Source organism: Diadema antillarum, unplaced genomic scaffold (genome assembly GCF_040938485.1).
Source record: "Diadema antillarum isolate AM-2024a unplaced genomic scaffold, OU_Dant_1.0 seq00001031_RagTag, whole genome shotgun sequence".
NCBI classification, from domain to species: Eukaryota; Metazoa; Echinodermata; class Echinoidea; order Diadematoida; family Diadematidae; genus Diadema; species Diadema antillarum.
The window spans coordinates 25,380-313,737 of record NW_027271864.1 but is presented as its reverse complement, the minus strand read 5'-3'; positions in this window follow the sequence as shown (position 1 = coordinate 313,737).

Sequence of the window (288,358 nt, the reverse complement as noted above, 5' to 3'; positions counted from 1 at the left end):
ATCTGCTCAGTTTGCAAATTAAGGACTCGTAGAAGGACCGATTAAATCAGATTGGAACAGAGTTGTAACAAAATTAGCACGTGTTATCACGGCACTGGATACCAGACTGGCAAACTAGAAGTGCTTTGGACAAGAAAAGATTCATCGTTCAACTTCACTTCGGTCAAATTAAAACCAGATGACGTTTTTGGAGTGTGGCGTTCGGAATCATACGTTTTTTACTTTGTTTTTTTTTTGGGGGGGGGGGTATTTTTTTCTAATTTTAGGAGGTGTAGGAAAATATCTTAGGTTTGACTAACTGTTATAAAAGTGTCACCAGTTGGAAGCTCTGCTGTCAAGAACTAAAGCTATCATGTGGAAGCTGAACTTTGCAATCTGGAAGAACGAGAATGTACTGGTCATATTTTTCTTTCTTCTTCTTCTTCTTCTTTCTGGACACGTGATTTGCAGCAAGTTTCCTAGAGAGAATTGAAATATGTGTCAATAAAAGCTAAAGGAAATTGTCCAGGGATGTCCATTGAATAGTTGTCTGGGGCGGGGGAAGCGTTTCAAGGGACTTTTCAGGGATAAATGATAAAGAAAATGAAAAGAATTTCAAGTTTGTTGACTTTTTTATGACCTTTATCCTTCCTATCACTTCATTGCAACTAGTTGCAAATAAATCATGGAGCATTCTTTACTACACTAGATGCAGATACTATAAAGCTTTCTGTTTGTTGTTGTTTTTCTCATACTGGATCAAAGGAGAATTATGTGCATGTTTACTGAGAAGTTGTCAATATTACGTGACCATGGAAAAATCTTAAAGTCTGTTTTTCAGAATCTGATGCCTTTAGCTAGAAATCAATATTTGACGACATTTTGCTGGTTTTATGATGTATGATGACAGTTTTGTCACAGGGCTACATTTCAGTACAGTCAGATATTTAAAAAAAAAACCAGCAAAATAAAAAGATAGACACGTTTTAATTGCGTTTGTCCATTGACACATCTCTCCTTTTACTTTTCTTATGCAATGCAGATTTTAGCTGAAGGCATTTCGTTTAAGAGAATAGTAAGACTTCGCCCATTCAATTTTTCGTGATCCTTCTCGTATACTACATGTACTCGGTATTATGTTGCCCGTATTGTCCTTAAAACACTGTTAAATGCGCATGTTATAGCTTTGTTTGTTGTTATTGTTTTTTTTTTTTTTACAGTTTCCTTCTCGATAATTATATAAACTATGGTTGTGTTAGGTTTTGCAGAAGTTGTCGTTTTGATGAAGCAGAAAACAAGTCATACAAGCATACAGTGAACACAGAAAAATCATATACATGTCACAAGTTTTTATAGTAAGAAGTTGATATTTGTAAGCAAAGGCCTGGTAAGTGACGCATGTAGAAAAGGAAAACATACTTGTAAACAAAAGTAACAAAGAAAAAAACGAGTTTCCAAATGCCGAACCCTTACAGGAAAACATAAATCAATATCGTAATAAATATGTATACGTTATTGACTGTGCACACCGGTAATCATATCATGGCAGAATGCAGCAGGAATTTGAATACCATGTTTTTGAGTGTTGTTTGGTGAAGAGCTTAAAGTACTTTCCGCCATTTGACACATGTAAAGACTTTCGGTGTTGATCAAATGATATGTCATTTCCATTGTATTTTGTTTGGCATACACCTTGTGAGTCGTTTCCACATAGGAGACAAGTGACTTTTTTCGAACATAATTATACAAAATGTTATTATCATCTCGAGCACTCTCCGATACTAATGAGCAGCGAAAAATAAGGAGGAAAAACTACAAGCAGATTTCAGGTTCATGGTATATCAGAAGGCGTTTTCTTTTTTTTATTGATGGCGAACTTGAATAATAATTTCCATTTTTTTTTTCACAATCATAGGTCTTTCTTTGTCGTCACAGAATATATCGTCATTGTGTTTTCTTAATCACGGCTGCATATCGTCAGTCACTTACAACGTATACACGAGGTGATTATCATTTTTGCGAACATCATAATGAGAGAAAGTTTGCTAGCAATTTTTAATGGTGTTACTTGTTGACAGAAAAGTAATTAGTGCTGTGGAAACGTGTATGTATACACTTAAACCGTGTGCTGCAGTTACAGTTGCCTCTTACATTTCTCACAATGAAACCCCGAATTTTGCGGTGTGATGATTAAACAACGACACTCTTGAACAAAATGATACTGCGGGGCTTACAAGTACGCTTTCAGATAAGCGTGTGGTGTAAACAATTATTATGCTTTGAAGATTTGATTTTGTACACATTTAAACGAAATTATTACATCCCTTCTGATATGAAAGAGCTTGTTATTGAGCAAGTTTTACCAGAACTGGACGATTCAATCGTGCGAAAGGGGAAAAAACAGGTATGATTAGGTTGATAGTCTTTACACTTAAGTACAAATATAAGTGAAAGTGACGCTGACAAATATACTGGCCAATATTCTTTAAGAATCAAAACACTTCATTCCAACAAATTGAAATTGTTTAAATCAGAGTGAAACTGTAAAAAAAAAAAAAAAAACAAAAAAAAAAAAAACAAAAAAACAAAAAAAAAAACGTGGATGGAATACCGTTGGCCTATAGTGTTTATAGAAGCCGAATTGAATTGTACTGTATATATCACACCTCATACAACGGCCCTTTCTCCGGATTTGTTGTAAAGTATGTTGCGTGCTGTCTTATGTAAAGTCCTCCACGTACAGTAAATGATATACTTTTGTCATAAGCTGGTTAAGAAAGTTCACATGATCACATATTTTAGCCCTACATCGAAGAAAAACGACAAAGTCGATAGACAACAAATAATAGGACCTCCACCCCCCCCCCAAAAAAAAAAAAAATAACAGAAACCGAAAATGATGTAGGTTTAACATGACTAATATTAGGACAAAGAACAAAATGCAAAAAAAAAAAAAAAAAAACATTTCTATGAAACGGCTCCAGGCCCTGCTTGCACAATTTAAACATGTCTGCACGACTACCTCTACTTTGCCTTGCTCTGTTTGATAACCGCTGTAAACATAAAAAACAACAAAATGAAATGTAATGAAATGAACTTATGTTCCTTTCCGTAATACATCGTTTGCGTTGGTCATTAGTTACAACAGTTGCTTGTTCTTCACGTGGTTTGGTGATATTTATGCAATTTCATGGTTGTTCGTTGGTAATTTATTGTTTACTCATTCAACTCTAAAGTTTATTTTTTAGTTAATGTTTTAAGATGTCCTACTTATAATTCGATTGCTAATGATTTTACTCATGATAGAATATTGCAACACTGTGATATCAATTTTTTTTTTCCATCGGCATTGGTATTCTACATATTTTTCTTTTGAGGAAATACCTTTTAAGTAAATTTGACATGTAATGCAATAGAATGAGAAACAAAGTCAAAATTGATAAAGAAATCGAACAAATTACATGTTTTAAAAATGCAGTAAAATGACGTTCATAAGACGGAAGGTCAGTCACCGATGAAAACGGAGCACGATGTCGCACGTTTTCAGGGCTTCCCAGAGGAATTTCAGATATTCCACGTCTTTCTCAGTATCTTCCTCATCATCTACTTGCGTGTAGTTATCAAACATAAAGATGTCATAGTCCTCAAGTAGCGTGACCCTCATTATCTCCTCACGAACGGCTTCCGTATCGGCATTTTGGCTCTTGTGGGTTATCACTACAATCGGATACATGCCTTCATACGATGTGGACAGAAAAAGGGAGAAAATACACGAATACATAAATGAGAAACAAAGAAACGAAATATATTTAAAAATGATACATTGTACTGTTTTAAATCGCATGACTGTTAAATGAGTGAAGACAACTAAGTGTTTGATATGACCAACACAAACATTTAGATAATGACCATCTTGAGATCTGTTTAACCTTTCAACATTCTCAGTATTCATTGGAATATTACAGTTTCTACATGGATATGTCTCTTGAATGGCATAATGGTGTTGACATCAACTCTGTGGTAGAGACCTGTGAGTCATAGTTTACATAACATATCGGATTATAAAGGGTACTTTAGAGAGACATGCACCAAGTTACTGAAATAAAAGCCAAAAAAAGGCCATCTTGGAGTTGGAAAACAGTAGTGTGTAGTCTGAGGAAAAGAAGTATAATACCACTAACAAAAGAATTTTCGTCTAATGATTCTAAACGCGGCTTCTCGTCAGTCTATGACGTGACCAAAATGTATTACAATTGAATGCATGTTATTGTTTGCTCCAGCGTACGCTATTCTGGATTTAACACGTAGGGTCATCCCAGGCCTGCCTCCCACCTGAATAACGAGTTTTGAATACAATGTTGACTTAACTTCTTGTGCCTCGGAGGCCATGTCAGACCTTTACAACTATGTTGACTAACAATAGGGTTCATGACTGATTCTAAAGTCAGTTATCCTCTGAAGACAAAATATGCTACGAAAAGCATCAAACTTTGTCACAAATGCATCTGCATAAAGGTAAAATCCGATAAAAAATATAAAAAAAAAACCCGGAGGGAACCTGGGTTGTGTTGGAATATGTGATTAATTGTATGCACTTTAATAATATTGCAGATATATAGCGCAACGCAAAGATCAACTACTCTCATCTACCACTTCTATTATGACTTCATTCAATCTGAGAAGATTATGCCCCGTCATATTGACTATATGGGTGTGAAAAACAAAGACATCTGTTTGTATTGATATTCAAGTTATGGAAAACACAAGACGGACGGGCGGCAACACGCAGATTTTAACCATTCGCCATTTGGCATTAAAAGACACGAGCAGTATTATTTACATGAGCAATCATCATGACAAAACAGTCATCAAAATCATTAGGCTTAACGAGTAGCATTATCCTTTAAAAAGGCGGGTCATGACACTTAGGACCAATGAGATGAGTTTATTCAAGATGACAATCATTATAAGCTAATTTCACGACCTTCCCAAAAGTAATCATGATGGAATAGAAATAAAATGGGGATATTAAATGGAAGAGTGAGAAAGGTGTGAACATGGACCCTTTCAGGAGGTGTGGTTATGCGTGTAAAATGAATAATACATCCCCAGCTTTTACCCCCAAACCCTGACTCTGCACCCCGAACCTGCCCGACTCTGTACCTCAAATCTGCCCAAATCTGCATCCCGATTCCTCATCCCAACTCTGCGCCACCTAAACTTGGTTCCCTTCCATCGCGTCAGCTTCACTTTAACCACTAATGAGTCGAAGCATTTTCTCAAATCTCTTCGATCAAGGAAATGCTCGTGCAGTTGTAGTGTATTTTTGAACATCACTGCAAATTATTTTCATTTGTGAAATTGACATACTTTACATTACAAAGCGATATCATTTTTGCAGGTTGATTGTGATTTGTAGTCTATTTTTTTTTTTCGTTTTTAGTACATGATTTCAGAGAACACGTGGGCATTAACGGTAGATTCGGTAGACGACAATTATGTCTTACTAATACTAGTAAGCAAAATAACATGCGTGTCTACAAGTTTCCATTTCAGTATTTATTTTGTGACACAAATTTGACGTGTTTTTGGTTTGCTGCTCCCATCATTGATGTGTATTTAGAAGCAGTTGAGGCTAAAAGGCACCTTTATAGCCAAATATGACCGAAATGAGGGAAACGGTTCTTTTGTAAGCAACGATGCGCATCGATTACGCAATCATCCTTCTCCAGGCTATCTGACAATGTTTGAATGCACCAATTACCAAGCACATAGTCAGTTGGTGTAGGTGATGATGGCAATAAAGAAAGACCTCCATTAGTAGTCCGCTCCATTTGTGCAGTAGGTCCATGCAAGGGCGTACCGAGGGGGGGGGGGGGGGGGGGGTGTTTTGGGTGTTCAAACACCCCCCTTTGCCAAAAGGGGGTGTTTGAGGTGTTCAAACACCTCCCTTGCACAAAAGGGAGGTGTTTGAGCTGTTCAACACCCCTCTCAGCAATGTTTAGATGTTGACAAATGAAACAAAAGCTGTCTTTACCGCTTTTATTTCCGTTTTGAATTCCGCCTTTCCTTTCTTTTGCGTTCTTTTTTTTTCCTCTCTCTCTCTCTTCCTTGTTTTATCTTAATGTTTGTGTGGACGATGACACTTTATGGAGTTACATAATATACGCACTAAAGAACTCGTGTACAGTACGTGTTAATACTACGTTACCGCACCGCGCGCGAAGCTGACGCGCAAACAGTAGACATTCCCGATCCCTGCTTTGCTTTCTGACCGAATCGCGGAGATACACGTACATTGCGCATAATGTTCAGCGTTTACCGGTATTATACCGTACGCGGTACCGTAAATTGTATATGATGCATAATATTATGTGTGTACAATGCATGCTGCGCTGCAGCCTATTATAGGCACATTGCATGCTAAGTTAGTAGTATCAACTACCAACAGTGGCCATGGTGGCGTATCTAGGGGGGGGGGCAAGGGCGCACGTGAAAAAAAAAACGAGAAAAAGAAGAAGAAGAAAAAAAAAAAAACCGACGAAGAAAAAGAAGAAGAAGAAGAAGAAGAAGAAGAAGAAGAAAAACCCTCGCCCGGACGGGGGGAAGGAGAATGGGGGGGGGGGGGGGGGGGGGGGCAGAATACCAAATCAAACAAGATGAAAAAAAAAACATTAATTCCATGTTTTGTAACGCTGAAACATAAAAATTTTCGGCTCGCTCGCTGCGCCCGCTCGCCAAAATTTATCCAAAAAAAAAAAAAATAAGAAGAACAAAACGTAATGATGACGTGGAAATATAAAAATTTCGGCTCACTCACTCGTAGTAATTCAGAGTATTTTTCCAAGTCCTTAGTTTGTTGGCATAAATCGTTATCTATGAAGCCGTCACTATATGTTGATTAGAATTGTAAGATTTGATAACAAGAAAATGACAAGAATTCCATGTTTTGCAAGGTGAAATACAAAAATTGTCGGCTCGCTCGCTGCGCTCGCTCGCCAAAATTTATCAAAATTTATCAGATTTTTTTATCACCCTCAAAAAAACCTTTTAAGTGCTCGAAAAGCAGATCAAGTGGACTTTTTTAAGTCCCTACCGGGATGGGATTGGGGTTGAACACTGCTAGTATAAATCGTTATCTATAAGACCGTCACTATATCTTGATTGGAATTGTCATTCGAAGATTTGATAACCAAAAATGACAAGAATTCCATGTTTTGTAAGCTGAAATACAAAGATTTTCGGCTCGCTCGCTGCACTCGCTCGCCAAAATTCTTCAATATCTATTACATCTAAATCACCCTCAAAAGACCCCTTCTAAGTGCTTGAAAAAGCATATCATGTGGACTTTTGTTAAGTCCCTACCGGGATGGGGTTGGACACTGTTGGTATAAATTGTTATCTATAATGCCGTCACTATAGTTAGAATTGTAATTCGAAGATTTAACAACCAAAAATGACAAGAATTCCATGTTATGTATAAAGCTGAAATATAAAAATTTTCGGCTAGCTTGCTGCGCTCGCACGCCAAAATATATCAAAATTTAGGGTTGCCTATTACATTTAAATCACCCTCAAAAGACCCCTCTTAAGTGCTTCAAAAAGCATATCATGAGGACTTTTTTAAAGTCCCTACCGGGATGGGGTTGGGGTTGAACACTTTTCAGAAATTAGGGGCGCAATTTTCGCGCTTGCCCCGGGCGCCGTTTTCCCTATATACGCCACTGACTACCAAGTACAGTCAGTATAGTAGCCTACTGGAAGCAGTAAGCTCTGGAAGCTCTGGGAGTAGCAGATGGACTTGGTAATCTTTAGTAATAGTAGATATGAATTTTTTCAATGACTGAAAGTTAAAATGAAAGATAACTGAGTGTGAGTCTACAAATTGTGGTTGGATGACTTTATTGCGCCTAAAATTCACTAGATATCTAGGTCTAGGAACAGTGGCGTAACTACGGGGGCATGGGGGGGGGGGGGGCACGTGCCCCCCCCCCCCCCCCTTCTCCCCGAATCCGCAGGTTAAAAACAAGAAAAAATAAGAAAAAAAAAGAAAAAAGGGAAAAAAAGAAAAAAAACCTACGAAAATGGTAATTCAAGGGTTAGTAAACTGCTTTTGAAATCGACATGAAAGAATGATCAAGAAAAAAATATATTTTTCTAAGATTTCTTTTAACCATAATAAAGAGGTATAACATTGTTCAAAAAGCCCGGAGTCGACAAAAGATTGTGGTTCAGCGTGATTCCTGGTTGGCATTTTGAATACAAGCAGGATGTGCGCAGTGACTCAGAATATCGGAATGGCAAAAAGAGTCGCTGCAATGTTGCGCAATGTGATGTTTGATAGGTTGTACACATTTGCTATCAAAGCTTGATCATTGATTATGCAGTGTTGCTATACATACTAGTCTACTAGTATATCAAAATGCCTTGCATTGCCAATAATAAGACTTGACCTTGGCTATTTCCTAACTTTTCCATCTATATGAAACACACACACTCACAAACACAAACAAATTAGGGGATGCTCTATATAAAGTACAGATTTTGGACATCCTTCTCCCGCTTGGTCACTTCGACGCCCCCTCGCTGGTCATACCTCCCCCAATCATGAACATAAACCGACACCCTTGACTACCAGTGGCGGATCCAGGGGGCGCACCGGGCGCCCCCTCCCTCCAATGCGCAAAAAATATACATGTAGCTACAAACGACAGCTTTTGGACGGTAAAATGTCAAAATTTTTAAGCTCGCTCGCCTCGCTCGCTCGCATTTAACCGTTATATGCCATTCTCCTGATGTTACTGCCAGTAATTGCCAGCAGTTGCGCCCGGCAATTTGGGGACTGTAAAATGTCAAAATTTTCAAGCTCGCTCGCTTCGCTCACTCGCATTTAATCGTTATGCAATTCTCCTGATGTTGCTGTCAGTAATTGCCAGCAGTAATTACGCCCGGTGCGCCCCCTCCCCTTAATTTCCAAAGCGAAAAAATATAGCTTCAAACGGCAGTTTTGGGACTGTAAAATGTCAAAATTTTCAAGCTCGCTCGCTTCGTTCGCTCGCATTTAATCGTTATGCAATTCTTCTGATGTTGCTGTCAATAATTGCCAGCAGTTGCACCCGGTGCGCCCCCTCCCCTTAATTTCCAAAGCGAAAAAATACAGCTCCAAACGGCAGTTTGGGGACTGTAAAATGTCAAAATTTTCAAGCTCGCTCGCTTCACTCGCTCGCATTTAATCGTTATGCAATTCTCCTGATGTTGCTGTCAGTAATTGCCAGCAGTAATTACGCCCGGTGCACCCCCTCCCCTTAATTTCCAAAGCGAAAAAATATAGCTATAAACGGCAGTTTGGGGACTGTAAAATGTCAAAATTTTCAAGCTCGCTCGCTTCGTTCGCTCGCATTTAATCGCTATGCAATTCTCCTGATGTTGCTGTCAATAATTGCCAGCAGTTGCGCCCGGTGCCCCCCCCCCCTCCCCTTAATTTCCAAAGCGAAAAAATATAGCTACAAACGGCAGTTTTGGGACTGTAAAATCGTCGGCGTTTTCACGAACCGACGCTTTTTCGTTTTTGAGCGAAAATGCAGTTCTGAGAAAATCGCGTTTAAAGATCTCACAAGTTTTAGACAACGTTTTCAATGACTTTTCCTGTCTTGTGTGTGAAAATTTTGACAGGGTGATGAGAGTGGAAGTTGTTCTTCCTATCCATAGTGTAATTTTAGTGTGAATTCAAAAAATTTACGATATTTCTGTCTTCAAACTCACTGCGTCGGTTCGTAAATCCATCGTTTCTTGCGCGCACCATAGGTTATGTACTTAAGCGCGGGTCTCACGAACCGACGTAAGTTGTATTACGCCGGTTCGTGAGACCCGCGCTGTAGGGCCTGTACAATAGGTAACGTGCAATACGCGTGTATTTACGAACCGTCGCTATTTCATTTTCGTATGTGTTTACATACAAATACTATTAGGGCTATACCTGCTTATCAACAATAACCTTATTAATTGAAATTAATTGTCATGTAATGATTGTTGTGATGATTACAATACATTTAGTGATAATTAAGATGATAATACAAGCCAGTTTCTCTTAATTGTTCTAAAAAGAGTGTTGTCATTGTTTTCATCTTCATTTAGTACACGCATGTATTGTTATTATAGCTGTGGTTGATCGTTCCAAAGATTTCTTTGCCCCCCCCCCCTTTTTTGTGGATATATTATTATTTAACACTTTTGCATTTGGACATCTATCATTTGGTAATACATGTATTCGGTATACTGTGTTTCATATTTTTTACTTTTTACTGTTTTTTTTTTTACTTAATTAACTTACTTTTTCATTTTTTCACATTATTTTTAATTCAAATTCAGTTCACTTCTTTCATAATAATTATGAATGTTTGTTCTAAGATGAAGGATACCGCTAAATCTTGGGAAAAAGACGTGCCAGTCAATAATAATTACTTGTATTTACTCATCTTTCATACTCATGCATGCACTCTGTTATTTCTTTCTCTGAAATAATATTAATTTCTTTATTTCTTATTATTCCACATATTTGTGACATTTACTTTGTCACAATTTTTATCAGTGTCATTATTGTCATTTGGCTCGCATGCGAATTCACTCATACATGTAATTCCTCATTTTCCATCTTTCTCTTTCCTGCTCAACAGATTCTATGATAGCTGCACCTGATCATATAAAAACATAAACTCATCCTGCATGCACTCTTCGAAACTGATAAACTCCTAAAAATACATGAATATCGACACTATCAGAATTTCAAGCTTCATTTTAAATATATAATAATGGTCATGTTTTATTATGCCTTTTGCAGCAATATATTGAAGAGGTACATTATGTAATCGAAGAAACATAGGTCCTCAATAGAATATCAAATTTGAATTATTCAGAGATGAGTAATGACAATGGGAAGGATAACAATTGTGGAAGAGCTCCATAAATCAATACATATCTAATGGCAAATGGAGATGGAATCAAGATTCAAGAATATGTGTAATTCAAGTTCATTATTATATCAGTTCTTGTGTGTTCACAAAAAGAGGAACACAGTTCGAACATGCACACCAAATCTTACATCGTACATTTACATCTATAGAGTGCGGACGGAACATATACAAGAGAAAGAATAACATTCTCAAATTAATATATCAAGCATAACTACATGTATGTATATGACCACACAAAGATGTTGCTGCATATGCATGAAGCTTGAGAGTGCTGCAACACCCATATGCTCAGATAAAAACTTGATGTATATCATACAAAAGAGAAGAGGTACTGCATGTACATGTAGTTACACTATTCACAGGACAGTAGAGAAAAAGCACGAGAGAGAGAGGGAAATGGGTGTCTAAAATAGGTCGATGTAAGGAGTGCCAAGCCAATTAAGTCTCTAATAGAAGTCATACATATATAAGGAAACAAATTAATCACAACATAAATGATCATGCTCATGTTAACCAATAATTAGCATCTAAAAATGTGTGTAGAAAGCCCATAATATCAGCCTTTCGCCCCGAAGGCTTGTTACATATGAGAAAAGAGAAATTTTGGCCGACCCCCCCCCCCCCTCCCTGTGAATCCTTAATCCACCAGTACTATAAACACATTCTGAGAATGTGTTTTAGTACATGTACTAGCAAATTCACAAGAGGGTTGGGGAAATTCAGCCAAAATTGTGTGTGGCTAAAATAATTAAAAAGAAAGGTCATCAGCAAAACTACGGGGTGGATGCAGACGAATTTTCATGTGATGACTAAAAAATATGCAGCTAAAGGAAAAAAAAAAGACGGCGGAGAGGGGCCAAGGCTAATTTGACTCCCCTCCCCCCCCCCCACCAAAAAACAAACAAACAAACAAACACCACTGTTTTACAGCACCTTTAAAGGACTCTTAAGTTTTTGTTTGTTAAAAACAAACGTCTCGAAGTAAAGAATTCCATATTGTAGGCGAAATGTAGACCGATACAGTGTATAAAGTGTACATCCCAAGCTATTAAAGAAAAAAAAAAACAGATTACGAATATCATTTAAAGTAAGAATTTCAGTGTGTTTAATCATCTTTAGTTGAGCTGCAAATGACATGTACATATTTAATAAGAGCAGTAAACTTCGAAGCGCCCCCAAGCCCTTCTATACTTAATTTTTCATGTGTAAAGGTAGCGCCAGGGCACTCCGGTGGTCTAGTGGTTATGACGCTGGTCTAGTAATCCAGAGGTCGTGGTTCGAATCCTGCTTGGGCTGCCTGTGATTTTTTTTTTTTCACAGCAGCCTACAAACTGCACACTGCAGTTGCGTGCGTTACTACGGATGGAGACATGTGAATAATCTATTATTTTAATATACGATGTTTGACATCCTTATTGCAATCACTTTCTTTAACTGTAAATTTAGAGACATAATGAATTATTATTAAAAGAAATCAAATTTCTGTATTTTGTTGTGAGTTTGCATGGGAACATACACGTATCATAATTTACAATTTTAGTTAGATAAAGAACATCTTATAACAGAACTGTCTAGTGATGGTTGAATAATTATGTCAATTTGTTATAAGTCCCATCAGTTACATGGAGTGCATGTTCCCATGTTTATAAGAATCATACGTGACACATTCAAAGTGGGTTGAAGACAACAAAACAATAAATAAAAGAATAAAGGAGAATAGAACTTAATCTGATTACAGCATCATCTAAATATTGCCAATGTGCACTTAGAAATCTATCAAGATTTATCACAAGGTTATGATTACCACACAAAACCTTCAAGATTTATTATCATGAAATACATACCAATGAACACTTAAAAAAATCTAACATTCCATATCCACATGAAGCTTTCCTTGATATAAATGTCTCTCTGTAGTGTTATTAAAGTGTAGCAAAATTGTAATTACGACATCACAGAATGGAATGCCTTGTTTTCACCTTCAATCTTAGGATCTCCTTTCATGTTTCCACTTTACAATCACATTTCACTGTAGATATACCGTCCTTATGTTGTCGCCCTTCATCCCAATTTCTCCCTTCTATCCTATCTGTAGATTGTCTTCTTTCCTAAGCCATTGTATTCACATTCCTTGATGATCAGCACGATGCTGTACTTTTTTCTTCTTCTCTGAAACAGTCCAGCTCTTCGCTACTGCATGGCATCAGTCATCTGAAAGAAAAGACAGAAATTAAGAACTTTCAATTAAAATCAAACATCATGATACAAGATACAACTTTCATTTTGAGAAAAAGAAATCAGCCAACTAAACTGTAGTTGAAATTATTTTGCTCTATTTATATTAAACATAAAACAAAACGGTATACAGGATCAAAGAATGTCAAAAAAATACTGCTGTTTTTGATGCATATTCAAATTGTCTCGCCTTTTACATATTCTAATGATGCAAGATCTTATGTCTAGCACTTAGTAAGTCTCATGTAGAATTTAAATTATTATTCACATGAATAAATCTGCATGTCCTTGTAAACAAGGCATTGCTTTGAAAAAGCTGAATATTACTAATTGCATTTGGGAAAGAGTCTACGACAATCAAACTTGTTTATTATCAGAGACTTTAACATCTTAATTAGACCTAGACTCTACATTACCATTGTATTCACATCCGTTGGTGATGTACACGACCCTGTACTTTTCCTTTTCTTTTCTGAGACAGTCCAGTTCTTCGCTACTACATGGCACCAGTCATCTGAAAGAAAAGAAAGAAATTAAGAACTTTTGATTAAAATCAAACATCATGGCACAAGATACAACTTTAATTTTGAGAAGAAAAAAAAAATCAGCCAACAAAACTGAAGTTGAAATTATTTTGCTCTATTTATATTAAACATAACACAAAATGGTAGGCCTATGCAGGATCAAAGAATGTCAAAAAATGCTGCTGTTCGTATTTGATGCATATTCAAATTGTCTCTTCATTTACACATTTTACTGATGCAAGATATTATGTTTAGCACTTGGTATGTCTCATGTAGAAATTGAATTATCATTCACATGAATATAAATCTACATGTATTTGTAAACAAGGCATTGCATTGAAATAGCTGAATATTACTACATGTACCTGCATTTGGGAAACAGTCTATGACAATCAAACCTGTTTCTTATCAGAGAATGTAACATCTTAATTAGACCTAGACTCTACATTATCATTCAGCTTTTAAAGGTATTAACCATTCACCTTTAAAACACTGGCATTGTCATGTGCATCATATTTCTTTGATACTGCACATATTTTCATGAAGTCTGCACAAGAATGCAAATGAAACACGTCTGCTGTTTGGTATTTATGAGAAAAAAAAATCACTAACCCGGAAGTCCTTGGCCTTAGGAATAACACGTGGCGAGTTAGTAGGAATTGACGTTAAAATAGAATAAGAATAGATCTACTAAATAGGCCTTTGCCTCATGAATGTCTGGTCTGATTATAGACTAAGTGAAGTCTAGACCTTTCACTTTTAAGTTACCAGTGGTTCACAAAATTTATATTATAGATCTAGACTACATCTAGATCTAGACATCTAATACTATTAGATCTTGGCAACTTTTGTCTTTGTGACACGAAATTAACACGTCACGGATGATATTGCGGCGATATCCAACAAGATGACAGTACCACTATTACTGACTCAGTAAGTTGACATAGATAACTAACATCAACTTGTTAACGTACATTAGAGATGGCACCATATACAATAACCGGTGACACTGACACTGACAGATCTAACGACTACGTTTAGACTAACGTTAAAGAGTTAGACTCGCCATCTCAGTAAGTCGGCCAAAGACAAAGTCAATACAGGGCTAAGTCAGTGTTACTGTTATGTTAGGCCTAACAAATGTTAACGGTTACTCGGTTAGGTTAGGTTTACCAGGACTCAAGAGTCCTGGTTAAATCAGTCGAGGGACATTTCTTAGAAGTCCTTCGATTCCAAGAATAAAAAGGGTGAAAGAACAAAGGGAAAAAAGGAAAGAAGAAAGGACAAAAGATTATGTATGGATGCTGTGGAAATCGACAGCGCTACTGTATCACTATCAATCACGCGTGAATATGTAAACGCCATTTGGTTGGGCCGCATTCACAAGTTTTAGGGAAAAAAAGCCCCACCGCTGTGCTTCAAAGGTACTCCACTCGAACTAACGTTAGACATAATGTCACATATCTACACACAGTACGGTACTAGGACTGAATTCACAAGTATACTATAACACTGCACTGTACAGGAAAGCCACCTAACCTGTAGAGTACTACTCGTAGTGTTTAGGTAGTATCACTAGACCACATACTGTCATAGATGACATCTACACCAACGCTGCACACTGGCACTGGTCCGACGGTCCCTGACCAGGAAAAATCACTGTTGGACACTGACCAGTAACTTTTTCAGGAATGGACAAGTAAAAATTGGGGGAAAAAATGGGTGGACTCTACCTACTATTACCACTAGTCTAGATGTAGATCTAGAGCTAGACTATAGACTCTGTGTTAATTTTACTTGGTCTTATACTTCAGCTGATCTTAGTTTTAGTAACTGGCATTACAAGTAAAGTCTTAACTTAGACTTAATAGTTAAACTTGAAAGTTAAAGTCTAACATGTCTAACTTTATTCTTTACTCTTCCTTTGAGTTTTACTTTTAGACTTTTTACTTTTTTTTTAGTTTAGTAGGCCTACTTTGTCAATCTCATGATTTCATTTTCAACTCAAGTCAAGGCATAGCCATGAGTGTCTTCGAGACTTTGACATCTTGCATGTCTTGCACACAGACGTTACGACTACAGTACTCAGTAGTCTCAGAAGTAACGACATAAGTTGAAAAGAAACTATAAATAATATGATTTGGGATCTAATTTGAAATTGGATGGCGTTTACAGACTAGGCTTCATAAGCATCACGCGATTGAATACATGGGACTACACTCTACCGCAATTAATGGTTATGGTAGTCCAACTGAAACTGTTATTTTGAGCATGATTTTAATAGGATTATAGCTTACCATTCACTTCACTCGTGGACAGTGGGCTGGCTTAGGTCGTCATTCATCTTTCAGATGGTTTGGTTCTCACTCTGAGATCTGGATTAGGGCCAAAACCTAATTCTAGGCCAGTAAGTTGAACAAAGCTCAAAATAATGCAACTGCGACGGTTCGTAAAACCCGCATTGCTCTTCACCCTAGCAATTGGGGTTTCACGAACCGGCGTATCTTTACTGCGTCGGTTCGTGAAACCCCTTTTTCTCAATTTCTCGATATTTCGAGTACCGTCGTTTTTTTCTTTCTTTGATAAAATTAAGAATAATTAATTTTGTGATCTAAAATTTTGGGATTTGGTAGAGTTTTGAAAGCACTTTCATTTGGTACCAATATCTCGATTTTGAAAATTTTGACCAAAATCGAAATAGCGTCGGTTCGTGAAAACGCCGACGAAATGTCAAAATTTTCAAACTCGCTCGCATTTAATCGTTATGCAATTCTCCTGATGTTGCTGTCAATAATTGCCAGCAGTTGCGCCCGGTGCGCCCCCTCCCCTTAATTTCCAAAAAGAAAAAATATAGCTACAAACGGCAGTTTGGGGACTGTAAAATGTCAAAATTTTCAATCTCGCTCGCTTCGCTCGCTCGCATTTAATCGTTATGCAATTCTCCTGATGTTACTGCCAGCAACTGCCAGCAGTTGCACCCGGTGCAACCCCCTTAATTTACAAAGCAAATATATATATATATATATATATATATGTATACATATATTATTATATATAGCTACAAACGGCAGTTTGGGGACTGTAAAATGTCAAAATTTTCAAGCTCGCTCGCTCCGCTCGCTCGCATTTAATTGTACAGTTATGCAATTCTGATGTTGCTTCCATGAGGTGCCCCCCCCTCAATGTTTTGACCCACGGTACGCCACTGAACACCCCCCTTTAAAAAATCCTGGGTACGCCTATGGGTCCATGGTTATAGAGCAACGTGGTTCGAGAGTTTGAAATCCAACTAGATATAACATGTATGAAGTATTCAAACAGCTTTCCGTTTTCTATTGATGAACAAAAGAATTTTGCCCCTTTATGTTAATTGTTTGAAACCATTATCTTCCTGAGTAATAGTAACATTGTTTTTTAACGCTGACATTATTTCGGGTATAAAATCATGGTGCTTTTTTATACATCAAATGGGATGGAATTTCATCTAGCGATAAAACGAGTTACAAAACAAAAAGTCAATTCTTCTTCCAAAAGTAAGCGCTAAAGTGTATATGCTTCCGATTTCTGTGAATGCTATGAAAGTGTTTCAAATTGGTCTCTTCGGAAAGCAAGTTTTATGACTTAAAGCGATTTATTTCCGTCAAATAAAACTGATATGGCATTATCTTACAGTAGAGCTCTTTGCAAAATGCGTGTGTGTGCGGACATGCACAGTTGATTTTCATAATTATTTTAGCAAAATTTCTTCAATTTTCGCTCATTGTCTATCAGTGAGGATGGTAGAAATCATTTGTCATTATAGAGACATAGATTATCTTTTATAATTATGCTTCATGTACATCATGTTTACAGCGGTAACGACAGTAACGTTTCAGGCCATAGTGGATAAAACGGGGTGGATGTTAGACAACGCGGCGAATGGGATGGACAAACGTGACAGGCGGAGATCGCTGTTGATCTCTTGTCAGATTGTTAAACTGCCAAACAATTTTCCAAGGCAGTCACGGTAATAATGAAAAACCTGGCAGTAATATAATGGGGTGAAGGCAACAAAACGCGATTGTACGTGGTCGGCCGTGACAAAACTTGGAGGCGACGGGAAATAGTGTGTAGTCTAGACTGATGAGACGCCATTAGAACGGCGTCTGATAGCTACATGTCACTAGAGTGTGGTCAAGAACAATAATTATTAGACTATAAAACGGGGAGGGGGCGGGGGTATCTTACCAGCAAGCCACGGCGCACGGCGTTTTGAGCAAGCCGGGCTACCATGGCAGCCGGGAACGTAATATACACGTAGCATTATGTAGAATGGCTGGTCATTATGCAATTACACGTGAATCTATTGTCTTCCTTTCAGTGGGAAGGTCTAGTTTGGAACATATTTCCACTTTAACGTTTTCTTGTTGCGGCTTCTAGCATTGAAACAAATGGAACGAGACTGTTGTGACTTCATCTTTCATACCCCCTTGGTTAATAGAGTGATTACACGAAGGTTGAGTATCATAAACAAACTCTTATTCTGGTGCTAAAATGTACGTAGCTGTACCCAATACAAATCAACAGAAACAAATCATGATATGATGGGATCACACCTCCGGACAAGCCGTGCGTGCGTATGGCGAAAAACTTTTTTTTTTGCTACCCGGAGGTCCCCATAGATGACCTAGTACGTGTCTCACCCGTAGTCACCCGGAATTTCGCACGCAATTCCTATTTACCCGCAGCCTAGTTTACGCCGTGGCACACCTTTCCGGGCTTGTTGCGTGTCGTGTGGGGATTTTCCAGCATGCAGCAATTTTTTTCTTTCTCTTTTTTTTTTTTCTTTTTGCTGGCGGCCAAAGATTTTGGGTGAGTTTCGCATGTGTCTTACTTGCTGGACAAGTGCTACTACGTACGTTCTTCTTACGTTCATTCCGTGTGACCTGCATGTCAGGCGCATGAATGGCGAGTGACGGCTGAAACCTCCGTGAAGATATCCCTCTGAAGGAATTTGATATTGCACAACTCCCACAGAATATCCCACATAAGCATAGATCCAAGGGCGACTTACGTTCTTTAACTGCCTGTGACTTGCGGTAACTACGGGCCTCCTATCTAGTGCTCTGAAAAATGTTTGATCATGCTCAAAACTTGGCTGCGGGTAAATCGGACTTGCGTGAGCACCTCCGGGCAACTACGGGCGAGATACGCGCTAGGTACTGTGAGGTGCAGGCCAACTGCTGGGAGGTCCGGATAGCATTTATTTTTTCACGCAAATCAACACGCAAGGCTTCCCCAGACACGGTGTTACAAAGGCCTTGAGCATGCTCAACACTAGTTCCGGATGAGTCGCGGGGATTTGCCCGCAGAGGTACACGCAGAACACCAGTAAGAGACTCTTAGCCGCAGTACCTCGCAGGCAACTCTCACCCATGTACTTCGCAGTCCCCGTATGTCGCTCATATTAAAATGAAAAAGGCTCGGTTTCGAAGTTCTCACCCAGGTTACACGGAATACACGCAAATAACAGATAAGTAGCACGCGTCTAGCAGGTAAGACGCAAGTGCGTAACTCGTCTACGTTCTTGTCCGCCTGCTGGAAAATCCATACTCGCAAGAAGCTCGCGTAGCTTCATACCCCGAAAGGTGTGACAGGACTTAATAAATAACATTAATTGAACTGAAAATGAGACTGCCAACGTGACCGGTGGTTACTAGGAGCCGTTGTTTTTGTGTGGTCTGTTCATAATATCATTCACGGTGCAATAAAGGCTTTCTTTTGCTTTGGTTTGGCCGTGAATTTAACTCACTGATGGTGAATGAAAATAATATGTAGCTTATTGTGATTACATTCGCTTCGTGCCACTAACTCCTCAATGCTCGTTTGTGTCTGGGTGAGTACTATGAAAATCATATACAACTGCCGTAGCCATTTTTTAGGGGGGGGGGGGGTTATTGATAGTTTTTTGCGTTTCATTCCTTTTTATTTTAGTTTTAACAATATCATAATCTTCTGAGAATGTTTCGGATACAATGCCATCTCAGAGACTAAACATTGGACAAATACATACCGAGTGGATAATGTTTGTATTTATTTCATATAGAAATCATCAAACCGGTAAATTAGTTATATACAAGTGTTTGTATACACAATGATTAACATTGTTGTAATTGTGTGTGCGAGAAAATGTCTTCTTACTAATCCGATAGACTTTATTAACCTTTTATATCCTGACGTTGCCATTACCTGATTGTCCTATTTTTTTTTTTTCAATTTCCGTGGTCTTATACAGTTCCCCACTAATTAACAGCATCAAAAATGGAGTCAAGGAGGACCTTTTTTTTAAATGAAAATGTTATCAAAGGGTATTCCTATCTCAAATGGTGAAATTTTGTCACGAGGTATTCCTATCTTAATTGATGATAACCTTCACATACAATCAGTTTTTTTAACATGAATTTTAATACACAAATTTAATCATTATGTATTAGTTCTACCCCCCTCCCCCCCCCCCCCCCAAAAAAAACACAAACAAAACAAAACAAAACAAATAACAAAGAAAAATGTATGACTGATGAGATGGAGGAGACACTGTGTACTTACTGGTTTCATTCACTACCATCTCGCAGAATTTATTGATGAACTTCATTGCGTCTTCTCCAGTGTCTGACCTGAAATATCCAGAAATGAAGACAGGTCTTTAACATTTATTCCTTCTTGTTTTGGGAGGTGTGTATATGTGCGTGTATGTGTTTATTCAAGTTAATAGGCTGTATGCATTCCTTGATGTGCCTTGCTAATTATTGGCAGCACCGACTGCCTGACACCCACCACACACGATCATAATGTGACCCTGCAACACAAAACCAACAAAAAGTCGCCAGACATGGATTTTTAGTTAAGGGCAGATATTGGAAGAGCAGACTCCTAGCTTTAAAATGATGTATAACTCAATTCATATGAACTCCCTTAAGCTACCTAGATACTGGTTAGGAAACACACACTCTGGAAAAGTGTGAATAGAGAAAAGAGGCTTTGAAGTACAGAGTCTATTCAAGCCCTTAATCTTTACCAAGCCGTGCTAGCTGTTTGATGACAGGCCTGGACAGAACACAGGACGTAAGCCACTGGATTAACAACAATGAAGGAATCATTAGATTAAGCTGAAATTAAATGTGCTCTATCAACACATTCTGTCCATGATTAATGCCAACTTTCAAAGCAGTATCGTTATTCTTTCAAAAGTTATTAGTCTTTAAAAATGCAGGGTATGCGAAGGATTTCAAGAAATGGAAAGGGGTCTCTGAGACATATCTGATCATTCTACTCCCCCCCCCAAAAAAAAAAGGGGGGGTTGTAGAAAACTCCACACTTTCCAATTCATGTTATGATCCCAAACTTAAGAATATTGAAGAAGAAGGATAGCTCTTTCAGAAAATGAAAAAATCAAGATTGACTTAGTTGACTCATTTCACCTTTTTTGAGTCCTCACATAAAATCAAGGGGTGAGACTTTTTGATCGTTTGGTGATGTACGGTCACTTATATTGTTATTAACATTTTTTTTTTTTTGTCTTTGAATAAAACGGTACTTCTAAACAATGCAGGTCTATATATTTTACTCCCCGAACAGTATTTTTTTTTTTCTGCTGCACCATAAAGCTGCTCCATTAAAAACTTGCAGCACCCTGCTTTCAATAAAAAAATAACAATGAAGAAGATACTTGTATGGTAATAAAAGGCATTTTCACAACCCAAACCTGTTATATTTCTTTGTAGAAACAGGAATGCATAGGATGTACTTAATTGCAATCCCTTTTGGTAGATGTGTGTTCCAACGGTGCTTCCTCGAATAATAATATCGACAAGCCTTTTGTGGCATTCTAAAATTGGAATCCTGACAATGTTTTGGTAGAGTTCACCTCCCTGGTACCGAGTGTATGATCATGGAGATGGGTCTTCTTATCCCCTCCCTAGCTCTAAGTTGCTTTGTTTTCGTTTTGTTTGGATTTTGTTTTGTTGTGTGTGTGTGTGTGTGTGTGTGTGTGTGTGTGTGTGTGCTTATTTTGTTTGTGCTAAATTCGTAGATGACAGTGTTTTGACGTCTTGCAGTAGATTTTATCTGTAGAATTACTAAAAGACTTGCCCGTGCACATAGGCAGATTTATCGCAGCCAAGACGGCAGGATGTCACATGACGTGTTGTGTCTTTGCATAAATGAAGGGTGATGTGAATATACAAAAAGTGAGATTAGTATATGTTCAAAGTTTATAAGATATCAGAATAAAAATTATTGTAACTTTGCAAGAATGTACAAGTTCTTCATGTTTTCAGAAGCGGGCATTATTGGTAGTAACCTTTAACTCTATTTGGTTTATATACCACAATATGTGAGCTTCGAGGAGATGATGTCATTATTTCACAAGCTTCAGTTGTGACTTGCCAAGAAAATATGAACACATTGGAAACCATGTGTCTTTTGTTTGGTTAACTGACATTAATTGGAAATGCATACTAGTATTCTATCGCTGCACGTCTAGCAAACTAAACTGTAATATAGTAGGACTTAGATGGATTATCTTATTATTTTCCGAAGAAATAGCAATAGTGAATAGTTTTATATGCGTCTGTATGCGTTTGTGTGTGTGCGTGTGTGTGCGTGTGTGTGTGTGCGTGTGTGTGCGTGTGTGTGTGTGTGTGTGTGTGTATTTGTGTGTGTGAGTGTACTGATTGAATAAGAGCTGCGCGAAATTCAAACGATTTCACGTGTTAACGTAACTGTTTCTTTTTTTTTTTTTGGTGAAAGCACATCAACATAGATGATATCTCACTCCTTCCTCATTCCATGTGTGCTATTGATGGATCCTTCAAATAATATATTGTTGTTGTTGTTTTATGTTATCCAACAACATTCAACTTTGAAATATGTCAGTATCTTACTTTACAGCCGGTCATTTACCACAGCATTTTTATTGAAAAGAAATGTGCGTATTACTTGAGGAGTACTGACACACATGTGATTAATCTCTCACCTGTGATGATAAACAAAAACAGCGCAATGACATTTTTCCTCCTTTCTTTTGACAGGCATCGTACCTTTGATTCGGAATACGCCATCTGGGAAAAGGCATGAAATTAATACATTCATTTCATAGTGTGACTGATTAAACAATATGATAATTACTGATATATTCATTATCATATTTTGTGTTTAGTGTTTACAACTAATCTGCAAAAACGTATTGCACTTTAACGTTTTGAGTTAACAGCTATAGATTGACACATCGCCTCATCCTGAAGGTAATATTGTTGAACTGGAACGGAGTACCAAGACATAAATTATTTTGTTATTATCTCATGTTTTTGCAAGAATTACTTTCAAAGTGATAGCAGGGTTTGCTCGGCATAAAAGTATATACTCGTTGCATCCGCATTTAATGAATAAAAAAATGTTTACAACACGATAGTGCGTAACTTCCACCGGTTGCACACATGTTCTTGCCTCGTCTTTCTTTGTTATTCTATAGACAACAAAAAAAAAACAAAAAAACGTATACAAAAGCAATTCTCATGTGAACTCCAACCAGAAAAAAAAAAAATCAAAGTGATCGCAATATGAACAGCTGACTGTTAGTTTTTGTTTTGAACGGACAATGACAACGATTGAAACAGCTCATAAATCCACTATTTCCATCGTTTTTTACGTATACTAGTCAAAGAAAAGGTTCAAAGAAAAGAAATCTTCTGTTCATTTTCTTAGTAGTGTTAGCAGAATAATTATTATTATAGAGCTGTCAAACGCATTGCTAACAACTCCCGAATACATTTTTGTATGCGAATGTTCGTTGTTACATAATGTGTAACATGTTATCCACATGTTTTTATGTCTTCCCTTTCGTAGCTGAAATAGAATGCAAAATATAATAAACCATTAATTACTGAAAGTTACTCCTGGAGAGTAACGCCTGTATGAATGTGAATAAAAGAAGCAAAATAAACCAAATACTAAGCGGAATGTGATAGGTTATAAGAAAAGATCAAATTAAAGGATAACATTTGATGATGTACACGGAGATAATGACAAAGACCGAACAAAACAATACCATAAAAAGGGTGTAATGTTTGTAAACATTACAAAACACAGCTAATAGTGTAGCTGTGTTAAAACTAAATAAAGTTGTAGGAATACGGAAAAGAGAGATGAGTTAAAAGGATAAATAGTAAAACTACGAAATTTGGGTTTGTCAATACATTACGTTGCGGACAGCATTTAATAGCGTAAACGCACTTATGTATGGACGGAAACTGCTTTGGGGGTTGCGGTGATAAAAATAAACACTGATGTACAAAGAAATATTTGTTTGTTTGTTTGTCTGTTTTCATATAAGCGGTAATTATGATTATCGATTATATCTTTGTCTTGTTACAGTGCATAAGTTCACTCACTAAGCTCATCCCTAAGGCGGTCCAAAGTCTCGGAAGAGAAGTCAGTTATGCCACAAGTCTCGATCAAATCGATTCTCTCGTTTAATACATGACGGTTCCTCCCTCCTGTGTGCTCTGCGTACGCTTCTTCATTCAGGATGGAGTATTTTCCTGTCCATTGAATCAAAACGAACAAAAAGAGTGGCTATGGAATACAGGTCTTTATACCTCTCTCTCTCTCCCCCCCCCCCCCCCCCCCCGTCGTTGACCCTGTCTTCGCGAGTTTTTTTCCCAACTATCATGCTATCTACACCTTATCTCTAGCAGGAAGACCATACACAGACACAGACACACACTCACACCCACACACGCTCACAATCACACATGAACACACACACACACACGCATGCATACGCGTACACGCACGAACACACACACTACACAACTACACACAGACGAGATTCAATGCATTGTAGCAGCTGTTTGAATAAGTTCAGTCATTTTCAGCTGGCATGTAATAAAAAACGAATCTATTGTCTTTGCAATCAAGATGAATTCGCATTCCGGCTTATAATGCCATCCTTGATTAAATATATGAGCGTATGGCTGCATTCTTGAGCTGTGCACCACAGAATTCTTTATAAGTCAGAAGATGAGACATCAAGAAATTATCACTTTTCAAATGGTGTATGACTCACTAAAATTGGTTGATCTTAACCCAGAAAAACAAAGGATGAAAATTCAAACATCCAGGCCTACTAACACTTGGGAGCCTTGACATTTAAATCGTGGGTCTCTTTTTTAACAGTGAACAATCCTTTATTGTGAGTGAAACAAATAGGGATATGGCATTTCATGCAGGTAATCGCGAGGAACGAACCACTGCCAAAGGAGCGTGTTTTTAAACTAATTACTGTGGAAAAATGAGGAAAGGAAGTGGGACTCCACCGGGAATCGAACCAGAGACCTCCAGATTGCTAGCCCGGTGCTCTACCAACTGAGCTTTAGAAAGCCATAGTTCAGGATTCGTCCCATAAGCTCTTAGAAGCCAAAGTAATGTGTTTGTGTGTAACACATACGCACACACTTAAACCTGGCATAAACCCTAAGCATAATTCAACTTGGGGATAAATGCGAGGAATCACCGAAGTGATGCAGCTTTTTTTAGTACGTAGCAAACGCAAACAGAAATAAACTGATAAGAAATGAATATAATTTATTAGTGGAAGAATAAACAATGAAAATGGAATTCCATTATCATAAAAAGAAACTCTGTACACTCTCTCCAACATTCTATGACAGATAATGTCCAAGCATTCAAGATTATGAGGACTATTTCAAAAACTTATGTAGGTTTTCATGCACACTTATTATAGACTACATCGAATGTAGAATACAATGAAAGTGAAAATGATATTGGAAACAGGTTGAGTCTTTAAAATCTGTTGAACATAATCACCTACTTTTTGCTTTGAATTTTCGAATTCATGTAGAGGTAGATTGATTTTTTTTTTTCACATTAAAAAAAAAAAAAAATCCCGTAGTCAGCCATGACCCCAAATTGGCCTAGGCCCCTACATATTTCAACCACTACTGTAGAGTCAACCCAAGGGACTGTATTGTTAACTCTCTTTTTTTTTTTTTTTTTTTTTTTGGATTTTGGGGGTTGGTTGTGATGCAGGGACACATGATCGATACACCGATGCAACTGAAAACGTGCATAAAGTTACGTCCATCGCATTTCTTCAGAAAGTTTGGGTGTAGTGATGTGAATTATGAGCCAAGTGCATAATATATAGCCGACGTGATGCAATGATAACATGTAGAAAGAGTGCATCTCCCCATCGCATGCGTGGTTTTGATAGGCAACGTTTGAAAATTCTGACTGCTATGCAATAAAGAACATGGTGCATTCATCTACTTATAACTGTTTATCTTCCACGAGAAGGCGGTCCTTCATATTGTGATTTAAAAAAAATACCCATAGAAAGGGGGGGGGGGGGCATGACTTCCTTTACCAGTAAGAGCAAAGATGAGAGAGTTGATGAGACACGATTTGCCAGCAGCAGTTTCACCGAAGAAGCCGATGTTAACCTTCGATTGGTCTGGAAAAGGTGTACTATAAAAAGCCATTCCGGGTACGTAATCCCTTATTTTCCGTCGATGGTCGTTGCGTTCCATTTGTAAACTGTTCACTAGGTGCAAAACAGACCATTGTGTTAATTAACCAGATCCAGATCCAGGTGTTGTGGAGTAATTGCAAACACTGCGAACGACTCAGAATTTATTGCATATTATACGTTGGCTTGCATTTATGAATGAAACTGGACTCTTACGTTATATTCACAATTTGACCCAACTGCTTTATCTTTTTTATGATTGTAAATTGTTGAAAAAAAACAAACAAACGACTAAACACATAAAGATAAACAGAGTTACCGTTCCTGCTAAATATTCAAGTTATTTTTTTTCCTCATTACATGAACATAATCATGTTCCATCATTTGTGTCACGGAAACCTGGTATATTTCACCAGTTTTGATTTGATGTAATAGTAGCAGCAACACTGACCATTTTGGAAAAGAGCAGGGATATGTTATTACAGAAATATGATAGCACAGGATTTTAAGCACATGAGAACGACATTTGACGCAGAATCCCAGTTGAATCTAAGTTCCCTGACATGTTTTGGAAGCTGAAATTTTGTTTTGAAACAAATGTATACCGGAATATGTATTTTTATACTTTATATGTGACCCTGCACCTCAAAACAAACAAAAAGTCGCCAGAGATGAATTTCTAGGTAAGACCATATTCTGAAAGAACAGACTTTAAGCTTCAAAATGATGTATAACTCAAATCAAATGGACTCTCCTAACCTATCTAAACATTGGAAAGAAAGCACAAACTCAGGAAAAGTGTGAACTGAGAAAAGAGGCTCTGAAGTACAGTGTCTATTCAAGCGCTTAATCTTTACCAAACCGTGCTGGCTGTGCGATAAATGGGACAAAAAAAAAAAACAGGCAGTAAACCACCAGAGTAACAACAATGAAGGGATTATCAGATTAAAGTGAAATTAAACGAGCCTCATTAACACATTTTGTCCATAATCAATGCCAACTTTCAAAGCAGTAGCTTTATCCTTTCAAAAGTTATTAGAGTTGAAAGTGAAGAGTGTGGACAAGGTTTTTCAGAAATGAAAAAAGGATTCTAAAGACACACCTAATCATACTATTCTACCAAAAATGTTCGAGATAAACTGCTAAAAAAAAACACACTTTCCTGCCCGTTTTATGATACCAAATTTAGCATAATGGAAAAGAAGACCCGCTCTTTCAGAAAATATGAAAAAGTCAAGTTCGGCTAGGTTGACCCATTTCACTTATTTTCAGTCCTCACGCAAAATCAGTGTGTGCGACTTTATGTTCGTTTTGAGGTGCACGGTCACATATATTTTGACATGGATGCAGGGAGAAAAGTGATACAATGCCACTACTGATTGTAAATCACGAGCGAAACATAAATCATGTACTCTATATACTCTAAGATGATTAATTATTAGTGCACTATTTTAGGTAGTTTTTTTAATCTATAAACAGGTAAGCTCCATGGGTGTAATTTGTATCGATACTGGAAGAAAACACCGAAAAAAGAATAGGATAAGCCACAATGAGTTATTGATATGAAATTCTGAAATGCTAATAGGTGATGTACGTAGCCATGTTTCCTTGATCAAAAAAATTAAGATTCCTGTAATAATAACTACTTTTGGCCTTTTGAGAGGTGTTGCGGACGAAACTAATTTTTAAAGATTAAATAATGGGTCCAAACGTTCCTTTCACTTTCTTATCTTCACTTGACCTTAACAGACGAAAATTTGGTATAATCGCATAGCAAAACAAATCATTTCTATTTTGGTTAATTAGGGATACTTGCTATAACATCTGCCAAAAAAGATAAACTTATAAGAAAAAAAAATGATCATAATATACATTTGTTTACTTTGATCGCTCCCCTTATACTTGCATTAGAGAAGTTATAACATCATGTTCACATTTTTCATACTTGGAAGTAATTCTTCTTCCATGTTAGATGGATCTCCTTTGTGAGGTCTCCGCCAGCAAGGATTCCAGGCACATCCTTTGAACCATGAAAACATCAACAACAAGAAACGTTTTAAATTTCTCCTGTGTATATTTTAATATCTACTTTTTTTAATGGAAAACATGGTTTTGCCGTGACACTATAAGAATCTGTCTCTGCCTGACAGTATTAGATAATCATGTGGAAATTCACTGTCGTGAGGTTACGTCGTGAGGACATGTGCTTCAAAGGACCCGGGTTTGATTCCCGGGTCCCACTGAGCGATGTTGTGTGTAATCATACCGTCCTCTCTAGTAGGAGGAAAATCAATATGTCCCTCGGATAGGACATGAAATCATGGCCCCGTGTGTGAGAGCGTCACAACGCATGCACGTAAAAGATCCCGCTTCATTTATTCATTGCAAAGAACAGGGTGTTTAAACCGGTGAAATGGTGCTGCCTAAAATCCAACTGGACCCCATGGCAGACCAGCTATTCCACCTGAATATGGGCTATACAGCCATCTTTTCGCATGGAAATGAAACAAACAAAAACACATATCCCTTCATTCATATTAGTTCTATGCATGGTGTGATATGAAGTTGTCATTACAAAAGGGTTGCTGATGAACAAATTCTATCTCGATAATAGATGCTGCTATATTAAAAGGGTATGAATAGGCGAGAGTACAATCCTCCCCAACACGTTTGAGTGAGGCTATGCGCTAGGCAAATGTTATTTAATTCAAAGTAGTAAGAACTGATTACCAAAGTCAAATATCGAAACCTTTTTCTGGTAGGTATTCCGGATGGTATTTCTGAAGAAATTTTCCAACAAGAAGAAAAACGATGACCAACACGACAGATAAACCGACGACAAGTCCAATGATGAGACCTAAATTGTCACTTTTCCCTGAAAACAAACAAATAACAAACAAACAAACAAACAAACAAGCATGTAATCACCACATGACTATTATTTAAAAGAGATTAGTAATTGGGAGAGAAGAGAGAGGGGGAGGGGAAGAAGACATGGAAGAGGCACCTCGGGAATATCATAACACGTTTGATTTATCTTTTACATTACTCTTTCTTGTTTCTTGTAATGCCAAACAAATAATATAGAAATAACAAGGGAGTACTGAAATCCTCGACAACACAGCCTTACTGTTATATATATATATATATATATATGAAACGTTTGTTCGCAAAAACCGGTATTTTCATTTCTGCAGATTTTGAAGTACGGCCTCTGTCATAAAGTACAATATAATACCTTTTAAATGATATATTGGTCACTACATATAAAGGTACATTTTTGAAGCTATGGTGAAAAGAGGCACACATTTTCTTATTATTTTCTTTATTTTTCTTGACCTTTAATCGCAAATATCTCCATTTGGCAAATATGGACTTATCGGTTTTTGAGAACAAACTCTTCATATATATATATACATATATATATATATATATATATATATATATATATATATATATACATGAATATCTATTATAAGATGATAATAATCTAAGTTTCAACACTAACTAATTACTTTTATTAATTATTATATCACTGGGCATTTGAATCGCTGAAAGCTGCTAATCTATTTCTTTGTTCCTAACGTCTCTTACTTTGCTACATTTATTTCATAACTGTTATGATACACTATTCATAATATCATAGTCCACAGCTCGGTAAGACTAAAGTATTATGTGCCTTGCAATCGACCCTTGAACTCTTTTTGTTTTGTTTGTTTATTTGTTCATTTTCCATCTGTGGAGATGGCTGGATAGCCCATATTCAGCTATGTTAAGCTGTCTTCTATGGGGTCCAGTTGGATGTAAAGTCTTCATCCTTTGCTCCTCCCTTTGTCCTCTTCCTGCTCCTTTTCTGGCCTTTGACCTCCTCGACATTTTTTCCAAGCATATGTACACACAAGAGAGCTGCTTTGTTTCTGTCTGTGTTTGCGTTCCTGTGCGTACTTGTTGTATGTTCTGCTTCCCGAGTAATATGTATGATTATAATGCATATAATTATATATTATAATGCATTCTACAAGCTTGGCTTTTTAGCAGTCTCCTCCATTTCCTACTTTTTCTTTGTTACGATTCAATTACATTTTGACCATGTACTTCTTCATCTAAAGTATGTTTATTGTCTCATTGTAAACAAATGTCGTGCATTTGAATCTCATTTAGATATGCAAAAGTTACATTGTACTCTACTTTATTTACATCCAGCTGTCATATTGTATACTTTTGTTGGAAATAAAAGAATATGAAATGAAATGAAATATCACGTAAAAAAGACCGTAAACGACGCTTACGCGAATTTTACATATCTTTCTTTAAAGCAAAAGCCCGTTCTTTTGTAAGCATTTTCATGTGACATAGAAGGGAATCTTATTTTCGGTTGAGTGGCATATAATGTACGTGAGCATACTTTTTATCGTTCAATCCTTGATGGTCAAACATAACAAACTTCAAAATCAAATTCAAATTTCAAGTTTGAAGATCAACATCATTGGAAAACAATAAAAGTTGCAGATTGTCATTCAACCTGACATAGGTAGAACGGTGATTTCTGCGATAGACGTTCCATTCAATGCTTCTCCAGTAGCCGTGCACATGAAGGTTTGCTCCGTCCCGTATTTTGCTGAAGCAGAGATGGTCTCGAACCTCTCGTATGTGTCGTCAGATAGAGTTTTCTGCTGAGAAACCACAGAATTCAGTCTCTTTCCTGATTTTTCCGTCCATCTCATGGAAATGTTCGGCTTGAACCCACGTACAACACACGTCAGGTCAAAGGAAGGAGTGAGGTAGGGGATATTGTATGTACATCGGCGTGGATTCGGTTCGCTCTCATCGACGCATTCATCGATTGTATGTGTTGATGCCATCGCTATGGAAATAAGAAAATAAATATGGACAAAATTAAAACAACGGTGAAAACGCTGCCATAGTACCCTTTTTAAAAAGAGATTTATACTTGTTATAGGATTCCCAGATACGTGTACAACATGAATGAACAAAGCCAAAAATGTGGCTGATCAGGCCTGCAATGGGCCTTAATATAACCTCGATTTTGGGAAGTGGCTGGGGTTAGGGAGTTATCACTTTATTCATGCGAATGTAACAATTATGATTTTTTTTCTTCAAATATGTTTCGAAAAAAAAAATGATACAAGTGCATACCGGTAAATTGAATAGTTACAAATTGATAAAACAAGAAGACAAAGGGGGTTTGCGCAGAACAATCCCTGTCGTATATTGAATTTTCTATGGAAAGTTTGGCGTCATTGCATTTCTCTAATGCCAGGGCATTTAACCGTTGAACAGAAGCAACAAGATGAAATAAGTTACAATAATGACAAAGACAAACTAGTAATGAATCAAAGAAAGGAAACAAATGGGTAAAACACGATGACCGATGGATTTCTCTCTATTCACCCCAACGCGATGCCTCGATTAACCGCGATGCATCATCGTCGGGGGTAAACACACAACGTTAAATAAACTGCAAATTAATATTAGTAAAACGAAATATATGATTTTCCAATCTTCCAGAAAACAAAATACAATTTTATCCAAACTTTCCATTAAAATTGATAATAATGAAATTGAAAAGGTTGCCACAAAAAAAAAAAAAAAAAAACTTTTTTGGGGTGTATATTGACGAAAAGTTGTCCTGGAATAACCATAAAAATTATGTCCATGGAAAGATAAGTGTTGCACTTGGTATGATGTTCAGGCTTCGCTCGTTAATCGCGAAAAATACACTGTTCATGCTTTACAATGCCTTTATCTTGCTGTATTTAGACTATTGTAATTTCGTCTGGTCAGGGACTAGCCAGCGACAGTTAGATCGGCTAAAGGTCCTCCAAAAGAAAGCTATTCGCCTTTGTACAAGTTCCCTCAATCTTGCCCTCACCCCTCCATTATTTAAGGACTTGCAAACGTTAAATGTTCGAGACAGAATTTCATTTAAAGGGGAAGGCTAGTAACTGATCAGTGGGAATCAGTGGAAATGCTGGGAGATGATTGTTCCAATCCTTATGGGATTCATTCAAGAGTTCATTGTATATCTATTGTTGTGTGGAAATGATTTGCTTCAGAATGGTCTCATATTCAAGTAATGTGCAGTTTAATGCTTCCAGGTTAGCGTCCCTGGTCAGTGACGGGGCATTAATCTGCACATTACTTGAATATGAGACCGTTCTGAAGCAAATCATTTTCACACAACAATAGATATACAATGAACTCTTGAATGAATCCCATAAGGATTGGAACAATCATCTCCCAGCATTTCCACTGATTCCCACTGATCAGTTACTAGCCTCCCCCTTTAAACTTGGTATTTCAATGTATAAATATGTTCGCTCAGTCTTGCCAAATATATTCAATGATTATTTTTCTTCTCATGCCAAGAAACATTCTTTCGATACTAGAAATAAACAATGTTATATTTTACCAATTTATCGTTTAAAAATCAGTCAGTCCAATTCAATAAAGTATTAAGGGGCTAAATTGTGGAATTTGTGAAGCATGAAACGGAAATCTGTTAACACATTGATTTTTTTTAATGACTCAATATAAGCAGCTTCTTCTTAATCTGTATTGTTTAATGTTTATCATATATGAATGAATGATGAATAATTGTGCAATTCCCAAACAAACCTTTGACAATTACCCTGCATGTTTTTTGTTGTGTTGTATTATATTGTATTAGTTCAGTTGTTGTTTTGTTTCCTGTCTCCTGTCTCTATCATAATGTATTGTTGATTTTGGGACGGCCTCTAATCTAAGTTCTGTTTTGATATATATATATATATATATATATATATATATATATATATATATATTTGTTTCATTCAAAACTGTGATTTCTATCTATATTGTAAAGGAAATCTCCATTTGCAAGCCCTATGCTTTTGTGTGATTTCCTCCATTGACTCACACATCTATGTACATATTTTATATGTGATTTTGTGAAATGAATTAATTGAATTGAACATTGAAATCATAGCAGTGTATTAGCCGTATCTCTTCTGGTCAGACTTATGTTAGGGACTTTGCCCCCCCCCCCCCCCATGCACTCCAAGGAAAAAAAAAACTATCCCCACTATGTGATCTTCTCATCCGTCACAACAAACTTAAAACTGTACATTTATAAATCGACCTACTAATATAGCTTTGTTACGTCTAACACTTCTTGTTCTAGAAAACGACTTTCGTTTTAACGATGGTCCCTTAACCTCCCCCCCCCCCCCGGACTTGATGTCCCTTCGCACAAATTTAAATTCTATTACAACAAAATTTAAATTCTATTACACCAGAGATGGTACCTTGCACGATTGGTGTAAATCTGTCATGGAATTTTAAAGGAGGTGAAAATGTGGCAGTTTTGCCCGCCGGATCCGTCATGATATATGACCCTGCAGCACAATACCAACAAAAAGTCGCGAGACGTGGCATTTCAGTTGAGAACATATTTTGAAAGAGCAGACCCTAAGCTTCTGCCTTCGAGCAGCCACGACGACAGCCCACGGATCGCAACGGGGACCCAGCGGCAGGCGAACGCATCACTGTACGTACAGATCTCCCTGCTAGAATGAAACGAGAACGCGGTCGCCTGGCAGGCATTGCCTACAACATTCGCAAATCCCAACATCTGAAACCAGGATTACTGTTCATCACACCAAGGTCATGCTCCAAACGAAGAACCCGAATGAACCTTCATCTAAAGTGGTCGATGTGGTCCGAATAGCATCCGGTATCCATCCCTCCCTTCCTTAAATTCAAACAAAGGTAACTTTAAATATTTAATATTGTTGATAAGGTTAGATTAAAAATTTTTGTTAGTTGATTGAGAGTAACATTTTCTCCAATGTATGTTGTAACAGAATTGTAAGAATTCACTACAGTGCTGGCACTCAACGCCGAAGTCAGGTTGGTCAACAGACCCCCTATACTCCAGTGCACAGTGAGTCATTAACCCTGCGAATTCATGTAAATCTATTTGTAAAATATTGTGCCACAAATAGAGTCGGTTTCATGAAGCGCCAAAGGAACAGTGTAACAGACTTTTACTCCAAAAATTATATCAAACTGATAAGTTAATTGCATGAAGATTTCTACTGCACATGTATCAGACACATGTTTTCACACCACATATGAATATAGAGTTCGGAGAGAAGTCCCCATCTTAATGAAACCAGGCAAATTGCACTTCGGCGCTCCATGCCATCAAAATTGTATACCTCGCCACGAATCCCATGCTGAACACTTATAGATTATAAGTATTTATCGTCAAAATTGAAGTTACCCCCCCCCCCCTTTTTTCACATGTTTCAAGCAAACCAATAACTTTTGTATGATGTTTTGCACCGCTTTATGAACTGGACTTATTTGTATTATTGCTATCAACTGTCACAAATGTACACACCCCATCCGCACAAAAGATGATTGTAATAGTGTCGTATTTGAATTGATTGTCATCACGGCGATTCGTAGATATGTTGTCACTGGTTGTACTTCGGCGTACCTAGGCCTTCTACCTGTGATACATGAAGAACATTTGTCTAGAAGGGTTATTTCGAGATCCCAGTTGAAAGATAGACACCTGTAAATCAAACGTGTTGGCAAGCAGATTTGATAGTCTTCTAGATATGTAGCAATACATTCATACTATGTATAAATTGTCATTACCCTTGTGTTGACAGATATGAATTATCATATAATAAAGTGCATTGGTTATGTAAATCGCTAAGAAATGTCGCCGTAAGTACTATTCACAGCGCTGCCTACGCCATTGAACCAGCCGCCCGAGAAGGTATGTAATCTGAATAGCCTGTTCAGAATTGTCATAACGTCGCCAATTAGCGCTGTATACCAATTCTCAATCTTGGCACAACCATCCTGTGAACTCAAGCAAATTAATATTACAAAAATACCACGAATAGAGTCGGTTTCATGAAGCGCCGAAGAGACACTGTTACTTACTTTATTCTTAAAAATAATAGCTTTTATTGAAATGATATGTTTGTATGAAGATTCCTGGTGCGTATGTATCAGACACCTGTCTTTACATCATTCATGAACATAATTATATAGATCGGATAGAGGTCTCCACGTTATAATGAAACTAGGCTTATTGCACCTCGGCGCTCCAGGCCATCAATATTGTATAGCCCGCCCCAAATCCCATGATGAACACCTATAAAGTATAACTATTGTATTTATTTTTGAAAGTTCGAGTTACCCCCACCCCACCCTCCTCTTCATACATATTAGGCTTCAAGCAAAGTAATATTTTTGGTATTATGTTTTGCATCATTTATGAACCAGGTTTAACTGTGTTATTGTTATCACCGCTTTTAACATATACACACACCCCATATAATCTCGGCGATCCGTGGTATTGTTGTGCTACGGCGTACATAGGCCTTCTGTCTGCGGTGCATGTAGAGTTATGTGGAGAAGGGTCATTTTTAGACCCCGAAGTTTTACGTTGGAAACCTGTAAATCATAAATGTGTTGGATTGATAGGAGGTAATGCAATCATATAGTGTATAAATTGTCATTAACTCTGTATTGATAAACACAGATTATTATAAAAGAAACTGAAAATGGTTATATAGATTGCTTAGGAAATGGCGCCTTCATTATTTTTCACAGTGTACAGTGCCCTCAAACCAGCCACCCGAAAAGCTATGTTGTTAGAATAACCTGTTCTGAATTGCCATTACGTTGCAACATAGCGTCGTATACCCATTCTCACTCTTGGTACAAATACCAATGGTTAAGTTAATGTACACCAGATGTTGTATGATTAACACCCTTGTGTGTTCAAAAAGATCTGATTGACTTTATTTTTCTTGTTGCTAGGCAGTCCTTAGAGTACGAAAAAGGTGACTTACACAGTAGTGAGTCAATACGGTCAATACCCTCATTGTCACTATTGGTACACATACCAAGGGGCAAATTCCTGCCCACCAGTTGTTACATGATTAACGCCTCCAAACATATGTGTTAAAGATACTGCTCCGGCTGTCATTTTTCTTCTGTGATTATATAGGCAGTTCTTTGAGTATCATAGATGTAGCATACACAGTACTGAGTCACTGCGGTCAATGCGCTCATTCTAACTTTTTGCACAAATACCAAGGGGAAATTTCTGGCTACCAGATGTTGCACGATTAATACCTCGATCTGAATACGTATTAGAAAAACTCTGACTGCCATAATCTTTCTTGTTGCTAAGCAATCAATTCAGTATGAAAAATTTGGTATACGCAGTATTGAATCAGTACGGGCAGGTATCGGACACATTTTTGCCTCTTTAAGGTATTTTGTACACACTGGTAAACAGGTTATCTATATTATCCGCAATAGAGCTTGAGCCCCGGTCGATAAGTATCACATTTATTCAGTGATTAGGTTTTAAATAGATAATTTTAGTATGACGCTCGGTTTAGTGAGCTTAACCTAGCACATGTGTTGATACTACTGTCGCCCCAAAGACAAGACTGAAAACAAAATCAAATTAAACAACGGCACAGTTCGGCGTTTTTTATGATTTTTCGCTATTGTATCCATTCACATTATTGATTATTACATCATACAATCGGGTGTACTCATGAACTACAGATTCTATGTTGAATATCTCCGAACTGTTTGTGTAGTAGATGGTAAAGTCTGTCTTCTTTTTTCTTTCTCTTGCTTTTATGAGGCAAAGTTCGATAGTCCTAGGGTGTATTGCAGAATCAAATCGGTCTATTATCTGACCCCGACTTCAATCCGTACATACTGTTACAGTCGTTAGCAATGCGGAGGCTCATCCATTATACTGTTTAACGCATGTCCGGTTTTTTTTTTTTCCTGTCAACTGCCAAAGTGATGGTGCTTCAGTTTATTCAGCGCATTGTAACCAAATGTTGTTTTTTTCTTTTTCCTCTACTGGTGTAATAATGTATATATTGTCAAGGTATGGTGCACACTGGAGTGTATTGTGGGGTCGGCGTGGTCGGCTGCCGGGCCCCCTTCCACTCCTTTCATATGGTATAAAACCATGTGGAGGGGGGGGGGGGGGGGGGGTCCGGTGGTTGGCCGTGCTGGCCCTGCAGTGTGCTCCGGTGTGTCACTAACCTTCAAGTGTAGGCCTCTTCACAGGTCAACAGACAATCGGTGATCCATTTTACAAACTACTACAGGTGACGCTTTGTATGTTGGACTAGGCACCTGCACTACATTGAGAGCGGAAACTTTAGAAAATGTCAATGGTTGGCATGCATGCGGTGTAATTGCGAAAGCAATTATTATACAGGATGATCTGAAATAACCGCATTTCAACGTTTCACACCCCTAATCAAAGAGCTCCGAGAGAAGCTAATTCTTAGTTGTTGTCGCTGAATGCTAAATACCTCTTCATTTGTATGTTACAGGTGAACCAGATTTTATTATGTTCTATTCTTATGATAGTAAATCCAGTGCAGGAGTTTTTGGTAGAGTTTGTATGATACATTGAGGACTCAATAAGGTCAATAATAGTTAAATGTGCATTTATACGCAGATTTATAGCTAAGTTCCCCTGTTTGTTTGTTTTTGTTAAATGACTACTAGTAGTAACGTAATTATGTTGACTCTGGCTCTAAGTATTTCGATTCAATCACTTCTTTATAGTTTGTTACAGCACACCACGCACCGATGCACCTCATCGTATACACCCCGTGCATACGTGTGCACTGCACTTCACGTTGCACCAGCATGATATGCAGCTATCACGTACTGTCACTCATTGTAAATGGATTCTGATTTTGGAATAGATGACCAACAGCTAGTGAACCACACAAGCCAGTACTTCACTATCAACGAATTTAACAGTCAATTTCCTTTCAATAACGCAAATCAGATTTGTGCTAATTTCAGTTTAATTCACTTTAATATATAAGAAGTTTAAATAAAAAAATTGAAATATTTGAATTATTTTTAAGTTCCCTCAATGATTTCCCATTTTCCGTCATAGGAGTTACCGAGACATGGTTGCACACCAATTCCCCGGACCTATTTGGCATTGAAAAATGCAATTTTATTCGTAATGATAGAAAGCATGGCAAAGGAGGTGGGGTTGCCATGTACGTCAATAATCGAATTGAATTTAAAATTCGAACTGATTTGTGTATTCAGGAAGCAGAAAGTTTATTTATTGAAATCTTAAATGATAATGAAAAAAATATTATAGTTGGTACCATTTACCGTCCTCCACAAAATGACATTCAACCTTTTTTGATAACTTCGACCATTGTGTTAATGAAATCTTTGGAGAGAGAAAGTCCATTTTCTTGATGGGAGATTACAATATAGATTTATTACAACCTACCCATTTCCACGACATATTATTTTCCAATTCACTGCATCCCCACATCAATAAGCCCACCAGAATAAGTAACACCACCCATAGCAAAACATTAATAGATAACATAATGTCTAACGTAATAATGGAAACCTGTACGAACGGCATTATTTATTCAGATATATCCGACCACCTACCAATTTTTATGATTAATGATAAATCTGTAACAACCCCAATACGCCACCAACCCAAACAATATTTGAAAATGCATAGAAATGTAATGCCACATAATATTGATTCATTGAATCAAGATTTATTTGAAGAACAATGGAATGACGTCTTTGAACTCCAAGATGTTAATTCTTCCTATGAAATTTTCTTACAAAAATTATTAGATTATTGTGATAAATACATTCCTTTAACTCCCAAAAGAAATGGAAGGAAAAAAGCTCGGCAACCCTGGATTACTCAAGGTCTTATGTTCTATTCTCACTCGAAACCGTCTTTATAAAATATCTCTGAGAAAACCTACTCCTGAAAACGTGAAAAGGTACAAAATATATAGAAATAAACTATCTACTTTGATTCGAGTTTCACGTAAATCAAATATATCGAATAAACTCGAATATAATAAGGATGATAAAAGTGCTCTTTGGCGGACCATTAATGAAATACTGAAAATGAAACCTACGGAATGTCCTGACAGCATTACTCATAACGATAATGTTATTACCAATCCTGACCAAATTGCAAATATCTTTAACAAATTTTTTTTTGTCAATGTTGGTCCTTCTTTGGCAGCATCTATTCCCATAAATGATATAAAGAATTATAAAGATTATTTATCTGAAAGTAATCAAAATTCTTTGTTTTTTACTCCAATTAACGAATCGGAAATTATTGATACTGTTCGATTTTTGAAATGTAGTAAATCCTGTGGGCCTGATAACTTAAGTGTGAATTTGTTGAAACAAATAATTTACCCCCTAGCAGCCCCTCTCACCCATATATTTAATCTATCCCTACTCAACGGAAAGTATCCAGACTCCTTCAAAACGGCCAAAGTTATCCCCATTTATAAAAGAGAAGATCCCTTAATGGTGAAAAATTATAGACCCATTTCATTGTTACCTGCAATATCGAAAATTGTAGAAAAAGTAGTTTACAAGCGTCTCCACTCGTTCATGATTGAAAATGAAATATTAAATGCGAATCAGTTTGGTTTTAGGAAAGGATTTTCTACCGATTATGCTATAATTAAAACTGTTGATAATATTATTGATGCGCTTACTAAAAAGGAGCACATAATTGGAGTTTTTATGGATCTTAGTAAAGCGTTTGACACTATTGATCATGTCATTTTACTTGAAAAATTACATTATTATGGTGCGAGAGGGATTACTCTGTCGTGGTTCAGAAGTTATTTAAGTCATCGAAAACAATATGTTGCATTTAAATCCACTCACTAAACATATTCTAACGTGTCATGCGGTGTCCCTCAGGGATCTATCCTCGGGCCCCTACTCTTTTTGATTTCTTTAATGATATTATCAACTCCTCTCCTCTTTTAAATTTCATCTTATTTGCAGACGACACCAATGTTTTTTTATTCCCACAAGGACATTGTAACACTGGTTGATACATCAAATACGGAATTTAGCAACATCTCGAAATGGTTTAGAAGTAATAAGCTTTCATTGAATATTGATAAGACATGTTTTATACACTTTCATACGTTGCAATCCCAACCCACCCTTCCTCAAAGTATTTTTATTGATGATATAAACATTGCTGAGAAACATTCAACCAAGTTCCTAGGAGTGACCCTAGATAGCAATTTAACTTGGAATACTCACGTTCAGAATATTACAACAGCAATATCTAAAGCAACCGGTGTTTTAAGAAGAATAAAATATTTTATTAATGATCAAACTTTAATTATGTTATATAACACTTTATTTTTACCATACGTAATGCACTGTAATATTGTATGGGGCAACAGTAGCAAAACAAAATTGAACACAATTTTTCTTCTCCAAAAAAAGGCTCTTCGTGTATGCTCACATTCAAATTTTTTGGCTCACACTGATCCCATATTTTATCGCCTCAAAAACTTTGAAGGCCCATGATATACATCTATACCTAAATGCCATATTTATGTATAAACACACTCGAAATTTATTACCATTTTTTCATAATACCCTAGTAACCAATGACCATATTCACTTATACCCTACCCGTCGTTCCCATGATTTTCATTTAAGTAATCCGAAGCTTTTACTTGCTCAAAAGTCGATTAGACATCAAGGTCCGGATACATGGAACACTCTTCCTGAGGAGTTGAAACAGTGTGCCTCCTTGTTTTCATTTAAAGCAAACTTAAAGAAGTACATTTTATTACAGTATACTTCAAATACGAACTAAAAACAAACAAATTATACAACTAATGTTGGTCTCCCGATAGCAACAACGCATATCGTCCCCTCTTTCAGTAAACCAATTTTATTATTCTAAATTCCAGCCTGCCATTGTGCACCTTCAAGCACCTGCACACACATTCACCACCACCACCATCACACACTAGAGTTTATTTTCCCCTGCTACCTTCGCAGCAGAATTTATATTGTTACGAATCTAGTACGTCCTTATCTTTTCCTCGGGCCGGCCATCTTTTCAAGCAATGCTTATAATGGCGGCCCTCTGCATAATCGTTTCTTAACTAATGTTATTCTTATCACTGCTGCATAGACATGCATATTGTATATCATATTTCTTTCATATCGTTGTTTATGCAAGTCTAAAGATTGTGTTAAATTTATTTTATATATTCCCTACATGTTCATGATTATGTACTTATATGTATCGTGGTTTATGCAAGTCAAACGACTCTGCGTTGAATTTACTTTGTATATTTCCTGCATCTTCATGATTATGTAACTTAAGTATATTGATTTGCAGAAAATGAAGTATTTATCAAACAAAAAAAAAAGATGATCATATAACTCGATTCAAATTGACGGCCCTAACCTACCTATTTTTCCCCTATATGTAAATCACATACTATGGAAAAGTGCAAACTGAGAACATGCAGGGTCTATGTAAGCGCTTAATCTTTACCAAGCCGTGGTAGCTGAGCGATAAATCGGACAACAAAAGAATGTAAACCAATGTAGCAATAACAATGAAGAGATTATTAGATTATCAACAAGCTGAAATTGTGTATGCTCTACAAAAACATTCTGTCGATGATCAATGCCAACGTTCAAAGCAGTAGCATTATCTTTCCATAAGTTATTACTGTTGAAGGTGAAGTGGGTGTTAATGACTTTTCTTTAAAGAAATGAAAAGGGGCCTCTAGGACATACTTGACCACACTATACTCTACCAAAAGTGGTTGTAGAAAAACTGCTGAAAATCTACTGCCCAATATATTTAATGATCCCAAACTTACGATTAATGTAAAAGAATAATAGCTCTTTTAGAAAATACAGATTTAACTCTTTGCCCCCCCCCCCCCCCCATGGGACATATGGAGGTCTCGTGTGCGAGAGCGTCACAACTCATGCACTTAAAAGATCCCGCCTTATTTATTCATCTCAAAGAACAGGATGTTTCAACCGGTGAAGAGGTCCTGCCTTACATCCAACTGGAACCCATGGAGTACCACCTATTGCAGCTGACTATATACTGACTATAGCTGACTACAGCTGACTAATGTCCAGCCATCATCTCACATGGAAATGAAATAAACAAGAAGAAATCCATAGTTTGAGTTTGACAACAACAACAAAAAATGAAGATTTTCAGGACACCGAGGTCGCCCTGTCAACTGGCTGTGCTGATTTAACCAAAATAATTTAGACCATTTTATCCAAAGGATTCTATTTTCCAAATTGGTGAAAATAAGTTTGGTTGCCAAGAAGACATTGGAACTTTTTTCCAGTCCTCCATCGCCCACCCCCGGCCCGTACAGGAACTCCCTGAAATCGCCTTTCAGCAAACTTGTAATTGAAATCAATTAATATCTGTACATCACTAATTTACATGAATATGTATTGTGTGTGTGTGTTTTTTTTTTTCGTTCTAAAGAAGAAGATGAGAAAAACACCAAGGAGGTTTAGAAACTTCTCCCCATCCTCCCCGATTCTCATTTAAGTAAATTCATATCCTATTACCCTAAGGATGCTCTCTGCCAAGATTGGAGAAATCCGTTGTTTCTTTCTTCTTCTTTTTTTTTGTTGAAGAAAACGAAAATGGTAAATGTTCATGCGCAGTATAAGCATACATCGAGTTTGTCTACCATCAATACGTAATAACGTTAGAATAATTGATTAGAACACGGTTTGCCGGATGCGGTTGAACATATATGAATTGCTAGTAAGTTGTTCTCGAGACTGCTTTGAAAGCCTCATTGTAATGACGGGCATGACCTTCGCCAGACATGCGCGATGTTCGAAAAAAAAAATCTTCAGTAAAAAAATATTAAAAAAAATGTTTCGCGATAGTCCAGTCGACGATATCATATCGACCATAGACGTGACCAGGAAAAGTTCTTAAGTGCCAGGTTCTAACCGTAGTATGTTCCAAAAGCAGTGGCGGATCCAGAGGGGGGTGCACCGGGTGCGCGCCCCCTCTCTATGTTTGTGTTAAAACAAAGGAAATAAAAAGAAAACAAACATGAGGAGGGGGCACGTGCGCCCCTCTTTAATTTTGTAAAGGCTCCTCCCCTTTATGAAATTCCTGGATCCACCCCTGAGAAGGGTATTAAATTTAGATTTGTTTGATAGAAATTTTGCAACCTTGGACTTTTTTTTGTCCTAAATAGCTTAATCACGTAATTAGCGTACACTATGTGTAATAGGGATTCAAAAAAAAAATGCTAATGTTAATACAGAAAGCTTGACAATGGGCAATAGTGAAGTTGATGGAAGGACCGACCGGCTTTTTTCCCCACCGGTACATAGGAATGAAATTATGAGGTGTCACCACTGTGCCCCCTCTCTCTTTTTCTTTTACTCCGGAAGTGGCACTAGAAAGAAACATAATGATATCGATGACTGCTCGTTGAGGCGTTTGTTTTTGCGCTAAAGGACTTTTTTTTGAGGGGGGGGGGGGGCGTTGTCAGCTGAAGAAACCGGGAAGCGGCACGGCACAAGAAGTTGCACTGAAGTTTTTGTTTTGTTCTTGTTAATTTGATGCCCGGAAGTGCCCCCCCCCCCCCCCTCCTGCACTTTTGAAAACGTGGCGCCGGCCAGGGAAGATACATGAAAAAAAAAAAAAACTTTTTTTTTATTGTTTTATTCATAATTTAGATGGGTATTGAAGTTAATCAAGTTTTGTTTGTTTGTTTGTTTGTTTTTATGTTGGCAACTGTAAGCGATCATTTTTTTGTTAGCCTAATTAGCATATTAAGCGAATTAGGGAAATTATAATTATGTATTATGTTGTTACTTTCACCTCAGCGAGCCCCGAAACTCAGATGATGCGGCTATTCAAGGATATCTTTATGGCTAGACAAATTTGTACTTTCAAGCGATGGAACTGTCTTAGATATTATAATTTTAGATATCAGATTCCTTTAGTTTAAAAAAAAAGTTACAAGGAATATAATGTTTAGAGGCCGTTGTCTAAGTCAAGCGATTGCTTATTGAACGGTCATCCCCACATGTACATTCAAGATCTGTATAATGAAATCATTGTATTATTTTACCTGATAATATACTTGTAATGTGAAGTCTTGTTTGTATTTTCATGTCTTGTGTATATGTCTGATATTGTTATACTTATTATCTGTTACGTACAAATGGAGAAATAAAACTATATAACTAACTAACACATATATACATTGCACAATAGCCCAGTTAGACCATGTAATTTATGTAAAAGACGTAAAAAAGTTGTATGTACTATTTTTTTTTTGGCAGATACATGTTTTAAATGGGTACTTTAATTATATTTATATTAAATGCAGCAAACTTTGCTTGGTTGTCACCTTCTCCAGCTTGGACACTTATCTTTGATTATCCTAAATAGCATAATATTTTGGTAATCTTAATCCAGGAAACCTAGATATTGCTCATTTTACAGAAAGCATGAAAACTCGGAAAACAGATCTTTTAAGGGTTTTCTCTATTAACAGTATTCCATTTGTCATATAAGTTTCAAATTTCAAATGGTAACACCATGGTAAAAAAAAAGAGTGCAAATTTCCTCGACTTGTCACTGACGAAGGTTAAGGTTATATCATTTTTCCTGTCTTCTGAAAGAGACAAGCCAAGCATTCTTTTATTACGCGAGAAAAGTTAAAACAATACGTCGAATTTCTTTATCTATTATTGTCTTTATATATCGTTATACACATGTGACATCACAAGGTGAAATTGTTTTCTCGACCAACAGTGATTGAGCAGAAACTTCAAAAATCTTAACTTTTGAATAGATTGTCCGATTTTTCTCACTGATCAACTCTCGCTGATGTGTTCTCCGAATATTGTTGCATTCGTTCACTCCACTTGTCTATGAAGGTGAACTTGTCCTTTAACTTCAATGCAGAATATTACCTTCAGAAAATCATTTGCTTGTGGGGGTAAGTCTCAGAAAAGAAGTTTGCGCGCACAAAAACAAACAAACAAACAAACAAACAAAGCAAAAACAAGCGTACTTGCATAAACAAAATGATAGAGAAATAAAGTAGAGAAACCAGAAAGAAAAGAAAACAAATCTGACTTTAACTCAAGGCAGCTGTTGACTCTCCTAGGAAACATTTTTTGTTTCGTGATTATCGGATAATATGCGTTATTCGCAATTAAAGGGGATGGCTATACTGTTAAGTGAGGGTCAGTGGGAATGCTGGTTCATTCAAGAGTACATTATATATCTATTGTTGTGTGAACATTATTTGCTTCAGAACGGTCTCATATTCAAGTAATGTGCAGTTTAATGCCCCGTCACTGTACAGGCATGCCAACCTGGAAACTATAAACAGCACATTATCTGAATATAAGACCATTCTGAAGCAAATAATTTTCACACAACAATAGATATATAATGTACTCTTGATTGAATCCCACAAGAATTGGAACAATCATCCCCCAGCAGTCCCACTGATTCCCACTGATCACTTACTAGCCATAACCTTTAAGTCGTTTGTTTCTTTGTGTATGTATGTGACTGGCGGCAGTTCAGTAATGGTACACAAGACATTAGCACATACGTTGTGAGAACTATGCACGAACTGTGTAAGAATAGTTTTGGCTCAATGATTGTCGGAACGAGTTCGGAGAAGAAAAAAAAAATCTGAATGTTAGATCAGCGAAGCTCCATGATAATAGACTTTTCCATTATTGAGACATTTACTTCCCTTGCAAAGCGTTTTGGTTCTCAGTGAAAGCAGAAAATTACGTCACAGGCAAGGTAATTTTGCCTTGCGTGTGGTTTTTGTCGTTCTACGCACGGTACCAAAGTCCAAGCAATCAAATTATTACCACCCTCAAGTAAAAAATAGCTTCCACGATGATGGAAGGAACTACTTCTTGGCATAGTTGTTAATACAAGTTTGTAACTGTGCGTATGAAAATCACACATCTTTCAACAGTATATTAGACAGTCATCTTTAAAGGGTGTTCAAAATGTCGGTGATCAACAGACTATGAGAATGATTTCTAGATACTGAAAGACATCCTCATTAATGATCCCCTTACCCGTTGTAACTAAAATTGAGAACAGTTTCAGGTAGCAAGATCGCAAGATCGCAAGATCGCAAGATCGCAAGATCGCATTCATCAATCTAAAATGCGAATCAATATTTTCAACCTGGGAAAGCAACAAGAAGAAAAGATTACCTGATTTTTAGCAAAGTACATAGCAATACTATGAGTCCTGCATTTGTTAAATTCAAGACTCAAAAATAAGTTTTCAGGATAGAGAAATTGAGGCAATATTATATTTGTAAGAATTCCCCCTGCCATGAACAGTTCGCAACACACCGTAAGTATAGATGCCTAATTAACAGCAAACGAGGATTTGAAGTCCCAGTCTGGTCGATAGTGCAACCATTAAAAAAAAAAAAAATGATTTGATTGATTCCATCTTCTTCTGAAGAACTAGGACAGAGTGTTTTAATTATTATTTTGTGTTGTTTGCAGAACAGGAAATCAATTCCAATTTTTAAAACAAAATCATAAAGAATTCGCTAACTACGTTTATGCTGTAAAGTTTTTAAGATGATTCCAATACCTGACGACACTTTTCTTTTTTGATTTTCTTTAGCGAAACCTTCACTTTATTTTGCTTGCGACAAATTGATTTGAATTTTACTTAGAGCGGTCGGTACGAGCAATTACTCACAGTTAACTATCATACGGGTCGAATTCGAGAATTTCACGACATTTTGGAGCACCAATTCGCAACGATAGAGACCCCCATCTGCCACTTCTAAGTCGGTGACGATTAGGTTGAAGTTCTTGTCAAGGTCAAAGCGTTTCTCCGCGCTCCCGAAACGTCCTTCAAAAAATGCCTTGTTGGTATACAGATCAGGGTTTGACGGGTGAACCTTGTCCCAGTATACATAGAGCGGCTCATCCTGGAAATCACATGGTAGTCGGATGTCTTCCCCTTTCCATCCTTGCACTGTAGGGATAGTGTCTACCACTGGGGCTAGACGATGAAAATTGTGTATACACTGTGTTAGCTTGTGTTTTATGCATGTTACTTGCATCTCGTCTTGGTAAGCTGCTGAGGGCACCAGACAAATTACATAATGATACGCAAATCCATGGATGCTGTAGTTTGCCTCGCATGTCTCGGTATACAACGCGACGGGGCCTGTCGGCTTCAGGCGGTGGTCGAACGAGCTTATTCATTTCAACGTCTTGTATTACATGGAATGGCATATTCCAAGCTCTGATATTGTTTCAACATACGAATACTTATAGAATGACATACATGTATGATATGTGACCGTGCACAACAAAACGAATAAAAAGTCGCGCACCTTGATTTTACATGAGAATTGAAAAAAAGGTGAAACGGGTCAACCAAGTCCATATTAAGTTTTTTTTTCTTCATATTTTCTGAAAAAGATACCCCTCTTCTACATCATCCTTCAGTTTTGGATCATAAAACGAACTGGAAAGTGCATTTCAGCAGTTTTTCTCCAACCCTTTTTTTTTGTAGAGTAGTGAGATCAGGTATAGCAAGAGGCCCCTTTTCATTTCCTGAGAATCCTTTGCACACTCTTCACTTTCAAGTCTGATAACTTTTGAAGGGATAGTGCTACTAATTTGAAAGTTGGCATTTATCATGGACAGAGTGTGTTAATAGATCATGTTCAATTTCAACTTAATCTGATAATCCCTCCATTGTTCTTGCTCCAGTGACTTACATCCTGTTTGTGTGTCCCTTTGATCGCACGGCTAGCACGGTTTGGTGAAGATTAAGTGCTTGAATAGACAGATAAACCGTGTACTTTAGAGTATTTCATCCCGGTTCACATTTTTCTAGAGCGTGTGCTTTCTTGCCAATATTTAGATGAGTTAGGAGAATCTATTTCAATTGAACTATACATCATTTTAAAGCTTAGAGTCTGCTCTTTCAGAATCTGCCCTTAACTAAAAGTCCATGTCTGGCGACATTTTGTTGGCTTTGTGATGCAGGGTCACATATAGGCCTATATAATATATATATATATATATATATATATATATATATATATATATATATATGAAGGGTTTGTTTGCAAAAACCGATAAGTCCATTTTTGAAGATTTTGAAGTACGATGTCTGTCATAAAGTACAACATAATACCTTTGATGATATATGATATATGATATATAAAAATGATATATTGGTTACTACATACAAAGGTATATTTTTGAAGTTATGGTCAAAAGAAGCAAACATTTTCTTATTATTCTCTTTATTTTTCTTGACTTTTAATCGCAAATATCTCCATTCGGCAAATATGGACTTATCGGTTTTTGCAAACAAACTCTTCATATATATATATATATATATGTATATATATATATATATATATATATATGACACATACTATATGAATGTAAAGCGCCTTTAGAAAACAACATCAAGGTAGACTAAAGCAAAAAAAAAAAATGTCTTCCAAGTTTGACCTCGGTCTCAGAACGAAGCTGCGATCTTGCCTGACACGGCCTGAACCTAACAAAGTCAGTCACAACGGGGGTTTGATTCCATCAAACTGCACAGAATAATGCTTTGTTATATGTATTTTTTGTTTCTATTACAAAAGAACACAATAAAGTTACGATGAAAAAATGCACTTTAAGTTCTATTAAATAAACAACAGTAACTTGTTGCACTTGAATCAGAGACACTGATTTGATTTGATGAAACACGTTTGATTTGACCACAAACTCGATCGCAAATTAACAATTATCAAAAACAAAAATACATTCATTATGCCTAAGCATTGCTTATGTTTAATTGGTAATAATTATGAGGTACGATAGCTAATTAAGGCCGACTAGCGGTGATTGAAACTGAGAAAGTTACAAGTCAAAACGTTGACTAATAGATCTTCATCCAACGTAGGGTTATTTAGTTTATCACCTGCACGGAGAGACAGTGGATTTTAAACTATCAAAATGAGGTTAATCTTGAAAAGACCATTTCTTTTATTTCTGAGCGCTCTACTATTATTATAAAGAGGGGGGGGGGGATTGAGGGAGAAGAATAATGATGCTATAGACTTGATACTTTTTATACGTCCATTTGTATAGAGTTATGAGTTGTCTTAAATCTATAGAAAGACATTAAACTCATCAACTTTTTTTAACGCTTTTCAGCGTTTGTTGTTGTTGTGTTCTTGTGTGTGTGTGTGTGGGGGGGGGGGGGGGTGTGGAATCTCTTTTACTTACAGCTTATCATCAGAAGGGTTGAATTTAAGAAAACCTTTAAATTTTCCAGAACAAGTTGGCACAAGTAGCGGCCTTCATCTTTTAGTTGTAAGTCGGTGATGACGAGACCAAAATTCTTGTCCATTTCGAAGCGTTTGTCCTTGCTTACGAAGTTGCCATCGAAGAATGAAGCCTTCTTCGTCTGTAACCGCTGATTTGAGATGCTCTCCTTAACCCAGTATACCGCGAGTGGTTCCTCCTTGAAGTCACATGGCAGTCGGATGTCTTTCCTTGTCCATACCCGAACGGTGGGGGCAGTGTCTACTACTGACGCTGGATGAAAGGGAGAAGAGAAGAGTAAGTTTATTTTCTGGGCTCCTGTATTCCTTGCTACAAGCTTTTGTAGAGGATGTAAACCAATCAAAAACAGTAAGCATATTCCGGGACTTATCAATATCCCGAATGCCAAATGTAGTGGAGCGATGCATTTCCTATTCTTTCATCTACCTCTTTAATGTTTCCATTTTCTTTTCTTTTTTTTAATCTATATCGACGAGTTATCCTTCGCGCACATTCTCAAATACTAGAGATTCAAGTATGTGATGAGTTTATCATTTAAAGCCATTTGTTTCAGAACTTTTTGAACTAAACAATAACTACGAAGTCAACGCACAATGAAATAGACTTGTCTTTTTCAGTAATGTAGACATAGAAAAAAGTGCAAACCTAAAAACTGTAATGTAGCAGAAATCCTTCTTATCAAGATGAATAAACCAATATAGGATTAATTATACAATCGACTTCATTGATATAATATGTGACCCTGCATCACAAAACCAACAAAATCTCGCCAGTCACGGAATTTTTATTTAAGGGCAGATTCTGAAAGATTAGACTCTAAGCTTTAAAATGATGTATAAGTCAATTCCAATGAAAACCCCTATCCGATCTAAATACTGGAAAGAAATTACACACTCTGGAAAAGTGTGAACTGAGAAAAGAGGTTCTGAGGTACAGGGTCTATTAAAGTGATCAATCTTTACCAAGCCGTGCTAGCTGGGGGATGAAAGTAGTAAAAAAAAAAACAAATTAGATTGTAAACCACAAGAGCAACAACAATGAAGGGATTATCAGATTAAGCTGAAATTGAGCATGCTCTAGACACATTATGTCCATGATTAATGCCAACTTCCAAAGTAGTTATAGCATTTTCCTTTCAGAAGTTTTTAGACTTGAAAATGAAGAAGGTGCAAAGGATTTTAGGAAATGAAAAGGGGCCTCTAAAATATACCTGATTTCTCTACTCTTCCCGAAAAAGGGTAGGAGAAAAACGGCTGAAAACATACTTTCCTTATCATGTTATGATTCCAAAGTAAAGAATAACGTTGAAGAAGAAAAAATCTTTCAGAAAATATGAAAAACTCCCGATTGATTCGGGTCGCCCATTTTACCTTTTTTTTTAGTCCTTAGGTAAAATCAAGGGGTGCGACTCTTTGTCGGTTTTGTGATGCACGGTCACGTATTCTTCCTGCACTAAGCTGAAAAGTGTCGACAAGTTTCTTACTGTCTCACAGGCACATTGATGACTGTACATCGTTAGCAAATTATGTTCTAGTCACACCTTTCTATGCCTTGAAATCATGGCATGATACGTACGAATGTAAATGCATCTTTATTTATATACATTTTTTCGTGGTGGTAGAGACGATTGTAATATTCAAAGTTTGTTTGCAAGACATGGGAATATGTCCATTAAATTTCCCAGATTGTGTTTCAAATTTAGATTACACAAGTAAATATCATCCAACAATGTATGCTTTCTTGTGATGATCCACTGTAATACACTTTGACGAGAAAGAGAAATAAAATAAATTTCAGAACCCTGGAGTTGCATATTCACATGTTTTCACTCATATTGTTTTACTCTATTATTTACTCTGGTACAGATAATGATGCAGCAGCACAAGAAGAGGACCAAGAGTTTAGCCAGCCCTTCTTGCTGTTTTTTGCTGGTGGGCGGGAGCAACAACGGTATCTTATTTTTTGTTGGTGATACGACCCTTCTTGGAGAGGAAGACATCTTTCAGGCTTTGGATCACCTGTTCACAAAGTCTTCTTCACTTTCAATATATGGAATTCCCAACAATAGACTTGTCGATCACAGACTCTTGACATTTTTACAGCCTTCATCTATGAATCCCCGCTTATATCAAGCCACCGGCGAGAACGTGCCTCTGCTAGATCGGCCAGATAATGGAGGTTAACAAAGGCACGTAATCATAATCATGTATGTCTTTTGACTTTGTTACTTGGATTTTCTCTTTTCCAGTTGTCTTGACAATTCACAAAATGTGTGATGACAAACATGTATTTGACTGTATTCTGAAAGTGGTTTTCAATCTTGATCACGGAATGTTTGGATAGATGATCTCAATGCTTTACAAAATGTACAATTTTGATACACTTGTACAGTATGCTGTTGTATTTTTGTGCACATGAATTTTAGGATATTGCATTCTTTGAATAATGTTAACATGGATTTATATGTTATTAGCAATTTGAAATCTAACGTTTCCTTCATATAACCTACTCAGACATTCAGATTTCCTTTTCCTTTGTATTTGTTGTTAACAATATACCTGACATACCAACAAGTTGTCCTACAAACATCAGACAAGCTTTAACTATATCAGTTTGTCAAGATTAGACTTTGTTAAAATGATTAGAATCCTGAATATGTAAAAAAAGAAGAAACAAAAACGAAATAATGCAGTACATATAGTGTATTATTCATGTACATGTGTTAGTGACAGAGTGTATGTATATTTGCATGTACCTGTATGTTGGAACCAAGACTAGCACCCGTCGCTTGAAGAGCTAAAATTCACTCTGAAAAGAGTGAGGATTTCCACCTGTAAATCAGAATCATTTCACTCGAATGAGGAGCTAAAAGTCACTCTTAAAAGATGTAGATTTCGCTCTTAAAAGACGAAATATTTTCACTCTCTGGTAGAGTGAAAAATTTTTCGCTCCAAAATTTCACTCCAAATGGACTGGTCCCTAATCACGCTCCCTAAGGAGCGGGAAAAAGAGCTAGAATTAGCTCCGTAGCATTTACAGAGTATGAACGGAGAAAAGAGGCTCTGAAGGACAGGGTCTATCCAAGCGCTTAATCTTTACCAAGCCGTGCTAACCGTGCAATCAAAAGGACAAAACACAGGATGTAAGCCACAAGAGCAACAACAATGAAGGGATTATCAAGTTGAGCTGAAATTGAGCATACTCTATTAACACATTCTGTAGATGATTAATGCCAACTTTCAAAGCAGTTGTATTATCCTTTCAAAAGTTATTAGACTTGCAAATGAAGAATGTGTAAAGGATTTGAAGAAATGGAAAAGGGGCTCTGTGACATACCTGATCATTCTATTCTCCCCATAAAAAAAGGTTCTAGAAAAACTGCTGAAAACACAATTTTTCGTTCATGTTATGATTCCAAAACTAAAGAAAAATGCAGAAGAAGGATAACTCAAGATTGTCTCAGTTGACGCATTTCTCCTTTTTTGAGTCCTCGTGTATAAAATCAAGGGTTGCGACTTTTTGTTCGTTGTGTGATGCACGGTCACATTTACCCTTTTTACACAAGAAAAAAAAAACACGAAAATAGTAGCACACACAATTACGTCGTATACAATCACACGACACCACAGACAGTTACAGAAAGTCTGATATGAAATAAAAAACAATATATTATTCGTTTCATTCTAACATTTAGCCATTTAACTAAACTCCATTCTTCTGTATTATTTATTGATAGGCTGATAAAGTCCACATTAGTTTACAACAATGAAAAAACAAAACAGAAACCAAAAATTAAATACCACAGAAAACGAAAACAACAACAATAGAAAGACAATCGACCTCAAAGACCCGCATACACACACACACACACACACACACACACACACAAAATAGCTAGCATCAAAACAGACACCGCTATGCGTGGGACAAAGTCCTTGCAAAGTCCGTTACAATTCACCATTAATTATGTTGACACATCAATATGGTTCACCGCCATTGAATGCCTTTGGAGCTATAGTTGTCAGACATTACATGGTATATTGACATACAGACACATCATTTTGTGTTAGAACGTATAATGTTCATAATATAACGAACAGACGTTCAGGGTACACAGACGCCTTGTTATCACATTACTTATCAGTGGACCGAAGATCAATTTCATTCATTGTAAATTCTCTACTGCATCTATAGATGTTTTCTAAGTTACCTATGTTTGTGTTACCTATGTCTATTTAATTTCTGTACAGAATCAAACAAACGTGAATAATCTTGTCGATTATCCCTTCTTTCGATATTCACTTTAATGTTGTACCCTTTACACCTACATTTCATTCATTATTTCGAACATGATATGTGAGGCTATTGAGAGCTCATGCCGGATTTCATACTGCCTCATTGCAGTGCACTATAACCCCAAATTAATGTCTGATACAGTGCTAAAGGTGTAACGATGTCAGCACACAAAACGCCCCCATTGTTCCTTTTCAGCGTAGTAAACGACAATAAAAATCGAAAAGTAATGTCTGGAAATGTGTCTATTTTTAGAACAATAGTTCTATCCGTTTACAAACAATATTGATAGATCATTGATCCGCCAAAACATAACAATAACAATAATTTTCGATGAATATTTCTTGTGAGATGACGAAACTGAGGGACAAGGTTTAGATTATTATGTCAAACTTTATTCAAAGACCAGGCTGGAAGAATTGGAGACGAGAAACTAGTGTCTAAATGCATTGTATTACACGCTTGAACATGGAATAAATATCTCTTATCGAGGGAAAAGGGAGATTATACTAAGAGGGGGAAATTATTGACCACCTTAAACAAACTGAGAAGGGATGAATATCATGTTTCATAGAATAATAATAGCTATGGTGTAATCAATTTGGTCGATGTTAGAACAAACACTCTTACAAGATGTCGGGAGATGTCATCATCATTCAAATCCGTCAATTCAATTCATTTATTTCATTCTTCTTTTTACAACAAAACAAAAGACATACTACTACTACTACTACTACTACTAATAATAATAATAATAATGATAATGATAATACTAATAATAGTAATAATAATAATAATAATAATAATAACAATGGTAATGATAATAACTCAGTGTTGATTCATTGTTTCAATATTTCCTTTCTTTTTTTTTTTTTTTTGGGGGGGGGGCCACTGCCGACTTCGTGTGAAATTTCTTTGCGTGCACGTTCAAACCATAGAACGGAGGGCTACTATTTTATCACATGGGTCCCTATCAAGACAAGTGACAGATGAGACGATGTTCGTTTTTCCAAAGGTTCGTTAATCCAAAAATGGAATTACTATGCACCATTTTTTTATTGAAAAAAATGAATATAAGATGTGTAGTAAAATGTTACGTGCATTCAACTCTCCTTTACTGTTGTGAAACATGGACATTGTACGTGGATGATATGAAAAGGCTGGCTGCATTCGAGATGTGGACATTCAGACGCCTGGGCCGGATATCATGGTCAGACAGGAAAACTAGTCATTATGTTCTAGACCATGTGAATGTCACAAAAACCTTGATGAAAGACATTAAATCAAGAAAACTCAAATATTTTGGGCATGTTAAAAGACATCAGAACATCAACAACAAAAAAAGTGTGCTGGAAGGGATTATAGTAGGTAGGAGATGCAGAGGACGCCAGCGCAGTGTGTGGTGTAACAACATAAAGGTCGGGAGTGGACAGGAAAGAGTGTGACCGCATGTAGTAAGGTGGCCATGAACAGAACAGAGTGGAGGTCCATAGTCGCCAACCTTCGGACTGAAGACGGCACTTAAGAAGAAGTTATATAAATGGTTTATTGAAGTATTTTTCTCTTACACGTAATGTTTACAGGTTTATTGTTTCCAGTTAATAGAATCACTTTTGTTTATATTATAGTAGTATTACATTGTGTTGTTTTTGTTTGGGTTTTACATATTGCAATGAATTATTAATGAATGTATCGCTGATTTCATACTGTGTGGTAATATCTTCTTTTTATATGTTTGCTATGTATGAAATGTTGCCTTTAGTTACATTATTTCATTTTTCCTATACTTTTTTGTATTTCGTATTTTACATTAAGGGCTAAACGAAGAAGAGCCTGTTGCCTACATGAGTGACCGTCTTAAGATTAATGATCTCAAACTCAGCGTTAATATATACTCAGTGCATTCGAACTGCCACATATCAAATGTCATTGGCTGTTATGTCGTCCCGCCTATTTTCAATGCACATTTTCACACATAACATGGAGGGATCAAAGTTCAACGCTTGACTGTGTGTCTCTATGTTGTACATGCTATCAGATAGAGTACGACGCCATTGTTCCCTTGCAGGGTACATACTTTTTGTATGTGGTATCTTACGCATTCTAAAATATGTACATGTGCAAATAGGCGTTACACGTGATATGTGGTGTAAAAAGCATACCACTGACTTGTGAATGGCAGCCCCGTTTTTCCTCCATTTCCTCAGACTTCCATGCGGACACAGATTGGTTGCTAACACGATTTACAATAGATATGAAACTGATATTTATCTAAAGACATATTTCAAGTATGCAGATTAATTTTCGTCTTGTAATGATTAGTTTCTGTTTGTGATAAACATTGCTCTTTTCTTTTCTTTTGTTGTATACGTTTGTTTGACAGAGAGTAGACATAAGCAAAATCTGTGTGTGGGTCTCACCAACACTTCTCACTTTGACGATTGAATTTATATGATTCACTTTCGTGATCCAGCCATCCAGGCTTTTTGGTGATATCGTGCTCATTCTTCATGCACCTGCCTACACTGATAATGGTATAGTGATAAAGGCATGTCCACAGAAAAGATACACTTCTTACCTTCTCCAGGAGGACAATAGATCATAGTGGCAGTCACTGTTAGTATCAAAGCTACAATCTTGTTATCTCTTTCCATTTTAACCGGAAGGAAGAGATGTTTCACTTGTGTAGCAAAATGAAATGACGTATATGATAAAAAACGAAGCGCGTAGACGTTACGACGGCAGCGACAATAATATTGTAGAGATATTGTAAAGATATTATCTTCAAAGCCCGTATAGTGATAAGTATCCCGTTCGCCGGTGAACTAGCGGTGTAATAATACGTGGAAATGCTACACCTGTCAGGTGATCACTATTGATGATGTTTTGTTTGGTGGGGAGAGGGGGGGGGGATCTAGGGAATCCTTTGTGGGACGCGAAGGATTGTCGGCTCTCTATCGAAGATGTATAGACCAACTTAAGCTGTATTGTTATAATGCCTGAAAAATATTCACATTTTCATAAGAAAGTTGCCAGTAGCATTGTGTCAACAGTACTTCTCCAAATAAATTTTACGTCATTACATTACTGATCGAACATATGACATTATTTTTTTTTTGGGCAAAATTCACTCTTTATGTTTCGTTTACATAATGGTCAGTTGCCATCTTCTTTCTTCTCACTATTTAAATTAAACAAGGACATACATTCGTATCCTACGAGACAATCTCATAAATTTCATGTATATAATCCTAAAACAGTGATGGCTTTAAAATCTATCAGACACACCGGACCCGATGTTTGGAACTCTCTTCCTTTTGAAATTCGAAGTTTAAAGTCCTTGAATTCTTTTAGGAAAGCTGTCAAAACAATGTTACTTTTTCGATATCAGTGATTTCGTTATGATTCTTAGTGTATAATACACGAAATTCCTTCGTAGAAGTATCGCCGCATTTCATCTAGTATGTAATCATGTATCCAACCATGAACTGTAATTGTTCACCTGTACCTCGGTGAGAAATATTTTGTCATGCCTTACTGATCAGTGGTCCAGGTGAACTAACTTTGTATAAGCCTTTATTGAAAGCAGGCATACCTCTCCTTTCCCTTTCTCCTTTCTGCTATCCTATCTCTACGCAAGTCATCCCTTCCTCCTATTTTTTCTATGTGCTATGTACGAGGGTTGCACGCAAATCAAGCCACGCTGAAGCTGTAGCCCTACAGTATTATTCATGGTACGTTTGTATTGCTGATACGTTTCTGCTGTACATTGTGTAAAGGCAATGAAGAAAAACTATTTTGTTATTAATTGATGATTATACGAATATATGTGACTCTGCATCACAAAACGCACAGAAAGTCGCCAGACATGAAATTTTAGTTAAAAGCATATTCTACTTTAAGCTTTAAAACTATGTATAACTCAAATCAAATAGACTCTCCTAACCTATCTAAATATTGGAAAGAAAACACACACTCAGGAAAAGTGCGAACTGAGAAAAGAGGCTCTGAATAGTCCGGGAGCCAGCGGGGGTCAGCCTAGCTGAAAAGGTTACCAATTTTTATGTGTATAGCAATTTAGTACATATGCCCCTGAGTATGGAAATGCACGTCTGGCTGGTCATCGGTGGTGGGTGTGGCCAGGAGGGCCACAAAAAGGACCCCCCAAAATTAGGCTAGCCTAGCTGAAAAAGTAACCCCATGAAAACCACTGGAACTTGTTCGTTACACTTACAGGATAAATGAATGACCATTGCCAGACGTTTTAAGTGGTGGGGGTAGCCGCCAGACGCCCTTAAAGACCCAATTTTTTCCAGCTAGGCTAGCCTAGCTGAAAAAGTAACCCCATGAAAACCACTGGAACTTTTTCGTTACACTTACAGGATAAATGAATGACCATTGCCAGACGTTTTAAGAAGTGGGGGGGGGGGCAGATGCCCTAAAAAGCCCAATTTTACCAGTTAGACTACAGCCCTGGCTGGAAAAGTAACCTCCTGAAACCAACTGGAACTTGTTCTATGTTTGTATCTCACCTTATAAACACTGTCGACATAGTATTCTGGTGTTTTTTCAATAATTTTCCACACTTTTGAGCTATATTATAACCACCAAATTCACTCCTCAGATCATTTAATGATTGCTGTCAAGTGTTAATATTGGTGAAGACTACGTCAACAGTCAAAAAGTCAATGAACTATACCATTTGAAAATCTCTGTAATCACAAAGTCGATACATGGACGAGATATCACTTCGCTTTTGCCTTGTTAGATGGTGAATATTTGTAAGCTTCCGTTTCTAATTCATACAGCATCAGAATACAAGTCATGTCTGAGAATAGCGGTAAAGAAGATTAGAGTCTTTGGCAACAAGTGCAAAATTAAATTCTGTGCCTTATTTGCTGAACAAACGTCGTATGGACAACGACCTGTTACGCAATATGGCGGACTAATAGCTCTATATTATTAGTGTTATAGAATAAATGACAATGATGTAGTTCTGAAGCATACTTTTCATTAGATATTTTTGCAATGACTCAATGTATACTTTTAATCGAACTAAGTATGTATCCATGACTTGCTCATGAATTACGGCAGAACGATTCGGTGAGGAAAGTTTTCTGTCATGTCATTACGGAAGAAGTGAACGTGTCAATATTTTGCTATTTGTTCCATAAGTATTTCTGAAGTGGTTAAATGTATTTTCCTAAAACATTTTTTTTTTCTTTTATATATACCTACGTTGCATCCAAATGCCTATTTGTTGAAAAAAATGCGGGCCATGTATTCAAAGGTCAAAGATCATAGGTTAATGGAAGTAGGGTATACAATATTTCACTAATTTTTTATTTTTTTTTTTATTTTTTTTTTGGGGGGGGGGAGGGACATGATTCAAAGTGTCCTAAAACCTTGTATAATACATGTATTTAGTTTTGTAGTCACGACTCTTGCTATATGTATGATGCCAAACTCTTCCCGCTCATGCAAATGCAGCCGTTTCAGGGAAATATTTATGATATATTACTTCATGATTTGGTAATGCTGTGGTTCATAACATTCCAGTGATACTATGTATGGAACAGAAAGTGAATTTGACAATGGTATATGATATCCGCAATTTACTCTTTCAGGTTCTATCATCCGATTAATAATGTATAAATTGAATATACAGTAGTCCCCTATTCAGTAACTTATACAGGTTAAGTTAGATAAGCTGCATTCATTTTGCACGCAACCATCGCGTTATAGCCAAAGATGATTGAATTCTGTAAATCTCTGTGTGCCTGCACAGGATTGGAAAACGAAACAACTTTCTGTGTATAGAACAACGAAACAGAAACTGGTGCATGCATTATTCTCAGTCACTTAGTTATTCATAATGATGGTTTGCTCATTGCAGTTCCGGAATCTCAGCTTGAGGGACTCGAATTGATCCCAAATCAGTCGGCATGCGTGTATCACCCAAAACAATATCTGAACACATAACTGCAGTCCTCCATAGTCTCTATTGGTTGCCGATAAGGACTGGTATCAAGTTTGATTTTCATATTATTTACAGTACCTTGTATTTAAATGTTTTCATCGAAATGCCCGTATACGGTATGCGTATCTCAGTTAACTCTTTAAACCATAGTTGTAATCTACGTGCCAAGAATCTCATGTTTTCAATAAGCGTGAACTCCAAGACATGTCGTAATAAGGACTTTAAGACAATTGGCATCGTCATTATAAAACAAATTCCCCTTTTACAGGACACGTTTTAGATTTTAGATAGAAATATGGATTCGTTTGAATGCATACAAACAGCTTCTGAAATCCTCTTACAATTTGTTTTTAAGGTATGTGTATACATTAGAAGTGTAAGAAGCATGCTCTTGTTTTAGAGGCTTTGAGTACTGGTAAGAAGCATATGTTATTCTTATAGATTATGTGAATAAGTACACATTCAAGAACGTTTTGAATAAAACGTATCCAGACAACTGCAAATCATATTTTCACCTCTTCCTTCATGCAGATGTATACTCTTGCCGAGAAGGTTTGTTTGATAGATATAGTGCTCACCTTATTGAAAAGGTAATTGGGTAAATTTTTGGTTTCAGTATATAATTCGAACACAACTAACTTAACTTTTACATTAACACTTTCACAACTCACAAATTCCACACGCACACGCATTTCATGATTCACAAGATCCAAGTTACACTAATCCTATTTACTTTGCAGAGTGCAACTACAACATAAGTTGAATCATGAATTTGAATAACAAAGCAGTACCCGCTGCATGCTATAAGGATTACAACCAACACTTGCTGTCGGGCGAAAGCTCGGTGGTCTAGTGGAGATGACGCCTGTCCGGTGATCAGGAGGTCGTAGGTTCGAATCCTTCTCGAGTATGTACGCCCATGATTTTTTAATCATGGCTACTACTAAAACACTGATCAATTCAGTGCTTATTTACGTCGATGTAGGGCAATTTGTCAATCAGTTGCAATGAAAACATCTCGACGGAAGAATCATGAATTTGAACATAAGTTATATATCTGAGCAAATAGGCTTACATCAGTGTGCACTATTCAAGGTTTAGAGTAGTTAAGTAATTAAATCGTACCCGATTATGTGATGCTAAGTTGCACCTTGAGATGATGGCCAATATTGCCCCTATAAAGGAGCAGGCAGTGACACTGACTTGCTCCTTTAAAGGAGCAATTTTGCAGCAGTCATGGAGCAAATAAGCACCACATAGGTGCAACATCATACCAATAAGGCACAAGATTGCACCCTCAAGAGAGCGTACATTCTTGCATATAAAGTTTAAAGTATAAAGTTGCACCTAAAGGTAAGAGGTTGCGCCTTTTTCAAGGGGGCAAAGTTGCTCCCGAGGGTGTAACTTTCACCCTTTCTTGCGGGTACCAAGCAGCACCCAAAGTTCCAAGATTGCACCCTCAAAACAAGGCACAATCCTGGAACTTTGGGTGTTTCTTTGCACCCTCACGAAAGGATGTAAAGTTGCACCAAGATGTAAAGGCTACACTAGGTGCAAAGGTGCGCCGAAAGGTAAAGGGTGCAAGATCGCACCCTCAAGAAAGGTGCAACTTAGCACCACTTAGTGTGGGTGGAAAGATGCACCTTCAAGAAGAAGTGCAATCTAGCACCACTTAGTGTGGGTGGAAAGATGTACCCAAGGGAACATTTTCGCACCCTCAATAAAGGGTTCAACTTTGCACCCTCTCTGCAGTATAAGCCAGTTCGGAGATAGCTCATGTGCACATGGGTACAAGTGACCTTCCATTTTTCTCAGTTGCTTAGGCACTTTACTAAATTCAAAGCGACATAATGCAGCAGCTTGCCCAACATAGCAATTTATGGAACTCGTATTCTAACAAAGAATTAACCTGTGTAGATAAAGTGACCAGAATGGTTTGTCAATCAACACTTTGGGAAGCATTTATTTCATTGTGCTGTTTGGAATACATTAACAAACTTTTTCTGTTAACATTGCCAAATACCAGGCTTGCTGTCAGGTGGATGTACTGGCAGGCACTATTTATAAGGATTCCATGAATAATCATAGCATTACAGTTGCTTATCTCAGTGAAATTAAAAACCAGCTTGTCTCTTGGTACAAATGACCTTTTTCTGCTCGTGCTCAAACTGGAACTCCGAACTGGCTTATTATTTTATACACACGTGAATTCCTTGTTCCTGTGAGCTGCGTTTGATATGAGCGTGACCCAGTATTAGACACGTGTCAAGCCTTTGCAGACACAGAATTTTTTTCTTCATATTGTTTAAAGGTCATTTAAAACAAATTCAAATATATATTTATTTCTTTTCAGTTAAGAGGAGCAAATGTGGAGATCATAACCTGTGATACATGTTACGGGAAGTCTATATTTTTATGTGTACTCGGTTTTTTTTTTCAACTACAAGGAATTACCTATGAGCTAATTGGATAAAGAAGCTGAGCATTCCTTTTTTTCTTCATCAGTTAATGTCAGTGCTGGAGTATTATTCTTGAAAAGTTGGCATCTAAATGTCCTCCAAACCAAGTACTCACTGTATAAAACTATGTTCCTGTGAGTTACGTTTCTTATGAGCATGACAGATCTGTAGACACGTGTCATAGTGGTTAAAAACACTAAGTTTCCTTTGCTTTCATCGTTATCAAGAAGCGATTTTGAACAATTTCGGATGTTCTGGGTTTTTTTTCAATTTCGTTACGAGGAGGCAATAATGATTTCATGTAAAGCATGTTAAGGAAAGTTGATGGTTTGGTTATTTTATCATTACTCATCTTCGTCTTCTCAACATGAAGATGATACACATGAGCTCATTTGCTAAAGAAGTTGAAGGACGTTTAATTGCTGGTAGCCACGTAGGGGCTTTTGTTATAACATTTTGCATCTTAATCCCTCGAAACTATAAGTACATGCAGTATTAGTTTATAGATAACATAATATTTTTGTTGTTGCTGTGAGCTTATTCATATGAATTTTAGACATGTTTCTCATATGTTTCTGTCATATGCTTTACTGAAGAACAGCAAATGTTGAGTTTATTGGCAAGAGAGGTTGATCATTACTTTACATTTAAGTTCAATGAAGTGCCGGAGCATAAACTTGTCTTGAAATATTAGCATCCAAAACCCTCCAAACCAAAAACGCGCAATACTAGACACGACAGGAATTCCTTGTTGTTGTGAGTAATGTTTCTTAAAAACACTGAATTTTTCTGCTTTTGCAATGTATTATGTTCAAAAACACTCTTGAACAATTTTCAGATTTCGTTTCTTTCTTAAGACAAGAAAACGGTGAGGTCATGTGAAGCATGTTCCTAGAAGTTTTATTTCGTTAATAATTTTTCTTTACCCATCTCCTCAACCGTAAGGTGATACGGTACATAAAAAGTCATAGGCCACATGTGTTGAGCTTTACTGGGGCATTATTTTTAAAAAGTTGGCATTTTAAGCTATGTACACCGAGTACGAGTCTTACTGAATGGATTTCTTGTTGCAGTAGAATTGTATTTTTTATGAGCTTGATGGAGTATTAGACAATAATTTGTTTGCAAAAACTGTTAATGTATTCCCTTTTGCTAATGTCCAAAGAGTTCATTTGCCAAGTTTTGATTGCCTTTTGTTTTAATCATCAGGGGTTTGTTTTATCATGGTCATAGAGGAAAGAAACTTAATTATTAAAAAAAAAAGCCTTCATATAAGAAGAGATACTTTAGGACACAATTTCATCAAAAGTTGTGATTTTCAACATTTCCAAAATGCAATTGATGAATATTTATCCCCAGGGCACAGAAAGAAAGTAGTTTTTGTCAGTATGTTACAATACCCGCGGGTTTACGCCCATCCCACCAATTTCCATCCGGATACTGTACCCGGCCCTGTTTTTTGTTTTTTTTTTGTTTTTTATTTTTGTTTTACACTGCAAAGAAAATGAGAACACTGATGTTTGAGAAAAATCCCGACATGTTTGATTGGGCAATTCTTTTTTGCTGTCTATTATTCTTTCCAAATAAGTTTTTGGTTATCACTGAGGACAAATACAGATACCCTATTTCTTCTACCAAAACCACAGCACTGTATATTCTCGTATTTCCACAGTATTTCGTCTCAACACTTACCCTATTGATATTTCAAAGCATGTTTCCCTGTGCGCTCAAGAAACCCCCCCATTAAAGGAGACCTCCGGGTGATTCTCAGATTTTTACATTTGTACAACTATGAATTAGTTATACTGAGGACAGAGTTTCAGAATTTGTGATAACTGGGAAGAAGAATAGGAATGTTTTCAAAAAATAGAACAAATTGCAATGAACATGGATGATGACATGGGAGAGTCACCATAAGAATGCATGAGTTGGGGCTCAAGGAAGCAGAGCAAAAGAATAAGGCATGCGTAGATTATAGACAGGTGAACTCGCAAGCAAGCGGTATTGTTATGGAATTACACTGCTATCATTTCTAAAATATGTGAACCTTATAGCTGGTAAAATTGGGTCTTTGAGAGCGTCTGGGGGCTACGCCCCACCCCTTAAAGCGTCTGGTAACGGTCATGCATTTATTCTGTAAGTGTAAGAACAAGTTCCAGTGGTTTTCATGGGGTTACTTTAATTTTCAGCTAGGCTAGCCTAGCTGGTAAGAGTTTGGTCTTTGGGGCGTCTGGCGGCTATTGTCTGGCAACAATCATTCAATTATCCTTTGAGTGTATCAAAAGAACAAGTTCCAGTGGGTTTCAGGAGGTTATTTTTCCAGCTATAGGATAGTCTAGCTGGTAAAATTGGGTCTTTAAGGGCGTCTGGCGGCTACCCCCCACCACTTAAAACGTCTGGCAATGGTCATGCATTTATCCTGTAAGTGTAACGAACAAGTTCAAGTGGGTTTCATTAGGTTACTTTTTCAGCTAGGCTAGCCTAGCTGGAAAAATTTGGGTCTTTAAGGGTGTCTGGCGGCTACCCCCCACCACTTAAAACGTCTGGCAATGGTCATTCATTTATCCTGTAAGTGTAACGAACAAGTTCCAGTGGTTTTCATGGGGTTACTTTTTCAGCTAGGCTAGCCTAGCTGGAAAAATTTGGGTCTTTAAGGGCGTCTGGCGGCTACCCCCCACCACTTAAAACGTCTGGCAATGGTCATTCATTTATCCTGTAAGTGTAACGAACAAGTTCCAGTGGTTTTCATGGGGTTACTTTTTCAGCTAGGCTAGCCTAGCTGGAAAAAAAAAAAATTGGGTCTTTAAGGGCGTCTGGCGGCTACCCCCCACCACTTAAAACGTCTGGCAATGGTCATTCATTTATCCTGTAAGTGTAACGAACAAGTTCCAGTGGTTTTCATGGGGTTACTTTTCCAGCTAGGCTAGCCTAATTTTTGGGGGTCCTTTTTGTGGCCCTCCTGGCCACACCCACGACCGATGACCAGCCAGACGTGCATTTCCATACTCAGGGGCATATGTACTAAATTGCTATACACATAAAAATTGGTAACCTTTTCAGCTAGGCTGACCCCCGCTGGCTCGCGCTCGAACCAGGGCATAATGGACTGCTTGGAGGGGGAAAAAGAAGGAAAAAGGAAGGGGGAAAGAGGGGAAGAAGGGGGAAGGGAGAGGGGAGAAAAAAAAACCACGGATTTCTACAAAATATACTGAAAAATACTTGGTTTTCTGTATATAATCATTCAATTTTGGGACCTTTGACCTTTATAATAGTCAGGTCAACTTGATACTTACAAATACTGACTAGACTTGCACCCTAGAGTGAGAAAAATGGCAACATATTTCAGGATCCTACTTCAAAGCTTTTAAATCTTAACCTTATTTTACTGCATCTTCCACGCAAAAAACAAGTTTTTGTAGATAACAGATGAACATCCACTCACACGTAACTCATGACAATTCAGACAAACACCAAGCCATGTATCGTCCTCGCCCACATAAATATTACACTCTGTCATTAAAATGTTTTTTAAGTGTATTAGTTCTAGAGTTTTACTTCTGACCTTTTACATTGTTCAATTTAACCAAGTACTTGACAGGTATATATCTTTAGCAGATGTACCCATGTTTGAGTTTTGCGGACATAGCTCGAAGTTGTGGAAATTCGTTATTGAGAGCAAACAATCTATAACACTAAATCGGAGAAAGTTCATAGACCATCTGACCTTTGACCTAGTTCCTAGAATATTTTCCAATATTCAAACTTGAGCAGAATCTTTAGGTGATATGCATGTGGTGTTAATGTGTGGCTATCGTAGCTCTCAATGTGGAAAGTTATTGAGTGTACACCACAATGTGTCCTTATATTGTTTCAAGTGCTTATTAAGTAAGTTCACCGACCATTAATTCCATTAATTTGACCTCTGAATTTGTTGGACTTCACTCATATACAACTTGATTGGCAGTTTTTATTTATTTAGCCTACCTATTTTGTGAGTTTGGTGGTCATTGCTCAAATCTGAAAAAAAATATTGATGAGTACACCTCAATAATAACAATAATGATAATAATAATGATAATAATAATAATTAGACAAATCTGTATAGCGCAGCTACTATGTAAATATACTCTACTGTGCTGTGATGTAACAGAGCTCCTGACATTGTTACTGATTAGACACACACACACAAAAATAAATAACAAATTAATCAAATGCTTCTGAAAAAGGTAAGTCTTCAACAAAGATTTGAAGACAGCAAGTGATGGGGCCTTCCTCATTTTCTCAGGTAATTTATTCCAAAGTTATGGAGCAGCACAGCTAAAGGTACAATACCCAAAAGTTACTTTTGTTTTACGTGAGATTGCTTTAGAAGCAACTTAAAACTCTTGTGTACTTCGTAAATTATGTGGATATGAATATGATTTTATTAATATTAATTCTGATAGACAACCAGGTGCTTGACCATGCAGTACTTTACATATAACAAAATCTTAAATGCAATTATCTGCCTTACTGGCAACCAATGTAACTTCAATACTGTGAGTACCTTGCCTATGAGGAAAAATTTTTCAACCATCTGACATTTGAACTTGTTCGACTTTGACAACCACATTTTGAACTTGATTGGTATCTTTAGGTCATGCACCTGTGATGAGTTTGGTAGTCAAAGCTAAGCCTAAGATCTGTAGAAAGTTACAGAATATACATCAATATTATGAGTATAGTGCTTATCAGGGCTAGTTCACTGACACATTCACTTTGACCTTTGACCTAGTTAGACATCACTCATATTTGAACTTGACTGGCATGTTTAAGTATGTAGCTGTTGTGTGAGGATTGATGGTAATAGCTCAAAGTTGTGGAAAATTGGAGGAAGATTGGGTGGTATAAGACTTAAAGGTGCAACACTTCTTTCTAGAAAAGGTCTTATCCGGGCTGGGAAGGCCCTTTTCAGGGCCAAACATATAATCTTGAAAATATATGCGGTGCACCTTCAAGCCTTCTACGATCCAATGTTTTACCGCCGCAAAAACCTTCAAAGATTTCATGGAAAGAGTACATCAAATTGTTGATGTCACCATTGACAGAAAAGTTATGTCTATGCCTCGTTTTTGATATATGGGAGAGACCAAAACTTTACAATCAACATAATTATACACATGAACTTACTCGTAAAATACATAAAATGAAAATGAAAGAGAGGAAAACAAATTCATACCTTCATTTAACATGATCTGAACCAAAAGGTTCATATTCTCTTTATTCAAAACTACGATCTTCATTAAAATGAATTTGGCAAGATTCATCAAGATGTTACATGGCATTTTGCACACAGACAATGAATACCTGGAGTGTTTTCAGATGCAACTGTCAAGTACACCATGTTTTCACTACATATGCTGTCACAGAAAGTCACTTATTTCCTGCGGCAAATATCACATACATATTTAACTGGAAGTGTTTCCTAAATGAGCTGGGCAAGTATGTAATGCCTCTATCAATTAACATAATAAGTCACCAAAATCATTCAACATAATATTATACATTGTTATTTGGTACACTGGCAATACAGCTGTAGGGGCCTATATGCTGGACATATTTCCCAGAGGCAACTGGCAAGTATGCAACCACAAGTACAAAGTATTGGTAGCCTAAACAATTTCATGATATAATCATAAAACATTCTGGAAACTGACACATATATGTCTTAACAGTGTTCATAATAAGGTCATAATGTTCATAAAAGGTCCCTTATTTCACTGAGCACATGAAATAATGCAACGAGACAAACCAAAACTAGGCCAGGGGAGCAGCCCACCCCCCTCCCCCTTCTTAACATTCTGACATTTATATTATATATATATATATGTCTTAATAATATTCATAATAAGTTCATAATGTTCATAAAAGGTCCCTTACTTTACTGAGCAGATGAAATAATGCCACGAGATGAACCAAATCTATAGGCCAGGGGATGAGCCCCCCCCCCCCTTAACATTCCTCTACCAATAAACATAATAAGTCATCAGAATCATTCAACATAATATACATTGTTATTTGGTAGGCCTACACTGGCAATACAGCTGTATATGCTATACATATTTCCTGAGGCAACTGACAAGTATGCAACTACAGGTACAAAGTATTGGTAGCCTAAACAATTTTATGATATAATCATAAAACATTTTGGAAACTGACACATATATGTCTTTATAAAGGGGATGGCTAGTAACTGATCAGTGGGAATGCTGGGGATAATTGTTTCAATCATTGTGGGATTCATTTAAGAGTACATTATATAGATCTATTGTGTGAAAATCATTTGCTCCAGAATGGTCTCATATTCAAGTAATGTTTCCAGGTTAGCATGACTGTGCAGTGACGGGGTGATCATTAACGATCACCCCGTCACTGCACAGTCATGCTAACCTGGAAACACTGAACTGCACATTACTTGAATATGAGACCATTCTGAAGCAAATAATTTTCACACATATATGAAATACTCTAAATTGAATCCCACCACGATTGGAACAATCATCCCCCAGCATTCTCACTGATTCCCACTGATCAGTTACTAGCCACCCCCTTTAAAAAGTTTCATAATAAGTTCATAATGAGACATTTGAACATTTTCTCTTGACCTTTGACCCCATGGCAAAAATCTTTCTCTACGAATCATTGGGCAGTGAGTTATGTGTATTCTTGTGCCTAGACTTGTTATTCATCTCCAGGGAATGGAGAAATGAAGAGTAATCAAATAAAATGGAATTTTAGCCTCTGAACCTGACCTTTCACCCTTGACCTTTCACTCAATGTCGCCCAAATCCCAAAGAATAACTGTCAGGCAGTACATGCATATCCACTAAATATCATGATGATACCTTGAGCCATTTCTGAGATATGGGAAAAATAGAATTTTAGCATTTTCATTTGACCTTTGACCTCTGATCCCATAGCCCAGAATTTTACCAGAGCAACTTTATCAGGTAATATGTATACGGACAAATTTTTAACAATTGAACATGGCCATTGACCTTGAACATGTGCAACCAAAAGTTGAGAGGCACAACTTCCTTCTCTCATACTCACCGTTTATACCAAGTTTCATTTGGATACCTAAAATGGTTCTTAAAGGGAATCAAGAGAATTGTGGACTGAGTAAATTGAGTATTCCCTTGTTTTCTGAAAGCAGTTAGTCATGTGCTCTTTCATTATGCTAGAAAAGTGAATTTTGGTGGAATTTCTTTAATATTTGTTAAATTGTTGTCTACACATACGTTATAACCTCTAGCCTCCTTATCCAGCGGTTCCAACACCAAAACTTTAAAAATTCAACACTTTTCCATCGCTTGTCCAATTTTCCTCAAACTTTCACTGATGTGTTCTACTAATGTTGCTGCTATCACTCAATCCACATTGCTCTTTGGGTTGGGTTCCCTTTAAGTTTAATGCTGTCCACAAAACTGATTACTGACTGATGGAAGGAGGGATGGACAACCCCAAAACAATGTCTCTGGTTACAATTTGTGGTGGAGGCATCAGAAAAAAATTATTTTTTTCATCAACCAAATTTACCAAAAATATGCCTTTTTGTGCAGTTTTTTAAAGTGTTTTTTTTTTCCTTTAAAAAACAAAAACACCCAACTTTACAGTTTTGTATACTGAATTGCAAGGGGGGGGGGGGCTGGGAGAGCTCTGCTCTCTTGAAGTCATTTGCAAATATACATTACAGAAAAATAACCTAACCAAATTAAAGTGTTAAGGGATTTATCAGTCCTTACATTCTGAGTGAAATTATGTGACCTTTTTCACACACTAGACCATGTACAGTGCTTTTGAGTTGGCATGATGTTGTCCTGATGGAAAAACCCACGACTTTGCTGGTAATGAATATTATTGCTTGAAATTATCAAAAAAAGTTTAGTACCTTTAAAGATATCAAGAGCCATTGTCAACTTTCTCAAGGTTTCATCTTCCCAGGTTAATCATATTAATCATGAAAGATTACTGCTAGTTCATGCAAGTGTGCTAAAACAAGTTTGAACAGACAACCCAAAATCTTTTATGATGAAGGTATCATGACAACATGTCACTGTCATATAAGATATAAATGCAAATATTCTGTGATACACAACTCACATTTAACCCTTCCTAATCCAAGTGTGGGGTTGGAGCTTATTTGTCCCCCTCCTCAGATCTTGACCTCCAATCGCCCGACCATGGGGAAAATGGGGGAGAGGGTTGTTTGGGCTCCTCCTTAAGATCTTGGCCATCCATCAAACTATCGCGGCGAAAATTGCCAGGCATGTTCCCTATCGCATAATCTCCAAGAATAAAGAGGCATTTTTTCCCAAAAACATGGTTGTTTTCTCTAAATTATGTTCATTATGCTAGTTACATACAATAATTTTTTCTTTTGTGTGTGTGTGTGTGCGTATCAGATTTTAAGCTCTAAACTTTTGAATGAATTCTAAATGGGCAATTTTTTATCTTAACTTTTTATATAGTATTAAGAAATATAAATTTGAAAAACTGCGGTGTCAAAATAAATCTTCAGCAGGCGGTACAGATTCTTCAGCAGGGGGCACAGATTCTTCATCAGTGGGTACAGATTCTTCCGCAGGAGGCTGGGATACTGTGGCAGGGGGCTGTGTCTTTCCTGCATGACAAAACAAACAATGCAGAATATTTTCACAGACACATATTTCAATATCTCGTGTGTATCACGCACAGCTGACAAGTATAAAAAAAATAAAATCTATTTTGTTCACTATTCTAAGACTTATTCATACAAAGCCATGTCTGGGAAATCATTGCTTATCAACATTACAATTCAGCATCATTGCAATTGATTTACATATTGCTCCACACTGATTTCAATAAGCACTGAACTAATCAGTGTCTTTTAGTAGTAGCCATGACAAAAAGACATTATGGGCATATGTACTCAAGCAGGATTTGAATCTATGACCTTCTGATCTTCGGACAGGCGTCATCTCCACTAGACCACCAAGCTTTCGCCTGACAGCAAGTGGTGGTTCTGATCCTTATGGCATGCAGCGGATACTGCTCAATTATTCAAATTAATGAAATTCTTCCGTCGAGATGCTTCCATTGCAACTGACAGACAAATGGCCCTACACCGACGTAAATAAGCACTAGGTCTGAACTGATCAGTGTTTTGCCAGCAGCCATAATAATAGAAATCATGGGCATAATGTACTCAAGCAGGATTTGAACCAACGGCCTCCTGATTTTCTGACAGGCATCATCTCCACTAGACTACAGAGCTTACGCAAGACAGCAACTGGTGGTCCTAATCCTTATAGCATGCAGCGGGTACTGCATAATTATTCACATAAAAAAAAATCGACAAAGGAAGTTCATGAATTTGAATACAGCATCACTCAAAGAATCTGGTCAACACTAATTCACATAGTTCTTAGAAGTATAATTCAGTTTATCACTTGTATGATGAGCATGTGACCTTAGTTCAAAATGAATGATGCATCAATTGTCTTCCATAAGTTTTACGGTAAATTTGTGTAGCTGTTATATGTCAATATTGTCCCACAATTCTACAAGCATTTCAAGCATGTTCATTTACGATGGAGGAAAGAAATTTGGAATTTGGATACGTTTCACTTTTAACTTTTTTACAAACTTTATCAGCCAATAGACAATCATCAATTATGATACTAACCATACATTGCTGAATGTCTTGGAAGAGCTGGCAAAGATTGTGTTGTTGGGTGCTTTTCAATATCTTGAGTAAGCGTCTCTTCTACTTGGACACGACACATTCTGCCACATATCTGGCAAGACACCTGTGCATGGTACAGTCATGATGCTCTGCAAAGTCTTTGACTAAGATATTTCAGTGACACAGGCAACATTCTCTTGCTGCCTAGTTTGAATACTGTTGCTCGGAAGATGCAGGTTGTTGAAGCCGAGCAGATTGTTGAGGTTGAGCAGGTAATGGAGGCTGAGCACATGCTGACACTGACTCAGTTGCTGGATGCCTTGTTGCTGCAGATGATGAGATGCTTGTCACAGGTAAAATGCCTTCACTGCTTTTCTTAGTCGGCTGTTTGTGAGAAAAATAAATGTAAATTCCAATGTAATACACCTCCACATACTTGTCATGACCATAAAAATTCAAATTTAAAGAAGGATAATAACAAACTGCTGAAACCATTAGACCTAGATAACTGGAAAGAGGAAGAAAAAAATCTTTCAAATGGGTAAAATATTTTTGATAGCTATGTATGTTACTGTTGTTATTGTGCTGATTTAATGTAATCAGATGGTTCATTCTTTGTCGAAAATTACAAGGACTTCTTGATATCTATTTAACAGGAAAAGAGCTTCAATTGAATCCATGGGACAAACCTGAACACTGCAGCACACAATTCACTTCCCCAAACAAACAAACAAACAAACAACAACAACTAGAAATGTCGCTATGGCGACCGGTATGCCTCTGCCATAATGCATCGTTCTCCTAATAGGTCTATAGTACAACATCTTGACAATGTGTGATTACAGTTTCACATAACTGGCAAAATATTAGAATGACAGGTTTGTCACAAATGTGTTGAATGTTCACTTTCCTTGAACTAGCTTTAATTGGATGGATGGCTATACTGCCTAAGAGTGCATGTACAATTGTATTTGGGGATTTGAGAATCTTTACTTGACTTTTGACACTTTTATAAGTCTATGCATTTAGTAACTTTCAAAGTATGGAGAAAAAGTGTAATTCATGTATTAAATACTACAATTTTTGCATTCTTACTTGGCCTTTGACCCTGGACCTTAGACCCTATGACCCTAAAATTCCCGAAAGAATCACCGTCAGGTAGAACATGCATTAATCTGTACTAAGTTTCATGATGATATCTTGAGTCACTTTCGAGATATGGAAAAAAAGAAGAAGTGAAATTTAGCACTTTCACTTGACCTTTGGGCAAGAAACTTCCTAGAAAATCTCTATTGGGCAATATATCAAGTTTCAAGAAAAATCTTGGAAATATTGCAGAAATATGAGGGAACAAATGATATTTTGATTTGACCTTGATCGTTGCCCCCTGACCTTTGACCCATGATCACTACATTCCCTAGATGATCACTACTAGTAAGTACATGCATAGATGTAATTACATTCTATGAAGATGCCGTGAACCATTTCCAAGATATGGAGAAAAAAGGGTGAAATTTCAACATTTTAACTTGACCTCTCACCTTTGAACTTTGACCTCATAATTCCAAACTCTCTGGAGAATCTTTATTTGGTATCACATGTTTGCATCATGTTTAAAGAAAAACCTTCAGGCATTGCATAAGGGAAAAATAGTGAAATTTTTGAGCCATTTGACCTTGACCTTTTGACCTTTGACCTTGAGCATGAGCACCTAAAAGTTAATAGGCACAACTTCGTTCACTCATGCATGATATACATACCAAGTCTTATTAGGATGCCTCAAAGGTTTTTTTTTTTTTTTTTTTTTTTTTTGTTACGCTGTCCACAAAATTCATGACGGACAGAAGGACGGACGGACGGACGGAAGGACAGACAACCTGAAAACATAATGCCTCCGGCGACACTTCGTGGCGGAGGCTTAAAATTGTAGGCTGAGGGTCAGAATTTAATTTCAAAGGCATATTTGGAGCTTAGTTCATAACTGAAAAAAAAAATAGCATTTAAAGACAGACTAACACTAAATTCATGTCCACTCCGAGGTACAATCACTCTCATCTCTCTGATACATTATTACAGTCCTGGGCTGAAAGTCATACCAAAAGTCAAATTGTAATTTCAACATACAAATAGTTTATTATGTAGAATCGCAATAACACATTTTGGACAAGAACTTGCTGGTACAAAAACATTAGGTCTAAGGCATGACTTCTAATATGAATGACTTCAAAATTGGTACAGTTTAGTGTGCACAAAGTATTTCACCAATTTCAATATATGTTTTATTTGGACTTTTTTAACTGACTTCTATTCTTTTTCATCATACATAATATGATCTAGAGGCTGCAGCTGAAATTAGACTTTCTTCACTTCTTTCCAATATTGCATCACTTTAAATTCCCCAGCAAACAATCTCTGAACCTAATATATAATGTATTGGACATTTACAACAGTCTGTATGAACTCTGCATCACATGTACAGCTATGTTTTGCAAAACATGAGGATGGAAATATTTAATCTGACAACTCAGGGGACTTTCTGGGTGTTATCCCCCCCCCCCAAAAAAAAAAAAACAAAACAAAACAAAACAAAACAAAACAAAACAAAACAAAACAAAAACAAACAAAAACAAAAACAAAGCAAAACAAAACTAGAAAAGCACTGTGAGCGCAGACCTCCGCAAAGCATGCAGCTCATTTCCACCACTGATCTTGTTCTTCCATCCACCCATATGTACTTATAGCATTGTGTCATCTGAATGTCGCCGGATTTCCCAATATAAAAGCCTTTGTTACGTCATAAACCCTCAGCTGCATGGCGAGCCTAGCCCTAGCAGAAACTAGACCACGTACTTTAGTGCGCGCATGTAAACCTCAAATACGTGCAGCCTGAACTCCCAAGTTCATTGACCCTACCTGTCAAAATATAAAAAATCCTTCATAAATTCCCCCACAATTCTCGGATCACTACCAAAAGTTAATCGTTTGTTACTTGTGTCATTCTAAACCTTTCCTGCAAGTTTAATCCAAACCGTTAACTACTTTTTGAGTTATGTTGCAAACGGACAAACTAACAAACAAACAAACCATAACGAAAACATAACCTCCTCCCTTGGCGGAGGTAACAAAAAAAAAAAAAAAAACAAAAAAAAAAAACTCACCTCGTGGTAGGGCCTATTGATGTTTGCAGACCAGCACAGCTCCGAACACACCAACAGCTTGCTTCTTCAGATGGAACCATGAAGGTGGCAGGCGTCAATCCTCTGTTTCACCTCCTTCCACTTTTTTTTTTCCACCTGGTGATTGGCCTACACCAAACCGATATTGTCCTCTTGCACACAATCTCATAATATGGTCTCAACAGCTGTACGGCTTCCCAGTCTTGGTCATTTTGCATGCTGAACTGTAGTAGTCTGTAGACAACAGAAGAGAAAACGGTAGAAGGTTTGACCTTTTTAATAGCATACTTATACTGTCCTGAGTTACTCAGGAGCGGATCCAGGAATTCCATAAAAGGGGGGGGGGAGGTGTAAAAGTACCGCTTTGAAATACAGCACAACTCTTTCTACATTTCAGTGCTTACTGAAGTGCTCCTTTTTTTAACAGTTACCCATGATTGACTAGACAACATACTTTCTATCCTGTCTTACTGCATGTGAGTGTATGTGTTGTGCGTGTGAGTGTATGTGATGGTGTCTTGTTTTATCTACTCGATTTCACACAAAATTATTTGTAATGTAGCCAAATATTTTCCTGTGTAGGCATCCTACTGTATAAGCACAAGATGCTTTGAAGGCTGCCTGGCTCTCATCGTAAATGCCACTATTATTATATTGTATGTTTTTGTGTTTTATTTTGCTGAATAAATAGCCTAAATTGGCCTCAATCAATTAAATGAATTCAATAATAATAGTTTTAACAATTTATTGCTATCATTATCATCACCGTCATCATCATTGTAATTACTATTCATGGCATGAGAGAGAGGGACTAGACGAGAAACAAAGAACAACATACGAGATACCAAACAAAAAAAAAATTAAGACTAGAGAAGAAGAAACATGTACAATTATGTATAAGGTATGCTGAAATGGAAGTTTACCTTACACAGAACAGAACATTGATGTTAAACTGTATGTGAAAAGAACTGTGTTGACAAACATACTTGTAGACATACTTGTCATACAGAGAGAACTACATGTAGTAGAGGCTAGATTGTAAGACTTTGGGTGACAGATGACTATGTGTATCAGCCAGCTTACCACGACCATCCTCAACCTGACCCAAGTCAAATTTGAAGTGACAACAATTTGATTTTGTCACTGTAAGGGATCACCACTTGGCTAATTGTATAACTTCCTTTACCTCATCATCCTTCCTATTTCTGTGAACATTTCCCTTGTTTCATCTCAACCATAATTCTCTTCACCAATGTTCTTCTCTCTGCTGCATTTCTGTTATTAGTGATAACATTTCCCTTTAACAACTGTTCTTAATCTGTTGGGTATAGTTTCTAAAGCTAGGGTCCCAGACCCAGCTCTCCTCCTCTGTCGTCATTATAATGAGACAAAGGACAGAATGTAACATTCATCAATCAACCACACTTAATCTACAATATTAGACTCCGGTGACATATAAATTGTCTATTAGTAACCCTACTTGTCATATACCGGTCATAGAGAACTGGTTGAGGCTAGACTGTGTGACTTTGTGCGCAATAAAATGACAATCAGCCAGCTCGTCACCCTTGTCCTGACCTAAGTCAAATTAGTAGTGACAACAAGTCGTTGTTGTTACTACCACATGCCCAAAATTGGTAGACCCATCATCTGCTTTACTTCACCTACTCCAAAATTCCCTTTACAGTGACAGCATGCCATAAAAGCCTTGGCCATAGACATGCTGCATTTACATCACAACGCAGCAAACACTGCACTGGCACTGGTCTGACGGTCCCAGAACATTAGTAGGCCCTAAAAACCACTGTTGCACGAGCAAATTTTCAGAGATTGTTAAATTTCTGGTCTGACATGACAGGTAAAGGCCAAATCGTGATGTCGGTCCCCTCTCGTTCTGCGTGTGTGTTCATAATTATACACAATTGTATGTGCAAAGTCTACAAGAAAGAAGTCCCCGGCTTTGACGAAATGACTGGAGGTGAATGGAGGGGGACCTACATTGTATTTTGCGATATGAATGCCCACGTAAATCAACAAATACAACATTGTCAAGGCCAACTGAAAAAACAAAACAAAAGTAGGCCACTACGCTACAGAACCAGTTATGGGAACAGAATAGGGAAAATGCATGCCCATGGTATGGGTTAGTCACTGTAAAGTGTGCAGTGCTCTATCTAGCTGTGTTACTGTGGAGTGTTACACGTACAGTTACTCTAGATCTGGTATTTTTAAGTTAAACAAGCAGCAGAAACATACGTGAAAATTAGATTTAGCAGGGGAATTTAATGAAATTAACTTTCAATGCTAAGTTACGTAAAAATTGAAGCAACGAGTGGATCTAACGTTACAACCTCTATACCGATACCGTACTCATTGTGACTATTTTAAGTAGATTCTGTTTACTTTTGAATTTTGGTTAGGTCGTAACGTTAGAGCAACATTTTGTCATCAACCTCGAAATGTAGTGAGGACAAAACTAAATCATGTTTCAGTTTCAGTAAATATAACCACAGTAGATAAACTCGATGAAAGGCGGCCAGGATTGTCGAGAGTTCGCTCCAGGTTTCGAGTCTCGCGCGTGTTGGTTGCGCGAGAGAGAGCGACGATGATACGAAGACTGTAATTTACATATGCAAATACTGTACAGTGATGCAGCCATTCACGGGCGACGGACGTATCCGCATGCGCAGATAAGGTTTTGACACAGGGGCATAAGTTCGGAAACGTTAGGAAAGTGTTAGGAATGTTAGGAAAGTGTTAGGAAAGTGTTAGGAAAGCGTTAGCAATGTTAGGAAAGTGTTAGGAAAGTGGGTGCCGTCCAATCCCCTCAATCTGGCGCGCACCTCGCTAGAAGTGAAGTTTCTATTTAAGCGCTAAATCTTTACCAAGCCGTGCTGGTTATGCAATAAATGCGAAAAAAAAGGGAAAAAAAGGATGTAAACCACCAGAGTAACAACACTGAATAGATTATTAGATTAAACTGAAATTAGGCGTGCCTTATTAATTAACACATTCTGTTCATAATTGATGTCAACTTTCAAAGCAGTAGCATCATCTTTTCACAGATTATTAGAGTTGAAAATGAAGAGTGCGTACAAGGTTTTTAAGAAATGAAAAGGGGACTCAAAAAACGCACCTAATCACACTTTTCTACTAATAAATATTCAAGATAACCTGCTTAAATTACATTTTCCTGCCCGTTTTATGATCCAAAATTTTAGTACAATGTAGAAGAAGACTTGCTCTTTTAGAAAATATAAGAAAGTCAAGATCGGTTAGGTTGACCCATTTCACTTATTTTCAGTCCTCACACAAATGTGCGACTTTTTGTTCGTTTTGTGGTGCACGGTCACATATGTATGGCTCCAACAATGAATGTACATTTGTATATATACTTGTACATGTATGTTCACGTACAATGATAATACGGGAATCAATAAATCAAATCAATAAAACAACAATTCGCATTGCAATGGAAGCCTTCATTAAAATTTTCAAATTACTTAACGATGTGGGTTATGTTAAAAAGGCCGTTAAGTGTTATGCACAATCAGAATGGTAATTGACCTTTTCTCAGTTTGAGAATTAAGGACTCGTAGAATGACCAATCAAATCAAGATTGAAACAGAGCTGTAACAAAATTAGCATGTGTTATTACGGCAATGGATACCAGACTGGCAAACTACAAGTGCTTTGGACAAGAAAAGATTCATTGTTCAACTTCACTTCGGTCAAATTAAAACCAGATGACGTTTTTGGAGTGTGGCGTTCGGAATCACAGGTTTTTTTTACTTTGTTTTGTTTGTTTTAGGTGTAGAAATATATTCTAGGTTTGACTACCTGTTATAAAAGTGTCACCAGTTGGAAGCTCTCCTGTCAAGAACTAAAGCTATCATGTGAAAGCTGAACTCTGAAATCTGGAAGCTCGAGGGTGTACTGGTCATGTTTTTTTTTTTTTTTTTTTCTGGACACGTGATTTGCAGCAAGTTTCCTAGAAAGAATTGAAATATATGTCAATAAAAAGTAAAGGAAATTATCCAGGGATGTCCATTGAGTAGTTGTCTGAGGAGGAGGAAGCGTTTCCAAGGACATTCCAGGGGGAAATGATAAAGAGAATGAAAAGAATTTCAGGTTTGTTGACTTTTTATGACCTTTAACCTTCCTATCATTTCATTGCAACTAGTTGCAACTAAATCTTGGAGCATTCTTTACTACACTAGATGTAGATACTATAAAGGTTTCTGTTTGTTGTGGTTTTTCTCATACTGGATCGAAGGAGAATTATGAGCATGTTTACTGAGAAGTTGTTAGTATTAAGTGACCATGAATCACCCCCACCCCCCCAAAAAAAAAATGCATGCCATGGTTTTACATGTGGATTGAAACAGGTCAACGTAGTCAATTTTGAGCTTTTCATTATTTCCTGAAAGAGCAAACCTTCTACATTATTCCAATATGTGTAATCATAAACAAATGAGAAATTGAGTTGTTAGCAGAGTTGTTGTATAACGCATATCAGTGTTTTACCTTTTTTTTTGTCCCATTCATTGCCCAGCTAGCATAACTTTGTATTACATTAAACGCTTGAATAAACGCTGTACAGTATGTCCCGAAAAATTGCAATCAACTTTTCGCATTAATAGCACCCAAAATGACAAGACTGTTTGATTGTTACTTCAGCGTCTTAAAATATAACATCTAAGCTCTATTTTGCAGAAAACCCCATTCAATTTGATTGAGCGGTCGCAGAGAAATGTAGAATGTTGGAAAGCGTGTCGTGAGTCTGATTCTTCAAAGTTTAGCATTTCGATGCTTTTGTGTGTGAATACAATAGACAGAACTTAGAGAAAGGAGATTCTTGACATCCTCTACAAAATTCCTCATTTCTCTTTGACCACTGAAGCAAACCGAATGGAGTTTCTGTACGATGTGGGCAATGAGGTATAGTTGTATACCCTGAATTTGTATTTGGATTGATTCACTATTTTTAAAGATATCATTGCGGAGGATCCCTTTGTAATTCTTTTTTTTTTTTGGGGGGGGGCATAATTATGGTACAATGTAGTCTTTGCAATCTCTTTTTTTTTTTAAGTACACACTTTTCCTGAAGGTGTGCTTTCTTTCGAGTGATTGGGGGAGGATAATTTGGGATGTCCAATTGAATCGAGTTATTCACCTTTTAAAAGTCTTTGAGTCTGTTTTTTTTTTTCAGAATCTGATGCCTTAAAGTAAAGATCCATGTTTGGCGACTTTTTGCTGGTTTTATGATACAGGATCACAGTTACGTCACAGGGCTACATTTCAATACAATCAGAGATTTGAAAAAAACAACAACCAACAACAACAAAAAAGAAAAACACGTTTTAAGTCCGTTGGTCCTATGACACATCTCTGCGATTACGACTTTTAATGCAATGTAGATTTTAGCTCAAGGCATTCCGTTCAAAGGAGATGGCTAGTAACTGATCAATGGAAATCAGTTGGAATGCTGTGGATGATTGTTCCAATTCTTATGGGTTTCATTTAAGAGTACATTTTATATCATTCTATTGTTGTGTGAAAGTTATTTGCTTCAGAATGGTCTCATATTCAAGTAATGTGCAATTTACCGTTAACGATTGCCCCGGTCACTGCACAGGCATGCTAACGTGGAAACATTAAACTGCACATTATTTGAATATGAGATAATTCTGAAACAAACATTTTTCACACAACAATAGATATAACTCTAAAATAAATCCCACAGGGATTGGAACAATCATCCCCCAGCATTCCCACTGGTTCCCATTGATCAGTTACTAGCCATCCCCTTTCCCTAACAAAAAAGTCCTGTGGTACTCCCTGTGGTACTTGTCGGTACCACACAATGTACCACACACTTGTAATGTTACCACAGGAACTGTGTGGTACTGTACCACAGGCTTGTAGGGTACTCCCTGTAGTACTTGTCAGTACCACACAATGTACCACATAAATAAATGTTACCACAGGAACTGTGTGGTACTGTTTTACAGGCTCATGTGGTACTCCCTGTGGTACTGGTTGGTACCACACAATGTACCACATAAATATATGTTAACACAGGAACTGTGTGGTACTGTCTCACAGGCTCGTGTGGTACTCTGGGATGTACCACAGGGCAGTACCACATGACATTACCACAGGAAAGTACCACAGGACAGTACCACAAGACAGTATACACACAAATTGTCCTGTGGTATTTTGGGACGTATACCACACGACAGTACCACATGACTTGTCCTGTGGTATTTTGGGACGTACCACAGGAGAGTAAAACAGGAAAGTACCTCAGGATAGTACCACAGGACAGTACCACAGGGCAGTTCCACAGGACAGTACCACAGGAAAGTATCACAGGATAGTACCACAGGATAGTACCACAGAAATTGTCCCGTGGTATTTTGGGACGTATCACAGGACAGTACCACAGGACAGTACCACAGGATAGTACCACAGGACAGTACCTCACGACTTGTCCTGTGGTATTTTGGGACGTACCACAGGACAGTACCACAGGGCAGTACCACAGGACAGTACCACAGAGCAGTACCACAGGACAGTACCACAGGAAAGTACCACAGGATAGTACCACAGGACAGTACCACACGACTTGTCCTGTGGTATTTTGGGACGTACCAAAGGGCAGTACCACAGGACAGTACCACAGGAAAGTACCACAGGATAGTACCACAGGACAGTACCACACGACTTGTCCTGTGGTATTTTGGGACGTACCACAGGACAGTACCACAGGGCAGTACCACAGGAAAGTACCACAGGATAGTACCACAGGACAGTACCACACGACTTGTCCTGTAGTATTTTGGGACATACCACAGGACAGTAACACAGGAATTGTCCTGCGGTATTTTGGGACGTACCACAGGATAGTACCACAGGATATTACCACACGACAGTACCTCACGACTTGTCCTGTGGTATTTTGGGACGTACCACAGGACAATACCACAGGGCAGTACCACAGGACAATACCACAGGGCAGTACCACAGGACAGTACCACAGGAAAGTACCACAGGATAGTACCACAGGACAGTACCACACGACTTGTCCTGTGGTATTTTGGGACGTACCACAGGGCAGTACCACAGGACAGTACCACAGGATAGTACCACATGACAGTGCCACACGACTTGTCCTGTGGTATTTTGGGACATACCACAGGACAGTACCACAAGAATTGTCCTGTGGTATTTTGGGACGTACCACAGGGCAGTACCACAGGACAGTACCACAGGATAGTACCACAGGACAGTACCACAGGATAGTACCACACGACAGTGCCACACGACTTGTCCTGTGGTATTTTGGGACATACCACAGGACAATACCACAATAATTGTCCTGTGGTATTTTGGGACGTACCACAGGACAGTACCACAGGATAGTACCACAGGACAGTACCACACGACTTGTCCTGTAGTATTTTGGGACGTACCACAGGACAGTACCACAGGGCAGTACCACAGGACAGTACCACAGGAAAGTGCCACAGGATAGTACCACAGGACAGTACCACATGATTTGTCCTGTGGTATTTTGAGACGTACCACAGGACAGTACCACACGAATTGTCCTGTGGAATTTTGGGACGTACCACAGGACAGTACGACAGGAATTCCTGTGGTAATTTTCGATGTATACCACAGGAGAGTACCACAGGAACTGTCCAAAATCCCACAGGAAAATCATAATATGGTGCTATTCCACACAGAAGTACCACACAGCAAATTAAATTCGTAAGTACCACAGAAAAATGCTACAGGATATTCTTTTTTTTTCTTAATATTTCATACCAGAGGACATCACATCAGGAGAATATCAAACAGCAGTACCACACAGGAGTACCACACAGGAAAATTGTAAGACAGAATCAACTTAAATTTATAACAAAATTACAAACAAAAAAGCACATATTAATATTCCTCAATCAATTGATAGATGAGTTATGCTGTGAATTATAGCAATTGATTTGCCATTACTTATCCTGTCCTATACTCCTACAGTATTACCTATTTAGTGAAAGTGCTGATGTAAAGCATGAGAAATTTCATAAGGACTTCTGTGGTACTCCTGTGGTACTCCTGTGGTACTCCTGTGGTACACATTTTTACATAGCTCATGAATATTCATAAAAAGCACTCTAGATTTTAGAAAATACATATATGACTTAAAAAGTCAAAGTATTAATGATGGAACTTACTTTGAACTTTATGAAAGATTGTCTAATTATGTTATGTTATTCCCAATATCATAGATATTGTTATGAAAGTGTAATTTCATATCTTGATAATAAGGCATAATCGAGTTAGTAACCATGCCTTTATGCTTTACGGATAGACGGCCATATATATATGTACTGATACAATCGATGGCTACCTAGGAATAGAATATGACTATATAGATTTATTATAGGACTAGATTGGCACTTGGCCATTAGACTCTCGTTTGAGGTTATATGTTAGGAGTAGGACAGGTTATTAAGTAGGGCCATGTTTGTCCTGAAATCCATCACTCACCTATCACGAATATTCCTTGATATGTGGCTAAATTCTCCCAGATTTTTTTTTTCGATCTATCCTGTGTGGTACTCTCCTGTGGTACCATGAAAATGCTGTGTGGTACTGCTTTGTGGTAATGCTGTGTGGTAATGATCGACCTGTGGTACTGTCCCAAAATACCACAGGACAGTTCCTGTGGTACTGTTCTGTGGTACTAGTCCTGTGGTACTGCCCTGTGGTACGTCCCGAAATACCACAGGAATTCCTGTGGTACTGCCCTGTGGTACGTCCCAAAATACCACAGGAATTCCTGTGGTACTTTCCTGTGGTACTGCCCTGTGGTACGTCCCAAAATACCACAGGAATTCCTGTGGTACTGTCCTGTGGTATGTCCCAAAATACCACAGGACAATTCCTGTGGTACTGTCCTGTGGTACTTTCCTGTGGTACTGTCCTGTGGTACTGTCCTGTGGTACCGTCCTGTGGTAATTACCACAGGAGTACCACAGGACTTTTTCGTAAGGGTTAGACTTCGCTCATTCAATCTTTCGTGATCCTTCTCGTATACTAAATGTACTCGGTATTATATTGCCCGTATTGTATTGAAAACACTGTTAAATGGCACGGGTTAAAGTTCCATTTCTACAGTTTCCTTCCCCATTATCATAAACTGTGATTGTAATAGGCTTTGTAGAGGTTGTCGTTTTGATGAAGCAGAAAACAAGTCATACAAACATACAGTGAACACAGAAAAATCATATACATGTCGCAAAATTTTATGGTAAGAAGTTGATATGTGTCATCAAAGGGCTGGCAAGTGACGCATGTAGAAAATGAGGACATACTTGTAAACAAAAGTAACAAAGAAAAAAAAAGCGAGTTTCCAAGTGCCGAACCATTGCCAGAAAACACAAATCAACGACATACAAATCTGTATAAGGCATTGGCTATGTACACGGGTAATCATATCATGGCAGAATGTTGCAGAAATTTGAATACAATGTTTCTTGGGTGTTGTTTATTGAAGAGCTTGAAATGCCTCCGCCATTTGACACATGCAGAAACTTTCGGTGTTGATAAATCAATGATATGTCATTCCCATTGTGTTTTGTTTGGCATACACCTTGTGATTCGTGTCCACATAGGAAACAAGTGACCTTTTTCGAACGTATACGAAATGCTATTATCATTTCGAGCACTCTCCGACAAAAAAGAACAACAACAAGCAAACCTCGAGTCCATGGTTTATCAGAGTTGTTTGTTTTGTTTTTGATGGCTAACTTGAATAATAATTTCCATATTTTTATGCCTCCGCCAACGAAGAGGCATTATGTTTTCGGGTCGTCCGTCCGTCCGTCCGTCCGTCCGTCCGTACGTCCGTCCCGTTTTGTTTTTGTCGATATCTCAAGAACCGTAAGGTGGGTTTCCATCAAACTTGGTATGAGGGTATATCCTTGGGGGATGATACTTTGTTTGGATTTTAGGGTCACGGGGTCAAAGGTCAAAGGTCACAGGTTATTTTGTGAAATAAAGGTTGAAATTTCATGTTTTTCCCCATATCTCGCAAATGGTTCAAGGTATCTTCATGGAACTCAGTATATATGCATGTACCGATGGGCAGTGATTATCTAGGGAAGTTAGGGGTCATGGGTTAAAGGTCAGGGGTCAAAGGTCAAGGTCAACTCCTCAAAATATCACTACTTTCCTTATATTTATGCAATGCCTGGAGGATTTTTTTTTTAACTTGATGTTTGCATGTATATTAAACCCAATATATATTCTGTGGGAAGTTTCTTTCCAAAAGGTCAAAGGTCAAAAGGTCAAAGGTCAAGTGAAAGTGCTAAATTGCACTTCTTCCTCCATATCTCAAAAGTAACTCAAGGTATTATCATGAAACTTACATATTTATGCATGTTCTACCTAACAGTGATTCTCTTTGGAACTGTGAGGTCAAAGGTCAAAGGCCAGGTTTAGATAATATTATTTTACCATTTGTGACCCTGCACCTCAAAACAAACAAAAAGTCGCCGTACATGAATTTTTAGGTAAGACCATATTCTAAAAGAGCAGACTTTAAGCTTTAAAATGATGTATAACTCAAATCAAATGGACTCTCCTAACCTATCTAAATATTGGAAAGAAAGCACAAACTCAGGAAAAGTGTGAACTGAGAAAAGAGGCTCTGAAGTACAGTGTCTATTCAAGCGCTTAATCTTTACCAAACCGTGCTGGCTGTGCGATGAATGGGACAAAGAACAGGAAGTAAACCACCAGAGTAACAACAATGAAGGGATTATCAGATTAAACTGAAATTAAGCATGCCTCATTAACACATTCTGTCCCTAATTAATGCCAACTTTCAAAGCAGTAGCATTATCCTTTCAAAAGTTATTAGAGTTGAAAGTGAAGAATGTGGACAAGGTTTTTCAGAAATGAAAAAGGGATTCTAAAGACACACCTAATCACACTATTCTACCAAAAATGTTCGAGATAAACTGCTATAAAAACACACTTTCCTGCCCGTTTTATGATACCAAATTTTAGCATAATGTAAAAGAAGACCCGCTCTTTCAAAAAATATGAAAAAGTCAAGTTCGGCCAGGTTGACCCATTTCACTTATTTTTCAGTCCTCACGCAAAATCAGTGTGTGCGACTTTATGTTCGTTTTGAGGTGCACGGTCACATTTAATACTGAAATTATACTTTTTCTCAATACCTTGAAAATTACTCAATGCATAAACTTATAAAAGGGTCAAAAGTCAAGTAAAAATCATCAGTTCCCCCAAATACCTGCATTCTGACGTTTTAATCATTCATCCAATTGAACCTAGTTCTAGGAAAGTGAACATTCAGCACATTTGTGGCAAACCTGTCAATTTAATATTTTGCCAATTGTGTGAAACTGTCATCACACATTGTCAAGACATTGTACTATAGACCTATTAGGAGAACCATGCATTATGGCGGAGGCATACACCAGTCGCCGTAGCGACATTTCTAGTTTTTTTCATATTCCAAGGCCTTTCAGTGTCATCACAGGATATATTATTGTCATTGCGTTTTCTTAATCGCTGAAAGATTTGTATTTTTTCAGCTTGGTCAGTTTGTGTTTAATTACAATGCAAATGCACTTCCCAGTATTTTCAATTCAATGTTTCCGCGGAACCATTTTTTTTCATAATTATTCCACTAGGCATTGCGTCATTGCGTTTTCTTAATCGCTGAATATCGCCAGTCACTTTCAACGTATGCGAGAGGTGATTATCATTTTTGCCAATATTATAATGAGAGAAAGTACATTGCTACCAATCGTAAATGTTGTTACTTCTTGCCAGAGAATTAATTAGTGCTGTAGAAACGTGAATGTATACACTTAAGCCTTTTGTTGCAATTACATTTGCCTCTTACAAAACTCACGTTGAAACCCCCAGTATTTGAGTAGTGATGATTAAACAACAACACACTTGAAGAAAATGATGCTGCAGGGATTACAAGTACGCTTTCAGATAAACATGTGGTGTAATTATTATGCTTTCAAGTTTTGTGCATTACATTCCTTATAAAACGATCTGATGGAGCTGATGGAGCAAGTTTTACGATAACTGAACGATCCAATCGTGCGGAAGGGGGAAAATACATGTACAATTAAGTTAATAGTCTTTAGTACCAACATAAAGTGAAAGTGACGCTGACAGTATACTGTGAAATACTCTTTAAGAATCAAAACACTTTATTTCAACAAACGGGGCAGGCCGTACACAATTATATTCTTCTTTTTTTATCAGAGTAGAACTGTTTAAAAAAATTACACACACCGTGGATGGAATACCGTAGGCCTAGGCCTGTAGTGTTCATAGAAGCCATATTGAGTGGTACTTTATATCTCAGGCCCTGCTTCCACAATATGAACATGTCCGCACGACTACCCCCATACTTTGCTTTGCTCTGTTTGATAACGGCTGTAAACACACACACACACACACAAAGAAAATGAAATGAAATGAAATGCAATTATGTTCCTTTCCATAATGCCTATTTGCGTTAGTCATAAGTTACCACAGTTGCTTGTTCTTCACGTGGTTTGGTGATATTTATGCAATATCATGGTGGTTCGTTCGTTATTGATGATTTACTCATGCAATTCTAAGGTTTTTTTTTAATGTTTTAAGATATCCTACGTATGATTCGTTTGCTAACGATTTTACTCATGATAGCACATTGCAACACTGCGATATAAAAAAAAAAATCCCATCGGCATTGGTATTACAGATATTTTTCTTCTGATGAAATACTTTTTCAGTAAATTTGACATGTAATGCAATAGAATGAGAAACAAAGTCCACATTAATAAAAGAAAATCAAACAAATCTTAAAATTTGTCAAATGCTGCAAAATGACGTCCACAAGGCTGAAGGTCAGTCACCGAGGCATCAACGGAGCACGACATCGCAAATTTTCAGGGCTGCCCAGAGGAATTCCAGATACTCCACGTCTTTCTCAATATCTTCCTCATCATCTGCTTGGGTGTAGTTATCAAACATAAACATGCCATAGCCCTCACGTTGCGTGACCCTCACTATCTCCTCACAAACGGATTCCGTATGGGCATTTTGACTCTTGTGGGTTATCACTATACCCGGATCCGCGCCTCCATACGTTGTGGATAGAAAGAGGGAGAAAATACACGAATAAATGAGAAACAAATAAAGAAACGAAATACATTTAAAAATGATACATTTTAGTGTTTTAGATCGCATGACTTGTAAATGGGTAAAGGACAATTAAGTGTTTGATATGACCAACATAAAGATTTAGATAATGACCATCTAGATATCTTTCTCACCTTTCAACTTTCTCAGTATCAATTGTAATATCAAAGTTTCTACATGGATTTATCTCTTGAATGGCATAATGGAGTTGCCACCCACTCTGTGGTAGAGACCTGTAAGCCGTAGTTTACGTAACCTTGATGACATATTGGATTATACGGGGTACTTTAGAGAGGCATGCAACAAGTTACTGGAATAAAAGATGCAAAAAAAAAGAAAAAAAAAACGTTTTCGAATTAGAATACAAAAGTGTGTAGTCTGAGGAAAATAAGTATAATACCATTAACAAAAAAAAAGTTTGTCTAATGATTGTAAACACGGCTTCTCGTTAGTCTATGACATGACCAAAATGTCTTACAATATTGAATGCATGTTATTGTTTGCTCCAGCGTACGCTATGATGGATTTAACACATAGTGTCATTCCAGGTCTGCCTCCTGCCTGAATAACGAGTTTTGATTACAATTTTGACTTAGCTTCTTGTGCCTCGAAGGCCATGTCAGGCCGTTACAACTATTTTGACTAACAACAGGGTTCATGACTGATTTTAAAGTCAGTTATCCTCTGAAGACAAAACGTGTCACGAAAAGCATCAAACTTTGTCACGACTGCATCTGCATAATGGTAAAATCCGATGAATAAAACAAAACAGAATAAAAAAAAAAAAGATCTTGAGGAGCCTGGGTTGTGTCTTAATATGTGATTAATTGTATAAACTTTGATGATATTGCAGGTACATAGCGCAACGCAAAGATCAACTACTCTCATCTACCACTTCTATTATGACTTCATTCAATCTGCGAAAATTATGCCACGTCATTTGACTATATGGGTGTGGAAAACACAAACATCTTTTTGAATTGATATTCAATTATAGAAAACACAAGACGGACGGGCGGCAACATATAGATATCATCCATTCGCCCATTGGAAAGAAAAGACTCGAGCAGTATTATTTACATGAGCGATCATCATGACAAAACAGTCATTAAATCATTAGGCTTAACCAGTAGCATTATGCTTTAAAAAAACGCGTCACGGCACTTAGGACCAATGAGATGAGTTTATTCAAGAGGACAATCATTATCATCATGATGAGATCAAATGGAAGAGTGAGAAAGGTGGAAACATGAACCCTTTCAGGAGGTGTGGTTATGCGTGTAAAATGAAGCATACATCTCCAGATTTTACCCCCAAACCCTGACTCTGCACCCCTAATTTGCCCGACACTGCATCCCGATTCCTCGTCCCAACTCTGCGCCACCTAACTGCTTGTGCTGATTCCAACCCTAACTTGGTTCCCTTCCATTGCGTCAGCTTCACTTTAACCACTAGTGAGTCGAAGCATTTTCTCAAGTCTCTTTAATCAAGGAAATGCACGTGCAGTTGAAGTGCATATTTGAGCATTACTGCAAATTATTTTAATTTGTGGAATTGACATACTTTACATGAGAGAGCAATACCATTTTGGCAGGTTGATTGTGATTTGCAATCTAGTTTTTTTTTCCCCATTTTTAGCACATGGTTTTAGAGAACACGTGGGCAGTAACGGTAGATCAAACTTTACTAGATCAATTACTGTTACTGCAAAAAAAAAAGGCACTTCGTATTATTTGCGGCGTCCCGCCACGTTCTCATTCAGAGCCATTGTTTACTAAATGTAAGATTTTGAAAATTAAAGATTTGTATTTTTTTCAGCTTGGTCAGTTTGTGTTTAATTACAATGCAAATGCACTTCCCAGTATTTTCAATTCAATGTTTCCGCGGAACCATTTTTTTCATAATTATTCCACTAGGCAATCTAATGAGTTTCATTTGCCACTCCTGAGAACTTTATTAGCTCAGAGTACGTTTATATACACCGGTCCTAGATTTTGAAATTCATTAAGCTGTGAAATAAAAAATTCCCCTTCTTTGCATTCTTTTAAGCGCAAGTTGAAATCATTTCTGTTAAATCCTCTTTGATATATGTCTTTATTAGTTAGATCTCATCAACCTCAGGGTTCATCATCCATCCACCAATCTTTCGATTACTGACTTCATTATTACGTAATGGATTACGTGGATTATTATGTAATAGCCATTAAATCCTTGCACAGGTGCGTGCAGTACCAGCCCTCTGAAGCACATTCTCAATCACCCCTGTTCCATTTCCTTTGTTCAGCGTGTAGGCATTCTCTTTTTTCCCCTTTCTCTCCCATCATTCTTTCCGTCTTTTTTGTCAAGTCGTGTCATGTCTTTTGTATTTCTCATGTCTTGTTCTATTCTGTCGTAAATTATATCTGTGATAAGTATTTGTAAATAAGTAATTCATAAGTTTGTTCATTTCTTGAGTTGTTCACAATATACCAGCTTGCTTTTTAGTGCACCTCTCAGTTCTCTTTTTTCTCAACTGAAGCATAACCTTCTACTTTTTTTTTGCCAGCATAACTATGTACTTTTTTGCCAGTATGCATTCTGTTGTTTATCTGTATCATTTATCTTTTACAAAGTCGAATTTTTATGTTTATGATGTAATTCCAAATTTATTATGCGTTATGTTTTGTTGAAAAAGGACGAATGAAAATAAATGAATTGAATTGAAAAAAAAAATGAATAGATTTGGTAGACGACAATTTTGTCTAACCAATACTAGTAACCAAAGTAACATGCGTGTCTACAAGTTTCCATTTCAGTATTTATTTTGTGACACAAATTTGACGGTTTTTTTTTTGTTTACTGCTCCCATCATTGATGTGTATTTAGAAGCAGTTGAGGCTAAAACGCACCTTTATAGCCAAATATGACCGAAATGAGAGAAACGGCTCTTTTGTCAGCAACGATGCTTGTCGATTACGCAATCGTCCTTCTCGAGGCATCTAGCAATGTTTAAATGCATACCAAGCACATAGTCAGTTGGTGTTGGTGATGATGGCATTTAAAGAAAGACCTCCGTTAGTAGTACCATGTTTGCAGTAGGTCCATGGTTAGAGCAACGTGGTTCGTGAGTTTGAAATCCAACTAGCTATAACATGTATAAGTATTCAAACAGCTTTCCGTTTTCTATTGATGACCACAAGAATTACGCCCTTTTATGTTAAATGTTTGAAATCATTATCTTCCAGAGTAATTTCATTATTGTTTTTATAATGCTGACATTATTTTGGGGTATAAAATTGTGGTGCTTTTTTACATTTCACATGGGATGGAATTTCATCTAGTAATAAAATCATTTACAAAACAAAAAGTCAATTGAAGACCTGAATATAAGAACGACCCAAGTCCAATTTTTGGCCAAATTCAGTTTGACATGGGAAATTGTAGCTTATGCATGGACTCATCTTGTGTATAAATGATAAATCCTAATTACCCCCGGAAGTGCCTGAAATGAATGAGTTAAATCTTATATTAATGTTAGAATGAAGGACTTGGGTCATTCTTACATTCATAATAGCGCCCTCTCTCATCCTTCTCTCATCTCTATAGCAGAATATCATGTATATGAATCAAAGAACGACCCAAGTCCATATGAATCAAAGAACGACCCAAGTCCACCACACAAAATGGCCTCTCCACAATTAATGTAAATATTAATTGTCATTATAATATATGTTCTAATTTGTACATACAATGTTGCCTTTTTTTAATTTACTCGAAATGGTCTTCCATGGACTTTGGTCGTTCTTATATTCATATGCTCAATTCTGCTTCCAAAAGTATAAAGTGCTAAAGTGTTTACGCTTCCAATTTCTGTGAATGCTATGAAAGTGTTTCAAACTGTTCCATTCGGAATGGCAGTTTAATGACTTAAAGTGATTTTTCCGACAAATGAAATTAATATCGCATTATCTTCAAGTATAGCTCTTTGCAAAATGTGTGTGTGTGCGGACATGCACAGTTGATTTTCGTAATTATTTTAGCAGAATTTCTTCAATTTTCGCTCATTGTCTATCAGTAAGGATGGTGGAAATTAATTCCCATTATAGAGATATAGATTATCTTTTATAATTATGCTTCGTGTACATCATGTTCCCAGCGGTAACGACAGTCACGTTTCAGGTCACCGTGGATAAAACGGGGTGGCTGTTAGACAATGTGAGGAACGGGATGGACAAACGTGACAGGCCGAGATCACTGTTGATCTCTTGTCAGATCGTTACACAGTCAAACTATTTGCCAAGGCAGTCATGGTGCTAATGAGAAACCTGGCAGTAATATAATGGGGTGAAGGTAACAAAACGCGATTGTACGAGGTAGGCCGTGACAAAACTTGGAGGCGGTTTGTAGTGGTACGCGACGGGAAATATTGTATAGTCTAGACTGATGAGACGCCATTAGAACGGCGTCTGATAGCTACATGTCACTAGAGTGAGGACAAGAACAATTCGACTATAATACGGGGAGGGGGGCGGGGGTATCTTACCAGCAAGCCACGGCGCGCGGCGTTTTGAGCAAACCGGGCTACTGTGGCAGCCGGGAACATGGTATAAACGTAGCATTATGTAGAATAGCTGGTCATTATGCAATTACACGTGAATCTATTGTCTTCCTTTCAGTGGGGAAGGTCTAGTTTGGAACATATTTCAACTTTATCGTTTTCTTGTTGCGGCTTCTAGCATTGAAACAAATGGAACGAGACTGTTGTGACTTCATCTCTCATACCCCCTTATGGTTAATAGAGTGATTACACGAAGGTTGAGTATCATAAACAAACTCGTATTCTGGTGCTGAAATGTACGTAGCTGTACCAAATACAAATCAACAGAAACAAATCATGATATGATGGGATCACACCTCCGGACAAGCCGTACGTGCGTTTGGCGAAAAACAATTTTTGCTACCCGGAGGTCCCCACAGATTACCTAGTACGTGTCTCACCCGTAGTCACCAGGAATTTCGCTGGCGGACAAAGATTTGGGGTGAGTTTCGCATGCGTCTTACTTGCTGGACAAGTGCTACTACGTACGTTCTTCTTACGTTCATTCCGTGTGACCTGCTTGTCAGGCGCATGAATGGCGAATGACGACTGACACCTCCGTGAAGGAATCCCTCTGAAGGAATTTGATATCGCACAACTCCCACAGAATATCCCACATAAGCATAGATCCACGGGCAACTTACGTTCTTTAACTGCCTGTGACTTGCGGCAACTACGGGCCTCCTACTAGTGCTCTGCGTGGATTTCTCCGGACAATCCCCGCGACTCATCCGAAAAATGTTTGATCATGCTCAAAACATGGCTGCGGGTAAATCGGACTTGCGTGAGCACCTCCGGGCAACTACGGGCGAGATACGCGCTAGGTACTCTGAGGTGCAGGCCAACTGCTGGGAGGTCCGGATAGCATCTATTTTTTCACGCAAATCAACACGCAAGGCTTCCCCAGACACGGTGTTACAAAGGCCTTGAGCATGCTCAACACTAGTTCCGGGTGAGTCGCGGGGGTTTGCCCGCAGAGGTACACGCAGAACACCTATTAGAGACTCTTAGCTGCAGTACTTCGCAGGCAACTCTCACCCATGTACTTCGCAGTCCCCGTATGTCGCTCATATTAAAGTGAAAAAGGCTCACTTTAAAAAAGTTCTCACCCAGGTTACACGGAATACACGCAAATAACAGGTAAGTAGCACGCGTCTAGCAGGTAAGACGCAAGTGCGTAACTCGTCTACGTTCTTGTCCGCCTGCTGGAAAATCCATACTCGCAAGAAGCTCGCGTAGCTTACCCGGAAAAGTGTGACAGGACTTAATAAATAACATTAATTGAACTGAAAATGAGACTGCCAACATGACCGGTGGTTACTAGGAGCCGTTGTTTTTGTGTGGTCTTTTCATAATATCATTCACGGTGCAATAAAGGCTTTCTTTGACTTTCGTTTGGCCGTGAGTTTAGCTCACTGATGGTGCATAAAAATAATATGTAGCTCATTGTGATTACATTCGCTTCGTGCCACTAACTCCTCAATGCTCGTTTGTGTCTGTGTGAGTACTATGAAAATCATATAATTATAACTACCGTATCTATTCTTTTTAAAGGGGGGGGGGGTTATTGATTGTTTTTTGCGTTTCATTCCTTTTTATTTTAGTTTAAACAATATCATAATCTTCTGAGAATGTTTTGGATACAATGCCATCTCAGAGACTAAACATTGGACAAATACATACCGAGTGGATAATGTTTGTATTTATTTCATACAGAAATCGTCAAACCGGTAAATAACTTATATACAAGTGTTTGTATACATAATAATTAACATTGTTGCAATTGTGTGTGCGAGAAAATGTCTTCTTACTAATCCGATAGACTTTATTAACCTTTACATCCTAACGTTGCCATTACCTGATTGTCCTATTTTTTCTTTCAATTTCCATAGTCCTATACAGTTCCCCACTAATTAACAGCATCAAAAATGGAGTCAAGGAGGACCTTTTTTATTAAATGAAAATTGTATCAAGAGGTGAAGAGTTTGTTCGCAAAAACCAATAATTCCATATTTGCCAAAAGGAGATATTTGCGATTGAAGGTCAAGAAAAATAAAGAGAATAATCAGAAAAATGTTGCTTCTTTTGACCATAACTTCAAAAATGTACCTTTATAAGCAGTGACCAATATATCATTTAAAAGGTGTTATTTTGTACTTTATGACAGGGACCGTACTTTTAACTCTTCAAAAATGGACTTATTGGTTTTTGCGAAAAAAAAAAAAAAAACTCTACAGATGTTCCTATCTCAATTGACGAAAATTTGTCAAGAGGTGTTCCTATCTCAATTGGTGATAACTTTTATTCAGTGAACTTTACATACAATCAGTTTTTTTATATGAATTTTAGGACAAAAATTTAATCACCATGTATAAGATCTAACCCCCCCCCCCCTCCAAAAAAAAAAATAAAATAAATAAAATAAATAAATAAATAAAAAATGCATGACTGATGAGATGGCGGAGTCACTGTGTACTTACTGGTTTCATCTCCTACCATCTTGTCGAATTTACCGATGAACTTAATCGCGTCTTCTCCACTGTCTGACCTGAAATATCCAGAAAATATAAAGACAGGTCTTTAACATTCACTCTTTTTTTTCTTTTTTGTGTGTAAGTGCGTGTATGTGTTTATTCTAGTTAATAGGCTGTATACATTCCTCGATTTGCCTTGTAGTCAACAAGCCAAGCTAATTATTGGCAGCACCGATTGCCTGACACCCACCACACACGATCATATGTGACCCTGCAACACAAAACCAACAAAAAGTCACCAGACATGGATTTTTAGTTAAGGGTAGATATTGGAAGAGCAGACTCCAAGCTTTAAAATGATGTATAACTCAATTCATATGGACTCCCTTAACCCATCTAGATAGCTACTGGTTAGGAAACACACACTCTGGAAAAGTGTGAATAGAGAAAAGTGGCTCTGAAGTACAGAGTCTATTCAAGCCCTTATTCTTTACCAAGCCGTGTTAGCTGTTTGATGAAAGGCCTGGACAGAACACGGGATGTAAGCCACTGGAGCAACAACAATGGAGAAAACATTAGATTAAGCTGAAATTAAACATGCTCTATTAACACATTCTCTCCATGATTAATGCCAACTTTCAAAGCAGTAGCCTGATCCGTTCAAAAGTTATTAGACTTGAAAAATAAGAATATGCGAAGGATTTTAAGAAATGAAAAGGGGTCTCTCAGACATACCTGATCATTCTACTCTCCCCCCAAAAGTGGGTTGTTTAAAACTGCTGAAAACACACTTTCCCATGTTTCATACTTTCATGTTATGATCCCAAACTGAAGAATATTGTGGAAGACCCATTTCACCTTGTTAAAGTCCTCACATAAAATCAAGGGGTGAGGCTTTTTGTTCGTTTTGTGATGTATGGTCACATATGTAGTTATTTACAAATTCTTTTTCGCCTTCGAATAGAAGGAAAATTATATCTAAAATCCGAAAGAAAGGTAGAAGACCATTGTTGAAGAATGGAACCCGAGTTTAGCCCAGCCGTGGATTGAGATAGTTAAGCCGTGAAGCTTGTTTATTCGATCTGTGAATAGATCAAAACCGTAAAACAAAGAAACTATTAGCGTCTTGTTGCTAATACACATGCAGTAACTTGGACATGTGAATCACATGTAATACTCAGGCATGCCTTGTACACTGAACTTGGACTTCTGAATCACATGTACATTATTCATGCACGTCTTGTACATTATACACTTGTATATGATTAAATCTCTACATTGCCTGACATGCATATAGACTCAAAGACTTCTCTTATTGTCACTGTCTCTTATTACCTTCATACTATATTGTACGTGTATTGTACATGTACACTTCACCTGGATTTATACCTGTCACATATTGAAAAGCAACTAATAAACCATCATGTTTCTGTTACATACATACATTGTGGGGAGTATCAATTGAACATGCACATTGAATGCTTGGAATTTACTACGACACTTGTATGCTAGATGTATGCTAGATGTATGTAGGAATTTGCTACAACACTTGCATGCCAAAATTACAGATTCTTTCTGTCTTACTGAAAGAACAGCTTTGTATAATATATAATACATTGGCTCATTGTGCTCATTTACTTTGTACACATGCAGATTAATCTGAGCACTTTATTTGGCACTCTTGCACTGTACTTAGTTGTATTGTGCATATCCTGTCTAATTTGTACTTCTGCACAAACATGTAATTTTGTACAAATACAACACGTGTTAACACCCTTTAACTCTCAGTGACTTTGCTTCATACACTTGCAGTCACAAATCATACGGATATGAAACATAACTTACATTATGTATAAGTCAAACTACCTGTACTTATTCTTCTGTCAAACATCACTTGCATCTACACTCTGATTGTACTGTAGACACTCATAATCTCACTTTGAGCCCGGTAAATGATGCTGAATATACTCAATGTAACACCTTAAAACAAATCTACAACCTGCATTTCTGTATTCGCTTAGCACTATTGTACACTCAACATTGTTACCTCCGTACCATGGATTCTACTCAAGAAATGCAAATTAAACCTTACAGTACACCACTGAGTAGATTCTTACACTTGAGATTCCACTTTAGGCGCTACAAACACTGTACGAACTGCTGTCATTTAACACAGTTCTATAATTACCTTGCAATTTGTCTTGCAATACAAACACCCACACTGATGCATGTCGATAAATCATACACAAAGAACCTATTAACGTGTGGTGACCTTTTCCCACTATCAACTCTATTCACCAACAGCTTTGTCTCTTTAAACCATTATCGACATTTATATAACTCTCTAAATCTGTCTTAATGTCAATTTCTGTCACAACTGTATCTTCACACAACCACCACATCAGGTTGATGAAATGACATTACACATACAATGTAGTTCATAAATTCCCGGCATTACATGCCTTGACATGAACGTGCATTACATGAACATGCACTACTGTTCACGTGCAATACTTGTATAACCATGTACGTACCACGTTGCAACTCACCAGTACGCATGCAACAAATTCAACACTGTAACTGAGTTCAAATGAGTTTATAAGTTCGCTCAAGCATACACTTATTTGCTTTCTTTCAGTTTTTAAAGTTCATTTCACATTTTCCGGTATTTACATACTCCTGTAGCGGGACTAAACTTGACTTGCATGAGTCTTCTGCAGAAACGGACGAGTCAGCATTCGCATCCCACGACGCGACCAGTCTTCACGTTGGAACGGTCAGCTGCTAACTAACTGAATGGCACAATTAGAAACTGCGCGAAACGTGACAAATGACAACTTTCACTCACTGCGCATGTCGTCTATGGTGTCTTCAAATTACCAATGACGCAAATTTTCCTAACCAGAATCAAAACCGCTTTGCTCCGCGAAACACCGTGTGACAAATCCTTGTCCTTTGCACTAACAACGAGCAGAAGGACGGACCAATGCATACCTCTAACCCCAATGTATCTGGGCAGGTCAGTTCATTCTCCTCGTCCACACCTAAGAACGTCACACATTCCGCGAGATGAAAAACTTATAATAATCAACAAGGAGATTTCTACTATGGGACTTTATACTGATTTTATTTACTAGTAATTGATGTTTCAGTTTGTCTTTGTACTGGGTATACTATATATATTACTCCATCTTAATAATAGGCATGTGTAGCGCAAGGACACGGTACTTTTAAACAATGCAGGTCTATTCATTTTACTCCCCGAACAATATTTTGCTACTGCACCGTAAAGCTGCTCAATTAAAGACTTGCTGCTCCCTACTTTCAATATGAAAACAAATAATAATAAAGAAGATATCTGTATAGTAACAGAAAAAAAAGGCATTTTTCGCAACCCAAACCTGTTATGTTTCTTTGTAGAAGCAGTACATAGGATGTACTTAATTGCAATCCCTATTGGTATATGTGTCTTCCAGCGATGCTGCCTCGAATGATGTTACATCGACATGCCTTTTGTGGCATTCTAAAATTATGATCCTGACAACGTTTTGGTAGAGGTCACCTTCTTATCCCCTCCCTAGCTCTAAATTGCTTCGTTTTGTTTTGTTTTGTTGTTGTTGTGTGTGTGTGTGCGTGTGTGTTTTTTTTTTTTTTTTTGCTTAATTCGGAAATAGCAGTGTTTTGACGTCTTGCAGTAAATCTTAGCTTTAGAACTACTAAAAGACTTGCCCGTGCACATAGGCAGATCTATCGCAGCCAAGACGGCAGCATGTCACATGAAGTGATGTGTCTTTGCATAAATGAAGGGTGACGTGAATATACAAAAAGTGAGACCAGTATACGTTTAAGGTTTATTAGATATTGGAATGAACGCTATTGTATTTTTGCAAGAATTTACAAGTTCCTCATGTTTTCAGAAGCGGGCATTATTGCGAGTAACCTTTAACTCTATTTGGTGTATATACCACAATATGTGAGCTTTGAGGCGATGATGTCATTATTTCACAAGTTTCAGTTGTGACTTGCCAAGAAAATATAAAAACATTGGAAACCATGTGTCTTTTGTACGGTTAATATACAAATGATGCACAGGATAGAGTGTATTGACAACGATGGCAACGAGTATTGACAACGGTTGCAAACATGCACTCGGCTGCGCCTCGTGCATGTCGCACCATTGTCAATACTCTCGAGCGCGCCGCACCTTCACCAACGCCACGAAATAATCATGTGCATCATTTGTTTTATAAAATGGGTCGAAAACTAACAGCATTATTCACGTACCTTTGTGGGTCAATACCAGTCAGCTACATGTAGCACTCGCTCAAAAGTCAAGATGTCCGAAGATGTTCGTCCCAAACATTTACGCACGTCGCACTCGGAAATCCCGCACATAAGTACTGTACGTACGTATAAGAGTATACGTACGCCACGTGTTATGCACAAGAAATGCCGCCGGCTGTTGTGGCAGCCCGAACTAGAAGTTGTTTACAGGATTGACAGCGCGTATAGTAGCGCGTGACGCTCTTGTAACAACTGATTGAGCGCGCACTGCTAGTGTAAACATTGTGACGTACGTCAGGCCGTGCATTTACTAAGAAATTAATGCACGCACACGTGACTCATTTCAGCGCTTCCAATTGGCTACATTCTTGAACCCATTTTATAACTGACATCAATTGGAAATGAATATTCTATTGCTGCACGTTTATCACATTAAACTGTAATATAGGTAGGACCTAGATGGATTATCTTATTCTTTTCCGAAGAAATGGCAATACGTGTTTATGCGTTTGTGTATGTTGGTGTGTGTGTGTGTGTGTCTGTCTGTCTGTCTGTCTGTCTGTCTGTGAGTGTACTGATTGAAGAAGAGCTGCGCGAAATTTAAACGATATCACCCTGCGTGTTAGCGTAATGCTATCTAATTATTTTTTTTGTGAAAGCATATCAACATGGATGATATCTCACTCCTTCCCCATTCCATGTGTGCTATTGATGGAGCCTTCAAATAATCTCTTGTTGTTGTTGTTTTATGTTATCCAATAACATTCAACTTTGAAATATGTCGGTCTCTTACTTTACAGCCGATCAATTACCACAGCATTTATACTGAAAAAAAAATCTGCGTATTACTTGAGCAGTACTGACACACATGCGATTAATCTCTCACCTGTGATGATAAACAAAAACAGCGCAATGACAGTTTTCCTCCTTTCTTTTGACAGGCGCCATACCATTGATTCGGAATACGCCATCTGGGGAAAAGGTATGAAATAAATAAATTCATTTCATATTTTGACTGCTAAAACAATATTATGATAACTACTAATACATTTATTATCATATTTTGTTTTTAGTGTTTACAACTAATCCGCAAAAACGTATTGCGCTTTAAAGTTTCGAGTTAACAGGTACAGATTGACACATCGCCTCATCCTTAAGGTAATATTGTTGAACTGGACCGGAGTACCAAGATATGAAGTGTCTTGTTATTATCTTTTTTTTTTTTGCAAGAATTATTTTCAAAGTGATAGCATGTTCATGGTTCGCTCGGCATAAAAGTATATACTCGTGGCAACCGCATTCAATAAATGAGAATGTTTCCAACACGATAGTGCGTAACTTCCACCGGTTGCACACATGTTCTTGCCTCTTCTTTCAGTTTCATTCTAATGATTACATACCTTATACAAAAAATATTCTGTTGTGAACCCTCAACAGAAAATAACAATCAGAGTGATCGCAATATAAACAGCTGACTGTTAGTTTTTGGTTGTTTTTTTTGTTGTGCGGACAATGACAACAATTGAAACAGATCATAAATCTACTATTTCCATCGCTTTTTACGTACTATTCAAAGGAAAGGTTCTAAGAAAAAAAATGTTCCTTCTCTTAGTGTAAGCAGAACATCAATTATAGGGCAGTCACACGCATTGCTAACAACTCCCGAATACATTTTTGTGTGCGAATGTTTGTTGTTATATAATATGCAATATGTTATCCACATCTTTTTATGTCTTCCCTTTCGTAGCTGAAATCGAATGCAAAATATGAACCATGAAATATTGGAAGTTACTCCTGGAAAGTAACACGCCTGTATGAATGTGAATAAAAGAAGCAGAAGAAGAAGAAGATAAATGAGAGTCCCAAACACTAAGAGGAATGTGACAGGTGAGAAAAGATTTTGCGATGAAATTAAAATAAGAATTTAAAAAAATGATGGACACGGAGATAATGACAAAGACCGAACAAAACAATACCATAAAAAGGATTTAATGTTTCTTAGCATTCCACAACACAGCTAAGAACTTAGCTGTATTAAAACAAAATAAACTTATAGTATTACGGAAAAGAGAGATGAGCAAAAAGGAAAAATAGTAAAAATATCAAATTTGGGTTTGTCAATACATTACGTTGCGGTAGCCTTTAGGAGCGTGAACGCACTTATATAATATGGACGGAAACTGCTTTGTATGTTGCGGTGATAAAAACAAACACTGATGTACAAAGAAATACTTGTTTGTTTGTTTGTCTGTTTTTCATAGAAGCGAATAATCATGATTATCTATTATTTCCTTTGTCTTGTTACAGTGCATAAGTTCACTCACTAAGTTCATCCCTAAGGCTGTCCAAAGTCTCGGAAGAGAAATCAGTTATGCCACAAGTCTCGATCAAATCGATTCTCTCGTTTAATACATGATGGGTCCTCCCTCCTGTGTGTTCTGCGTACCCTTCCTCAGTCGGGGTGAAGTATTTTCCTGTTCATTGAATCAAAACAAGCAAAGAGAGTCACTAAGTCAGTGGGAGAAATACAGTGGCCCGTTGCATAAAAGTTACTATTATGGTATAACTTCGCTATCCAATAGTAACTTCCATGGAACTCTTGATTTTGATTGGCTGTTGAGTGTTGTTGCAATGGAAGTTATCATTGGATGGCAAAGTTACCATAATTGTAACTTTTATGCAACGGCCCTTGGTCTTTATACCTCTCTCCCCCCGTTGTTGACCCTGTCTTCGCGAGTTCTTTTCCCAGCTATCATGCTATCTAAAACTTATCTCTGGCAGAAAGACCATGCACACACACACACACACACACACACACACACACACACACACATATACATGATATTCAAGGCATTCAATTGCAGCAGCTGTTAATTCGCTTATTTTCAGCTGTCATATATTAACTCTTTATGTGTCATGGTGGAAACCCCCTGTGTGCCACGTTATTTCGAGACACGAAGGTAGTCATGCTTTGAGAAAGAATTCTGTTTTTCTAATTTGTATAACCTCTACAAATTTCTGTTAGGATGGGCATAATAGTAGGCAAAGTTAAAGAGGAATGTCAAACTTTGTTTCGAAATGAATTGTATGACGAATCTATTTTAAATTTCTCTTTCAAATGACCATTTGCTACATTACTGTAAAGGCATGACTTCTGCACATAAAACCGTGACAGAAACTTAGAATGTACGAGCAAATCTAGTTGGGAACACCGCTTGATAGTCAATCACTACATAGAATGCAAGCCGTGTATGAGAGAAACAAAAGCACGAAAAACGCTTTCATTGTGCCGCGGGATTAGCAGTGGTTAGGGATTTATCGATCGGTTTTGGCGGCTTTGTTTGTTGAGCAGAATATGCGAAGTTGGCACGCCGTCGACTGAGCCGGACTTGCGAACGTGGCACATAAAGAGTTAAATGAAAAATCAATCTGTTGTCTTTGCAATCTAGATGAATTCGCATTCTGGCTTATAATGTCATCCTCGACTATGAGCTAATGGCTGCGTTCTTGGGTTGTGCACCACAACATCCTGTATTAGCGAGCAGATGAGATATCTAGAAATCATCACTCTTCGAATCGTGAATAAACTCGCTAAATTTGGTTGATCTTAACCCATCCAAACACAGGATGGAAATTCAAACTTTCTGGGCTACTCACAATGGGAAGCCTTGACATTTAAATCGTGGATCTCATCCTTTGTTGTGAGTGAAAAAACAAAAAACAAAATTGGGATATGGTATTCCATGATGGTAATCGCGACCACTGTCAGATTTTTTTTTTATTTTTCTTTTTTACTTAATAGAAATAATCTTGGTACACTCTCTACAACTTTCTTTGACATATAATCTCCAAGTGTTCCAGATGATGAGGACTATTTCAAAAACTGTGTAGGTTTACATGCACATTTTTCATAGCCTACACAGAGGGTAGAATACAATAAAAGGAAAATTATATTGGATCAGGTTGAGTCGTTAAATTCTGTTGTACATAGTTATCTACTTTGTGCTTAGAATTTTCGAATTTATGTAGAGGTAGTTTGATTTTTTTTTTCACATTCATTTAAAAATCCCGAAGTCAGCCAATGTGACCCGAAAGTAGCCTAGGCCCCTATTTGTATTTCCACCCGTACTGTAGTTTTAACCCAAGGGCACTACTGCTATCCCGTTTTTCTGTTTTGTTCTCTTTGTTGTTGTTTTTTGTATTAGGGGGTTGGTTGTGATGCAGGAGAACATGATACAACGATGCAATAATTATTGAAAACGTGCACAAAGTTACGTCCATCGCATTTCTTCTGTCAGTCTCGGTGCAGTTACGTGAATCATTTGCTATTAAAAGTGCTTAATATATAGCCTACTCGTTTGCAAAATAACAACGACGTGATACAAAACACGACAAATGATAACATGTATATAAAGAGCAAACAGACAGACAGCATAAGTGGCTTTGAAAGGCCTCGTTTGAGAATTCTGACTGCTATGCAACATAAAATATGGTGCATTTCTCTACGTATAATAGTTTAATTTCCACGATAAGGCAGTCCTGCCTTGTGTGTTAAAAAGAAATACCCTTAGAGGGGAACACAAACATGACTCCCCCTTACCAGTGAGAGCGAAAATGAGAGAGTTGATGAGACACGATTTGCCAGCAGCAATTTCACCGAAGAAGCAGATGTTAACCTTCGATTGGTCTGTAAAAGGTGTATTGTATTTCGCCATTCCGGGTACGTAATTCCTTATTTTCCGTCGAAGGTCGTTGCGTTTTATTTGTAAACCGGTCCCTAGGTGCAAAACAAACCAAAGTGATCAAGGTGATGTCAAGTATTGGTAGATAATGTGAACAACTAGAGAAATGCTTACGTTCATTGGTTGACATTTATGAATGGCGATAGACCATTGCTAATTGCGATTCAATCCAATCTTTTATTCGGAACAATTCATCGCAAAACCACCAAAAAGTCGCCAGACATGGATTGGTTACCCCGGTAATGACGGGTTGACTTTGCTACAACACGCATTTCCCACAGACCAACTGTAGACACCTGCCCGAGTGTACTCGGTCTTGACGTGCGACTTTTTGTTGATTTACATGTAATGGTGCACGGTCACATTTGATTATGGGTTCTTAATAAAAAACAACAACCAAATATAAACAAACGAAAAAAAAAACACACAAAAACAAACCGAATGATAATCATTATTCAATTTCTCGTTGAATAAACACAATAATGTGTCATCACTTCTGTTATCAAAAGTTGGCGTAATTCACCTTCTGTTTGGATGTAATCGTAAGAGCAACATTAACCATCGTGGGAAAAAAAACAGAGATATAGTTGTAATTAAAAATGCTAATACAGCGTAATTGATTTTATGCACACCACGCCCAAGAAATTTGATGCACAATCTTAGTGGAATCGACGTTTTCTTGCTAGTAATGGAAGGCGCCATTGTGTTTTTAAACCAATATGAATACCGGCACATTAAAACACATGTGCATACTTCTTACACATTGATATGGATGTAAGGAGAAAACCTGCGATTGCGCGTCGCTATGAAGTTGAAATCCCAAGCGAATCATACATATTGTATTATGAAAACGAACATTTGTACTTTCTGTCGATATGAAAATTAATGCGTCGTTTACTAACTTTAAATACGTTGCTCTTTTAATCTATCAAAGGGTAGGCTAAATAATGTGATTTGAAATGAACCTAGAACATACCAACAGGAAGAAGAACAAAATACAGCCACCATGGACCATTTCATACGAGATTATGAATTGCCAACGGGTGATATACGTGACGTACTGTGCTTCCTTGGGCAAAGGATTACCATTGCTGTAATAATTCCAAATTAGATATTTTACATCCTCAGTAAGGTGTTGTGGACGAAAGCAAAATTACTGTAATTGCACCTCTTTTAAAATAAAACCTAACTTAATGGTTCCGACCGTTTAATTCCACTTTCTCATCTTCACTCGACCTTTATAGACGAACATGTAGGCCTACACTCTCATCGAAAGACAAGTTAATTCTGATTTTGTCAATTTCAGATACTTGCGAGTATACCTGGAAAACGAGATAATATGGGATATCTATACAATGTACTGTCTTGAATTGAAATATTTTTGATCGTCATCGCTTTCTAGAATAGGAGAAGTTATTACAATAATGTTCACATTTTCATACTTGGTAGTAATTCTTCTTCCATATCATATGACTCTTCTTTGTGTGGTCTTCGCCAGCAGGGATTCCAGGCACATCCTTTGAAACACGACAAAAGCACCAACAAGAAATTATTAAAATGTCCCTGTGTATATTTTGATATATATTGATATATATCAATATTTATAAGTACAACGATATTGTACTTTTAATATAATATGTGACCGTGCACCTCAAAACGAACAAAAAGTCGCACACACTGATTTGGGGTGAGGACTGAATATAGGTGAAAAGGGTCAACCGAGCCAATATTGACTTTTTCATATTTTCTGAAAGAGCAAGTCTTCTTCTACATCATGCTAAAATTTGGAATCATAAAACGGGCAGGAAAGTGTGCTTTTTAGCCGTTTTTCTGGAACATTATGTGGCAGAATAGTGTGATTAAGTGTGTCCCGTTTTCATTTCGTAAAAACTTTGTACACACTCTTCACTTTCAAGTCCTATAACTTTTGAGGGGATAACACTACTGCTTTGAAAGTTGGCATTAATTAAGGACAGAATGTGTTAATAAGGCATAATCAATTTCAATTTAATCTGATAATCTCTTCATTGTTGTTACTACGGTGGTTTACATCCTGTTTTTTGTCCCATTCATTGCACAGCCAGCACGGCATGGTAAAAGATTAAGCGCTTGAATAGACACTGTACTTCAGAGCCTCTTTTCTCAGTTCACACTTTTCCTGAGTGTGTGCCTTCTTCCCAATATTTAGATAGGTTAGGAGAGTCAAATTGGTTTGAGTTATACATCATTTTAAAGCTAAGAGTCTGCTCTTTCAGAATATGATCTTCACTAAAATTTCATGTCTGGCGACTTTTTGTTTGTTTTGAGGTGCAGAGTCACATATATCAAAATATATCAACATATTTCAAAAAGTACAATATTAATGTACTTTTTTCAATGAAAGACATGGTTTTATCATGACACCATAGAAATCTACCATGTCTACCATGCTTGACAATAATAAATGAAAAATCACTGTTGTGAGATCACATACATCCTGTCACGCATTAGTTTTATTGTGTTATGATGCTATCATAAAAAAAGGCAAATTAAGAACAAGTTTCATCACAAAATCAGATGCGACTACTAAAAGGTTAGGTGAGAATAACCTGCACAACACACTCGGTTACATCAGGCAAACGTTACATTCGAAGTAATACGCACTTATTACCAAATGTCAAATATCGAAACCTTTATGCGGCAGGTATTCGGGATGATGTTTCTGAAGAAATTTTCCAACAAGGGAACATACGATGACCGAGCCAAGGGATAAACCGACGACAAGTCCAATGATGAGGCCTAAATTGTCGCTTTTCACTGAAAAAAGGATAAACATGTTATCACTCTCTGATTTTGTTTACAAGAGATAAACTATTAGGAGTGAGAGAAAGATAGTGGGGGAGAAAGAGGCGGTTGGGGGAAAATCGAACAGGTTTCTTACATCAACCGTTTCTTGTAATGCCAAACTTTTAATCCCAAATGACATGGGATTATTAACACGAAAATCACTATGTTACCACTTGCACAAAAAAATAGAAAGACAACAAACTCGTATTGCTAACATAACTTCGGTGCATTTTTCTTCATCTCTTTTTAGTGCAAAACATTCCTGTTCTAATGTAAGCATTATCTGTGAAATATAAAGAAAGCTTCCTTAATTGTGTTGCATATTATATACATCACATTATGAGTATGTGTATGCGCGTGTGGATATGTATATCACAATATGAATGACCAATGACAATAGATTTAGGAATTAAATTCAAATAAACCATTAGCTCCAAAAATTATTAGTGTCATTTTTTTTGTCGTGAATGTTTGCTAGATGTAAACTTCAACATCATCTGTTAACAAAAAGCACAAAGGTGAGAGAATGTCATGAAACCTGACATAGGTAGAACGGTGATTTCTGCGATAGATGTCCCATTCAATGCTTCTCCAGTAGCCATGCACATGAAGATCTGCTGCGTCCCGTGTGTTGCTGAAGCAGTGATTGTCTCGAACCTTTCGTATGTGTTGTCAGATAGAGTCGTCTGCTTCGAAACCATAGAAGTAAGTCTCTTTCCCGACTCCTCGGTCCACAGCACAGAAACGTTAGGCTTAAATCCACGTACAACACATGTGAGGTCAAAGGAAGTCAGAGTGAGGGAGGTAGTTTGGTAGGTACACCGGCTGGGATTCGGCTCGCTCTCATCGACGCATTCCTTAATAGTGTGTGTTGATGCCATTGCTAGTAAAACAAGACATTACATATGAAAGAATTTAATGCCAGGCAAACAAGCACTCAACATTACTTTTTTTTCTTTTTTTTTCAATATTAGATTCGCACTCTTAGCAATGATTCCCAGATGCGTCTCCAACATGAACGAACATAGCCGAGAATTTGTCTGATCAGGCCTGCGAAGGGTCTAATACAGTCCATTGATTATGAAGCTGTGGGTGTAGGAAAGACTGACTCCGTATATGCAATAGTTGCAAATATAATTTTCTAATTTATTTTCGAACATATAACGCAAATCTTTAAGTCAAATGATTACACATCGATAACAAGAAGACTAAGGAATTACTTAAATCAGAACATACAGGAAAAGATTTTGCTGCAATTGCATTTCTCTATACGTCAAGGCATTGTACCTTAAAAAACAACACAAACAAACAAACAAACAAACAAACAAACAAACAAACAAACAAAATTTATGAAGATAAAATTGGGTAGAATAATGACGAAGACCGGCTAGAGATGATTGAAGAAATGAAAATGTAGGTAAAACACGATGACCCATCAACTTCTCTCTATCCACTGCGCTACCACCTTACGTTAACAAACAACCTGCGATGCTATAATAGCAGCAATAATTTCTTTTTAGAAAATATAAGATTATGAAACTCTCTGGGGTACTCTTTTTGGCGGTGTTTATGGTATTCCTTTAAAGTCGAGAGAGGCACTGAATTTAGTCTACAGTATTGTTGCCCCCTTTCAACTTTGGGTCGGTAAGAGGAAGAACAATTTTGCAAGTCCACACTTCTATTCTTAAAATCAGTTTCTGTGTCTTATTGGCTTGTAGTATCTTAAAAAAGGCCCTATGCATTAAAAATAGGGGAATTCAGAGGAAATCAAGTCCATCAGTGGATGGAGGGGAGATATAGGATAGTATAGGATCTTTGTTTAGATAAGCACCTTACCCTCCCCTGAAAATTTGACAATTTCGCCTCCTCCCTTCTTTTTTTAGCATCTCCTCATCTGACAGAGCAATACGTATTCATAGACTTACTAATATAGCACTGTATAAGCTTTATCAGTACTGGTTCTAGATGAAAATACAGTTCCTTGAATTATGATCATAGTTTAGGAACATTGTGGGTCCACCTTCCGAATTCCAGACCTCCCCCCCCCCCGCATGGAGGTGGGTACTCATTAAAACAAATTATCTCCCCTCCCCCAGCCATGGACGTGATTCCCCTTGAATTCCCCGATTTTCACTGCATAGGGCCTTTACAAAGATATTAGAAGCCAATAAAGTCACAGAAACTCAGTTTGATTTTTAGAATAGGAGTGTGGACTTGCGAAATTGTTATTCCCCTTACCGAACCAAAGTTGAAAGGGGGCAACAATACTGTAAGCATAATTCGATGAATCTCTCGAGTTTAAAGGAATACTATAAATACCCTCAATAAAGAAACTTACTACCCAAATATTACAAAACTCCTAAATTATTACTTACTTACTTTTATGGCAGCATGCAAGATGACGTTCAATATTGATAAGTCAACCTGGTTACACTTTTTTTTTTCAATTTAAGCAGCTGATAACTTTATCGGATTGTTGCTTTGTCGCAAATTAATTTAAATGTTATGTCGAAACAAGTACTCACAACTAACAGTCACAAGAGTGGAATTCGAGAACTTCACGAAATTCTGAAGAACCAATTCACAGCGATAGAGACCCTCATCTGCCACTTCCAAGTCAATGACGATTAGGTTGAAGTTCTTGTCAATGTCGAAACGTTCCTCAAAGCTTGCGAAATCCCCTCTAAGGAATGCTGCTTTGTCCGTAAACAGATCAAGGTTTGAGATGTGCACCTTGCTCCAGTACACAGCGAGCGGCTCATCCTGGAAGTCACATGGTAGTCGGATGCCTTCCCCTTTCCATCCTTGCACTGTAGGGATAGTGTCTACCACAGGGGCTAGACGATGGAAAGTGTGTATAGTAGTAAGTGTTTTTTATGCATGTTACTTGCACGACGTCATGGTACTCCCAAACTGCTGCGGGCACCAGACAAATCAGATAACATGATATGCAAATGGATGGAGTAGTTTGTCTTGCATGCCTATCGTTTACGACACAAGCGGGACTGTCGGCTTCATGTAGTGGTCGGATTTATTCATTCAATTCAAAGTCTCGTATATGAAGTGCCATATTTCAAGCTTTGAAATCATTTCAACATATGAATAATTACGAGATTAGATTTCAAAACAAAAAGCGCCTTCAGAAAACAACATCAAGGCTGACAAAAAAATAAAAAATCCAAGCTTGAACTCGGTTTCAGAACAAATCTGCGATCTTGCCTGACACGGCTTGAGTCTAATAAAGTCCATCACAACGGGGGTTTGATTTCATCAAACTGCACAGAATGATGATTTTGAAATGCATTTGTTGTTTCTTATATGAAATATTGGATAGCAAGTTGGAGCACTTGGATCAGAAACGCTGATTTGATCTGACCACAAGCTGTCCTATTAACAATTATCAAAAAGTCCATTCATTATGTCTAAGCATTGTTTATGTTGAACTGGTAATAATTATGAGGTAACAACAATAGATAATGAAGACCATCTAGTGGTGATTGAAACAAAGAAAGTTACAAGTAAAAGCGTTGTCTGATAGATCTTCATTCCACTTATGGTGATTTAGTTAATCACACGCAGAGACAGTGTCACGTTGGATTTGAATCTATAAAGATGAGCTACTGTAATTCTTGAAAGACCATTTCTTCCTTGGCGCTCTACTATAATTATTATGAAGAGGAGGAGATGTTGAGGGAGAAGAATAATGAAGCAGGGCTTAATACTTTTCATACTTCCATTTGAATAGAGTTATGAGTTATCTTAAGTCTCTAGGAAGACATTCAAGTCATATACCTTTTTCATACTTTTCAGCGTTTGTTTGATTGTTTGTTTGTTTGTTTGTTTGTTTTTGTTTTTTTGCTGGGGGGGTGGGATCTGGGTTACTTACAGCTTATTGTCAGAAGGGTTGAATTTAAGAAAACCTCTAAATTTCCCAATACAAGTTGGCAGAGGTAGCGGCCTTCATCTTTCAGTTGCAAATCGGTGATGACGAGACTAAAATCCCTGTCCATTTTGAAGCGTTCGTCCTTGCCAACAAAGTTGCTATCGAAGAAAGAAGCCTTCATCGTCTTTAGCTGTTGATTCGAGCTGCTCTCCTTAACCCAGAATAGAGCAAGTGGTTCCTCCTTGAAGTGACATGGTAGTCGGATGTCTTCCCTTGTCCATACCCGAACAGTGGGTGCAGTTTCTACTACTGATGCTAGATGAAAGGGAAAAGAGAAGAGTAAGGCAATTTCCTGGGTGCCTGTATTCCATGCCGCAACCTTTTGTAAGGGGTGTAAACCCATTAAAAATGCAAGCATATTCATGAACGTACGTATATGTCCCGAATGCCAAGTGTATAGGAACGATGCATTTCCTATTCTTGAATCTACCTCTTATACCTTTTTCTTTCAGTTTTTAAATCTATATCGACGAATTATCCTTCGGGTACGTTCTCAAATACCAGAGATTCATTTGTGTGATGAGCTTATCAATTAAAGCCATTTGTTTTAGAACTTTTTGATTTAAGAATTAACAATAACTACGAAGTCAGCGCACAATGAAATAGACTTGTCATTCTAAGTAATGTACACATAGAAAAAAAAGTGCAAACCTTAAAGGGGATGGCTAGTAACTGATCGGTGGGAATGAGTGGAATGCTGGGGGATGATTGTTTCCATCCTTGAGGGATTCGTTTAAAAGTATATCATATATAATATTGTTGTGTGAAAATTATTTCCTTCAGAATGGTATATTCTTACATTCATTTATTTTCAAAGCCCTATCGACGAGTTATCCTTTTCGTACTTTATCAAATACCAGAGATTACTGTGTGTGATGCGATTACCATTTTAGGCGATTTATTTTTGTACTCTTTGACTTTATTACTAACAGAGACTACGAAAACAAAGCACAATGATATATATATATATATATATATATATATATATATATGTGACCCGCTACAACAAAATGATCCTAAAGTCGGGTGAGGTCGATTATTTGAAAATTGCATGACACAATTTCCTAATCTTTCTGCTTTAAAATGACATATAATACATCTTATAAAGGTAATCGGCTGTGGATATATCGATATTTAAAGGAGAGCAAGTCGAGACATCTGGGAAATCACTGTTTCAAGAAAAGCGCCCTAAAAGTTCTCCTTGCGACGCAATCACGATCAAGGAACACGCAAGTCAGTATTGACCTCCGGACAATAGAAGATAAGCCCTAGCAACCCCCGAAATGCTTATTCAAACACAGCGTCAGCGGTCTCCTCACCGACCAATCAGTGACCAGGATGCTAGGAGAAGCGGCTGGGCATAGCGCACCCCGCCAGCACGCACCAGTGAACTGGGCAGTGCGTGAGCTTCACGCTTCGGTTAGCGGCAAGCAGCAAACTGACCAATGAGATCACTCTGGTCGTTGTTAGGGGCGGAGCCTGTCTGTGGCGCTCAATCCAAATGTTCGAACCAGTTTCTGCTTCGTTGAAACGCCAAAAAACATGGCCCAGAAAAACGCTATTTTTTGGTCTTTCCTTTCATCATTTTGCTTCAAAATTTCGACAGACAATAGAAGACATATTAGACTCTAATAATATGTCAAATTCAGAAAATCGTAAGTTTTGACCAATTTTGATGCTCTGACTTCAAACTCGATTTTCACGGCTTTGACCGTGCTCGACTTTAGGACCATTTTGTTGTAGCGGGTCACATATATATATATATATTTACGCCTTCGAATTCGTATTCACATAGATGAACCCGATTTCATCGATCAAGCAAACGTTCGCATAAACGAATATACATTATATGTGACCATGCACCTCAAAACGAACATAAAGTCGCACACACTGATTTTGCGTGAGGACTGAAAATAAGTGAAATGGGTCAACCTAGCTGAACTTGACTTTTTCATATTTTCTGAAAGAGCGGGTCTTCTTTTACACTATGCTAAAATTTGGTATCATAAAACGGGCAGGAAAGTGTGTTTTTTTAGCAGTTTATCTCGAGCATTTTTGGTAGAATAGTGTGATTAGGTGTGTCTTTAGAATCCCTTTTTCATTTCTGAAAAAACCTTGTCCACACTCTTCACTTTCAACTTTAATAACTTTTGAAAAGATAGTGCTACTGCTTTGAAAGTTGGCATTAATTATGGACAGAACGTGTTTATGAGGCATGCTTAATTTCAGTTTAATTTGATAATGCCTTCATTGTTGTTACTCTGGTGGTTTACTTCCTGTTTTTTGTCCCATTCATCGCACAGCCAGCACGGTTTGGTAAAGATTAAGCGCTTGAATAAACACTGTATTTCAGAGCTTCTTTTCTCAGTTTACACTTTTCCTGAGTCTGTGCTTTCTTCCCAATATTTAGATAGGTTAGGAGAGTCCATTTGATTTGAGTTATACATCATTTTAAAGCTTAAAGTCTGCTCTTTCAGAATATGGTCTTAACTAAAAATTTATGTCCGGCGACTTTTTGTTTGTTTTGAGGTGCAGGGTCACATATATATATATATATATATATATATATATATATATATATACTGACATCAAAGGACTTAACCACAACATGACGGGGCGGTGCAAGGACAGTAAATCTATTGACAGCAAATCTTGCACATATAGACGCGGCTGGTGTTGGGTAGCACCCCTTTAATCATCGAGCTTTCGGGCGAAAAGCCCTTCTTCAGGATTGCGTTAGTGCTGAGTGTGGTCTTGTAGTTTTATGTGCAAAAGTCATGCCTTTACAGTAATGTAGCAACTGGTCATTCAAAAGAAAAATTGAAAATAGATTTGTCATACAATTTATATCGAGGCGAAGATTGGCATTCCTCTCTAACATTGCTCACTATTCATTCATTCATTTATTTATTTTATTTCCCCACGGCCACTTATTTCAGCCACAGGCTGTTTTTCAACAAGTCCGTGCATGTTGATAAAAAAAAAAAACAGTTACATCACGTATTACAAAAACATCATAGTACACAAAATCATACTGAAGAGAGGGAAGGAGAGGAAGAAGAAGAGGAAGAAGAAGAGGAAGAAGAAGAGGAAGAAGAAGAAAAAGAAGAAGAAGGAAAAAAAACACTTGAGCTTACAGGCTACATATCACATTCTCTATCCCCCCCCCCTCCCTACAGACACTACACAAAATCTATGTACATGTTTAAACTTTTACATGATAATACACAAGCAAATATACACAAAACACATGACTCCATCGCCGATGTCTCGATTTCTCGAAATGAAAAACTCCGTTTCTTTATATTGGTTCGTGTTTTAAACAACTCAAAGCATTTATACACGTTTCTTAAACCATAATAATATTCTTTAAAAACAACATGTTTTACACATTCTCCCGGTACCGTATCATATGCAATCTTATACATCATATACAAAATTTACTTATTTCTTCTATCAGATAGATTATCAATTTTCACAATATCAAACAAATCCTGACTGGGAAAACTCAAATCCTTCTTCAATATAATCCTGAGAGCTCTATTTTGCAATTTCTGTAATTTGTCCAGTCTTCCTTTCCCAGCATTTCCCCAAATAATGCTACAATAGTCAAATCTACTCTGTATAATAGATTTATAAAATGTAAGTGCAGCTTATTGAGTAACACAATATCTTATTCTCTTTAACAAATAAATATCCTTGGCTATCTTTTTCGCCAGATGCTCAATATGTTTATCCCAGTCTAGACATTCATCTACGACATATACATCTGGAACTTTAACAGACTTGAGTCGTTTTTTAGTTTCGATCAAAAGAAATTCACATTTGTTAACATTAAGAGCTAATCTATTCCTTCGTAGCCATTCATCGATCATCGACAAGTCTGTATTCAGCGTCTCAGTTACGGACTCAAGATCATTGCTAGCATAACTATTGTGTCCACCTTAACAGAAATTTGTAGAAGCTATGCAAATTGGAAAGATCGAATTCTTTCTCAAAAAATGACTACCTTCGTATCTCAGAATAACGTGGCACACAGAGGGTTTCCACCATGGCACATAAAGAGTTAAGGAACGTCCCCGTCATAATCCCTTTATACCTCTCTAAATACTGTTAAAAAGCTTGGCGTCTAACATCAGTATATAAGAAGATATTTCATCCCAACTTTTAAATGGAAGATAATCAAATCGCCGATGAAGCAATGGGAAAACGGAAGCAGTTATCCCTTTCTGAACATAAACTTGATATGTACTTTTTTGAATGTTAGTCGAGGAAATAAAAATGGTACAGCAGTAATGATACTTGTTATGATATTGTAGGTGTATATGTCATACTAAAATTTCAATGATTGCTTAACAAACACCCCTACAAAATAAGAACTATAAACACACACGCACACACACAAACACAGAATGTTGTTGCGACACGGATTGTCGCCCCCGGTTCGGGGCGACAATCCGTGACGGAGTTGGCGGCACGGATTGTCGCCCCCGTCACGGATTGTCGCCTGGCGACAATCCGTGACGCTTGTGCAGTTCCCAGTTTTTCACCTCGAAGGCGACAATCCGTGATGGCAAAAAATTTGTTGCGACACGGATTGTCGCCCCGTCACGGATTGTCGCCCCGGGCTCGGGGTGGTTCCTCCGGTATTAAGCTTTGGTTGGATTGGTATGACTGGTAAGTTATGCGTATGTGTGTGTGTGTGTGTGTGTGTGTGTTGTGAGCTGCATGATATGTGATGTGTATGATTTGTAGGTGCGTACAATAAGTGACTTGTGTATGGGTTTCCGTATTGTTGTGTGTGTGCGTGTGTGTATGTGTGTGAGTGTGTGTGTGTCTTTTGACGTGTTTTTGTCTTGGCTCCCGCTTCCCACCACAGTCCAGTGAATCTGCACAGCCAAAGTTACTATGTAACTTCTCCAGTCTTCCACTCTTCGACTCTAGTTAAGCATGTCTGAGGACTGTAGGACCAAAACGTACAATCTGAGGAAAACCTACGTGGCTAAGGCTGCGTTCACATAGAAGTATTCGGTATTCGCTATTCGCTATTCGCTATTCGCTATTCGCTATTCGAGCACCGAATACACCATCACCCGCACCGTCAACTCACCATCCCATGCAGTGAGGATTTCTTCCTCCTACATCCCAGCAAATCTTATTAACAATTTCTAAACTGCATCAGAATGTCAGTCTGCATGCTTATTTTTGCTAAAGGGCAAATCCAGACCAAAATTGTCATTATTTCATAAACGAGAGACAGTATATGCTGCAAGAAAATCGAACAAGCTCGATTCCCACTTTGCTATACTTTTCGCAGGTATTCGGTACTTTCGAATAGTGCCCTCTTATGTGAACCGGTGTGAGGAAATCCTATGGTTCAATTCAAGCTATTCGCGTGCCCTCAAAAAACGAGCCCGAATACCCGAATAGTATACTTCTATGTGAACGCAGCCTTAAAGCAACAAAAAGCCAGAGCAAAATACTTCTAAACGTCCAAAAATGCCTGTGAAAAATCCTACCGCTTCTAGTCACCCGCAGCCATCGCAGTCCTTAGGACTTGTCTGTGGACCAGCCACCTCTCGTCCAAGAACAGTCGGCTGGCGCTACCTCCGGACCTCCCCCGGGATCTAACAGGACTGCACCTGAAACCCCGTCTACACCTGAACAGGCCCCTGATGTCTCCACGGCTGTCATTCCGCCCGCTCCCCCAGGCAACCAGGGGGAACAGTCTGTCCTTGCCTCTGTCACCGGTATCTTCAATGAACTTAAAGGGATGTTTACAAATCTATCACTGCAAATGACAGCCAAGATGGATTCTGTGCTTTCGGAAATCTGCGCTATTAAGCATGATCTTGCTGAAACTAAAAGGTTCGTTGCAGACATCGAATCAGCAGTCAATTTCAACGCAAGTCAAATTACTACTCTAGAAAAGGAAACGATCCCGAAAATCAACGACGAAATGGAAACAAAGATAAGCAACGTAGAAGAAAAATTAATGCTGCTAGAACTCCACCAAAGAAAACAGAACCTTCTCATCTACGGGATGCCCGACGGCAAAGACGACGGCATCTACAAAGTCGTTGCGATGGTGATTTGCCATTTTCTCAATCTAAGTCCGGAGGAAGCACGAAACATCCCGATCGTCAATGCTCATCGACTGCCCTCTGCTCGAAGGGATTCTCAGCCGGCAGGACCCCGTCCAATCATTGTCCGATTCTCGCACATGGCCGACCGAGACGCCCTTCTACAGGCTTACGTGCAACCGAAACGCCGATCAGGAGCACCTGCCGCCGGACCAACCTCGAGTCAACAGCCCACCTCAAGCGTCGCATCAACTCACCCAACCCACACTGCCGCATCATCTCAGCCAACTTCACCACCTGCTCATACAACTACCGCTTCTAGCACAACATCCGCGACTTACCCTGCCAGAGCCGGTCCACAGCCTTTTCCCTCGCTCGATTTTTCCCGGATCACAATCCGGACCGACCTACCGCCCACAATGAAGCGCGAGAGGGGCAGGCTAGCCTCCATTGCTTTCAACCTACGCAGAGAGAGAAAATTGTCAACCCCAATACGCATTAACGGAACTCAAGTGTACCTGCAGACCCGCCAGACGAAAGCCGGTGGCGGCCCGCAGACTCCTTGGACTGTCTGGAAAGAGTAAGAGTGTCCGATACACATTTTTCATTTGTATTTGATAAAGCACAATTCTTTCTTTTGTACCATTACCTTGCTACCATACTTTGAACTCGCAAAGCTTACCTCTGGTCCTAGTGCTGTTTGCCATAGTTCCTCTGCTTATATCGAAGGGGTTTTGTGCATATATAGAGGCAGAAATATGTTAAATTTGTAAGCCTCACAAAATTGATATATTGAGAAGCGTTACGGAGGTCTGGGCGGCATGCCCAATAGTCAAATCACCGATATAATATAAAATGACAAGAGTATTGGTGTTCTGAGTTAAACCCAATTTTTTACCCCGTAAGCGATGACCATGCCTACCGCGTTACGTAACTGCAGAGATGTCAAGTCTCCCCGATTCTGCAGAAGTCTCTCTGAAAATGTCACAATTTGTATATTTATTGTTTAAATAAGAGAATATTAGAATTTCCCTGATTTGGGAATTATTTTCACACACTGCAATGTATGTAACACACAGCTATCTCCCTGATTGCTGTGTGGGATCTCCCTGATTTGGATGTTGACAGACTTGTAGCTGCATTTTTTTATTCTATTTATTTTGATTTGCACCCTGCTCTATCACGCTAACTATGGTCATTCGCATTATTTCTGATGACTGCACTGATTCAATCATGATATTTACTTCGTTTTGCTTGAAACTGTTTTTTTTTCACAAAATGTCGCATAACCGCATGCTCTGTTTGCTTTATCGGTTTTTCTAGTAAGAGAAAATATCATACTGCATTACAACATTTATGACAATCGCCGACAAACAAGAAGCGTTGCTTCTTTCCTCTCCTTGTATATGATATAAATTGTTGTTGACGTTGTTGGGCTGCTAATTTCGAGCAGTAAGTGTTATGGTGAAAGTGGAGAGCAGGGAGAAATGAACTTTCATACTTACTGTCGAAGGCAGGTGTGATGAGTTTTGTTTTTTTTTTTTCTTCTTACTGATGTAAAGCTTGGCTTTTTTTCATGGAGAGAAGTCTTATTTCCCTTCATTACTCTCCGGCAAAACTTAGTGAAATATTGTATGGAGAAATAAGATATTTCATTTTCTTTAAGCCAGAGCATAACGAAAGACTTCGGTTAAACGAATGACACCCGGGTGTACCTCTTCTCTCTTTTCTTCGTTTTCCACCCTCTATTTCTGGTATAGGGTTTTTATGCACCTGTGAATTGAGCAAAGCAATTATAATTGTTATAAGGGCGTTTAATCACTTAGTAAATAATTGATTGTTTGTTTCTTTTGATATCTTCGAATTTGGCTCGCTCTCCTTAACTGTCTATTGGTATTGGCATGTCGATTAAAAAATAGAATTTATCTTTATTTTACTTTTTCCAGATTTTTTGTTTTTAATTTCTCATTTAAGACTTCATGCACAGCAGATATGAGGTCAGAGAAATGTTTTTCAGAAATAGTTGTTTTAATTAATGATATTGAGAAAATTTATAGTGTTACAGGAACAACTGTCATATCGGTTTGTATGTCTAAGACGTGAAAATTTCACTCGAGGAAAGCTGGCAAGTTTGAGTCCTTTTTAATGCTCTCTAGTTTTTTGTCTTGTCCAATTTGCAGCATTTTCGTAGTTTGGGGTTGAGATTTTCTTTTTCTTTTTTTTTCCGTATGACCAAACTCGATTGTTTCATGTAGCCAGTCATTACATTCTCAATCATATTTGAGACCCTTTATAGTATTTTGATTCTGTGACCTTTTAATGAAAGTTTGTTGTATATAGAAATGCTTAACATTTTGCTGCACGTCCCAGAGTGTCCCTTTAAGAGTCAGCCCTGTTTGTTTGTTTCGAGTTTCGGATGCTCCTTGCATTCCCTCTGTTATTTAATCTATTCACCCCAAGTTGAGTGACCCGAATAAGTGTATTTAATGTTAGACTGGTGCAAGTATCATAGCACCAATGTTCTTTAATACGAGATTCTGTCTGAAAATTTTCACATTCTCAGATAAGTCTGTATGTCTCATCTAATCAGGTGCATGTATGACTTTACCCATGCCATGAATGTTGATCCTGATAACTTCATAGGTTCCCTTGACATTCAAGACACAACAAGCTATGTATACGATGTATTTTTTTTCTTCAAAAATACATGTAAAACATGAACTCAGGTAATTTTCTACGTATTTGTATTCTGTTATTTTTCGAACTTAACAAAGTTAAGCTTATATTACCATGGTTACTGCCGGTATTATTCTGCACTGTTCGGGGCGTCTCCTTGAAGGGATGGCGCTGATTCAGTTGGGACTTTTCCTTTTCTCTCTTTCTTTCTCTCTCTCTCTCACTCTTACAAAAATGAAGATAGAAAGTCTCTTAAGAGATGCTATTGGGTTCTTTAACTAGGGTGGTTTCTGGTTTCTGGTATCCTTGTAAAAGTTAAAGGCCAAGTCTCGGCTGACGTTGCGCTGTCCCTTTAAGAGCAGGTCCTAGTATGTAATTATACTTCGTTTCGGGTGTTCAATGCATTCCTAGCTGCTGTTGTTAAATGTACCACACATAATAGAGGTTGAGTGACCTCAATGAACAGTTTGTTCCAAACAGCCAACAGCCGTGTCAGCACTTTCCCCTTGTATTCTGATTGTGCTTTTCATTTTGTTTGTTGAACCAGTGTGTTTGTAGTTGAGGCCTCATGCATAATCTCGAGTTGATTGTTACAACTACCAAATAGGTGACCGATGTTTTCCATGCATAGCAACAATCAAACTATACAAATCAAATTCCTCTGTTCCAGATTCCCGGGTGTTTTTTTTTTTTTTTTTAACCATCCACGGAGTTTATTCACTCAGGGAAACCGATTTTTAAGCGCTTTTATATCACTCCCTGCCTGCATAATATTGTACACAAGTTGTTGTGGTCGTCAACCCTGTTCCAGATTCCGTCTCCTTATGGTTATGCATAACCTCTATTATAGTCAATTTACGCACTTAACACCCAGAGCTGACTATTCTCATCAGTTTCCGATAATTCGTGTTATCACCATGAGCATTCATGCTCTCTTCAGTCAAACAAACTGTTGGATACATCAGGTGCTCCTGCCTACTTTTAGTCCACCAAATTCTTTAAAATTGGCAATTTGATCCTTTAAATGATTTTAAATTACTCTTTGTCTGCATGATAGTGTACAGTCTTCTGTGGTGATGAACCCTGCTCCATCAGATTCCTTCTCCTCTGAGTCATGCATAATCTATCATAGTTTATTACGTACTTAGCACCACAGCTGATTATTCTTGTTACACATCAGTTGTTGATTATGTGTTATCACTATGCGCACTCATGTTTTCTTCAGTCTGACAAACTATTGAATACCTTAAGTGCTTCAGCCTACTTTTAGCCTTCTCGATCACGCTTGATTTATTCTAGTGAGCCCACGTTGAATGACATCAGTGACTTGAAGCTGGTTCACTCAGTCACCGACCCCTGTAATGCTTATAAATCTTTCCATATGTGTTCCTTGTATATTGATTATGCATAATGGGAGTCCCTGCAACCCGATTGGCTAAAACATCGCACACACTCACAGCTTTCCATATGCGTTTAGTGGTTATTTTTACACGGCCTTGGCTTGTGACTCCTGTTAGTGTTAGTGATCTGGTTTATTATAGGAACTCCATGGGCCCCCGCAATTTCATATCTAAATGCATCTAATTATATGGGTAAATGCCCTTGTTTGATAAGCGTTTCGAGTGTCACACTGATTTTATTTGTAATATCAGGATATTGTACTCGTTAGTCTGTCTCTCAAACAGGTTGTATTTTTTCTATCCTGTTATTATTTTCAGCATAGTGATTCTTTTTTCTCTTTCGTCCATCCACTAGATCACAACTGGACCTTTTCGAGCGCTCAAAGCGCACTAGCTATACATCGCGGGAGCCAGTCAAAAACTATTAGCATGTCATTCCTAATGTCCGCTCGGATTTCGGTATATATTCCATTGTTATCGTCTCGGAAGCCCTCGGAGACAACCGATTTGTCCTCGTTTACATGTTATGTGTGTTTCATGTTTCTCTTCGTTGTTACTGAACTTTCTCGTCTACTTTGTACTGCTCTCTTTTCTTCCCTGTTCGATCCTCTGCTCATTATGATTTTGACAGAATCCATGTTCTTCGGCTTCTCCAGTGTCTTACCTCACTCTGTTGGTTGCTTATTTTCTCGCAGTATGCACTCGTTCCTGTCATTGAGGCTCGATTGGTAATACAAACTTTCATAGATATGTTCCACATTTATAATGGCTAATTTCCCGAATGCACCGTTTCGTTCTCTTTCAAATAATGACTTTTTTGAGTTATTTAGGCACATAAGGTTAGATTCAGATCCGGTTCGTGGAGTATCTAATTCACGAACAATTTTCTATGACAATGCTGTCGCTGAAAACTTAAATTCATCTGTAAATGAATTGCCTTATGATTTTGGTGGAGAGTGAACTGAAAATATGTTGTGTAAATATATTACTGTGAATCAATGTAAAGACATGTACGAAAGTTTTTCTGAAGATACATTTTCTTTGTTGCATTTAAATATCAGGAGTTTGAATAAGCATTTTGATGAGTTAAAACTATTTTTAGAGACTGATGCAAATTAGGCATTTTCTGTTATTGTTTTAAGTGAAACCTGGTTAAATTCCAACTCTGATAAATTTTTCACGGTTGACGGCTACAATATGTTTGCTAATAACAGACCCGATAAGAGTGGTGGAGGTGTTGCACTGTACATATCGAATGCTTTTAAATGTATTGTTCATGATGATATTTCCAGAATGGATAATATTGTTGAATCATTATTTTTAGAAATCTACATCCCAGGAATTAGGAATATTGTGGTCGGCATTATGTACAGACCTCCAAACTCCAACATCAAGGATTTTTTAACTTACCTTTCAGATTTGATAAAATCCCCAGTTTTTAAAAATAAGGATTGTTTCTTCCTCGGCGACTTCAATATTGACTTACTCAAGTTGGAAAATGATACTGCCGCACACGAGTTTCTCCAAACATGTTTGTCCTCTTCTTTTCTTCCGCTTATTTCGAAACCTACGCGTGTCACTGATCACTCTGCTACTCTGATCGACAATATGTTTTGTAATACCCTACCCCTTATTAATTCTTATATAATTCTTTCAGATATGACAGACCATTATCCAATTATAACTCATTTTGCGTGTAAAACCTCAGTTAATAATGTTAATTTTTTTCATCCCCTTTATTGAGTCGTAGAGTCTCGTCTGAAAAGCTAGCTAGTCTTGATGCGGTTCTCGAAACTGTTGATTGGTCAAGAGTATTTGAAAGTGATGATATTAATTTGTCTTTTGATTATTTCATGGAAACATTTAATTATCATTTGGATAATGTAATTCCGAAACAAAAAAATAAACCAGATTATAAAAAGACACCTAGGTTGCCGTGGATTACAAAATCAATTCTTCGGTCGATTAACAGGAAAAATCTATTGTATTATAGGTACAAATTGGAAAAAAATGAGCGATCAAAACGTAAATACACTTCATATAAAAATACTCTAACTATGATTTTACGTTCTGAAAAGAAAAGATATTATTTTAAGCAATTGCAAAGATATAAGTTTGATATGAAAAATGCTTGGAATGTGTTAAAGCAAGCTATGAATGTTTCGAGTAAAAAATCTGGTTTCGACAACATTAAGTTGAATGATGAAATCATCAGTGACCCTGTTCACATTGCAAATGCTTTCAATGCTTACTTTTCAAAGATAGGTGAAAATTACGCCCAAAATATTCCTGCGTCAGAGCATCATTTTACCGAATATTTGGGCCAGCGCAATTCCAATTCTGTTTATTTTACTCCAACTAATAGACATGAGATTATTGATATTGTATCTTCTTTTAAGAACAAGAGGAGTTCTGGGTATGATGATATAGATAATTTCATTCTTAAAGGTGTTATATTTTCAGTTGCTGATCCACTTGTTCATATATTCAATTTGTCAATTTCTAATGCTGTGTTTCCTGATAAGATGAAACTGGCCAAAGTAATTCCATTATTTAAGAAGGGTGATAAATCCGATGTCAATAATTATCGTCCAATCTCATTATTATCATCGTTGTCCAAAGTAGAGAAACTCATTTATAAGAGAACTATTGGTTTTTTGAAGTTGCATAATATTTTTACTAATTCGCAATTCGGTTTTCGAGAGAAGCATAGTACAACTCATGATCTTTTATATTTTATTGATAAAGTAGCTCACGCAATTGATAATCATTCTCATTTAATTAGTATTTTCTTGGACTTCTCCAAGGCCTTCGACACTGTTGATCACGATATTCTACTCCACAAGTTATCACATTACGGAATACGTGGGAAGGCCTTGGAGTGGTTCAAGAGTTATTTGGAAAATAGAAGACAGTTTGTTATAATCAAAGAAAATTGTTCAGTAATAAGAGAAGTAAATTGTGGTGTTCCGCAGGGAAGTTTATTAGGGCCACTGTTATTTATTGCTTATATTAATGATTTTTGTCAGGCATCTGAAGTACTTTCTTTCATCCATTTTACTGACGATACCAATGTATCTTTTGCCCACAATGATGCTAATTTTCTTGTTCAAAAAGTTAATTTTGAATTACAAAAAGTGAGTAATTGGGTAAGAGCCAACAGATTATCCTTGAATGCCAAAAAAAAAAAAAACGAAATATATGATTTTCAGTAATACTGTTGATACTCTGAGTACAGCTATAGTTTTGAATGATATTCAGTTAGAAAGAGTTTCACATTTTAAATTTCTTGGAATTATTGTTGACGACAAACTTTCCTGGAAGTTACATATTGATTATATATCCAACACAATCTCGCGTAATATAGGCGTTATAAATAGAATGAATTCGTGTATTCCACAAAAATCATTACTTATGTTATATTCTTCATTGATATTGCCTTATCTTAATTATGGTGTTTTAGTATGGGGTAACACTCATCAGAATCTACTGGATAGAGTGTTCCTTCTACAAAAGAAAACTCTCCGTGTCATCTGTTATCCTTCCATACCCTCCCACTCAGATTTGTTATTTTCCTCCAATAAGCTATCAAAAATTAAAGATCTGTTTTTATATAATTTGGGCCAATTTATGTACATATACAGCAACGACTCACTCCCGTCCATTTTTGCTTCTATGTTTCAAAGAAATCAATCATTCCATGAGTATCCCACTCGACGCTCCAATGAATTTCATTTACCTCTTTTACGAACGATGTTTGCTAAGAACACACTTATTTACACTGGCCCAACTTACTGGAATTCCCTGAATAATGATATAAAAAATGCCCCCTCTATATATTCATTTAAAAGCAGATTAAAGTTTTCTTTATTGCAATCGTATGATCCCACAGAATTGAATTAGCCTGTTGGCTTATTTCAATTCCTTTTCGAAGAACTTGGCTTACAAGTGATATACTGTCACGTATTTTCTCGTCTCTCTTGTCCTGAGACACCTACAGAGTAGGTTTGATATCATTTATATTATTTCTGCATCTATGTCTCTATACTTTTCTATATAATCGTATCCTTTTCACGCATCCCATCATTTTTTTTCAATGAATTATGTCGAGGATCACTGGATCTGTTTTGTCTTTCTGTCCGTTGTTATGTCTTCCTGTTATGCTAGTCTTGTCTCGTTCTGTCTTGTCTATGAGTCCCCCTTTATTAGTTTCGTCGTCCCAGTTTCGTTTTATGTTTACTCGTCTGAGTATGTATGTCTGTTTGATACTCTATCTTCCTAGTGGGCTTCCAGACTTGTTTCTTTTTTACTTTATTCCCAGTCTTTCTTCCCCTTTTTGCATCAGTTCAATTTCTATTGACATTCTGTACTTAAGAGGCCCACATTTTACAAGCATTGTCTTTTTAGTGGGTCCCTCCATTTTTCGATGTCTTACGTATTATATCGTCTTTATCACTTCAGTCAATTTTCATTACAACGTATTTCTTATCCCAAGGTTCCTCGATTATATTTTTCTCAATTTACTTTGTTTTGACTATGCAACCTTATTATCTGTTACCAAAGAAAGTGAAATGTTTATGTTCTTTTCGAAAAATGAAATAAAGCATGAATTGAATTGAATTGAATTATTCCGAAGTTTCGTTTTTTTCCGAGGCTTCATTTATCCGAAACACAAATTCCCTATACCTAGAAGTTCGTTGATCAAAAAATGAAATTCGGAATAACGAACCTTCGGAATAAAGATACTTCGGACGAATGAGCCTTCAGAATAACAAACTTTTGCAATCACGAAATGTAACCCCCTTCCCACGTACACACGCACACCCGAACCGATAACACATTCCTTCCTGATGAAACGACTTCTCAATGTTGATAAATAAGACATAATGGACCGTATGCAGAAAAGCAGCATCCGCCCGCACGCAAACTCCACTCCGAATTCATATACAAATCCGTCAAACAAACTCATCAAGCTCAAAGCTGCTGATAAAATCAATATCAACGTTTATGCAACAGCTTACTAGGTATCCCTACCCACGCGCAGCTAAAAACACATACGAAAAAACTGACATAATAAACACATTCTTCCATCATACACACACACGCACACACACACACACACACACACACACACACACACACATATATATATATATATATATATATGTGACCCTGCACCTCAAAACAAACAAAAAGTCGCCAGACATGAATTTTTAGGTAAGACCATATTCTGAAAGAGCAGACTTTAAGCTTTAAAATGATGTATAACTCAAATCAAATGGACTCTCCTAACCTATCTAAATATTGGAAAGAAAGCACAAACTCAGGAAAAGTGTGAACTGAGAACAGAGGCTCTGAAGTACAGTGTCTATTCAAGCGCTTAATCTTTACCAAACCGTGCTGGCTGTGTGATGAATGGGACAAAAAACAGGAAGTAAACCACCAGAGTAACAACAATGAAGGGATTATCCGATTTAACTGAAATTAAGCATGCCTCATTAACACATTCTGTCCACAACCAACTTTCAAAGCAGTAGCACTATCCTTTCAAAAGTTATTAGAGTTGAAAGTGAAGAGTATGGACAAGGTTTTTCAGAAATGAAAAAGGGATTCTAAAGGCACACGTAATCACACTATTCTACCAAAAATGTTCGAGATGAACTGCTAAAAAAAAACACTTTCCTGCCCGTTTTATGATAGTTGTGTGTTTTGATGCATTATAATTCAGCAGGACACCCTAGCAGCGAAGGCGATATCAGGAGCCCAACCCCCCCCCCCCCCCTCCCATTACAAATCTTACACAAACCAAACACTTGTTTACTCCTGGATCCTGATCTACACCCTTCATCCCCATCGACATGCACATGAATCTGAAAGTCTGTTACAATCTACCATTAATTATATTGACACACCAATATGGTTTCCCGCCATTGAGTGCCTTTGGACTTATACACGTTGTTGTTATACATATTTGACATACAGACACATCATTTTTGTTTTCATGTATAATGTTCATATAACGAACAGACGTTCAGGGCACATAGACGCCTTGTTATCTCATTACTTATCAATTGACTGAAGATCAATTTCCTTTCATATCGTAAATTGTCTACTTCATTCACTTATCAGACGTTTTCTAAATTACATATAATTATGTTTGTGCTAACTATATTTATCTACTTTCGGTAAAAAAGAACAACACAGAAACCTGAAAAAAAAAATCTTCTGGATGACTCAATATTCCAATATTCCTTTGAACGTTGTAACCTTTACACCTATATTTAACGCATCAGTTCGAACATGATGGCCATGACGACCTCATGTAGGATTCATGCTGCCTCATTGCTGTCCACTGTAACCCAAAGTCAATGTCAACTACAGTGCTAAATGTGTAACGATGTCACCACACGAAACACCCCTCTATTCTTCCCTTTTAGTGTAGCAAAGGGCAACATACTTGTGTAGATTGAGGAATAATGTCTAAAAATATATCATTTCATTCATTATTTATTTTGAATAATTATAAGAACAATGGTTTTGATCCGTCGACAAATGATATTGATAGATTATTTATCTATCAAACTAAATTCTAGAAAATAACGTTAAAAGAACGAATATATCCTGCGAGGAGACAAAAAAAAAATGTGTAGATATGAAGAGTTCGTTCGCAAAAACCGATAAGTCCATTTTTGAAGATTTTGAAGTATGGTCTCTGTCACAGAGTACAAAATTATACCTTTTAAATGATATATTGGTCACTACATATAAAGGTACATGAAGTCATGCACAAAAGAAGCAAAATTTTTTTTTATTATTCTCTTTATTTTTCTTGACCTTTAATCGCAAATATTTCCATTTGGCAAATAATGGACTTATCGGTTTTTGCAAACAAACTCTTCATATGCAAAACTATGTATGATAGACCAGGCTGGAGGAATTGGAGGCGAGGAAATTGTTTCTAAACGCAGAATATTACCCGCTTGATCGTAAATGAAATAGCTATTATTTTAAAAGGAAAACAAAAAAAGGAGATTATATTAACCCGTTCCGTGCGGTAACCTGGTGGCCTGTGTATTAGGTCTTTGGGTATTTCAGAATTCAGTATGGAACGGGTTAAGGGGATAAAAGATATTGAGCAATTTAAAGAAACTGAGAAGCGATGAGTATTGTGCCTCTCAATAGAAAGAAAGCTACGGTTAAATTAACGTGGTTGGTGTTAGATCACACATTTTGACAAGAAACCAAGAGTCGCCATCATGATTCAATTCACTCATATATTTTTGATGTCTTTAATACCAATATACGCAACAAATATATTAAACGGAAGTTTATAATTGTAGCCGTCAATCGTGAAAAATTTATCAGAGTTGGAATTTAACTAGGTTTCACTTAAACCAATAACAGAAAATTCCTAATTTGCATCAGTCTCTAAAAATAATTTTAACTCATCAAGTTGCTTATTCAAACTCCTGATATTTAAATGCAACAAAGAAAATGTATCTTCAGAAAAACTTTCGTACATGTCCTTACATTGATTCACAGTAATATATTTACACAACATATTTTCAGTTAACTCTTCACCAAAATCATAAAATCGTACACACCTTAAATTTGTATTTGACTGTTAAAAGAATAAAATACTTTCGAAATGTTGATAACTGTTGATGAGATGACGTTGGAGTACATGCTATCTCCCTTTTTTAGGGATGTATCACGTGGCAAATATATATGTAACTGATTATGCTTTCATGAATGAGCATCTTATTTGTATTTTTAGATCAAAATGATTAAAGGTAAACATTACCATTCCATAATTAACAATATGTAGATGTTCAGTCTATACGTTTCGTGTCCCCAAAGGGGTAAGCCATGTGAACTCGGACATTGCAATCAGGCATAATGGCCATACCTAAAAGTAGTTTCTGAGCTTAAGGGGGATTTGTCTTGGTATGAATACTTTGTCATGTTCACGCTCCATCCTGAGGTGAGCCTTCAGGTGTGGTGTTGTTCCTGTCTAATGATAAAAGGGTAATGTGTATAATTGCAGAATAAAGATTACAGAAAACTAAAAGTAATCATAAGGGATGACTTTAAATTTCCAGGTGAAGCTTTCATTTGAAGACGATCCAAACAAACTCTAATGGGAGTATTAAGGGCGGTGAGTTGGCTCAGTCGGTAGCGCGTCTGCCTCACGATCACGCGGCCCGGGTTCGAACCCGAGTCTGGACTGAGCAATGTGGTGTGTAAACATACCGTCCCCTATAGCAAGAGGCAAAACACTCTGTCCCTCGGATAGGACATAAAATGGAGGTCCCGTGTTTGAGAGAGTCACAGCTCATGCACGTAAAAAGATCCCGCTTCATTCATTCATCGCAAAGAGCAGGGTGTCTAACCCGGTGAAGTGGTCCCACCCCACATCCAACTGGACCCCATGGAAGACCAGCTTAGTGTATAGCTGAATATGGGCTTTCCAGCCATCTTCACAGATGGAAAATGAACAACAACAACCGACTTCCAGGAAGACGCGTTAAACAGTAGTCATGGGCTACGAACAAATTCAAATGGGGGTGGGGGGGGGGGAATGTCTACTAACTTACTGACTAACATACAATATTTAAATGATTTGCCGAAAGCGACCATTCAGTTAGATGTTCCTAAACAAGCCACCCGTTAGGAAAAGAAAAAACAAGCAAGCAAAAACTTACATAGAAGCGTAGTTTTTCGTTTCATTGTGCCAAAAGTATGGAACGATTTTCCAAATTATTACAATAAAAGTGTATCTTTTTCTCCATTTGAATATAACATGGACAGTACGTATATACCAAACGAAGATTATACAAATGAATACTACAGTGTAATAATGTTATTATGTCTTATGTTTTTACGTTAAGATATCTTCAGTTTGTATTGTGTTTTTTAAATAGAGATTGTTTCAGATTTTTTTTTTTACTTCTGCGTTTCGCGATTATCATACGCTTTATGGTTTTAGTTTACGTAACCAATGTTGTATTCATTCTAGTATGTTTGCTTGATATGTATCTAAAGCAATGGATTTGATAAATCATTTGAATTATTGTTTGATACATAATTACTAATGAATGTATCGGTGATTTGACAATGTGTGATTATTATAATTGTTTTATTGTCATTTATATGCTATGTATGAACAGTTGTCTTTAGTTATTTTGTTTTATTTTCACCGCTTCAAAGTTCAAGGGCTCACTGAAAAACGCGCTTTTGCCTTACGTGAGCGACTGTGTCAAAATTAATGTTAAAGTATTAAAATCTCAACAAATGTGACGTATACGAGCAGCCACCACGTCCTACACTGTGGTATCTTTGGCTATTATATCGTTCCCGCCTATTGTCAATTCACATTTTCGCACAAAACATTTTGGGATCAAAGTTCGACGCTCGAATTTGTGTCTCTATGTTGTACATGTTATAACTTGGCAGGCAGAATGCGACGCCATTGTTTCATTACATGGTGGAGACTTTGTTGTCTCTGCTATACGCATTCTAAAATACACACGTGAGCAAACAGGCGTTACACATGATGCGTTGTGTGAATTCGTGCCACTGACCTTTGAATGCAGTTGCCGTCTTCTCCACAGGGACGGAGTTTGATTGCTGACACAATTTACAACAGAATTTAAACATTGGTATTAAAGACATAATTTGAGCATTTTTTTTTTCTGAATGCTTTGTAATTATAAATGACTGCTCTCTTATCTTTTGTTTTGTTTTGTTTTACAATGATTATATTAAGTCAGGAGAAATCCGCATACCGGCTTTTCTTACTTTGATGATTGCATGATTAATTTTTCCCCTTTGAATGTTGACATTTTTTTTTTTTTTTTTTTGGGGGGGGGGGATGATATCATACGTATTCTTCACGCACCTGTCAATATTGTTGTTTAATCCTGACTTTATTCAATTCGAGTAGAACACACATACACAAAAAACAGGTCCACCGTTTCATCCGAAACGAATGGCAGATCAAAACGTACGAGTTACAAAATAACTGTTGAAGTTTACACTGCTACAACACAAAGTACCTGGGTACATCAGACACAAACTCTCCAATATCAATCACTCAATAAAATATTAATAATATCATTGCATTACAAAGGAAACAGTGACCGTCTGAACAGTGGTTTGATCGTCTACCGCAGTATCAATACAATAACTCTTGTTTAAAAAGAATAGTGATGAAATCATACAAACATGTAGAAAATATATGAGCCTGCCATCATTATCATCATCATTATCTCAGTCAAGGGTATATCAAGGATATAATGTGTAATGCATGTGCATAGAAATGATACGCTTCTTACCTTCCGGTAGGAGACAGTGGATTACATAGACAGTCACTGTTAAAAACAAAGCTACGTTCTTGCAGTGTCTTTCCATTTCAACCGGAAAGAAGTGATGTTTTACTTGTCAAAAAGAGACAATTTCGATGAAACCAAGTGCGCAGACGTTAATAACAACGGCAGTGGCAGTGTGGACCAGGTCTGGCAGCCTACAGTATCTTGTTCGAACTAACGGGTGTACTGCGGAAGTACTCTACGCATCATGTGATCACTAGACCATTATTCGACCACGTTTTATGTGGCGGCGGTGACGGGGGTCTTTGAAATCCCGTTGTGGTCCGCGACGGATTGGTAGCTTTTTATAAAAAATGAACAGACCAAACAACTCCAATTACTGCTGATGGATATGTTATCTTACATAGCATTGTGTAAAAATTATCCGTTCAAAATAAACAGGACAGGACCTTTTATCAGGATCACTTTGTTATACATTGTTTTGGATATCTCAGTCATTTCAAAACCATTCTTCATCAAATACACTTTCAATCCCTTGATAGAATATTGTTTCGATCTTTAGTATTTCTTAGAGTGGTTCATAAACTCTAACTCGCAAAACGTTAAAAGCTGAATCCTCGCCACAACCAGTACTACACCATACTTTTAACTTCACCACAATTACCCATTAAACATTTTGTTTTCATTGTGTGTGTATGTGGGGGTGGTTCACTATCTGTTCAGTCTGTTTATTTAAAGAAAATGATAACATAGCAAATACTTTTTTTTTGTTATACATTCTTATTATCCTACTAGCCGATTTCCCCCTGGAGAACTAACCTCCTGATAACTACATTGTACCACCCTGAAAATTACTGCCGAAAAGCTCAGATTAGGAGCAGAGCAGATAAATGAACAAACTAAAAATCTAGTTTATCATTAAAAAAACAAAACAAAACAAAACTCAGTCTATTTTTTTTTTGGAGAGAGAAACACTGTTTATTGAGTAAAAATACTACATTTATCAAGATACAATTATTTTTGTTTTTCTTGATCAAATGCCTTGTTCAGTGTGATAAACAAATTTTATCGATAAACTAAGTTCCTGCTGGAAAAAAAACACATAGTGTCCCACATAGTCACACACTGTGTTCACACTGTGTTCACACAGTCAATCCGCTGCATTAAATTGGAACATTTTTAATACAGTGAACCACTCAGTGGAACACAGTGTGACAATAGTATGAACCACACTGTAACCACAGTGTGATTTCAACTGATCAACCACAGTGTGGTTCATAGTGTAGTCACAGAATGTTTCACTGTGTGTCTTTCATACAATCTTTCATACAATAGCTGTTCTGCCACACTGTGTATTTCTTTCACCCAGTGACCTCTACTGCCACACCGTTATCTTTCACACAGTGATCTCTGTGCACAATGTGGAATCTTTCACTCAGTGAGCTCTCCATCCAAACATGCAAACACCACAGTGTGTACACTCTGTGGGGATTTTCCATACAGTTACCACACTGTGAGTACTCTGTGGTAATTTTACATCCAGACTCAACACTGTGTACACATTATGGTGACTTTCCATCCAGTCTTCACACTGTGAACACTCCATGGTGATCGGTTTCCTTCCAGTTCTGTCACATTGTCTAGTACCTCTAATGCAGTTTACAGAAAGTGTTATTTCCAATAATCAATTCATTCGTTGTGAAAAAAATAGAAATACAGAAGATTTCATGAAAATGACAAGCTTTCTTGGTTATGGCCCGATTCCTGCATACTTTGATCCGTTTTAAATAATGAAATTTCATGTTGTCAAACCCCCAGATTGTTAAGATGCAGTCTTGTAGAGCACTACCTATAGCTTCAAGGAGAAGACAAAAATGCGCAAATGTATACTCTGTATCAATACACTGAATTTAATGTCACAAACCAAAAACACACCTCTTATACTGCAAAATCAATCACAATAAAATCAAATATTAAAACGTACTTTATTCTGTAATTGCCCACAAAATATTTTTCTTCAGTTTTATGAAATAAAAAGCTATGTATCAATGACAATTTGTGTGGCTATTATGAAACACATGTTTGCATCATTTCCTGTTATGACAAACCAATTTAGGAATAAGTTACAGCAACGAGCTCTCGTAGCACATATCTTCATACTATTATTCCCTTCATCAAAAAAACCCAACATAATCTTACTTTTAGGGCAATAACTCTTAACTCTTTATTTGCCATGGCGGAAACCCCTCGTGTCCCACATTGTTCTGAGACACTAACGATGTCATGCTTTGAGAAGACCTTCTGTTTTTCAAATCTATTTTACTTCTATAGATTTTTGTTCAGCCGGACATATAGTGAGTAAAGTTGTCGATAAAATGCCAAACTTTGTTGTGATGTAACGTGTATGATAAATCTATCATTGCTTTTATTTCAAGTGACTCGTATAGCTAAATCACTGTAAAGGTACGACTATGGCACACCAAACAGTGACAGAAACTAGAATTTACACCTAAATCTCGGAGAGAACACCGCTTGTTAGTCAATCACGACATAAAATGTGACCGTGCACCTCAAAACGAACATAAAGTCGCACACACTGATTTTGCGTGAGGACTGAAAATAAGTGAAAGTGGTCAACCTAGCCGAACTTGACGTTTTCATATTTTCTGAAAGAGCGGGTCTTTTTTTACATTATGCTAAAATTTGGTTTCATAAAACGGGCAGGAAAGTGTGTTTTTAAGCAGTTTATCTCGAACATTTTTGGTAGAATAGTGTGATTAAGTGTGTCTTTAGAATCCCTTTTTCATTTCTGAAAAACCTTGTCCACACTCTTCACTTTCAACTCTAATAACTTTTGAAAGGATAGTGCTACTGCTTTGAAAGTTAGCATTAATTATGGACAGAATGTGTTAATGAGGCATGCCTAATTTCATTTTAATCTGATAATCCCTTCATTGTTGTTACTCTGGTGGTTTACTTCCTGTTTTTTGTCCCATTCATCGCACGGCCAGCACGGTTTGGCAAAGATTAAGCGCTTGAATAGGCACTGTACTTCGGAGCCTCTTTTCTCAGTTCACACTTTTCCTGAGTTTATGCTTTCTTTCCAATATTTAGATAGGTTAGGAGAGCCCATTTGATTTGAGTTGTACATCATTTTAAAGCTTAATGTCTGCTCTTTCAGAATATGGTCTTAACTAAAAATTCATGTCTGGCTACTTCTTGTTTGTTTTGAGGTGCAGGGTCACAAATACAAGCTACATGTGAGAGGAACGAAAGCGCAAGAAACGCGTTCATTGTACTGCGGCATTTGGCGATTTATCGATCTGTTTTGGCAGGTTTGTGCATTTGTAACCCTGCATCACAAAACAAACAAAAAGTCGCCAGACATGGATTTTTAGTTGAGGGCAGATTCTTAGAGAGCAGACTCTAAGCTTTAAAATGTTGTATAACTCAAATCAAATGGACTTCCCTATCCTACCTAAATACTAGAAGAGAGCACACACGCTGGAAAAGAGTGAACTGAGAAAAGATGCTCTTAAGTACAAATAGTGTACAGGGTCTATTCAAGCGCTTAATCTTTACCAAGCCGTGCTAGCTGTCCAATGAAAGGGACAAAACACAGGATGTACACCACAAGAGCAACAACAATGAAGGGATTATCAGAATAGACTGAAATGGAGCATGTTCTATTAACACATTCTGTCCATAATTAATCCCAACTTTCGAAGCAGTAGAGTTATCCTGTCAAAAGTTATCAGACTTGAAAGTGAAGAGTGTGTAAAGGATTTCAAAAAATGAAAAGGGGACGCTAAGACAAACCTGATCATTCTACTCTCCCACCAAAAAGGGTTGTAGAAAAACTGCTGAAACACACTTTCCCATTCATGTTATAATCCCAAACTGAAAAATAATGTAGGAGGATAGCTCTTTCAGAAAATATGAAAAACTCAAGATTGACTAAGTTGACCCATTTCACCTTTTTTTTAGTCCTCACGTAAAACCAAGGGCTGCGACTTTTTGTTCGTTTGTGATGCACGGTCACATTGGGGCAGAATACATGTATGCGAAGTTGGCACGCCGTCAACTGAGTCGAACTTGCGAACGTGGCACATAAAGAGTTAATGGTGGTTCCTTTGAACAATCAAGTATTTCACAGGGCTTGATTTGACTGACTAAAATCATTACAGATGATGACTTCTACATGAGGTGTGATCAATAAGATTGATATCTGTGCACAATTCAACACCAGTTATGGTACTATGACTGGTAACCAGCTATGTTTGCAGGCATGTTTATTAATTTATCTAATTTTGTTTTCATATATACAAACAATCTTTACTACAAAGAAAGAAACAATTAGTATTAAGTATAGTATAAAGAGCGTGACCCTAGATCTTTATATTTTCTTATGCTTAGATTGCCACGTTCTTTTTATGAGTACTAGCTGAACGGATGAGACAAATCATAAACGGGAAATCTTGAAATAGAGGGCAAAGTCACAATGACTGAGGGAATGAAAGTCATATTAAAGAAAGTCTTTATTAGAAAAAAATATATATATATGAAGAGTTTGTTTGCAAAAACCGATAAGTCCATATTTGCCAAACGGAGATATTTGCGATTAAAGGTCAAGAAAAATAAAGAGAATGATAAGAAAATTGTTGCTTCTTTTCACCATAACTTCAAAAACATGCCTTTATATGTAGTGACCAATATATCATTTTAAAGGTATTATTTTGTACTTTATGACAGAGATCATACTTCAAAATCTTCAAAAATGGACTTATCGGTTTTTGCAAACAAACCCTTCATATATGTATATATTAAGCACAGTATAAAGAGCGTGACCCTAGATCTTTAGACTTTTTCATGCTGAGATTGTCATGTTGGTTTTATGAGTACCGGTATGCTTTGTATACATGATGCAACAAAATGAATATATTGGAATATTGAAATTGGAATTATGATAGATGAACTGCAATCGGAAAATGTCGAACTGAGAAATCTATATTCTGTCTACGTAACACACACACAGACACACATACGAACACACACACGTATACAAACAAACACACGGAACACACTTAAAAGGGCGCACACGTTTTGTGTAGATCAGAAAATATCGGTACACGCCCTCAATGTCAGATTACTCTTTGCATGCATGTAGCAAAGAGTGGACAAAGTTCTAAAAACAGACCTGGAAGACGACACACTTATTTCATGAGCTTCGAATGTAGCAGTAAACCGATGATCAAAGACTGGAAAGACATGATTCATCAGAAGACACTTTTCTTCATCAATATCTGAATTAGCGAGAGGTGATTATCATTTTTGCGAATATCATAATGAGAGAAAGTATGCTACTAGCAGTCGTTAATGGTGTTACTTGTTGACAGAAAAGTAATGTCTTGTAGAAACGTGTATATAATAAAATGTGACCCTGCACCACGAAACAAACAAAAAGTTGCCTGACATGAAATTTTAGTTAAGAGCATATTCTTAAAGAACAGACTTTAAGCTTTAAAATGATATATAATTCAAACCAATTTGACTCTCCTAACCTATCTTAATATTGGAAAGAAGGCACACACTCAGGAAAAGTGTGAACTGAGAAAAGAGGCTCTGAAGTAGCGTGTCTATTCAAGCGCTTAATCTTTACCAAGAAGTGCTGGCTGTGCGATGAATGGGACAAAAAAAGAGGATGTAAACCACCGGAGTAACAACAATGAAGGGATTATCAGATTAAACTGAAATTTATCATGCCTTATTAAGACATTCTGTCCTTAATTAATGCCAACTTTGTTTGTTTGTTTGTTTGTTTTATTTTATTTAATCACGGGATAAAATGCCCTCGATCAGCCAGGTGAGGATGTTTTTTTTTCAGAGAGGCCGTGAGTACAGTGTAACAGCAACAGCAAAAACAACTCAACAGTTTACAAATCAATCAAAGCAAATTAACAATTACAAAAAAAAAAAACAATAAGCATAACATAAAAACATAACAAAAAAGAAGAGGAATATAAACGTAACCACTAAACACAAACGCTACAAAAGAGGGTGACACAAACAAGTTCACGTAAATTCAGACAAATTAGCTCAAACATAGTTATGAAATCCACACTATAACGCATACTTTAACATTCTTTCAAAAGCCTTCAAATTACTTAGTATTCTTACATTTTCGGGGAGGCTATTGAATATTTTAACACTGGAATAAATGCATCCAGATTTCATGAAATTTGTTTTGGGTTTTGGAAGTATGATAATATTACTTGAGTTACGTAAATTATATTTATCTATTTTAATAACTACTTTTTTACAGATAAATAATGGCAGTAACTGGTGTAATAATTTAAAGATAAATAAGACAAGTTTCAAAGCAGTAGAACTATCCCTTCAAAAGGTATAGGACTTGAAAGTGAAGAGTGTGTACAAGGTTTTAAAGAAAAGAAAATTGGACTCTAAAGACACACTTGTTCACACTATTCTGCCAAATAACGTTCCACAAAAACGGCTAAAATGCATACTTTCCTGCCAGTTTTACGATCCCAAATTTTAGCATAATGTAGAAGAAGACTTGCTCTTTCAGAAAATGTGAAAAAGTCAACATCGGCTCGGTTGACCCTTTTCACCTATATTCAGTCCTGAAACAAAATCAGTGTGTGCGATTTTTTGCTCGTCCTGTGGTGCACGGTCACATATACACTTAAACCGTGCGCTGCAGTTACAGTTGCCTCGTACATTTCTCACAATGAAACCAACAATTTTTGCTGAGTGATGATTAAACAACGACGCACTTGAACAAAATGATACTGCTGGGCTTACAGGTACGCTTTCAGATAAGCTTGTGGTGTAAGCAATTATTATGCTTTGAAGTTTTGAAATTGTACACATTTAAACGAAATTATGACATCCCTTGCGATATGAAGGAGCTTGATATTGAGCAGGTTTTACCATAACTGAACGATCCAATCGTGCAGAAGGGGGGGGGGGGGGGGGGGGAAACAGGTACAATTAGGTGGATAGTCTGAAGTTCAAATATAAAGTGAAAGTGACACTGACAGATAAACCGGCCAATATTCTTGAAGACTAAAAACATTTCATTTCGACAAACTGACAAAAGGACCCTGCCGCACACTTAAAAACAAAAAATCGGAGTGGAACTGTTAAGAAAAAAAAAAAAAACCGAAAAAAAAAAACGGGGATGGAATACCGTAGGCATATAGTGTCCATAGAAGCCAAATTGAGTTGTACTGCATATATCACACCTCATACAAAGGCTCTTTTTCTGGATGTGTTGTAAAGTATGTTGCGTGCTATCTTATGTAAAGTCCTCCACGTACAGGAAAATGATACTTTTTTCCATAATCTGGTTAAGAATGTTCACATTATCACATATTTCAGCCCTACATCGAAGAACAACTACAAAATCGATAGACAACAAATAATAGGACCCCCACCCCCCCCCCCACAAAAAAAAACAAAAAAAAAAAGAGAAAATGATATAGATTTAACACAACTGGTATTAGGACAAAGAACTAAGTACAAAAAAAAAAAACATGTCTATGAAACGGTTGCAGGCCCTGCTTGCACAATATGCACATGTCCGCACGACTATTCTTTTATTTTGATCAGTTTGATAACTGTTGTAAACATAAAAAAAAGAAAATGAAATAAAATGCAATGAACTTATGTTCCTTTCCATAATACATCGTTTGCGTTGGTTATGAAATACCACAGTTGCTTGTTTTTCACTTGATTTGATGATACTTATGCAGTTTCATGGTGGTTCGTTTTTATTGATTGTTTACTCATGTAATTTTATGGTTTATTTCTTAGTTAATGTTTCAAGATGATAACTCGTTCGTTAATGATAGAATATTGCAACACTGTGGTATCATTTTTTTTTCAATCGGCATTGGTATTCTACATATTTATTTTTCTTTTGAGAAAATACGTTCTTAGTAAATTTGACATGTAATGCAATAGAATGAGAAACAAAGTTCACATTAATAAAAAAAAATCAAACAAATTCCAAAGTTTTTAAAATGCTGCAAAATGGCGTCCATAAGACTGAAGGTCAGACACCGATGTCAACGGAGCGCGATATCGCACGTGTTCAGGGCCAACCAGAGGAATTCCAGATACTCCACGTCTTTCTCAGTATCTTCCTCATTATCTGCGTGGGTATAGTTATCGAACATCAAGACGCAATGGTCCACAATATCTGTGACCCTTACTATCTCCTCACGAACGGCTTCCGTATCGGCGTTTTGTTTCTTGTGGGTTATCACTACAATTGCATACGTGCCTTCATACGATGTGGATAGAAAAAGTGAGAAAATACACGAATAAATTAAAAACAAATGAAAAAACGAAATACATTTCAAAATGGTACATTTTGCAGCTCTAAATCGTATGACTGGTGAATTATTGTAGCCAACTAAGTGTTTGATATGACCAACATATAAAGAAAGATATATAATGTCCATCTCGAGATCTTTTTCACCTTTCAACTTTGTCAGTATCAAGTGAAATATTAAAGTTTCTACATGGATATGTCTCTTAAATGGCACAATGGAGTTGCCATCCACTCTGTGGTAGAGACCTGTGAGTCGTAGTTTACGTAACCATGATAACATATTGGATTATACGGGGTACTTTAGAGAGGCATGCAACAAGTTACTGAAATAAAACCTTTAAAAAAATCCGTTTTGGAATTGGAATACAGAAGTGTGTAGTCTGAGAAAAATAAGTATAATACCATTAAAAACAAATGTTTATCTAATGATTCCAAACGCGGCTTCTCGTCAGTCTATGACGTGACCAAAATGTATTACAATTGAATGCATGTTATTGTTTGCTCCAGCGTACGCTATGATGGATATAACACGTGGTGTCATTCCAGGCCTGCCTCCCACCTAAAAAAATGAGTTTTGAATACAATTTTGACTTAGCTTCTTCTTCCACGAAGGCCATGTCAGACCTGTACAACTATGTTTACTAACAATATGTTTCATGACTGATTTTAAAGTCAGTTATCCTCTGAAGACAAAACGTGCTACGAAAAGCATCAAACTTCGTCACAACTGCATCTCCATAATGGTAAAATCCGATGAATAAAACAACAGAGAAAAATACATCCGGAAGGAACCTTGGTTGTGTCTGAATATGTGATTAATTGTATAAACTTTGATAATATTGCAGATATATAGCGCAACGCAAAGATCAACTACTCACATCTACCACTTCTATTATAACTTCATTCAATCTGCGAAGATTATGCCCCGTCATATTGACTATATGGGTGTGGAAAACACAGACATCTTTTTGTATTGATATTCAAGTTATAGAAAACACAAGACGGACGGGCGGCAACATACAGATTTTAACCATACGCCCTTTGGAAAGAAAAGACGCAAACAGTATTATTTACATGAGCAGTCATCATGACAAAACAGTCATTAAATCATAAGGCTTAACCAGTAGCATTATCCTTTGAAAAGGCGCGTCACGACACTTAGGACCGATGAGATGAGTTTATTCAAAATGACAATCATTATTATCATGATGGGATAGAAATACAATGGGGATATCAAATGGAAGAGTGAGAAAGGTGGAAACATGAACCCTTTCAGGAGGTGTGGTTATGCATGTAAAATGAAGCATACATCCCCAGCTTTTACCCCCAAACCCTGACTCTGCACCCCGAACCTGCGCGAATCTGTACCTCAAATCTGCCCAAAGCTGCATCCCGATTTCTCATCCCAACACTGCGCCACCTAGCTTCTTGTGCTGATTCCTACCCCAACATGGTTCCCTTCCTTCGCGTCAGCTTCACTTTAACCACTAACGATGACTAATGAGTCGAAGCATTTTCTCAAATCTCTTCAATCAAGGAAATACACGTGCAGTTGTAGTGTATATTTGAACATCACTGCAAATTATTTTCATTTGTGAAATTGACATATTTGACATGAAAAAAGCAATATATTTTGGCAGGTGGATTGTGATTTGCAGTCTAGTTCTTCCCCGTTTTAGCACATGATTTCAGAGAACACGTGATTCGGTAGATTCGGTAGACGACAATTATGTCTTACCCATACTAGTAAGCAAAGTAATATGCATGTTTACACGTTTCCATTTCAGTATTCATTTTGTGACACAAATTTGACGTGTTTTTTTTTTTTTTTTTTTTTGTGCTGCTCCCATCATTGATGTGTATTTAGAAGCAGTTGAGGCTAAAAGGCACCTTTATTGCCAAATATAACCGAAGTGATGGAAACGGTTCTTTTGTCAGCAACGATAAACGTCGATTACGCAATCATCCTTCTCCAGGCATCTGACAATGTCTGAATGCACCAATTACCAAGCACATGGTCAGTTGGTATTGGTGATGATGGCATTAAAGAAAGACCTCCGTTAGTAGTCCACTCCATGTGTGCAGTAGGTCCATGTTTAGAGCAACGTGGTTCGAGAGTTTGAAATCAAACTAGCTATAACATGTATAAGTATTCAAACAGCTTTCCGTTTTCTATTGATGAACAAAATAATTTTGCTCTCTTATGTTAAATGTTTGAAACCATTATCTTCCTGAGTAATAGTAGTGTTGTTTTATAACGCTGACATTATTTCGGGTATAAATTATGATGGTTTTTATATATCAGATGGGATAGAATTTTATCTAGAGATAAAACCATTTACAAAACAAAAAGTAAGTGCCAAAGTGTTTATGCTTCCGATTTCTGTGATTGCTATGAAAGTGTTTCAAATTGCTCCCTTAGAAAATCCAGTTTTATGACTTAAAGAGATTATTTACGACAAATAGAACTGATATGGCATTAACTTCAAGTATAACTCTTTGCAAAATGTATGTATGTGTGTGTGTGTGTGTGTGTGTGCGGACATGGACAGTTGATTTGCATAATTATGTTAGCATATTTCTTCAATTTTCGCTCATTGTCTATCAGTGAGGATGGTGGAGATTAATTCCCATTATAGAGACATAGATTATCTTTTATATGTTTCGTGAACATCATGTTCCCAGCGGTAACGACAGTCACGTTTCAGGCCACCATGGATAAAACGGGGTTGATCGTTACACTGTCAAACAATTTGCCAAGGCAGTAACGATGCTAATGAGAAACCTGACAGTAATATAATGGGGTGAAGGTAACAAAATGCGATTGTACGTGGTAGGCCGTGACAAAACTTGGAGACGGTTTGTAGTGGTACGCGACGGGAAATATTGTGTAGTCTAGACTGATGAGACGCCATTAGATCGGCGTCCGATAGCTACATGTCATTAGAGTGAGGACAAGAACAATTGTGACCGTGCACCTCAAAACGAACATAAAGTCGCACACACTGATTTTGCGTGAGGACTGAAAATAAGTGAAATGGGTCAACCTATCCGAACTTGACTTTTTCATATTTTCTGAAAGAGCGGGTCTTCTTTTACATTATGCTAAAATTTGGCATCATAAAACGGCCAGGAAAGTGTGTTTTTTCAGCAGTCTATCTCGAACATTTTTGGTAGAATAGCGCGATTAGGTGTGTCTTTAGAATCCCTTTTTCATTTCTGAAAAACCTTGTCCACACTCTTCACTTTCAACTCTAATAACTTTTGAAAGGATAGTGCTACTGCTTTGAAAGTTGGCATTAATTATGGACAGAATGTGATAATGAGGCATGCTTAATTTCAATTTAATCGGATAATCCCTTCATTGTTGTTACTCTGGTGGTTTACTTCCTGTTTTTTGACCCATTCATCGCACAGCCAGCACGGTTTGGTGAAGATTAAGCGCTTGAATAGGCACTGTACTTCGGAGCCTCTTTTCTCAGTTCACACTTTTCCTGAGTTTATGCTTTCTTTCCAATATTTAGATAGGTTAGGAGAGCCCATTTGATTTGAGTTATACATCATTTTAAAGCTTAAAGTCTGCTCTTTTAGAATATGGTCTTAACTAAATATTCATGTCTGGCGACTTTTTGTTTGTTTTGAGGTGCAGGGTCACAATTAGACTATAATAGGGGCGCGGGGAGGGGGGGGGGATCTTACCAGCTAGCCACGGCGCACGGCGTTTTGAGCAAACCGGCTACCGTGGCAGCCGGGAACATGGTATTATAAACGTAGCATTATGTAGAATGGCTGGTCATTATGCAATTAGACGTGAATCTATTTTCTTCCTTTCAGTGGGGAAGGTCTAGTTTGGAACATACTTCAACTTTATCGTTTTCTTGTTGCGGCTTCTAGCATTGAAACAATGGAAACGAGATTGTTGTGACTTCATCTCTCATACCCCCTTGGTTAATAAAGTGATAACACGAAGGTTGGGTATCATAAACAAACTCTTATTCTGGTGCTAAAATGTACGCAGCTGTACCAAATACAAATCATCAGAAACAAAGCATAATATGATGGGATGGAAAAAAATTGTTCATGTTTTACAATGTTTGTAAGAAATAACATTTGAGCTGATAATGAGACTGCCGACATGACCGGTTGTTACTCAGAGCCATATAAATTGTTTTTGTGTGGTCTGTTCATAACACCATTCACGGTGCAATAGAGTTTTCCTTAAGCCTTGGTTTGGTCGTGCACTTAGCTCACTGATGGTGCATGAAAATAATACGTAGCTCGTTCTGATTATAATATTCGCATCTGAGTTCGTGCCACTAACTCCTTAATGTTCATTTGTGTCTATGTTAGTACTATGAAAATCATGTGTTACTACCGTAACTATTTTTTTTTGTTATATGTATTGTTCTTGCGTTTTATACCCTGTTTTCTTTCTTTCTTTTTTTTTTAGTTCTAACAATGTCATAATCTTCTGAGAATGTTTCGGATGCAATGCAATCTCAGAGACTAAACATTGGACAAATACATACCGAGTGGATAATGTTTAAATGTGACCCTGCACCTCAAAACAAACAAAAAGTCGCCAGACATGAATTTTTAGTTAAGACCATATTCTGAAAGAGCAGACTTTTAGCTTTAAAATTGTGCATAACTCAAATCAAATGGACTCTCCTAACCTATCTAAATATTGGAAAGAAAGCACAAACTCAGGAAAAGTGTGAACTGAGAAAAGAGGCTCTGAAGTACAGTGTCTATTCAAGCGCTTAATCTTTACCAAACCTTGCTGGCTGTGCGATGAATGGGACAAAAAACAGGAAGTAAACCACCAGAGTAACAACAATGAAGAGATTATTAGATTAAACTGAAATTAAGCATGCCTCATTAACACATTCTGTCCATAATTAATGCCAACTTTCAAAGCAGTAGCACTATCCTTTCAAAAGTTATTAGAGTTGAAAGTGAAAAGTGTGGACAAGGTTTTTCAGAAATGAAAAAGGGATTCTAAAGACACACCTAATCACACTATTCTACCAAAAATGTTCGAGATAAACTGCTAAAAAACACACTTTCCTGCCCGTTTTATGATACCAAATTATAGCATAATGTAAAAGAAGACCCGCTCTTTCAGAAAATATGAAAAAATCAAGTTCGGCTAGGTTGACCCATTTCACTTATTTTCAGTCCTCACGCAAAATCAGTGTGTGCGACTTTATGTTCGTTTTAAGGTGCACGGTCACATATTTATTTTATACAGCAATCGTCAAACCGGTAAATAAAGTTATTTACAAGTGATTAATGTTTGTATGCATAATGATTAACATTGTTCTAATTGTGTGTGCAAAAAGTGTCTCCTTATTAATCCGATAGACTTGATTCCCCTTTTATTTTCTGTCGTTGCTATTACTTGCTTGTCCTTCTTTTTCCGGTCCTATATAGTTCCCTTTAATAAACAGCATCAAAAATGGAGTCACATGGGATCTTTTTTGGTGAAAATTTGTCAAAAGGTATTTTTTTATTCAGTGGACGTTACAAACAATTAGTTGTTTAATATGCATTTTAAGACAAAACATTAATCACCTGGTATTAATTCTCAAACTAAAAAATAAAAAAAGACTCTGTGTACTTACCGATTACCATCTCGTCGAATGTATTGATGAACTTTATCGCGTCTTCTCCAGTGTCTGATCTGAAAGTATCCAAAAATATAGACAGGTCTTTTATATCCATTCGTTGTTGTTTTTTGTGTATGTATGTGCGTGCAAGTGTTTATTCTAGTAAATAGGTTGTACGCATTCCTTGACGTGTCTTTTAGTCAACAAGCCAAGCTAGTTATTGGCAGCACTGACTGTCTGACACCCACCACACAAGCACACATAAAACCGATTCTTTTTTGTCTGCGAATAGAAGGAAAATTATATTTGGAATCAGAATGATAGCTGGAAGATTATTACCCTGTTACAAATCATTGTCCTTTGTACTAACGACGAGCAGTAGGACGGACCAATGTATATTCCCAACCCCATCTATCTGCGCAGGTCAGCCCAATCTCCTCGTCCACACCGAAGAACGTCACACGGTCCGCAAGATGAAAAACAAATAATAGTTGAGATTTTTACTATGTGACTTTTGATATCATATTGATATTTACTCAATTGATCTTTTAGTTTGTCTTTGTACTGGGTATACCATTACTCCCACTTAATAATGGGCAAGTGTAGCGCAATGACACGGTACTTTTAAACAATGCAGGTCTACTCATTTTACTCCCCGAACAGTATTTTTCTGCTGCACCGTAAAGCCGCTCAATTAGAGACTTGCAGCACCCTGCTTTCAATATGAAAAAAAGAAGATATAAAAAAGGCAATTTCGACAACCCTAACCTATCTTTGTAGAAACAGGAACGCATAGGATGTACTTAATTGCTATCCCTATTGGTAGATGTGTCTTCCAACGGTGCTACCTCGAATGATGATATATCGACATGTCTTTTGTGGCATTCTAAAATTAGGGTTCTGACAACGTTTTGGTAGAGTTCACCTCCCTGGTACCGAGTGTATGATCATGGAGATGGGTCTTCTTATCACCTCCCTAGCTCTAAATTGCTTCGTTTTTGTTGTGTGTTGTTTTGTTTTTGTTTTATTGTGTGTGTGTGTGTTGATTTTTTTTTTTTTTGTGTGGCTAAATTCGTAGATGGCAGTGTTTTGACGTCTTGCAGTAGATTTTAGCTGTAGAACTACTGAAAGACTTGCCCGTGCACATAGGCAGATTTATCGCGGCCAAGAGTAACATGTCACTTCACGTGATGTATCTTTACATGAATGAAGGGTGACGTGAATATACGAAAAAATGAGACCAGTGTATGTTTAAAGTTTATTAGATATCGGAATGAAAGCTATTGTAACTTTGCAAGAATGTACATGTTCTTCATGTTTTCAGAAGCGGGGATTTTTAGTAGTAACCTTTAACTCGATTCGGTTTATATACCACAATATGTGGGCTTTGAGGCGAGATTCAGTTAGGACTCGCCGAGAAAAAAAAAAAAAACCAAACAAACATTGAAAACCATGTGTCTTTTGAACGGTTAATTGACATTAATTGGAAATGAATATTCTATTGCTGCACGTCTATCACACTAAACTGTGATATAGGTAGGACTTAGATGGATTATCTTATTCTTTTCTGAAGAAATGACAATAGTGAATAATTTTATATGCTTGTGTATGCGTTTGCGTATGTGTGTGTGTGTGTGTGTGTGTGTGTGTGTGTGTGAGTGTACTGATTGAAGAAGAGTTGAAATTTAAATGTCACCGTGCGTGTTAACGTAATTGTATCTATTTTTTGAAAGCATATCAACATGGATAATATCTCACTCCTTCCTCATTCCATGTCTGCTATTGATGGATCTTTCAAATAATCTATTGTTGTTGTTTTATGTTATCCGACAACATTCAACTTTGAAATATGTCGGTATCTTACTTTACAGCCGATCATTTACCACAGCATTTATATTGAAAAGAAATCTGCGTATTAGTTGAGCAGTACTCATACACTTGTGATTAATCCCTCACCTGTGATGATAAACAAAAAAAGCGCAATGACATTTTTCCTCCTTTCTTTTGACAGACGACATACCATTGATTCGGAATACGCCATCTGGGAAAAAGGTATGAAATAAATAAATTCATTTCATATTGTGACTGGTAAAACAATATTATGATAAATACTGATATATTCATTATCATATTTTGTTTAAGTGTTTACAACTAATCCGCAAAAACGTATTATGCTTTAAAGTTTCAAGTTAACAGGTGTAGATTGACACATCGCCTCATCATTAAGGTAATATTGTTGAACTGGACCGGAGTACCAAGATATAAAGTGTTTTGTTATTATCTTTTTTTTTTTGCAAGAATTACTTTCAAAGCGATAGCATGTTCATGGTTCGCTCGGCATAAAAGTATATACTCGTGGCAACCGCATTCAATGAATGGAAATGTTTACAACACGATAGTGCGTAACTTCCACCGGTTGCACACATGTTATTGCCTCTTCTGTCTGTTTTATTCTAATGATTATATTCCTCATACAAAAGCGATTCTCTTGTGAACTCTCAACAGAAAATAAAAACAATCAGAGTGATCGCAATATGAAAAGCTGACTGCTATTTTTTGTTTTGTATGAACAATGACAACGATTGAAACAGCTCATAAATCCACTATTTCCATCGCTTTTTACGTACTCTTCAAAGAAAGGGTTCTAAGAAAAGACATCTTCTGTTCCTTTTCTTAGTGTTATCAGAACATAAATTATAGAGCAGTCAAACTCATTGCTAACAACTCCCGAATACATTTTTGTATGCGAATGTTCGTTGTTACATAATATACAGCATGTTATAACATGTTTTTATGTCTTCCCTTTCGTAGTTGAAATTGAATGCAAACTATGAACCACTACATATCGAAGTTGCTCCTAAGAGTAACTCCTGTATGAATGTGGATAAAGGCTCGGTCACAAATGCCTTTACGAACTGCTATGAACGCCGTACGAACGATTTTTGGACAATTTCGTAAGATTTTCTTAAGAAGGTCGTACGAAACCAGCGTTCGTATACCGTTCGTAGACCGTTCGTAAGTTCGTAGCCTGGTTGATGGTCTTGTCCAAGATTTTTTTTTAAACTTCGTACGAAACCCTCTCTTCGTAAGGTGGCCGTATGAACGTTGTAAGAACATCGAAAGAACTACGCAAGATTTTGTAAGGTCGAGAGACAATTCTAGAGCCTTAAATTCTTACGGTGATTGTAAGAACGCCTTAAGTCGTTCAAAGAGGGCTCTTACGTATTTCGTAAGAATGCCTTACGAACGGAGATTTGTACGACTTTCTTAAGGGACTCGTAAGGCGTAGGTACACAATTTGTGCAATTGTTGAGTTTTGGGGGTATAAAGCCAAACGAAGTTCAAATCCTCACTCTATTCTAGGTGTTCGACCAGAAAACATCTCTGTTAAATATGGGACCAAAAGAGAAGGCAACCAAAGGGAAAGGGGGAAGGGGAAGAAAAGATAAGAGGGAGATGAGGAGGAAGGAGGGAGACGGGGAGAGTTGTAGCAACAACCTCCTCCTCCTCAATTCAATTCAATTCAAGGTTTATTTCATTTTTCGACAAAATATATAAGCTACACTTCTTTTGACAAGGGAGAATAAGGTAAACAGAACATTATGTCGAAAAGAATGTAAAACAATTGAGGAGGACCTTATAGTAATTATACATTGTAGTAAAAAAAAAAAAACCCAGAAGTGATCGAAATAAAGTACATGAATAGACTTTGCTTAAAGTGCGAAAAATGGAGAGACCCACTACAAAGACAGAGCTTGTAGGATATAATTCAATCATAGCTTATTTCCAATCAACGAAAATCAAAAACATAGTACAAAGTATACATGTCATGAAATAATATTGTTCAAACGTTTGCAAAAGATTCATGTAGTATACGAGATAAATTATAGAACAACATATATATATACAATAATTAGGAGGAACAATGTATAGATACTTCGTGGGCGAGCGGAAAATAAATTCGATTATGGAAAATAGTGATCCACTAAAAAGCAAAGCTTGTCGTTCATAACAATATACATGTAGTTACTTGAAGATACATAGGTCGGGAGAAAAAAAAAATAGAATACCAATGCTAATGCCCGGACACTGTTCACTGAACCACGTGTACCGGGAAAATAGGACAAGGACAACACATTCGTACACACATTAATCAACCACACGCATATACACTGTAAGACGCGAGACAGTACTTAGAGGAGAGAAGACGGTAACAATACAAGTCTACGAAGAACAAAAGACAGGAAAGGAAGAGAAGAGAAGAAAGAAGAGAGGTCTGCATACAGAACACGCCAAAATAGGACAAGGACAACACATTCGTACACACATTAATCAACCACACGCATATACACTGTAAGACGCGAGACAGTACTTAGAGGAGAGAAGACGGTAACAATACAAGTCTACGAAGAACAAAAGACAGGAAAGGAAGAGAAGAGAAGAAAGAAGAGAGGTCTGCATACAGAACACGCCAAGTGCTGCGACATCAGGACAGGTGAAAGCTCGAGCATGAGTTAAAGCAATTTGAATTATCTAAAATTATAAGTAGAGAGTAAATGTTTTGTAAGTTTGTATTTAAATGTGAAAATTTGGGGGAATCTTTTAAACTATTATCTAGGATGTAGGCCCCTCTGGAATAATGACATCAATGGAAAGATTAATTGAAGCATCATAAATACAAAAGGAGAGAAAGAAAGAGGAAGAAGTCTCAAAGCACATTGAGAATTAGATTCACAGATAAATACCCTTACTCTCATAGACGTGAACAACATAGGACAAGACTAGACAACAAAACAACTGCTGGAGAAAAGGCTGTACGGGACAAAACGGGATGGACAAGACTAACAGACGCGAACAAACATGAAACAAGACTAGACAACAAAACAACTACAACTGAAGAAAAGGCTGTACGGGACAAAACGGAATGGACACGATTAACAAATAGAAGACAAAATAGCAAACGGAAACGCACAACAGAGACAGTGATCTTCGACAGAGTTAAGCGTGTCAAGAGAAACAGATGATAGTTGTGCTGAAAAAAAAAAGTGATATTGTAGCGTCTGAAAGGAGAAAAGCAAGGAAATGAAGGGACGTGTGAACAGGAATAAGACAGAAATTCAAGTCTTTGACTATTTTGGCGAAAGCGTAGATGGCAGCAGACATCCAAAAGATTACAATGTATTCTTCAAAGAGGAGAAAAAGTGAGTAAGTCTGTATGTGAGAAAAAAGGGCAAATGGCTAGTTCTGTACTGTAGAGTCATACGACTGCAATAGAAAGGACTTCAGTCTCCTCTTGAAATAATGTATGGATGGGGCGTTTACTTGCATATGCAGCAGGAGATGCGTCCTCTACTTGCATATGCAGCTGCAGTTGTAGTCTTCTTGACACTACTGTCATTTTGAAGTATAAAACGTTCAACTGTTACAGAATTTTCGACAGAACCAGCAGCGTCTTTTTAACAACCCGACAAAATATACAAACGAAAATCGTAGAATCTTCTTACGAATGACTTCAGAGTGCCGTAAGTTGCACGTACGACCATCTAACGACAAAAAGAAATCGTAAGATGGCCATAGGTCCAAAGAATAACTCAAGGCATTCTTAAGAAAAACGTACGAATTCTAAGGCCATTGTATAACTGAAAATCATTTCGTTTCTCTAAACGTTCTTAAGTAGTTCTTGCGAATTAAACAGCGTTCGTACGAAATTCGTAAGAGGGCCGTAAGAAACTGTTCCGCATCTACGAATTTCTACGTACTCGAGAATTCGTACGAACAGTGACATTCGTACGAACCTTTTTGACCGTAGCTTTAAACAAGCAGAAGAAGAAGACGCCGGAGAGTCCCAAATACTAAGCGGAATGTGACAGGTTATAAGAAAAGATGAAACTAAAGGAAAACATTTGATGATCTACACGGAGATAATGACAAAGACCGAACAAAATAATACCATAAAAAGGGTTTAATGTTTCTAAACATTACAAAACTCAGCTAAGAGGTTAGCTGTGTTACAACTAAATAACGTTGTAGTAATTCGGAAAAGAGAGATGAATAAAAAGGAGAAATAGTAAAGATATGAAATTTGGGTTTGTCAATGCATTACGTTGCGGATAGTTTTTCACAGCGTAAACGCACTTATGCCAGTGTATGGACGGAAACTGCTTTGGAGGTGGCGGTGATAAGAATAAACACAGATGTACAAAGAAATACTTGTTTGTTTGTTTTTTTTTATTTTTCATATAAGCGAGTAATTATGTATACTGATAATTTCTTTTTCTTGTTACGGTATATAAGTTTACTCACTAAGCTCATCCCTAAGGCGGTCCAAAGTCTGGGAAGAAAAGTCAGTTATGCCACAAGTCTCGATCAAATCGATCCTCTCGTTTAATACATGATGGGTCCTCCCTCCTGTGTGCTCTGCGTACCCGTCCTCAGTCAAGGCGGTGTATTTTCCTGTCGATTGAATCAAAACAAGCAAAGAGAGTGGCAATGGAATACAGGTCTTTACACCTCTATCTCTCTCTATCTCTCTCTCTCTTCGTCGTTGACCCTGTCTTCGTCAGTTCTTTTCCCAACTATCATGCTATCTACACCTTACCTCTTGCGGAAAGACCATGCACACACACACACAAAAATAAACAAAAACAAAAAAACGCACATGCACAAACTCATGCACACATACACGCACGAACACACGCACTACACAACTACACACAGACGAGATTCAATGATTGTTTCAAGTTTTTATGTGCCATGGTGGAAACCCCCCTTGTGCCACATTATTCTGAGACACCAACATAATCATGCCTTGAGAAAACATTCGATTTTCAAATTTTTAGAACTTTTACAGATTTGTGTTAAATTGTAGACGAAGTGAGCAAAATTGTAAGGAAAATGCCAAGCTATGGATTGATGTAAATGCTATGACAAATCTATAATGCTCTTCTTTGACATGCCCAGTAGGTACATTTCTGTATTATGTATGACTTTTGCACACAATGCATTGACAGAAACTTAGAATTTGCACGCAAATCCAGTATGAAACACTGTTTTTTAGTCAATCACCACATAAAAGACAAGCTATGGACGAGCGAAATTCTGTACACTCTCTACAACACTCTTTGAAAGATAATCTCCAATTAATCAAGATGCTGATGGCTATTTCAAAAAAAAACTTATGCAGGCTTTCATGCACACTTATTTTAGCCTACACCGAATGTAGAATACAATGAAATTAAATATGAGATTGGAAACAGGTTGAGTCTTTAAAATCTGTTGAACATAATCATCTACTTCCTGTTCAGAATTTTCGAATTATGTAGAGGTAGACTAATTTTTTTTTTTTCACTTTGAAAAAATCCCGAAGTCCGCCAAATTGGCCTACACCCCTACATATTTCAACCTCTACTGTAGAGTCAACCCAAGGGACTGTATTTTAACCTTTTTTTGTATTGAGGGGTTGGTTGTGATGCAGGGACACATTATCGATACACCAATGGAATTGACAACGTGCATAAAGTTACCTCCATCGCATTTCTTTAGTCAGTCTGGATGTAGTTATGTGAATTATGAGCCAAGTGCATACGTGATACAATGATAACATGTAGACAGAGTAAATCTAGAGATAAACTGCGTGGCTTTGATAGGCAACGTTTGAAAATTCTCCGCTGCTATGCAACAGAGAATATGGTGTATCCATCAAATACATACAAATAACATTTCATCTTCCACGAGAAGGCGGTCCTGAATATAGTGATAAAAAAATACCAATAGAGGGGGGGGGGGGGCATGACCTCCTTTACCAGTAAGAGCAAAGATGATCGAGTTGATGAGACACGATTTGCCAGCAGCAGTTTCACCGAAAAAGCCGATGTTAACCTTCGATAGGTCTTTAAAAGGTGTTTTATAATACGCCATTCCGGGTACGTAATCTCTTATTTTCCGTCGACGGTCGTCACGTTTCCTTTGTACACTGTTTACTAGGGGTAAAACAGACCATCGTGTTAATTATCCAGGGATCCAGATCCAGGTGTTGTGGAGTAATTGCAAACACTGCGAACGACTCAGAATATAATGCATATCTACGTTGGCTGGCATGTATGAATGGCACTGCATGGACTCAGATTACGTTATGTTCACAATTTGACTCGATTGCTTTATCTTTTATATGACTGTAAATTAAACGAACAAACACATAAAGATAAAGAGTTTCCATTCTTGCTGAATATTCAACTTATTTTCCCCTCATTACATGAATGTAATCATGTTCCACCATTTGGTCACGAAAACCTGATATATGTCACCATTTTTTTATTTGATGTAATCATAGCAACAACATTAACCGTTTTGGAAAAGAACAGGGATATGTTATTACAGTTATATGACAGAACAGAGTAACTGATTTTAACTACATGAGAAAGGGATCCAGAATCCCAGATGAATATAAGTTCCCTGACATGTTTTGCAAGCTGACATGTTGTTTTGAGTCAATATGAATACCGGAATATGTACTTTTATACTTCATACACTTTTACATGGATGCCGGGAGAAAAGTGATACATTGCCACTACTAAGTGGAAATCACAAGCAAAACATAAATCATGTATTATCAATTGTACTCTATGTATTCTATGATGATTAATGATTAGTGCCCTATTTAGACTGTTTGTATTTATAAACAGGTATGCTCCATGAGTGTAATCTGTATTGATACTGGAAGAATCCACCTAAAAATAGAATAAAATAGGCCACTATGAGTCATTATTATGAAATTCTGAAATGCTAACAGCTGATGTACCTAGCATAATAATTATATATCCTTGAGCGAAGGATTAAGATTTCGTAATAATTCGAGATAAAATGATAATTATTTTAGGCCCTTTGAAAGGTGTTGTGGACGAAACTAATTTCTCTTCTTTATAATGAAAGATTACATAATGTATCCGACCGTAGATACTTTCAATTTCTTATATTCACTTGACCTTAACTGACGAAAAATTAGTAGAATAACATAGCAAAACAATGTAATTCTGATTTTGTCAATTAGGGATACTTGCGATTGAATCTGCCATACTTGCGATTAAATCTGCCAAAAAAGATGAACTTATAAGGAAAAGTAATCACGATGTATATATTTTTTAATGGAAATATACTTTAATCGTTCCCCTCATTCTTGCATTAGAGAAGTTGAAGAGTTTGTTCGCAAAAACCGATAAGTCCATTTTTGAAGATTTTGAAGTACGGTTTCTGTCATAAAGTACAAAATAATTCCTTTTAAATGATATATTGGTCACTACATAATATAAAGGTACATTTTTGAAGTTATGGTCAAAAGAAGCAAACATTTTTTTATTATTCTCTTTTTTTTTCTTGATCTTTAATCGCAAATATTTTATTGCGAATGTATGTAATGGAATCGAAGATATCGACACTCTTAATGCTGATATGCCTGATCTTGATTTTATTCATGATAACCATGATATTTTTCCTCACCAGAAACCAAGAACATCTAGTTATTTATTACCGCAACATGTAGCAAAGCTGAAGTCTTTTAAAACGGAGTATTATACTTTTTCAGTTTTGCACCATAACATAAGGAGTTTGATTAAAAACATTGATCAATTAAACTTTTTTATTGATACTTTGAATGTAAAACTCTCAGTATTGGGGTTGTGTGAAACCTGGATGACCGAAAACTTCACTTCTCTAGTACAATTATACGGTTATACACTGGTCACAAATAATAGAGTTTGTAAAAGGGGTGGAGGTGTGGCATTTTATGTGAAGAATGATTTAAAATTTGAAATGATAACCCAGTTGAATTGTATGTCGGATTCAATTGAAAGTATTTTTATTGATATAAGTATGCCAGACGGTAAGAATGTGTTAATAGGAGAAATTTATAAGCCACCGAACTGTAATCATTCTGATTTTATGTCAATCCTTGAATTTATTTTAGATTCGCCCTATCTCCGCAACAAACACAGTTATATAATGGGCGACTTTAATTTAGACTTACTCGATTATGAAAAGCCACAAACACGTGATTTTCTAAATACCATGGTATCATCCTTTCTCACTCCTTGTATTACCAAGCCAACAAGAATATGTGGAGCTTCCGCAACATTGATTGATAATGTATTCTCAAACAATCACACTTATGGTGATCAATGTATTGTTGTCACAGACATATCAGATAATTTTCCCGTTATAGTTTCTACCAATCCTGTTATACCTGAATCACAGAAACGAAAGATGTGTAATAATTCATCGCAAACAAGAATATTTTCTGATTATAATATTCAGCTGTTTAAACATAGTTTATCCTCAATGGAATGGAATGAAGTTTTTGATTCTATTGACCCGAATGATGCGTATGATAGATTTATGAACACTTTGTTACCCTTATTTCACTCACATTTTCCATTGAGAAATCAAAGAGAAAATTTTAAAACAGTTCCACGTTCACCTTGGATAAATAAAGCCTTACTTAGATCCATAAACAAGAAAAATACTCTGTTTTGCAGATATAAATCACATAACACAGCTTTGAATAAATCAAAGTACACCAAGTATCGAAATACCCTTACATCTCTGTTACGTAAAGCGAAAAAGGATTATTTTTGTTCTTTGTTTGAACAGCATAAGTCAGATGTAAAATCTACTTGGTGTATAATTAATAATGTAATTCATAAACATGAAAATAAAAGTGAAATTGATAAGATTGTCTATGAAGGCAATAATATAATAGATGATAGAGAAATTGCGGAAGCATTTAATTCTTTTTTTGTTAACATTGGTCCAAATTTGGCACGCAACATTTCGTCTGCACACAGACCTTTCCACTCATATCTACTAAATTCCAATCCTCAGTCTTTATTTTTTCTCCCTGTATTTGAAGCAGAGGTCTTAGATATTATTAATTCTCTTTCCCCCAAGAAGAGTGCAGGTCACGATGGATTTTCTAATCATCTCATAAAATGTATTATAAATGAAATTCTTTCACCATTAGTCCACATTTTGAATTTGTCTTTACTTACTGGCATTGTGCCCGCTCAAATGAAAATTGCCAAAGTTTTACCAATCTATAAGAAGGTTAGAGAGGATGAGTTGGGAAATTATCGACCAATATCATTACTGTCTTCTTTTTCTAAAATACTTGAGAAGGTGGTTTATAATCGTTTACTTAAATTCTTAAATGAATGTGATATTTTAGCTGATAATCAATTCGGATTCCGGAAAAAAACATGCAACCACTCATGCTATATTATTATTAGCAGAGAAAGTTGCGAAAGCCTATAGACTCAAAGTCGCATACAGTCGGCTTGTTTCTGGACTACTCCAAGGCCTTTGACACAATAGACCACGAAATACTTTTGTACAAATTAAATCATTACGGCATTCGTGGAAAGGCCTTGGAGTGGTTCAGAAGTTATCTTACCGAAAGAACTCAGTTTGTTACTGTGAATAACCACGACTCAGAAATAGGTTCGATTTGCTGTGGCGTTCCACAGGGCTCCCTCTTAGGTCCTCTTTTATTTATTCTTTATATTAATGACTTCCGCAACTCATCTTCTCCGCTGTCTTTTCTTCTGTTTGCGGATGACACGAGTCTTTTTTATTCTCACTCAGATCCTTATGTGTTGCTTGATTCTGTGAATAACGAACTGCAACTGGTATTTGAATGGATACAGGCGAATAAATTATCGCTCAATATAAACAAGACTAATTATATGGTTTTTAGTAATACAATAAAGTTTCTTCCAGGTTCAGTATTAGTGAATGGTTTGCAGTTAAATCAAATAGATTCAACAAAAATTTTAAGTACTTATATTAATAGTAATCTTTCTTGGAAGGTTCATGTTGATTAGTTATGTAAGTTGTTGTGTAAAAACGTTAGAGTTATTCACAAATTGAAGTACCTCTTCCCCAAGCCAATATTGCATTCCCTCTATTCAACTCTATTATTACCTTACTTAAATTACGGAATATTGGCCTGGGGTAATTGCTCTAAGACTAAAATCGATTCGTTGTTTTTGATTCAGAAAAAGGCCTTGCGGATTATACATCGTGCACATTTTTTGGATCGTACAGATGAATTGTTTGTTTCCAGTAAATTACTAAAAGTTTCTGATTTGTATTTGTATCACGTTGGAATTTTTATGTATAAGTTGAGCATTGGCGATCTTCCTAGTTTATTTTCCTCAATGTTTGTTAAAAACAGTGAAATTCATAATTACCCTACAAGAGAAAGTGGATCATTTCACTTTCCCCCCGTTCGTACAGTTCTAGCCCTTAAGACAATTACTTCTACCGGTCCTTCTTTCTGGAATGAGTTAGATTCTGTTCGGCTGCAATCAAGTTCTCTAAGTTCCTTTAAGCAAAATCTAAAAGCCAATTTTTTTAAAATCTTATGTATAGTTACTTGCTGTGACCATTTTGATATATCTGTTCTTATTCTCAATGATGTCTCGCTCGGGTGTCTTTATTTGACTTCATTTGACCACATTTCTTTGACCAATAGTGCAATTTTATGGAGCATTGAATCCCTGAGTTTTACCTTGACCATCATGAACTATTTTGTACATTCTGTAGAGTTTATTATTATCTCGACATACCGATTTTCGCTTGTGTTTCGTCATCTTTCGTAATTAGCATGTTGTACTAAACGCTTATATTGTTTCTTTGGAACCTACATTCTACAAGCATTGCTTTTTAGTAGGTTCCTCATATTTACACATCATTGTATTACATGTCCTTATACATTTGTGAAATTATGTCTAAAATTGAATGTTGTGTTATACATATTTTACTCCGAAATCAAATGGAATATGAAGCCTGAATATGGAATGTGGAATATGGAACTTGAATAAAAAAAAAAATATATATATATCTCCATTTGGCAAATATGGACTTATCGGTTTTTGCAAACAAACTCTTCAGTTATAACATTAGGTTAACATTTCTCATACTTGGTAGTAATAATTCTTCTTCCATGTTAGATAGATTTCCTTTGTGAGGTCTCCGCCAGCAAGGATTCCAGGCACATCCTTTGAAACATAACAAAATCAACGACAAGAAAAGTTTTGAATTTCTACTGTGTATATTTTGATATCTACTTTTTTAATGGAAAACATTGTTTCCTCGTGACATTATAAGAATCTGTCTGGCAGTAGTTGATAATCAAATAGGAATTCACTGTCGTGAGGTCACGTCGTGAGGACGTGTGCTTCAAATGACCAGTGTTTGATTCCCGGGTCTCACTGAACAGTGTTGTGTGTAATCATACCGTCCTTACTAGTAGTAGGAGGGAAAACAATCTGTCCCTCCGATAGGACATAAAAATCATGGTTCCATGTTTCAGAGCGTCACAACGCATGAACGTAAAAGATCCCGTTTCATTTATTTATCGCAAAGAGCAGGGTGTTTATACCGGTGGAGTGGTCCCGACTTAACCCTATTAAGCCCAAGCTATTTTGACCCCTCGCAGGCCCGGGGGGGGGGGGGGCATATTGTGCCCCCCTATATAACTTCTTTTTATTGTTTAATGTATCATCTTCATATTTGGCAAATGGGTAGAGAACTCATACTCTACATGACCGTACATTTGAATTTTCGCAAGGTCACCCATGGAGGGCGCTATTTACCAAAATATAAAGAAATACATAGGAAATATGCTAAAACATGATTTTTCTGTATATATTCTTTATCCCCATTATATATGTCTTATTATAGACCAATCATTTTCATTTTTGCCACAAATGATAAGCAAGTGGAATCTTATTATTTGTTATGGTTAACAGTTTTCAAGGTCACCACATGGCGGTGCTTTTCATATCAACATAAAGAAGTACATTATGAGACCTGAGATGAAATGTTTGGGATGGGTACATACAGTTATGACATTTCATATTTGCATAATAGTGGAATTTTGAGATTGCAAATTGATAATAAGTGATAAACTAATGATATTAGAGGCATAACCTCGGTGAAGGAATCAAAATAACAAAAAATAGAAGGGCAACCCTTAGAAAATAATTGTTTTCAATTATCTCTATTATAATTATTGTTTTATGCCATTGTCCCATAAAAACAAAGGAAATAATAAGACAAACTATCCAGGACCATAATTACTTCAACAAATTTCAGCCAAGAAACACCCATTTCATACACTGTAATACTGTTAAATGAATTGGGAACATGAAAAAGATGCAAAATCTGACTGACATGGTTGTCAGTTTATGGTTGCCATGGCAACCAGCAACATCAAATATAGCTAAATTATACATCAACATGTTTGCAATAAGATTTTAGGAAAAGTCACCAAATTTGGTTGAAATCGGATACAGGGCTAAGGAGTGGCAAATGAAAACCTGGTAGGGGCCACATTGTGCCCCCCCCCCCCCTTGGGCTTTATAGGGTTAATACCCCCTCACACCTGAGCGAATGCAGGGAGACGAAGGGGGACGAATGAGAAAAACGCACGAAATGCGCGCGAATGCAACGATTTCAAATAAAATTGCCTTCAAATCATCCGATTATAAACTAAAGTCAAATATGATGAACGAACGGTAAGCGAAGGATAAAAATGACATGCGAAGGATAACGACTTTTCGGTTCACTTCTCTAAGTAAATTGCGGCCGAAGGCGAGCGAAAGGTTGATATGACCCGATAAGACGAACGAACAATGAGCAATGGTTTGATATGGCGTGCGATTGGAAACGAAGACGAAAGAATAGATCAGGCGTTCTCGTACGTGTGTGTGCGCTCCTCGAGGAGTGAAAAAGCGACCAGGTCAGTCCAGATTTCAGTGCGGCCAGAGAAATCATCCACACAACAATAAAGGAAGAAGTGAACCTACTGAAACGCTGGTGCAACTCTGAAGAAGGAAGTGTTCCATGACAGGACAGAATGGTCCCCTAGATGTCAAACCAAGTCAAATGCCAGAGACTTAGGGGGAGGGGGGATGTTACAAATAAAGTTGTGTTTGTATTTGAATTTGGGTTGTGAGTAACTGTTTATTTTGGGTATACGAATAAAAGAACGACCGAAGTCCATGTGGTTTCATTTTTCATAAATTAAAAAAAAAAGATTCTAATTAGTTCAATGATATTATGAGTGACTAAATTATATGGTATATCATTGTTAAGCAAGTTTACTAAAAGTACCCTTCAAAGTTACTCGTGGGGGTTTGAAACTTTAGGGTAGAATGTTTATATATGAATAGCATGGTGAGTGGCAGGTCACAGAGAGCAGCTCAGCATTCGCCAATTTTTTCGTCAGGTCATTCGCTCGTATTCGTATCACTTCGCAATCCATAGTTTGTCATAGTATCTCTTAGACTTGCCTTCGTGTATGCATCGCTATTCAAATTTAGTAAAAGTCAATCTTGGTTTCCCTTCACATAGGAGATGGCAAGCGAAGATACGTTTGTCATAGTATCTTCGTTTCTATGCGCAAGTCATATTTAGTCATCGTGTTGCTTCATTTAGGGTTCTTTCGAGATCGGTCCACCTTGACAAAAGCGCGATGAGGGACTGTGCGTGACAATGGCACATGAACGATAAACGAACGATTACCGCAGAATAAATAAGAGTTGCAAATTCAAGCAAATGACAGACGATTTTTTAATTCGTCGGGAAATTCTAAACATGTTCAAAAATCCCGTGCGAATTTGAATAATCGCAACTGTTAGTTTAGAAGGTGTACGAATCCAAACACGAAGGGTAAATATGATTTGCTATCAATTAACATTTAAAACGATTTTTCAAAAAATGCCTTTCGCCAGCCATAGTTCAGGTAATTCGCTCAGGTGTGAAGGGGCCTTAACATCCAATCGGATCCCATGGCAGACCAGCTAGTCCAACCGAATACATCCATCTTATCGCAAGGAAATAAAACAAACGAAAACATACATCCCTTCTTTCTTATTAGTTCTATGCATGCTGTGATATGAAGCTATCACAACAAAATGGTTGCTGATGAACAAGTTCTATCTAGATAGTAGATGCTGCTATGCTATAAGGGTATATAGGCGAGGGTACAATGTTCCCCAACACACTCGAGTGAGGCTAAGCGCTAGTATAGACAAATATTTTTTTTTTTCTTCTAAGTAGTAAGAACTGATTACCAAAGTCAAAAAACGAAACCTTTTTTTGGTAGGTATTCCGGATGGTATTTCTGAAGAAATTTTCCAACAAGAAAAAAAGCGATGACCGAGGCGACAGATAAACCAACGACAAGTCCAATGATGATACGTAAATTGTCACTTTTGCCTGAAAGCAAACAAACAAACAAACAAACAACAAACAAACAAACAAGCATGTAATCACCACATGATAACATTAGAAAATATTAGTAATTGGGCAGGAAGAGACAGGGATGGGGGTGATATTTCTTTTACATTTGTGATCCTGCATCACAAAAACAACAAAAAGTCGCCAGAAACAGAATTTTACTTTAAGAGGAGCTTCTGACTGAACAGACTTTAAGCTTCTAAATGATACATAGCTCAACTGAAATGGACTCTCGTAAGAGAAAGCGTAAACTCTGGAAAAGTGTGAACCGAGAAAAGAGGCTCCGAAGTACTCCGAAGTGTCTATTCAAGCACTTAATTTTCACAAAACCGTGCTAGCTGTCCGATGTATGAGACACAAAATAGGGTGTAAACCGTCTGAACATTAACAATGGAAAGATTACAAGATTAGGCTGAAATTAAAGATGCTCTATCAACATAATATTGTCCCTGATTAAAGGCAAATTTCAAGGCAGTAGCGTTATCCATTCACAAGGTAGAAGACTTGAAAGTGAAGAGTGTGCAAAGGGATAATAAGAAATGAAAAGGGGCCTCGAAAACATACCTCATATCAATACTCTACAAAAAATGGGTTGCACAAAATAGCTGAAAATAGACTTCCCATTCATTTCATGAGTCCCAATTTAAAAACGATGGTGTTTGTTTGTTAGTGTGTGTGTGTGTGTGTGTGTGTGTGTGTGTGTGTGTGTGTGTGTGCTTGCGTGTTTGCACAATTTTATATCGTCCAATCCTTTATGGTCAAATACACACACACACACACCCACACAAAAACTTCTAAATAAAATTCAAATTTCATGCTCAACATCACTGGAAAATAACAAAAGTTGCAGATTGTCATTCAACCTGACATAGGTATAACAATGCTTTCTGCGATAGACGTCCCATTCAATGCTCCTCCAGTAGCCGTGCACATGAAGGTTTGCTCCGTCCCGTGTTCGGCTGAAGCAGAGATGGTCTCAAACCTCTCGTATGTGTCGTCAGATAGAGTTGTCTGCTGCGAAACCACATAATTCAGTCTCTTTCCTGATTTCTCGGTCCATCCCATAGAAATGTTGGGCTTGAATCCACGTACAACACACGTCAGGTCAAATGAAGGAGAGAGGGAAGGAATATTGTACGTACATCGGCGTGGATTCGGTTCGCTCTCATCAACGCATTCATCGATTGTATGTGCTGATGCCATTGCTATGGAAATAAGAAAATAGATATGGACCAAATTAAAACAACGGTGAAAACGCAACCATAATACCCTTAAAAGAAAGAAATGTATACTTGTTATAGGATTTCCAGATACGTGTACAACATGAATGTACAAAGCCGAAAATGTGGCTGATCAGGCATTGCAATAGGCCTTATATTCTCCATTTTGGGAAGTGGGTGGGTTTAGGGAGGTATAACTTTGTACATGTGAAAGTTGCAAATAGGATATCTGTTTTCAAATCTCTTTTTTTTTTCGAAAATGCATACCGGTAAATTAAGTAGTTACAAATCGAAAAGCAAGAAGTCATAGAGATTTTTGTTCAGAACACTCCCTGACGTGTAACTTTACACGAAAAGTTTGACGTCATTGCATTTCTCTAATATCATTGCCTTGTAACTATTGAACTGAAACAACAAATAAAATGAGGTACACTAATGGCAAAGACAAATTAGTGATGAATCAACACACAAAACGTGCGATTTCATACTAGCAGTATGAATCCCCCTGAAGATGCAACAGATATTGGATAATGCTTACAGTATTAATGCTCCTTTTCAACTGTGGGTCGGTAACAAGAAGAACAGTTTTGCAAGTCAACAATTATATTTCCTACATCAAGCTGAGTTTATCTAACTTTACTTTACTATCATCTGGTATCTTTACAAACGACCTATACAGTGTAGTGCGTGTTGATTTGTGTTGATCCATGACACCCTGTTAAGTCGGGAAATGAACAAACGCGGGGGAAACAGGACATGTACATGTCTATAATTTTTCACCATTAAGGGATCTTCTCTTTTATGAATGGGGATAACTTTGGCCGTTTTGAAGGAGTCTGGATAATTTCCGTTGAGTAGGGATAGATTGAATATATGGGTGAGAGGGGCTGCTAGGGGGTAATTTTTTTTTTCAACAAATTCACACTTAAATTATCAGACCCACAGGATTTACTACATTTCAAAAATCGAACAGTATCAATAATTTCCGATTCATTAATTGGAGTAAAAAACAAAGAATTTTGATTACTTTCAAATAAATAATCTTTATAATTCTTTGTATCATTTGTAGGAGTAGATGCTGCTAAAGAAGGACCAACATTAACAAAAAAATTGTTAAAAATATTTGCAATTTGGTCAGGATTGGTAATAACATTATCGTTATGAGTAATGCTGTCAGGATATTCCGTAGGTTTCTTTTTGAGTATTTCATTAACAGTCCGCCAAATAACACTTTTATCATCCTTATTAGATTCGAGTTTATTCGAAATATATGATTTACGTGAAACTCGAATCAAGGTAGTTAGTTTATTTCTATATGTTTTATACCTTTTCACATTTTCAGGAAAAGGTTTTCTCAAAGATATTTTATAAAGACGGTTTCGAGTGAGAATGGAACGTATAAGACCTTGAGTAATCCAGGATTGCCGAGCTTTTTTCCTTCTTTTTCTTTTGGGAGTTAAAGGAATGTGCTTATCACAATAATCTAATAATTTTTGTAAGAAAATTTCATAAGAAGAATTAACATCTTGGAGTTCAAAGACGTCATTCCATTGTTCTTCAAATAAATCTTGATTCAATGAATCAATATTATGTTGCCTTAAATTTCTATGCATTTTCAAATATTGTTTGGGTTGGTGACGTATTGGGGTTGTTACAGATTTATCATTTATCATAAAAATTGGTAGGTGATCGGATATATTTGAGTAAATAATGCCGTTCGTACAGGTTTCCGTTATTACGTTAGACATTATGTTATCTATTAATGTTTTGCTATGTGTGGTGTTATTTATTCTGGTAGGTTTATTGATGTGGGGATGCATTGAATTGGAAAATAATATGTGACCCGCTACAACAAAATGGTCCTAAAGTCGCGCACGGTCGAAGCCGTGAAAATCGAGTTTGAAGTTACAGCATCAAAATTGGTCAAAACTTATGATTTTCTGAATTTGACATATTATTAGAGTCTGACATGTCTTCTATCATCTGTCGAAATTTTGAAGCAAAATGATGAAAGGAAAGACCAAAAAATAGCGTTTTTCTGGGCCATGTTTTTTTGGCGTTTCAACGAAGCAGAAACTGGTTCGAACATTTGGATTGAGCGCCACATATAGGCTCCGCCCCTAACAACGACCAGAGTGATCTCATTGGTCAGTTTGCTGCTTGCCGCTAACCGAAGCGTGAAGCTCGCACACTGCCCAGTCGACTGGTGCGTGCGGGCGGGTTGCGCTATGCCTAGCCGCTTCTCCTGACATCCTGGTCGCTGAGTGGTCGGTGAGGAGACCGCCGACGCTGTGTTTGAATGAGCATTTCGGGGGTTGCTAGGGCTTAACATCTATTGTCCGGAGGTGAATACTGACTTGCGTGTCTCTTGATTGTGATTGCGTCGCAAGGAGAACTTTTAGGGCGCTTTTCTCGAAACAGTGATTTCCCAGACGTCTTGACATGCTCTCTTTTAAACATCGATATCTCCGCAGCCGATTATTTTTATGAGACGTGTTATATATCAATTTAAAGCAGAACAAATTATGTCATGTAATTTTCAAATAATCGACCTCACCCGACTTTAGGATCATTTTGTTATAGTGGGTCACATATGTCGTGGAAATGGGTAGGTTGTAATAAATCTATATTGTAATCTCCCATCAAGAAACTGGATTTCCTCTCTTCAAAGATCTCATTAACACAATGGTCGAAGTTATCAAAAAATGATTGAATGTCATTTTGTGGAGGACGGTAAATAGTACCAACTATAATATATTTTTTTTTTCATTTTCATTTAGGATTTCAATAAATAAACTTTCTGCTTCCTGAATACACAAATCAGTTCGAATTTTAAATTCAATTTGATTATTGACGTACATGGCAACCCCACCTCCTTTGCCATACTTTTTATCATTACGAATAAAATTGTAATTTTCAATGCCAAATAGGTCCGGGGAATTGGTGTGCAACCATGTCTCGGTAACTCCTATGACGGAAAATGGGAAATCATTGAGGGAACTTAAAAATAATTCAAATATTTCAAAATTTTTATTTAAACTTCTTATATTAAAATGAATTAAACTGAAATTAGCACAAATCTGATTAGCGGTATTGAAAGGAAATTGACTGTTAAATTCGTTGATAGTGAAGTATTGGCTTGTGTGGTTCACTAGCTGTTGGTCATCTATTCCAAAATCAAAATCCATTTACAATGAGTGACATTATGTGATAACTGCATATCGTGGTGCAACGTGGAGTGCAGTGCACATCGTTTATATGCACGGGGTGTATACGATGAGGTGCATCGGTGCGTGGTGTGCTGTAACAAACTATAAAGGAGTAATTGAAACGAAATACTTAGAGCCAGAGTCAACATGATTACGTTACTACTAGTAGTCATAAAAAACAACAACAAACAAACAGGGGAACTTAGCTATAAATCTGCGTATAAATGCACATTTAACTATCATTCACCTTATTGAGTCCTCAATGCAAACTCTACCAAAACTCCTGCACTGGATTTACTATCATAAGAATAGAACATAAAATCTGGTTCACCTGTAACACACAGATGGAGCTCTTTGATAAGGGGCGTGAAACGTTGAAATGCGATTATTTCAGATCATCCTGTATAATAATTGCTTTCGCAATTACACCGTATGCATACCAACCATTGACATTTTCTAAAGTTTCCGCTTTCGATGTAGTGCAGGTGTCTAGTCCAACATACAAAGCGTCACTTGTAGTAGTTTGTAAAATGAATCACCGGTTGTCTGTTGACCTGTGAAGAGGCCTACACTTAACATATTAAGGGTTAGTGACACTCCGGAGCACACCGCAGGGCCAACACGGTCAACCACCGGACCCCCCCCCCCCTTCCACATGGTTTTATACCATATGAAAGGAGTGGAAGGGGGCCCGGCAGCCAACCACGCCGACCCGACAATGCACCCCAATGTGCACCATACCTTGACAATATATTACATCAGTAGAGGAAAAAGAAAAAACAAAATTGGTTGCAATGCGCTGAATAAACTGAAGCACCATCACTTCGGCAGTTGACAGGAGAAATGCGGACATGCGTTAAACAGTACATAATGGATGGGCCTCCGCATTGCTAACGACTGTAACAGTATGTACGGATTGAAGTTGGGGTCGGATAAAAGACCGATTTGATTCTGCAATACACCCTAGGACTATCAAACTTTGCCTCGTAAAACAAGAGAAAGAAAAAAGAATACAGACTTTACCATCTACTATGCAAACAGTTCGGAGATATTCAACATAGAAACTGTAGTTCATAAATACACCCGATTGTATGATGTAGTAATCAATAATGTGAATGGATACAATAGCGAGAAATTATAAAAAAACGCCAAATTGTGCGGTTGTTTAATTTTGTTTTGTTTTCAGTCTTGTCTTTGGGGCGACAGTAGTATCAACACATATGCTAGGTTAAGCTCACTAAACCGAGCGTCATACTAAAATTATCTATTTAAAACCTAATCACTGAATAAATGTGATACCAATCGACCGGGGCTCAAGCTCTATTGCGGATATAGATAACCTGTCGACCAGTGTTTACTAAATACCTTAAAGAGGCAAAAATGTGTCCGATACCTGCCCGTACTGACTCAATACTACGTATACCAAATTTTTCATACTGAATTACATGATATCAAGGTCCAAGCAATCAAACTATTACCCCTCCTGATTTAAAAAATAGCTTCCACGATGTTGGAAGCTCCTTGGTATAGTTGTTATCACAAGTTTGTAACTGTTGGTATGAATTCAGGAGATGCCAATAGTACATTTGACCCTCCTCTTTAAAGAGTGCACAACGTTTGTTGTTGTTGTTGTTGTTGTTGTATTTTTTTTTAGCAATGAGCAAACAATCAGAATAATCTCTAGGGGTGTAGAGCAATTACCCCTGGACAATTACCCGGACTCTCCCCCTGACCATAACCATATTCCTAATCCTGAATGTAATCCTCCCCCAAACCCACACTCTGTCCCTAATCCTGACGCTAACCCTAATCTTTACTCTAAAATAATCACAAACCAGTTTAGCTGTGGGGGGGGGGGGGGGGTAACTGCTCTCGAGGGGTAATTGCACTCATACGATTTCAGATACTAAAAGTCATCCTCATGAATAATCCCTTATCCGCTGTAAATAAGTTTGAGAACAGTTTTAGGTTATCATAGCAAGATCACAAAATCGCATTAATCAATCTAAATTCGAATCATTATTTTCGCCCTGGAAAAGAAAAACGAACAAAAAAAGGACGTTATGAGTTCTGTATTTGCCATACTCTCTAAAAAAAACATCGAGTGAAATATTCACTTTTGAAGGAGTGAATACAAAAAAAAAAGAGTGAATTTAGAGTGAAATTGGAGAGAATTTTTAGTGGAAATGTTCATTTTCACTCGTTTTAGAGGGACCTCGGTGATCACTCCGAAATCCTCCAGTGATCCCTGAGGTTACTCCAAAACGAGTGAAAATGAACATTTTAACTCTAAATTCACTTTTCTTTTGTATTCACTCCTTTAAATATTTTCACTCGATTTTTTTAGAGAGTATTCAAGACTCAGACATTGTCAGATATCAATCTTCAAGATACAGAAGTTTGTAAGAATTCACCCCGTGTACCAGCCATGAACAGATCGCAACACACTGGTAGTACAGGTGCCAAAAGAACAGTTAACGCGTCTTTGAGGTGCCAGTCTGGTCCATAGTGCAACAATTAATAGATTTTATTAATGCGATCTCATTAGGAAAAGTAGAACAGAGCTTATTAATCATTATTTTGCGCCGTTTTCATGGCAGAAATCAATTACTCATTTTTTTAAGCAAGACCCTAAAGCATCTGTTACTTACTTCCATGCCATCAAGTATGCAAGATGACCTTCAATACCTGAGTCAACCTGGTGACATTTCTTTTATAATTTTCTTCAGGCAAAAATTTAACTGCATTTTGTTTCGACAAATGTATTTAAAGGTTATTTAGAGCGTTCGCGAAAATCAGTTACTCACAGCTAACTATCATATGGGTCAAATTCGAGAACGTCGCGAAATTATGAAGCACCAGTTCACAACGATAGAGACCCTCATCTGCCACTTCCAAGTCGCTGACGAGTAGGTTGAAGTTTTTGTCCATGTCAAAACGTTTATCAACGCTTACGAAGTCTCCTTCAAAGAATGCCTTGCTTGTAAACAGATCCGGGTTTTAAATCTGCACCTTGCCCCAGTACACAGCGAGTGCCTCATCCTGGAAGTCACATGGTAGTCGGAGTTCTTTCCCTTTCCATCCTTGCACTGTAGGAACGGTGTCTACCACTGGGGCTAGACGATGGAAAATGTGTATATTAGTTTGTGTCATTTATGCGTGTTACTTGCACGGCGTATACTTTCAGGCTGCTGTGGGCACCACCCAAATTAGATAGCATGATATGCCAATTCATGGATGGGGTAGTTTGCCTTGCATGCCTACCGTATATAAAACCCCGGTCACACGGCGCTTTACGGCTTAATCACGGCCAAAACACGTCAAAAAGTGGTCTCCCGTGAAGCAGACGATGTTGTTCGCGTTGATGTCGAGTTTAAGACGAGCTACGGTCGATTTACAGACGTGGCAGGACGCGGGGAAAAATCGGAATTGCGTCGGACGCGGTAAAAAAGTTTTGAACTGCTCAAAATTTTATTTTGCGGACAACCACGGGCGGCACACGTGGTAAATACGTGAAACACACGTGAACCACACGTGATAATGCGTGTTCCGGCAGTGATTAAAGCTTGGGGAGACGCGGTAAGATGCGAAAGTTTAGCCGTCGGCCACGGGCAGAGCACGGTCATCTGACGCGTGTTACGCGTTGGTATCACGGAAAATAGCGTGTGTTTAGCGGCTTATCGCTGACAAATGGATTTTCCCCGTACACACACGTGGCTGGACGGGGTTAGCCGTGCTTAGGCAGTGCTTCAGCAGTGGAACAGCCGCCAACGGCTATACTCCGTACAAAGCACGGCCAAACCAAAATTGACCAAAATATTACCACTTACGACCACGTCCACCAGATTTTCATACTTTTTTTGTACGTGATTTGGACGTGGAGTGCTGTGTGACCGGGGCTTACCATGATCAGGGCTGTCAGCTTTAGGCGGTGGTCGGAATTTGTTTATTCAGAACAAGGTCTTGTAATGAATGAATTGCCATATTTTAAGCGTTGACATTATCTTAACATATGAAAACTTAGTAGACAGAATAGATTATGTTTCATCAATAGGTAAAGCGCCTTCAGAGAACAACAGAAAGGCAAGCAACGACAAAAAAAAAAAAAAAAAAATTGTCTTCCGAATTTGAGCTCGGATTGCGATCAATGCTGCTATTTTGCCTGACAAGGCTTGAGGTCAATAATGGTCATTACATCGGAGGTTTGTTTTCACAAAACTGCACAGGAAAATGTTTTTATGTGTGTGTGTTTTTTTTTTAAAGGACTTCATATGTAGGGTACGTTAAAAAAAAAAAAAAAAAAAAAAAAAAAAAAAACTTCTGGCAAATCTATGAAATAAACGATAGCACGATGTACAGTAGTCCTTGAATCAGAAACGCGGATTCAATAATTTTAATAAGGACTTTCGATCTGACCACAAACTCGCCTAAAAAGTACGATTAAAAAGTGAATTCATCATGCCAAAGCACTGTTTATGTTAGAACTAGTAATTGATATGAAGTACAATAACTAGTGAAGACCAACTAGTCGTGATTCAAAAGGCCCAGACCGATAGATCTTCATTCCACTTACCATGATTCACATGCACGCAGCGACAATGTCAAGATGTATTCGAAACTATCGAAATTGAATAAGTCTTGAAGAAACCGGATCATTTTTTTCTTGCCAGCCTATAATGAAGATGAGGAGGACTTGAGGGAGCAGAATAATGAGGCTGACCTTTATATTTTTACCTCCTTTTGTATAGAGTTGCCTTACGTCTTTAGAAAAACAACATACTTATCAACTTTCTTACACTCATCAACGTTGTTGTTTGTTGGCTTGTTTTTCTGTGTTTGTTTTTGTTCTTGCTTTTTTTTTGGGGGGGGGGGGGGGGGGGGGTTGGGATCTCGGTTACTTACAGCTTATCGTCAGAAGGGTTGAATTTAAAAAAAAACCCTCTAAATTCTCCAATACAAGTTGGCAGTGGTAGCGGCCTTCATCTTTCAGTTGCAAGTCAGTGATGACGAGACTAAAATGCTTGTCCATTTCGAAGCGTTCGTCCTTGCTTACGAAGTTCCCATTGAAGAATGAAGCCTTCCTCGTCTGTAACTGCTGATTTGACCTGCTCTCCTTGGCCCAGAATACAGCGAATGGTTCCTCCTTGAAGTGACATGGCAGTCGGATGTCTTTCCTTGTCCACACCCGAACGGTGGGGGCAGTGTCTACTACTGACGCTAGATAAAAGGGAAAAGAGAATATAAAGTTTGTTTCCTGGGCGCCTGTAAGCAATGCCACAAGCTTGTGTAAAGGGCATAAACCGATTAAAAATGTAAAAATATATTCATGAAGGTATATATACCGAATGCCAAAAAAAAAAAATGTATTGGAACGATGCATCTTCTATTCTCGAATCTATCTGTTTTGTGTTTTTATTTTTTTTCTCAAATTTATTGGCGAGTTATCCATCGCATACGTTCTCAAACATCAGATATTCCTGTGTGTAATGAGTTTACCATTGTAAGACTTTTTGACTTCATTACTAACAATGAATACGAATACAACGCACAAAGAAATCGTGTTTTTTTTTTTTTTTACGCATTCGATTTCGTATTCGCATAGACGACCCTAAGTATACCGAACCCGATTTCATCGATCCAACAAACATTCGCATATTTTTTTTTTCATTTATAGGATTGACAGACATCCATGTCTACCAGTTTAAACTTTTGGAAATACGGGAATTAAGGATCGCCCCCATCATAATTCCTTTGTTTCTCACTCCTTATACCGTTGAAAAGCTTGGCGTCCGAGGAAAATTCGAGGAACAATTTTGTTTGTTTTTTTTTTCATAAAATTTCATAATATTATCAATTTATTTAAAGTTGTAAGAATCAACGTTTATGTCCTCAAAGGCAACATTTTGTGCAATATGTAAACAAAAAATACATAGTTTGACTGAAGAAGAAATAGCTACAAGCAAAAAGTAAAATTGATTTGCATGGGGCAAAATGGAGGAAAATAGATCAAAGTATAATCTTTACAGAAAGTCAAACGCCTTTCCCCCTTTCTTCTTCCTTTCCCTTGCTCTGATGGTCTTTTCTTCCTCACTGCGGTTTGTATTCCTTTTTCTAATTCCCTCCTTCCCTCTCTCCCTCTCTCTTTCTCTCCCTCTCTTCCTCTCTCTCTCTCTCTCTCTCTCTCTCTCTCTCTCGTCATGGCGTTCACTGCAGTTTATGTTCATGAAACAATTGTCCTGTCCTGCATTATAATCCCAAAGATTTCAGGGTCGAATACCCCCCCCCCCCCCCCCCCCCCGGCCGGGATAAGGGACAGGAGACTTGGCATCTTCAGCCCAGGGTTGGGTGTATATGTTATCGAAGAAGGAAGTTATGGAGAGTGCATAAATGAGCTAGGTGAATAATACCTTTGTCTTGGTTTTTAAAGTTTTTTTTTTTTTTTTGGGGGGGGGAGGGGTTGAGATTGTAGTGTGTGTTTCTGCGCCTTTAGTTTGTTTTGTCTGGTCTTTGGTAATATTTAGTGTTTCCGTTGAAGGCTATTTTTTCCTCTTTTTTTTTCTTTTCCCTCGTTTTCTGTGTATACGATCTAGAGTTATTGGTGTTAACGTGTACAGTATAGTACAAAAAAGGATCAGACGCCTTGTAATTTTACTATCATTGACTGCTATCAAATGTTTGTTTTGTGATGTCAAAAATGTATATGTCATATGATTATGAAAAAGCACGATGTTTTTTTTTATCTGATCAATAAAATCCAGAAATACAAAAAAAAAAGTTTCGCGTCTAATATCAGAATATGATAAAAATATTTCATCCCAATTTTTTTGATGGAAGATAATCAAAATGGCAATGAAGCAATGGAGAAACGGAACCATTGCAATTATCCCTTTTTGAACATAAACTTTCTTCAATATTAGTCGAGGAAATCAAATGGGTACAACAGTAATGATCATTACTATGATATTGTAGGTGTATATGTCATACTAAATGACTGCTTAATGAACACCCCCCCCCCCAACAAAAAAAAATACTCACGCACACAAACAAATACAAAATATCACAACACAGCGTACAAAACGTACACAACAAAACGTACTTTCTTGGTCGCTTGTAGTACACACACACCAATAATATTTATCAACAGATTGTGGTGCGCATAAACAGGGTGCGGGGGCGGGAATAGGCAGAAACCACACAAATAATTTTTTCTACTATACCCATTCATAAACAGAACCTCGCATTTATTAGTTTCTTGTATGTGCCATGTGTGTGTGTGTGTTTGTGTGTGTGTGTATCCGTGGGTGTGAGGTTGTGTGCGTTTTGATACCTTATTAGCAGACCACCATAGCAGCGACGGCGATATCAGGAGCTCACCACTCTCCCCTCACTGCCAACCTTACACAAACCAAACAATTGTTCATTCCTGGATCCTGATATACACCCTCCATTCTCATCGACAGGCACACGAATCTTAAAGTCTGTTACTATCTGCTATGCCTTGAATGCCTTTGGAGCTATACATATAGTCGTCAGACATTATGTTGACGTAGAGACACATCATTTCTGTTTGAACGTATACTGTTCATATAATAAACAGACTTTCAGGGTACGCACATGCCTTGTTGTCACATTACTTATCAATGGACTGAAGGTCAGTTTTCTTTCATATCGTAAATCCTCTACCCCATTCATAGGTGTTATCTAATGTTCTCAATGTTACCTATGTTTGTTTTACCTATGTCTATTTAGTTTGTTTCGTCTAATTTCGAACATGATATGCGAGGCCCTGACGAGCTTATGTTTGCTTTCATGCTGCCTCTATACTGGCCACTAAAACCTAATCAATGTCAGATACTGTTCTAACGATGTCACCTCACGAAACGCCCTTCTATTTTTTCTTTTTCAGTGTAGTAAAAGACGATAAAGACTGTCAAATATTCTTTAGCAATATATTTATTTGACTTGTAATTCACTTTGAATTATTACAAAAAACAATAGTTTGATCGTTGGACAAACAATATTAATAGATTATTTATCCGCCAAACATAAATTATAAGAAATAACGTTAAAGAAACCTGGATACATCTTAAGAGGAAACGAAACGGATGGATAACTTTTAGACAAACTGTAAATGACAAACTATATGTGACCCTGCATCACAATACAAACAAAAAGTCGGCAGACATGGATTTTCAGTAAAGGGCAGACTCTGAAAGAGCAGACTCTAAGCTTTAAAATGATGTATAACTTAAGTCAAATATACTCTCCTAACCTACCTAAATACTGGAAAGAAAGTACACACTCTGGGAAAGTGTGAACTGAGTAAAGAGGCTCCAAAGTCCTCGGTCTATTCAAGCGTTTAATCTTTACCAAGCCGTGCTTGCTGTGCCATGAAAGGGACAAAACACAGGATGTAAACCACCGGGGCAACAACAATGAAGGGATTATCAGATTAACCTGAAATTAAGCATGGTCTATCAGCACATTCTGTCCATAATTAATGCGGTAGTCAAAGAAGTAGTGTCATCCTTTTACAAATTATTAGACTTGAATGGGAAGAGTGTGCAAAAGATTTCAAGACATGAAAAGCGGCCTCTTAAGTCATACCTGATCATTCTGCTCTTTCCCCTAAAAGGGTTGTAGAAAAACTGCTAAAAACACATTTTCCCATTCATGTTGAAATACCAAACTGAAGAATAATGTAGAAGAAGGATAGCTCTTTCAGAAAATATGAAAAACTCAAGATTGACTTGGTTGAGCCGTTTCACCTTTTTCGAGTACTTAGTTAAAATCAAGGGGAGCAACTTTTTGTTCGTTTTGTGGTGCACGGTCACATATGTGACCGTGCACCTCAAAACGAACATAAAGTCGCACACACTGATTTTGCGTGAGGACTGAAAATAAGTGAAATGGGTCAACCTAGCCGAACTTGACTTTTTCATATTTTCTGGAAGAGCGGGTCTTCTTTTACATTATGCTAAAATTTGGTATCATAAAACGGGCAGGAAAGTGTGTTTTTTCAACAGTTTATCTCGAACATTTTTAGTAGAATAGTGTGATTAGGTGTGTCTTTAAAATCCCTTTTTCATTTCTGAAAAACCTTGTCCACACTCTTCACTTTCAACTCTAATAACTTTTAAAAGGATAGTGCTACTGCTTTGAAAGTTGGCATTAATTATGGACAGAATGTGGTAATGAGGCATGCTTAATTTCAGTTTAATCTGATAATCCTTTCATTGTTGTTACTCTGGTGGTTTACTTCCTGTTTTTTGTCCCATTCATCGCACAGCCAGCACGGTTTGGTAAAGATTAAGCGCTTGGATAGACACTGTACTTCAGAGCTTCTTTTCTCAGGTCACACCTTTCCTGAGTTTGTGTTTTCTTTCCAATATTTCGATAGGTTAGGAGAGTCCATTTGATTTGAGTTATACATCATTTTAAAGCTTAAAGTCTGCTCTTTCAGAATATGGTCTTAACTAAAAATTCATGTCTGGCGACTTTTTGTTTGTTTTGAGGTGCAGGGTCACATATAGACTTTAGTTCAGCTGGACATATAGTGAGTAAAGTTGTCGAGAAAATGCCAAGCTTTGTTGTGATGTAACGTGTATGATAAATCTATCATTGCTTTATTTCAAATGACTCGTATAGCTAAATAACTGTAAAGGCACGACTATGGCACACCAAACAGTGACAGAAACTAGAATTTACACCTAAATCTCGGAGAGAACACCGCTTGTTTAGTCAATCACGACATAAAATGCAAGCTATATGTGACCTTGCACCTCAAAACAAACAAAAAGTCGCCAGATATGAATTTTTAGTTAAGACCATATTATAAAAGAGCAGACTTTAAGCTTTAAAATGATGTATAACTCAAATCATATGGACTCTCCTAACCTATCTAAATATTGGAAAGAAAGCACAAACTCAGGAAAAGTGTGAACTGAGAAAAGAGGCTCTGAAGTACAGTGTCTATTCAAGCGCTAAATCTTTACCAGACCGTGCTGGCTGTGCGATGAATGGGACAGAAAACAGGAAGTAAACCACCAGAGTAACAACAATGAAGGGATTATCAGATTAAAGTGAAATTAAACATGCCTCATTAGCACATTCTGTCCATAATAAATGCCAACTTTCAAAGCAGTAGCATTATCTTTTCAAAAGCTATTAGAGTTGAAAGTAAAGAGTGTGGACAAGGTTTCTCAGAAATGAAAAAGGGATTCTAAAGACACACTTAATCACACTATTCTACCAAAACATGTTCGAGACAAACTGCTAAAAAAACACACTTTCCTGCCCGTTTTATGATACCAAATTTTAGCATAATGTAAAAGAAGACCCGCTCTTTCAGGAAATATGAAAAAGTGAAGTTCGGCTAGGTTGACCCATTTCACTTATTTTCAGTCCTCACGTAAAATCAGTGTGTGCGACTTTATGTTCGTTTTGAGGTGCACTGTCACATATGTGAGAGGAACGAAAGCGCGAGAAACGCGTTCATTGTACTGTGGCATTTGGCGATTTATCGATCGGTTTTGGCAGGTTTGTGCATTTGTGACCCTGCATCACAAAACAAACAAAAAGTCGCCAGACATGGACTCTTAGAGAGCAGACTCTGAAGCTTTAAAATGATGTATAACTCAAATCAAGTGGACTTTCCTATCCTACCTAAATACTAGAAAGTAAGCACACATTCTGGAAAAGAGTGAACTGAGAAAAGATGCTCTGAAGTACAAATGTGACAGTGCACCTCAAAACGAACATAAAGTCGCACACACTGATTTTGCTGAGGACTGAAAATAAGTGAAATAGGTCAACCTAGCCGAACTTGACTTTTTCATATTTTCTGAAAGAGCGGGTCTTCATTCACATTATGCTAAAATTTGGTATCATAAAACGGGCAGGAAAGTGTGTTTTTTAGCAGTTTATCTCGAACATTTTTGGTAGAATAGTGTGATTAGGTGTGTCTTTAGAATCCCTTTTTCATTTCTGAAAAACCTTGTCCACACTCTTCACTTTCAACTCTAATAACTTTTGAAAAGATAGTGCTACTGCTTTGAAAGTTGGCACTAATTATAGACAGTATGTGTTAATGAGGCATGTCTAATTTCAGTTTAATCTGATAATCCCTTGATTGTTGTTACCCTGGTCGTTTACTTCCTGTTTTTTTGTCCCATTCATCGCACAGCCAGCACGGTTTGGTAAAGATTAAGCGCTTGAATAGACACTGTACTTCAGAGCCTCTTTTCTCAGTTCACACTTTTCCTGAGTTTGTGCTTTCTTTCCAATATTTCGATAGGTTAGGAGAGTCCATTTGATTTGAGTTATACATCATTTTAAAGCTTAAAGTCTGCTCTTTCAGAATATAGTGTTAGCTAAAAATTCATGTCTGGCGACTTTTTGTTTGTGTTGAGGTGCAGGGTCACAAATAGTGTACAGGGTCTATTCAAGCGCTTAATCTTCACCAAGCCGTGCTAGCTGTCCAATGAAAGGGACAAAACACAGGATGTACACCACAGGAGCAACAACAATGAAGGGATTATCAGATTAGGCTGAAATGGAGCATGTTCTATTAACACATTCTGTCCATAACTTTAATCCCAACTTTCGAAGCAGTAGAGTTATCCTTTCAAAAGTTATTAGACTTTAAAGTGAAGAGTGTGTAAAGGATTTCAAGAAATGAAAAGGGGACGCTAAGACAAACCTGATCATTCTACTCTCCCACCAAAAAGGGTTGTAGAAAAACTGCTGAAACACACTTTCCCATTCATGTTATAATCCCAAACTAAAGAATAATGTAGAAGAAGGATATTTCTTTCAGAAAATATGAAAAACTCAAGATTGACTAAGTTGACCCATTTCACCTTTTTTGAGTCCTCACGTAAAATCAAGGGCTGCGACTTTTTGTTCGTTTTGTGATGCATAGTCACATTTGGGCAGAATACATGTATGCGAAGTTGGCACGCCGTCAACTGAGTCGAACGTGCGAACGTGGCACATAAAGAGTTAAGGATGGCTCCTTGGAACAATCAAGTATTTTATAGGGCTTGATTTGACTGACTAAAATCATTACAGATGATGACTTCAACATGAGGTGTGATCAATAAGACTGAGATCTGTGCACAATTCAACACCAGCTATGGTACTATGACTGGTAACCAGCTATTGTTTGTTTGCAGGCATGTTTATTAATTTATCTAATTTTGTTTTCATAATACAAACAATCTTTACTAAAAAGAAAGAAACGATTATTATTAAGTATAGTATAAAGAGCGTGACCCTAGATCTCTAGATTTTCTTATGCTTAGATTGTCACTTTCTTTTTATGAATACTAGCTGAACGGATGAGACAAATCATAAACGGAAAATCTTGAAATAGAGAGCAAAGTCACAATGACTGAGGGAATGAAAGTCATATTAAAGAAAGTCTTTATTTAAAAAAAAAAAAAATATTAAACACAGTATAAAGAGCGTGACCCTAGATTTTTAGACTTTTTAATGCTGAGATTGTCATGTTCGTTTTATGAGTACCGGTATGCTTTGTATACATGATGCAACAAAATGAATATATTGAAATATTGAAATTGGAATTATGATAGATGAACTGCAATCGGAAAATGTCGAACTGAGAAATCTATATTCTGTCTAAGTAACACACATACACATACACATACGAACACACACACGTATACAAACAAACACACGGAACACACTTAAAAAGGCGCACACGTTTTGTGTAGATCAGAAAATATCGCTTCAAGTCCTTAGTGTCAAATTACTCTTTGCATGCATGTAGCAAAGAGTGGACAAAGATCTAAAAACAGACCTGGAAGACGACACACTTATTCCATGAGCTCCGAATGTAGCAATAAACCAATGATCAAAGACTGGAAAGACATGATTCATTAGAAGACACTTTTTTCATCAATATCTGAATAAGCATAGCTTTATTTGGTTTGGTTTGGTTTTATTTCTGCCTTTTCCAAATTACACATAACAAAATAATTCATTATTTAGAGATAAACATTGCACTACGTATAAGTCAGCATACTATCTTACAAATTATTTCAAAGTACATCTATACATACACTATAAACATGGCAGTATTCAATGTATGAGACGTATAGCATAATATCACCCCCCCCCCCAAAAAAAAAAAAAGTTCAGAAGGGAATCGTGGAATTAACAGTTGTAAATTCTGTAAATAATGATTGATTATTCATTCAGAATATGTCATGTGGTTACAGTAAACGAATTTCATGAAAAAAACAAAACAAGAGCACTCGCAATCGAGCACATGTATCCCCCGAACCCGTCTCCCATACCCCATCTGGATTACTTTTTAGGTTAGAATGTTGTATAATATGGCAACTGTCGCAGGATACAATAAAATCCGAGGAGAAATGAGGCTAGTATATAATACAAGGAATATGACATGTCATCCTATTAAAGTTTAAACAATGAGAGCGCTGGTAATGAAAACTTGTGTTACCTAGAATAACTCCCCATAAATCTCCATAGCAAGTTTGAATAAAATCCGACAAGAAATGTGGCTAATAGAGCATAATGGCTTCCTAGTCGGAACACTGAGGGCGCCGTCACCACAAACTCGTGTGTCCTTCATGTAGAATGATCACCCATTCACCTCTTTAGCAAGTCTGAATAAAATCCGGTAACAATCAAGTTATTGTCTAAATAAGCATGCATTTTCGCAAACTTTGACATGATCAGGGTGACCTTTGACCCTGTAAAAGGTGGAACAGTGAGGGCAGCATTATCAATACTGTAGGTGTATAGATTTGACTATGATGCATTAACATACCAAATTTGATTTAAAAAAAAAAGTCGGTCGAGAAACAAGGCCAGCGTCGCACACACAAGCAGACCCTGTTGAATTTACTTTTTCATGTATAAAGACGGAACAAGCGAGGGCACCACCACTAAAAACAATATAGGCATCTTCATTTCACTATAATGCACCTTTTCGCCATATTTGAAGAAAATCTGATCAGAAATGTGGCTGATACCTATACCCATCTGGATTACTTTTTTAGGCAACTGTCGCAGGATACAATAAAATCCGACGAGATATGAGGCTAGTATATAATACAAGGAATATGACATGTCATCCTATAAAAGTTTGCACAATGAGAGCGCTGGCAATGAAAACTTTTGTTAATTAGAATAATTCCCCATAAACCTTCATAGCAAGTTTGAATAACATTCGACAAAAATGTGGCTTATAGAGCATACACAAGAAATGTGACATGGCCTCCAAGTCGGAACACTGAGGGCGCCGTCACCACAATGATGCATTGACTATAATGCATTTACATACCACATAAAAAAAAAAAAAAAAATCGGTCAAGAAACAAGGCAAGCTTCGCACACACAAGCAGACCCTGTTAAATTTACCTTTTCATGTATAAAGAAGGAACAAGCAAGGGCACCACCACCAAAAACAATATAGGCATCTTCATTTCACTATGATTCACCTTTTTGCCAAATTTGAATAAAATCTGATAAGAAATGTGGCTGATAGAGCACACACAAGAAATGTCCATTGACATCCAAATCGGAACACTGAGGGCGCCGTCACCACAAACTGTGGTGTCCTTCATGTAGAATGACCACCCATACATCTTCTTAGCAAGTCTGAATAAAATCTATTGAGTAACAATCAAGTGATTGCATAAATAAGCACTTCTGCAAATGTTGACATGATCAGGGTGACCTTTGACCCTGTAAAACGTGACACAGTGAGGGCAGCATTTTCAATAGGTATAGGTGTATAGATTTATTCATTTACATACCAAATTTGAAGAAAAAAAATCAGTCGAGAAACAAGGCAAGCTTCGCACACACAAAAGGACCCTGTTAAATTTACCTTTTCATGTATAAAGAAGGAACAAGCAAGGGCACCACCACCAAAAACAATATAGGCATCTTCATTTCACTATGATTCACCTTTTTGCCAAATTTGAATAAAATCTGATAAGAAATATGGCTGATAGAGCACACACAAGAAATGTCCATTGACATCCAAATCGGAACACTGAGGGCGCCGTCACCACAAACTGTGGTGTCCTTCATGTAGAATGACCACCCATACATCTTCTTAGCAAGTCTGAATACAATCCATTGAGTAACAATCAAGTGATTGCATAAATAAGCACTTCTGCAAATGTTGCCATGATCAGGGTGACCTTTGACCCTGTAAAAGGTGACACAGTGTGGGCAGCATTTTCAATAGGTATAAGTGTATAGATTTGACTATCATACATTTACATACCAAATTTTAAAAAAAAATAATCGGTCGAGAACAAGGCCAGCGGCGCACACACAAGCAGACCCTGTTAAATTAACCTGTTCGTGTATAAAGATGGAACAAGCGAGTGCGCCACCACTAAAAACAATAGGCGTCTTCGTCTTACCATAATACACCTTCATGCCAAATTTGAAGATGATCAAAAAAGAACTGCAGCCAGTAGAGCGTTCACAAGAAAATCTCTGCGGCGGACGCGGACGCGGTGCAACGAGGCCAAACTCATAGTATCCGCCGAACTCTGTTCGGGGGATACAATAAGAAAGGGGAATTTGAATGAATTGATTTCAGAATTGAGCATTTTTATCTAAAATAATGATGAAAATGCAGGAGAATGCTATCATAAGCAACAGCTTCACATGGATCGAGGCCTCGGGGAGAATTCGAAACTTAAATTTGATTTACATAACTGTATAACGGACGTGTCTACAAGATAGTATCAATGATGAAATCCAAAATATCATAGTAATTTTTGAGGTAAGAAATAAAACGAAACTTCAGATAATTATTATTTATTTATACCAAGTTACACACAAAGATCAGCATAATGTCAAATCCACTAAACACTTTTAAATTCGGGACAACTTTTTAAATTTGACATTCAATATCCTTTTTACAGGGCGACTACTATTACCCCGCACAAGCACTTGTTACAAGACAGCATAGATTCGACTTTCCTTTTCATGTCGTTTTCTCCGGTTTTCAATGCACACATATCAGCAGCGTGTCGGATCATGTGACTTTCAGAGCCCGAAACAATGTTTTAACGTTTTATACTTCAGTTGTTAGTATAATTTGGCAAAACAGGCAGAACATGACGCCATTGTTCCACCACAATGCTGCTTATCTTGTTCCTGCGTTGAGCGCACTAGTTAAGGGGCCTACAATCTTATGCTCATGAGCACATTTATGATATGCAATTTAGAATCAATACAATTGACTTGATAGTAGCAATCCTTATGTTTTGAATACTTTCGTAGGGAAAGCGTTAATATCATGTCGTATAATATGCCGAAACTGGAAATACTGGAAACTCACGCAGCTGAGAATAGAAGTAAATAATATCACATAAATCTTACACCATTTTCAGTTTCATTCCAATCTGCTTATCAGTCTCGATCTCCTCACTTAACTCAATACATTTTAACAGAACACGATTTATATCTAATATACATTTACACCAACTAAACTTACGCTATATTAGAAAAAAATGGTCATCGAATTGTTTGGCGACAATTTAATCTTAACCACATAAAATTATTGGATATATCTGGTGGCTGTAGGACATAAAACTGTACCCGCTGACACGATTAGCGTTAAGGCCATGTCACACCTTTCCGGGCAATCCTTGCATGCGACTTGCGAAGAACACCCGTAGATACCCGGAGTTGCGCACGCAAGTCCTATTCACCCGCAGCCAAGTCTAGGTCCAGTCACACCTTTTCGGGCGTGTTGCAGGCGGACAAGAACTTGGGCGAGTTTCGCATGCGTCTTACCAGCTGGACCTGTGCTACTTACGTTCTACTTGCGTGCATTCCGCGTGACCTACGTGCCATGCGCATGGGTGGCGAGTGGGGGCTGACAACTCGGTGAAGGAATCCCTCTGGAGGAATTTGAAAGGGAGAAGTCCTACAGAATGTCATTATCTTGGCCGATTCCGATTCCCAACTAACCAGCAGAAAGGCAGTAACTGACCCTCAGCATGCACGCAATTTCCTCGCATAGCTCATTCCACGCCCTCAGAACTGACCAGCTACACGGATATTGGCAATTACCGTTCCTTGCCAGTAAATTATGCTTGTAGAATTCCCGCAAACGAGAAAACTCGTTTCGGGTAAGTCGCGGGGGTTTGCTCTTAGAAGTATACGCAGAACACCAGTAGGACCCCCTTAAAGGCAACTCCTACGCAGGTACTTCGTAGCTGTAACGCAGGTACTTCGCAGTCCCCGTATGTCGCTCGTAACTGAAAACGGATCGGTTTTGAAGCTCCCACGCAGGTCACACGGAATACACGCAGCACGTGTTTAGCAGTAAGACCCAAGTACTTAAAATTCTTGTCCGACCGCAGAATTTTCTCCTGCGTGCTGGAAAATCCCTATTCGCAACAAGCCCGCGTAGCTTTAATACGCAGAAAGGTGCGACAGGGCTTTAGAACAATTTTAGACCGGGGGCCCAGAAGATTTATTCAGCTGAAAAGGGTCACATTTTGTGATGGTCTCATCATATACGGATATGGCCAAGGGTCAATAAAATGAATTGCTGGCAAGTCACATCCTGTACCGTAAGCCTAGGGGCCACAAAAAGGGGCCCGAAAATTGATTTATTCAGCCGAAGGGGGTCAAGGACAAAAGTTGGTGGATGTTGTTTCTTTGGGTGTACTTATCATGAAACAGCAATGCCAGCTATTTTATCCTGTACGGGGCCCCAGACAGTGGCCCCAAAGGGCCCCACAAATATGGTGTTATTCAGCTGAAAAGGGTCACGGCTAATTTCTTTTGCAATGGAAGTAGATCCCATCAGAAATATCCAAAACACCAATGCCAGCTATTTTATCCTGTACGGGGCCCCAGACAGTAGCCCCAAAGTGCCCCACCCCCTATAGGCCCTACGTACAAACACACACAAACATTGATTTTATTCAGCTGAAAAGAGTCGCGGCTAATTTCTTTTGCAATGGAAGGAGTACCCATCAGAGATATCCCAAACACCAAAGCCAGCTATTTTATCCTGTACGGGGCCCCAGACAGTAGCCCCAAACACGGGTAATTTCTATTGCACTGGAACAAGTACATATCAGAGGTATTCAACACACCAAGGCCAGTTATGTTATCCTGCACGGAGCCCCAGACAGTAGCTCCACAGTGTCCCATCCATTATACATGTCTTGTGAATCAGCTGAAAATGGTCTTACAAATTCTTTTGTAATGTAAATGTCAGGGCCTACTGAACAGAGATATCACAAACACCAAAAGCAGGTCATCTTATCCTGTATACAGGGTCCTATAGGTTACAGTAGCAAAACACCCAAGAAATTTGCAAAGGAAGCATACTTCATAGTGCACAACCGACGTGACCATATTACGAAAGCAGCCATTTCATCCTGTACTGGGCCCGGTACAGTAGCCATAAAGTGCCCCTACCCCACTTAATTATTATGACATCATTTAGCTGAAAAGAGTCATAGTTGTTTTTCTTTTACAATCGAAGTAGGCCTTAATTGACATCATATAGATACCCAAAACATCAAAGCCAGTTAGGTTTTCCCAGCCAATTTCGCACTTTTGTCAGTTCATTATTTTGATAGAAGGTTCGAATTCGTAAAAATGGGTATTCAAATTGGCTGGTACCCTACGTTCATTCAAATTCGCCTTGACTTGCCGAAAAATGTATTTCAGTCATTAAATTTCGCGAAAGACAGTCAAATTCCAAACGTGTTCATTCAAATTTACATCATGCTATTTGTTTTTTTTTAAGGTGAGAACATTAACGTGTCTTTCTATATGTGATTTTGTTTCATCTATTAATTACTGTCATAAAGCAGTAAAAGTATCATATCTTTTATCTGGTATAACTGGATTTGGTTGTTCTGTAACGCTCCTTCTCTTTCATACATGTCATTATAGGCCTATACGTGTAGCAGTAATGCAGATTAACTTCATTTTTTATAGTCATGACAGCACAATAGATACAGACGTATATCTGTAGAAAACATAAAAAGAAAAAAACAAACATTTGGGGATCATAACCTTGACTTCCTCGAACTGGCCGACCGCTCGTAATAAAGCGCTCGTAACGGCCAGATAATGTGTGGCTTCTTACTTCTTCGGATTCAATAAGCACGTTAAAAAAACTGTTGTCAAAGTCTCTTAAACGAATACGAAAACATGAAATGTAATGATGCTTACAAAACAATAACTACGATGAAAGAAACTAAGGAAAGAGGTCAAGCATGAACATATCTGTTTAATTGACTGCAGAACATGTTAAATTAGATGCCCAGAAATCAATTTGAATGAACGAGCGCAGCATATACGTGATCACGTGACTATATCATTATGAATTTACGAATGAACGGATAGTGGAATGGTGCTTGTCTTATATACGATGTATTTCAGTTGAAAAAGTGTTATTTAGAATAAGGTTAGAGGTAATGTGAATGTTTCAAAATGAATTTGAATGAAGAGATCATGACATTGAACTACCATGTCATATAGGCTAAATTTTTGCTACATTTAATGCAGCATTAAAGAATTGGATTAAAAGAGGTGCGAGATTGGCCCGGATGCGCGCTCTTGACAGGTATAGCCCCAAGGTATTCCCACCCCATATGAATTAAGCGTTTTTAGGTGAAAAGAGTCATGTATGCCTATTTTCCTTGGCAGTGGAATTAACAGCTGAGATACCTAAAACACAAACCCATCCAGTTATCCAGTTATCTTTATTCCTTAAGGGGCCCCCAGCCAGTAGCTGGAAAGTGCTCCAGTATTATCTTATTCTAAGTGAAAAGAATCACGGCTATAATTTCATTTGCAATGGAAGTAGTACTCAACGAGGTATCAAAAACACCGAAACCGGTTATAGCTGTACGGGGCCCCACAGAGTGTTCCTAAAGTGTCCCCACATGTAATTCCACTATCAAGATCTGCATCCTGATCTATTCAATCTGTCAGATCTGGAGAGAGCGGCCAAAGTGTACGGGGACCGGGAGCATCGTAGCAGCAGCGTTTGGGTGATGGAGTTGGATCTGGCAATTTCACAGATCGGGAAGAAATGTTGAACTTGTTCAAAATTTCTTCCCCATCTCCCCATCAAGATTGACCTATATGTATTTTGAATCGTAGCTCAAACGGGGAGAGAGCAGTGAGAGTGTAAATACCGCGGGATGAGCGTAACAATTCCAGGTTTTTCTGACCGTAGTATAACAGGGGCACAAGAACGGGAAGTAGTCTAAACTAGACACCGACGTGGTCCCGCTATATACTGCGCCGCTTTCTTGATCAAAGCACGACCTTCCCGCTTTAACGACGCTCTCACTAAGTTCTCTACTCTCGTATAAAATCAAGGCCTGTTCCTACGACGCTTCATTCCTGCTTCGATAACGCTGTTGGCCGCTTTAGCTACGCTGTTCCTACGCTTTCCCAGACTCAATTACGCATGTCTTCCGCTCCCGCCGCTCTAAAATCGAACGTAGCCGATACGCTGGAAAATGTTTGCAAGAGCAGCTAAAACTGATGATGATGAGGAGGACGTTGTCGTTGTCGCGAAAACGAAGACGAAGGAGCGCACATTTAAGAAGAGGAGATGAAGACAAAGAAGAGAAGAAAGCAAAGCACTTTGGAGCTACTGTCTGGGGCCCCGTGCAAGATAAAATATCTGACTTTGGTATTTTAAATAGTAGGGGGGGGGGCACTTTGGGGCTACTGTCTGGGGCCCCGTACACGATAAAATAACTGGCTTTAGTGTTTTGGATATCTCTGATGAGTACTACTTCCATTGCAAAAGAAATAAACCGTGACCCTTTTCAGCTGAATGAAACTAATGTGTGTGTGTGGGGGGGGGGGGGGGACACTTTGGGGCTACTCTCTGGGGCCCCGTACAGGATAAAATAGCTGGCTTTGGTGTTTTAGATATCTCTGATGGGTACTACTTCCATTGCAAAAGAAATTAGCCGTGACTCTTATCAGCTGAATAAAGTCAATGTGTGTGTATGTGTTTGTACGTAGGGCCTATAGGGGGTGAGGCACTTTGGGGCTAGTTGTGTAGCCCGTCTAGATAGTAATAATTCGACCTTGATTTTTCCGAGAAAATGGGAAAAAAATGAGAGTAATAAACATAAAAATAGTATCGCTATGTATTTTGTTGAAAATCAGGTCACGTACTTTGGAGAGGTCAGAGAGCTTATAGTAATAATGTAGCCTTGAAAATAGGGAGGAGCGGGCAAATCAGAAAGTGAGAAAAAGAAAATTATAAATGTATCGATAAATCTATAGTATTGATGCTGAGTTGATAAAAAATTGTTTTGACGGGATAAAGCCCGTAGAGCTGCTGAGGGAACGAGAGCAATATGATGAAGAAATGTGCGGGTACGAAGTGTACACTGATGAGCGCCGGACATATCAGACACTGACCGACGGTCAGAGCAGACAGCCAGTGAAACAGTATATCATGAATGGACGAAGTCTAAGCGAGTGAAACAGTATCGTCTGCTGGAGGAACGAGAGCAATGTGATGAAGAAATGTGCGGGTACGAAGTGTGCACTGATGAGCGCCGGACATATCAGACAGTGACCGACGGTCAGAGCAGACAGCCAGTGAAACAGTATATCATGACTGGACGAAGTCTAAGCGAGTGAAACAGTATCGTCTACTGTGAAATGTGAGGGTAAGAGGTGTACTCTGATGACCGACGGGCATATCAGACAGCGAGTGAATACAGAATATGACTGTCACGATAAATACGTAGTATAGAGGCAGAGTTGATAAACATTTGTTTTTGAGGGAGTATATAGGTATTGTGGACGTGCTCGCACTGACACGTTGAGAGTGACACGAGAGAACATGAATCGATATCTGAATGACATTTATTTCAATCCAGAACACGAAGCCAGTTTTGGCGGGGTAGAAAAATTGTACAAGTTCGTGCGAGAAGATGGCCGATATCGCTTAAGTAGGAAACAAATACGAGAATGGTTAGAGGGTATTGACACCTACACGTTGCACAAACCGGCCAGACGTCGGTTAAGTAGAAGCAGAGTCATTGTTGGTGGTATGGATGATCAGTGGCAAATGGATTTGGTAGATATGCCTGCGCTCTCCCGTTACAATTCGGGGTATAGGTATCTCCTTACATGTATAGACATTTTGTCTAAATATGCCTGGGTAGTGCCCATCAAAGACAAACGTGGCAAAAGCTTGGTCAGTGCTCTGAAAATTATCTTCAAAACGCAGAGGTCTCCGCTAAAGATTCAAACGGACAAAGGCACTGAATTTACCAACAGAATATTTCAAACCTTCTTGAAAGAGAAAGACATTGAGTTTTTTACAACTGAAAACGAAACCAAGGCTAGTGTCGTCGAACGTTTTAACAGAACGTTGAAAGAAAAGATGTGGAAATATTTTACTCACTCCAACACGTTGAAGTATACCCGCATACTCCCGAAACTCCTCCGAGCCTACAATAATGCCCAGCACCGTTCGATCAAAACAAAACCCGTGCTCGTCACCAAGAAAAATGAAGGTATCATCTGGCAGCGATTGTATGGTGATCAATCATGGGCATTACGTAAACAAAACAGACCTCGCTACGAAAAAGGTGAAAGAGTACGCATCAGTAAGATGAAACGAACTTTTGAAAAGGGGTACCTCCCCAACTGGACAGAGGAAGTGTACACAGTGTCTGGTCGTAAACATCGTGATTTACCCGTCTATCATTTAACCGATGATAATAACGAACAATTGAAAGGTACATTTTACGAACCTGAATTGTAGAGGGTGCGTAAGGACAAGGCAGACATGTATAGGGTGGAAAAGATACTGAGACGGCGAAAGCGAGGGGGTAAAACTGAATATTTCGTGAAATTTCTAGGCTATCCAGACACGTTTAATGCTTGGGTAGATAACATCGATAAAACCTATCGCAATTGAGGGAGGGCATCATTTTGACGAAAGAATCAGTATGGAAGGCGAGGAACAATTTTACGTGACTCTACCCAGTAATAGTTCGTTCGATTATTTTCCGGATAATACAGTCACCAGTTTTAAGACTAAATTGGCCGCGCCGCTCATATTTCACGCGCAGTGGGAGGTGGCATTGGTGGAAATAATTTATCCCTATTCTTGGTATAACGTGAATATTACGAACAACACATTTCAATTTCTACTGTCCGAAGAGGTGGTCAGTCATTGCGGTGTACCTGAAGGACATTACAAAGATATAGGTAGTATATGCGAGGCACTGACAGCTGCTCTACCTGAACGATTTCGTAACAACTTCACTGTACAACGCGATTCGAGCTCGGGCAAAGTTATTTTTGATTTCGATCAAGTCAGCGCCATACAGTTAAGCGAGGGATTAGGTTACCTGTTGGGATTTCCCCGCGGCATCATTCGCGGTCACGCACAGGCGCCTTTTTCTCCGAACGTGAATGGAGGGATCAATACACTTTATCTGTATACGGACGTGATGTGCAATCAGCCCGTGGGTGACATCAGTGCCCCTCTCCTGAGAATTGTTCCCGTTCCCCACAGAAGGGCCGGTGAGATCGTCACGTTTACTTATCAAACCCCTCACTATCTGCCCGTAAAATCAAAATACATACACACTATACAAGTTGATATAAGAAGTGACTTTGGGGAAAAAGTGCCATTTCAGTCCGGAAAGTTGGTAATTAAACTCCATTTTAGAGCTTGTCGTTATCTACATTAACGGTATAATGCAGCGCCATCGAGAACAAGTGTGGTCTTATCCCCAGTATGGGAGTGGATCTCTGCCCTATTTTCGAGGGGCGAGAGTGCAACGGGGATATGGGCTGGGAAGTATGCTTAAAGGTATCTGGAAATCGGCCGTACCACTCCTGAAAGCTGGTACAAAGTACTTGGGGAAAAGAGCGTTGCAAACAGGTGTTAATGTAGCTCAAGATGTCATGGCGGGAAAAAGTTTGAAAACTGCTTCGGCCGCACAAGCGAAAAAAATTAAACGTCGATTGGTCGAGAGTATGGACGCACCTCCTGTGAAAAGAAAGACGAAGAAGAAGAATGACAAGAAAGTGAATAAAAAGACCAGACGTAAGAAGAAGGCATTCATTTACACTGGCTCTCGACCGGTGAAAAGAAGCAACGATATTTTTGATCGGTCCTGATCACTCTATTACTATTTTTAACCGAAGACAGAGAGTGAAAGCTAAAGTTGAGGGCATAATGGAAAAGCTACACAAGTTATCGTGCGACTGTTCTAAATCGGAAATTGACCTGTTCAGCATCCCCCCGACTCAGACGACCATAGAGCAAGGAAAATGGGTCGAGTTCTTCCCCGTGACGAGCATAGCCGATGCCACGCCCATACAATTTCATCTGCAAAGTTCGCCTGAAGAGTATACCGATCTTTCTCAAACGCTGCTACATCTCAAGGCGAAAGTTGTTAATGCGGATGGTACCGCCCTCACCGATGAATCTTCTGTAGCACCAGTCAATCTTTTTCTACATTCGCTCTTCAGCGAGGTAGATGTGATGTTCAACGATACACTCATCACCCCTTCCACGAACACCTATCCTTATAGAGCTATGTTCGAAAATCTTCTCACCTACGGTCGTGATGCAAAATTGTCGCAGCTAACTTCGTCCTTGTTTTACAAAGACACGGCGGGATATATGGAAATCAATGACCCTCTGGCCTCGAGTAATACCAACGAAGGGCTGAATAAACGCCACGAGTTTACCAAATTGTCTAAAACGGTAGACATGGTAGGAAGGCTACACGTGGATGCATCGTTCCAAGATCGGTTGATTATGGGAGGGGTGGACATTAAATTCAAACTTCATCGCAGCAAGAACGCATTTAGTCTCATGTCGTCTACCCCTGAAGCAAGCTACAAAGTCAAAATCACCGAAGCCAGTCTCTTGGTGAGACGCGTGAAATTGAGCCCGACCACATCGCTACTGCACGCTAAAACATTGGAAACGGAAACGGCCAAGTATCCTATCAGACGAGTCGTGACAACCTCTTTTTCAATTCCCAAAGGACAGTTGTCTTTTACCCGAGAGAGCCTGGTTATAGGACAGATTCCCAAGCGAATGGTGATTGGTTGTGTCAGTAACACGGCTTACAATGGATCTTACGCCAGAAATCCCTTCAATTTTCATCATTATGACCTGAATTACATAGCGTTGTATGCTAATTCAGAACAAGTACCGTGGAAACCGCTCCGTCCTCAGTTTACTGGATCTTCCCCCAATTACATCTTGGCCTATCAGACTCTGTTTTCTGGTACCAATAGTATGTTTCACGACAAGGGAAATCATATCACTAGAGACGACTACGGAAAGGGATACGCCCTCTACGCCTTTGATTTGACCCCAGATCTGTCGACCGACGATTACTTTCAACCCAAGACTTCCGGATCAGTTCGACTGGAATTGACTTTTGCTTCTCCCCTGTCCGAAACTGTGAATGTCGTCGTTTATTCCGAATTTGAATCTATCTTAGAAGTTGATCGTAATCGTAATGTCACTCTCGACTATGGTAATTAGATATCTGTCGAGATGAACACGCGTGAACTCTTGGGAGTTGTTCAGAAAGAACCCAAACTAAACGGGACTTTTGTTGGTGTTTTTCCCGCCGATAAATTACCAGTTTTAGCCACGAGAAGAAGAAGGAATGGAAGAAAAAGAAGAAGAGAGGCTGAGAAAAAAACCGTGTCATTGATTGCGAATGTAGATGGTCACAGAGAAATAGGTTCTCATTGGATTGCTATTTACATCGACAGTAGAGGGCGTGGTGAATTTTTTGATTCATATGGTAGACACCCTACTTTATGTTCGCCCTACTTTACCAAGTTTTTGAATGCCAATGCCGATGTGTGGACGTACAATAGAAAATCGCTACAATCCAGCTGGTCTACAGTGTGCGGGCAGTACTGTCTTTATTATCTTATACGTAGAGCCAGAGGTGATTCGATGAGTAGCATTTTGTCTGAATTTAATTCTCGCACACGGGGGCAGAATGATCAGAGAGTGTACCATTACATCAACAATTATTTACACTCTCCGCCACCACTAGTAGATGCGAATTTTCTGTACAATCAAATAGCAAAGTCGTGGATGTTGAAATAGATGCTATGTTATGAAAGATATGCTGGTTCTAACGTGGTACGTCAAAGCATGCCGTAGTAATTAGATGTCTGACTGTACTGTTACATAATAACCTAACGAAGCGTGTTGTCTGTGGTACCCTCATAAGTACCGCGAAGCTGTTCACATATGTTCGTAGTTTGTACGTATAAGATATAGCTCTTTCTCTCCCTCTCTCTCTCTCTCTCTCTCTCCCTGTGTCGTCTTGTACACTGTAATGATTACTGTCGTAACATGACTATTGATCATATTTAACTGACCGTGATATAGTAACTTGCATTCTGTTAGCAATGTCACACGCGTGTAGAATAATGTCATTGTCTGATATGATGGTATCAGTAAGAAGTATATTCGTATAATATAAATCGTACTGTCTTGTCAAGAAAATAAAATCTCAAATACACACACACACACACACACACACACACACGTAGGTATATTACGCTATGTATCTTCTGATTATATTACTAAGATTTTTATGTACATAGGTGCCATAAAGTCAGACGTAGATATTGTATGCTCAAAATGTATAGCTCTGTCTCTGTGATAGTTGATATTATTAAGAATTACGGCGTGAATGTTATAACCTGAAGACTATTTGTATAGTTATTTTTTATCTTATAGAGTTTATGGTGTTGCATGTTAACAATAATATATATATATATATATATATATATATATATATAGTAAATGTACATTTTTGCACGCTATAATGCATTAACCTAACCACATCAGCACACACACACACACACACACACATACACGCACACACACAACTTCACATAAGCTACACGTTTATAATGTATTAGTCTAACCGTATTAATCAACACACACTAACACACACACACACACACACGCAAACATGCAAAACCTCGGTTGTGGGAATTATTGCAGCTTAGTCTATAAGATTATAGAATGTGTAGCATAGACTCGGACAAGAGTGATACAGTTGCAAAGTTTTATACGCTGTACATGGTAGATTTATTGTCTGTACATGTTTGACTATAATACACGATTGTGGTCTCAATAAATAAATAAAGCGTTTACAATTCATATTCATTTGTCTTTATCTTGCTTGAATTCACGTGTACACGTCTTAGTGCAGAAGTTCGTTATGTATTGTAACATTCAGTGAATGCATAAAATATGATTATGATAATCATTACCAACGTCATTTCACAATACCATCGGGTAGGCTGAAAAAAAAATCAGTCGTCTTCACATAAAACTTGACGATCGTACACAAGTGTCATAAAAGTCAATTGGTACCGTTGTACTCTCGTTAAATCGTTTCGATGCATGTAAGGCATCAATTGTAATCTATCCTATAACAAAACATTACACCAAACAATACACGGCGAAGGAGCATAAAAACGTTGCGATACATGTATGGTATCAATATGTGTTGGCCATTCGTTTCCTCTTATTCTACCGAGACGCGGTAGGTTTAAGACGAGAAAGATAATATAAAAATGATATAACACAATACACATTCAACAATTGTCTTGATGTATCAACGTATTCAGTAACATTAGCTTAGACATTTATCGTCAAGAAAAATACTATACTATTCATTATCATAAACACATTTCTCTCAAATCTCAATGCATTAGGTCACAATAATTCAGAGACTTTCCACTTGAAAGGTAGAGTTCCTCTTTTTTTTTTCTTTGCACGTGTAGTCATCATCATCCTTGAGCTTGCGCTCTTAAGACCCTTCCTTAGTAACCCTCTTGTCTACAGACGTAGGTGTGAACCCTTTAATTTTCATATCGTGCATGGCGTTGCGTCGTGCCGTATTAACAATAAGTGATTCGGGCGTATTGGTATTGATCAGAATTTTAAGAAATTCTTTCCAACCCGCTGGTTCGTGCGTATTGCGTACCCTCATGACATCGTATATTAGATCTACTACATTTGAGCCTGGTACAATGGAATCACCAACGATCAACTCTCTATTTTTTATTCAGCCAGTCGGTGCTGTCTTTTCTTTTGCAGTAAATGATCTAATAACAAACTCCCTCGATGTTTTACCGAAGGGGTAAAATCTTTAACACATCCTCCTTCAAGGTAGCGTATTGATGGTCAGACAATTCGTCGGACTGTGCTTTTGTAGATGTCGGATCATGGGTATCTGCGTGTCGCTCTCCTAGAGAGCACTTCGATCGGCTTCTTCCGACTGTTTTGCTTTTGCAATTGCAAGTATCTATACAAGATGTCATTGTATCTTTGCAATTTTTCTCTATCCGATAAGGCGTGATTTTCTAGCACATCACGAATAGACTCGTCCAATATAGACAGAGCTTTACCCGTGGGTGTTTCACGCTGTGGAGATACTTTTTGCAAAGAACTAGCAAAATCGTGAGGCACCAATACCATTTTCTTGGTGTTTTGCATACTACTACTACTATTAGCCATGACAAGTACCAACAAGTTTGACAAAGAGAATCGATTCTGACAATCATACACTCGTTCGACACCTTACTAACTTAATCTATTAGTATCACTTTGATTAGAAAATACATCATTTTAATAACATTGACAAAATAGGTCCCAGCAGAGATGTGAGAAAACCTCCTCTCTGGACTAACATTGATTTTCGAGCTTTATAATCATTGCGTTTGTTAACCTACGAAGCGCAGCTCTTTTCTTGTGCCCGCGATAATGCCTTCTTCTGGCTCTTAGTTAATTGAACGGTTACCTTTTAAGCAGTTTGCGCAACATTCGGATAGACATAAAATGAGATCTTTGTTGGGCGTATTCTAAGAAGAGCCTTTCTCTGTTTAGAATTACATTTATTCAAGACTTGCAGCTCCGGCAAGGTGGTTCTTTAATCTACGAGACATATTGAACAGAGTTGACGCAAAAATGCTACAAACGTCTATTTTATGGCTACCTGCCAGTCACTATCAACCACCACGTATTATCGTGATGCACAAAAGAGAGTAATTCTCTGATCTTACGTATTACAAACGTACACAACGGTCAAATCGGGAGGAAATATCTTACTACGTAATCTATACTCTTCCTGCGTTTCGGGCTTTAGATCAATCAACAAATATCCATAAGGATAAACGAGTGGCATCTTGGTACGCTTCTTGCAAGTATTTGCCACGCCCCGGGTATAGTTGTTTACCTAGATGAGCAATTTGCAATTTATCTCTGGGGTTCTTAAACACAATCAGATAATGACTGTTTAAAACTGATGGTTCTGAGTTCTTTGGCCTGAGTGAAAAAGATTTTGCACTATGAATATGACGGAGAGGTTGCGATGATGAGACACCGCGAGTGAACAAATTGGTGATTCGCGCGTCATTACCGCATTCCGACATTAAATCATCTATGATAACAAGATTACAAAATGTAGGATCTATCAGCTCGTCCAGATTGCCCCGTATGCCTTCTATTAACCTGTACAAAAAGGCATTTCTCGCATCATCTCTTCGTAAGCTTTTTGATAAACCCCGTAACACCATATTATCTTTTCTGGAGGCGGATCGATCATCTCGCGGTGAGAGTTTAGAATTTTCCGGACAAATACTGTCTTACCACTCCCCGTGGGTCCTGCCACTATGCAGGTAAATGGATAAATGAATTTTAACGACATGACGATGACAGTGTTTTTTCCCTCTTCTTTCGAGAAATTGCGTCTGAACTAACGCGGTTTAGTGTCATCGCCAACATACTCTGATGAGATGGACATTATTTAGTGTTGCGTCTTAATAGCTAAACCAGGATGTTGGATGCGTTGAAAAAGAATGAACGTAAAGGCTTAAAGAGGTCAGTATCTGGAATTACACCATTTTGGAGGAGTTTTAAGATTTTTTCTTCCGAATGATAAGTTTAACTAAAGGTGACTACAAAAAGAAGGGTTAGGAAAGCAGATAGAAAAAACTGATCTCCAAGGCATATTTCGCTTAACTGTCAAAATGTCACGTTCCGTGAGTTTCTACCGGATACTCCACTTCCCCTATTACCTCCTCCTCCCCCTCGTTCACCCCGTGCGCGAGAATCAGACACGTTCATCATTCTTGAGAGGCATACGCCGAAATGGCCTTTCTTGTTGTTAAGAGGTATGATTTATATTATTATTCGTGGGGAACCCATCCGTATGGCACGGTAAACAGCTATCTTGAATGACTCTCTTGTCGTAAACAATGCGGTAGTCTTTGCTGAGTGGTTTAGACAAAATGCGCTGTCTTTTGATATCTCTCGTGATGTGATGATTATCGGTGACCGTTACTTCTGTAAGTTTCTTTGGTATTCAAATTTTTTCACCATGCGATTCAAGACATTGTAATTCAGGGCTTGGGAATTTTTGCGTAATTTAGAGTGATCCCTCTGATTTTGCACACAGTACTAACCATCGTTCAATTGATAAGCGTAAGATTTTGGCCCCCCTGCCACAAAAGTCACAATATAACGACCATCCAATTCATCAGTAAGATCACCGAGGTAATCTCCCAAGGGAGGCGACCCATTCGTCGGGAATATGTCCTCTTTCGACATAAATGATGCTATCCGTGTCATAATAGAGCACCTATCTCCTAGACGATCTAAGATATGAAACAACTTAAGCCTGGCCTGAGCGGTAGTGAAGGCAGCTATGACCACGTTAGATTGTTTAGATAGTTCCTCAAATTCCTCCGCCACTTGCCATCTTATTTCTACCAATTCGTCAGAAACGAAGTTTAAATCTAATATTTGCTTGTCATCCGCTGTGAGAAACTCGTATAATACTGCAGGATCCTGAGTTATCTCTATTTTGGTCAAGTTATTTCTCATACCCCACCTACCCCAAAATGAACATAATTGTAATTTCGCCAGCGCGCGCATGCCTTCATTTCTCTTGATGTTTTCTTTATCTAACGCTATACCTTCGTGACGAAGATAATCTGCGATATATTTATCTCGATCGGCTTCTGACTTACACCAATCTGGCCACCCCGAGGACTCCTGTTTAATTTTCAAAAATTGATCTACGTAATACCGGAATAAACCAGTTTTTGATTCGTCGCGTGGCTTCCCAACCCAGACCTCTCTTTCTTCTTCTACCTCCTCCTCCTCCTCTTCCACGCATTTCTGATATTGCGTTCTACGGGGGAAATGCCAGACAGATTCGATCGAGCTAACTTCATAACCCTTTCTTATGGCTTCATTCAGTTCGATAGAAACCCAAGTACCGTGTAACATCCTCTCTTCGTCAGAATGTTGGCAGGTTTGTTAATTGTAATCTCCAGCGCACGTTCTACACAATGGAAACATTAATTTACCATTGATCTTACTAGGTAGAACAGGATGAAAGAGGTCAGTTGGAGGTAGTATTTTACATCGGATAAGACCAAAATAGTTGGAAACAGGTTTGAAATTGCTCGTAATTACCTCGGGATGTCCTAAGGGGTATACACCATACTTATTCACCCATGGATATAGAGAGGTGAAGTCCACATACTTGATTTTTTCGTGTTCGTTGCAATCGTACAAAAGACAAGTAGCATTGGTTCTACCTCCCGTGAAAGCCTCTCTTGGGTCAAGTGGTACATAGTCATCGATACCGGGCAGTGTTTTGATGTGGGGCGGTACCTGATTTTCGTCTTTCATTCTCTGCCAATCACATTCCCACATAGTGACCATTTGATACTCCTTCATAATTTGTACAATGTACGCTTCTCTAGCCAGAGTGTCTAGAAATAATTCACCCATAATCCTATCTTCATAATCTGGACTAGGCGTATCAAATTGGTAACACTTGGGACATCCATGATATTTGCACCCGTAGAATTCATAGATAGTTTTGTTGCTTTCGCAAAAACCATCTACCCTGTATCTACCCACCGTTACCTCCCCTTCATTCCTCGCATGACGTATGTACGCATTCTCTTTCTCACTCATGTAAGTTAGCCATTCTATTGAGACTTTAGAGTGCTTGTAACGGAAATTATAGCCTTTAGGGGGAAGAACAGCAATGGTATTCTCGTTGAGAAAATTTCTCCTGTACACATAGTGGCAGGCCGAGGAAATTGTGATGCTTTTCTCAAAGGGGATGACGCCGTTGGTAGCTTGAAAAAATAGGTCCTGAAAGCGCATACAACATTTGCGCAGGATGTCGACATCGCTGACGCAATATGCGTGTAATTGTTCTGCCATGATAAGTTCCTTGTTCTTGGATTTCTCGCTCTCGTACCATTTCAAAATTTCTTGCCTTTTGGCGCAAGACATACTATCGGGACCATAATATTTGACATCGGGTAGGGGACCCGTGTACGTCTGGTTTTTGGTCGTGTTAAAAAAGTGAGGAAAGTATCCCTTTTGCAGTTCTTCAATACCGAAAGTTTTGGGCATGTTCGCCAGAGGCATTGGTAAGAAATTGAGGGAGTCGATGATCTTGATGTCATTCAAGGAGATATCAATGCTCATGATCTTTGCACCGTTCAAAATCATCTTGGGAATGATGCAATTGCGATAGAGATAATCAAGAACAAACATCCCATCATACCCTTTCATATTGTGGGCCACTGCTATGACGTTGGAATGCTCGTCTATCAACCATTTACAAAAATCATCGCCAGTCGTGGGTCCTTTGAAAATGAATTGTCTCTTTTCTCCACAATGTGTACAAGGAGTGTGGATAGCTTGGTCACGACATTCAAAACAGGTAATTTGGGCCACGCAGTAATTGGGCAAGTGTATCCCACTCTCTTGAGTGCACTCGAAATCAAAAAATATATAACTTTTCTGTTTATTTTTCTCGAGGGGTTCGGGTGAGACATAACACTGATGATTGAACGGAAAAAAGCCCTGACAGTGTTTGCAAAATTTCTTGCTACAGTCATGCTCGCGCTTGTGTTTTTTTTAAGAGTTCCACGCTGACATTTCTGTCACACGTCACACACCTGTACATGGTCTCGCACACTTTATTTTCGACATGATTTTTCAAACAAGTAGCGTTCTTAAATCTACGATTACATCTGTGACATTCTACATATTCGTCCGCTCGGCTAACTGCGGGACAAGTCGAACCGTAACACAATTTGCAATGCGTTGGCAAGAGTGTTCGCGCCTGTGATCGTAGCCTTTCATACACTTCTCGCAATAGTAGCTTTTGTTCAAAAAAGGCTTTCATGGAGGTGATCAAATCATAGTGATCATCTGTCTGCAGAAGATAAATCGTATGATCTCTATCTTCGGGACCAATATAGGTGATGTAGTTACAGGCTCTTCTGGAAACAACCACTACTCTGTAATTGGTCATCATGGGAGTTTGTTCGAAACATTTGATTTCCGGAATACCACACAACTGTTCGATGGGTATACCAGCAGCTTCGTGCAGCTGTCTAGCCATTTGTCTTTGTAATCTAGTACCTCGTTGAATAGATTGCTTTTGGGGATGATTTTCAATTTTGGCTATCATGGTCACGATCGCTCTTGCACAACACATTCTATCATTGTCAGTATTATTATTAATGCGCAACACACATCGCATGGTTTTCAGTAATTCATCGTAATCCGAACATTTTCTCCTATCCCTCTTACCACCTACTGGCATTTCCATATGTATCACGTTTAAAGCTACCGTTTCGTCCAAGGTTATTTCTTCGTGGGACTATAAGGTTGCCTCTAACTTTTGCATGAACACATCGTGACTTAGTTGATCTTTTCTCACAAAAGGAAGACTTATGGGTTTGTCTAACTTAGGAGTATTAAAAACGAGTCGAATCATGTCGTGATCACTGGCATCTCTTATCATATCATCTACATGTACTATACGTTGAAATAAACTACTGGCACGCGGCAAGGCATCTATCAGTGGCGTCAGTCCGTTATGGGTAGGAAAAGAGACGGTGTAATCAACAACATTGGCTTTAAATTTCTTATTGGTTCTTTGACTCACTCGTCGAAGAAAGTATGCGGGGGATGGCGACTTGTGAGAAGTGGTGGGTGTATCTGCTTCCTCCTCCTCCTTCTCCTCCTGCTGCTCCTCCTGCTCCTCCTCCTCCTTTTCCTCCTCCTCCGCGGTGGTGTTGGTGCCGCCTTGCTGGGCAGGAGCAGCAGAGATGTCAGGTAGTGGTGGTTCGGTGGAAAGCGGTGGAAAATGTGTTTGGCTGGTCCGGGGGCCGGCTTCGGTCGCTAGGGGTGATGTGAGTTGTGATGGTGATGGTGGTGGTGGTGTTGGTGGCAGACGTTGGTCTATATGTGAAGGTAAAAAAGAAGGAAAAAACAAAGATAAAAAAATAGAGAATGACTGGCAAAACACAAAGACACAGACACAAACACGCAAGAAACCATACATTTCTTGTAGGGATGAATGAACGTATGACACTTACCCTGGTACTGTTCATATTCCATTAACAATGCATTCAAATCGTCAAGCGAATTGCATATTGTCAGTCTCTCGTTAAATGTATTGGAATCCATGCTGCTAGAATGATAATGATGATACGTCAGACCACGGACTGTCAATTTATATTCGAGTGAACATGCAAGGTACAAAAATAGTACACGGATCTAGGAAAAAAAAAAACACAGGTAAGGGTATACTCACGTGGTGTGTGATGAAGAAGAAGAGTTACCAAATGTAATCTTCTTCATCTGGCGTTTCGATCGCCATAAGGACTTCTAAGGGGATGATGATATCACCATCCCCATTTCTTTCCAAGCCTTCTAGTGCCGGGATCCGTACAGTCGATGGCATTGAAAAAGCCATAGTCCCCGCGGGGATATGGCCTGACTTCTTCTCCTTCTTCTTCTCTTTTTTGGGGGGTGCGTTTCCCCCCCCCCCCCCTTCTGAGGTGAAGGTGGTGGTGGTGGCGGTGGGGGTGGTGGTGTTGGAGCGACAGCTCCAGAGTTCCCTTGTTTGTCCATTTTTTCGAACGGTTGTACTCCAGTTCTCGCAAGTTATATTTATACTGGTCAGAGCAAGGGGCGTTATGTACAGTGATTATGGTACTAACTTCTTACATCATATTGCGTAAACTTTTTTTTTTTTAGGGCTGTGTTTTAAAAAAGGAAAAGGAACGTCCACCGATCATCTTACTATAGTACACTTATTTTTAAAACTTGTTTGTTCAATCTGAGACGTATGAGATCTGTATTTCGGCGAAGAAGCAAAGGACGATGTCCATGGGCTATTGTACTTTATAATTTTTTTGAGGGCAGTGTTTTTCAAGAAAAACATAGAGACATCCACCGGTCACCTTACTGAAGTACCCTTATTTTTAAAACTTGTTTGTTCACTCTGAGACGATTGAATTTCGTATTTCGAAGAAGCAAAGGACGATGTCCATGGGCTATCGTAATTTATAATTTTTTTGAGGGCTGTGTTTTTCAAGAAGACAAAGAGACATCCGCCGGTCACCTTACTGTAATACCCTTATTTTTAAAACTTGTTTGTGCACTCTGAGACGTTTGAACTTTGTATTTTCGAAGGAGCAAAGGGCGATGTCCCTGGGCTATCGTACTTTATAATTTTTCAGGGTTGCGTGTATGTGTGTGTGTGTGTGTGTGTAATAGGATGGCATGTCCACAAGATCCCTTTTGGATAATTAGTTAAATGTATCACACTGAACACTCGTACATGCAAGTAATATATATATATATATATATATATATATATATACATATATATATATATATAATATACAGTGTAATTTCTAACGAACCACGAAAACTCATCTCTGTTCCTCCCCTCCTATCTCTCTCTCTCTCTCTCTCTCTATCAATCATTATTTGTGTGTGTGTGTGTGTGTGTGTGTGTGTGTGTAATAGGTTCTCACACAAGATCCCGTTTGGATAATTAGTTGAACGTATCACACCGAACACTCGTACAGGCAAACAATACATATATATATATATATATATATATATATATATATACATATATATATATATATATATATATACATATATATATATATATATATATATATACATATGTGCAATTTTTAACGAAAGACAAAATATCATTCTCTACTTCCCCTCCTCTCTCTCTTTCTTTCGACCTTTCATGTGACGAGAAAATACCAACAGTATGACACATCGAGACTGTAGTTCTTCTTCTTCACATTCGATCCCAATTGGATTGGTCGGCTTCAATTTTTAATGCGTTATTGACAGATTAGATAGTCAATTGAATTACTATTATTATTATTGTTGTTGTTATGATTATTATTATAATCATTATTATTAATGCATAGTGCATCGCGATAATGTAACATTATCACACACACCCATGCCATAAAGTGACTAGCAGTGTAACTTTATGTATTGCGATAGTTCTTCCACCACCTCTGGTGTACGCAAGTAAAAGTGATAAAACTCCACAGCCTCGCACAGGACTATCAAACGTTCATCCTCCCACAAATTGTCCATGTCGTACACGGCGTCCAAGTTCTCTATGAACTCCGACTCCGTCAGTTGCGATATTGCTGAATCCATGTATGTGTCTATCTTCGCTTCCCAGTCTAACCACAGACACTCGTGGTGTTTCTGACTAGGATGATTCGTTTGACAACCGTAGCATTTCTCCAGTACAAGTTCGTTGATCTTTTTCATGATCACTTTGGTGGCTGTGATGAACGGTCCGGCATAGGTCGTACGGGTGATGCAGTGGATATCATTGGGAATATCAATCAGGTTTGATCTCTCCCTCCTTTTCTCGCCGTCCTGATCTGCTCCCATCTCCTTCTCGTCCTTTCCGCTCGTCTCACTGGCCCTCTTCGATGTCACCATCTCCCGAATCTCATCTACCGACACGTGTTTGGCAGCGGGCAATGGTTTTATGCTTCTCATTTCCTTGTGGTGGGTAAGTTCAGCTTTGACCTATCGAAAAAAATTATTATTATTATTATTATTATTATTAGCAGTAGAAGTAGTCATAGTGGATATTCATTCTATAGGGGGTGGGTAAAAAATAGAAGCGCGAGTTCTGTTAGACCATTAATGATAATTATCGGGACCTTGCCAAGAAGTGCTGCGAGAATATGAATGGGAGTTGCTGTTCTCCCTCTTCCTTTTCTGCTGTTGTTGTAGTTGTTGCTTTTTGGCCTCTTTTTGCAACTGGTTAATCGCACGCGAAATTGGAAACATCGCATCACGCATCTTTTCCCACTGCTCCACAGTAAGGTTTATACCCCTCAAAGCCGCGCACATCTTGCCAAGATGATTTTGATAATAATCGCGAATGTTCACGTAGACAGTGCCTTGATAAATTTTCACTACAACAAAGCGTTTTGAACCCAAGTGAAAGGGAATGGCTCCTTCCTCGAAAGTAAATGGTGACGTCACTGACTTTCCAGCATATCCACTCGTGGAGGAATTCTACAAAAAACTAAACCATAATGAAAAAATAACAATGAAACGAATAGAAATAACTAAAAGGTAGGATCATTTGAAACGTAGACTCATAATAATGCAGTATGTCCCTACGGCACTGTAATTAAGTGATAGACGTGATAAACTATACTTAATTTGTATTTTAATTTTGTGACAATCAACTTTTCTAAAATCATCTGTGTTAAACATATCCATCGAAAAAACGATAATGTACTCACCATTGATGCCGAACTGTCACCGTCCTCATTTCGTCCCTTGGAAACACCAACAACATCCCCCTCATCATTCACATAGGCACTGGCATCAGAATAACTGTAAGAGGCCATTTTCTCAGTTAACTCAAACTGCTACACGTTCAAGACAAAGATCGCAATACTGATTTTACCTGTAGAAAGATCGATGTTGTTCATGTTCACTCTTTATAAATGTATCAGAGCTCATCACAATCGGCTTATTTTGCATTGTTTTCCTCTATTTTTAACAGCTTCGAGGTTATATTTTTACCATAAGTTTTCTGACCTCAGCAGTGCACTTTTCGCTCACTCTTGCATATTAGCCCTCTTCTATCAGACAACTCCTTCCTCTTCGAGGACATATTTTTACTATCGGTTTTCTGACCTCATCAGAGTATTTTTCGCTCACTCTTGCATATTAGCCCTCTTCTATCAAACATCTCCTTCCTCTCCTATTGTACAACTACGTCCTCCTCAATGTCATATTTTTACTCTAAGTTTTCTGACCTTATCAGAGTACACTTCGTACCCTCACATGTCTTAATTACCCTAGTACCTCTCACAGTTATGGCTTTGTCCCGTCAAAACAAATGTTCATCGACACAGCCTCCATACTACATGTCATATTCTGTTTCACTCGCTGTCTGATATGCCCATCGATCATCAGAGTACACTTCGTACCCTCGCATTTCACAGTAGACTTCGTCCATTCATGATATACTGTTTCACTCGCTGTCTGCTCTGACCGTCGGTCATCAGAGTACACTTCGTACCCTCGCATTTCACAGTAGACTTCGTCCATTCATGATATACTGTTTCACTCGCTGTCTGCTCTGACCGTCGGTCACTGTCTGATATGTCCGGCGCTCATCAGTGTACACTTCGTACCCGCACATTTCTTCATCACATTGCTCTCGTTCCTCCAGCAGCTCTACGGGCTTTATCCCGTCAAAACAAATTTTTATCAACTCAGCATCAATACTATAGATTTATCGATACATTCATAATTTTCTTTTTCTCACTTTCTGATTTGCCCGCTCCTCCCTATTTTCAAGGCTACATTATTACTATAAGCTCTCTGACCTCTCCAAAGTACGTGACCTGATTTTCAACAAAATACATAGCGATACTATTTTTATATTTATTACTCTCATTTTTTTCCCATTTTCTCGGAAAAACCAAGGTCGAATTATTACTATCTAGACGGGCTACACTACTAGGGCTCCTGTCTGGGGCCCCGTACAGGATAAAATAGCTGGCATTGGTGTTTTGGATATCTCTGATGGGTACTACTTCCATTGCAAAAGAAATTAGCCTTGACTCTTTTCAGCTGAATAAAATCAATGTATGTGTATGTTTGTACGTAGGGCCTATAGGGGGTGGGGCACTTTGGGGCTACTGTCTGGGGCCCCGTACAGGATAAAATAGCTGGCATTGGTGTTTTGGATATCTCTGATGGGTACTTCTTCCTTTGCAAAAGAAATTAGCCGTGACCCTTTTCAGCTGAATAACACCATATGGGTGGGGCCCTTTGGGGCTACTGTCTGGCGCCCCGTACAGGATAAAATAGCTGGCATTGCTGTTTTCATGATAAGTACACCCAAAGGAACAATATCCACCAACTTTTGTCCGTGACCCCCTTCGGCTGAATAAATCCATTTTTCGGGGCTCCTTTTTGTGGCCCCTAGGCTTACGGTACAGGATGTGACTTGCCAGCAATTCATTTTATTGACCCTTGGCCACATCCTTATATGATGAGGCCATCAAAAAGTGTGACCCTTTTCAGCTAAATAAATCCTCTGGGCCACCGGTCTATTTATAATTGGTGTGCTGGCTACATAGAAATATATACTAAGAACACTATGAGAGGGCGGACTCCGTAAAATCCCTGTGACCGATAGAAGGAGGCGTTCGCCATTTTGGTCCGGGCAAATTTCGACTAGCCACCGTACCGATAAATGATAGCGCTAGCGGAGCATGCAGGGAGATCGACGACGGGATGAAACGGCAGTAGGCTAGCATCTATGCCAAGGTCTCCATCGGAGTTTGGAAATTGAAAATGTTCTTAAATTCGTAAATTCTACTTAAAGTAGCATAGATCTATGTTGCAAAATGCCGGAATCATGTGCTGCTTTTGGATAGGTAGAAACAGGAGAAAAAAAGGGGAGCGGAGTTTCCTTACACAAGTAACTTAAATGACATTTATGGTGTGTGTTAAACAGATTGATTCAAGACAACAAAAAGAAAAGAAAAGAAAAGGTCTTGCAAAATTCGTCAGGGGGCACTCCGCCCTCCCTCAGCCATTCTCGATCTAGTGCTACTAGATAGCTAATACATAACTATGATTATGCAAGGTCGGCGGAACGGGGGGGGGGGACATTTGCCCCCCCCCCCCCCCCCCAAAAAAAAAAAAAAAAAAAAAACACCCTCCCCTTTTTAAGTTTGAAAAGTGCTCTTTTCTAAGTGCCCTATTTGGCCCTTGAGCCCCCCCCTCCCCCCCCCCCCCCCCCCCCCCCCCAGAAAAAAAAAATAATAAGATAAAAAAAAAAAAAATCGTTCCTCCACCATTTGCTTTAGGCCCACCAGCAGTTAATTTTACTATGGTGATAGTGTGAGAAAAGCTAGAATACGTAATATATGCCTGGTGACAGGACATATTATGCTCTGGCATTGATATCTTTCTGAAAATAGAGTTAGCATCATGGGTCTGATTGGGCTTTTGGTTCTTAAGGCAGGGTGAGGATTAGGATTAGGGTTAGGTGTTATGATTTGGGTTAGCGTTTATGTAAGCTTCAACATTAGCATTTTGAGCTTCAACATAATCAAGTCATGGAACCAATATGCCTACACGTACTTATAGATATGATTTATTTCATTTCCACAAAAAAAAATATAATGACACAGTCGTATACACAGATGTCAGGACTATAGAATGCAGTCCCCTCATACGGAAAAAATATAATTGAAAAAAAAAGAATGACGCAGCTTAGGAAAGTTTATGTAATTACGGTCATTATTATATCACATTGACACAATGGGCATTCGGCTGTCTGGAGACCAAAACCTGCAAGAGAACCCTTTGTATTGCATGGACCATGGTCGTGTTGGTCGGCTTGAAAGTATCACCTCGTGGAGAATAAGGTAAAATGTTGTTTAATTTTCATTTTCTTTACCACTCATAATACGAGATTGCTAGCAACTTAAATTTTTGAGTTGTTTCCTTCTCTCACCTCCGACCCCCTCATCTTCTTGCTGAAAGACAAGTAGGGCCTATATGCATATACTAATATACTAATACGTGTTTGAGCGCTTGTGTATACGTGTTTAAGTGTCCACCACTACTGCGCTGCCCGGACACGATATTTGTTTTTGCTCGGACAAAGATGGCGCGCGGCATCTTCAACTCGGCACACGAACACTGCGTACGCGCCACACGCAGTCCGCGCTCTAGTATATTATTAGTATACATATCTATAGCCACCTATCCAAAAACTTGTAGTTATACTAACTACGAGCGCAAAAATTCCTTCCCCTAACCACGACAAAACTTCGATGCCGTTCACACCTACATGCAGTTAGCAAAACCTCGAGGTAAAGCTAACTACGATAGAAAATAAAGGGCGCCTAGTTTGCACATAGGGTTGCGCACTATTGTGGAAAAAACTGAGCGTCGTGGTTAACAAAACTCCGTTCACATCTGTCATAGTTTAAGCGCGCTGCCACAACGCGCTTAAACTACGCGCTTAAACCACGACAACACCCTAAGAAATCTTGTGGTGTTGTCGTGGTGTCTTCGCCTTAAGGTTTTGTCGTGGTTTTCTAAACTACATGCGTCTACATCTACGCTAACTTGGAGTTTAGTGCCTCGTAGTTTTCTAAACCTCGAGGTTTGGAAAACCTTAAGGTAAAGGGACCTAGGTGTGAACCCCACTTATGGCTGACTACCAGTGCCGTCAGCATACCAGCTGGTCATGCCATCAACATGAAATGAGCTCTAAAAGCAGTTTCTATATTTGGGGGAGTTTATATACGATTATTGTTGTAAGAGACATAACTAGTGATTTCATTATTATTATGTCACTACAAAATGATTCACACCTTCCCCCCAAAAGCAGGGAAGAAAACAAAACAAAATAAGATAAAGCAAATGAAAACACAAATGAACACAAAATCAAAACAAAATGATACCAACAACAAAACGGAAAACATGAATTCATTCACATCGATAGCTGCATTAACAGGAAAATGTGAGCACAGACACGCAGTGCAAACGCACATTTATAAGCATTCTCGCAGCATCTTGAGATATCATTTCTGATTATTCTGTGGTCTTCCTTGAGGTTCTGTGATAATGTTTTCGTTTCCGACTTCCGTGAAAGTGCAAGAAATTCGAAAGTGATGGGGTTTTAAATTTTTACATGCTTCAACCATACAATTATCGGTAGTGTTAGACGTGAAACTTTGTAAAGAATGTGACAGTGTACCAATGACATTACATTTTTTTTTCTTGATTGGATATGATTTCCTCCCACCCTTCCCCCACCCCTCCCCCCTAAAAAAAATACCCGAGAAATTTGTAATTCCATCAATTTGTGAATTTTCTTCCGCACCTTTTTATCAAGAATCAAGTGATGGAGTACGTATGAGAGGATTATAGAATAACACAGTGTTAAAAAAAAAAATAAGATGCTTTGAAATTCAAACCAACATCAAGGTATTGATGTAACCCTACTTTCATAATACTGGTACCGCAACAGTTCCTGTTGGCTGAATTAAAACTGGCTTAATTATGACAGATATTTCAATCCCCACTTTTGCACCGATCTTAGCAGATACAGATCCTACAGGCACCGCGACAGTGGAGGTGGAATCTTTTGAAATGCACCACAAAAGTCTCGATAAAGCTTTGCCTGGCAACAATGTGAGGTTTAATAAAATGTGTGCTTAAAATCCACCCTCCCACATGTCCTAATTCAAAACACAAAAAAAAATCACCCTCTTTTACTACAACATTTATCTAGATGAGCCAACATACTTAGAATCTTTCTGAGAAAAAGGGGGCAAGGGTTGCACTATTGTTAGTGTCGTAACGTGAACCCTGTAAGACCTTGACATTTTCATCACTAGGGTGGTCGATTTACTTTCTTCCAGCTATATTGCAAAGATTGTGTTAGGAATGTTCGATTTCCAAAGGCTAAATTTCCAAAAGACAATGCACATACGGGATTACTCCGCAATAATTTTACATTCACGAAAATATTGGTAAACTTTACAGTCCACTCAGGCTATACTACGAGAGGTCGTATACTTCTGCCGGTGTCTCGCCGTAATTCTGTCGTCATCGACCTTAACATGACCGGGGTTAATTTGGGGACAGACAGTTGTTGGACACCGTGGGAAGTTCGTAGTCAGAATATCAGACCATCAGTGCAATAGGCAACAAATCCTTAGCTTAGGCATAGTTTTATCAGATGACATTTAATGAGTAGGGTGATACTCGTTGTTCCCGAAGTTCGTTAATGAGGAAATAATAAAAGATTCGTTAGTCCGAACAGAGAAATGTGCGCACAAAACGAATGTACGAAACTTTTTACTTTTCGTCTCATAAACTAATCTTTCGAATAACGAACCTTCCCTTATGGGACAAACACACGGACACACAGTGTGGTTTATAGTCCGGCAGCCAAAAGCTAATTTTTTGGCCGAAGTACTTTTTCTCTGATATAGTTTTTTTTTTCTCTGTTGATTATTCATCTTTGGGGTCTCTACAATGATATTCAGGTGGGTGTGGAGCTCTCACCCTTGGGCAATTTTAATTATTCAAAATGGCGTCCAACATGGCCGCCACGCAGCCCTAAAACAACGAAAATGCATGTAATAGTGTGTTTTAAGTGCTAATATGCCAACTTTTGGATTGGAGCACTTGTCCAAAGGTCCAACAACTTGAATGAAATATTTGCGATAATTGTTCCAAGACAGTTGCTATGGTAAAAGTTCAATAATTAGCTTAAAATCCCTAAAATACACAAAATCAGCACAAAAAATGACACGGAATCGGGTTTCTGTGTGTGATTGTTGCATGACGGATATGTTGACCCGAATTTGGCAGAAAATCATCGAAACTATTCTATTTTAAAGACCTGAGTAGATGGTTGCCATAGATACTTGCTCTTTCGCTGGTTGCAGACATTATGATCATAAATGTAATGTAACTAGTCCTGGGACGTATGTGACTAATCTGTGTATATAGAATCTTATCAATTTGTAAAAGAAACTGAGTACATGGTTGACATGGGAACATGTTTCTTTTTTGTACATGCTACCATGAGCCAGAGTATCATCTGAAGTGATAATTGCCCGGGAAGTCTTGAAATATAGTAAATTCTATACATTTACTGGTACCTGAGAACTTAAAAGAATCCTACGAAAAATCCAAGGTTGCCATGGAAATTGCTGTTCCATACCAATATTCAAGACGAAAATGTCAAGGTCACTTGAAAATTGAATTAATCATCATGAAAATTTGATTTTTAAACAGATGTAGCAAGGTAAATTAACATATGAAGTGGCACCATGCAGTCCATTTTCTAGTAGATTACACACAAAAATTGGTATTTGGAAACATCTAAAAATTGCTGAAAAGCTTCCTCTTTGCCCTTGAACAACAGTAGACAGTGTCAGTTTTGGTCCACGTTTCATCTTTTGTTTAAAGTGTACCCAGGGCCTGAATCAAGGTAACTTCTTTCACCTATAGTAGCATCAGCTGAGTTAGCATTCATTATGCAGTTATTATCCCTGAAGGTACATGTTTGGATAAGTACAATTTTGAATCACATAATTTCTCAAAATGATTGTGTTGTTTTATAATCTAGTTATTATGTTTTCTAGCTCGACCAAGGTTTCAAGAATCAAGAAAAAAATGTATTAATTCTATACCCAGGCTTCGTCATTTAATTGTGGTTGGATGCGGTTAACACTATTAACAGGATGTGTTAGAAGAAATAGATTGTATATCACTAATTTCAGATCAGCAATAGATCAATTTATTTCAGCAGATTTTATTGATCAAAGTGATCAACAGTAAATTGATACATTGATACTCTATGCAACCATTTCTACATCGAAAAAGTAAAATACCATTCAAAAATAGTAGATGTTGTACATTGTTTTATGCTGATCATCGGAATTAATGTGGTATTAATCATCGGAATATAGAAATTAAATCCTGAGCATAACAGTCGGTTTATGTCACCAAAAAGTATTGCACAAAGGTGTTGATCTTGTGCTATGTAAGACTATGTTAAACAATTTGTTGCAATGTGTTGCAATGTACACGTATGCATATTATAGGACTGTACTTGAAAGTGACATTGAAAAGTTACCATGGCGACCGGGACTGTTTTGTTTTGTTTTGTATTGTTGTTCTGGTTACTTTTTTTTTTTGGGGGGGGGGGCAAAATCTCTCGGAGGGCACATTTATATTACCCCCCCCCCCCCCCACGGTGGAGACTTTTTGAAGAAAAAAAAACAGAGTATAAAATTCACGTTTATAAAGCATTTTACACCAAATTTCTCGGGAATTAAACATAGTTAAAAACAATCACTGCGAAGGACTTTGATTTTAACATAACGGGGGTACATTGATATGACGATGTGAGATCCTTGATCGGCGATGGAGAAAAGCGACCGAGCGGGGAGGGTGTGGTATGGACTTTTTATACAAGCAGAGAATGAAAGTCGCGGTTATAGAACATTTCAAATCAAATCTTTAGGAAATTTAACATAGTAAAATCATTGCGAAGGACTATGGTCATAACTATAGTCCTAAGTACTGATAGGGCGAGTGAGCGACTTTCACTTTGCCATTTGTCTGAATTGTATTCATCGCACTTTTCGAGCAATTACAATTATTCTTATATTGCTAGAAAGCATAGAAAAAAGGAAAATGAAAGGTTTACTAAAGGTGTGTTTCAGGTGGAACACTCGAGGACTCGAAGCTTCTATCTGTTAATCATATCAACAAAGTAAATATTAGAATATAGATATAATAATGTATTATATTAGTGTAGTATAATATTCAGTTATGAAATTGACAATCGTAGACAAGAAAAGTGCCGTTATTGTTCACTTTGGTCTTTAAATAATTGATTCATATTTTGTTACAGGGGGGCACGGGGGGGGGGGGGGCCTGCGGCAAAAACTAGTTTTGCCCCCCCCCCCCCCCGATTCCGGTGCTCTTTGGGGAGGTACCGGTACGTGCTACCCATGTAGGCATATAATGTGGAGTAAAGTATGTCACATTTTCACATCATTGCTATACTAGTCCACAGTTCAATCCTTAGGCATTTATTTGTAATTTGATTTAAGTCTAAGTTGCTATGGCAACAAGAAATAAAGTAGGCTAGATTAAAGGTATTTTCATTAAGATTTTCTTTGTAAGGGGTAAGCAGATTATTGATATTTTGTACACGTCGCACGATTAACAAGCATTTTTGCATGTGTTCTGCACAATTTTCTAATTTGTCAAGGTTTGTTCCAATGAGTTGATGGCTACCATGGCAACAAGATTCTGCTCGGCAACTTAAGCCGTTATACTGATATTGCTGGTCTTTATGATAAATGTTCCAATTAAAATACTACTGTATCAGTGACTGAAAATATGAGATATGTCCATTTTTTCTGGCTTTCAGGATTCATGGCGGCCATTTTGGACGCCATTTTGAATAATTGAAATTGCCCAAGGGTGAGAGCTTCACATCCACCCGAATATCATTGTAGAGACCCCAAAGATGAATAATCAACAAAGAAAAAAACTATATCAGAGAAAAAGTACCTAGCTCCCTCGGCTGCAAGACTATTATGTGGAAATGTCCCAATTCGTTACTATGTGAAATTGGGGAATTTCCACATAGACCACAGTGTGTTTTCGTGTGTTTGTTACATACAGTAAGGGTTATTTTACTTTGTGATTAACAGATCTTCAGAAAAAGAGAAAAATAACCAAATTTAAACCTGATAAGGATCAAGAACGTTGCTGAATATTTGCTGATTCTGTGTGCAAAATTAAAACTGGACGTCATCTGTCATGAAAATGCCAAATCAACTCTACGTACACTCCTCCCCCAGCAAACACACAGACAAACAGACACACATACACAGAATATTTCATTGCAAAAACTAAAGAACAGAAACATGCATTAATCATGAAAACATACGCAAACTGAACTTGACTTTATAGACATTTAATGAAATTTGACATTAAGGCTGTGATATTATTTGCTTTTTTTTTTCATAACGAATTCTTAATGCCTTGTGTGAGCTGCTGGAGATATCTGCGTAGTCGAACCAAAGTGACGAAAGGAAGCAAAAAAGAAAAAAAAAATAATGAAGACCGTTGGGACAGAAATCCCCATTAGGTACTATTTTTCCGTGTATTACTTAACACCAACAAGTTAGAAAAGAAAAAAAAAAACGCGCACAATTGTGTGGTATAAGTATATGGAGGAAAACAGTTAACGTCATCATGGCCGTAGAACAAATGTGATCGTGCATCACAAAACGAAAACAAAGTCGCACACACTGATTTTTTTTTAGGACTGAAAATAGGTGAAATGGGTTAACCTAGCCGATCTTGACTTTTTCATATTTTCTGAAAGAGCAAGTCTTTTCCTACATTATGTTAAACTTTGGGATCATAGAACGGTCAGGAAATTGTGTTTTTTAGCAGTTTATCTTGGACAGTTTTTAGTAGAATTCTGTGATTAGATGTGTCTTTAGAGTCCAATTTTCATTTCTGAGAACCTTTGTACACACTCTTCACTTTCAATTCTAATAACTTTTGAAAAGACGACGCTACTGCTTTGAAAGTTGGCATGAATTATGGACAGAATGTGTTAATAAGGCATGCTTAATTCCAGTTCTATTTGATAGTTCCTTCATTGTTGTTACTCCGGTGGTTTAATTCCTGTTTTTTGTCACCTTCATCGCACAGGCAGCACGGCTTGGTAAAGATTAAGCGCTTGAATACACATTGTATTTCAGAGCCTCTTTTCTCAGTTCACACTTTTCCTGAGTGTGTGCTTTCTTTCCAGTGTTTATATAAGTTAGGAGAATCCATTTTAATTGAGCTATACATCATTTTAAAGCTTAGAGTCTGGTCTTTCAGAATCTGCCCTTATAACTGAAAATCCATGTCTGGCGACATTTTGTGTGTTTTGTGGTGCAGGGTCACATAAAAGAATGGAGATAAGTTAGATGTTAGCAATTATAGGCCTATTTCTGTATTATCTTGTTTGTCCAATTTTAGACAAAACCATATATAAAGAACGATGAATTTTCTGAAAATGTATGGTGTTTTTACAAATTCGTAGTTTGGGTTCCGAGAAAAGCCTAGCACCTATCACGCTTTGTTGAAGTTTGTTTATAAAGTAGCACATGCTTTAGACAATCACTCTCATTTGATTGGTATCTTTCTGGACTTCTCCAAGACCTTCGACACTATAAACAATGATATCTTACTCTACAAGTTGTCTCATTATGGTATACGTGGGAAGGCCTTGGAGTGGTTCAGGAGTTATCTAACTGATCGCAAGCAATATGTTTTTCGAAATAATCATAACTCTGATATAAGAGAATTTACGTGTGGCGTGCCACAAGGTAGTTTATAGGGCCCGCTGTTGTCTATTGTTTACATTAATGATTTTTGTGCTTCGTCCGTTGTGGTATCGCTCATACTTTTTGCCGACGATTCAAATGTATTTAACTCACATGAAGACCCAAATACTCTTGTGCAGACAGTTAATTCTGAATTACAAAATTTATGTGAGTGGATACGAGTAAATAAATTGTCTTTGAATATCCAAAAAAAGGTATATATACACTGTAAAAGGTCCGGTGTTAAATAGTGAACACCGAGCTGGTGTTAAATTTTTGGTGCTCATTTATGGTGTTAAATTAACACCTCCGGGTGTCATTTCCAAATTTTAAACTGTTTTTTGAAGAGTTTCTTAGTAACTGCACTTCTTGTTGATTTTTAATTTAAACAAGACGATCAAGAATTTTACATTGAAATACTAGATTTTTGAAAAAATGTGAAAATAAATTTACACCAAAGTAACACCAGCTGGTGTGGTCTCTTATTGAAGCTGGACGGGTGTTAAACCATTGATATTAGCACCAACAAATATCAAATCAACACCATGTGGTGTCATTTTTGAATTAACACCAGTACAGTGTCAAAATAACACCAGGTACACGAAGTGTCAGGTGAACACTTTTCAACACCATCACAGTGCATTTTTAACACCTGTGGGTGTGGTCCTTTATTGAAGTTTGATCGGTGTTAGATTTAACACCCGTGGTGTTAAATCTAACACCGATGTTTTTACAGTGTATATATATGCTTTTTAGTAACACTTTAGATAGTTTGAATATGGGCATTTGTTTCGGTGACGCTGTCTTAGAAAGTTTTCCTCAGAGTTTCTCGGTATCACTTCTCGGAAATTTCATATTGATAATGTCTGCGAGAAAATATAGGTGTTATTAATAGACTAAAATTGTCTATTCCTCAATATTCGTTGTTTACATTCTATTCATCTTTGATATTACCCTATTTAAATTATGGAAATTTTGGTCTGGGGAAATACGCATCAATTATCATTGGATAGGGTTCTACTGTTACAAAAAAAGGCTCATAGCATTATGTGTAATACCGTTCCATATTCTCATACAGATCCTTTCTTCTTTGATAATAAGATTCTGAAAATTAAAGACTTTTTTTTTTAACTTCAATTAGGGCAATGTACATGTATGTATCTTTATAATAATAATTGCCTCCCGTTTATTTTTAACTCCATGTTTATGCGTAACCGGACATACCATAGATATCCAACTAGAATTATGCCACGACTAGTTTACCTGCAGATGTTACCGTCTCGCTGTCCTAGTATGTTTTGGTATAAGTTCTTTACATGCCACGAAATGAAAATTATATTATTAAATAGCGAATCCTTGATGGTCGTTATTTTGGTTGCGTCGTGCATTATTTTTCATTATTGAAGTCACGATAGCTCCAAGGGAAAAGAGCAAAAGAAAGCAAATTACGCCATAATCAACAAAGTGCAGCTAAATGGAGGCCAGTATCAGTGAACGATAGACCGGATATAAAGCAAAAAAAAATAAATAAATAAACAAAAAATCCGGCATATGGAAGAATGATAAAAAAAGAGAAACAATGCACACTTGATTTCCCAATCATTATATTTACTACAGAAAATACGATAACATTTCATATTCATTCATTTTTTCCTCAAATTTGGAAAGTTTGGATGTTAAGAAGCTATAATGCAGTCTTCGTTGTGTCTTTGTTTGTGACAGACCCACTTCACCACAAACCACTTACACTTGCAATCAATTACCAAGCACTAATTTGAGAAACTTAATGTATGTATTGAATGTGAGGAGTAAGTAACACATTAAGATGGCAGCTCATATACACGATATACACGTCAAGGTGTAAGTACAATGTAGGATTCTTTGTGACCACAATGAACAACTTCGTCTGCAGCAATTCCTTATGCATCTTCTTGGCAAAAAAAAAACAAACAAAAACAGTACTTTAGAAACTTGCAAAAACGGAATTAACTACTAAAGTGAGTGTACTTAAAACACACGTTACAGCGCTGGGGGGGGGGGGGGGCGGGGGAGGAGGTGGAAGGGGGCTGAAAGATCGCCGAATTTCAGGTCTGAAAAATATGCATCAAATTGCACAATTTGCAACATCAAAATGCAAAAAAATTACCACAGTGGGAGGGGAACAACCCCTTCCCACACCCTCCCCTTCCTCATTGATCACTCCGCTCACTCGGGCTCAGTCGCGCTCATAATATTCAGTGTAAAAATGAATACAAGAAGTTTATCTAAATGATTCATTTCATAGGCTATTTTTTTGAATAATAATCTCCATCAAAATATATTGCTACCTTAAACAAGTGGGACTGTTTCAAGTCGATGAAACACGCAAAAGCATGCTTCAAATTGCACCTTTTAAGACACAAAAATGCAAAAAGTTCTCACCGTGGGAGGGGGAAACATCCCCTCCCATAGCCCCCCCCCCCCCCCCCCCCCCCCTCGCTCGTTCCGCTCGCTCGGGTTCGGTCGCGTTCACGATATTCAGTTTAAGAAATGATACAAGAAGTTTATCTTAATGATACCATTTTATAGCCAAATTGTTCAATTGAATAATCGACATAAAAATATACTACTACCTTAAATAAGTGGGATTGTTTCAAGTCGATAACATCCCCCCCCCCCCCCTCCTCGCTCGCTCCGCTCGCTGGGGCTCGGTCGCTTCGCTCCCTCGCAGACTAACTGCTCCCCCTATTCAAGATCAAATCCTGGCTACGCCGTTGCCCTACAGCAACACGTTACTGAAGATAATATCACACAAACACACACACACATGGTGTATTTTCCGACAAAATTGTTTTTCGAAATGTGAATGAAGTATGTTGTAACATTCAGCATGGTTTGCTGTAACTGTAGAAAAAAAAATGTGGCAAATAAGGCCAATAGTGGTGCAATCACGTTTCCGTGAATATATACATAAGTGGGGCAGATATGTGAAAAAGATGCTTACATCCGGCGGAAAGTATGAAATGTTGTGTATGGGGGGTATTTTGGGGCGCTGATTTCAAAAATTGCCGGATCAAAGAGATCTGGCCACGGGATGGGCTACCATTTTGAATTCCAAAATGGCCGCCGTCAAAAGATCCCTATCTTCAGTTCTGAATGACATAAGCCATATTGAAATTTGATACATGAAAGCATGGTGACATGATGACTTCAATAACAGACTTACATGTTATTGATATGTCTGACAGGCTGCATGGCAGCCAATTTGAGTTGTCCTACATAGTTGTCAATGTTGGAGTGTTGAAAATCTCTATCTCGGGTTTGTAAATTAGGCTACCTGATTGAGCGCGCGTTAGTTGATCGAGTGTGCGCTGCTGTATTCACATTGTGACGTCAGTGAAAGGTGCATTATGCTTCATTTTTGCTGCACTTTTTGGCATGCCCGTGAATGTTAGTCGTGATGTTTGTCTTCGCAGCCATATTGGAATTCAAAATAGCGGGCATTGCGTTTGCCAGACACATCACATTAGTCCATTTTTAACTCAGTATGTTAAAATACTTGTTTGCACCTAATTTCAGCGTCACTCACCACTTGATAGAACTCGAGACAGGGATTTTGAACATTACGTCGAGGCGGCCATATTGGAATTCAAAATGGCGGCCATTCGATGTTTGTCAGACACTTAAAATTGATCTGTCATCACATTCAATATATCAAAACACTCTTGTGTAAAAAATGTTGGTGCCACAGGTGATTCAGAACTGAAAATAGGGATCTTTGAATTTACTTTATGATGGCGGCCATATTGGAATTCAAAATGGCGGCCGACCCCTTGGTCAGATCTCTTGGATCTGGCAATTATTGAAATCAGCGCCCAAAACTACCCCTACACGCAAAATTTCATACTTTCCGCCGGATGTGAGCATCTCCACCAATTTTTGATACATATCTGCCTCACTACATAGATTGACGAACAAAAAGAGACTTTGACATATATAAACTTTCCAGTGCATCAAAGACTCAGTGAACCGTATTTCATGAAAGTTAACATTAAGTGGGTCTGCACCACAGAACTCTTACAAGTATACAACATAGAAGAATCACACCCATTCACAACCCGCTGAGCTCGGTGTCGCCACCGCGCACCCCGGATGTGACGTCTCAGAGCACACGCCGCCATGTTGCTTAGCGGAACCTCCGCAGCTCCTCGCGAGTACGGTACGGTCAACCATGGACCTACTACACATATGGACCATGAACGGAGGTCTTTCTTTGATCCAATGTTCACCACCGCCACCTGATTATGTGCATCTTAATGAGTAAAGTCAGACGTTTGGACAATGACGATTGTGTAATCGTGCATCATCACTGACAAAAGAACCGGTTTCCCTCATTTCAGTCATATTTGGCTGAGGTGCCTTTTCAGACTCAACTGCCTTTGAATAAACACCAATGATGGGGAGCAGCAAACCTGAAACAAGGACAAATTTTGCGTCACAAAGTTGGTAATTACTGAAGCGGCCACTTGCGGCCATGCATGTAACATCCCTAAATGGCAAGACAAGCATGTCGTCTACAGCACTGCCCATGTTTACTCTGAAACAATGTGCGACAAATGGCGAAAAATAGATTACAAATCACAGTCAATCTGCTTGATTAGTTGCTTTTTCTTGTAAAGTACTTGCATTTCGCAAATGAAATTGCTTTAGCGATGATTTCGCAATATACACTACAACTGCACATGCATTTTTCTTGATTTAAGAGAGTTATTAGCTTCTGCGCATGTAGTTTTTAGATTTCTCAAAGCGTCGTCGTGTTTTTATCCAGGCTGGCTGTCGGCGGACAACACTGGATCAAAGCAGGAAAGCATGTTCAAAATGTGTTTGTGACGCTTTTGACAGAAACAGGTGCACGAATTAATTAACGAGCGATGAATGTCCATGTGTTGTAGGTCCATGGGTCAACTCACTGATCGGACAGTATGACAGCCGCTATAGCCCTTGATATTTACTTGAACTTGTAAACTGTCAAACTGGTACTTCTCAATCCAGCGTTGACCACAGATTCATGTACTCATTTATGTTATTTATTTCACACTCTTCCCTGAGAGTTGTCTGTATTGAAACAGGTGTTTTTCCCCCTTTCGGATAGATCTATTTGACTTCGGAGACGTGATCTGCTTTGGTATAAAATAATCTAAGATGCGCGCCTGTCCTTGTCTGTGTCCTGCCATTTTTCTGATACCCCTCTCAACCCTATGTCTTGCATTTTTTCCCCTCCAATGATATTGTAAGAAGATGTGTGTTCGTGCTTTTGATTTTTCTCCCATTAAACAGGTCAAATTAAATTTCCAGTCAGTCCAGTTGTAAAAATCAATGATTTGTGGATATGATCATGTACATCTTCCCCATCTGACATATACTCGTGCAACATATTAGAAATTTGGAAGACAACATCGCCTCAATTATCTATATTCCTGCTGTTATCATTATCATTTAGTGTGTAGTACGATGTAGTTATCACTATTGCACATATTGGTATAGGAAGCAATAGGCCTATAGGCATGTATACACTGTATATCTGTATACATGAAATAAAACAGAAATTGAGTTCATGCTAATCACCGACAATTTATTTCAACACACCAATTTTTGAGCGATTTGCAACAACACTTGAGAAAGAGCGAATCGCTCAAATATTTGAGTGCTGGAAATAAATTGTTGGTAATCAACATGAACTTGGTTCCTGTTTTACTTTCGATATCATGATATTGCTGCACCAACATGTAGACTACCCGGTACTCAATCAATATATAATTATCTATGTATATATATATATATATATATATATATATATATATATACAATTATCTATGTATATATATTATATTCACACACACACACACACACACACACACAAGCATGGACTCCTTTCAAGATTGTCTTCCCACAAAAAAAAACCAGGAAGTTAAGTTGGACAGAGTTAATTTTCCTGATTTTTTACAATTTATTTGACATTTATCAAGGTCAAAGTTGATTGCTGAGAATCAACCACAGTACAGTGATATACCATTTGCTTGAAGTACACGTACCATATCATACCTAATACGGTGGCTATAATCACAGGCAGTACATGCGTCAGGAACATATTATGCAAATGATAGGCAAGACCACCAGTGTCACAAATTTGTGACAACTATTGTAATCACAAAAGCAAATGCATATACATCTATAATGGACATGCAATAGGGCAACAACATAAAATTCATGAATAATGAACACTGTCTGGCAAGAATATCTAAGGCAATACATCAATATAGTGCACAATTTCACTTGCCCTTGATAGCTTCAAGCGTGATTCAAAAAGAAAATCCTAATGAGTGTAAAAACGCACTATGGTATAGTATGAAAACATATTGTGTTGATCCGCATGCACTATGGCAATATAAATCTACGAATTATGGACACTGAAAAGAACACCAAAGGCATTCCTGGCAACAGTATTAAAGGCAATACATTTGTAAATGTAAGATTTCACTTGTACTTGCTAGCTCAGCATGATTCAAAATTAAAACCTTAGTAATGAGTTTAACAAAAACTATCCCATACACTGTGTAGTATGAAAACATAATTTGGTAACAATATGTAAGCAAAACAAGTATCGCAGATATATACAACAAATGTTGTGTATCACGAAAGCAAATGCCCGTATGATCAACTATCATGCAATATAGCAACAACATAAAATCCATAAATAATGAACACTGTCGGGCAATAATATCAAATGCATTCTTGGCATAACAATATCAACTAAAGGCAATACATGAACATCTGTATAATGCAAGATTTCACACGCACCCGTTTGCTTCAAACGAAATTCTAAGTGAAATCTAAAGAGTGTGAAAACATACTACACTGTATCTCAAAGTATGCACATGTAGGCAAAACAAGTGTCACAAATATGACAACTACATGTATTGTATATCATGAAAGCAAATGCATGTACAATCACTTAGCATACAATATGGCAGCAAAATAAAACCATGAATAATGGACACTGGCAAGAATATAAAAAAAAATATCAAAGGCAATACTATATAATCCAAGATTTCACTTGCACTTGTTCGCTTCAAGCGCAATTCAAAATGAAATCCTTATGAGTGTGAAAACATACTATGGTATAGTACGAAATGTTAACGTGGCAACAATATGTAGGCAAGACAAGTCTCGCAAATACATGTATGACAAATATTGCATATTGCGAAAGCAATGTTTCATGAACATGCATTGGCAATGTGGCAACAACATAAAAATACATCCATGAATAATGGACACTGTCTGGCAAGAATATGAAAGGCATTCTTGGCAATGATAACAAAGGCAATACATTCATATAGTGCAAAATTGCACTTGCTCTTGTTAGGTTATAAGCACCATTTAAAATGAAATCCTGCAATATTTTGAAAGAACAGAAGTGAATGTGATAAAAACCTAAAATGGCAATAGCCCTCAAAACACTTTATCCTGGCGAGGAAAGAGCATGATTTAGAAACAAGACACCAAACAGGTTAGTCATTGCATTCTTCATCAGCGACCAGGATGCGATGTGATGGTAGATTAAAATCCGTTTCTGAAGCAGACATACACACAAGGGTATATGTCTGCTCTTGGTCGGACGGATTTCAAAACTAAAACTCAAATTTCAAACACCTAACATGCAAAATCAAAATTTGTTCCTCTGCACGTAACCTCATGAGATGTTGTGGAAAGTTGAATAAAATTGGTACAGCATCTGCCCGCAGCCTTGTTATCTGGTCGGTGCGATCGAAGTACTTCTCTTCAAAGTGGTCAGAACAGAGTATGGTTTGGGAGTCCAGTGGTCTCTTCTCATGTTCACAATCCATCTTTGGCGAAGAGCAACACCCCTTCTTGGAAATCTAGGATTTTTAACACACAGAGAACATACGATACATGTGAAAATCATTACCATATCAGATTTGTATAGACCTCATATACATAATCATAAAACATGTGTACCTACAATACAACTATGGCAAGCATGATGATGATTGCATGCATGGACATGGTCCATGGAAAGCTCCTGATAAGATTAATATAACAAGGCACCGGCAGCTGACAGTTTATATCCAATAATTACCCCTAACTTTGCTGTAAGAAGAGACTTACATGTCAGCGCAATAACAGTTAGTGAGTTACGCATCAGTCAGTTGTCAGGTCTAGCTAATTCAGACAGAAGTAAAAATAAACAGATAAAGGTTACCAGAAATTGGGCAGAAACTAAAATCTACAGACTCAGTACTGACGTGACACTGACATTACCTAGTATAACTTATAAGTAAGTAGTTTGAGTAATATACTAGAATAGTTAAATCAATATCATTGGAACTTCAGTCTACCCTACAACTGTTCGTACTACTACTACTCTACTTTAATACTAGAGTACAGTCAGTCTAGACAATCTAGTATCTAAACGACCTAGTATAGTGTTGTCACTGACACTGCCCCACCAGTACTGTGACTCTACTAGCTAGACAAGAATAAATCTACGTGTAAAGTTTACACCTAAGCTCAAATTTACATAAATAGATGAGTACTTTTTTCATGTACAAAGCTGTTTGCCCCAACACACAACGTACAGAGTGTAATATAGCCCCAAGGCCTAAATTACTTGATCTTATTTATATTGGTAGTTGGTGGAATGGTGGTACTAGTAAACAGATATGTCGACGGCAAACACAAAATCCAGTGTCTGGGACTAGCTTTGCTACTGCGCTCACAAGAAAGCCAACATACGACCGATCCGCCTAATTGTAACGTTACTTGGGGAATTAATTTACTTGTTATTCTCATCATGGCTTGGTGTCAAACTTACCTGTTTCCAAATCCTTTTGTCAATTGATTTGTGCAGTTTACAGCCGCACAATACGGCATTTTAATGCCTCGCTCAGGGTCTCGGAACGTCAGAAAAACACGGTACAACATGCAGTCACTGTACGTGGATAGCGTCTGCTGAGATTTGCACGCAAAAAAAGTTCGGCTAAGCAAAATGGCGGATGTCACGTGATATGAGTCGAGCGACGGCGACAAAACGGGTGGCGAGTGATTCTTCTATGTTGTAAGAGTTCTGTGGTCTGCACTGGTAAGAAACATGTCTAGCGCCATCATAAGGCTCATTTTTCTCTGTGGTGCCCAGTATTTCTCCCATAATGCCGAGCGGCGTGCAGCAAAATTAACCCGTTCCATACTGAATTCTGATATCCCCATAGACTTAACACACAGATCACCAGGTTTCCGTAGGGGATGGCAATTCAGCGCAGCGGCTCGCTTCGCTCCCGCATTATCTTGCGCAGTCCAGTGCATACGTACCACGTACCACAGATATGATCATGATACCATTAGTACAGTACGTTGTCACTTATCACTTCGCGATCTGTTCGGTACGGTGTGCTTTCAAACACTGTCTTCAACACTCAGATCGTTTATTCTGATCGTTGTGTCGAACTTCAATCTGCGATTATGTCGCGGATACGACTTGGTAAATGCTGGATCCAGTACACACGTACACACACTCACACACACACACACGCAAGCCTCGCCAGCGTGGTTGGTTCGCTCCGCAGAAGCGCAGTGAGTGAGGCTGGCTTCTAGTGACCTTATCACTTGTCAAACGGCGTTCCATACAGCAAGAAAAGCTCGCCAGCTGCTCAGTGCGTGGTGGTTCACGGGATATCACCTTGGCATACGGCGAATAAGGTACCGATAATATAGGGCCGTAAAGTGCACAATTGCCATATGTTCGATATTTCATGATTTGAACTCACTCTTTGGGCGGCGTTAAACTCGGCCGGAAACACACATTTTGGAGCGTATAGCCCCCCAGAAAAACGGACTTCTGACTCAATTCAGAACGTCATGGCTTCTGAGAAAATGCCGACGCTATGGTGTCTTTAATCGATCTGAGCAAAAATCAAGATTTCTCAGCAACCCTTGTTTCAACGAAACAGTTAGGGTTTACATTCTCAGTCTTGAGCAAGCAGCGCCCTCAAGCGGCAGAAAACACCGAAATCTCTCAAATCCTTCTCATCGACGTTTTCTGTTAGGGGTGAGCAAAAGGACAAGGTTCATAAAACATATGCTGTACATTCAAAACCCATGTCAATTTCACGAAACTTGAACAAATTGTAGAAAAACAATCAAAGGTGGGGGTTCATGTGCTCGGTTTTGTGCTAGCAGCGCCCCAGTGCCACATATTATATCATCGTAAGTCCCCAAAATCTGGTCAGGAACCTAAGCAGGGATGCCCTGACAGGGTGGGTTCATACATCTCGCACTGTCCATTCAAAACCCATGTCAAATTCATGAAAATTGACCAAATTGTAGAAAGAGGCTTATCAATACCAGAAAAAACAATCAAAAGTGGGGGTTCATGTGCTCGTTTTTGTGCTAGCAGCGCCCCCATGCGACATACATCATCGTAAGCCCCCAATATCTGGTCAGGGACCTACGCAAGGATGCCCTGGCAGGATGCGTTCATAAATCTCACACTGTACATTTAGACCCATGTCATTTTCACGAAACTTGACCAAATTGTAGAAGAAGGCTTACTTATTCCAGAAAAAACAATCAAAAGTGGGGGTTCATGTGCTAGCGTTTGTGCTGGGAGCACCCCCATATGATAGAAATCATCCTAGGACCCCCAAATCTGGTTATAAACCTAACATGGGTGCCCTGATTAGGTGGGGTTCATGAATGTCATGCTGTACATTCAAAACCCACGTCATTCTTACGAAACTTTATCAAATTGTAGAAGAAGGGTTACTGAACGCAGAACAATTTTAGAAATGGGGGATTCATGTGCTCGTTTTAGTGCTAGCAGAGCCTCCTTGCAACAGAAATCATCGTAAGACCCCCAAATCTGGTCAGGAACCAATGCGAGATATACCCTGCTAGGATGCATGAATCTCATGCGGTTCACTCAAAACCCCATTTTCTTCTTTTTTTTTTTCAAAAACAAAAAACAAAAAACGTGTCACAATTGCAGTGATATGGTGGGAAAATATTCAGAAAGGAAGGTTTGTTTGTTTGTTTGGTTTATTTCTGCATTTTCTTTCTCCGAATACAATTGCAAATGAAAACAAAATGATAGAGATACATACAAATCAATACAAAAAAAAAATCATTTGCGTAACAACATTCAGTCTGAAGTGGCATAATTATGAATCAAAATAACATATTAAGGCTTACTGTATCTAATAACAAAGGAGAAATCAATACAGGGGACCGTCATCATAAGCAGAGCTTAACGTGGATGAGGCCCTATCTGAATATGTGATACCAATGTAATACAACACCAATTATATATGTACTCATAAAACTCTTAATCTTAATACACAAAACACATTTTGCTACAGAAAATAAAAAACAGAACAGAAAAATAGTGACTTGGCGCTTTAGAACAAGAAAAAAAAAACAGCACGCAGCACCATTGACTGCTGCATGGTATAGTAGACAATAAAAGTGTAGGTGTGTGCGAGTGACAGTGCGTCGTGTGTGCAGGTGACAGTGCAAGAGAGAATAAAGGCTGTAGCATGCCTATTTTGGGGGTAAGGTATACGCTTTAATGAATGTATGCAATATCATTATCAAAGAAAGGAAAGGAACGGGAGGGAATGAAAAAAAAACACTTTGCATGGATCAGGGCTAACTGAGACTTCAGAAAAAAAGAAGAAAAAGTACATTGATCAAAAACTACTAACTGGAAACATATTTCAATAATAAATACTTTTTTAAATGAGCTTTAAAGGAAAACAGTGAAGTAAACTGCTTTAATTGATCAGGTAGGTTATTCCAGACATCGGGACCGTAATGTCTAATTGATTTCTGAGCTAAAACAGTTTTGGGGTTTACAAGGTGAAAATCTGTCGAACGGCGAGTTGGATATGTGTGTATATTCGAATTTAAGTGAAAAATATTATGAAATAAAGAGGGAAGTTGATTTGTTGCATACTTGTACATAAATATACCTGTTTGTAAAATGTGGATGTCCTGAAGCTTCAAAGTATGCAAACGATGAAATAAAGGATCTGTATGAGATAAATATGTGGAATTAGTAATAATACGAATAGCACGCTATTGGAGTAAATACAATGAATTCAGTTTAGTAATACTACAATTTCCCCATACAATATTTGAATACAATATATGAGGCAAAATTAAAGAATTATATAAAATAATCAGGGATCGTTCTGATAAGAGATCTTTCAACTTCCAGAGTACACCAATATTTCTTGATAGGGTCCTTTGTAAACAGGATATATGTTCGTTCCATGTTAAATGAGAATCGATTGTAATGGCTAAAAATCTAATAACCTGTTTCTCGCAAAGAGAAAACCCATCAATTGATATGTTGACATAAAGATCCTGTGAGTAGGGTTTTTTAAATAAACGAAATTTGTCTTATTAACATTCAAAGATAACTTGTTTGATTTAAACCAATTCAATATATTCAATAATTCAGTGTTCAAACGATTAACAAGTGTCCCTATATCATAATCTGATGTAATAATGGATGTATCATCAGCAAAAAGTATAAAATTCAAAGATGAAGAAGAACCTATAATATCATTTATATAAATGTTAAACAACAGAGGCCCTAAAATGGAGCCTTGAGGTACCCCACATTTAATATCAAGTTTGTGTGATTCATAAGACTGAAAACTAACATACTGTTGACGGTTTTGCAAATAATTTATAAACCAGAGCAGAGCGTGACCTCGAATACCATACGTATTAAGTTTATGTATCAATACTTCATGGTCGATGGTGTCGAATGCTTTCATGTGCGTTTTTGTTATTTCACTTACACAACCATAATGATATCATGTGGACGCAAGCGTGGAAAACTGCACATTAATATGTTTGTTTGTTTGTTTTACCCACTTGCTGTAACCATGTGCAGAAAGCTATAATGGAGGAAGAAGAATAAATATAAGGAAATGGGGGTTTGGGCATTAGTCTGACGGTCCTCTAAAGGGAAAAAATTCTGATATAATGACGTTGATTGTAGATTGCATGTGTTGGTTGTTGCAGTGGTTGGTAAAGTGCGTGTTGTGAACTATGGATATGTACCTTGAGCCCCCCCCCCCCCCCCCCCCCCGAAGAAAAAAAAATACTTCTTTGATTATCCTTTTGTTACACCAGATTTGGTAATAAAAAAATATCTGAATGGTGAAAGTGATAAATACATATTTGGTAATACTTTCGTGACTTTGCATTTTGTAACCAAAAAACAAACAAACAAACAAACAAAAACAAAAACAATATTTTGTATTAGTAATGACAAGTTTAGATCTCATTTAGATTTTAGCAGAGATATTCAAATTGTTTTAGTTGTTCGACCTAAAGATGAAATTTGTGTCATATGTTTGTTTTGTTGTTGTTGCTGTTTTTTTTTACACCTAGTCTAGTAGACTAGTAGTCCCCGACTAGGGCCTACAGGCCCTATAAATACCTTAGTACTCGATTTGACCACGTTAATGAACAGATAATGAACTACATGTCACCCAAAACAGATCTATGGATTGAAAACGGAAACAGCTCAGTTCCACTTCCACGCTTCCCGATTCCGTCGATCAGTGATGTGCTACCATGACCATGTACATGTATATGCGGCTCGGACCGCTGAACTTTGCGTAGTACGTACATATTGTAACGCGTACAGTAGGAACGCGAGCCGAGCGAGGCCGCCCAGCGCGACCACGGTGGGGAGCTGTCGGGTATCCATACGTACCACACTCTAGCTCGAACTACTGAGTAGCAGCACTGCTGCTCAGCTCATCACTTCGGTGAGTGCGCTTCTACGCTCTTTGTTACGTCACTGAAACCTGCGCAGCTAGGGTGCGCACAAACTCAACTGAGGAACGTCCTTAAGCAGGTGCCTTCCTTCTGTTTGTTTGGTCACAACATTATCTTAACCACATCAAATTATTGGACATATCTGGTGGTTGTAGGGCATATTAATGTACCCGCTGACACGACAAGCATTAGAACAAGATTGGTATGCTTGACGGTCAGTGTTGTTTTTTTTTTTTGAAAGTTACATACAGCGTACTTGATAATTGTCCTATCTGATTATGTGTGATGTTTTGGCTATGTTAAGTATGTTGGTACTGAAGGTAAATGTGACTCTGAATGCGGTGCCACCTGTTTGGGACGTATGTTGCGACACAGATTGTCGCCCCGTCAAAGATCGTCGCCCTGTCATAAATTGTCGTCTGGCGACAATCTTTGATGAGGGCTGGCGGCAAAGATTGTCGCTCGCGCGGCCCTCGAAGCACATTTTGCTGGGTAATATCGTTCTTGACATAGTCATTGAAATACCAACACATATCTTGCATGGCTACATCCATGCAAACATGTCTTGTAAAAACCCCTGAGGTTTCAAGCTAGTGTGTTTGTGCGCGCGCACATGGTAATTTAGTGCCGTTTGTGCGTGCGTGCGTGTGTGTGTGTGTGTGTGTGTGTGTGCGTGTGTGTGTGAGTGTGTGTTAGTGTATATGATGGAAGAGAGTGTTTATTATGTCAGCGTATGTGTTTTGGCTGCGCATGGGGAGGGATAAGCTGTTGCTGGCATAAACGTTATATTGATTTTATCAGCAGCTTTGAGTTTGATGAGTTTGTTTGACGGATTTGTATATGAAGTCGGAGTGGAGCTTGCGTGCGGGCGGATGCTGCTTTATGTATTTAGTCCATTATGTCTTATGCATGTATCAACATTGGGAAGTCGTTTCATCAGGAAGGAATGTGGTATCGGTTCGGGTGTGCGTGTGTGCGTGTGTGTAATGGAGCGCTGTGCGTGTTGTGGGAAATGTGTCGCTTGAATGTTTCGTTACGTAGACACACGAACGCTCGCACACAACACTCATACGTAGGGCCTACGTAGCCCACGAACACCAAACCCCTCAGATATATATGTACACTCATGCAGGCACAAAACTGTGCCCACAAACGCGCATCATCACACACCCTTTGATATACACATACGCCACTATATACCCACATACACACGTACGCATACAGGCACACGTATACACAGACAAACAAACCACTGCCACTATACAACAACCACACATGCACAGTTTGTACATATTGTATTATCATACTCCAAACACACACACACATACACACACACACTCACGCACACACAGCTAAACGCAAACGCATACACAAGTCATTTACTGTACGCACCTACACATCATACACAGCACATTTACCATGCAGCCCCCAACAAACACACACACACACACACACACACACACACACACACACACACACAAAACACACACACACACCCACACATACGCATCACTTACCAGTCATACTCATCCCACCAAAGCATAACACCGGAACAACCAACCCGATCCGGGGGCGACAATTTATGTCGCAACATTTTTTTATTTTTTTTTTTGCCATCATAAATTGTCGCCATCGGGGTCAGAAATTAGGAACTGCACAAGCGTCAAAGTCATAATGCTTATAGTGATAGTGATAGTGATGTAAGAGGAACAATAACATTATGGGTACTATGGCAACGTAACAACATAATCTTGCAACTCGGTAAAATCAGCCCTAAAGCGATAACAGTTTCTATCTTTGAGGAGTTTACGTATGGTTATGCGAAAGATACATAATATTATCAAGTGATTTCAGTATTACATAACCCCAAAAAGTTTCACACAAAATGCAGGGAAGAAACAAACTAAAACAAGATAAAGCCAGGAAAAACAAAGAAAAACAAACACTCAAATAAACAGAAAATTAAAAGCATAATGATACCAACGACCAAATGAGAAATAGTAATTTAGTCATCGTTAGCTGCATTTCAAGGCATACAATCGTGGCGAGTGGTTTGTGCGGCAAACTAACTTTTTCAGAAAATATGAAAAACTCAAGATTGACTCGGTTGACCCATTTCACATTTTTAAGTCCTTACGTAAAATCAAGGGGTGCGACTCTTTCTTGGTTTTGTGATGCACGGTCACTTATGCTTCCTGCACTAAGCTAAAAGGGTTGACATCTTTCTTATTGACGGCCATAACAGGGATGTTAGTAACCATAGAGTATATTGCTATATTGTATGGTATGAATGGAAGGATACGACATGTAAAAAAAAAAAAAACGTTATGCAAGGAAAGAAATTAGAAAGAAAATGCATAATGATCTCCGCTTTTACCCCACATTATAGAAAATGCATAATATATCTTCGTTTCCTGAAGATTACAATAAATAAACACAAACACACACACAAATGAAAACGGCTCGTGTAATGTTTTGCACTGTTTGTTTTATTTGTTTGTCTGTCGTGTTTGTTTGTGTGTTTGTTTATTTGTTTGTTTTGTTGGGAGATGGGGTTCCTATCCGTCCTCCCCCTTCCGCTTCTCTGCATTTTATATCCTTACATTTATTTACTATGTTAAAACATCATAGCATTTTCAAAGAAAAATTATATTTTGGCAAGGACAGGGGTTTCCACTCGTACGCATTTGTGACCTTGCATCACAAAACCAGCAACAATTCGCCAGACATGGATTTTCAGTTAAGGGCAGGTTCTTAAAGAGCAGACTTTGAGCTTTAAATTGTTGTATCACTCAATTCAAATGGATTACCCTAACCTATCTAAGTATTGGAAAGAAGCACACACTCTGGAAAAATGTGAACGGAGAAAATAGGATCTGAAGTACAGGGTCTATCCAAGCGCTAAATCTTTACTAAGCCGTGCTAGCCGTGCAATCAGAGGGACAAAACGCAAGATGTAAACCACCGGAGCAACAACAATGGAGGGATTATCAGATGAAGCTGAATTGAGCATGCTCTATTAATACATTCTGTTCATGATTAATGCCAACTTTCAGAGCAGTAGAGTTATCCTTTCAAAAGTTATTAGACTTGAAAATGAAAAATGTGTAAAGGATTTGAAGAAATCAAAATGGGGACTCTGGGACATACTTGATCATTTCATTCCCCCATAAAGAAAAAAAAAAGGTTGTAGAAAAAAACTGCTGAAAACACACTTTCCCATTAATGTTATGATTCCAAAACTGTAGAATAATGAAGAAGAACCATAGTTTTTTTTCCAGAAAATATGAAAAAAAATACAAAATTGTCTAGGTGGATCCATTTCTCCTTTTTTGAGTCCTCGTGTAAAATCAAGGGTTGCGACTTTTTGTTCGTTTTGTAATGCACGGTCACATTTACCCTTTTTACGCAAACGGAAATAATAGCACACACAGTTATGTCGCATACAGTAACACGACACCCTCCACAGTTATAGAAAGTCTAACATAAAAATAATAAAGGGAAGATACCCTCATATTATTCTTTTCATTGTAACATTTAACTATTTGACCAAACTCATATCTTCTGGATTAATAGGCTGGTATAGTCCACACTAGTTTGCAACAATGAAAAAACAAAACAGAAACCAAAAATTAAATACCAATGAAAACGAAAACAACAACAACATGAAGAACAAGACAATCGACCTCAAAGACCCGCATACACGCACTCACACACACAAACACACACACACACACACGAAATAGTTAGCATCATAACAGACACCGCTATGCGTGGGACAAAGTTCATGCAAAGTCCGTTATAATTCACCATTAATTATGTTGAAACATCAATGTTGTTTCCCGCCATTGAGTGCCTTTGGAGCTATTTGTCAAACATTATATTGACATGCAGACACATCATTTTTGCTTTGACGTATAATGTTCATATAACAAACAGACTTTCAGGGTACACAGACGCCTTGTTATCACATTACTTATCAATGGGCCGAAGATCAATTTCTTTCATATTGTGAATTATCTACTGCATTCATAGATGTTCTCTAAGTTACCTATGTTTGTGTTACCTATGTCTATTTAATTTCTGTACAGAAACAAACAAACGTGAATTACCGTATGAATGATCCCTTCTTCCCATATTCACTCGAATGTTGTACCTTTTACACCTACATGTTATTCACTATTTCGAACATGATATGTGAGGCCATGGCGAGCTTATGTCGGATTTCATACTGCCTCATTGCAGTCCACTATAGCCCCAAATTAATGTCTGATACAATGCTTGAAGTGTAACGATGTCATCTCACGAAACGTCCCAAATTGTTCCTTTTTAGCGTAGTAAAAAACAATAAAAATTGAATAGTACTATCTGGAAATATGTATATTTTATTTATTATTTACTTTGAATAACTTTAAGAACAATAGTTTTATCCGTTGACAAACAATATTGATAGATCATTGATCCGCCAAAACATAACAATAAAACTAATATACAATGAATAATTCTTGCGAGATGACGAAACTGAGGGGCAAGGTTTAGATATTAAGTCAAACTTTATACAAAGACCAGGCTGGAAGAATTGGAGACGGGAAACTAGTGTCTAAATGCAAAGTATTAAACGCTTTCACATGCAATAAATATCTCTTATCGAGGGAATAGAGAATAAGAGGGGGGGGGATTATTGGCCAATTATCAAATTAATAAATTATTGATTATTAATTGTCTTCGTGCGGGTGGTCAATCTTGCAGCTGCATTATGAATTGCCTGGGGTTTATGTAGCTGTGAGTCAGAGATATCATACAACAAACTGTTACAGTAATCATAACGACATAACAAAAGCCCAAACATGCTTTTTAGTAGTCTTTTTAGTGACAATAAATTAGGAATTACATCATAAACATAAACATAACTATTCGACTTTGCAAAAGATAAATGATATACTCATGTGCTGTCTCGTCATTATACGCATCAAATACAACAGAAGTTTGCATGGGAATTTGCACACACCTTAAAGTTATTTCTGACTGATAGGAGACGTCTACAATGTTGTTAACTTTAATTGATGAGATAACGTTGGAGTATATGCAATCTCCCTTTGGGGATGTGATAGGAAATCTATGCATTTGATTGCTTTTTGTTCCTTGAATAAGCATCTTATTTGTCATGTTAGATAATAATGACTAAGGAATTATTAAAAAAAAACAAATTTACAAAAGAAGGAAACATTGGTATTACTCGAAAGTCATATTTTGAGCATTCGGATTTATATTGTAACGCGAGAAGGGGGGGAAATAAATAGAGACTGAGCATCTGAGAATATCCACATCTCCTAATCCTGTAGTATGCTGCCACCAGGTAATTTTTGGGTGTACCACTCCCTGCTGAGAAGTCGAGAACTAACTTCCTCAGCTAACGTGTTTGGAGAGAGAGATCTGTAACTTGAGTGAGTCGATCCCTATATGTAAACAATGTTTATGCTAAAGAATGTTGTGGCTGCATGTGTACATTACATACTGGTATTCCTCTTGCGTATAACCTTGACGCCTATAATTAATCATCACCAGTGTCAGTACAGAATGCGCACGCACACACTGCATCTCACATGCGCGCATACCTCATGTTCGCGCCACTCGAGCATGTGCACCACTCTCAGTTGAGTACTCCAGTCTAACACAGCCCACACAAACTAGCATCGGCAATCATTCGCTCATCTTATTCATCTATTATACGAGGAAATACCTCAAAGAATCGACCAAGCATTTAGGGTAAGCTAAATCAGAATTCTTCTAACCTTCTCTGTATCCAAATTAACATAAATCATGTGTAAGTGAGCATTTAAAGTAGAGCCTCAGTCTCTAACTGTCACAGCTAGACTTCTACATGCGTGTACACACACAGATACCAAACATCTCAGGCACTCACTCTCCCTCCAATCACCAAGGCTATCCAATGAGTTCTAGGACCTCGCGTTTGTTGGTAACGTGTTTAAAAGGCTTCGATGTGCGGTTCGTTTGTTCAAAGTATATGAACGTGGTGCAAAGATTTGTCCAGTGTCTTTATTAATCTACAATACTTAATTAAATCTCATATCCACAACCTCAATCACTGATCACTGTTCACGTATCGTCTACAGGCATTCATTCCAGCATCCAGGCAGTACAACTACAAACTTGATGTCCGAACGTTTGAATTTAACTTGTAACTTTTAGACTTTAATAAGTCTAAATTCTGTTTGTACAGGTATATACAAATCATTTCATTTACAACATTTCAAACATCTCCTGTTAGAGACAAAAACCAACTTGAATATTTTCCCAGCTTAATCTGACCAAGGTTCATTAAGCTGTAGACCGAGTACGATATCCCAGCTCAGAACGTACCACATATGACGTGGTACTGTAGTTAGACCACTTGTTACATTCAAAGTCATATGAATATTGTAAATATAATTCTCCATAATTAAGTATAATGACTGCCTCTTTATCATGGAGACTACTATGTAAGAAATACTACTCCACTACAATGTTATTTAAAGACATCTCATTTTGAGACCCAATTTGTTGTCAGAAAGTGAAATTTCTTCCGTGCTTTTGTTCCTGCTAACCTGTGCGAACCTCATCCTACTAGCGAACTCCTGTAGACAGTAGACCCACTTAGACTCCAAGTCTTCCTACCCGTCTCTTTCCGAATAACATCTCTAAGTAAGTGCACATTACTCTCTCCAATAGAATAAAGAATAAAGCAATAAAGAATAAATTCCTTTCATAACCACTCCGGTCACCCCTCTGGGATTTCAATCCTTAACATAAAACTGCTGCACCACACAAAAGAGCATTATGCGCCCCACACACGATGTCGGTGGCCACGCGTCACTGTCTGTCTTCACCGGCAGAATTTGGCCTCAAGTCTCTAACGACTCCCAAATTACCCCTGCCACCAAAAAGCCTACAAAATTCTACAGTGTTTCCATTAAGCCTCTAAGCACGTCGACTTGCTCATGACTCGTCCCGCGACTTTCTTGAAACAAAAAGAAGAAATTTTGCTATCTCAACAAATTAGCTTACTTTCTTATATATTGACTATTATAAGTCTTTAATTACTAACAGGCCAAGTTGAAGGATAACCTTTACTCAAGTGTTTAGGAATGGAGCTTGCTACTAACTGAGGGTGGGGAAATTGAAAGAGATGGAAGGGGGGGGGGGAATGGTAAAGGATCTGGACTCAGTCTGGTAAACAGCTTCTTGTCGTTCCCCAGTAGACATCAGTGTCACCAGCTCAGTCCAGCAGCAAGTAGGCCTGCTAGTCTGTCACCATGAACCCTCAGATACAGATAAGTAAACACAGCTCCGGCACTGTTGCCCTCAGTGGGTGGTGTCAGCACTCCAAAGGGAAGGGGGGGGGGGAAGGGAAAGGGTAGGGGTAGGGGAAGGGAAGGAGTGGGAAAGGTAGTGGACACCAGCCCTCAGACACTGGCACAGTAGCACCCATCTGTTGACTTCGCGGCTTTCCCCAGGTGTAGACTGCATTACCAGACCAGAGAGACCCTCTCTATTGGCTGCAAACCCTGATATTGTCACTCTCTCCTAGGCCTCGCCTGGTCCGCCAGCTAGTCCATTCAGTTCCCAGCTCATCCACGTAGTGGCCACGGTTGCAGGGGATGAGGGGAGTGGGGAAGGGTGGGGAAGCAATTCCTATTCCCTCACTCGAGTATTACTTAATATTTTCCTCATATTAAATAATCAAACCAGTTATTGATATTTAAAATCTTATACATGTACTTCTTATTAGAACCTTGGTCATGTTTACTACCTATTACACAATAACTGTCACTTCGACATCAAGCTGGTATGATGCATTAAGCATCCATCTTGATATTTACACAAAAGGGTATACACATCATAAAAAGAACACAATGAGCATCTCTGTACTTAATTAGTAGCGATCAATAACCACAACAGTGCACATATTTACAAAATTATATAATGATTACCCTATAAATACATTGTATACCTATCGAGGGTACGCTTGGCTTATTTCAAAGACATACTATGTAATAGGTGGAGGGTACTCCCTCCACTCCACCTCCATGTTGTCAATTATCTGGTTCGACTGGCAAACAAACATAAGAAAGACTAGAATAATTCTATTTGTTCTAGCTTATACTTCCATATTGCATATTTGAGTATAAAATCAACTAATAAGGTCACGGGAATACATCAAATATTTCTTCTCTAAAACATCCATCAAAAGGCATTTATATCTACCAAAGATCATAATTCTAGAAAAACATGGAAAAGAGCTCCAAAAATCCCTAACTGAAGTATGCAAAGAAGATTCTAGACAAAATATACATCATAAAATTCCGCAAAGCCAGCTGTATCTTTCTATATATGAATTATAACTCTGTTTGAAATATTCTTGGAATTTGTATAGGACCTTGAAAGGTCACCCATCAAATCACCAATTAATTCTCAAAACCTGGTAAAGAGCTTCAAAAATCAATAAATCCACTTCTACTCAGAGATATGAGACACACAATGTACTACTACAATGAGCATACTGTGTAGAACAATCTAAGCTCCAGTTCTACCCCCAATTTGTACTAATTAAAATTTTTATTCTTCAACTCCATATGCCACTGTGTATTACAATTTCCCAAAACATGGTAAAGAGAGCCAAAAATCATAATTTCTGCAATTTCATATAAAATTCCCCCAAACAACATATCATCTTAACCGGAATATTATTTCCTATCATAATAACCACAAATTATCTAACAATTCTATATTTTACCATTTATTTTTGTTCTCTAACCCCCTTTTTCAAATCTTCCCTCACTCTTCCTATGCAACCCACATTATAACATACAGCAATTATACAACAACAGCAAACCCAAAAGATGTTCACCCCAATAAATATTCCCGTTCTGCGTGAACTAAAATCCCTTACCATTCAGATATATTGTTTTAACACCTAAAGGGCCTTTAATTATCTCTTAGCTATCAGCACCAACTATAAATCCTAACATCTTCTTACTCACGTTGCTGGGATTCAAGAGGGAAAACAAATCTGTAACTTCTGAATTATAACAGATCGGGGCCCTGTTGCATAAAACCCTTACCGCTGGACTTACCGCTCCTTTCTAGCGGTAAGTCTTCAAATTAGCGGTAAATTTTATAATCCTTGATGCTGATTGACTGTGACACCTAATTTTGACGGTAGTTACCATTGAAATTCAATGGTAAGTTTTATGCAACGGGCCACAGCTGTGTCGAGTAAACAGTCGTCTGCATATGCGCGTTTTTATACCCGTCGGCCCCTTTACTCTAGCGCGTACTCTACACTATTTACGCGTATTGTTTACTTCTTCATTGGTAGTGTAACGCGAATGCGCTACCACAGCGCTACTTCAGCGCAACTTCCTTCTCACAGCTGCATATGGACTGATTCATTACACACATAGGGGTTCTTGCAACTATGAAGAAGAATTATCGTAAGTTACGTTGACAATACAAAAAGGGACTGCAAATTATGACAACTATCACCAGAAAAGATGCCAAGAAAAGCAGGTAAGTACCTACAAATATAAATCTCTAATTCGTCCCTCCGTATACTAACTGTTATTACCACCCTACTTGTTAATAGACAAGGCAACCTAGATTCATGTGCTGTACGAGTGACAGCAGTGTATACAGTGTATCTGTGGACTCGCAGTGTAAGGGTTCGTATACACAGTACACACGTAAGTTCTACGTACCGTACACAATCTAACGAGTAGGCATAGGTCAGTATAAATGAACTCATACATAGTCTTTATCCATGTCTCGTTGTAGTGGCATGTACACATACAAGTTAAAAAAAAAATGAATTTCAGGGTGTTCTCGCCACATTACCCCCCTCTTACCAAGTCGCTGTCCCAGCGACCAATAGGTTTAAATGTGCACTGTCGTGAAAATACTCATTCATAGTAGAATTACAACATATATACATGTACATGTTCAATTTGCTTCTGCTAATTATCAAAAACCATTGTCTGCACTATCACAGAAGTGCTCCCACATATATACAATGCAATCAGAATTGTCCAAATCCAAACTGTTCGTCAATTGTCTGCACTATCACAGAAGTGCTCCCACATATATACAATGCAATGAGAATTGTCCAAATCCAAACTGTTCGTCAATTGTCTGCACTAGCACAGAAGTGCTTCCACATATATACAATGCAATCAGAATTGTCCAAATCCAAACTGTTCGTCGATACGATAACATTGTCCACAATAACGTCACTCCTCACTATATGCAGGCATGGTCTCCGGAAAGGTGGTCTCCACTACTCGCTTCATCAAATGAACCTGGCCATACACTTCTGTGTACCATTCGGACTCAACCGTGACTTTCTTTACTACGCGAAACCCAATCCTCGGGCGCTTAACACTGATCACAAGTTCATCCTCCTCATCGTCGGCATTGTCAGAAAGGTAAGCCACTAACTTTCTCTTTCTTGGATTGTCCGACTCTCTCTCCTCTATCTCTACTCCTGTTGCTAGCTTGGCTTCCTCTCTTGCCTGTACTTCCCTTTCTTTCTTCTCCTTGTCATCCTGTAGTCTGGCTTCCTCCCTCGCCTTTTCTTCCCTTTCTTTCTTCTCCTTTTCATCCTGTAGTCTGGCTTCCTCCCTTGCCTTTTCTTCCCTTTCTTTCTTCTCCTTTTCATCCTGTAGTCTGGCTTCCTCCCTCGCCTTTTCTTCCCTTTCTTTCTTCTCCTTTTCAGCCTGGCGTATGGCCTCCTTCCATACCTCCTCTTCCATTTCTTTCTTCTCTTTCTCTGCCTTCTGCTTGGCCTCGTCCTTTCTCTTCTTTTCTTTCTCCTCCCTGTCTTTCTTCTCTTTCTCTGCCTTCTGCTTGGCCTCGTCCTTTCTCTTCTTTTCTTTCTCCTCCCTGTCTTTCTTCTCCTTCTCTGCCTTCTGCTTGGCCTCGTCTTTTCTCTTCTTTTCTTTCTCCTCCCTGTCTTTCTTCTCCTTCTCTGCCTTCTGCTTGGCCTCGTCTTTTCTCTTCTTTTCTTTCTCCTCCCTGTCTTTCTTCTCCTTCTCTGCCTTCTGCTTGGCCTCGTCCTTTCTCTTCTTTTCTTTCTCCTCCCTGTCTTTCTTCTCCTTCTCTGCCTTCTGCTTGGCCTCGTCCTTTCTCTTCTTTTCTTTCTCCTCCCTGTCTTTCTTCTCCTTCTCTGCCTTCTGCTTGGCCTCGTCCTTTCTCTTCTTTTCTTTCTCCTCCCTGTCTTTCTTCTCCTTCTCTGCCTTCTGCTTGGCCTCGTCCTTTCTCTTCTTTTCTTTCTCCTCCCTGTCTTTCTTCTCCTTCTCTGCCTTCTGCTTGGCCTCATCCTTTCTCTTCTTTTCTTTCTCCTCCCTGTCTTTCTTCTCCTTCTCTGCCTTCTGCTCGTCTTCGTCCTTCCTCTTCTTTTCTTTCTCCTTTTGTTCCTTCAGATCTCTCTCCATTTCGTCAATTAGTGCTGCTAGTCCCCCTCCCTTGGAACTCCACCGTCTGTCCTCTGCAGTGTGCCGGTCCCTCTCCCAACGAAGCTGGTATGCCCTCGTTGCCAATTGAAACCTCAAGTAGTTTCCCTCATCCCGTCTGTCAGGATGAGTGCGATTATAGTGGCGATTCATGTTCCAACGATCCTGCAACTCTGTATTACAGACCTCACACCTTATTGTCAGCGTCGTACTGTGAATAGCTTCCAGATGACGGACGTAGCCTACATGGCTTACCATGTCAAGATCACATATTTCGCACCTCATCTACAAAAGATTGAAGTTAATGTGGAAAGGACAAAGCTAAAAAGAAAATCAAAGAAGCGGCAATTTTATAATCAACTGCTTGTCAAAACATTGTTATCGTACTAGAATCTAAATTCTACTGCTTCGACTAAAGTTTTGCTTTTGTTTTGTTGTTGTTACTGTTTTGTTCTTGTTGTAAACCGGAGATGATGACTGAGGCTGGGAAGCCCTCTTTTACAACTCGTCTCTGAACCGCCTGGGTGGTAATCTAACTCTAACAGGATTTCGTCGAACATTCTGACGCCAATCACGAAGTGGTGGTCCAGTGTAGCGCTTCAAACGATCTGAATGTACAACTCTAGGCTTGGTACGCAGTGAAGCTTGGATGCGATACACCACATCTGATAGTCTGTGTGTTACCATGAATGGACCATCCCACTTCACTTGAAGTTTAGGACACACACCTCTCCGTCTAGTTGGGTTGTGTAGCCAGACCCAGTCTCCAATTTCATATTTCACAAGTGTAGAATTGCGATCATATTGCTTGGCCTGGTGATTCTGAGCTAGGTGTAATTTATGTCTTGCTGCTTCATGTACGTCTTGCAATCTATCCCTCAGTTGTTGAACATAATCTCCAGTCTCTTCATTTTCTTCTTGCACTTCAGGTTGACTGATTGTGACATCTACTGGAAGCGTGATCTCTCTTCCGAGCATCATCATAACAGGAGACTCACCAGTTGATTCCTGAACGGAAGAACGATACGCCAGCATAGCATACGGAACCCGCTCATCCCAGTCTGCCTGATTTCTGTCAGCATCTAGTATAGACGCTACCATCGACAGCAGTGTGCGATTGAACCTCTCTATGAATCCGTCACTTTGGGGATGTAAGGGACATGTTCTTGTCTTCTTAATATGCAAAAGTTCACATACTTCCTGCATCAACTTTGACTCAAAATTTCTGCCCTGATCACTATGCAGTTCCTTAGGTAGCCCATATCTGCAAATGAATTCTTCCACTAAAGCTCGAGCGACAGTGTTTGCCTCTTGGTTTGGTAAGGGGTATGCTTCAATCCACTTCGTGAAATAGTCCCCCACTACTAGGATGTAGCGATTTCCATTGTCAGTTTCTGGTAAGGGACCCAAAATATCCATGGCCACTCTCTCAAGTGGTGCACCTACTTGATATCTCTGTAGAGGGGCCTTTGCTCTCTTAGGTGGGTTCTTTAAACGTGCACAGACTGTACACTCTCGCACTGTTGATCTAACATCTGCAGCTAGTCCAACCCAGTAGTATCTCTGTTGAACTTTGTGAAGTAACTTGTTTATCCCCAGGTGGCATGCTGTATTCGCAGCATGGAGTTCAGCCAACACAATTTTTCGCAGAGAGCGTGGTAGCACAGTTTTCCACCTAACTTCTTTACCGTCATTTGACTCCCACCTTCTCATGAGAACACCGTCCTTTACCTCTAGAAGACCCCAATTTATCCAATACGACTTCACTGCAGATGACAAGTTTGACACAGCACCCCATAATGGCCTTTCCCCACTTTCTTCCTTCCACTTCAATATGTGCTTGATATCTGCATCTTGCAGTTGAGCTCTCCTTATCTCCATAGGAGTAGTATTAGGTGAAACAGTGACTGCATTCAGCCTTCTTACGAGCTCAGCTTCGTCATCCATCTTTAGCCTGACACTTCTATTCTTCCTTCCGTCAGCTTACTACATAAAACAGTATAAAATTATGTACACATATAATTAAAATCAACATTCACACCATGCTTCCTAATGTCTTACACTTAAATCTACTAATTGTCTTCGCAGATATCCTCCAGTCTGCCACACTGTGAGCAGGGCCTGCGAGACAGTCCATCAGCATTTGAGTGGATCCGTCCAGCTCTATGCTCGAGGGTGAGTTCATATTGACTTATCACTTCAATCCATCTTGCAATCTGTCCTTCCGGATTCTTGAAATTAAGCAGCCACCTCAGTGAACTGTGATCCGTTCTCACCCTGACTCGCTGACCATACAAGTAATGCCGGAAGTGTTTCAAGAAGTTCACCACGGCGAGTAGTTCACGTCTCGTGACACAGTAGTTTTGTTCAGCCCTGTTCAATGTCCTACTAGCATAAGCTATAACTCGTTCAAGCCCATCGCGTTCTTGACTCAATACTGCCCCAATAGCGAATTGACTTGCATCTGTGTCAAGTATATACTCGTCTCCTAGTCTTGGGTAGGCAAGGATAGGTGCAGAGGTCAACTTTTCCTTTAAGACTTCGAAAGCTTGCTCACACTCTGTGGTCCACAAGAAAATGGCATGCTTCTCAGTCAGAGCCGTCAGTGGCTTAGCAATGCGCGAAAAGTCCTTGATGTAACGCCTGTAGTACGACGCTAATCCTAAGAAGCTTCGCACATCGGTGGGATTGGTAGGTCGTGGCCATTTCTGCACAGCTTCAATCTTGGCAGGATCAGTACTCACGCCTTTTGCCGATACCTTATGTCCCAGATACAAGACCTCCTTCTGAAACAGAAAGCACTTCTTTGGCTTGAGTTTGAGTTTTGCTGCTTGCAGCCTCCGCAGCACAATCTCTAGTCTTCTCAGTACTTCTTCCACTGTGGGGCCAAAAACAATGATGTCATCCAAGTAGATTAATAAGATCTTCCATTGCAGGCCAGCTATTATAGTCTCCATTAAGCGCTCAAATGTAGATGGAGCGTTGCACAATCCAAACGGCATAACTTCAAACTGAAAGAGCCCCCCAGTCACTACAAATGCTGACTTTAGTTTCGCATCCTCATCAAGTGGAATCTGCCAATAGCCTGAGGCAAGGTCGAGTGTACAGAAGTATACAGCTCCGTCGAGTGCATCAATGGATTCGTCGATACGGGGAAGGGGAAAAGAATCCTTGATAGTGTGCTCATTCAGGAGACGATAGTCGACACAAAATCGCATAGTCCCATCCTTCTTTTTAACTAGTACAACTGGTGCTGACCATGGGCTGTTAGATGGTTTGATGATACCACGTTGAAGCATGTCATTCACGTGACGTTCTATTTCCTCTCGCTGCCCCATGGGAGGTCTACGAGGACGTTGTCTAATGGGTGCAGGACAAGTAGTGTGAATAGAGTGGTGGGTAACATCCGTTCTGCCAATATCGTGGTCACCCCGTGAGAAAACATCTTGATAGTCTACCAGCAAAGCTGATATCTCTTCCTCATGACCTTGTACATTCTCCAATGTTCTGTTATAGATGTCTTGTAGATGATCAGGCACCATTTTCAGAGATGGTTGGATATTTGCTAGCTCATGCGCACCATATATGTCTGTACAGTAGATCCTCTCACCATTGATGTCAATAGTTCCCCTCTCACAGTTGATTGATGCATTAGTATGCTGAAGAAAATCCATCCCCAGGATACCATCATGGTCGATGTCAGCTATGACAGCATTGATGTCATATGATTTCACCCCAATTTGAATGCTCACATTAGACTCGCCATACACTTGAATTGGTGTACCGTCAGCTTGTAGCAGTCTAATATCACACTCCTCCATCGAGTCAGCTAATTTACGTGTCATTCTACACAAAGCTCGATGTGATATGATAGTAATTGAAGATCCAGTATCGATTAGCAGGTCCAGTCTCTCATCATCAATTATCCCTTTTATGAAGAGTCCTTGTTTGATTTCCTTTACTGTACAAATTTGTGCTCTCCTCTTAGGTTGATGGTCCAGCGGCACGGGCCCTACTTGTACTGAGGCCTTGCCCTCGCCCACTGGGAAGACCTGTTCTCGTTTCCCACCTTCTCTCTGTAGGGACACTGCTTAGCGATGTGACCATTCCTATTACAGCAGTAGCAGACAACCGAATTTGACTGTGATGCCATGTTCTCTATCTTGGATGTGAGTTGTCGCAACGCCATTCTCAGCTCAGCAATTTCTTTCTTTGTTTCACCATCTGCAGGTTCTGGCTTGGGTGACGGCATATTATCAACGGCACGAACAAGTCGAGATGGCCTGATTCTCTCTCGAGCCCTCTCTGCTTTGAGGAACGATTCTGTCGCCAATCCAGCACTTATGGCATCGTCTAGCGTCATGGGATGAGCTCGAAAAATTCCAGCCCTTATCTCAGCCTCATCTATCGCCTCAGAAAAATGAGTTTTTGCAAGGCGCTCACGAGCAGAGGCACTCATCTCCGGGTACGCCAGACCGGTTAAGTCACGAATAGCTTGCCCAAGCTGCTGTAGTGATTCGTCCTTATGTCTACGCCGTGTACGGAGCTCCATCAGAAAGTTCTCCGCCTGTTCCCCAGGTCCGAATCTTCTCTCCAACTGTGACACTAACTCAGCATAAGAGATGCAGGTAGTAGATGAAAGATTATTCAACACCTTCAGTGCTGGACCATGTAGTCGTGTAGCCAAGTATTGACCAGCTTCCAAATCAGACCATCCATTAAGTTGCAAACAGGCTTCAAAGTGTCGCTTATAATCAGCCCAGGGCATCTTCCCTCCATATTTCTCTGGCACGACATCGCGACAGCTTCCAACTCTCATCACGCCACTGCCGGATTGAGTAGCTTGCCTGTTTGGAGTATATCGCAGTGATTGCCTGTAGCCTTGTGATGTGTACGTCTGACGTCGCTCAGCTGGAATCGCGTCTCCAAATTCTCCTCTAACTGCAATCTCCGGGTCGGATGAGTCAACAGCCCACCGAGTCTGTATTTTGTCGTCATGATGACCATCACCCGCGGCCATTTGCTCAGAAACTTTAGGACTCACTGCATCAATTTCTTCCATCTCTGGTCTACCATGTTATGTGTATAATGATAGACAATAATGTCTTTCATCTCGTTTTGTTTTGTACCAAGCGTACCCTTTACAATGTTGTAAGAAGTACGACTTCATATAGATAGCTAAATATTAACTGCATATTACGTACAACATATGGATACTTTTCCATGGAAACTAAATCCATGATGATAGCAATTTGCTAACACTTCTTTTGTACGTCTTACTATCTATTTTCGTTGAAATACTCATATTCAATAGAAAAATTCCTTATAGTACCTGCCTGGTTGCATAGAATACCATTTCAACAACATATGCTCATACAGTGTAAAAAAAAAAATGTGAAACACCATCCCACCGGACAAAACACCATCCCACCGCTTGCCACCAAAAATGTAACGCGAGAAGGGGGGGGGGAAATAAATAGAGACTGAGCATCTGAGAATATCCACATCTCCTAATCCTGTAGTATGCTGCCACCAGGTAATTTTTGGGTGTACCACTCCCTGCTGAGAAGTCGAGAACTAACTTCCTCAGCTAACGTGTTTGGAGAGAGAGATCTGTAACTTGAGTGAGTCGATCCCTATATGTAAACAATGTTTATGCTAAAGAATGTTGTGGCTGCATGTGTACATTACATACTGGTATTCCTCTTGCGTATAACCTTGACGCCTATAATTAATCATCACCAGTGTCAGTACAGAATGCGCACGCACACACTGCATCTCACATGCGCGCATACCTCATGTTCGCGCCACTCGAGCATGTGCACCACTCTCAGTTGAGTACTCCAGTCTAACACAGCCCACACAAACTAGCATCGGCAATCATTCGCTCATCTTATTCATCTATTATACGAGGAAATACCTCAAAGAATCGACCAAGCATTTAGGGTAAGCTAAATCAGAATTCTTCTAACCTTCTCTGTATCCAAATTAACATAAATCATGTGTAAGTGAGCATTTAAAGTAGAGCCTCAGTCTCTAACTGTCACAGCTAGACTTCTACATGCGTGTACACACACAGATACCAAACATCTCAGGCACTCACTCTCCCTCCAATCACCAAGGCTATCCAATGAGTTCTAGGACCTCGCGTTTGTTGGTAACGTGTTTAAAAGGCTTCGATGTGCGGTTCGTTTGTTCAAAGTATATGAACGTGGTGCAAAGATTTGTCCAGTGTCTTTATTAATCTACAATACTTAATTAAATCTCATATCCACAACCTCAATCACTGATCACTGTTCACGTATCGTCTACAGGCATTCATTCCAGCATCCAGGCAGTACAACTACAAACTTGATGTCCGAACGTTTGAATTTAACTTGTAACTTTTAGACTTTAATAAGTCTAAATTCTGTTTGTACAGGTATATGCAAATCATTTCATTTACAACATTTCAAACATCTCCTGTTAGAGACAAAAACCAACTTGAATATTTTCCCAGCTTAATCTGACCAAGGTTCATTAAGCTGTAGACCGAGTACGATATCCCAGCTCAGAACGTACCACATATGACGTGGTACTGTAGTTAGACCACTTGTTACATTCAAAGTCATATGAATATTGTAAATATAATTCTCCATAATTAAGTATAATGACTGCCTCTTTATCATGGAGACTACTATGTAAGAAATACTACTCCACTACAATGTTATTTAAAGACATCTCATTTTGAGACCCAATTTGTTGTCAGAAAGTGAAATTTCTTCCGTGCTTTTGTTCCTGCTAACCTGTGCGAACCTCATCCTACTAGCGAACTCCTGTAGACAGTAGACCCACTTAGACTCCAAGTCTTCCTACCCGTCTCTTTCCGAATAACATCTCTAAGTAAGTGCACATTACTCTCTCCAATAGAATAAAGAATAAAGCAATAAAGAATAAATTCCTTTCATAACCACTCCGGTCACCCCTCTGGGATTTCAATCTTAACATAAAACTGCTGCACCACACAAAAGAGCATTATGCGCCCCACACACGATGTCGGTGGCCACGCGTCACTGTCTGTCTTCACCGGCAGAATTTGGCCTCAAGTCTCTAACGACTCCCAAATTACCCCTGCCACCAAAAAGCCTACAAAATTCTACAGTGTTTCCATTAAGCCTCTAAGCACGTCGACTTGCTCATGACTCGTCCCGCGACTTTCTTGAAACAAAAAGAAGAAATTTTGCTATCTCAACAAATTAGCTTACTTTCTTATATATTGACTATTATAAGTCTTTAATTACTAACAGGCCAAGTTGAAGGATAACCTTTACTCAAGTGTTTAGGAATGGAGCTTGCTACTAACTGAGGGTGGGGAAATTGAAAGAGATGGAAGGGGGGGGGGAATGGTAAAGGATCTGGACTCAGTCTGGTAAACAGCTTCTTGTCGTTCCCCAGTAGACATCAGTGTCACCAGCTCAGTCCAGCAGCAAGTAGGCCTGCTAGTCTGTCACCATGAACCCTCAGATACAGATAAGTAAACACAGCTCCGGCACTGTTGCCCTCAGTGGGTGGTGTCAGCACTCCAAAGGGAAGGGGGGGGGGGGGGGGGGAAGGGAAAGGGTAGGGGTAGGGGAAGGGAAGGAGTGGGAAAGGTAGTGGACACCAGCCCTCAGACACTGGCACAGTAGCACCCATCTGTTGACTTCGCGGCTTTCCCCAGGTGTAGACTGCATTACCAGACCAGAGAGACCCTCTCTATTGGCTGCAAACCCTGATATTGTCACTCTCTCCTAGGCCTCGCCTGGTCCGCCAGCTAGTCCATTCAGTTCCCAGCTCATCCACGTAGTGGCCACGGTTGCAGGGGATGAGGGGAGTGGGGAAGGGTGGGGAAGCAATTCCTATTCCCTCACTCGAGTATTACTTAATATTTTCCTCATATTAAATAATCAAACCAGTTATTGATATTTAAAATCTTATACATGTACTTCTTATTAGAACCTTGGTCATGTTTACTACCTATTACACAATAACTGTCACTTCGACATCAAGCTGGTATGATGCATTAAGCATCCATCTTGATATTTACACAAAAGGGTATACACATCATAAAAAGAACACAATGAGCATCTCTGTACTTAATTAGTAGCGATCAATAACCACAACAGTGCACATATTTACAAAATTATATAATGATTACCCTATAAATACATTGTATACCTATCGAGGGTACGCTTGGCTTATTTCAAAGACATACTATGTAATAGGTGGAGGGTACTCCCTCCACTCCACCTCCATGTTGTCAATTATCTGGTTCGACTGGCAAACAAACATAAGAAAGACTAGAATAATTCTATTTGTTCTAGCTTATACTTCCATATTGCATATTTGAGTATAAAATCAACTAATAAGGTCACGGGAATACATCAAATATTTCTTCTCTAAAACATCCATCAAAAGGCATTTATATCTACCAAAGATCATAATTCTAGAAAAACATGGAAAAGAGCTCCAAAAATCCCTAACTGAAGTATGCAAAGAAGATTCTAGACAAAATATACATCATAAAATTCCGCAAAGCCAGCTGTATCTTTCTATATATGAATTATAACTCTGTTTGAAATATTCTTGGAATTTGTATAGGACCTTGAAAGGTCACCCATCAAATCACCAATTAATTCTCAAAACCTGGTAAAGAGCTTCAAAAATCAATAAATCCACTTCTACTCAGAGATATGAGACACACAATGTACTACTACAATGAGCATACTGTGTAGAACAATCTAAGCTCCAGTTCTACCCCCAATTTGTACTAATTAAAATTTTTATTCTTCAACTCCATATGCCACTGTGTATTACAATTTCCCAAAACATGGTAAAGAGAGCCAAAAATCATAATTTCTGCAATTTCATATAAAATTCCCCCAAACAACATATCATCTTAACCGGAATATTATTTCCTATCATAATAACCACAAATTATCTAACAATTCTATATTTTACCATTTATTTTTGTTCTCTAACCCCCTTTTTCAAATCTTCCCTCACTCTTCCTATGCAACCCACATTATAACATACAGCAATTATACAACAACAGCAAACCCAAAAGATGTTCACCCCAATAAATATTCCCGTTCTGCGTGAACTAAAATCCCTTACCATTCAGATATATTGTTTTAACACCTAAAGGGCCTTTAATTATCTCTTAGCTATCAGCACCAACTATAAATCCTAACATCTTCTTACTCACGTTGCTGGGATTCAAGAGGGAAAACAAATCTGTAACTTCTGAATTATAACAGATCGGGGCCCTGTTGCATAAAACCCTTACCGCTGGACTTACCGCTCCTTTCTAGCGGTAAGTCTTCAAATTAGCGGTAAATTTTATAATCCTTGATGCTGATTGGCTGTGACACCTAATTTTGACGGTAGTTACCATTGAAATTCAATGGTAAGTTTTATGCAACGGGCCACAGCTGTGTCGAGTAAACAGTCGTCTGCATATGCGCGTTTTTATACCCGTCGGCCCCTTTACTCTAGCGCGTACTCTACACTATTTACGCGTATTGTTTACTTCTTCATTGGTAGTGTAACGCGAATGCGCTACCACAGCGCTACTTCAGCGCAACTTCCTTCTCACAGCTGCATATGGACTGATTCATTACACACATAGGGGTTCTTGCAACTATGAAGAAGAATTATCGTAAGTTACGTTGACAATACAAAAAGGGACTGCAAATTATGACAACTATCACCAGAAAAGATGCCAAGAAAAGCAGGTAAGTACCTACAAATATAAATCTCTAATTCGTCCCTCCGTATACTAACTGTTATTACCACCCTACTTGTTAATAGACAAGGCAACCTAGATTCATGTGCTGTACGAGTGACAGCAGTGTATACAGTGTATCTGTGGACTCGCAGTGTAAGGGTTCGTATACACAGTACACACGTAAGTTCTACGTACCGTACACAATCTAACGAGTAGGCATAGGTCAGTATAAATGAACTCATACATAGTCTTTATCCATGTCTCGTTGTAGTGGCATGTACACATACAAGTTAAAAAAAAAATGAATTTCAGGGTGTTCTCGCCACAATATTTTCCCCTTAATTGTTAGTCCCGATGAACGACGTACGCTGCTTGTTAATTGTTAGTGCTTTGTTTGTTTTTCACCGAATGTATATAAAAAATCTTTATTTAATACGGGTATTTCTCACTTTAGTATTTGCATGATTGTTTGTTTGTTTGTTTTTTAATACTGCCATCCACGGTTTTGGTGATATCACGCCTAATCATCATGCCCCTGACTAAGCTGATGTAAACAAGCGTATAGTGTGTAACAGCAGGTGCAAATAAAGGGTACACATCATAGGGGACAATAGGCTGCAGAGAGAGGCACTGTTATAAAGGCCCTATCACACCGGTCCTTTCCGGGTAAGCTACGCGGGGCTTGTTGCGAGTAGGGATTTTCCAGCACACAGGAGAATTTTCTGCGATCGACCAAGGATGTTGACGAGTTCAGTCCTTCTGTCTCAAGGCCGTGTCACACCTTTCCGGGCAAGCTACGCGGGCTTGTTGCGAGGAGGGATTTTCCAGCCGAAGGAAACTTTTCCGAAGGCGTACAAGAATGTTGGCGATTTTCGCACTTGTTTCTTACCTACTAGACGCGTGCTACTTACCTTCTACTTGCGTCCATTCCGTGTGACCTGCGTGAGAGCTTTGAAACCTATCCGTTGTCTGTTACGAGCGATTTATGGGTACTTAGAAGTACCTGTGTTGGAGTTGCATGCGAGGTGCTGCCTGTAAGGGTCTCCTACTGGTGTTCTGCGTGTACCCCTGCGAGCGAACCCCACGATTCACTCGGAACAAGTTTTGAGCATGCTCAAGGAATTGTCATACGGTATCCGGGGAAGTTTTGCGGCTTAACTTGCTGGGGAAACAATTTGCTACCCGGAGCTCTCCGCAGTTGGTCCGCACCTGACAGTACCAAGCGCATATCCCGCCTGTAGTTGCCCGGATGTGCACACGCAAGTCCGATTAACCGCAGTCAAGTTTTGTGCATGACCAAAACTTTTTTTTTTTTCTGGTTGAGTCGCGGGGATGCCCGGAGAGGTCCACGCAGAATGCCACTAGGAGGCCCTAAGCGGCAGCACCTCGCAGGCAACTCCCCCGCAGGTACTTCGCAGTCCCGTTTGCAGCCAAGATAGTGGCATTCTTTGGGACTTCTGCCATTCCTTGAGAGGAATTCCTTCACCGATTTGTCACCCCCCCCCCCCCCCCGCGACTGGTACACAGGTCAAACAGTATAATCGCAAGTGGATTAAAGCAGAACGCATCCAGCAAGTAAGACACATGCACTGACTCGCCCAAATCCTTGTCCGCCTTCAGAAATTGTCCGGAATGATGGAAAATCCCTACAAGCAACATACCCTCGTACTTGCCCGGAAAGGTGTGACAGGGCCTAGAAATGGTTGCGGGTAAAAGGATTTGCATGCACACCTCCGGCCGACTGCGGGTGAGATAAGCACTAGGTTCTGTCATGTGCGGGTCATCTGCGGGGACCTCCGGGTAGTAGAAATTGTTATTTGCGAGCCGCACGCAAGGCTTGCCCGGAAAGGTGTTACACGGCCTTTACTGCTAGAGGCGTGCTACTTACTTGTTACTTACGTGTATTCCGTGAGACCTGCTTGAGAGCATTGAAACTGATCCATGTTCAGCTACGAGCGACATTCGGGGACTGGGAAGTACCTGCGTTACAGCTGTGAAGTACTTGCATGGGAGTTGCCTGCGAGGACAGGTGCTGTTGCTATTAGTTTCATGGCGGTCGGGAATTCTCCATAAAAGATCGAAAGGTTACAAATATAGGTGAATGGAGTTTGTATAAACGGGATGATCTGTTTCAAAAGGTTTGAACTGAGCCCATCAATTCGAGCAGAAAAACTAGATTTCATTTTGCTTACGATATTACATATTTCCTTTTCATTTGTGGGGTAAATGTAAAAAGACTTTACTGGGGTATCTTCAGAAAGAAAAGTCTTAAAATCGATATCAGATGGGCCAACATCTGAAGCAACATTTTTCCCAACATTAGCAAAGAAATGGTTAAATGCTTCAGCCATGCTTTGGTTGTCGTACACTTTCTCTTGATTGACGGTAATGTAATTTGGAAGAGTTCGAGATTTCTTCTTACCAATCAATTCATTTACGATGGACCATGTTTTTTTTTTTAAATCAAGGCGACAATTTTGAAATAATTTCTCAAAATACTTCTTTCGAGAAGTTTGAATCAAACTTTTTAATTTGTTTCGAAACTTTTTATAACGCAGTCTGTCTCTTTGCAACTTGGTAGATAAATATTTCTTATAAAGCCTCTGCTTTCGATTTATGAAACGTACAATGCCAGAAGTAATCCACGGCTTCTTGGGGTCCCGTTTCGTATTTTTCAATCTTTTGGTTTTGTGTAGATTTTTTGCGAAGACTTTGCAAGGTATCAAAAAGATTGTCGTAAGCTTCATTGACACTTGTACTGGATAAAATGTTACTGAAATCTGCGTGTTTTATTTCTTCTAAAAAATACGGCATGTCAACTACTTCCCTCCCATAGGACTTACGCTTGACAGATCTAAAACGTTATTCAGTTTGAGTAATTTGAAATATTGGTAGGTGATCAGAAACATCAGAGTACAAAATACCAGATTGAGTGGGCCTATCTAGATCATTCGAAAAAAATTTTGTCGATACAAGTGCATGAATGGGGGGTTACACGAGTCGGCTTAGTTATTAGTGGTCTAAAACTATGTGACAGCAAAGTGTTTAAGAATTTGCCTGTGTCCTCGTGGAATGAATGCGTAAGCAAGTCAAAATTGAAATCCCCAGTCAAGTAACACAGCTTGTGTTCAGAGTTTATTTTCTGTAAACACTCGTGTAAATCGGTAATGAAAGCATCAGAGTTGGAATTTGGGGCCTTGTAAATTACTCCTATTATTACATTGTTAGAGGACCTTTGCTCTATTTCAGCAAAAATCGTATCGACACTATCGTTTGAAAATTGAAGGTCGGGTCGTTCTTTAAACTGGAGGTCTGGGTTTAAATACATGCATACTCCCCCGCCTTTCTTTCCTTTCCGACTTTTATATATGAGTTGGTAGTCTGAGATCTGAAACACATTTGGTACACATTCATCAAACCACGTTTCAGAGAAAGCATAAATGTCAAAGTTGTGCTTAAGCGATTGCAACAATTCTTGAATACGCAAATATTTAGAAGGAAAACTCGCATTCAGATGAAATAAGGACAAACATTTTGAGGTAATTTTAGATTGAAGTTATTGGTTAAATATATCACTGAAATAATATTGGCAAGGGGCACTGAACAAATCAAATTTACATTCATTTTCCTTTTCGTTAGGATTCAGAGCAAATGTATTGAAAGCTAAATTATCCAAACATGAAAAATTGACTGCTTTCTCACAATTGAACAATTCAAATAAAGTGTTCTCGAAATCACTGTCATGTAAAATGTGATTGAATGGAAATTCGTTCGCTAGGCATGATGGACAAGTCCACTGAAACGAATGTGCTGGTTTTCTTGTTAAATCAGGATCTGCACACCGTTTATGGGCAGATCGGGAGCATTCACATCTTAAGTTTGATGTATAATTATGCAACATGTGTAAACATATTTCACATTTCATGGTCGTAAAACCAAAATGGTTAACAACGTAAACACATAACTATAAAACAGTTACAGGTTAACAGGTTAACGTAAACCAAAAGAGAATGGGTATAATACAACTGGGTACATGTACGTGAGGTATACAACAGGTAAGTCACGTAAAGTATGCATAAATGAAGAAACTTATGAGTCAAACTTTGTTAGTCAAATCAATAAGCAGTACAAAAAAACAACAACAGAGTTCATTAAAAGTTCAATTTTGTGAGTTTTTAGGTCTCTCTCACGGGTGTCCTTGATGCGTATGCCATCATACTGAGAGAAAGTACATTGCGAGCAATCGTATATGTTGTTACTACCTGCCAGAAAAGTAGGCCCTAATTAGTGCTGTAGAAACGTGAATGTAAACACTTAAACCTGCTGCAGTTACAGTTGCCTCCTACACTACTCACGTTGAAACCCCCAATTTTTGCTGAGTGATGATTAAACGACAACACACTTGAACAAAATGATATACTGCAGAGTTTACAGGTACGCTTTCAGATAAGCTTGTGGTGTAAGTAATATTATGCTTTCAAGTTTTGTGTATTACATTCCTTATAAACGATATCAACGTGCGGAAGGGGGAAAATACAGGTACAATTAAGTTAATAGTCTTAATTACAAACATAAGTGAAAGTGACGCTGACAGATATACTGTCCAATATTCTGTAAGAATCAAAACACTTCATTTCAACAAATAGAGCAGGCCGTACACTATTATTTTCTTCTTCTTTTTTAAAATCAGAGTAGAACTTTTTAAAAGAAAAAACAATTTGAGTGGTACTGTAAGTAGACTGGGGTGGTAGTAAGTCGAGAAAAATTGCGCAGTTGATTGCACCATCAGTTGTATTACGTAACAGGGGCTATATTAGGTAAATGATGACATCATCTCTTGCGTAACGGATGACCTCATCGATTGCACCATACAGGGTGACATCATGGCCGCGTTTATATCATGATTCATCGATTGCAACGCATGGGGCAAGGAAATCTAAATGACAGATATCCGCACATGTCGCAACATGTCGTGACATAGTATGAGATCATAATGATCAATTACGTGGGTGTTTTTGGGGATGAGATAATCGATTGCAACGTGGCTGGAATGACGCTGCATCACCACATGGCGCAACATAGCGTGACGGGCGTGGACATACATAGTGACAACATGAGGACCTATAATTCGGGGTGACAGGGTAGCTCGCAGCAGCGCCGTTGGATGATATGATGAGGATATCGCAGCATCCCTAGCCGGTGCATTGAGTGAGCGATGTAAGTGAGAGTGAAGGAGAGAGGTCAGGAGCCATTAACGAGGTCGGTTGGGTCAGGGAGGTCACCTCCCTGGTTGGGTCTGCTTCGGTCTCGGTGCGAGGGGAGAGGGAGAGAGAGAGGGAGAGATGATTGGTAACGAGGTCAGCTGTGCCTGCTACGGAACTGGGACAGTCGCGTGTCGTCTATGTCAAGAGGTCAATCGTTGCACCGTCTGAACTTAGACCGTGAGTCATCGGGAGTAAGTGAGGTCATGGTAGGAAAATACCGGTTTGTTTACTTCTGGGAACATTGAAGTCGCGTTGCGTACAGGTGGCGCAATTGCGAGTATTGCGAAGCGCTTTGAGATATATTTTTATTGTCTTTTAATGTAAGTATAAGCGGTTATCAAAAGTATTAACGGTCAATACCATTGAGGTCCAATCGTCGGTCAATCGCTGCAGCGGACGCGTGTATTAGGATCTCACCTATAATAGAATAGCGAGTAAAAGTAAGATGGAGTGTGTAAGATGACGATGGTATCAATAAATATAGGCCCTAGATAGATGTGTGAGTATAGTTGATCGTGAGCACGAACATTTACGACAGTTCTACAATTACGACTACCGGGGAATTTCTGTCGGTGTAATCCCTGCTGGAATTTTATATAATTTCATACATACCATGAGAGCGTATCGACCCATTATTCGTTTTTTGTTTTGTTTTGTTTTTGTTTTGTTTTTTTGTATGTGTAGTGGCTCTTAAAAGAGCCTTTGGCTTGCCAAAGCCCGAGAGATTTAGGCGTTGAGTTTCCGACGGTTCTCGTCGCGACGGTAGTCCACTAGGTCCAGGAAGAAGAGTATGAGACCACCCTGCTTAGGAAACAAGAAAGTCTTGCTTGTCGCGCACAGGACACGGGAGACTATGCCGAGGCACATCGTGAGATGAACGATTCCAAGACATAACGTAGAATAAAATGACATCATCCACACATGGCGCGACATAATGCCATCATTTGGTTTGATCGTGGATAGTGTCGTGGCTCGCAGAAACGCCCTTACATACTGCCTGATGGGGAAAGTGAATTGAAGAGAGTGTACAATAAGTGAACGAGAGAGGGGCATTTTTTTTTTTTCAATTAGGATATGAAGCTACAACGGAAGCTCCATAATACGGAAACCTCTGCCCCCAAGTCGCGTGCCGCTGAGGTCAAATGGCAACCGAGAAATGAGCGAGAGGAGGTGGGTCAACAGGTCAATCGTTACACCGGTCGCGTGCCGCTGCTATTATGAGCTTTGACCGTGAGCCAATGGGGGAAACTGATGTCATGGCGATGTTTGATAGGGAAAATTACCTGTTTGTTTACTTCCTGGGGACATTTTGCAGGTGTTGCGTTGCGTACAGATGGTGCAATCACAAATATTAAGAGGCAAGGAGAAACAGCTCAGAGAGAGCAAGGCTTTATCATTTCATCGATGTGACTGTGTTGTCGGCTGCATTGGCCACTTTCTAGCTATATCAGTCAATTTACTGGACAAGTAAGCGTCGTATGTACAAGTGAGATGATCGATAGGGGAGCCCACAAGCTGCCGATGATGGTATCAATAAATAGATATAGACGCATGTATATCTCAATGACGACAATGACGAGTTGATAGTGAACACGAGCCTACAACCTTTATACAATGACTACCGGGGAATTTCTTACAGGATTATTTAAACATAGAACTTACAATTTATCTTGCCCTGCCATAATAGCATGCCACGATAGTTCATCGTTATTCGTTCTTTCTTGGTGGCTCTTCAAAGAATCTTTGGGTTTACCAAGGGGGAAGTTTGGGCAGATGATGGTATCAATAAGTAAATACAGATAAGTGTCGGGATGACTAGTTGATGAAGAGCGCAAGCCCACACCATTTTCATCCGACACGTGCCGCAACTTTTAAAAACGACGTCATTCATTTCAATATGTGGTGCAATGTCATAGCGATGTCAAGGTTGAGCTAAACGCTCTGCAATATTAAGAGGATGCCATCATTTTCCTAAAAGCTGTGCAATATGCACGTACTTAGGTCTTGAGCTCGCCAAGAAATAAAGGGTATCATATCGTGTCAGACGCGTGCCGCTGACTTTAGAATAGTGAGCAAAAAGTGATCGTTGGGCCTTTTTTGGCTAGGTTAACCACTGGCTAGTACGATTCGACGGGGAAACGAGAGTCACTTCGAGGGCGGGTAGTTTTTTCTATGCATGTGCGTATAGAGTGTGTGGCAACATCGTTACTTCTAGGTATAACAGAACAAGTAATTCAAATCGTATAGTTAATAATTACAAAACCTAACGTTTGGTCCGAATTAATAGCAACTCTCGCTGATGCTAAATCCAATATCCCATTGGATGAAGAAAACGCAATGAAGTCTCAGCGACCAATAATAGCTTAATATTATAGACTCAACCTTACGCACTGGGCTATCAACGTTGTCTCATACGAACCATCATCACCAGTTCCTTGGGTGTCGATATAGAATAATCTCAAAAGGATGATATTCGCCCATAAATTTGCTGTTAACACACCTTGCCGGCCACAGGCACTTTTCAGAATGCTGCGATGGATGAAACAAAACGTGTATGGTACGTGTACATAGTAAAGTTACATGCCTAAATGGGCCGGGTGAAACTATTGGTACAAGAACAGGGGCGTATGATAGAAACATATTGTAAGAATCGGTCTAATGAGAATTGCCAACCGAAAACCCTGTTGCAATCATATTAATATTGCTAAATCACAAGTTCACGTCACAGAGGTTGTTTATAAAACTATTTGAGCGGAATATTTGAATACTGCATTGACTCACGAGGCGAATGAGTTGTAACGTATAGCCATGTATACAGTGATTACGATGGCGCCATGATTTTATGCACAAGTTATACACGAAGAAAAAGTTTATATGTATGGGATATTACGTGATTGTGTATGCCTTCTTTTCAATGGGAGGTAGATTCAATATACAGTATGCATGAGAGTCGTTTTGTGGCATGCAGAGTTTGTGATTATACGACAAGGACGCCTACTAAATCGCGTGTCCTGTGGTGACTGATTAATTACATTGGAAAGAAACATGAGTGTCGAATTATAATACACGAATGATCAGAACGCCCAAATATATTACATTCAAACATACATTTTCAACTGTAGCTTCTGGTAAGAATAAAGATCTTTTCAGAGAACTTTAATCCTTCCTTTTTGTCTCACAATTCACTTTGTGACTTTGAATGAACAGAATTTTAACCCCGAGATGCGTTCATTTTCAAGCTGTCATTAAAGACTCAGAGTAGGAATCAATCATGAAGAGCTTCGTCTCCTTTCGGGGAACGTAGGGTCAGTGGGATCATCATTGTCATGCCGGCGGACTGGAACCTCAAGGAAGTAGTAGTGAGTTTTCAGCACATCAGCTTGTCTACAGCCAAGCATGTCCACTGCGAAGAACAGACGCGTCATTGCAAAATACTGCTAGAGAAAGGATAGGAAACTATTTTTTTTTTCTGACGTGGACATACTAAGTATCCAATAATATTCCAATAAAGGGGAAAAATGTAAATCGTTGACATGGGTGTATCATCTCAGGTCTTTGGCAGGAAGAGCAACCGTCACGAGCGATGAAGATGTTCTTGACTTGCCCGACAAATACATCACACTCCCCTGGCATGAACGCGGCAGTTAGAAACAACAGTTCCAGTCATTTACCTGCGTTGTCACTGGTGGGCATGTTCGCAGTTAGAACGATTATACCTGTAAAAGATATGTAGTAGGTTAGGGCGTTTCACTCTTCAAGTTGAAGTAAAGCGTTTTTGTTTTGTTTTTCATAGTACAGTTATCATTACCGATAGAGTATCGCTAAGCAATCACCTTAAACTCTAGGAGAGGCATTTCAAAAATTGTTACAGAACAATATTGCATTGCAGAAATGTAGGCGTATGAGAGGTTTCAAAGGTGAAAAGGCGATGTGGAAATCAAGGTTCTGAAAATCCTGCGTGATACACATTGCAAAACACGACTTGAAGTGGTAGGAATCTTGACCAAACATAACGACGGAATAGCACAGTTATCGTTCGAGTATATGCACACGTATTATTCCGAGCTTAGTTCATGTTTGATCAATGACAATTGTGAGCGGCACAATCATTTAATTTAAGAGTGTTTTCATTAACCGCAAAAAGTAGAAGTCGCAGAGATTGTGTTGAATGTCCTTTATAGAAACACATGCACTTTCACAGTAACTCAGCATATGTCCAGTCATTCGTAAAGCTTGGCAAGGTTGGTTTTTGCGACTGATGCGTTAAACTTTCTCAATGGCATGGTATCAGAATGAGTATAGCTTTGTGCAACTTTATTGGACATATTTCTATGCAGTCTTTGATGTGTCTATCTGTTAAAACAAAAAGAATTCATATGATTCGCCAGTGTTCTTTGCTTATCTGAAAACAAGAATGTAACCCAGCATTGTATTTCTCTAGTTTGTTTTCTGAATGCAACAATAGCTGCGAAGTCAGCCTGACGGATATAAAAGGTTTCATTTACGTACAAAAAAAAATCAGTAGAAGGAAACAGTCGTAGCCTACCTTATGATTAGACTGGCATGACCAGTTAAATGATAGTAACAGTAGAAACACGAAAGACAAAAGTTGCGTTGGGTTTTGTTTTTTGCGTTTATTTGATTAATATTTCTCCCGAAGTCAGGTAGCAACAAATTTAACGTCCTTGCAATCAAATGAAATGATTGATGTATTATTGTGACACGGCGTCTAACGATTTGATTTATATCAAAGTTATTTCATGTTAGCCAACAGAAGTAGAAATCCTATAATAATGACAAACGTAATCTTGCATTTAGCCGCGTCAATAGCTGATGACAAAAGATTCGATCGAAAGTATAGTTACTGCCTTGTACGAGATTTAGACAGGCATTGCATTATGTAGTATGCTCGTCGGTGGTTCATGATAATTACGTTTGAAATGATGATTAAACCACGCATACTTTGATCTTCAGTTACCTTTTGCAAATATGCGTTTCTGCTTTTTTGCTTCAAAATACTTATAATGAAACTTGTGATAGAAAATCCAGTTTGTTACTGTCATAAGAAGAATGCAAATACAAATTGACAGCATTCAGATTAACACCCACTTTTTTTTTGCATTAGTAGTTCAAAGTTTGCTTGTTTTTTTTTTTTTTGGTGTTGTTGTTCTTTTGAAAGCAACTCAACACTGTCTCACATGAAATTATGTTATACACACTGAATTCGAACGTTAAAACCAGTGGAAACTTCACATATTACTCGGTTTCATACGTGTAGCTATCATTAATTGTTCACTCCTATTATACAGATGGAATAAATGTATTTCAATTTCCTCGCTCGTTTGAATAAGATATATACGCGTCCATCGAATTTCATTTGAGTGAAGCTTTAGCACTGCAAAGACATTCGTCAAAACACACACACACACACACACACATACACAATAAAGCATTGGTCAAACGTAAAGTAGTTGCTGAAGATTTCCAAATCACAAATCGCGCTAAAGTACAACTTTGTTACAGTTTACAAGGCCTATGATTTAATTCACAACTGATATCATTATGAGAGATAAGATATTTCTCTGTTGAAAAACAGAAACTAATAATTGCGGATGTATTTTTCAAAGTGAACTATTAACTGAACATTACTCAAAACGTAAAAAGTGCATCCTGATAATTGATATTAGTATTTAAAAAATGCAAACGGTCAATGTCAAATAAACGTTCACCACGGTGCACCCTGCTAGCTCTGTAAAGCAAACATCATTCTGCTTGAAGTATTCGATATTTGAAGAAATGAACAAATCGCTTGTCATTGTTCCCATACAGCGATGAACCATTAAACACCTTTGCAACGAGTCAGATCATTAAAGTGAGCGCATTATTACTGCATGCTGCTGAAAGAAAAGACAAGTATAGCTGTGGTTTAGTTGTCAACATGCAATGCACGCATAGTTATAAACACAGATTCCAGGTCTGACTTGACTAAATAGTGTTCACATCGATGGGTTGGCATCCAAAGATTTAATAATCACGCATTTGAAGACATGATATCTATATGATTAGGTGAGTTCGTTCTTCAGTTTTTTATAGTTTATAAGTAGAAGAGCTGGTGTGTAAACGTAAATACTCATAGCATAATGGTATATTGGTAACGAGTGATTTAAGGTTAGGGGATACCCAAAATCATGCCACGTTGCAGTGTCAGAACAAGTTAGGGTATATAGCGATAGAATGATTTGAGATATCTTGTGAAAAGAACTTATTTTTGTAGGATTAAAAAGAAATCGGTAATTCATCCGTGGGAGAGCTGTAACTAATAACGGTATCGAAGTGGCTGATATAGCTGGAGCAGAAAAAAATGTTCCAACGAAGCCTATGTGTCAATTGAGCCCCGGTCTCCCGTACTTTCCACATGTTAACCAGTATTATCAACATCTGTACTTTTGAAGGGGACGTCAAAACTGTATCAGGCAATGCACGCAAGCGGCATCATAAGCAGAGTTTCTTACTAATCACACCTTTCGACTGATAAATCGAGTGTTGTCAGGTATATCTTCATGGCTATACCTCTTCTTCTAATGGATATATACGTCAAAATGCCTAACAGAAGATGTACTTTCATTTGACCCCAACAGGCCATAATGATTATCGATACATCTCTATGAGGTAACTCGATCAGAGCATAATATGTGTGGTAGCATCAGGTTGGTACTTCAAGGAAATGGTACTCCAAGGTAAGAAAGTGACTTGTTGAGAATAGACATGCAGGTTCATGTAATATCACCTTCAGCAGCACTCGTGGACTTAAAGGGATCGTATAGTATTGGTTGAGACCTAATTTCAGGTTTCTAACAATTTTTGATGAAATAATGAGAAACCTCTTACGAAATATGAAAGAGCATGTAATTCTATGAGGAATTCAAAGTTTATTTGATGAAAATTGGTTTTAAAATGGCTGAGATACCCAAAACAGAGTGATTCTAATAAGTGTGGGACCCACACTTTTTTACGATCGCTTTGTTTTTCTTTGTTTTTGGATGTTTCAGTCATGCCAAACCCGATTTTCATCAAAAAAAACTTTGAATTCCTCTTAAAATGGTATGCTCTGTACTATTTCAAAAGTGTTTTCTTGGTATCTCACAAAAAGTTAAAAGCCCAATTCTCACCTCCACCAATACTGTACCATCCCTTTAACCTTTTTCACCATCGTTGCTGTTGGAAGGAAATACCCAATTAGTTATATTACAAAACACGAGTGCAATAACCTTATTTTGCTTCACATTATTTTGGTAAGGTTACTTGAATAAAGGCTGGGCGGACTCGTTTTGCTAGGAAAAGCTTTCGATAGCGTTACACTTAATGGACTTTAAAAAAATAACTATTACACTTGACGTATTGAAGAGGATCAATTTTGGAGACTTGTGGTGTAAAGTCGATTGGCGCAATCTATACCGCTATTGGAAAATTACGTTACAAATAATTCTTATTTTCTGTTGTGGATATAAGAGAGCACAGAACGAATGTGAACGAATGTACGATGATTCTATATTTGGTGATTTACGTAGTGTAATTGACGCTTATGATATTTGTTTTGTGTGTGTGTGTGTGTGTGTGTGTGTGTGTGTGTGTGTGTGTGTGTGTATTCACCCAGAAGGCGCAATGGGTAACATATTTACTGAATAAACTTTATGTAACATCGTGGTTTTGCACAAATATCGGTATATCGTTGAAGTTAAAGTCGGTACAGTTACAATTATCATGAAACCGTCCTTGGAAGAACCCATCTTTAGTCACAGCGCAACGGAGGTTGCTCCATTTCTCTGTAAGACATGGAGTTGCGAGTGAAGTTTTCATTGTACCGCCGCTGCGGCATTTGGTGATTTGTAGATCGGTTTGGGCGGGATTGTGCGTTCAAGCAAATAATGTGAACCTTAAGATAAATAGCCAAGGATGGGCTTGTGAGATGTGGCGAATTAAAGCAGTAAAGTCATGATCATTTTGACTCGTTCATGTACAAGCGTAAGAAAGTTTAATTGTCCATATTCTTTGGCGTGATTGGTTTCTTACTTCAGTACAGACAAGATACATGCGATGGGACGCGCATGTATTGGAAATCGTAACACCAAAGCTAGTTGAAATATATCCCTCTGGCAGAACGAATCGAGTTGATTGATTACACGTTGAAAGTCGACCTGTGACTGACGATTTGAATACAGCTTCAGTTGTAAAACGCAGTCATTCGTTTTTACCGTCAGTATAATAATCATACAATATGTGATTGTGTACGAAGATTAAGCGTGGCTGACTGTAGAGGACATACAAAGATTCCCTTTTTTTTTCCTACCACTTTCGGCAGCATTGAGGCTGAAACACACGATGAAATTCAAGATGACTTATGAGATTGTTCAAAATTATATCCAGACGGGTTTTAAAGTCACAGGATGAAACACATTATGATGACTTAACAACTCTTCTGAACCTAACCAGTACACTATGTAAGACAATGAAACCTTTGTAAGAAATGAGATAGCGGCATACATGGAAACGAACGATTTATTTGTTCAAGAATAACATGGTTTTAGTATATCATGTATAACTCAACCGTTGGAAGGGTCCGAAGCTATGGATAACAGGTTGAGGATTGACTACATGTATACTTAGACTATAGCAACGTTTTCCGTGTGGCATCCTCATACGAAGAAAAATGCTGTGAAAAAAAAGAGATTCCCGTGCAACGTCGAGCTCCAAGTCTATCTCATAAGTGCGTCTCCTGCGACGTCTGCAACACGCACCACGGCTTGAACACATATAGCTACCTTCACTATATAGCCTATACAGACAATGACAGACGTCATAGATCAGCCATGGTACAAACCATGATACGTGTACAGGGAATTGACGCTCTCCGGTCAACTGATCTCTTTGGCTTTTCATCTAGCAGCTGAACAAAGAACTCATCCATTTAAAATTTCGAAGGAACATGTCAAAACAAAGTTGAGGAGCCCTACACTTTTTTTTTTCAAAGAGTGATAACAATGGAACAGTTTAACACCTTACGTGATGGTGAGCCCTTCAATTGACACACATGAAATAAATCTTGAATATGGACAAATTTCGCAAAAATGCCCCAGCTTTGCAGAGCCTTTCACCCAGAAATTGCTCATCTTTTTCGATGCAGAGGGGTAAATAAGTTTGGTATAACTTTAAAAGTTTACTTCCAGGGTATGGTTTCCAAGGCGTACGTGTATAGCGGGGATTGAGAGATGCGTTATGATTTACCTTAATCATTTACAGAATTGATCTTTACGAGTCCATCCCGGGAGTAATATTTCATCGGGTATTTTGTAAATCCAAATTGTCATTTCATGGTTTGTTTTGTGTCCATGCATCGGGAATATCCTGCAGGGGGATTTGAAAAGCTAGTAACAACTCCTAACCCTCCATCCGAGGCGTAAATTGTTTGAAGAATCTACTGTACCGACTTTAACTTCAACGATATACCGATATTTGTGCAAAACCACGATGTTACATTAAGTTTATTCAGTAAATATGTTACCCATTGCGCCTTCTGGGTGAATGAACACACACACACACACACACACACACACACACAACAAATATCATAAGCGTCAATTACACTACGTAAATCACCAAATATAGAATCATCGTACATTCGTTCACATTCGTTCTGTGCTCTCTTATATCCACAACAGAAAATAAGAATTATTTGTAACGTAATTTTCCAATAGCGGTATAGATTGCGCCAATCGACTTTACACCACAAGTCTCCAAAATTGATCCTCTTCAATACGTCAAGTGTAATAGTTATTTTTTTAAAGTCCATTAAGTGTAACGCTATCGAAAGCTTTTCCTAGCAAAACGAGTCCGCCCAGCCTTTATTCAAGTAACCTTACCAAAATAATGTGAAGCAAAATAAGGTTATTGCACTCGTGTTTTGTAATATAACTAATTGGGTATTTCCTTCCAACAGCAACGATGGTGAAAAAGGTTAAAGGGATGGTACAGTATTGGTGGAGGTGAGAATTGGGCTTTTAACTTTTTGTGAGATACCAAGAAAACACTTTTGAAATAGTACAGAGCATACCATTTTAAGAGGAATTCAAAGTTTTTTTTGATGAAAATCGGGTTTGGCATGACTGAAACATCCAAAAACAAAGAAAAACAAAGCGATCGTAAAAAAGTGTGGGTCCCACACTTATTAGAATCACTCTGTTTTGGGTATCTCAGCCATTTTAAAACCAATTTTCATCAAATAAACTTTGAATTCCTCATAGAATTACATGCTCTTTCATATTTCGTAAGAGGTTTCTCATTATTTCATCAAAAATTGTTAGAAACCTGAAATTAGGTCTCAACCAATACTATACGATCCCTTTAAGTCCACGAGTGCTGCTGAAGGTGATATTACATGAACCTGCATGTCTATTCTCAACAAGTCACTTTCTTACCTTGGAGTACCATTTCCTTGAAGTACCAACCTGATGCTACCACACATATTATGCTCTGATCGAGTTACCTCATAGAGATGTATCGATAATCATTATGGCCTGTTGGGGTCAAATGAAAGTACATCTTCTGTTAGGCATTTTGACGTATATATCCATTAGAAGAAGAGGTATAGCCATGAAGATATACCTGACAACACTCGATTTATCAGTCGAAAGGTGTGATTAGTAAGAAACTCTGCTTATGATGCCGCTTGCGTGCATTGCCTGATACAGTTTTGACGTCCCCTTCAAAAGTACAGATGTTGATAATACTGGTTAACATGTGGAAAGTACGGGAGACCGGGGCTCAATTGACACATAGGCTTCGTTGGAACATTTTTTTCTGCTCCAGCTATATCAGCCACTTCGATACCGTTATTAGTTACAGCTCTCCCACGGATGAATTACCGATTTCTTTTTAATCCTACAAAAATAAGTTCTTTTCACAAGATATCTCAAATCATTCTATCGCTATATACCCTAACTTGTTCTGACACTGCAACGTGGCATGATTTTGGGTATCCCCTAACCTTAAATCACTCGTTACCAATATACCATTATGCTATGAGTATTTACGTTTACACACCAGCTCTTCTACTTATAAACTATAAAAAACTGAAGAACGAACTCACCTAATCATATAGATATCATGTCTTCAAATGCGTGATTATTAAATCTTTGGATGCCAACCCATCGATGTGAACACTATTTAGTCAAGTCAGACCTGGAATCTGTGTTTATAACTATGCGTGCATTGCATGTTGACAACTAAACCACAGCTATACTTGTCTTTTCTTTCAGCAGCATGCAGTAATAATGCGCTCACTTTAATGATCTGACTCGTTGCAAAGGTGTTTAATGGTTCATCGCTGTATGGGAACAATGACAAGCGATTTGTTCATTTCTTCAAATATCGAATACTTCAAGCAGAATGATGTTTGCTTTACAGAGCTAGCAGGGTGCACCGTGGTGAACGTTTATTTGACATTGACCGTTTGCATTTTTTAAATACTAATATCAATTATCAGGATGCACTTTTTACGTTTTGAGTAATGTTCAGTTAATAGTTCACTTTGAAAAATACATCCGCAATTATTAGTTTCTGTTTTTCAACAGAGAAATATCTTATCTCTCATAATGATATCAGTTGTGAATTAAATCATAGGCCTTGTAAACTGTAACAAAGTTGTACTTTAGCGCGATTTGTGATTTGGAAATCTTCAGCAACTACTTTACGTTTGACCAATGCTTTATTGTGTATGTGTGTGTGTGTGTGTGTGTGTTTTGACGAATGTCTTTGCAGTGCTAAAGCTTCACTCAAATGAAATTCGATGGACGCGTATATATCTTATTCAAACGAGCGAGGAAATTGAAATACATTTATTCCATCTGTATAATAGGAGTGAACAATTAATGATAGCTACACGTATGAAACCGAGTAATATGTGAAGTTTCCACTGGTTTTAACGTTCGAATTCAGTGTGTATAACATAATTTCATGTGAGACAGTGTTGAGTTGCTTTCAAAAGAACAACACCAAAAAAAAAAAAAAAAAACAAGCAAACTTTGAACTACTAATGCAAAAAAAAAGTGGGTGTTAATCTGAATGCTGTCAATTTGTATTTGCATTCTTCTTATGACAGTAACAAACTGGATTTTCTATCACAAGTTTCATTATAAGTATTTTGAAGCAAAAAAGCAGAAACGCATATTTGCAAAAGGTAACTGAAGATCAAAGTATGCGTGGTTTAATCATCATTTCAAACGTAATTATCATGAACCACCGACGAGCATACTACATAATGCAATGCCTGTCTAAATCTCGTACAAGGCAGTAACTATACTTTCGATCGAATCTTTTGTCATCAGCTATTGACGCGGCTAAATGCAAGATTACGTTTGTCATTATTATAGGATTTCTACTTCTGTTGGCTAACATGAAATAACTTTGATATAAATCAAATCGTTAGACGCCGTGTCACAATAATACATCAATCATTTCATTTAATTGCAAGGACGTTAAATTTGTTGCTACCTGACTTCGGGAGAAATATTAATCAAATAAACGCAAAAAACAAAACCCAACGCAACTTTTGTCTTTCGTGTTTCTACTGTTACTATCATTTAACTGGTCATGCCAGTCTAATCATAAGGTAGGCTACGACTGTTTCCTTCTACTGATTTTTTTTTGTACGTAAATGAAACCTTTTATATCCGTCAGGCTGACTTCGCAGCTATTGTTGCATTCAGAAAACAAACTAGAGAAATACAATGCTGGGTTACATTCTTGTTTTCAGATAAGCAAAGAACACTGGCGAATCATATGAATTCTTTTTGTTTTAACAGATAGACACATCAAAGACTGCATAGAAATATGTCCAATAAAGTTGCACAAAGCTATACTCATTCTGATACCATGCCATTGAGAAAGTTTAACGCATCAGTCGCAAAAACCAACCTTGCCAAGCTTTACGAATGACTGGACATATGCTGAGTTACTGTGAAAGTGCATGTGTTTCTATAAAGGACATTCAACACAATCTCTGCGACTTCTACTTTTTGCGGTTAATGAAAACACTCTTAAATTAAATGATTGTGCCGCTCACAATTGTCATTGATCAAACATGAACTCAGCTCGGAATAATACGTGTGCATATACTCGAACGATAACTGTGCTATTCCGTCGTTATGTTTGGTCAAGATTCCTACCACTTCAAGTCGTGTTTTGCAATGTGTATCACGCAGGATTTTCAGAACCTTGATTTCCACATCGCCTTTTCACCTTTGAAACCTCTCATACGCCTACATTTCTGCAATGCAATATTGTTCTGTAACAATTTTTGAAATGCCTCTCCTAGAGTTTAAGGTGATTGCTTAGCGATACTCTATCGGTAATGATAACTGTACTATGAAAAACAAAACAAAAACGCTTTACTTCAACTTGAAGAGTGAAACGCCCTAACCTACTACATATCTTTTACAGGTATAATCGTTCTAACTGCGAACATGCCCACCAGTGACAACGCAGGTAAATGACTGGAACTGTTGTTTCGAATTGCCGCGTTCATGCCAGGGGAGTGTGATGTATTTGCCGGGCAAGTCAAGAACATCTTCATCGCTCGTGACGGTTGCTCTTCCTGCCAAAGACCTGAGATGATACACCCATGTCAACGATTTACATTTTTCCCCTTTATTGGAATATTATTGGATACTTAGTATGTCCACGTCAGAAAAAAAAATAGTTTCCTATCCTTTCTCTAGCAGTATTTTGCAATGACGCGTCTGTTCTTCGCAGTGGACATGCTTGGCTGTAGACAAGCTGATGTGCTGAAAACTCACTACTACTTCCTTGAGGTTCCAGTCCGCCGGCATGACAATGATGATCCCACTGACCCTACGTTCCCCGAAAGGAGACGAAGCTCTTCATGATTGATTCCTACTCTGAGTCTTTAATGACAGCTTGAAAATGAACGCATCTCGGGGTTAAAATTCTGTTCATTCAAAGTCACAAAGTGAATTGTAAGACAAAAAGGAAGGATTAAAGTTCTCTGAAAAGATCTTTATTCTTACCAGAAGCTACAGTTGAAAATGTATGTTTGAATGTAATATGTTTTGGCGTTCTGATTATTCGTGTATTATAATTCGACACTCATGTTTCTTTCCAATGTAATTAATCAGTCACCACAGGACACGCGATTTAGTAGGCGTCCTTGTCGTATAATCACAAACTCTGCATGCCACAAAACGACTCTCATGCATACTGTATATTGAATCTACCTCCCATTGAAAAGAAGGCATACACAATCACGTAATATCCCATACATATAAACTTTTTCTTCGTGTATAACTTGTGCATAAAATCATGGCGCCATCGTAATCACAGTATACATGGCTATACGTTACAACTCATTCGCCTCGTGAGTCAATGCAGTATTCAAATATTCCGCTCAAATAGTTTTATAAACAACCTCTGTGACGTGAACTTGTGATTTAGCAATATTAATATGATTGCAACAGGGTTTTCGGTTGGCAATTCTCATTAGACCGATTCTTACAATATGTTTCTATCATACGCCCCTGTTCTTGTACCAATAGTTTCACCCGGCCCATTTAGGCATGTAACTTTACTATGTACACGTACCATACACGTTTTGTTTCATCCATCGCAGCATTCTGAAAAGTGCCTGTGGCCGGCAAGGTGTGTTAACAGCAAATTTATGGGCGAATATCATCCTTTTGAAATTATTCTATATCGACACCCAAGGAACTGGTGATGATGGTTCGTATGAGACAACGTTGATAGCCCAGTGCGTAAGGTTGAGTCTATAATATTAAGCTATTATTGGTCGCTGAGACTTCATTGCGTTTTCTTCATCCAATGGGATATTGGATTTAGCATCAGCGAGAGTTGCTATTAATTCGGACCAAACGTTAGGTTTTGTAATTATTAACTATACGATTTGAATTACTTGTTCTGTTATACCTAGAAGTAACGATGTTGCCACACACTCTATACGCACATGCATAGAAAAAACTACCCGCCCTCGAAGTGACTCTCGTTTCCCCGTCGAATCGTACTAGCCAGTGGTTAACCTAGCCAAAAAAGGCCCAACGATCACTTTTTGCTCACTATTCTAAAGTCAGCGGCACGCGTCTGACACGATATGATACCCTTTATTTCTTGGCGAGCTCAAGACCGAAGTACGTGCATATTGCACAGCTTTTAGGAAAATGATGGCATCCTCTTAATATTGCAGAGCGTTTAGCTCAACCTTGACATCGCTATGACATTGCACCACATATTGAAATGAATGACGTCATTTTTAAAAGTTGCGGCACGTGTCGGATGAAAATGGTGTGGGCTTGCGCTCTTCATCAACTAGTCATCCCGACACTTATCTGTATTTACTTATTGATACCATCATCTGCCCAAACTTCCCCCTTGGTAAACCCAAAGATTCTTTGAAGAGCCACCAAGAAAGAACGAATAACGATGAACTATCGTGGCATGCTATTATGGCAGGGCAAGATAAATTGTAAGTTCTATGTTTAAATAATCCTGTAAGAAATTCCCCGGTAGTCATTGTATAAAGGTTGTAGGCTCGTGTTCACTATCAACTCGTCATTGTCGTCATTGAGATATACATGCGTCTATATCTATTTATTGATACCATCATCGGCAGCTTGTGGGCTCCCCTATCGATCATCTCACTTGTACATACGACGCTTACTTGTCCAGTAAATTGACTGATATAGCTAGAAAGTGGCCAATGCAGCCGACAACACAGTCACATCGATGAAATGATAAAGCCTTGCTCTCTCTGAGCTGTTTCTCCTTGCCTCTTAATATTTGTGATTGCACCATCTGTACGCAACGCAACACCTGCAAAATGTCCCCAGGAAGTAAACAAACAGGTTATTTTCCCTATCAAACATCGCCATGACATCAGTTTCCCCCATTGGCTCACGGTCAAAGCTCATAATAGCAGCGGCACGCGACCGGTGTAACGATTGACCTGTTGACCCAGCACCTCCTCTCGCTCATTTCTCGGTTGCCATTTGACCTCAGCGGCACGCGACTTGGGGGCAGAGGTTTCCGTATTATGGAGCTTCCGTTGTAGCTTCATATCCTAATTGAAAAAAAAATGCCCCTCTCTCGTTCACTTATTGTACACTCTCTTCAATTCACTTTCCCCATCAGGCAGTATGTAAGGGCGTTTCTGCGAGCCACGACACTATCCACGATCAAACCAAATGATGGCATTATGTCGCGCCATGTGTGGATGATGTCATTTTATTCTACGTTATGTCTTGGAATCGTTCATCTCACGATGTGCCTCGGCATAGTCTCCCGTGTCCTGTGCGCGACAAGCAAGACTTTCTTGTTTCCTATTATAGGGTGGTCTCATACTCTTCTTCCTGGACCTAGTGGACTACCGTCGCGACGAGAACCGTCGGAAACTCAACGCCTAAATCTCTCGGGCTTTGGCAAGCCATAGGCTCTTTTAAGAGCCACTACACATACAAAAAAATAAAAAAAAATAAAAAAAAATGGGTCGATACGCTCTCATGGTATGTATGAAATTATATAAAATTCCAGCAGGGATTACACCGACAGAAATTCCCCGGTAGTCGTAATTGTAGAACTGTCGTAAATGTTCGTGCTCACGATCAACTATACTCACACATCTATCTAGGGCCTATATTTATTGATACCATCGTCATCTTACACACTCCATCTTACTTTTACTCGCTATTCTATTATAGGTTAGATCCTAATACACGCGTCCGCTGCAGCGATTGACCGACGATTGGACCTCAATGGTATTGACTGTTAATACTTTTGATAACTGCTTATACTTACATTAAAGACAATAAAAATATATTTCAAAGCGCTTCGCAATACTCGCAATTGCGCCACCTGTACGCAACGCGACTTCAATGTTCCCAGAAGTAAACAAACCGGTATTTTCCTACCATGACCTCATTATACAGTTCTTATGTTTGTATAGCTATAGTGACCACACGATCCTCCTGCAAATGCACCCAATTTCTCGCAAGAATCAAAATTCAAAACTGGAGATACAACCACGAAAGGAACAATGGTGCATGGTGGAACCAAAAGGACCAATAATCAAAACGCATCAATGTGAAATTTGCTGGGAAAACACGGTCGTTGTAAATCGAGATCTGGATGTGACTGAAGTGCTCATCAGCTTAGTCCCATATGCTTCACTACGTTATGTTGCAGCAAAGCATCGTCAAGAACACCCAGGGGTGAGTTTCCCGGTGGCGAGGTGAGGTTGGCTTATTGTATGAGACTACCCGTACCATCTCATCTTTGATATCATCATTGATATTATCCCACTGTGAAATACCATGGCGAAATCAAAACGCAAACATTCTTTGAAAACTAACACTTTCTATGGAAAACCCGGAACTGAAGACTTCCGTTGTAAGCTCCCGAAACATATTACCAATGATAGCATATACACTGTGTTACATCATCTCCTGAAACATGACATTGGGGATGCAGCTCTGGAAGAGGAGCAGATAGAGTATCTAACTGGAGAACTGAAAATGATATATGCAAATCTAAACGTGGAAATAGCTAGACATTACAGCAGTATTGCCATCCAAAATGGCCGCCACCATTTCAGCAGGGTCACTTCCAATGGAATTCTTTTCGACAATACGCTATTAGATACATCTATTCAGGGCGACCCGTCAACCTCCCCAAATCGGATCAGCAATACTGCCACACCTGCTAGCCCTATTGTCATGTCTGACAGTCCCAACGCCCATGACAATGACCATAGCCCCGTAGATTCTTCAATGTGTCTCCAGAATTTATCACTCCAAGTCAAACACCTCTCGAAAGAAGTGAATGATCTTCGGGTGCTCGTCAATGCACTAACTCCACAAAACAATGAAAGTGACCGGCATGTAACCGAGAGAATCAATGGCCTTACTACTTCAGCGGGGGAGCATCAAACATCTGCCCAATATCCTAGTGCTGACGAACAACTGAGAGCTTACCGTGACAAACACAAAGTACAACATGCCTCGCTAATCACACCTCAATCTGTGACTTCAGAAGGAGCCTCTCTTCTAATCATTGGTGACTCAATGACAAAAAAGATAGTACCTTCGAGATTATCAAAGCGACGACGAGTTGCTAGCAAATCCCTCCCTGGTGCGCGGATAGAGGATGCATTTGAGGCAACATGTGCAGCGGCCAATCAACATCAGCCTGATGAAATACTCCTCCATCTGGGGACGAATAATCTACCCCATGACGATGACAACGAGGTGATTGTCAAATTAGCATCTCTGGCTGACCAGATAGTCGAGGAAACTAGTGCTTCTGCCATCACACTCTCATCGATCATACATCGCGCAAATGAAACAACAAAGGAATTCAGCAAAGTGGAAGATGTAAACAGAGGTCTCAAACTTCTAGCCAATAAGCACGGCTGGTCATTCATCGACAACAGCAACATCGACCCTCGCTCACACCTGTCGGTAGATGGCGTACATCTAAATGGCTTCGGCATTCGTGCTCTCGCTATAAACTACATAGCACACATTCGCGGAAACACAACGCGTATCACCGATGAGTCATCGCCGAGTTTTTGGCAGCACCATCATCAGAAATTCCGTCGGAGACCGAAAGGGAGGGTATTCCCTCGCGATTGGATGGACAGTCTGGAGACCGCCAAAAGGCTGCTGAACCCCAACCACTGAACTCTGATGGACAAGTATATGAACACCTAGTAGATGGTCACATTCCAAATACAGATTTAAGTGGGCTGAAAATACGTCACCCCAATGTCAACTCGCTCCCCAGTATAAGTCGTGAGATTAAAGCAAATTATTTGATTAGTACTCAACTGGAAAATTTTACCGGATTTAAAGTAGCACATATTAATGTCTGTAGCCTCCTGCCTAAAATAGATGAAATTCGGTATATTTTGATTACATTTAATTTTGATATTTTGTGCATTTCTGAAACGTGGCTCCATGAACAAATTGGAGATCATGAGATTCTGATAGAGGGTTATGATATTATAAGAAAGGATCGTGTGTGTAAAAGAGGAGGAGGTGTTTGTTTATATGTGAGAAGTTCTTTAACTACAACCGATAAAAGTGATTTTATTGAGGAATATGATATTGAGTCAGTATTAATTGAACTGAAATGTAAGAAAATGAATTTATTGGTAAGTTGTATATACCGTCCCCCTAATGCTGGAAATGAGTTTTTTGAGATATGTACCAGTATGTTTGAGAAATTATTAATGGATAACAAGGAATTTATTATTCTGGGTGATTTTAATGTTGATTATAGTGGTGGAAATAACTCACCAATTCATGCATTAGAATGTCTTTTCTCTTTACATCAGCTTGTCCACAAGCCAACACGCGTTACCGCCTCCTCTTCTACGTGTATTGACCTTATACTTACTACAATACCCGAGAGCCATATTATAACTGATGTTGCACAGATCTCGCTAAGTGATCATTACATGATTTTTACGTGTGTTAAGTGTTCGGCTAGAAACTCAGGCCATAAATTGGCCCGTTTCAGAGATTACAGTGAATTTAACTGTGATGATTTTGTCAATGATATATGTAACTGTGATGTTTTGACAAATCATCAAGGTTTCTCATCTAAAATTATTTGTGATGATATTTGGCAAAATTGGATAAATGCATTTCTGAAGATATGTGATAAACATGCACCAATTAAACATATTCGAATAAAGAATAGATATAATCCATGGATAACATCAGAAATTATAGGTATGATGTATAAGAGAGATTACCTTAAACGCAAGGCTACATGTGCTACTTCTTTGAATGAATATCGGAAACAAAGAAACATTGTCACTGATGCAATTCGTAAATCAAAGAAAGTGTATTTAGCATCAGTTTCTGAAAAGTATAAAAACAACCCTAAGAAACTTTGGAAGGAATTACATAGAGCCACGGGTAATTCGAAGTATCTTAATAGTGTTCATAATGAAATAAGTCCTGATAAATTGAATGATTTTTTTGTAAATGTTGGGCAGAAAATTTTTAATTCTTTTGATAATGCATCATTATGTTGGAAAAACCCGAAATGTCTTTACGAATTTAGATTCTCTGATATACAAGAGGATGATGTACTAAAGATTTTACGTGAACTGCCCAAAGACAGTAATTTAGATATTTTAGATATAGATAGTAAACTTTTGAATATTGCCGCATTATATATATCTAAAACTTTGACTGGTATTTTCAATGGTTCGTTAAAGACTGGACTTGTATTTGAAGATTAGAAATTCTCCCGTGTCACCCCTATCTACAAAGGGAATGGAGATAAAGAAGTTTTGTCAAATTACAGACCGATTTCGGTTGTCTCTCACGTTGCAAAAATTCTTGAAAAATTTGTCCAAAAGCAGTTCATTTCTTATTTACTTCATCATGAATTGATTACTGTTGAACAGTCAGCATTCTTACAATATCATTCAACTGTTACGTGCTTGCACAGAGTAATTGATGACTGGCTTGAAGCTCTAAATGCCCGTGAAGTAGTGGCAGTGTGTTTCCTAGATATATCCAAATGTTTTGATGCAATTTCACATGAATTATTACTTTTGAAATTGCAATATCATGGAGTTTATGGCACTGAATTATGCTGGTTTGAGAGTTACCTGAAAGGAAGGAAACAAGCAGTATGTTTGAATGGAAAGCTATCAAAGCCAAACAAAGTAACAATAGGAATCCCTCAAGGTGGAGTTCTTGGACCCATACTCTTTTTGCTCTTTATCAATGATATCACTCAGAGTGTTAATTCAGGTATCTGTAATATATACGCTGATGACGTTGCAATCTACAGCTATGGGCAAAATGTGAATGATATTGAAATAAAGCTTCAAGCCTGCATTGATGAAATATATAGCTGGTATAGAAATAACAAATTGAAAATTAATGCTGATAAAACAAATGTAATGGTTGTATCCTCACGTTTTAAACCTAATTTGAAGGATTTGAATGTGAATCTTAATGGAATCAGACTTAAACAAGTCGATTGTGTAAAATATTTGGGTGTTAACATAGACAGTCATTTGACTTGGGATAATCATGTAAAACAGCTGTGTAAAAGCTTAGCATATAAAGTGTTTTCTTTACGACGACTTAGTAGCACCCTTGACACTCGGTTACTTAACATCCTATACAAGTCTACCATTCAACCATGTTTTGACTATGCTTGTTCTGTGTGGGGAAACTGCTCCGCAAAAAATCGCGAATCTATACGACGCATTCAAAAAAGAGCTGCCCGTGTAGTTTCCAAACAATTTGGATATGGTGATATAAGCGTGACTGAATTGTTTAACCAATTGAAATGGCAGAGCCTAGAAACCCGACGTGACTATTTTCTTTGTATGCTCATGTATCAATGCATTCACGGTACAGCACCAGTCAGGCTTTGCAATGAAGTAGAAATGTATTTTGATAGACATGGCCTAAACACAAGAAATGCAAATTCGTTAAATGTAGTATTACCGAAGCCAAACAATGAAATGTTTAAACAATCTTTCAGATACTCGGGCTCCATTGCCTGGAATTCTCTTCCCACTGAATTGCAAAATGCACCAACTCTTTTGACTTTTAAAAGGTTTTACAAACGTACCTTTTTTAAGACATATATTGTGAAATAGCAGTTCTTAGTTATTCAATGCCTTGAAATCTATGTATACAGCCGTCACTACATTTTTATTTTGCCTAATGTCGTGTATTTGTATATCCAATGCTGATTGTAAACTTTTTTTTCCTTTATTTGAATTTTGTGAGCTTTTCCTGCACGGGGATCCTCGGATATTTCATTAAGTATGATTTTATATTTTCAATGATTGATTGATTAATTGTTATAATGGTTATTTTGAACTGCCGGGCTGTCATTTTTTACCAGTCACCTACCACACATTTTCATCTCTGTATTTCAGTAGGCCTATACATAGAAATGGAGGTTGTTGTATCGCATTTTTTTTTTATTGACACGTTTATGTACATGTATAATGCCATCGCCAGTGTCGTATTAATGTACTGTATATTACGTGTTTCTAGAATGTGTATTGTATGTGTGCATTGTTTGTGTGAGTATTTGCCTGTGATATGTCATCTTGTGTTGTATCACTGCATGTGGTGCGAGTGTGTGCTCGAGTGAGTTTTGTGTGTGGTGTGTCTGTTGATGGTGTGCGTGTGTAATTGTGTGTGTGTGTATGTGTGTGTGTGCGCATGTGTGTGTGCGCGTGTGTGTGTGTGCGCGTGTGTAAGTGAGTGTGCCGTGTGTGAACTGTAGGCTTGACCGAGTGTCTGGTGTTGTATAAATGGGGTTGCTGAAAACTGCGTGTTTCAGTCTTGTGTGTATTGATTCTGTTTGGTGTGAATAGTGGGCAGAATATACTCCAAAACTTAGCATTTTTCATATTTTTTTTTAACGAATTGTGCATTTGTATCCCAGTCCGGCAGTCCTTTTTGTTCTAAATCTGTTGAAAATGATTTTTTTTTTCTTCGCTTTTTGATGGTCTCTCTTTTATAGTATATACATGTATCCCCTGTGCAGGAAAATGCATTGTTTTTACACAGGACTTCGATGTAAAACAGCTTTTAGCTGATCGTTTTTATCCTGTATAAATATGTTTCAATAAATAAATAAATAAATAAATTACTCCCGATGACTCACGGTCTAAGTTCAGACGGTGCAACGATTGACCTCTTGACATAGACGACACGCGACTGTCCCAGTTCCGTAGCAGGCACAGCTGACCTCGTTACCAATCATCTCTCCCTCTCTCTCTCCCTCTCCCCTCGCACCGAGACCGAAGCAGACCCAAACAGGGAGGTGATCTCCCTGACCCAACCGACCTCGTTAATGGCTCCTGACCTCTCTCCTTCACTCTCACTTACATCGCTCACTCAATGCACCGGCTAGGGATGCTGCGATATCCTCATCATATCATCAAACGGCGCTGCTGCGAGCTACCCTATCACCCCGAATTATAGGTCCTCATGTTGTCACTATGTATGTCCACGCCCGTCACGCTATGTTGCGCCATGTGGTGATGCAGCGTCATTCCAGCCACGTTGCAATCGATTATCTCATCCCCAAAAACACCCACGTAATTGATCATTATGATCTCATACTATGTCACGACATGTTGCGACATGTGCGGATATCTGTCATTTAAATTTTCTTGCGCCATGCGTTGCAATCGATGAATCATGATATAAACGCGGCCATGATGTCACCCTGTATGGTGCAATCGATGAGGTCATCCGTTACGCAAGAGATGATGTCATCATTTACCTAATATAGCCCCTGTTACGTAATACAACTGATGGTGCAATCAATTGCGCAATTTTTCTCGACTTACTACCACCCCAATCTACTACTGTATATCTCACACCACATACAAAGACTCTTTCTCTGGATTTGTTGTAAAGTATATTGCGTGCTGTCTTATGTAAAGTTCTCCATGTACAGTAAATGACACTCTTGTCATCAGCTGGCTAAGAAGGTTCACATGATCACACATTTTAGCGATACATGGAAGAACAACGACAAAATCGATAGACAACAAATAATAGGACCCCCACCCGAAAAAAAGAGAAAATGATGTAGACTTAACATGGCCAGTATTAGGACAAAGAACTAAGTCCAAAAAACAAGCATTTCTATAAAACGGTTCCAGGCCCTGCTTGCACAATATGAACACATGCACATATGAAACATAGTCCACATTGATAGAAAAAAAAATCACACAAATTCCAAAGTTTTTAAAATGCTGCATAATGACGTCCACAAGACTGAAGGTCAGTCACCGGTGTCAACGGAGCACGAAATCGCAAATTATCACGGCACAAAATAAGAAGTCCAGGCACTCCACATCTTTCTCAGTGTCTTCCTCATTATATGCTTGGGTATAGTTATCAAACATCCACACACTAAAGTCCTCAAGTGCTGCGACCCTTAATATTTCCTCACGAACGGCTTCCGTGTCGGCATTTTGACTTTTGTGGGTTATCGCTACAATCGGATACGTGCCTTCATACGATGTGGATAGAAAAAGGGAGAAAATACACAAATACATGAAAAACAAATGAAGAAACGAAAGACATTTCAAAATGGTACATTGTACAGCTATAAATCGCATGACTGGTAAATTATTGAAGCCAACTAAGTGTTTGATATGACCAACATAAAAAAAAAGATAATGTCCATCTCGAGATCTTTTTCACCATTCAACTTTCTCAGTATCAATTGGAATATCAAAGTTTCTACATGGATATGTCTCTTGGATGGCATAGTGGAGTTGCCACCCACTCTGTGGTAGAGACCTGTGAGTCATAGTTTACGTAACCATGATAAACATATTGGATTATATGGGGTACTTTAGAGAGGCATGCAGCAAGTTACTGAAATAAAAGCTAAAAAATAAAAAATCCGTTCTGGAATTGGAATACAGAAGTGTACCCCGAGTGTAACGCGATTGTACGTGGTAGGCCGTGCCGAAACTTAGAGGCCGTTTGTAGTGGTACGCGACGGGAAATATTGTGTAGTCTAGACTAATAAGACGCCATTAGAACGGTGTGTGATAGCTACATGTCACTAGAGTGAGGACAAGAACAGTTAGACTATAATACGGGGAGGGGGGGGGGGCAGCCGGGAACATGGTGTAACCGTAGCATTATGTAGAATGGCTGGTCATTATGCAATTAGACGTGAATTCATTGTCTTCCTTTAAGTGAGGAAGGTCTAGTATGGAACATACTTCAACTTCGTTTTCTTGTTGCGGCTTCTACCGTTGAAACAAGGGATCGAAACTGTTGTGACTTTAATAATTCATCTCTCATACCCCCTTGGTTAATAGAGTGATTACACGAATGTTGGGTATCATAAACAAACTCTTATTCTGGTGCTGAAATGTACGTAGCTGTACCAAATACAAAATCATCAGAAACAAAGCATAATATGTGACCGTGCACCTCAAAACGAACATAAAGTCGCACACACTGATTTTGCGTGAGGACTGAAAATAAGTAAAATGGGTCAACCTAGCCGAACTTGACTTTTTCATATTTTTGAAATAGCGGGTCTTCTTTTACATTATGCTAAAATTTGGTATCATACACGGGCAGGAAAGTGTGTTTTTTTAGCAATTTATCTCGAACATTTTTGGTAGAATAGTGTGATTAGGTGTGTCTTTAGAATCCCTTTTTCATTTCTGAAAAAACCTTGTCCACACTCTTCACTTTTAACTCTAATAACTTTTGAAACGATATTGCTACTGCTTTGAAGGTTAGCATTAATTATGGACAGAATGTGTTAATGAGGCATGCTTAATTTCAGTTTAATCTAATAATCCCTTCATTGTTGTTACTCTGGTGGTTTACTTCCTGTTTTTGTCCTATTTATCGCACAGCCAGCGCGGTTTGGTAAAGATTAAGCGCTTAATAGACACTGTACTTCAGAGCCTCTTTTCTCAGTTCACAATTTTCCTGAGTTTGTGCTTTCTTTCCAATATTTAGATAGGTTAGGAGAGTCCATTTGATTTGAGTTATACATCATTTTAAAGCTTAAAGTCTGCTCTTTCAGAATAGGGTCTTAACTGAAAATTCATGTTTGGCGACTTTTTGTTTGTTTTGAGGTGCAGGGTCACATATGATGGGATCACATCTCCGGACAAGCCGTGCGTGCGACTTGCGAAGAACAATTTTTGCTACCCGGAGGTCCCCGCAGCTGACCTAGCACGTGTCTCGCCCGTAGTCACCCAGAATTACGCAATTCCTATTTTACCCGCAGCCAAGTTTAGGCCCTGGCACACCTTTCCGGGCTTGTTGCGTGTGGGGATTTTGCAGTATACAGCATTTGTTTGCTTGTTTTTTTTTTCTTTTTTTTTGCGGGCGGATAAGGATTTGGGGGAGTTTCGCATGCGTCTTACTTGCTGGACAAGTGCTACTACTCTACGTTATTCTTACGTTCATTCCGTGTGACCTGCATGTCAGGCGCATGAATGGCGAGTGAAGGCTGACACCTCCGTGAAGGAATCCCTCTGAAGGAATTTGACACAAGTCCCACAGAATGTCCCACATAAGCATAGATCCACGGGGAACTTACGTTCTTCAACTGCCTGTGTCTTGCGGCATCTACGGGCCTCCTACTAGTGTTCTGCGTGAACTTCTCCGGACAATCCCCGCGGCTCAAAACTTAGCTGCGGGTAAATCGGACTTGCGTGAACACCTCCGGGCAACTACGGGCGAAATACGCGCTAGGTACTGTCAGGTGCGGGCCAACTGCTGGGAGGTCCGGATAGCATTTTTTCCAGCAAATCAACACGCAAGGCTTCGCTAGACACGGTGTGACAAAGGCCTTGATCATGCTAAACACTCGTTCCGGGTGAGTCGCGGGGGTTTGCCCGCAGAGGTACACGCAGAACACCAGTAGGAGGCCCTTAGCGGCAGCACCTCGCAGGCAACTCTCACCCATGTACTTCGCAGTCCCCGTATGTCGCTCGTATTAAAGTGAAAAAGGCTCGGTTTCGAAGTTCTCACCCAGGTCACATGGAATACACGCAAAGAACAGGTAAGTAGCACGCGTCAAGCAGGTAAGACGCAAATGCGTAACTCGTCAACGTTCTTGTCCGCCTGCTGGAATATCCATACTCCCAACAAGCTCGCGTAGCTTACCCGGAAAAGTGTGACAGGCCTTGATAAATAACATTTGAACTGAAAAATGAGACTGCCGGCGTGACCGGTGGTTACTAACGTATAGGGGCAGTTGTTTTTGTGTGGTGTGTTCATGATATCATTTACGGTGCAATAAAGGCTTTCTTTGGCTTTGGTTTGGCCGTGAGTTTAGCTCACTGATGGTGCATGAAAATAATATGTAGCTCATTGTGATTACATTCGCTTCGTGCCACTAACTCCTTAATGCTCGTCTGTGTCTGTGTGAGTACTATGAAAATCATGTATAACTACCGTAACTATTTTTTTTTTTTTTTGGTTTCATTGAATGTTCATGCGTTTCATTCCTTTTTATTGTAGTTTTAACAATGTCATAATCTTCTGAGAATGTTTCGGATACAATGCCATCTCAGAGACTAAACATTGGACAAATACATACCGAGTGGTCAATGTTTGTAATTATTTTATACAGAAATCGTCGAACCGGTAAATAATTTACATACAAGTGTTTGTATACATAATGATTAACATTGTTCTAATTGTGTGTGCGAGAAAATGTCTTCTTATTAATTCGATAGACTTTATTAACCTTTTACATTCTGACGTTGCCATTACCTGATTGTCCTATTTTTTCGTTCAATTTCCATGGTCTTATAGAGTTCCCCCTTAATTAACAGCATCAAAAATGGAGCCAAGGAGGACCTTTTTTTAATGAAAATTTTATCAAGTGGTGTTCCTATCTCAAATGGTGAAATTTTGTCAAGAGGTGTTCCTATCTCAGTTGATGATAACCTTTATTCAGTGAACTTTACATACAATACGTTTTTTTAACATGAATTTTGATACACAAATTTAATCATTATGTATTAGTTCTAACCCCTCCCCCCCCAAAAAAAACACCACAACAACAACAACAACAACAAATAAAAAAACAACAACAAAACAAATTGCATGACTGATGAGATGGAGGAGACACTATGTACTTACCGGTTTCTTTCTCTACCATCTTGCAGAATCTATTGATGAACTTTATTGCGTCTTCTCCAGTGTCTGGCCTGAAATATCCAGAAATGAAGACAGGTCTTTAACATTTATTCCTTCTTTTTTGGGGGGTGTGTATATGTGCGTGTATGTGTTTATTCAAGTTAATAGGCTGTATGCATTCCTTGATGTGCAGATTTTAGTCAACAAGCCAAGCTAATTATTGGCAGCACCGACTGCCTGACACCCATCACACACGATCATAGTGACCCTGCAACACAAAACCAACCAAAAGTCGCCAGACATGGATTTTTAGTTAAGGGCAGATATTGGAAGAACAGACTCACAGCTTTAAAACGATGTATAACTCAATGCATATGGACTCCCTTAACCCATCTAGATACTGGTTAGGAAACACACACTCTGGAAAAGTCTGAATAGAGAAAAGAGGCTCTGAAGTACAGAGTCTATTCAAGCCCTTACTCTCTACCAAGCCGTGCTAGCTGTTTGATGACAGGCCTGGATAGAACACAGGATGTAAGCAACTGGATCAACAACAATGAAGGAATCATTAGATTAAGCTGAAATTAAATGTGCTCTATTAACACATTCTGTCCATGATTAATGCCAACTTTCAAAGCAGTATCGTTATCCTTTCAAAAGTTATTAGTCTTTAAAAATGCAGGGTATGCGAAGGATTTCAAGAAATGGAAAGGGGTCTCTGAGACATATCTGATCATTCTACTCTCCCCCCCCCCAAACAAAAAAAACAAAAAGAAAAGGGGTTGTAGAAAACTGCTTAAAACCCACTTTCCAATTCATGTTATGATCCCAAACTTAAGAATATTGAAGAAGAAGGATAGCTCTTTCAGAAAATATGAAAAACTCAAGATTGACTTAGTTGACCCATTTCACCTTTTTTGAGTCCTCACATAAAATCAAGGGGTGAGACTTTTTGTTCGTTTGGTGATGTACGGTCACATATATTGTTATTTAAACGTTTTTTTGTCTTTGAATAAAACGGTACTTCTAAACAATGCAGGTCTATATATTTTACTCCCCGAAAAGTATTTTCTGCTGCACCATAAAGCTGCTCAATTAAAAACTTGCAGCACCCTGCTTTCAATATTAAAAAAAAGTCATGAAGAAGATACCTGTATGGTAAAAAAAGGCATTTTCACAACCCAAACGTGTTATATTTCTTTGTAGAAACAGGTGTGCATAGGATGCACTTAATTGCAATCCCTATTGGTAGATGTGTCTTCCAACGGTGCTTCCTCGAATGATATTATATCGACATGCCTTTGGTGGCATTCTGAAATTGGAATCCTGACAACGTTTTGGTAGAGTTCACCTCCATGGTACCGAGTGTATGATCATGGAGATGGGTCTTCTTATCCCCTCCCTAGCTCTAAGTTGCTTCGTTTTTGTTTTGTTTTGATTTTGTTTTGTTTTGTGTGTGTTTGTGTGTTGTGTGCTATTTTTTTTTTTTTTTTTGATTCGTAGATGACAGTGTTTTGACGTCTGGCAGTAGATTTTAGCTGTAGAACTATAAACAGACTTGCCCGTGCAAGTAGGCAGATTAATCGTAGCCAAGACGGCAGCATGTCCCATGAAGTGATGTGCCTTTGCATAAATGAAGGGTGACGTGAATATACAAAAAGTGAGACCAGTATATGTTTAAAGTTTATAAGATATCAAAATAAAAACTATTGTAACTTTGCAAGAATGTACAAGTTCTTCATGTTTTCAGAAGCGGGCATTATTGGTAGTAACCTTTAACTCTACTTGGTTTATAATGTTTATGTGTGTGTGTGTGTGTGTGTGTGTGTGTATGTGTATGTGTTGATTTCTTGGCTAAATTCCTAGATGGCAGTGTTTTGACGTCTTGCAGTAGATATATACCACAATATGTGGGCTTTGAGGCGATGATGTCATGATTTCCAAAGACTAAATTGTGACTTTCCAAGAAAATATAAAAAAAAAACAAACATTGGAAACCATGTGTCTTTTGAACGGTTAATTGACATTAATTGGAAATAAATATTCTATTGCTGCACGTCTATCACACTAAATTGTAATATAGGAAGGACTTAGATGGATTATCTTTTTTTTTCTGAAGAAATGGCAATAGTGAATGATTTTATATGCGTGTGTATGCGTTTGTGTGTGTGTGTGTGTGTGTGTGTGTGTGTGTGTGTGTGTGTGTACTGATTGAAGAAGAGCCGCGCGAAATTCAAACGATTTCACCGTGCGTGTTAGCGTAATTGAATTATTTTGGTTTTCGTGAAAGCATATCAACATGGATGATATCTCACTCCTTCCTCATTCCATGTTTACTATTGATGGATCCTTCAAATAATCTCTTGTTGATGTTGTTTTATGTTATCCAAAGACATTCAACTTTGAAATATTGGTGGTATATTACTTTACAGCCGATCATTTACCACAGCATTTATATTGAAAAGAATTCTGCGTATTACGTGAGCAGTACTGACACACATGTGATTAATCTCTCACCTGTGATGATAAACAAAAACAGCGCAATGACATTTTTCCTCCTTTCTTTTGACAGGCGCCATACCATTGATTCGGAATACGCCATCTGGGGAAAAGGTATAAAATAAATAAATTCATTTCATATTGTGACTGGTAAAACAATATTATGATAACTACTAATATATTCATTATATTTCGTTTTTAGTGTTTACAACTAATCCGCAAAAAACGTATTGCGCTTTAAAGTTTCGAGTTAACAGGTATAGATTGACACATCGCCTCATCCTTAAGGTAATATTGTTGAACTGGACCGGAGTACCAAGATATAAAGTGTTTTGTTATTATCTTTTTTTTTTGCAAGAATTATTTTAAAGGACAAGTTCACCTTTATAAACATAAGGATTGAGAGAATGTAGCAATATTAGTAGAACACATCATTGAAAATTTGAGGAAAATCAGACAATCCGTTCAAAAGTTATGAATTTTTAAAAATTTTGTGCAGCAACCGCTGGATGAGAAGACTACTGCAGTGTATGAATAACTTGCGTACAACAATATAAGGAAAATATAAAGAGAATTTCACAAAATTCCATCTTTTGAAAAAAAAAGTACACATTCCCCTGACTCGTTACCGACAAATGTTATGGGCAATATCATTCCCCCTGCCTTTAGAAAGAGGCAAGTCAAGAGCTCTTTTATTATGCGAAAAAAGTGAAAATATGTTGAATTTTCTTTTACATTTTCTTTATACTGTTGTAAGCATATGACTCACAAGCTGTAGTAGTCTCCTCATCCAGCGGTTCCAACACAAAAATTTTAACAATTCATAACTTTTGCATCGATTGTCCAATTTTCCTCAAACTTTCACTGATGTGTTTTACTAATATTGTTGCATTCTCTCAATCCTTATGTTTATGAAGGTGAACTTGTCCTTTAAAAGTGATAGCATGTTCATGGTTCGCTCGGCATAAAAGTATATACTCGTGGCAACCGCATTCAATAAATAAGAATGTTTACAACACGATAGTGCGTAACTTCCACCGGTTGCACACATGTTCTTGCCTCTTCTTTCAGTTTCATTCTAATGATTATATACCTTTTACAAAAAAGATTCTCTTGTGAACACTCAACAGAAAATAACAACAATCAGAGTGATCGCAATATAAACAGCTGACTGTTAGTTTTTGTTTTGTGCGGACAATGACAACAATTGAACCAGCTCATAAATCTACTATTTCCATCGCTTTTTACGTACTATTCAAAGAAAAGGTTCTAAGGAAAAAAAAAATGTTCCTTCTCTTAGTGTAAGCAGGACATCAATTATAGAGCAGTCAAACGCATTGCTAACAACTCCCGAATACATTTTTGTGTGCGAATGTTTGTTGTTATATAATATGCAACATGTTATCCACATGTTTTTATGTCTTCCCTTTCGTAGCTGAAATCGAATGCAAAATATGAACCATGAAATATTGGAAGTTACTCCTACAGAGTAACGTCTGTATGAATGTGAATAAAAGAAGCAGAAGAAGAAGACAAATGAGAGTGCCTAATACTAAGAGGAATGTGACAGGTGAGAAAAGATTTTGTGATGAAATTGAAATAAGAATTAAAAAAAAAATGATGGACACGGAGATAATGACAAAGACCGAACAAAACAATACCATAAAAAAGGATTTAATGTTTCTCAGCATTCCACAACACAGCTAAGAGTTTAGCTGTATTAAAACAAAATAAAGTTATAGTAATACGAGAAAGAGAGATGAGCAAAAAGGAGAAATAGTAAAAATATCAAATTTGGGGTTGTCAATACATTACGTTGCGGTAGCCTTTAGCAGCGTGAACGCACTTATATAATATGGACGGAAACTGCTTTGTATGTTGCGGTGATAAAAACAAACACTGATGTACAAAGAAATACTTGTTTGTTTGTTTGTCTGTTTTTCATAGAAGCGAATAATTATGATCATCGATTATTTCCTTTGTCTTGTAACAGTGCATAAGTTCACTCACTAAGGTCATCCCTAAGGCGGTCCAAAGTCTCGGAAGAGAAGTCAGTTATGCCACAAGTCTCGATCAAATCGATTCTCTCGTTTAATACATGATGGGTCCTCCCTCCTGTGTGTTCTGCGTACCCTTCCTCAGTCGGGGTGAAGTATTTTCCTGTCAAATGAATCAAAACAAACAAAGAGAGTCGCTAAGTCAGTGGGAGAAATACAGTGGCCCGTTGCATAAAAGTTATTATTATGGTAACTTTGCTATCCATTTGTAACTTCCATGGAATTCTTGATTTTGATTGGCTGTTGAGTATTGTTGCCATGGTAGTTACCATTGGATGGCAAAGTTACCATAATTGTAACTTATATTAAACGGGCCCCAGGTCTTTAAACCTCTCTCTCCCCGTCGTTGACCCTGTCTTCGCGAGTTCTTTTCTCAACTATCATGCTATCTAAAACTTATCTCTGGCAGAAAGACCACACACACACACACACACACACACACACACACATGTATATATGTATATATATATATATATATATATATATGTATGTATATATATATATATAAATCATATATATATATATATATATATATATATATATATATATATAAACGAGATTCAAGGCATTGCAGCAGCTGTTAATTCGGTTATTTTCAGCTGGCATATAATGAAAAATCAATCTGTTGTCTTTGCAATCTAGATGAATTCGCATTCTGGCTTATAATGTCATCCTTGACTATGAGCTTCTGACTGCGTTCTTGGGTTGTGAACCATAAAATCCTTTATTAGTCAGCAGATGAGATATCAAGAAATCACCACTTTTCGAATCGTGAATAAACTCGCTAAAATTGGTTGATCTTAACCGATCCAAACACAGGATGGAAATTCAAACCTTCTGGGCTACTCACAATGGTGAGTCTTGACATTTAAATCGTGGATCTCATCCTTTGTTGTGAGTGAAAAAATGGGGTATGGTA